We start from the raw sequence: 288,358 nt of genomic DNA, 5'->3' as shown, positions 1-288,358 counted from the left end.
TCCAATCTGTTTTTAGACAAGACCTCTGCTTTAACCTCCAAATGGAAGGAAAACTAAGTGACTTTCCTCATCTCACTTAATAGAGAACATATGCTCAAAGATAATAGCGTAGGCTTGTTGAGAGAAACTGTTCTTCCCCTGACAAAGATGCAGTGAGCATGCATAGTAACACTGATACACAAGGAAAGTGCAGGCTGCCATTAATCTCATGCACTGAAGAGGTCACTCCAAAAAGAGGTGCTGACCAGGGAAGCACATGGACAAACAAAAGTGCCCTGGCCACAAGTGAGAACAACAACAAAAAAAGAATCTACTGTACCTCCTGTCAGCATCAGACCTAAAACCTACCTCAATTCTAATACTTTAAGGAATGAGGAGCTGAGGCATGGTAGTGAAGGGAAGGAGAGAGAATGGAAATCAGGAAGGAATTTCTATCATTACAAAGCACAAGAAGCAGCAGTGAAACAGAATTGGTTTACATTTTTGCATGGCAAACTCAATTCGATTCAAGAGAGATGCTGAGGTGCTGGAACGTGTCCAGAGAAGGGCGACAAAGCTGGTGAGGGGCCTGGAACACAAACCCTATGAGGAGAGGCTGAGGGAGCTGGGGTTGTTTAGCCTGGGAAAGAGGAGGCTCAGGGGTGGCCTCATTGCTGTCCACAACTACCTGAAGGGACATCATAGTCAGGTGGGGGGTGGCCTCTTTTCCCAGGCAACCAGCAATAGAACAAGGGGACACAGTCTCAAGTTGTGCCAGGGTAGGTATAGGCTGGATATTAAGGAGGAAGTTCTTGCCAGAGAGAGTGATTGGCATTGGAATGGGCTGCCCAGGGAGGTGGTGGAGTCACTGTCCCTGGAGGTGTTCAAGAAAAGCCTGGCTGAGGCACTTAGTGCCATGGTCTAGTTGACTGGCTAGGGCTCGGGGATAGGTTGGACTGGATGATCTTGGAGGTCTCTTCCAATCTGGTTGATTCTATGATTGAAAAAAAAAAAAGCACACCTCTCTGGAATAATTTCAGGTGAAAATGCTACATTAATATTGACAGTAACTCTAAGTATTTACACAGACTACATTTATTTTTGTGACTTGCACAAAGGAAGTAACTGTCACTTGTTTGTCCAGGTCACAATTTTTTCATCTACAAAAGAAGGTTAATTCACTTGCCAAGGCCACTGTATCTGATGCTGGAAAAGTCAGTAATAAAACTCACATTCCTTGAATCCCAGTCAATTTCTTGATTTCTCAGACCATGCTTATCAACAAGCTAACATTTTACTTGTATCAAGAAACAAATCAAGGCTACTTCATTCTATTGTGCTCAGCGCTATCACACCACTCAGACAGGGGCCAAGTACCATCACCTACTTCCAGCAGTGAAAGAAAAGCAAAGATCACTAGACGTTATCAACATTTAGCTGAAGATTTATCTATTCAAGTTCATACCCATCAAATCAAACAATGACAAGAATCACTGAACACTTCTTTGGTCTGCTTTTCCATACCCCATGTTATAGCCACTAAAGAAAAAAAAGAAGTCTAACTTGTCTTAACAGCCAAAGTGACTGAACTACACAGTCAGACACAAAGAACACCAGGTTCACCATCAGGGAACCCTCAGCATGGACTTCACAAGAAAGGGGACATGCTAGATGCATTTATTTTGTTTGAAACACAGGCCTGGGCCAGAGCCCAAAATTTCTGCAGTTTTTACACAGTCTCTTGCTCCAGTAGAGAATTGGTGCTCACTGAGATCTTGTCAAAGGAAAAAGCTTAACCTTATGCCAACCCATACTGCTCAGGGATAACCTGTGCAGTCTGTGCGAGTTGTGCCTACTTAGTTCAATTCCTCAGCCACATAAATCCTGATGCTTCAGGTGACAGCATATGACAGACAGGCAATCCTGAGCTCTGAGTAAAACAGAGGTTCAAAAATGAAGCAGGCAGAACGTTTCATTCCGCATCGCTAGGTAAACATTTTATACAGCTTCCTGAAAGGTTACAACCTAACATGTGGAAACTGGACCACAGGAATGAAAGCCTGATGAACAGGCTGTGCATGGAAAAGCTCATCTGCATATTTCAAAAGGCACCTTCAGGCTTTCAAAAGTCTTGCAGTATTTTTATGCCACCTTGTATTTTTCTCACGTGCAGGTATATTACAAAACAATTTGAACTGTAAGGTGGTTTAGTTTGCCTTATTGCCTAAAAATACTTGTGGAGCAGCCTACAGTGTGTTGCCTTGGCTCAAAAATAAAACTTGGAGTATCAGGCTAAGGAGGTGGAAAAATGGAGCATCAGAACATATGCAGAAATGTCTGCAATCAGGATTTACCAAAGAATGAATTTGTGAGCTCTAGCTGCTTTTCCATAGACATTAGTTCAAAACTACAAGATTATGTATCTTTAAACCACTGCCCAATGAATTCAAACACAAAACTTTGATACATTTGGAAGTTAGAATAAATTTTAAGTTTTGCATAAGTCACACACACACAAAAACAATCAACCAACACAAACCCCCACAAATCGTGAGTCACCTTGAAGTAAAACTGCCATAAATTACACACAAAAAGCCAAATAAACCAACCAAACCCCCACAGATCATCACAGTATCACCAAGGTTGGAAGAGACCTCACAGATCATCAAGTCCAACCCTTTACCACAGAGCTCAAGGCTAGACCATGGCACCAAGTGCCATGTCCAATCCTGCCTTGAACAGCTCCAGGGACGGCGACTCCACCACCTCCCCAGGCAGCCCATTCCAGTGTCCAATGACTCTCTCAGTGAAGAACTTTCTCCTCACCTCGAGCCTAAATTTCCCCTGGCGTAGCTTGAGGCTGTGTCCTCTCGTTTTGGTGCTGGCCACCTGAGAGAAGACAGCAACCTCCTCCTGGCCACAACCACCCCTCAGGTAGTTGCTAAAAGGTCTCCCCTGAGCCTCCTCTTCTCCAGGCTAAACAATCCCAGCTCCCTCAGCCTCTCCTCGTAGGGCTGTGCTCAAGGCCTCTCACCAGCCTCGTCGCCCTTCTCTGGACACGCTCAAGCATCTCAATGTCCCTCCTAAACTGGGAGGCCCAGAACTGAACACAGTACTCAAGGTGTGGTCTAACCAGTGCAGAGTACAGGGGCAGAATGACCTCCCTGCTCCCACTGACCACACCATTCCTGATGCAGGCCAGGATGCCACTGGCTCTCTCATAAGCCACCTTGAAGTAAAATTGCCACAAAGCACTTTAGGTTTCTATAACTTAAGAGATTGTTCTCATTGATTTGAGAGAGATTTTAGTTTCAGCAGAACTGTTTGCAGTCTGTCCCTATAAAATGGAACAGCCTGGCATCAGCAGGTTTTAGTCGACTCAAGGCAAAGATAGGAGTAAGGGAGAAACTGAGCCAGCTTCAGCTGCCACTGTATGCAAGTTGAAAAGCTGTTTATTCTGTTGTTCTAATTCTGAAGTAATATTTTAAGGTTTGTAGAGAAAAAAATCCTGGGCACTCAGCAATTTAGCTGCAGATGTTTTATGTATGAGTTGTTCTCTATATTCTACCCGCAACATGAAGTGAGCACCAGAAAACAATAAGCAAGCTGTAAGGGAACAGCAAGTTGTCTGCAGAAGTCACATGCAGACAAGCACCACCACTGTCAGGACAACTCAACAGCTGGTTTTGAGTCCTCTGTATTCACAGAAAGGCTCTAGGTCTCCCTTACATCCAGAATCAAATGTCCTTGGGATCCAACAGTTTCCCATTCTGGAGCCTGGTCTCCTTAGGAGCTGGTCATATACTAAACCCTGTTTCTACAAAGTAGTACCATGTAACTTCAGAGACTGGAAGAGTACTTCACAGAGGACCACGAGTGCCAGTTTCAGAAATACTCTTTTCACTGTTTTCTGGACACCTGGAGGCACCATACTACTATCTGCAGGGACCTCAGAGATCATCTACTCCAATAGCCGTGCCATAGGCAGGGATATCTCTCAACTCAATTTGGTTGCCCAGGTCGTCATCCAGTCTACCCTTAAATACCTCCAGGGAAGGAGCATCCACAGCCTCTCTGGGCAACCTATTCTAGAATATTGCCAAAGAAATCCTCCATAAGACCCAGTCTAAACCTACTCTCACACACCTTCAAACCATTCCCCCTTGTCCTATTGCTAGACACCCTTAGGAAAAGTCCAACTTTCCTGTAGGATCCCTTCAGGTATTGGAAGGCAGCTCTAAGGTCCCCCTGGAATCTTCTGTTCTCTGGGCTGAACAATTCCAGCTCCTTCAGCCTATCCTCATAGCAGAGGTGCCTCAGCCCCTGGATCATCTTTGTGGCTCTCTTCTGGACTTAAGAATGCTCATTACCATTTATAATAGTAAAAACTGTGAAATTAAAGATGACAAAGTCATTGAAGATCTGGGGCCCAGTAACTACAGAGATGTGTTCAAGGTTACCATCTTTTATACCCGATAGTTAAAATGGCAATTAAGGTGCTGCAAAAGCAAAAGGGAGTAAACATCCAGCTGGCATTCAGATGTAATTTTTTGATAAGTGCCAGTATAATGTGAAGCAGCACATTTTCCAAATGCTGTTTACAATTTAATATCATCATCTTTTAGCTGACCATTAAAGTTTGCAACACTCTTCTGGAAGATGATTAATGGTCGTTATTAGGAATTTTCCATAGGGTTTATTCCAACATTTGCCAAAAAAACTTTACAAGGCTTTCATTTTCAAAACTAACAACATCAGGAATGAATTATAAGCTTTGGCTCAAGTGACCTTAACTTGCATTGTTGCACGATACCAAAATGGACCTGATTCTCCCCATCTGTACATTCTCCCTTCTGGAGTGTCTGTTAAAGCAAAGCTGCTGGATCAGCCAGCTGCAGGCTCCTCTGACCCAGGGACCTAGCAAAAACTCACTTCCTTTTGGCAGGAGTCCCTCTTGCCTTTCTCACTGTAACAGTCCCAATGTAACCACAAGGTTATTCTCTACTCTCAAATCAAGATTTGGCCCTTTGACGTTTTGAGTCATGCTAAGTAGTCCATTTGTCTATAACAAGGTTAGTCCTTGATTATCTCCTTTGGAAACAATCAATCAATCAATACTAATTAATTCATTTAGACAAATGATCTAGTACCCAAATGTACATATTCAGACCTGAATTTCACATTTACACATTTTCACATTTCACATTCTTAAGTATTTTCAGTTAAGGAGTCTATCAATGTGAATAGTTTATTAGGTGCCAATAGCTTCATTACAAACTATTCATCACCTTTATAGCTTTGCTTGAAGCATCAGGATGAAGAAAGAGTTTTGAAATATGGGCAGCAGAATTAGAGAAGACTTATTTCCTATAGCTGTAACACTCACAACTGGATTCTCCATGTCTACAAAAGCATTAATCTGTCAGAAGTTATCAGGACATTCATGGCACTGCTGCCACCTACAGATTATGCGATAACTAATGAGAGCTGAACTGACACTACCTCCTTTTCCTAATGAGAGCTCTGATAGATAGGTGGGTAGGACAGATAAGATTGTATTTCCACAATGCTCAGAAAAACCCAGTAGCTTAAAGATTGATCTCCATTGGCAGCTCTAGTTGAAATTAATCAATGGCTTCGTGAGTTGTTAGGGGAGGCACAAACACCAAGAGATTGCACTGGGGTCAGCACAATCCCAAGAACAACTCCAGGCTAAGTGGCAAATGGCACCCCTGAGGAAAAGGACCTGGGGGTCTGGGGTGATGAAAAGCTCAACATGAGCTGGCAGTGTGCATGTGCAGCCCAGACAACAACCGTGTCCTGGGCTGCAGTGAGAGCAGTGTGGCAAGGGAGAGGATTTCCTCTGCTCTCATCAGACCCCATCTGTAGTACTGTGTGCAGTTCTGGAACCCCCAACACAAGGAGGACATGGAACTGTTGGAGCCAGTCCAGAGGAGAGCCATGAAGATGCTCAAAGGGCTGCAGCACCTCTGCTACAAGAACTGGGGTTCTTCAGGCTGGCAAAGAGAAGGCTTCAAGGAGATCGTATAGTGACCTTCCAGTATCTGAAGGGGGCCTATGGGAAGGCTGGGGAGGGACTATTTACAAGGTCTTGTAATGACAGGACAAGAGGTAATGGGTTTAAACTGGAAGAGGGGAGATTCCAACTAGATGTTAGGAAAGGGTTCTTTCCAGTGAGGGTGGTGAGACACCTGTGCAGGTTGCCCAGGGAAGCTGTGGCTGCTCCTTCCCTAGAGGTGTTCAAGGTCAGGTTGGGTGAGTCCTTGAGCCACCTGTTCTAGTGGGAGGTGTCCCTGCCTACAGCAGGGGGTTGGAACTGGATGATCTTTGAGGTCCCTTCCAACCTACACCATTCTATGATTCTATATCACTTTTAGTCTTGTTTTCTAAAGCAACAAAGCTTGCAATGTTCAGTTGATTATCACATACACACCTTCCAAACAGGTTTCATCTGTTAGATCGTTATGTCATACTGCAACACATTTCAAACTGTACTTCCTTTAAGAGAAATGTAGAACATTGTCAAATGAATCTGCCCTAGTAACTCAGCAAATCTTAACAAGTCCTGTCAAGCAAAAGCAGCCAACTATTGAATTCCTCACTGTAAGGGTTTAAATTCCCCTCGATAGTGTTACTCAAAACACTGCAGACCAATGGTCCTACAAATACTTGCCGTTTTCCTCCTCATTTGACAGAAACCTCTTGGTTGTTATCCCAGGGAGAAATCTTATTGCAGGCAGACAAACTGACTTTTTCAGATGCCTCAAATTCAAATACCATTATAAAAAGGGCACTAACTAATAAAGGAACCCACAAGTAGTGTGAAAGTGTTACAAATCTGAAAGCAGCATATGCCTAATTAACCAGAACAAAATGAAGCAGACTCTCACTCTAGCTGGACACTGCTGCAGAAAGGTAGACACTGTTGACATGACTTTAACAAATCTTTTTCAGGTGTTGAATGTGGCTCTTCTAAAAAGATTAAAAGATCCTTCTCTTAAGCCTCTGGTCTCAGACTGCTCTCTTTTGGGTTTGAACACATCATTAGGTATTTTGATTCTATCCTACACCCAGATTCCTCCAGTGTGTTGCAGTTGGAACAATTACATCCCTGTGTATCTGTGGCCCGTTTCTGAAAACCATCCACATCTACTTTTCTCCGTATTAATACATTCAAGAATCATATACTGAATGTGAAAAACATTCTTATTTAGGACTCTTAGTTGTACCAGTCCCTTACACCTTTCCTCTCGTTTTCATCCTCCTAAACACATCGTGGTATATCTCTGAGCCCTAGACAGCTGCTGTCTGTAAGCTGCAAGGCAGCTTTGAGTTCTGTGGAAAGCTATAAAGCTTGCTGGCAGCAGTATCCAGTGACCCCAGACGTCACTTGGAACCAGACTGCTCTGTACCCTGAAGCAAAGGACAGATGAATCTGAGAGAGCTTTTTCACCATGTTTCCCCTCTGCTATGCTGAGGTGTGTGACCAGATCCATTTCAGCACTAAGGGCTGTTTGGGAAGTCTGAAGTTTATTAAGGTCCTGGGGCACTGAGATTCCAATTAGTTTATTTCCCTTTCTTCACTCAACAGCAGCTAACCTTCTGATCAACCAGCTTCAGAATTGCAGATGAGTTTCACCCAGCCCCATTCTCAAGAAGCCACTTCATGCCTTTGCCACAGAAGGAAGATTCAGTGGACCAGGATTCAAATTTTGTCCCTCTAATGTATCCATTTGTTAGTGATATATTTCATGAGGTCAGCATAAGGTACTGCTAAATATACTTAATATTGATTTCTTCCTCTTCACTAGCATAGTAATATTGGACAGCCCACCAAAATATTTCTTTGTTCTCCAGGCATTTTCCTCTTCTCCAGGTTGATTCCAACAGATAGATTAAGAAACTTTAATCCCTGAGCTTTAAAAATGTCTTCTACATCCAGGTGGTCCACTGTTTCTACATCCTGCTATCCTCTCTCACTTTCTTCACACTATAAAACCTGTCTCTGAGCTCCTTACAGACATTTGATTCAGCATTAAACTCTCTATTCAGCATTTGCCTTTCCTTTCAGGTGTTTCCAGTGAAAAATCTAATTCTCCTTGGTGGCAGGCCAAACCAGTCCTCATCCCACTGACTGCAAGGACATTTTAAGCTCAGAACTGCTTTCCTCAAATACTTACAGAGGAGTTTTTTTCCCAGGAAAGCTTATCATTAATTTCATAGTTTCTGGCTAAAACATGTCAGCTAGCATCTGTTCACAAGCCTGCACAAAACACACTCCCTATTTTATACAGGCAGCATTATGTTCTACTTAGAAGCCTTTGTACACATTTTCCTCAAGTTTCATCAACACACTGAAGTAGATAAACTGACCAATGCATTTCGGCATCTCCCAGACAAGGAGGGAAGAATCTTCCCTACAAAACATCCCTTTCCACCCATGTCCCTCACAAGCCAGCTTCAGGTTTGCTATGCTTTCCATAAGGCTGCATTAAACCCACAACCAAACCCTAACCAATAAACCAATGCACAAGCACATTTATTTCTTTCATGCCACAGCGAATCTCCAACATGGAAAGGGATGCAGTGATACCAGCACTTCTTGATACTGATGGGTTTATATTATACATATATTTCTATTTTTATCATGTATATAAATATTCTATCTCTTTTCATATATTTATCTCTTTGGTACCAATTTTCTTCCAATACAACCACAAGCATTGCTTACTTGCAGCAATGCTACCAGAGCTCAGGAAGCCCAAACCAAGAGTAATTTCAGTTTTTATGCTCTTCATGCATGTAATGTTTTCTGTACTATTTGGTGTGCTAACAGAAAACAGAAATTAGAGGTACACAGGCAGTGCAACCAAATCAGGTTTCTGAAACATTTCCTTCTACTTTCTCAAGTATACATCACTAATTACATGGCAAATTATATATTTTTAATATAAACTAGGAGTTTTCTCTCCTTGTTTACTGATTTCAGTGTACTTAATTAGGCACACTGATAGAAGATTGCCTGCATAGGATCTGCTCTTAATGAGGACAGAATAAGCTTCCAAAGCTCTCTAATAAATTGTTCCAAAAGCACACTCTGCTTTTCCCCAAATGTTTATCATTTGCCTCTTCCTAGCCTCTTTTAACTGCCCTCTCCTTCCATCTTGCAGCTTACTCTTAAATATTTCTAAAATGATCTCCTAGTAAAAAAAGCATAGACTAATATTTCACAGGTGCACTCATGCTCTCTAGAGTAAATGTATCACCCTGTCATCACCATGGTCAACACATTCCTCACAAACACATTATCAGCTGCTTGTGTTGTTTCTGTCCTTATGGGGTGGTTGGGAACACACGGAACTGCCGTGTGAAAGATTTCCAGGTGCAAGGTTATAGCTCTGCATCTGTTTTTCTTCTCATGAGAGATTTTTTTTTTCTCCAATCTTTATAGGATTTCCATGTGCTTTTATTATGTTATCACTAGCATATGAAAATGTACACAGCCTCTTAAAAGCAGACTAAATACTATAAATATAGAGTGAAAGAAACTCTAGATTACAAGATTAAGGTGATTTTTCCAGGGTTTCATTAATATAAACACTTCAAATAAATTAGTCCAGTTCTACTTCACCATGATCCAGCACTCTCAGCTATCACAGTATCACAGTATTATAAGGATTGGAAGAGACCTCACAGATCATCAAGTCCAACCCTTTACCACAGAGCTCAAGGCTAGACCATGGCACCAGGTGCCACGTCCAATCTTGCCTTGAACAGCTCCAGGGACGGCGACTCCACCACCTCCCCGGGCAGCCCATTCCAGTGTCCAATGACTCTCTCAGTGAAGAACTTTCTCCTCACCTCGAGCCTAAATCTCCCCTGGCGCAGCCTGAGGCTGTGTCCTCTTGTTCTGGTGCTGGCCACCTGAGAGAAGAGAGCAACCTCCTCCTGGCCACAACCACCCCTCAGGTAGTTGTAGACAGCAATAAGGTCACCCCTGAGCCTCCTCTTCTCCAGGCTAGACAATCCCAGCTCCCTCAGCCTGTCTTTTGACTTTCAGTTATTTAGACCCAAACCTCCTCTTTCACCTGAAATCTGAGAGCTATCTTCCTCACAGACCATCAGTGTAAAAGGCAGTCATCACTTAGACAACTCTGTGTGGAAAGGCAAACAATTTCTAACAAAGATGCCAATTTTACCTTAAAAAGAAAACAAATCCAAACCCCCTCATCCCTCCAGAACATTAGTGGCAGTTGGGTCCACGCTTGGACTTTACACGTTTGCACAAAATGGGAAACAAAATACCTGCTAATCACTGTAAGTAAGGTGCATCTCAATTCCAATGTGTCCTGACTCACAAATGGCTGACTTCTAAGTCTGGAAAAGTGGAAACACTGGAATGGTCTCATGGAAGGCAGCCTGGCCAGCAGTGATTAGTATTTTCCATAGGTACATGCCTAGCACCTCAGGATTTTTCCTTTGACTCCCAAATTGGTAAAGATTTTCACATGAACTTCATGACAACATATAAACTTTAGCAGTTTGGTCCACTCTGTCTATGCAGATGTGCAGCTCTTTTGCATCTGATTCCAAGACCGCATGCTCCCTGGAAGCAGAAAAGAGTTTGAACATCCCAAAACACGCTACCAGCAGTAGATTAATAATATTCTAGATTACAACTGAATAAGGGATAATGACACTGCAAGCACAGCTGCAGCCCTAGGTTAAATCTATTTCTGCAGCAGAGGCAGTTGTCACAGAAGACTATGACTGAAATACTGAAATTTGGAGAAGTGAAAAAAAACGATTCTAAATTAACAGCAATATATTTACATACTACTTTTATTCTTAAGCCCTACGCATTTCACTCACAACAAAGAAAGGGATTTTCGTTCTCCCTCAACTACGTTTAAAGGGTTCCTTCCCATCAATTTCATTAGCATCTCAACAGCACTAGGAAACTTGATGTCAAATTATTAGCCTTTGGCACTGAGCTCTTGTAGAACATTGAAGCCTATCCTTTTGCTTGCCCTATAACAGGACTATAACACAGTCTGTTTAATGCAATTTTCTTCATTCTTCACTGTGTGAGTAGCACAGGCATAGTGCACTGGCCTTTTTAACACCTCCAGGTACTTACATTTTCTAGAATTCATTCACATACTGAAGTTGAAAGGTGAAGATTTTTAAATTATCTCCTAAGCAGACAAGAATTTCTACCGTGTATCAGAAAAAAGGATCAAATTCTTTTTCAAAGTCACTATATACTTTAAACTCTCTCTGGTGAATACAGTAGGCATGCCTATGATTTATTTGTGGGTAGCAATCCTCACATCTCTTGTCACTCAACTACACAGCACACGCATTTTTAGTAGCTGTTATGTTACAAAACAAGGCTCAATTAGAATTAGATCACGCCAAAATTGGAGTCCAGAAGATTTACACTCTGCCAGATTGCATACAATACTCCTGTTACAGCCAACACACAAGCCAAGCTCCAATGAATACATTCTCATGAATGTTTTGAAATTCTCTACATTAACCCTGCTTTGCATTTCAGACTTAGCTCCCTGACAAACAGCTCACTGCTGTATGGATTGTGCTGCTCTTAGAGCAGACTCTATGGTCCACTCCCACTTGCAGGAAGCCATAGCCACCACGGAGGAACAGAAAAGATGTGTCCAAGGAGGCCTCTTTTGTCCCAAGTTTGATACAGTTTACTCAGTACTCAGCACCACTGAAGAAGGTATATTCACTTACCCAAAATAGTAGTATAAAATAGCCAGGGAGCCTCGAGAAATATTTAAATGAAACTATTCACATTTCAAACTTTTAACTATAAATGAGTCCTCAATATTAGAATAATTTGACTCCAAAAGAAAAAAGGGAATACATTCTTAAAGGTAATATTTTAAATAATAAAATTTACTGGTTTTGCTGCAAATTAAGAAACATGCAAAATGAAAACACTGTAATGTTAGGAAGAGTATCTCCTAGGTACAAGAAGAATTTTACAAGCAAGTAATTGAACATTTACATGCAAAATGGAAATTCCCTCCAACTAAGGATGTTTGAACAGATGTACAAAGAGTGTGTAAGTAACAGTAAAATCCACTTTCCATCTTCTGTGGATACAAGCCAGTAGAGGACAACTTCTAGTAATAAACCTACAAACTAAGTCTCTTGGAGAACAATTTTGTTCATTTTGCCTACCTTTCACTGTCAGAGTAAAAACTAGGTGACATGACTGTAGTTCTTTTTAAAGAGGTCGGTTGTATAACACATTCCTTTCCTACCAAGAGCAATTTTACTTTACACATAAAATGATTCATCACTTTCTAAAGACAGAAGTAGCCAATACACTAATCATGCAGAGAGAAAAGGGAGGTGAGTTAGCCAAGTGGTCTATGAACCTAGACAGGTTGGCCTGTTCAGCTGCACACAGGTTGTGGTTCAATTAAGAAGCTTCTTGTATTAATTAAATTGGAAGGCAGCAAGTTCTCTGAAATATGGGATAGAGCCTCAGAAGTTAGATGTCCTCCCTGACAGAAGACTTGATCTGGGTTATGAGCTCGTTCTAGGAGTACAAATTTTGGGAACTCTGCTCTCTGTTGGCCCAACCCTTAGTGGAGTTTTGCTGAGATGTATCATCACCTAACAGGGTCTGAAGGTTCATGTGAGAGATGCAGAAGTGATGACTACAAAGACGTTTCAGCTACAGAGTGGTCTGTGCCATCTCAAGGTAGTGCTGCTATTGTTTTCCTTTTGGAGAAGTGTTTTACAACATGGACAAACCACCAAGAGAAAGCAAAGCTAAGTTCAATGTGAAGTTGAAAGAGGGCAAGATGAGTGTGCTGATGTGCCTAGTTCATTCTGTGAGGGCTTGCAGCTTAATAAAACCAATTGGATAAACTACACACAAAGGTAGTGGAGAAAACAAAGTAATATTTCATTTTCTTTCAATCTAGTTTATAAAGCTTGCCTGCTATGGGCAAAGATAAATATTTGCTGAGTTATACTCTCAGACATTTCTTTGCAACAAGTATCACTAAGTCCACTTGCTAGCCCCACGCACTCTTACATAACTAAGAATCCTCTTTCTAGCTCCCTAGTGAGATATTTTAGTAGACAATGGAAAAACTCTTGTTGCTGCTGTTAATGAGGTAACTACACTATGGCTGATAAATGGTTTCTCTGATTAGGGTACCTGCTAAGTACTTGAATTATAATGACCTGTTTGTGATTTTAAACTCATTCCCCTGATGGGGGATATTAAGAAATAAAATTTCTCACAGCTTTACCTTGGTCATATTTGTGCATTCCAGAATCTGTCTGTATTTTATAACTGCAAATGCTTGACTCTGCCAAATTCCATATGCTTAGTTGTACTAGTATGGGCTAATATAAGAAAAGAGGTTAGTCAGCAAGAAAAGAATCCCAATGTAGAACATCCAATTCTAATAGTTATGATGGATACCAAAAGAAACAGAAAATTAGCTACTACATCTTTTAAGAGAATAATTTTCTATACAGATTAATAGATTTCTAGCAGGGATTCAGTTTGTTATTCAGAAACAGATATATTTTTTTTTCCTCTCCAGCTTCTACTTTTATGTAATTATAAAATGTTATACCTACCAATTAGAGAAGAGAATTACTCCATAAGCTCAGTATATTTAGCTTAGCTCATTGGTAATCTCATTGTAATTTTAAGTAGCTATCTGAGAGGCAAAATCCTCACAACAGTCAGAAAGAGTCTTGCTCCAATCAATGGGAAGGAACTGTGACTTTGCCACTTGCAGAAGTGTCCAGCACATCAGTCAGTGCTGGTATGAACTAGAGATGCCTATGTGTGGGAAATATAGCAAGGTCTACAGGCAAAAACTGTAAGAGCCATCACTCTGTTCGTGGCCAGGAGGCAGAAAGCTCTCACAACTACATTTGGAGGCACATTATTCTCAGAAATTAGTATTCTCCTCACTATACAGTGTACAAAAATAATAAGTTGTGGACAGATGCTAGGGATCCCCAACATCTGTTCACAACTTATCACTTTAAGCATAAATGTTTCATACAAGTTACTGTGATGGTTTGGGAGTTACCTGCCCCCGCCCCCCCCCCCCCCCCCCCCCCTTTTAACAAAAATCACCCAGACTAGACTTGGCTGGGTGGAGGTTAAGGAATTAAGCTATATTTACAGTTTAGCATAATTTACAAGCACATGCATACACGATATTTACAGTTATATACAATGCAATGGCCCCCCCAGAACAATCAGATTGACAGGAGGGCTCCAGACCCAAACCTCCTCTCCCCTCTCCTCAGAAATAACCAGATCAACCCATGTACATCTCACGTGATAAATCTGGAGAGATCAGAGGTAAGATGTCAAAAAGAGGACAAGGAGGTTAGAGGAACAAAGGTTAGGTAGGAATAAAGAGTTAAGGCAGAGGCATCCACAGAGACCAGACCACCAGAAAGAAGGAACAGAACTGAGATCTGAGCAGTGTGTGAGAAGTGAGGGTCTTATGTATGTTTTGCCTAGTTGCATTTCTCAGCAGGAGAATGAGGGATAGAGAGTACTGGTTTTGGGTTTTTTTTTCCTTTCTTCTCACAGCTAAGGGTTTAATTTCTCTCAGTAAAATATTCCAGTTCACCTCAAACCAGCACAATCCACTCCTGTTTATTTCACTCAGAGTTTTGCTGAGAATTCTCTAATCTACAACCAGATTTACAATAAGGAATATTACAAGTTCAGTTCACGCTTCATTCCTGCTACTTTGGATGTAGGTGATTCAAAAACTCAGAAAACTGGAAACATTTTGTCTCCTCACAGATGAGAACAGGGACTCCCAGGTGACATCTGGTTTGGGCTCGTGTGCTGTAGATTCTTTTGTAGATTTCTGTCTTTGGATGCCAGGTAATACCCAGAACAAAAAACTCCTACCAGCTTGTATTGTACAAATTAAGTAGCAGACTCCTCCTTCTTAGCACAATTTGGAAAGCTTTGCATGATTCTGCTGCTAGAATCATGCAAAATTTAATTCAGTGCTCAGAATCACCAACGTGTCTAAAATGCTGCTTGTTTCAGGCAGTCCATTAAAGATGTTGACAGCTAATATCTGACAGTGACAATAACTGATAATTTTAACTAAACATCCCAGACTTCAGACTTAAACAAAAATTGAAGACATTTTAGAAGAAAAAGCTTCTCCTGATACTTTAAAAAGTTCCCACCTAATTCACCAATCAGATGGCTGAGATTCCCACCAGACAGATCTTTACTTTTTGATGCCCCACACTAAACAGGATGTTTTATGTGATAGTTCTTTTAAAGTCTATGGAAATCCATGAGAAGAAGTTTTTGTGCACAAATATAGTGCCAGCAATGTAGAGTTCCAAGTATCTGACCAGAAAATGTTGACACTGGAGTCACTTAATCTCACACACAATAATGCTCTGAGGCTGATAGGGCAAATCAGGGGGAAAACCCACATAAAACCTCCCCATGGTTCTCTCACAAACTGTCAGAGACAGCAAGTTTTACACGCACCAAAGGAGTTGGGTGCTCTATGTACAACATGGATGACCTGCTAGTGATCAGAGTCCTCAGAAATGGACTCTGTACCTCCATTCAGACATTGAGATGTGTTCTTTTGTGGGCACAGCAGGAAAGCAGATCCAGTTCTAAGCTGTTTTTCAAATGTCTCTTTCCATCTATTTTCAGCCATTGCAGAACTCTCAGCTTCAGGCTTTCTTCTTTATACTTCTCACACCTACCACTCCTTAGAGAAACTCATACTGTACTACACAAAGGATGTTAAACGTTGTTTATTGACACAGAGACCTTGGACACACAGAAATTCCTGGTGGACACAGGTGACATAGCCAAAAAGACTGTTTTTTACAAAGGAGTAAGAATTTAAAAGCACGACAAACTTGTAGAACCATGTTGCAGTGTTCCCACAGAACTAATAAACTGGAGGATGCACAAAAATTCTGCCTTGCCACAACACAGAAAGGCTCAATCTCTGCAACCTGAGAGCATAGAGACTTGGCCACAAACTGCAAGTCACCAAGAAAAGGAAGCAGAAGGAGACATAGTCATAATTCTGCTATTCTCTGCTTTCAAATCAAAGTTGAAGAATAGGAGAAACCTGTTACATCCTTACTAGATGATAGGGTATGCCTTAGAGAAGTGCAGACACTTCTACAGATGTATTAGAACCACCTTTTTGGTATAGAGAGCTCTTTTTCAAGGGAGTGCAACTCTTCACTGCCTCCTGTGAAATATTATAAGAAGAAACATGCAGGACAGATCAAGAAATTTTCCACAGACCAGAACTCATGATGTGACAGCACAGAGCTTCCTCAGCTGTCAGGTATTTGCAAGTAACAAAGACAACACCAAGCACTGCATGGAAAAATTAGCTGTAATGAAAAAGTACATGAAACTGGATCCCTCAGAAATCAATCCCTGGCATTTCTCTTGAAACAAGGCATGGCATCTGTAAATGTGCAGTTGCTTATACCAGTGGCAAAGTAAAAGTAAAAGTCAGAGCTGTAATAGTTGGAATAAGTCCTGGTTTATTCTCATGACCCACAAGTTATGCGTACAGGTGAGCAGGCAGGTTCCGATCTCTGTAGCTTTTGTCAGTTACAATGATCTTTAACAGTGAGATTTCCATGTGAATACACAGTGCCAAAACTCAAATTCCACAAAGCTCTCAAGTACATGCTCAAAATCAAACACAAGCTTTGCACAGTGGAATAAATCCAGACACCTGCTTACATTTAGATGTGTATTTTAGGGCTTGGTTGAACATTGGCCTAGGTGTTCTACCTTCTTGAAGATGACCTTATTTCAGTAGATCTTTGGTAAGAACTTTATCTGAACAGATTCTTTAAACTTCTCTATATGTGGGAGACACTTGGATAGCTAAAGATAGACAGACACATTCATACATACATCCACACACATACATATTTCCCTCCATCTTAAGTATGACATATATATGACATATTGTCCTGTCAAACTATGTTCTAAATTAAATTCTTCAGACAATCATAAAAATATTAATTGAAGGTGTTTCAAGAGCAAATTCTAGAGAGAAAATATCAGAAAACCATCACCTTTCAAAGCAAAACACTGAAATGTTAATCTCTTGAGGAAGATGTCAAGATCTGGTGACTCAAAGAGGATATATTAATGAAAACAAAACTACCTACCATAATCTGCTGACTAACCAGACATAACAATGACCTAGATCAACAATTTGTTAACTATTGCCATTGAAATGGAAATACGTACAGAGAGTCTGTCTGAAGCACTTCACTGACTCTGCATATTTACTGTCTCTTAATGATCTTTGGAAAACATTTAGTTGGCATCTAAAAATTATATCCATAGATCTACAAACACCATTTAATTACTACTGTTGCACTTTCCATATTAGCCACATAGAAGAATGGAAACTCACCACAGAAAATATATATGGAGAGATAAGTTTCATTACAATTTCATTGCTTTTAACACCTGTAGGCTAGTTTCCCCACTGAAACAAACTGGTATCGTTTCAGTAATTTCAACTGATGTGTGTTATTTTACCAGCTGAGCAGCTAGCTTTGCTGTTTTGGTTTGGTTTCCATAACCAGATGGAGGCAATTAAAAGTACAGATAGGAGACTTCTTGGGGAAATTATTAGCATTACTTTAAAATCTGTTTCTCTTTTTAAACTGATCTGTAAAATCGGGCACGAAAATCATTCAGACTTAAGAGTTCATTCACTAGTTTGGACATTGACAGCCTTTTCAACACAAATACTCCTTTCACCTTTGTCATTCAGAAATCTTCCTGTATTGAGGTGCTTCCTGCAACCTTTGTTGCCCCCACTTAAATTCAGTTCCCCTCCAGCCTGGATTATACTGTGGCTACGTTTTCCTCACAAGATACAAATTCTTGGATAAAGTAGGAAAAGCTCCAAACTATTCTCAGTAGTGAGAGAGGAACTAATAACTCAAGGAATATGACATTTTTATTAAGCACCATGGTCTAAGTTTCTTCAGGAACCAGTTTTAATAATTTGCTTGTACATTGCTCTGAAGGGATTAATATTATTTACTTATAAGCATGGCTTGAAGCAGGACTCCTAACACATCCTGTACTCTTTCATCAGCTCTGCGTCTGATTCTGGCTACACATAATTCAGAAGAATCATCACAGAGTGATCTCCCAACTATCTATGTGCCTCCAAGTACACACGAGGGAAAGCATAAAAAATTGTCTTTAATATCACAGTATACCTTTGGAGACACTTCCCTAAACTAATTCAGAGCAGGAGGTGAGCATTTCCTCCTGTTTGTTTAGGAAAACATGGCAAATTCTACCCCAAAGATCAAACTGGGACCATCATCAGTATTAATCACTGCTGTCCAGATAGATTTTTCTTTTTATCCTCCATGTTTTGTTAAAGATTTGTTAATAGTTCTATTGTCAAATATTTTTAAATAGTCCTGACTGCTCACTGTTGATAGTCAGAGAATGGCAGACTTTGAAGAAAATGACATAGCTGCAACACTTCTAAATCGTGCATTAAGACTGCAATAATATATTCAAATGTAAGTGTTCTTAATGTGTCATTGACAAGACTAATCTTACTTACGTTCAAGAGCTTCACAATACCTTCTAGAAATCACTATTTTTAAAGACACATCAACATCAAAGTCTTACAAAATCCTTTAAAATGCTGTTATTGAACATCCACATTGAGTAGAAGCAGTATTTCTCCTTTATTTTGTTTACTTTATTATCAGTAGGATTTAGGTCTATCCAAAAGGAGGCTTCAGAATCATAGAATCAACCAGATTGGAAGAGACCTCCAAGATCATCCAGTCCAACCTAGCACCCAGCCCTAGCCAGCCAACTAGACCATGGCACTAAGTGCCTCAGCTAGGCTTTTCTTGAACACCTCCAGGGATGGTGACTCCACCACCTCCCTGGGCAGCCCATTCCAATGCCAATCACTCTCTCTGTGAAGAACTTCCTCCTAACATCCAGCCTATACTTCCTCTGGCACAACTTGAGACTGTGTCCCCTTGTTCTATTGCTGGTTGCCTGGGAGACATTAACCTTTAGCCTCTTTATGACTTAAGTGACTGATCTCCCTTTGTCACAGTGGGAATTCAAGCAGGAACATCATGTTTAAATAACATCATAAAAACTAAAAGTAGTTCTCCTTCACTTGAGCGAGGTGGACACATTGTGTAACTCAACAAGCACAAAACCTGCAGACGCATCTGCTGTAACAACGCAACTCACTCCCAATCCCTCGCTCCATACCTGTTTGCCTCAGCGCAGGACTTCAGCATCCCCTTTTACAACAAACCAACAGATCTTCCTTCAGGCTGCTCACTTCAACAGCAGGTCACTATATGAAGAAAGGAAAAAGAAAGGGAGCATGGACACGACTACAGCTTGCAGTAAGGATAAGCAAAGGAGATAAGAAAAGGTCTTTTCCAACAGAAACAAGTCTATGATTCTATGACAATAAGGAGATATCAAAATGTTCCCTTACACAAAAGGGAGGAGAAAAAAGTTCTCTGCAAGTAAATAACTCTCTCGGGCACTGGGAGAAGGAAGTAGCTGGTCTCAGCCAAGAATGAGGAAATCAGCTGTGCTTGATTAACAAACAATTGCCTCATTTACATGAACTCTATGTACTTCGGAGAGTCACTCCAGTGATTAACTAGTTTGGCTCTGTTGCTGATCATAAAAAGGGTTTGCTTGATGCCTGCTAAACTACCTAAGTACGATAGAAATATTATTAAACTTGTGTGATTTTCTATATTAGACAGCTACAAACGAAAGGGATGTTGTCAGGTCAAACATAATGGCAGGTGATAACTGCTGGTGTGTTTTTACCCTGCAGACACACCCTGAGCAGCCTCCCCCAGGGCTGCAGCCCGAGGCTGCAGTATACTTTACAAATAAAGGGCATGGCTGCTGCCTGAAGAAAACAGCAGAGAGTGCAGAATCTGTCACGACCTTACAGATAAATAAGGCAATACAGAGTTATCCTAGCACTCCAACACTGCTAATGCACAAGGTAGAAAATAGGGAAAGGAATACAGCAAACCAGCATTTCAGGCCTCCAGATTCGGCTCAGCCTTGAATGTAGCTACTTCTAGTTCATCAAGGAAACGTTTTGAGATGGACACGAAGGTGAAATTACTTAGTTTGGCTTGAATCAATGTAACAGCTTACTACTACCAAAAGGGTAAGACCCTGCTTTTCTTCCCCCTCTCTCATTCCCAGCCACAGGCTCTTCATCACTAACCCTTAGCTCTGAGCACCTGAGATCACCCTGTGCATGTGTACTCAAGCACAAGGAGCCAATTCAGCTCACAAAGCTGACAGAAGACTGTTCACTTATTTCTTCTAGGTCAGCAGGGACTAGATGACTAATACAGCATTAGCCACATAATTTAATTTCATCCCAAAGGTGTACTTTGATGAGATCCTGACTTCACTGAAATGATCTGGGATTTTTTAAAAGTGAATTTTTAAGCCAGATCGTTTGAGTGAGCCAATTTAAAATGCTTCCTAAAGAAATGTTACAGTGGCAGAACTGAGGAGGAAGACAGTTTGGACACATGATTGGAAACAAGCCATCAAGGGAATGAAACAGGTTTCTCAAGTTGGGTTTCTTGGGAAAACCAGTGTCTGACAAGCATGCACCTTTACCATCTATGTATGTTCAGAAGAGTAGAGAGCACTGGTGGCACACCTCAGTGCCCATTCACTGGTCAGTTTTGCACAGTAAACTCAACTGGTGACTCTTCTTTTCCAACACTGCTTATGCTTGTGATGGTTTGGGTGCTACCCACCCCCCCACACTTTAGAAATCACCCAGACTAGTCTCAGTTGGCTCTGGGAATATAAATGAAGCTATTTATTTACAGCTAGCACAATATACAAGCAGATATTTACAGTATGTACAGCTATAGACAGAAATAGACAAGGTAAAAGGTAATACAGAAACACAACTCCCCTCCCAGAAACCTGAGTCCCCAGGAGGGGCTCTCAACCACCCCTGCACCTTCCCCTTGCCCCTCTCAACCTTACCCCAGTCCTAAGGAAGAACAGAGGTTCAGCCAAGAGGTTAAGAAGCAAAGGTGAGTGGAAGGTGAGGTTAGGGAGCTGCAGCTCAGTCAGAAGCCTAAGGCAGAGTGAGACAAAATGGTGAGAGTGTTATCTAATGTTTTCCTTTCTTCTTCAGCAAGACTCTGAGGGAAGTGGACATCACCATTGTTTTCCTTTCACAGCCTATGATCTAGTTCTTCTCACCAAAACATTCTAGCTTGCTTCAAACTAGCACAATGCTGTAACATCATTCTGCTACCTGAAATGGCCATCTTGCTTCCTTCCCTCATTTCTACTTTAAACCTCTTACAGCACTGTGTGAGCTCTGTGAGAAGTGCTTCATCTTTCACAAAATCACACAGAACTATTCATTTTTTCTGCGGTTTAGTCAGTGGAACTGGCTTACAGCAGGATCAGACAAACACAACAGCCAGCATCAGGGAAGCAAAAGGAATGTGTGACCTGGAGAAAGGGGGTATTGAATTGATCCTTTTGGCAGTAGCAAGCCACTAGACCAGTTCAAGCTCAGGATAAGAAAAACAAAGCCTCATTGTGACTGAAGATAACAGCCAATGGGTCATTTACCGTTGGCTGCAATATTTGCCCCAATGGCTAACTTCAGCAGGTTTTCAGAGAGCTTCTTGCCACCTTTCATATTTTCTGGATATAAGCAAAGAAGGATTGCAGTTCTCAATAAGAGAAGCCCAGCTTGGTGATGAATGCTATACTCCTGCACTATGACAGGCAGGAGCAGTGGGGAATATAATTTGTGTCTTTTGTAACACTGTCAGTAGTAAGAGCAGTGATACAGCTAAGAATGCACTTCCTGGACCGAGATCAACACAGACTTCAGCAGATGGAGATTTCTCTTCCTGCCCTCCGTCCCCTCATTGAACTGCTTATTCATAGAATCACAGAATCAGCCAGGTTGGAAGAGACCTCCAAGATCATCCAGTCCAACCTAGCACCCAACCCTAGCCAGTCAACCAGACCATGGCACTAAGTGCCTCAGCCAGGCTTTTCTTGAACACCTCCAGGGACGGCAACTCCACCACGTCCCTGGGCAGCCCATTCTAATGCCAATCTCTCTCTGCAACAACTTCCTCCTAACATCCAGCCTATTCCTCCCCTGGCACAACTTGAGACTGTGTCCCCTTGTTCTATTGGTGGTTGCCTGGCAGAAGAGGCCAACCCCCACCAGGCTACAGCCTCCCTTCAAGTAGACAGCAATGAGGCCACCCCTGAGCCTCCTCTTCTCCAGGCTAAACAACCCCAGCTCCCTCAGCCTCTCCTCACAGGGCTGTGCTCCAGGCCCCTCATCAGCTTCGTTGCCCTTTTCTGGATACATTCCAGTATCTCAACATCTCTCTTGAATTGAGGAGCCCAGAACTATGCCTTCTAGGACACACAAACCTTGTCTGTCTACTTGCATCAAATGTGTGGTAGCTCAGTTCTCTTTGGGTCCTTTCCTAGAAAAGGCAGCAATGCTCCTGGCCATGGGGAAGGGAGGGTGAACATTTCCACTAATCAAAGGCAACCACAGAGATGACACAGACCCAACCTTGTGAAGAGGCTGAAGTAAAGGGAACAGGGCAACATAGCAGAGGCAGAAGCACAGGTATGCTGACAGCCAGACTGCACAGACTGTGATAGAGCACAGCAAAATCTAGTGCCAGAGATGCAATCCAGGCATTGCAGGAACTAATAACTACAACACGTACATTCATAATTGCAGCACATGATATATCATCATATGCTGTAACCACCCATTCCTAATAACAAGATCCTTCCAGTATTTTTTAGAAGCATGAAGAAGGGATCCATTATTGGATGGATTCTGTCTGAAGGTTGTGAGAAGTTAATGGCCACAGGAATTAAAACACAGCTATTGCCATCTTAACACCAGCAGTTTTACTCCCATGACAGCATGACACCTCTGGGCATAAAGACTCAACCTGTTTGAATTGTACTCTGCACATACTTCTCTAAATACCATGAGCTGTGTCCTGGATTTTTCTTAAGTAGAAGGATCAAGCAAGTGTTAGTCATGTTAAATTTTACTAAGGATCCAAACTGATGCCAATTAAGGCACAGGCATAACCATCTGACTTTTGTGATACAGCAGCATGCCATGTGAGATTAAAGCAAGAGATAGAGCCAGCAGCCCAGAACGCAGGAGTCTCTGCAGGTAGAAAGGGAATTGGTCAAACAAGTATTTTTCAGACCTATTAAAATATTAAAGCAGTCTTGTGTACTTCTAGGATAGCCAAATGTAGCCACAAAGGGATTTGTTTTCCCTTAAGGACAGTCTTGCCTTGGGTGTATTTGAAGAAAGGTCGTTGAGCAGTCGAGGAGAAGAACTGGATAGTGCTGAGGGCTTCAGGCTCTCAGCAGGGCACGGAGTGCTGCCACCTTTGGGGCATTTTCTTCAAACCCCTTTACCTTATTCTTTAAACCTCACCAGTGTGTAACATTGCTTCTTGCTCCACCAAGTCCTTCTGTCTTGCAAATTCTCTTACCCATCTTGTAACTGAAAGGTATGGAGAAATAGTTGGAAGGATATTTAATATCCATTGTTATACTGCATTATTAGGTCGTTTTCCTGGTTTCCAAGAGACTTTTTCCCCCCCTCACAGTGCTGAGAAGCTTTGTGTTTGATTAATGTGAAATAAAAACATATTATTACATTTTTATTCAGACTCACAACAATGCTGCTATAGATGACAGTGATCTTTAGATACTGCTATCCTGAACAGAGTTATTAAATATGTGCTGCCTTAAATCAGGGGTCACAAATAGTAATAACCAATGACCCTGCTCTAAACCACGACACTGCAAACCAATATCCTAAGAAATGGACAACTTTCAGGATGATACAAAAAGCTACTCACGTCCATTCACTCCAACAGATATTTATTGCAGGGGATTGTTTTTCTGCTGGGAAAAAGACACACATCTTATATTGCTTTGAGGTCAACAGGAATTCTGAATAAAAAGACCTGGGTTGAAACTTTTCAGATTGCACTTCCCTGGATTAATTACTGAATTTCACTTAACTTCCTATCCTTGTGTGAGATTCAAATGCAATTATTTTTCTAGGAAGAAGAGAAAAATGCCTATTCTGAACATTTCCAAAGACCTTACTCATTGGACTGAAAGAAATAGGAACTGCAGGAGAACAGATACTACCTACCACTGCCAGGCAACAAGAGAGCACAGTGGCACATTTACATGCTGCAGTTTTAATCATGAAGCACTCAAAATGACCACTCCTCTTCATCTCAGGGCTTAGAACTCTGGGTCTATCATAACAGGACAAGGGGTGCTGGCTTTAAACTAAAAGAGAGGAGATTCAGACTAGATAGAAGGAAGACATTTAAAATGAGAGTGGTGAAACACTGTGACAGTTTGTTCAGAAAGGTGGTAGAAAGCCCATCTCTAGAAGCATTCCAGATCAGGTTGGACAGGGGCCTAAGCAATGAGCTCTAGTTGAAGATGTTCTTGCTCACAGCAGTGGGGGTTTGTACTAGATGACCTTTAAAGGTCCCTTCCAAGCCAAACTATTCTATGATAACGCTTGGAGGAATGGGATTTTCAGACAGGTTAGCAGTAGACTTGAGTTATTTCAGCACCTGCTCTTTCTTCTGCACTGAATTATGATCTTATAACTCTGAAGCTAGAAACAGACCATTCATGTGAGGATTCACAAAATCACAGAATCACAGAAACATCCAGGTTGGAAAAGACCCTCAGGAGCACCAAGTCCAACCTATAACCCTACTCTATAAGATTCACCTTAGACCATATCCCTAAGCACCACATGCAGACAACACTTAAACACATCCAGGGTTGGTGACTCCACCACCTCTCTGGGCATCTCATTCCAGTGCCTGACCACTCTCCCCATGAAAACCTTTTTCCTAATGTCCAATCTAAACCTATCCAGACTCAGCTTGAGGCCATTCCCCCTTGTCCTGTCGCCAATAACCTGTGAGAAGAGACCAGCTGCAGCCTCTCCATGGTGTCTGTTCAGGTACATGTAGAGAGCCATGAGATCTCCCTTCAGCCTCCTCTTCCTCAAACTAACCATCTCCAGCTCCCTCAATCGCTCCTCAGTGGATTTATTCTCCAGGCCCTTTCCAAGCTTTGTTGCCCTCCTCTGGACCTCTCCAGCACCTCCACATCTCTCTTGTATTGCTGTTCCCAAAACTGAACACTGTACTCAAGGTGTGGAATCACCAAAGACAAGTCCAAAGGGACAATCACCTCCCGCTTTCTGCTGACCTCAGCATTTTAAATACAAACCAGGAAGCCATTGGCCTTGGCCACCTGGGCATACTGCTGGCTCATATTCAGCTCCTGCCTATTACAACCCCCAGATCCCTTTCTCCCAGGCAGCTCTCCAGCCACACTGCCCCAAGCCTGTAGCATTGCTTGGAGTTGTTGTCACCCAAGTGCAGGATCTGGCATTTGGCCTTGTTGAAACTCATGCCATCAATGTTGGCCCATTGATCTAAGCCTATCCAAGTCCCTCTGAAGAGCCTCTCTACCCTCACTCAAATCAATGCTGCCATCTAACTTGGTGTCATCTGCAAACTTACTGATGACACTCTCTATGCCTGAATCAAGGTTGTCAACAAAGATGTTAAAAAGAAGCAGTCCCAACACAGATCCCTGAGGAACACCACTAGTGCCCAGCTGCCAACTGGACTGAACTCTGTTGACCACCACTCTCTGGGACCTCCTGTCCACTCAGTGCTTTATCCCTGAGGCAGTGTGCCCATCCAAGCCATGAGTAGCCAATTTGTCTGCAAGACTTTTGTGGGAAACAGTATCAAAGGCTTTTCTAAAGTCTAGGAATACAACATCAGCAGCCTTTCCCTCATCCAGTAGCCAGGTTATCTTGGCATAGAAGGAGATCAGGCAGGACTTGTGTGGATTCCCCAGGATAAAGTCTTTTTTTGTTTGGTTGGTTGGTTGGTTTGCAACAAATATTTTTTGCAAAATTGTTCTATTTTCTCAGAGGGTAAAAGGTCAGGAATTACTTTGACTGATGTTCTAGACACTTACGATTACTTTTTCAGAGCTGTTCAAGTTTCCAGCACAAGCCCTGTTATTGTCACAGGATTAGTGCACAGAATTTTCCAAATGCTGCTTTGAAAATGATATTTGTGTGTATTTTCTGGAATTAATGCAGACTGTGATTATTGGCCAGTCTTACCACAGCACTGTCACATACACATCTTTTGATGTACTACCTAAAGACACCCATTCAGACCTGTCTGCATTTCTTCAGTGGTTGAACATTTAATTAAAAAAGTAAAACAAACAAAAAATTACCAGAAACTCATTTCAACCTACCTCTTCCCTTGCCACAGAGTAACAGAATCTGTCTTGACTCAGCTAACACTTTTTCTTGCCCTTTTTTTCCCCCCAATTGTTTCTTAGGAATAAAGAAAAACATAACCACCTTAAAATCAGTAACATAATCTTTGTTTTGCTTAGTTCCACTAGAAACTTCAAACAGACATGTAATCAAACTGGTGCTGGCATTGCCAATTCCCCAGTTCCACAAGCCTGATTAAACTTCTTCTCTCATTCTGAATTAAAATAGATTTTGTATCTTATTACATTGTACGATTGCCTCAGGTGAGAGCTAGTTCTCTCCTTCTGTAACTGTGCAGCATCTATTGCAATCACTGTTAATTTCTAACTATAAATGCTCCAAGTTGTCTTCTGCTAACAGATCAACTTTTAAAGGAGAATGTGCCTTGTAGCCATTGTTTTAACCACTGAAATCATTAGTAATGGTCTTGACAAGGAAATAGAGGGAAAGAATGTGTCTTGTAATGGAGAGAACATCTAGTTTCTCTACCTTGATTACACCAAGGCATGACATACATTGCCCATCCATCACTGCTAAATCTAAAGCAGTTCCAGACAGGTATTGCTAGGCACCTGGCACAGCTTGAGAAAGCTGGAAAGACTAGAATTTGAGTACCACAGAAGGAGGCATTTTCAGGATTATAATTTTGGCCTTAAGTGCCTAATTTTGCACTTGGCTTGCTGCAGACTTATACACTTACACTCATTTGATTTTCATTCTACACACTGTCATTATTTTTTTTTCTGTTTCTACAGTAAGGTAGGAAGCTGGCTACTGTTGGCTGCCTGTATATCAGCAGGCTGAGAGAGTGTCATCAGGAGAGTTATTCAGTCACCTGTGATAAATTCTTTCTCTGAATTGCCTTCCGGGGGGGTAGAAACCTCTTTCAACAAGTATGTAGAATCCTAGGAAGGCAAATCACCCAAAACAGACATTTGCCTGGGAGTGCCTCGAATGAAGCTGTGTGAAAAGCACCCAATATCACAAAATATAACAACTCCCTTGCAAAGGTAGCCCAGCAATGTCCAGGTATTACAAAAGCAAGTAAATTATGCTAGCTGTCATACTTGCCTCTTTTACAGCGCTAACACCCAGTTGATATAAAACACCATTTATCCCACAAGCCACATTTCAACTATTTCAAGACTAAACCTATCACTGACCTTAGCTTTCATCTTCCTCTTTTGTCAAAATTTTCTAGGATTTAAATATAATCCAACTAGAAAGAACAGAGATTAATTCTTCAGTAAGTAATGATAATTTCTCTTGTGTTGGTCTAGTATGAACACAGACAGCATGCAAAAGTCTTACAGCCATTGGTGTAATAAAGTTCTTTTTTTGGTGTGATTAAACATCAAATAGTTTTAAAGAACCCATTTATAAAATTTGAATTTCAAATGCTTATTTCACTGCTGAAAATGCTGCATTATATTCAGACAGATGATCTATAAATCCTCCCAATCCTTCAACTGCACTGGCCAAAGTACTACCATTCATTAGATAAGGATGGTGACTACCTCATTTAAAACGAATCCTACTAGATGACAGGCAGGGGAGGAAATATTTTCTAGTGTGACATGAGCCAGAAATACAGTTACCTAGAGGAAATAGCACTGAGGGGTAGTAGATATTAAACAGGGAAAATGCTTGCATGGTGATGTCTGTGAAGGAGGCCATTCAGAGCTTCTGCACAAGCAATATTTCTGACATAGTCTTGGCTACAACCCAAGGCCATATACTTATGCATATATGTGCATAAAAACTTTACAGTCTATCCTGCTATATAGGTTAAAACCTAAATACCTAAATTACAAATCCTTACATATATTAGTCCAACAGTTGTGGGCTAGACTGTTGTATGTCACAAGGAACAATATTATTTTACTGTGTCATTTAAATACATTTCATCTTGTGATGTATAGAAGCTGATGGTGTCAGTCTGGACCTTATGGCTCCTTCATCAAGAAGCAGACATTTCTAAGTGTCTTAACATGCTAAGGACTAAGTAATAATTCAGTTCCATTTCTTGTAAGCCTAAGTTCTTGCACACAATATAAAAAAAATCAATGGGAGTGTTCACATGACTACATTACAAGCATAGTCATAAAGCTGGAAGAACTATGGCCTTACTATGTAGCCATGAATAAAAGTAGTTTTATGGCAGTGAAAAAGGAAGGTCTGTAACAGCTAGGCATGCTCTCCACAGAAGCTGGAATAAAATCAAGGATCCTAAATTGAACAGATGATTCCAAGTGATAGTGAAGTACAAACAATAATAGTCCTCAGAATTTCTACAGTCTAAACAATTGCTAATTGTTTAGGGTTTCACTTTCTCTGTTTGCTGTTGATTTCCTCCTAAAAAAAAAAACCCTCAGAACTGAAAGAGCAAATTCACTATATACACTTCTTGGTAAGTAAAACCCTCTGAAGAAGGTGTTTTGAAATTATAGAATCATAGAATGGTTGGGGTTGGAAGGGATGTCTGAAGTTCATCTAGTCCAACCCCCCTTCAGTCAACAGGGACATCCTCCACTAGACCAGGTTGCTCACAGCCTGACCTTAAATACCTCCAGGGATGGGGCCTCAGCTCTGTTCTAGTGTCACATCAGCCTCATGGTGAAAAACCTGTTCCTAACATCCAAGCTAAATCTCCTCTTCTCTAATTTCAAACCATTGCACTCATCCTACTACTGCAGGCCTTTGTAAAGAGTTCCTCTCCAGCCTTCTTGTAGGTTCCCTTCGGGTACGGGAAGGCTGCTATTAGGTTTCCCTGGAGTCTTCTCCAGGCTGAACAACCCCAGCTACCTCAACCTGTCCTCATAGGAGAGGTGTTCCAGCCCCCATCTTCATCTTGGTGGCCCTCATCTGGACATGCTCCATAAGGTCCATGTCCTTCCTGTGTTGTGGGCACCAAAGCTGGATGCAGTCGTCCAGGTGAGGCCTCACCAGGGCAGAACAGAGTGGCAGAATCACCCCTCTTGATCTGCTGGCCACACTTCTTTTGATGCAGCCTAGGATGCCATTGGCCTTCTAGGCTGTAAGTGCACATGTTGGCTCATGTTCAGCTTCTCATCCACCAGAACTCCCAAGTCCTTTTCCACAGGGCTGCTTTTCCCTTTTATCTGAGGTGCATTACAGAACAAGTATGCAACAAGTTATGAATAGACAAAACCACATGACAGCTGCCCACCTGCATAAAGACAATGGTCAATGCATGGATGTGTTGGGCTGGAATGCTGGTGTGTTTCATAGCCAAACCTGGCCTAACAAAGGGAATAGACTCAGATATATTAGAGAAGCTTTACTCTCAGCAAGGTGGAACCACCCTCTCCAGGCTGTTACTAGGAGTATACCAGTGCTACACAACAGAGAGCCTGTGCAGGGAGCAGAAAGGCCTATCTGCACGTACCAATGACACTTTTCAGAGCAACTTATTTTACAACAGCAACTTGGAGGCAGTGGAGGTGGGCAAAGGACAATATGTTTCTGTAGAGCAAAAAGTGAAGTCTTCAGACTTTCTTAAGTAAAAGCATGAAGGTTTGTGGGTTTCTTTTGTTTGTTTTGTCTTGTTTTTTTAAGCAAACAAACAAAAAAAACCTTAAATCAGGCTTAACTAATGCAAAGCAAAAGAAGAATAGCACAGGACTGAATAAGAGAAAATGCAAGACACTTTTATCACTCTAACCTAAGACAACTCAAGTAGTGTGACTTGTTCTTCCAGCGCATAGCTAAGTCAGGAATGAAAAGCTTAGTTCCAATTCAGTCCGGAAACAAGAGGAAAATGCTTTCAGTTACAATTTGGTCTTGTCCAGAACAGTTCTGTTGGCATTCAGGATGCATCCATAGTTTTTAATATATGGGGTACCTCCTGTCAATTGTTGGGATGCATTTCAGCCCACAGTACAGCAATAAGGTCAAGAGAAGTTTAGAATTTATTACTGAAAAAAGATTGGTGCCATGGGACCTCTCTGGCTTCAAGCCCTGGAGAACAGAAAGCAGCCCCCCGTAACTGCTGGGCTACACAATCTCCATTGTTCTCTCAGGTTTCACAGCTGCGAAGGTTGCTTCCTCTTCCAGAAGGCAAGAGCTCTGCTCCCTGCAAAGCAGCACAGCAGCTTCATGACAGGAGGGACTTTTCTCTTTCTGTCCCATCTGGAGATGGGGGCAGGGGGGCAGTGTGATGGCCTTCTATGCTCTTCAGTGCTTGCATCACCTTGCCCCAGAACCAATTAATTCAGCCTGAATAACCCCAGGAGTGTCTTGATAAGGCATTTCCTCTCTGTGCTGGACTTGATAAAAATGATTTTTAAGATATGCCTCCCAAATTCTTTTTTTTTTTTTTTTAATTATTTAATAAAAATAAAACAACTCGTGCCCTGTATAGAAGGCTTATATTTAACACAACCTAACCCTAGCACTAAGCATAGCACTAACCCTAACCCTAACCCTGCCCATGGCAGGGGGGTTGGCAGTAGACAATCCTTGAGATCCTTTCCAGCATGAGAATTCTATGATTTTATGATAACATATGAATTAAATATTTTAAAGCCCTGTGTACCTGATGACCTGTGTTTCTCAGGGACACTCCTGCTTGTTCCTAAAGATTCTTCACCCAGCAGTTTCCTCTTAGCGGAAGGAGCTTAGGCTAAACATTTCCCAATCTTTTTAGTGACTTCATCCATTTCTACACTGGACTTCCCCCAAACCTCCCAGCAGTAATCACCCGCGATTCCCAGCTGATGACAGTCGGTAAGGCAGCATATTTGCGGCATAAGGAAACCACAGTTTGAGGCAATCTCTGGGGTTACGGAGGGATCGATGCGCGCTGTGAGCCGCAGAGCGGTGCCGCAGCGCCCTGCTATGGCGCACTGCCATCTGCCGGAGCCCTGCGCTGCCTCGCAGCGAGCCCGGCGGGCAAGGAGCCTGCGCCGCGGGACAGAGAGGGCACAGGGCGGAGCAGAACAGGCGCTCCCGAGGGAGCACAAGGGTCAGACTAACTTGTGGGCATCTGATTACTTAATTACCATTGCATATGCTTAGCCTGGAGTGCCTTCATGGTCTTTTCCAGCAACATACATGTGAAATCCGGGCATGAACACTCCAGAAAGCTCAAACAGAAAACATAGGAATAATTTACCCAAAGTGTTAAGTTTAATCATGAGTAACTAGATAGATAGATAAATAGATAGATAGACATATAAATTATATAATATATATAATGCATAGCTTTTGTTTTATAGCTATAATATTAGCAAATATATCAGGGAAGTTCCCTGAAATTTTGTCAAGCTTCTTTCTAAGATACTTTTTGTACCTTACCTATCACTATGAGGAGAGGCTGAGGGAGCTGGGGTGGTTTAGGCTGGAGAAGAGGAGGCTCAGGGTTGACCTCATTGCTGTCTACAACTACCTGAAGGGACATTGTAGCCAGGTGGGGGTTGGTCTCTTCTCCCAGGCAACCAGCAACAGAACAAGGGGACACAGTCTCAAGTTGTGCCAGGGGAGGTATAGGCTGGATGTTAGGAGGAAGTTCTTGCCAGAGAGAATGATTGGCACTGGAATGGGCTGCCCAGGGAGGTGGTGGAGTTGCTAGATGAGGCACTTAATGCCATGGTCTGGTTGATTGGATAGGGCTGGGTGATAGGTTGGATTGGATGATCTTGGAGGTCTCTTCCAACCTGGTTGATTCTATGATTCTACGATCATTATAATATATAATATTGTATGAAATTATGTGTATAAAAATAAAATTAAGAAATAAAAGATAGCTAAGAGGTTAGCTAAGAGGTTAGCATAGTCCTGCCATATAATTTTTTTATAGATTCATAAAAAGCTTTGGGTTGAAGGGATCTTGAGGATCATCCAGTTCCAACTCCCCTGCCATAGGCATACATCCCACTAGACCAAGTTGCTCATGGCCTCATCCAACCTGGCCTTGAACATCTCCAGGGAGGTGTCTCACCACATGTACTGTAAAGAATTTTTTTCCTATCATCTATTTACTGTTGTATATTAATATTTGTGCACAATTTTTCATATTCAATGAAAATTAAAATAGTTTACCCACAAAACATCCCTATGAGGCAGGGGAAAAAAATCTGTTTTACTTCACAGATTGGGTGGTCTGAGAAAGACAATACCTCACTGGGTTTTATCTGATGATGTGATTTCATTTTATTTCCAAATGACCTTATTCCACTCCAAAGGGAAGTGAAACCATTTTGATTTATAACAATTTAACAGGGTTTCATTGGAAAGCCAATCTGTCATGTTCTGAATTCCCATGGTGGCTGTGCATGGGCAATTTTGTCAGCCCAAAAAGCTTTTAGTTACTGTACTTCCCAAAATAAATGCATCACTAATCAGCAGCTACTAAAATACCATCCAGATCAAATCTAATATTTTCCAAGAAATTAATAAAAATCCAGATTAAGAACTATTTTGGTTTTCCTAGGGAGATCACAATCTCCTTCCCTGTTTTGTTTGGGTGTTTTTTTCTAACATGACTGGAAACACTCTTCCTAAAGGAAATTTATCTGCCTTTATTAGATTAGGAGTTGGCAGCAAACTGAAATGTTAGTCTGTCATATCAAATGACATCAGAGCTTAAAAAATTTCATGTTCTTCTAGTTACACATTCTAGTAGAGCTCTGTACAAATTCTCACATCTGAATTTTAGAAAAGCCTCATTTTTGCTTTCTGCCTGATGCTGAATGAGCAGAAAGAAGTCTGGTACTTCATTTTCTTGCAAAATCTCAGTTGTTTATAGAAGAGAAAAAATTAACTTGGCTTACTTCCATCTTGGGTGTATGTGCTGCAATAAAATTTACTTCCTTGAGGGAAGGTGCCCACACTCCCCATAAAACACAGGAAATTCAGGCATTCAAAACAGGAAATTTAATGGGCAGGCACTTAGGCTACCAGTATAAGATGCCCCCAAAAAAGAGAGAATCTCCTATTTGTTACCTACAAGCAGCCAGGGGCCTATTTTTGTTTGGGATTCTCGGCTACTGGCTCTTGTCTAGAACTGGTGTCTACACAGCCATCACCAGCCCCTTCTCACAAAATGTTAAGAGAGAGGATTCAGAATGTTTCCCAGTTTGCAGTACTTAGTAACTTGATGGTTGAAGGGGATTGTAGGGGAAGATGCATGTTTGAATTCCAACTCTGCATAAACTGAAGCCTTGATTTTTGTTCTTCAGTGATTGATTAGAGTAACCTGCTTTTCAGGACAGGCGACTGATACTGTTTTCTCCTCTCCCTCTGGCTCCGAACTAGAGAATAAGAAATTCAAACCCTCTGCTCTAGGAAAGCTCACTGCTTACTGTGTGGGGGGGTGGGGGGGCATAGAGAAAAACTTCACATGTGTCATTTCCTACCTGTCTTTTCTGTAGGGAGATCTAGACCCAGTTGCTATTACAGAAAAAGAAGCCTCAAAACCACATGTCCAAGGCCCTCCAAGCAATACTTTCAAGATTCTTTAACCTACCAATACAGTTTCATTTCAGTTTGTGGGCATTTCATACAAACAGACAAGAGTTGTTTAATTTCTGACAAAAACACCAACTTAGGAAGGTTTAGTTTCACTTTTAAAATGGAAAGACCTCCTTGTCAGATGCAGTAAGATTTTAAAATGCTACTCCAATCTTAGAGTATAAAGCTGACACTGACAGAATGAAAGTTTTATGATGTGATGTCTTTCTCCCACTCCCAGCTAAGATTAATAAAGCCCTCACTCCCCTTTGGCCTCCAGATCTTATTCCAGCAGGAAATCACACCTTGAAGTAAGTGATCCTGCCAGATAGTTCATAGATTCTCATTAACAGTGCAAGTGGCAGGCATGCTCCATCTCAGATCTTCCCAGGAAAAAAAAAGGTGTGCTCATCTACACATGTAAGAGTTGTCCCTGCTTGTAATTAGTGCCATTTTCCCCCTAGACAATACACATGGAAGAATTTGGTTTATTCTGAAGTTTTTATGAGGGTTTTTTGGTATACTTATCACTGTACTATCTTCCCCTTTACTCTGTTCCTGTGAGACTCCACTTCAAATACTGTGTCCATTTTCAATGTCTCCATCATAAGAAGGACATGGTACTATTGGAGCAAGTCCAGAGGAGGGGCACAAAGATGACTGAAGGGCTGGAGCACCTCTGCTATGAGGACAGGCTGAGGGCGCTGGGGTTGTTCAGCCTGGAGAAAAGAAGACTTCAGGGAACCTACAGGAAAGCTGGAGAGTGACTTTTCCTAAGGGTGTCTAGCAATAGGACAGGAGGCAATAGGTTTAAGCTGAGGGAGAGTAGGTTTAGACTGGATCTTAGAGAGAAGTTCTTCAGTACGAGGGTGGTGAGACTCTGGAACAGGCTGCCCAGAGAGACTGTGGATGCCCCCTTCCTGGAAGTGTTCAAGGCCAGGCTGGATGAGGCCCATGGCAACTACAGTCTAGTTGACAGGTGTCACTGCCCATGACAAGGAGGCTGGAGTAGATGATGTCTAGGGTCCCTTCCAACCTGAGCCATTCTATGATAAAAACCTGTATTGCAACATACTATCCTAGTTGGTAAGATGAAATATTTCACACAGCTACATTTCTGAGCACTTTTACACTGTGCAGTATAATGTACAGCAATATGCACCCAGAAATATTACCATAATTAACATAATGCTTTCAAAAAGCAGCCTGGGGGGGGGGAAGGAAAGCCTAAGTGGAGTAAGCCAGGAAACTTATCAGACATGAAACAAAGTACCTGATGGACTCTGTTAACCGGTTCACTTCTATCCAGGCTGGATGCAGTGATGGGACTGTCTTCAGGGCCACGTGTGACTGTCAGTTTTAAGCACAGTATGACAATGCAGCTACAGGTTCAGTCAAGCTTCTGTATTACTCTGGAAAGTGATCTCAAATTTGTATTTTATAGGCTCCTTTTCCCCCCTTTTCAAACAGTAACATTTCCAGGACAGAAGTGATTCATTGTTCTGTGCTGGGAAATATTATTCTAGATTTCCAAGAGGAAAGGACTGGTATTTTTGCCTTTGAGATTGCTCTAAGAAAACACCTGCATTTAGAATAACAAATTTCACAGAGCTATGAGATATTGTCCAGGGTACAAATGGAAATATTAAGAGTTATATCCCCGATGAAGCTGAAATTAATATATTTCAATTTTCTTTTTCGCTCTTGCACACATGGAATATGTTTAATATAATTCTCAATGCCTGTAGACTTTTTTAAAGCCTAACTGAGATAAATTTACTGTCAGAAGAAGGAACTGTGTATTCACACAGGAGTAATTACTTTTAGTCTTATTCCACATTTTACCGTGAAACTCAGTGAGCATTTTTGTTGCCACCACAGAGAATCTGACACAAAGAAGATGCCTCTAATTGTAATCCCATAACCTCCAACTTACTTCTAACCTAACTCTAGCTGTTATTATGATTGCACTATAAAAAGAACCTCTGGAAGATCAGTTGTGAGTGGCACCAGAACAATAAACTTCTTTTATTTCTCTTCAGTTCTGTAGTAACATATCTGAGATTTGATCAAGTAGCCAGATTTAGTAAAACGTGTGGATGTCTGATACAATATCATAGAATCATAGAATCAACCAGGTTGGAAGAGACCTCCAAGATCATCCAGTCCAACCTAGCACCCAGCCCTAGCCAGTCAACTACACCATGGCACTAAGTGCCTCATCCAGTCTTTTCTTGAACACCTCCAGGGATGATGACTCTACCACCTCCTGGGCAGCCCATTCCAATGCCAATCACTCTCTCTGGCAAGAACTTCCTCCTAACATCCAGCCTATACTTCCCCCAGCACAACTTGAGAATGTGTCCCCTTGTTCTGTTGCTGGTTGCCTGGCAGAAGAGACCAACCCCCACTTGGCCACAACCTCCCTTCAGGTAGTTGTAGACAGCAGTGAGGTCACCCCTGAGCCTCCTCTTCTCTAGGCTAAACAACCCCAGCTCCCTCAGCCTCTCCTCATAGGGTTTGTGCTCCAGACCCCTCACCAGCTTTGTTGCCCTTCTCTGGACACGTTCCAGCACCTCAACATTTCTCTTGCATTGAGGAGCCCAGAACTGGACACAGTACTCAAGGTGTGGCCTGACCAGTGCTGAGTACAGGGGCAGAATAACCTCCCTTGTCCTACTGGCCACAATGTTGCTGATACAGGCCAGGATGTCATTTGCTCTCTTGGCTACTTGGGCACACTGCTGGCTCATCTTCAGCCTACTATCCACCCCATACCCCAAGGTAATACCAACCAAAACTCTCTAGTATGTGTTCTCAATCCAAATTAAGTAGTAACAGTGTCCAACATAACGGCTGTTCAGTTCTATTCCCATGACACGATTTTTGTCAAGCAAATACACCTGAAGTACATGAGGCTGTCTAGAGTCATTTAGGATCCAAAACAACAGAGCCACATAACCAGATCTACACTCTTGTGCCGCCTAAAAATGTCAGCTCAGCCATAGCACACATCATTTTTGCAAGGGACAACATAATTTAGTAACATAATTACAAAGTATTCTGTAATTTTATAGAGCTGCACCAATGATAGGGAAGGGTGGCAATGCAGGACCATCATGTTCTCCTCAATGTAGTTGTCCTTATCTAATCAGATTTGACATAAGAATGGGATATGGGATTTGGGGGTTTTGATACACTTGGGGGTTATTTAAAATAAATACTCATTGATAAGACAGGCCTTGCATTTTAGCAAACTTACTGAGGTAGTTCTGCCTGGAGGTCTTCACTATTTTATTGCTTCCACCACACTTGAGTGCCAGATGTTCTTCTGCCTCACTTTTGATCCAGGCAGGTATTGCATTTTTGTCCCTTTTGGGGCTAGACCTTTAACCTCTGAAGGAAATTAGGTTGTTTACAAGCTTAAAGCTCCTTTAGACGAACTTAACAAAACATGCAACATCCTTCAACATGATCACAAATTATTTCTCATGCTCACTTTGCTGCACAATGTTAAAACAGATACAAGGTTATTATTTGCTGTGACTGAGTTTAAGCCTGATAGCTCTGGCTAATACACAGGACGTGCTGTTATTTTTTTTTCTTTCAGACCAGAACTCTTCCTCCTCTAGGTCAAGAAGCAAATACAGCTGTCACTCCAGTTCTGCCTACAGGTTTTGGAGTAATCTGCAGTGCACTTTGCAAAATATATCAGTTTTTATTACTGAATTCTAGGGATCATTTTTCAGGAACAATTTTGTTTCTTTTTCTCCTGAACGTCCTTGACTGAGGTTATTCCCCCTGGTCACTAAAGACTGTCATTTCATGAGAATGACATAGTCTTCATAGTCTGAAAAATTATTTTCTGCTGCATTGCCATGAAAATAATCATCCTGTTGTTTTTATTTTTTTTTTTTTTAGTGCATGTGCATATTCATTCTCTTCCTTAATTGCCTGCTTAAATCTTTACTGTACTAACATGTTTTCTGGTTTCATACCTGTTTACAAACCACCAGTATTTTGAAGTCTGAGATTGTCCTCTGTAATATCCAACTACAACAGCATTGCAGCCAGAAAATGAAGTAAATTATACTGAATGTGCTCAGAACTCCTGTTTGAGTTACATCCATGAAACCCAATTGCATACATCTGTCTGTGGCATTTGCTGCAGTAAGACATCTTGTAGATGTTTACAGTTATCACTTCGGTGTTTAAGCTTGATCTTTCTATTAAATACCACTGGCTTTTTCTTGCTGTTTCTAGAGGAGACCTGCTTCACATAAAACAGAAAAACAGCAAAACTAAGCAGGACCCTAAATTCATCTCAGGGTTCTGCTGACATCAGAAATCACTCAAGCTTTGCTCAAGAGACTCTTCATATATTTATAACCCTGTCCTTTACTGGCTTCTTTCATTTACTCGATATGTGGGCGACCTACTGAATATTTGCATGACAGCCAATATGGACCCTTCATATGCTGACAGTGAGCTGCCTGATGTTAGGACCCACACACCAGCCAGGTTTCAAAAAGTCCTGGACAAAACTGTTTATCATGTAGTAAGAACTAAAGGAGCTGCCTGATAAATATTATCTATAAAAACAAAACTGTTGCAAAGAGAGGCAGACAAGATAGAGGTAACTTAAGATGAGAAGTACATTTGGGTTTTGTACAAACAATGCTGGGTTTCTTTATTATTGTTTCTTTGGTAACAGATTTCTGCAGAACTTTTTTTAGGCCCATGTACTCAGCTTTTCCTCAGTGCCAGGTAAAGGCATCATTCAATGAGACATGTACAGCTGCCACCTGCTCAGGCCATCTCACATCATGTTATGTGGTTACAGCAGCCTTGTTCTCCCAGTGACTCCATGGATGTTCTTTCTACTGTTTGGGGTTGGGTTTTTTTTCATGATTCTGAGTAGTTCCTGGCTATTTTGAAAGCCATTACCAGCAAGAACAAGTTTAAGTAATGAGACCATTAAAAGTCAATGCACTGTTCCTAACAGCTTTCTGGTAGCACACAGGACAGGAGGCAGGACGTGGCACTCCAAGACTGTAATGAAACCCATATATTTGCCTCTTTGGCTAAAAGGAGTGATCTGGATGTTTCTGGCATGCATGTTTGCATGGACACCTTCCATCAGCATTATATCTCAATGGTAAAAATCTTCCCTCACTGACATAAAAGTAGAATAATTTTCTCATCTTCTCCATAAAATAGGACAGTTATTACTTGTGTTGGATAAAAGCCTGCTTTTGATAGAACACTTTCTGCTGATACCTTTTCAAAGGTAAGTTAGGTCCTACAGGAGGAATAAATCCGATGCCACTGAACCATTCTGTACTCTGTTAGGAATAATTATTTTCTAGTTTGTTCACAATATTAAAACACTCCTTAGCTAAAATAATCCCAGTCCCTTTTAATTGCAATCAGCCCTCCTACTTCAAAGCTAGCTTAGCTGCTTTGAATCTTCTAGTTGTATCTGCGTGTCTCTTTGAAAGGCACAAAGTTAAAGAAGACTCAAGCATTACAGTAAGGTGTTGATGGCATCTGGGTCCCAAAATTCATGTTCTGAAAATACTGTCTCAGCAAAGGAGCTACAGGGGCTAACTGCTTGCTTTCTTGTAAGATGTGGGGTTTATGACATGGAGAAAAAGTGGCTTTCCATTCCAAGTGGAAGTTGGAATGACTGAACCTGCACCACTCTATGTATGCCCTGTAGCAAATCATTGCTCTCTCTGCCACACTTTCTTCAACTGTAAAATGAACTTACTGTAGAACCATTCTCAGACATCTATAAAATCTGTGATTCTGAACTATACACTTCTAAAATGAGAAAGATGAGGGGACTGGCAGCCTTTGATATATTGATTTTCTTTTTTAAAAATTTATTTGTTTAACTACAATTAAATAAAGAAACTGTCAGAGAAATTGCCAGAACATGAAGATTATTTGTTGTTTAATTTTTCAATACACACTGACAGTTGTCAGTTTCTGGAGGCAGGGCGACGGGAGAATTAACAGCTCTTAGGACTGGGTACCCAGAAGTCCTCCAGTCAAGATAGCATTTCAAGAGGAGACCAAGAGCCTACACCACCAGCTGCAGGGCAGTATGCAGGCCAAACACTTGGTACTGCCTGCAAACTGCAATGAGTAAGAGCCAGTTTGTGACCCATCTAGGATATGCTGTCTCTTCAGACTGTGCTTCATTCATTAATATGGGCTGTAAATACTGGAAATGAAACCAATTCTTCAAAATCAACTTGTAACTTCCTAACCAAACCCCATCTGGATAAACCTCTTGTGAAAATATAACTGAAACAGGTCTCTGAGTGTAAGTGTAATAAATGTAGAACCTCATGTCATAAATCCTCACAGGACTTATGCAGAATGATTTCAGAACCCGAAAGACACTATTAAATGACATCATGGCCTGGTGACAGTCCTTACTAAATTGTTCTCTGCTGTGCATGGAAGACTGAAAATATTAGGAATGCTTGGTCTAGAAAAAGATGAAATCAAATCTGGTCTGAGAAATAGAAATGGCATACTTTCCATTTATTTGTATTCATAAGGGAAGAACAAATGGGGGTTCATGATTATGACAGACTAACATACGCCTGTAAATTTAATTCTGGGGCCATTATGTTGTCTGAAAAGCTTCTAATTTTGTTTATTCTTTCCTTTTGCATTTTTCCACTTTGAAGTAAATGCACATTGAATGGCAAAGTCTTTCCATTCAGCAAGAGCACCAATAACATGAAATATGCCCCAAACTGGCAATGCCAATTATTCAGCTGGGCTCACTCTGGAAAATGGTCTGTCTGCAACACCAGAAACCTGTTGCTCCTTGTTTGCATTCATCACACAAGGGCAGACTTGAGGTAGACCATGGATCTCATGACTCCTGGAACTGCTAGAGCCCTTCTGACAGAGAAATTACACCATGACTGATTATCTGTACTGAGATCTCTACAATAACCCATCAGCTGAGTGCAAGAATTATGACAGTACTGCAAAAGTCCCATCCCAGTAAGGAGATCAGAACAAATCAGAATCATGTCCTCTTCATTCCTTGTCTTCTAGCTCATGAAGAATAATAAAACATTTGGGGAAAATAGTTTCCTATATACCACAGGATCACAGAATTAACCAGGTTGGAAAAGACCTCTAAGGTCCAACCTGTCACCTAGCCCTTCTAATTAACTGAAACATGGCACTAAGTGCCTCATCCAGCCCTCTCTTAAACAACTCCAAGAATGGTGACTCTACCACCTCCCCCGGCAGCCCATTCCAATGGCAATCTCTCTTGCTGTGAAGAACTTCTTCCTAACGTCCAGCCTAAACCTGCCCTGGTGCAGTTTGAGACTATGTCTGCTTGTTCTGTCACTGGGTGCCTGGGAGAACAGACCTACCCCACCTGGCTACGGCTTTCTTTCAGGTAGTTGTAGAGAGCAATGAGGTCTGCCCTGAGCCTTCTCTTCTCCAGGCTGAACACCCCCAGCTCCCTCAGCCTCTCCTCGTAGGGCTGTGCTCCAGCCCCCTCACCAGTCTTGGTGCCCTTCTCTGGACACATTCAAGCATCTCCGCACCATTCTTAAATTGAGGGGCCCAGAGCTGGACAATGGTACTCAAGGTATGGCCTAACCAGTGCTGAGTACAGGGGCAGAAGTACTTCCCTGGTCCTGCAGGCCACACTGGTCCTTATAGAGGCCAGGGTGCCAATGGCCTTCTTGGCCACCAGTGCACACCACTGGCTCATATTCTGTTGGCTGCCAAGAGTACCCCCAGGACCCTCTCTGCCTGGCTACTCTCCAGACACTCTGTCTCCAGCCTGTAGCACTGCATGGGGTTGTTGTGGCTGAAGTGCAGAACTTGGCACCTGGCCTTGTTAAAAGTCACAGCACTGGACTGTTCCCATCTCTCCAGCCTGTCTCCAGCTTCCGCAGAGCCCTCCTGCCCTCTAACAGATGGACACATGCTCCCAACTTGGTGTCATCTGCAAACTTACTGTTGGTGGACTCAATCTCCTCTTCCAGATCATCAATGAAGATACTGAACAGGACTGGGCTCAGCACTAATCCCTTGGGGCACACCACTAGTGACTGGCTGCCAACTGGATGTGGCACCTTTTGACACCACTCTCTGGGCCTGGCCTCTGGAAAGACTTACAGCTACTGTAACATTCTAGGAAGCTGAGTCTTTTTAGTTCTGCTAAATGATGGACTGACAGCTGACACAAGATGATCAAATCCTAGCATAAAATAAAACCAAACATTCCTCTGTTGTGCTCAGAAGGAAGGATAGGCCAAGGGCAATGTGATAATCCACAGCCTTTGGAGGCCTTCTGAAGCACATACTATTAAAATAAACACTGAGCTCTGAGGAAACCTACATTATGCTCCAACTGAAAATATGCTGAGAATCACAGCTCATGGGAGAAGGAGGCTGAGGAGCTGATTCAGTGGTTCTATTTCACTTAGCTTTTAACCCTTACAGGGGAAAGCAAATCCATAAGATATCAGCCAACTCTGTGAAGCAGAAACCACATAAAACCCTGCTAGGGTGTGGGGCAGCTGAGAGTTGAATGCTTTCTGCTTTGTTTATCTTGTTTGTTTGTTTATGTTCCTAAAGGTATAGTTTCATTGTGTTCCTTTGCAGCCATCTTATTTTAATTTAAAATCTAATGGCATCCAAGTACAGGATAATGTTTTCAGATCTGGAGAGCTGGAACCACCCAGGTGTAAACTTCTAGTTTAAAACCAAACGAAACTAAAAAACCCCAAACCTGAAGGCAGAGCAGGGTGCTTGAGTTGCATTTTATCAATACTGACATTCTCATTTTCATAGTAATCATTGCATCAAGAAAGGAATATAATGTTCTCCCTTTAGATGCTACTACTAAATCCAGATTTCTTCTTGTAGAGAAACTGAGTTTACAATTACAGCAGACTCAGTAGTGGATGGAAATAAACAAAGATCTGAAATGTACAAAAAGTCCAAAGGAATACAAAGGCAACTGCTGTACCACAACATGTACAAAGTACCAACCATGACAGTATCTTAGACATGCTGCTGAAACTTTCCAGGGTAAAATGTATTTATGTAGATTGAAAAATAAAGCACTTAAAATTCAAGAAAAGCTAGATTCAGGCTGGTGTTATAAATGTATTTCTCTCTTTATGCCTTCCCAACCTATGAACTAAACTGCAGCAGGGCACCCCTAGGCAAATAATAGGCTATCATGTAATTGTACACTGCATCATAATGCATTCACTCCAGAAGGCAAAATTAAAGATACATCTCCTACAATGGGAAGAAAAAAGGCAAGTAATGATGGTGAAGGATTTACAAGTCTGTATTTATCAAGAACGGAGAATTAAAAGGCTTTTAGCAAATGGACCTTTTCTAACTGGTGAAAGTATCACATTGGTATTCTCCATAGTTACAGCTCCACCAACAGTAGCAATAATAGAAGTGATGTTAGAAATAAGGCTTAAGGCACTGAGGCTCAAATTGCTGTCATCACCAAGGGGAAAGTCTACATCTAATTGCAGATTCTCAAACAGCCAGCTAGACTGATTTAGTCTGATGACCTATCAAGATTCAATACTGAACTTAAGTAAGATTTTCTGGGAATTGGCTGTATATAAATTCTTCATGTAACTTCTAGAACATCCTATTCAGATCTTATCCCCTTCGCATTTTTTTATTACTTTCTGTACCATCTTATGGCATTTAGTGAAGAACGTGTGTAGCGAATAGAAAGTGTAATTGCATACAGGTTCACTGTAGCAGCAACACAAACATGCTGAGATCTGAGAGGACAACTCTCACAAGTGCTTGAATTCACAACGACCTCACTTGTCTCAGCTTCAGAATGAAAATATGGTAACACTTCTCACTAAGCAGGTTTCTATTTCCTTGTTCTAGTAGGCAATTAATTTAAATACTGATAAATAATTGTCAACTTTTCCCTTGTTCCTGTTGCTGCAATAACAAATCAATTCTCAGTATTATACAAAGGATGCAGATTTACATATCAGCAAAGGCTGGGAGTATTCCAACTGCACATTTTGGCTCATGTTCATTTTCAGTAATAACATTAACTGCAGTACTCAATAGAATAAACTGCACAAGATCGGAATTTACCTTCTGCAATATGCAGTTCCCATGTGCAGCCACTGGATGGACTTGCGGAGCCGGTGAATAGTTTTTTATTGTAGACAAGACACACAATTAGGTGAGCAATTGGGAGGAACTTTACCTTCAAGGCAGGAGGAGGAGCTTTCTGTAGAAAGGACTTGAGCCTAAAATGCAAGGTACAAGGAGCAATTTTAGCCTCCTTTCTTCAGCTGATTCTTATTTTTCAACACAGTTTAAAAAACCAAACCAAACCAAAACCAAACCAACCACGAAGCTGTAGAAATGAAGCAAACAGAATGATAAGAACCTTAGTTTCTAGAACACACAGGTCAGTTCCAAGAGTGGTGGTTATTTGGCATTCAAGTTTTAGGGGAATAATACCGTACCGAATACTGTACTGAAAGGAAGCTCAGGGGTTTTGCTCATTCAGTTTGCAAACAGGCCATAGTTAATGTTCTGCTTAGTTTTTAAAACATATGCAACTTTAAATTGCTCATGTTCTTGATGAATAAATTAGGAAGGTATCTGTGTAAGCTACCATACCTTTTTTTTTTTTTAGTAGTAACCACTTTGAACTACTCTGAATTCTAGGTGTAAAACAAGCCTTGCCTTAAGTAAACTTTAGCATGATCATCCATGAACATAAACATGTTATTTCCTTTTTTATTACAGCTGTCTGTTGCAAGTGCTTCTGAGCATTTGGAGCGCATTATATTTAACTACAGTACAATCTATTTAATGTGCTTTTCAGGCTCAGCTACCATTTCAGTCTTATACACATGTGACTCCATACCCTGTGCTCTGCTGTTGTGTAGCCAAGAGAAGTAGTAGGTATCAGTTGTAACTTAATAAATTTACCACAAAGAAAGTCCAAGTAAATAGGATTGCCCTGGGGAGAAGTGAAGTTGAGGAGTGAAAGTATACATCTATGAGCCTAGGAGAAAGAAGAGCTGTTGCATACATCTTCCCATACCTGCTGTGCTAAATCTGTGGGCAGTGGCAGTGCCTGGCATTGCTCATTCACCCTCCCTCTGCCGATAAACCCACCTACGAGATGTAAATGTGGCTCACGTGGTTGTATCATTTGATCTGACTGCCATCACTCTATTGTATCCCAAACAACTTAGAGTGGCACCAAACCCAGCTCTAGGTGACATCACTCTGCATGCCTGTATTTGTCTGTGTTCTGTGAAGGCCAAGTGTAGAGTCTGCAGTGAGTCAGTATCCTTGGTGTCTTTAGTAATTGCATGGGACAGCCATACTGAGTATCTATTATTGCCAGGACACGTGAAGTACAGTCCAAAAAGGCATGTGAGCAGGGAAGGAAGGCTGAGGCAAGTTCGGTGCCTATTGCTCTCAGCCCTCTTTTGGAACAAATCATGAAAGGAGACTATAGACATGGCTTAGCCAACAAGCTCTTCCCTATCCTAATTTACTTCTGAAGCATGCACAAAACCGACTCTGTGGATAAAAGGACACCTGCAGAAAATTCACTCTGGATCACACCAATATTTTGCTGCTTTCTACAATAATCTGTACATTGTTCTTTAGAAAAGGAAACAATGTCTGAGCCAGGGCCCACATCAAACTAATTTAGCAGCCACTTTTCAAGTTATGCATGCACTTTAACACCATTCTATATCAGGAGCTGACACCCGCGAGTGAATTGTCTGCAATGATAACATAGGCCATGGAATGGGATGGAATTACACCTGTTACAATTGCAATAATCATGATGCCCATCACTGGACATGAAATGCACGCTGAGTGTCTCTGGCATGCCAGGGCTCCTGAATGCCATATGCTGCCTTGACCTCAGATGGGGAAATACCATCTGGCATAGAAGTCCTGCAGCTGGCACTGCAGGCTCCCCTCTCCCTTTCCCCACTTCCCACCCTACCTCTGTGTTACAAAAAGGGATCTTGCAGGAATGAAGTCAGGCTACAGGAATACTGAATGACTGAGTCAGAGACTAGGAATGGGGCTGGCAGCTCCAGAGACTGCCTGATTATATGATTGCCTAAAAGCAAAATTGTGACAAATCAGGTTCTCCTGTACCTCTCACTAGGCAATAAGATCCCCCTCTGTGTTCTCCCCACTACAAACGGTGTTATGTCACAGATGTGTGCCTCCCTGCTAAAATCCTCCTGGAAAACATCATATCTCAGCCAAGAATGCTTCCTCCTGCAAAGTCCCTGAGCACAACTTGCTATTTTTGGCTTGTTCTGACCTCCTTTAATTTCCTGACCTTGTTCTGGAACTAGGTGTTGGTCTGCTTCTAATCACACCAGACCAACCAAGCAGCAATCTTCTCATACCAGTGCTGCTTTAGGAAGCCTTTGCTGAGCTGCTGCACTGGGAATCTTCCACCATACAGAAAGAGATTAAGTCACAGATTTCCTTCCAGGGTAGGTGGCATCATGAGCTGCCAGCTCCAGGCTGGGACAGTAAATTAGGTGGGGCAGTATCCTAGTATTACACAGGACACCGCAGGCAGAGCTTGTGGAATTACTAGTACCACTAATCCAACCACCTACACAAGTAAATCAAGTGAATCATCTCCCTTACTGGTCTATCAAGCCTCAGACACACAGATGATACTGGATGTGTAATGGTGGACTGCTTCACCTGAATTAGATTTTTAAAGTGCATCTAAATTATATGTTACAATTCAAGCTAGTTAAAGCCACAGGCTCAATGTGGGAGTCATCCTCCTTCAGAGAGAAAACCAAAGTCATTTATTACTGTAGATAAACCACTGAATAGAAAGCTGCCCCTTCCAGCGAAGAGAATATTTGCCTAAAGTTCTGAAAGCAAAGAATTGCAGGATAATGGAACTATTCCATCACTTTTTAATCTACTCTAGTTAGAAATCTGAAATAAATGTCTATACCTATAATGATGGTTTGAATTAAAGCTCTGCCAGGCAATCACTTGCTAGATCCACAAATGACAAAGCTGCTGCAAGGCTCTGAATCTTTTCACTCACAGATTGTTTGGTAAATGGCTTTATTTGCATTGGATGCACTACTAAAATCATTCAAATTAGTAACCAATCTGTTCCTGTTACTGTACACCTGAAAGAGTAACAGCAAATCTGTCTTACTGCATCCAAATGACAAATATCAGAGAAACTGTTGCCAAGACTGCCTGGTTTGTCTGTGTTGAGGCCTGTGGGTTCCCACCTGTTCTGTGCAATGCCACTGCCTGTATTATGTCGCAGCACAGGCTAAGCACAGCTTGGAACGCTGCAAGTGTGGGTGACATATGACATCCAAAATGAATTTCTTTCACTTAATTAACATTATGTACTGTCTTTGACACAGAGAAAAATGTTAGTAGCATATTCTTAAAATTTAGAAAACTGGCTTTGATTTCTGTTGGGGCACTGGTGTCTGCCGTTCTGAAGCAGTAACGAAATTACTCTGCTCACACTGCTCAACCCCAGCATTTGAAATGTCGAAACCTCCTGCCAAATTATTTTCTGCACATGCAAAATGCTAGCACATACTCATGCTGATAGGTATTTCTTATCTCTTGACATTTCAGTTAAAGGCACAAGGGCTACTAATACCTGCTTCCAAGTGTTCTGTAACCTATTTCTACTCAATTCAGGGTTTAATTTCTGCCCCTGCACACACAGCCTTTACTCTTTGAAAGCAAATACCCATGCAAACGTGAAGGATGAAGGAATTTGAAAGGAAAAACAAATAATTTGTGATTCCTGAACAAGAGATGAGAAAATGGATAAACCTGGAGAAGACTTGTGTTTATTTGGGGATAATCAATTCCAAAAGCTGATAATGACAGACTTCTCTCCCCACTCACAAGTGCACATCCAGAGCTGACCAGTGAAGCTCCCAGGCATGTTCAACGAGACAGTTCCTGATCCAGAGGTAACCCAACCCCAGTTTTACCAGTTTTCAGTGCCTTAAGACTGCTTATACTATGCCCCAGCAACCTGTGCCTTTGATCCACACTGCTTTATAATGGGGTATGTTTTATGAATTGGGTCTGCTTTAAACTGCCAACAATGTGTTATGCTGTTGCAGTGTGCTGTGCACTTGGAGACCAGTCTCACACTGCTCACTAGCAGATTGCATGCCACAAATCCACCTTCACTAGCCATACCACCCAATCCCAGTTAGGGGGCGAGGGGGAAAGGGAAATGGCTTCCTTCAAAAGGAGTGGGTATAACAATACAGGGTGTTGATTTCATCCACCAATATACATACTAATGTCATGTACCAGTATGCATTTTCCTTATCCATGATTCAGAGGCTCTGGATGAGCTCAGAGCTCAGGTTACTGAAAATCAAGGGAACAGTCTTTATATGTACACTTGAGACAAAGAGTGATGACACAGGTAGTTAAACAGGGAATGTGTACACTCATGTGTGGCAATTGAAAATTAATCTAGTGGTCTAGCATAAATGACAGAACTCATAGACTAGCAGAATGGAGAAGCATACTGTGATTTTTCCTGTAATGTGCTGCTCATGCAGTAAGGCATTCAGTGATTTCTAAATATAGCAGTATTGTGTAGCAGCACTACTTAGATAAACTGGAGTAGCAATGTCACTTAATCTAAAAATAGAGAAATGCTTCTCCCTACAAATACCTGTAACTGGTTTCACAGGCAGCCTAAGGTAATCTAAGTTTGCAGTCATTGAAAGTAGCTGTCCTCTCCTCTATCTCTGGCTGTTTCTGCTCTTTCCTTACCAGGGCACTATGCTGTAAAACACCACTGAGCATTACACAGCCATTTAGTTTGTGAGCAAAGCTCCCTAACATGTGGCCAGTTCAGGGAACACAGCAGCAAACTCAATGACCATTTGTACAGAGGTCTTAGGCAGCATTTAGTTTAGATATTGATATGTGAGTGGGTTTGGAAGCCAGAGATCCATATTCATGTTTAAGCATTTTACACAGTAGATGGCCTGCGTGTCTCAAAATGAAATCCAAAGCAACTAATGAGCTGATCTGAAAACTACTTGAAGGCATTGTCTTAGGAAGTGGATCAAGAAGGCAATCTCAGTGCAGGGCCACAGGTGCTCTGTTACACCTAGGTGTGTGTCACCAAGCAGCATTCCAGAAGGAAGTCAGGACAGATCATTGTCCTCTGCTGAAGTGATCTACCAGGGGAGAATACCATGGTGGTAACCCTCTGATTTAAAAACTGGCAATAGTCCTTGGGCAGAGCTGGGAAATCTGGACTTATTTGCATGTTTTCAGATTTTATGCATTTTTTTTAAGTCCAAATGTCTCAAGGTTTTTATCTCTGTTACCTTTGTATGGTTTTCATCCTGGTTACACTTGCAGAGATAAACACTGCAACCAAGTTTTCAGGTCAGCAACTGCAAGAAACTACATAAGACAGAACAGCCCAAAGCCAGGTAGCTTGATACACAAAAAGCCCAAATACTCCATAACTGAAGTGCCCTCTCAGATCAGGCTGATACAAGCTACAGAAAACATTCTTCCTTTTTCATTCTTCCTTTTTTCACTCTTCTTTCATTTACAGCTCAGGCCACCTTTGTATGATATTCCATTCCCTCTCTTCTGGTGATTTGCCTGCTTTCAGTGCCTCTTGTGCCCTTCCCAAACACTGCCTCTTCAGAGCCGTGCCTGCAAGTGGAAAGTGCTCATGTACTGGGGCACCAGGAGCTGACTGGCTCCTCCTCAGGCATCAAAGAGGCAGTGGTTGTCCAGGCTCCACAATGAGCCTTTGCTGTTTGGTAGACCGCCCAGACATAGGTAGAGGATTTGAAGTGAACTGGAGGGTACTGGCCATGGGAATGGGCTGCCCAGGAAGGTGGTGGAGTCTTCATCCTTCGATGTGTTTAAAAAGAGACTGGATATGGCACTTAGTGACATGATTTAGTTGATTAGATAATGTTAGAGATTGGTTGGACTCGATGATCTTAAAAGTCTTTTCCAACCTGATTAATTCTGTGAGTCTGCGGTTCTGTGACTAACTCCTGCTTCAGCCAAATGCAGCTAAACACAGATCTCTCAGGTATGATCAGTCATCAGGCTAACATTTTGCATTTGCATGGAATAAAGCAAAGCATCAGGCACCTGGGGGACTTGAAGCTATGTCTCCTGAAAAAGGAATGTCAGGCTTACTGGTCAAGACAGGAACCACAACACTAATCATTTAATGTAAAAAGGACCAAAGAAAGAACACGTTTTAATGGCATGATGACCAGTTGTAGGCTCTGCACCTGAAGGTAGGTGGGGAAAAGATTTAGCTTTCTTACATGTGAGTCTTTAATTACTGCCTATTTAAACCAAACCAACACAACCCAAATCAACTCACAGATTTGTCTTACAAATCTTAAGAAACTGGTCTTTTTTCATGCACCCAGATGGAAGCTGCATGTGTCACAAAGTTACTTTATCAAGCCTGCAGTTGGTACTGCAAGACAGTACTCAGGCAGAAGTCTCTACTTCCATCTCTGCGAAGTTATGTGAATAGTGATGAAAAATGACAGGTATTTCTAAAATGTATTTTACGTGGCTCTGTTTTCCCTCTCTTATCACAAATGCCTCCAGGTCAGGCAGCAGAGCTGCATGCCATAGCACCATCTGTCAGACTGTTTGAAAAGGCACAGAGTTATCATCATTCCTATCTTGGGGTTTTTCTTTCCTGAATTGCGTAAAAGAGTGATGAGGCTACAGAGCAATTTCTCCTTCTTTCCCCTCTTTTGGGCTGCACTGATTGTCTTTCATTTTGAAGATGCTCCAAGGAGCACAAAACATATATTGCTGTTATAAAGACTGGAAACAAGAAGGCTTCTTGAAATCTTGTGTCATGGGTCTTCTGACATCTTTCTTCATACACCACACATATATCTTCCATCCTCATCCTTAAAACCAGTTAAAGAAAACAGAAGACTATTTCAGATTGGACTGGCCTGCTAAACCAGTATGACTGCTACTCTTTACCTAAGAGTCTTTCTTTGAGTTGCTGCTCAGGTCACCCAAATTCTCAGGTCAGAGCAGGAGAACCAGCTACCAGGTCCTGACATTTCCACAAGAGCTCTCACATCACTGCAGAACATCTCACTTACATGGATTCTCAAGTGCAAATCAATATAGAAAAGAGCAACTCCTAACCACAAACCCTTCTGATCACCAGATTTGTATTGACAAGCCAACCCTAAACTGCCTGCTCTAGTTAAAGACTGCGGTCAATACCAAAGCTTTGTTTCCTTTGCTTTTGGAGAACAAAGATCAGTTGCAGTATGTTATTTCTAATCCACTTTCACAAGACAGATTAAGAAAGTATTTAAACAGGGAGATTAGGCTCTATCAGCTGTTCTTTAACACAATCTATAATGAAGGAATTGCAGCTGCCTTAATGAGGTAACACCTGTATTGCTGGCTGTAAAATGTCTGGAATTCAATCAGATTGGAACTTGGCAGAGTTCTTGCATACATGGGTCAGTTCACAGTTCTCTGCACGCTGGACGGACCAAGACAGCATAGCTTGTGCCCTTTGCAGTTAAAAGAGCAATCATCTTTCCAAATAAGTACAGGTTTTCTATCCACCTTCCTAGCAAAAATAGCATTAATGGACAACTTAGATGTCTACATTTGGTAATGACTGCAACTATAAACACCTACCAAGTTCAATGCAGTTTTCCACTGTATTTAATAAGATAATTCAGTGGTGACATAGCAATGTTGGGTTAACAGTTGGACTTGATAATCTTAATGGTCTACTCCAACTAAAATAAGGGAGGCTCCTGAGGGAGCCTCCTCTTCCTCAGGAGAGGATGACAGAGCTGGGGTGGTTTAGTCTGAAACAGAGAAGGCTCAGGGGTGACCTCATTGCTGTCTACAACTACAGGAAAGCTGTAACCAGGAGGGGATTGGTCTCTTCTCCCAGGCAACCAGAAACAGAACAAGGGGACACAGTCTCAAGTTGTGCCAGGGGAGGTATAGGCTGGATATCAGGAGGAAGTTCTTGCCAGAGAGAGTGACTGGCATTGGAATGGGCTGCCCAGGGAGGTGGTGAATTCACTGTCCCTGAAGGTGTTCAAGAAAAGCCTGCATGAGGCACTCATTGCCAATGGTCTAGTTGATTTGGATAGGGCTGGGTGCTAGGTTGGACTGGATGATCTTGGAGGTCTCTTCCAACCTGGTTGAGTCTATGGTTCTATTCTAGGAAATGCTTCTATGATTCTGTAATTCATGTATTTCAGACTGCTACATCTTCAATTCAGGCTTACAGCAAATTCATCAGAATAGGAGATAGCTATAGCCTCAAATTTAGCAGCTATAGCTAAAGATCAAGGCAGGACATGGCATGTTGTTTGCTGTGCCTTAGAGACAATTTACAGGTCTAAGTCTGAGAGAGAAGCAGAGACTGCCAAGGGTGGCCAAGTGGCTCATTGGTGGCTGGGAAGCACTGGCACCCTGAGGACAGCTAAGAGGGTATTAGTGATACTGCAGCATTTTAGAACACAAGAAAGTATTCTCTAAAAGAATCTGTACTAGCTGGGCAGAAGGGAGCAAAGAGAAATGAATCTACAAGGGCCTCATTCTGGTTTTCTTATTCAAACTGTGATCTACTTTAGACTAGATGAAGAAGTAGGTATCATCAGCTGTACTGAGAATCCTGCAGTTAAGAAATCTGCTATGTCCTGCAGCACAGCTAGAGGCACAGAAAATGTAACTGAGATGTGAGATTTTATGATTGCATTGGCAAACATTCAGGTGCCGCTGAAGACACGCCATACAAAAATGGGATTGAATGAAGTACTCATGATTGCAGGGGCTGCAGAAGGGAGGAGCACGTACAAATTACAATAAACACAGCAATACTGATGCATGCAGGACTGTAGTCCTGTCAGCTCAGCTGAAGACTATTCCCCTGTCCCAATCTCATTTTGTACAAAGGGAGAAAGAAACAGAACTTAAATCCACATGAGATGATATATCTCTAACTGGGCTTTTTAAACCGAGAAATGCCTCTGTCAGAAGAAACACAACTCTTGGTTTTTCATAGGCAAGAATTCTTAAATGTTCTTGCACTGAACAACTCTTTTGTAGAAAATAAAATGGCATTTACGAAATCAAAAGCAGAGCACAAAAGGAAGCACCGTGAAAGTATTAAATTTACACACTCTCTCTGTGCTTCGTTTTCCAAGTTTAATTATCAGAAACTGCTAGGATCCTGCTAAAAAAAACCACAGCATTTGTAATACCAGATCAAATTTTCTATCATAACAATTCTATTCCTTAAAAGAAGAGAGGGTTTTTCTCATGTGTGCAGCCTTTAATTAGTCTTTCAGACACAAGCAGCGTTTGCTAGACTCTGTCACAATTACCCACATTTGGTAGCTAATTACTCCTTGAATAGTCTTAAGGCTACCAGCAATTTTAGTACAATTGGCAGCCTGGGGCCCTTAGGAGCTGTTCCAGCAACCAAGAATAGCTGGCAAGGAGAGGCAGGCCAGCCACGACCCTTTCTCCTCAGCCACAACCTATCATATCTACTGTGCCAAAGGCAAGAGCAACACAGAAATGAAAATATTCCCAAGTGGCTACACGTGCTCTCTTTATGGCCTTTTTAAGCTAATGGAGTAGCATAAAGAGACTATGGGGAAATGGAAAATAGGACCTTTTAAATGCTAAAGCATTGGCAGCACTACTAATGATTTTCCAATTTTGCAATGTTCCATTAAAACAACAGTACAAAACACTTATAGGGGATCAGATTCTGACACAAGATTTTTATACTAGTCATTTTATTCACTGATGCCTCATTGTAGTAATTTACATCACTGCAATATGAGTGTCAAGTGGATAGAAAATGCTGACTTGATTTAGTCACATTCCATATGTATTTTACACAGGTAGAAATGACTTCACAGGGGACAGAGCAGTGTCTGTGATTTCAGCAAAATGATTCCTGCTGTACACTTCTGTGACATCAGCAGCAGACTAAAATTAACATAAAAATTTAAATGAGAGCTTCAGATTTAAATACACTGTTAATTCAGATTCTATTCCAGAACTCCAAAGAGTGTTGCTTGCAAACTCAGCAGTAGTGGGTTTGCAAAGAGCAAGGAATTTCTTTTAGAAACTTCACAAGGTTAGGAAGAGTTTGAAAACTTCACTTTCTAAGTGTTTCTGTAGCTACATGCTAACTGAAGAATTAGTTAATTACCTCTGCTTTTCCTAATCCTTTCCACTGAGGGTCATGTTCCCACCAAAAAAAAAAATACTGGTTATCCATCAGATTCTCAAAGGGAATTGACTCTTCTTCTGTTGCGTGACCATTGCATGATCTGCAGTAAGAGGTGCCAGCACTTGATACACACCCATCTGGGGGCAGAGTAGAATAGGTTCTTCCCACTGGCTGCCTGTTGCTACTCTGCATTAAGTGTATGGTAAAACTGCACCTCAATCAGTGTCACCCTGGAAACACCTGGAATAATCCTTCAGATTATTCCACACCTCCATACCCTTTTCCCAGGTCTGCTGTAAGTTCTCAGCTCCAGCTCTTTTCATACACCGTGGAGTTTGGAGGGGAAAATAGTAAAACTCAGTGGCAGTGCCAGTTTTCATGATACCTGCTGTTCTCCAGTGAAACCAGTTCCATGGGCCAGTCCACCACACACCACAAACCCTGCTGTGCCAGCCTAGCAAAGGCTGCAGTGCAGGTGCAGGAATGAGTAACCAGTGCCAGTGTCACTGAATGTTGAATTACAGTTGGTTACAGTCCCTGGCCAAAGTCAAACAACACTGCAGTGACAAATGTAAATCCATCAATTCTAACGGAATGTAAAGGGCAATTAACAAAATCCCACCAAAATCTTAACCTCAGCCAGCTTTATCTACAGTTAGTAAAACATGTATACACCTGCCAATGGATTCAGCCCTTCAACTTAGGAAATCTCAAAAATCATCTGGCTGACACCATAATGTTCCTGTTTACTATCTTCACCTCCAGTAACTGCTGTCATGCCAATTCATCTTCAGAATGAAATGCCAAGGATCCATAATATGGCACAGCAGCTGCATATTTAGAAGAAACACGGTGGGAAGCACGAAATCAAAGCCTTTTCTCTTCCATAATATGGTCCCAAACCTAACCCCATCATTTCAATAATTATATTCCTAGTTATATTATGACTCTTTTCACACACACCCCACCTCATTATTTACATTTATAGATGAGTACACTTGAGATGGCAACACATATCATAATCTGAAACATCTCTGTATTTGCCTTAGGTGTAAAATAGAAATTGAATTTGTGACTCTCCCCTTCCTTCCCTCTGAGGAAAAAATTGTCAGTCTATTTACAACTAATCTGATACAGACACGCTCTGACTTGAAGAAGATTTGTCTAAGGACTTTGTAGGGTTTACAGCACATTAAGGGGGTAGGCTATCATTCTGTGAGACAGTAAATTGCTTGAAGAAATAATTTTGTCCCAGGAGAGTTCCTATCAGATGAGATATTGTCTGTTTGTACCATTCTAACTTTATGCTGGATCAAGCATAATTTATCCTCCTCAACTGACAGAAAGCTGGCATAAAAAGGGAATAAACACTGTAACATATGCTCTGGCTGATTCGATAAAAATGTAGCTGTGTGCTCACGCCAGTAGAGATCAAATCTTTACTGCCAGAAAATCCAGCATGCACAGATTTTATGTTACTTAATGCAGAACCACAGCCTCGTATTGCTTCATTTCTTCGTCACATTAATTGATTTTGAATTACTTAATTATGGGCACCAATAAAGAGCACAGGTTTCTTTGAAATCTCCCTCACAAATCCTTCTCTGGCGTGAGCCTGTAGTATAATGGTTCTCCAAGCAGGGACAAAGAGGATCTCCAGACAGCAGGAATGTCTCTGTCGTAACACTGCCATGCATGGATTTGTACCTTTATGCTACAAATTTGCCTTTTCTGAAGGCAAAAGAGGCTGTAAAAGAGACCTTGGGCTGGGCAGTATAGCTGCACTACTGGAGATACATGCAGGTATTTTTGTGTATTGGGGTAAACCTCATCCTGAAATCTTTTTAGAAGCAAGTCTCAGACAATGTTGGGTATATTCTTAGTCACTGCTGAAGTGGAACATGCATTTGGAAGGCAACATAACAATTTTCCTTGATGCTACAAACAGTTTAAGCAAGTTTGTGGCACACTTCATTTTGCACCTTTACATGAGAAACTGAAAATGAGAATTCTAACAAGGCTGGGACCCTGTTAACTATTGCAACGTTGTTTTGAGCTGACTGGGACTGCTGGGAAACATCACCTTTCACAAGAAACCAGGAAGACTAAAATTAGAAAGTCTACAGGTATTCAGATGAGGCCATTTTAGTGAGTCTACAGCAATTGAGAGAGTCCAGCACAGAGCCACAAAAATTATTAAGGAAGTTGAACATCTTCCTTATGAGGAGAGACTGAGGAAGCTGAGGCTTTTTAGCTTGGAAAGGAAGAGACTAAGGGGTGACCTCATTAATGCTTATAAATATGTAAGGGGTGAGTGCCAGGAGGATGGAGCCAGGCTCTGCTTGGTGATGCCCAGTGACAGGACAAGAGGCAATGGGAGGAAGTTGAGGCATAGGAGGTTCCATGTGAATCTGAGGAAGAATTTTTTTGCTCTGAGGGTGACAGAGCACTGGAACAGGCTGCCCAGGGGGGTGGTGGAGTCTCTCTCTCTGGAGATATTCAAGAACCATCTGGATGCATTCCAGTGTGATCTGCTCTAGGTGATCCTGCTCTGGCAGTGGGGCTGGACCAGATGATCTTCAAGGTCCCTTCCATTCTCTGATGCTATGATAGGGCGAGATTTTGGCTAGAAAAATGCTCTGGAATACACCATGCATGTTATGAGGTTTTACAGAGGTCTGTGGTGCTTATTTTTCTACAAGCTTTGAGTTAGGTGACTACAAATTTGTACAATTGTTTAGTGTCAGATTAATTGTATGGATTGCATGAGATTGCTTTTTTTAATTACATGTCAAATTAATGTCAACCTTGGAGTGTCTTTTTCTGTGACCATGGGATGCTGTTGTACCTTATCTTACAAACTGACTGCTTCTTTAAAACATTCTGGCACAGTAGCTATTTCTTGATGACTGAGTAGACAACTGGTGTCTAAATAAACCAACTCCACTGATACTAGAAATACATAAAAGCAAATTTTAAGGACAATGTTATCAAACCTCCTGTCAGGTAACAAAAACCAGTTTTTAACTACCTACTACAGTTTTGGCATGCCAAATGCAGAGTGAAATCCATGAAAGTGAAGTCTATAAAGGCAGTGTGACAATTTTTGCTATTGTTCAGGGGACCTTCTCATTAGTCTTTACAGAATCTCTATCTGCACATAAACTTTAGATGCTGAAAACTATTTATTACCTTTCTTCCCCCATTATTTGTCATACCATTAAGCTGTCAGCATTTCTTATGCCCTGTTTCTCTTGTACCTGCAGCAAGTGTTAGAATTTGGTGTTCTTCTTTTGCATCCCACAGCAGTGTCATCATGGATAGGATGCAGTCGTTTGCTAGCTGTAGCAATGGCTTTGCTCAGTCTAACTGTCCTGTCCACACTCAGAGTACCTGCAAAATCAGAGACAGAGAATCCATTCACCAGATATTCAACAGGAAAGTATTGCCTAGCTTCTCTGTGATAAAAGCCCCAAAAGGTAACACAATGGCTGTACTTTCTTTTTAGGCAAGGACTAGAATTTGCTCCAATAGAAGAATTTCTTCAGACAATGAAAAGAAGATTTTGTAGACCCAGTGACAATACCATGTTATCGGTGAAAGTCAGCATTGGAAACAGAAGTGACCCAGCACAATTCACCTTATCAACTAAACAAATCAGCCACAATTCTGGCTGCACAGTTAACTCTGTAGGTGTTATTTATTTGAAAGTGGCAAAGGCTACTGATGAGTCGCTGATGTAATTGCTGCTACATGACAAGTGGCACGAAAAATAGTATCAAAACGAGAAAAAAACCCTAACAACAGAAAAAGAAAGAGCAAAAAACTGGAAAATGTGGACTTTGCTTCAAGGGATTTCAGCAATTTACTCCTATGAACACTTGCCAAAGAACAGGAGCTGCACATGAGCACAGTCTTCACTCACCCCCCTCCAGAAAAAAACAACTTACATGGACAAACTGACTTTTGGTGACTTTGAACCCTGACACATTTTGTCCAATGAAGAGGTCTATTATCAGCAGCCTAAGTTACGACTTGACTCTATCTCAGTTTCCTATTATGGATTATGACAACACACTAAACAAAAGGTATCTAATCTTATGAACAGTCCTATATGCCTATTTAAACTCATTAAGTCACTATTATGACACATTTACACTTGCTTGTGTATTTACCATTTTCCCCCTCAATAACGATGTGGACTTTGGGATGGAACAGAGGCAATAAACTCCTGCATTAGCTGCTTAAATGCCTTTTGCCCTTCACAGAAGCCAACAGCTCTACAAAAGCCAACACTGCAATAGATATGGCTAAAACCCATGTATTAGCTTGAAAGATTGGTTCTTTCACTTTGATTCTGGGAAGGAATCCTGTGAATTCATTGCTGAAATCTCCTAGGATAGCCAGTGACCATTTCTGAAGTGAACCCCAGACTGAGGTGTGTAACTGCTATGAATCACTGGCTTGTCAAAAGGGGGCCCATTAGTTGTCTCTCTGAAGAGTAGCCAGAAGAGTGCATTAAAAAAAAAGTGATTAAAGGATGAGTAGAATAAAAAATGCCTTAAAGACATAACAGAGATCTAAAGGTAGGTAAGCAGGACAGATACACAAGAACGCAGAACAGGAGGAAAGCCAGTAGTGGCCTGTTTCTGTTTGTGAGCATTAGCTCACAGCTAGCAGCATGGTGTATCAACACTAACACCTACAGAGAGAGCAGCAGCTGAGCTGGACACTTGTAGACAAGCTAGCAGATGATGATTGTGGTGAACCAAGCACATACCACAGGAATTTTTAACAGAAATGATACCATGCAACAGAACAAAATGTACATGTAAACTCAGCAGTATTTTATAAAGATAATCCAAGACAGAGTTAAAATACATAAAAGCAGCAAATGAAATGGTACTAAATCAACGTTAGTTCTAACACTCAATTAAAGTCTCTATGTTAGAGGTTTTCCTGTGGGAGAAGGAAACAAACAATACACAAAACCAGCACAGAGTTTTTTAAAGGCAAGACAAAATGTGTATCAAAGCCACTAAAAAAGCTCCCCCTGAGTTCACAGGATTTAACAATATCACTGCACAGACAAACATAACCTGGTTACTCAAGTGCTTCGTTTGCCAAGGTTGTAGTAAAATACATACAGTACAATTCTGCTCAGTATGTGAAAGGTCATACCTGTGCTGTCAAAAGCTGAGTTGGATGAATGGCAACATGAACATTATCTGCAGCTGCACTCAAGAGTTCAAATAATTTTCTGAGTTAATTCTGCATTTCCCATACAGTATTTGATGATCTGTAGTGTCATTTGCTACCAGCACTAAGGCAAGAATACCCACACCTGAGCTCATGGACTGCAAAAAGCCTGCCTACCAGCCCACTAGACAGATCTCATTCCCAGCCTCCTTACTACACTCTTCTGTATGTGTAACTTGCTATTTTTTTCTTCTCTGTGTTCCCTTTTAGAGACCTCCTAAAGAGTATTATTCAGCCAGTTACTAGTGGTGTCCCCCAGGGGTCACCAGTCCTGTTCAGTATCTTTATCGACGATCTGGACCAGGAGATTGGGTCCACTACCAGTAAGTGTGCAGATGACACCAAGCTAGGAGCAGTGTTGATCTGCTGGAGGGTGGGAGGGCTCTGCAGAAGGACCGTGACAGGCTGGATGGGTGGCAAGAGGCCAACAGGATGAGATTTAACAAGGCCAAGTGCAGGGTTCTACATGTTGGCCTTGACAACGCCAAGCAATGCTACAGGCTGGGGACAGAGTGGCTGGAGAGCTGCCAGGAAGAAAGAGACCTGGGGGTGCTGGTAGGCAGTAGACTGAACATGAGCCAGCAGTGTGCTGTGGATACATAGAAAAGTGTGTCCAGTAGGTCTAGGGAGGTTCTTCTCCCCCTCTTCTCTGCCCAGGTGAGACCACACCGGGAATAGTGTCTGGTTTTGAGCTCCCTGGTTCAGGAGGGCCAGGGATCTGCTGGAGAGTGTCCAACGGAGAGCTATGAGGATGACTGGGGGACTTGAGCATCTCTCCTATGAAGAAAGACTGAGAGATCTAGGGCTCTTGAGTCTGGGGAAGAGAAGGCTGAGAGGAGATCTTATCAACATCTATAAATACCTGAGAGGTGGATGTCAGGATGAAGGTGCCATGCTTTTTTTGGTGGTGCCTAGGGATAGGAAAGGAAACAATGGGTACAAGCTAGAACACCTCAACACAAGGAGACACTTCTTTACAGTGAGGGTGATGGAGCACTGGAACAGGCTGCCCAGAGAGGTTTTGGAATGCCCTTTTCAGGAGATTTTTCAAAACTCATCTGGACACATTCCTATGCAGCTTGTCCTAGATGCTGCTGCTTTAGCAGGGTGTTTGGACTCAATGATCTCTAGAGGTCACTTCAACCCCCTAACATTCTGTGATTCTGTGACTTCTCAGCAAGGAAAAACTGTACCTATTGGTAAGAATTAAGGCTGCTCCTGTATTTTCAGAAAGATAGAAATTTCCAAATAACTTGCATGTATTCAGCATTAAAATATCCTTTGATGAGATACTAAAAAAAATAGATGTGGTCTACATTAAGCACTTAACAAGGAAAGGAAGCAGATGCTATTTTGAACTAAGACATCGTGCATTGTACTGACCTCAACAACAAGCATTTCCAAGCTGTGTCAGCTTAAAACAAGACCATCAGAGTATCCCATACATTAAGCTGGGTTTTAAAATATCCAAAATCAATGGAGCTGATTGATTGTTCTATTATTGCAGACTGAGATATCCCTATGCTTCTTCACACACAGTTCACCTCCTAACCTGTCCTGAATGCAGCCTGTCTTTACGTCATAAGAGATACTTCTTCAGCTTCAAAATCAATGGAAAATAAACTTCAGCCATGACAGTGGCTTTTACTGGAGCCATTTCTGTTTGCACTGAGTGCTTTCCACTCAGTTCAGTTTTCTTTCCAGACACTGTAATAAGCAGTGTTTGAAAAGAAAAAGTGAAGAACACAACTGAGCTGAGGTATTCATCTCCTAATGGAAAAGTCATCGAGAAGCATCCTACCTGCTTCTTTCCAATATAAAATATGAGAGAACTACTACATGTGGAGCTAACAAAGCAGGTGGCAACTGATCACAGAATCACAGAAACATTCAGGTTGGAAAAGACCCTCAGGAACACCAAGTCCAACCTATAACTGTACTCAGTGAGATTCAATTTAAACCATGCCTCTAAGTACATCCAAACAACCCTTAAACATATCAAGGGTGGGTGACTCTACCACCACCCTGGGCAGCTGATTCCAGCGCCTGACCACTCTCCTCATGAAAAACCTTTTCCTAACATCCAATCTAAATCTACCCAGCCTCAGCTTGAGGCCATTCCCCCTTGTTCTGTCTCCAACGACCTGTGAGAAGAGACCAGCTCCAGCCTCTCCACAATGTTCCTTTAGCTAGTTGTAGACAGCCATGAGATCTCCCTTCAGCCTCCTCTTCCTCAAACGAAGCATCTCCAGCTTCCTCAGCCACTCCTCATATTTATTCTCTAGGCCTTTCCCCAGCTTTGTTGCCCTCCTCTGGATCTCTCCAGCACCTCCACATCTCTCTTGTATTGCTGTGCCCAAAACTGAACACTGTACTCAAGGTGTGGAATCACCAAAGACAAGTCCAAGGGGACAGTCACCAAGGGGACAATCACAGCATTTTTGGCCTTCTTGTCCACCTGGGCACACTGCTGGCTCATATTCAGCTCCTGCCTATTACAACCCCCAGATCCCTTTCTCCCAGGCAGCTCTCCAGCCACACTGCCCCAAGCCTGTAGCATTGCTTGGAGTTGTTGTCACCCAAGTGCAGGATCTGGCATTTGGCCTTGTTGAAACTCATGCCATCAATGTTGGCCCATTGATCTAAGTCTATCCAAGTCCCTCTGAAGAGCCTCTCTACCCTCACTCAAATCAATGCTGCCATCTAACTTGGTGTCATCTGCAAACTTACTGATGACACTCTCTATGCCTGAATCAAGGTTGTCAACAAAGATGTTAAAAAGAAGCAGTCCCAACACAGATCCCTGAGGAACACCACTAGTGCCCAGCTGCCAACTGGACTGAACTCTGTTGACCACCACTCTCTGGGACCTCCTGTCCACTCAGTGCTTTATCCCCGAGGCAGTGTGCCCATCCAAGCCATGAGTAGCCAATTTGTCTGCAAGACTTTTGTGGGAAACAGTATCAAAGGCTTTTCTAAAGTCTAGGAATACAACATCAGCAGCCTTTCCCTCATCCAGTAGCCAGGTTATCTTGGCACAGAAGGATCTATCTGTGACATTCTTGGGACAAAGGTGCAACAGTCAGTCATAGTCTATGATGCATCATAACACAGAAGGCTCTACTCTGAAAAAAATGCTTACTGATGTAGAAAAACACTGAACACCTAACACCTGTCAGCAACAACTTTACTACTGCTTCTGCTGTTTCTTTCTCTTGCTAGAACAAACCATGACAGATACAGCAGAGAAACCGCTATGAAAGTTAATGGCTATTACCCTCCAGAAACCAGAGGATAAATGTATAACAACAGATGAGACTGCAGATGAATATAACAACAAATTGATCATTTTTGAGGTATTCTTCACATTTTCTTTGGGAAAATTATGTATAAAATTAAATAATTACTTAAGAACAGCAAAAGCTGTAACATACATAATTAGATTCATGGTAATACTCCTCCTCCTCATGTTTTTTTAGGGCTCACTGAACTTTTTATGGGGAGCTGATATGCAAGTAGTACTGCTTTGCCTTTCAGATCAAATCTGTACAAATTAATTTCAGAATATGGAAAATGCTGAGGTGTTTTTTTTTCACATGTGACCTGGAATGCCTGATACTCCCTTCACTCCTCTAATCACCCTGCTCTAATTACTCCACTGATACAATTCTATACATTGGCAGTACCTGGGCTCCTCAGTCATGGATCAAAGCAAGATCTGTTCACACCAAAAGAATCACCAAAAAGTGCACATAAATGATCAGTGGAAGCAACACTATAGTGTAACTTCTGGGTCTCCTTTAGAGCATAACTTTCACAATTTACATGCACATAGTTTTTGTCCTGGCAAACTAAGGACAGGCGAGGAATACTGGAAGCAGTACAGATGGAAAAATTGTTGAGGTTTTTTTGTGATATACTTCTGGCAGGCAAATATTTAGCAGAGTAATATTTAGCTGCTGTTGAAACTAGTCTGCCCAAGATGGGAAGACATTTGCTTGTCATATTTGAGGTAGGAGATCATGACTATCTGTGTCATCTAATGATGGTTCTGGCACAGAAAGTGCCTGTGGCTGCACTGCAACTTCAACTGCCTTGGCACTACATACCTGGACTTGTCTGAGGTGTACATGAACACAGGAGCAATCAGTGTTTCTCCTGCTTGGAACCTATGCATTTTCAGTGGTGTTTATCTGTTAGATTTGGAAATACTCTAAACCAACTATACTTTATTATATTCAGTAAATGGATTGTACTCTTTCTAATCTATTTATCTATTTTCTAGTGCTTAATTCTTTCAAGCAAAATTCTTCTAAACTTGGTCTTTCAAATGAATTTAATTAAACATTTCTTTAAGACAGATTCCTTGAACTCATTGGTTTCCAGCTACTATCTGAGGGTCAAAAATAGCCACCATTTTGCTGTGCTAGACCCAAGACTCACAGAAGTAAACTGAGGTATCCTAGCCAAGGCCAGGTACCAACAGAATCACTTCAGAAGGCATCCAGAACAGATGAATGAAGGCTAGGATCACACTGACTTCTGAAAGCACTGCTTCCAGAACAAGGCAGAATGCTACATTTAGCAGGGGAAAATGACATGCTGTTAAAGAAGTGTCTAGAATTATTTAATCAGTCTGTGTGAATTTAGAGATAAGATCTTGGTGGAAAGATGAGTGAAAGTACTTCACAAATCTTACTATTTGTGTTTTCTAAACCTGTCCTTAAAATATAAAGGCAGTGCAGAGAACACAGCAAGATGTTGTGGAAAACCTAAATTAAATTCATGAGGGATGAATACCTGGAAGAGTGCAACTCCATCTTTTTCTGACCTGTGCCCAGACATGTTATGATTTGGTGATAAAACCCATTGTTAACCACAATCAAGCTGTAACTTGTTGAAATAAAAGCACTTTCTTAATAGTGTTTACTTATACACATATTAAAAAGAGCCTGCTTGGTTGGGAGGAATAGTAGCAGTATTCTAACTGCAGGTCTTTACCTTGCAAGAACTTCATCCTGTTTCCTTACAGACGTAGTTATTACTGAACTGGGTCAGAGGTCAGAAGACTAAGCATCTAATCATTGCACAGGGTATTGAAAACACAGTATCACAGTATCATCAGGGTTGGACGAGACATCACAGATCATCAAGTCCAACCCTTCATCACAGAGCTCAAGGCTAGACCATGGCACCAAGTGCCATGTCCAACCTTGTCTTGAACAGCCCCAGGGACGGCGACTCCACCACCTCCCCGGGCAGCCCATTCCAGTGTCCAGTGACTCTCTCAGTGAAGAACTTTCTCCTCACCTCAAGCCTAAATTTCCCCTGGCGTAGCTTGAGGCTGTGTCCTCTCGTTCTGGTGCTGGCCACCTGAGAGAAGAGAGCAACCTCCTCCTGGCCACAGCCACCCTTCAGGTAGTTGTAGACAGCAATAAGGTCACCCCTGAGCCTCCTCTTCTCCAGGCTAAACAATCCCAGCTCCCTCAGCCTCTCCTCGTAGGGCTGTGCTCAAGGCCTCTCACCAGCCTCGTCGCCCTTCTCTGGACACGCTCAAGCATCTCAACGTCCCTCCTAAACTGGGGGGCCCAGAACTGAACACAGTACTCAAGGTGTGGTCTAAGCAGTGCAGAGTACAGGGGCAGAATGACCTCCCTGCTCCTGCTGACCACACCATTCCTGATGCAGGCCAGGATGCCACTGGCTCTCTTGGCCACCTGGGCACACTGCTGGCTCATGTTCAGGCGGGTATCAATCAGTACCCCCAGACCCCTCTCTGTCTGGCTGCTCTCCAGCCACTCTGACCCCAGCCTGTATCTCTGCATGGGGTTGTTGTGGCCAAAGTGCAGCACCCTGCACTTGGAGCTATTGAATGCCATCCCATTGGACTCTGCCCATCTGTCCAGGCAGTCAAGGTCCTGCTGCAGAGCCCTTCTGCCCTCCAACCCAGCCACATCTGCCCCCAGCTTGGTGTCATCTGCAAACTTGCTGATGACTGACTCGATGCCCTCATCCAGATCATCTATGAAGATGTTAAAGAGGATGGGGCCCAGCACAGATCCCTGAGGGACACCACTAGTGACAGCCGCCAGCTGGATGTGGCACCATTCACCACCACTCTCTGGGTCTGGCCCTCCAGCCAGTTCCTAACCCAGCACAGAGTGTTGCCATCCAAGCCATGGGCTGACAGCTTAGCCAGCAGTTTGCTGTGGGGGACAGTGTCAAAGGCCTTGCTGAAGTCCAGATAGACCACATCCACAGGCCTCCCCACAAACACAGCACTCTATGTAAATATTAAGTATCGTTATTTTCCTTTTCCACTTAATTAAGTTTCTTGCCCTTTCTACCAGCCTTTGTGATTTCAGTTCTCCAACTTTTGCAGCTGAGAGACGTAACTGTGAATTATTCCAAAAGCTGACGTTCCCAAGCAGTGATGCTTCAGCACCACTGACGTGGAGTACCCACGGTTCCCAGGTCCAAAGTACTCCTTGTATCACATCCAACCGCAGGGAGAGTGGCTGCCCCTGGCTCACAACCTCGAGGCCAAGTGACACATTTGTACAGCAGCTCCTCCGTTAGTTCTGCTTGGAACACATCCACAAGACAGAGAGCACAAACAGGCTAAATTCTGGCCAGGTCTTTGTCTTCCCTGCAGATGATGTTCTGAGATGATACATTTGAACCCACTCTTTCCCTGAAAATAATAAAAGCTTTAAATCTTTTCTTACAGAACTAAACAGACTCGCTCCCTGGCACGGCCTGTACTTAACAAGCTATACTTAAAGCCATCTAAATGCTGTCACTGCAGTATCTCACAGCACAAGGAGTAATTCCAGAGGATCAGCCTCCTGCTAATAATCATCCTGTTTTCTCACAGCCAGAAATGGAAGGCTTTATTTACCCTAAGCACTGAGGTGCACCAAACGGTCCCTTCAGCTACCTCCAGAGGTTTCCCTCCAAGCCTGGTCGCTTCGTCACCTCAGGGGCACGCCTGCCTTCACTCAAGCGGGCAGCAAGACCCAGGCTCTGCAGACGTGTCGCTTACTCAGCAACCGCCGAATGCGGGCAGAACAACGTGGCTACAACACGGTGGCCAAAACCGCCGGCCTTCGACCCTTTAGCCAGCGGCGGCGGCAGGCGGGGCGTGCTGCAGCCCAGCTCCGCATGCCCGGCGCGTCCAGTCGCGCCGCGCCGAATGCCCCCGCACCGCCCCGCCTCCGGGCCGCGCTCTGCGCGCTGGCTGCGGCAGGCGCCGTCACCCTCTCTCTCCTGCAGAGCGACAGCAGAGGGGCGGCCGAGGGAGGGGAGGCCGAGGGAGCGGCGGTGGGGACGCGCCCCAGAGCGCGGCACGAGCGGGCCGGAGCGGCGGTGACGAGAGCAGGACGAAGGCTGCGCTCCCGCCTGCTCCCCAGCCCCAGCCACCGCCACCGCCACCTGGCCGCGCCGGGAGCGCGCCCGGGAGCGGCGCAGGCGCACTCGGAGCAGCGGCGCCTCTCGCGAGAGGCGGGGCCGTTGGGCGGGCGGGGCGTGCCCGTGCCCCGTTCGCCGGCTGGGCGCCAGCCTGCCAGGGGCGGTGCCGCCGCGGCCGGGAGCCAATGGGAAGCGGAGAGCCGCGGGCGGTGGCGGGGGCGCGGCGCGGCGGCCGCCACCGCCTCCTGGCGTCTCTGCGGGCGCGAGCGGGGCGGAGCCGCGGGGCGGGCGGGCGCTGGCCTGGCAGTGATGGCGGACGATGGGGATGGCAGACTAAGGACTGAAGGGAGCAGCGACGGCGGCCTAGGGAGCGGGGGCGCGGGGGAGCCGCCGGCCGGTACGGCAGCGGCGGTGGTGGGCGGTGAGATTCTGCTGAACGTGGGGCTGCTGGCGCTGGCGCTGCTGGCGGCCTACCGGCTGTACCTGCTCTGGGGGACGCGGAGCGGGCCGGGGGGCGAGGCTCGGCAGAGCCAGGCCGCCGCTCTGCCGCGGATGAAGCGGCGAGATTTCTCACTGGAGCAGCTGCGCGAGTTCGACGGGGCCCGCAACCCTCGCATCCTCCTGGCTGTCAACGGCAAAGTCTTCGACGTGACCAAAGGCAGCAAGTTCTACGGGCCCGGTGAGACGCCGGGGCGGGAGGGGTCCCTCGGCAGAAGCCGCCGTGCCGGGCGAGGGGCTCTGCACCGCCCCTCGGCTACCCTCCGCTTTTCGGGCGGCGCTGGCGGGAGGCGGGGGCGCTCCCGGGGCAGACGGCAGGGAAGCTGCCGCGGCGGGCGTGCCCCACCGCCGGGGGCTCCGTGCTGACGGTGTCTGGGCCCCACCTCACCTGGGGGGCGGTGGGTTTCGAGGAGGCCTCGCTGCCTTTCAGGGGGCCTCCGCATGTATCTCGAGCCGACAGCCCCGTGCTTGCTCTTCGCAGCCGTGATGGGGGCGGCGACTGCCCGCGGTACTCGTGTCAGGTGGGAAACGGCCCTTACTAGGGACGCCTGTTAGGGGTCTAACGGTAGTTTTGACCAGTTGATGCAAAACGGGTCTTAATTCTACACAGACATCCCTCACGCATCCATTTTTCCAGGTGTCTAGATCTGGATGTCTCATGTGTAATTCTTTCTTCTTCTTTTCTAGTAGGTTTCCCAAGTGCATCTGAGCAATGAAAGAAAAAATTACAGCTAGTTACTTATTTAGGTCCAAATGCCATGACGAGAACGATTTTTAATCAGGATAGAGACAAGCAGGGATAGCTTGGGGACCGATCTGTTGCTACTATTGAGAAGAGCACAGAAATCGACCTAATCTCTTAAATAATGCAGCTCTTTGGAGCAGATAGGTGTACTTCAAAGGTTTAGAAAAAAATACTTCAAAGGCCACGTTATGTTTCTATATTCACACTGTAGATTGTGAAACTGTAGTGTATTTTCTTCATAATAAACAGTGTTCGTAATAATGAGGTGGATAAACTTAGTAGTGAGCACTGTGTTCACATCTGATGCCAAAGGAAATGAGGGTTATGACTGCTGGTTATTTTCTTCTTTAAACAATGGTGGTTTGGAAAACTTGATCTAATCAAATGATGCAGAAGTTTTCATAGTAGGTATGGCAAGTATTTGTGTATGAGGGGTGGGGGAGTGATAGGGTACTTTTTTTCACCGTCAGGAAACGGTTCAAGTAATTATTGTTACTTTTTACAGTCTTAGCTTACAAAGAGAAAAATACCAGGGTAGGGACAAGCAGTTGTACAGTTGGACTGGGCTCGTGTTTTGTAACTTGTTACCCTCACAGTTTGTGAGAACGTGTCTGCTACTAGTTGCAGAAATTTAAACTGCCATGAGTCTATGAAAATAATTTTGAGATTAGGTAGTGTAAAAAACAATGTTGGAATCTAAGCTACCCTGTTTTGCTTATTGATCAGGAATGCTGAGAAAACAGAGCGTGGCGTGCTGCAGCTTTCATGACACTTAATGAGGCTAGTTCTTTTGTCTCTTTCACTTCAGGGTTTTTTAAACTGAGACCTGTGTGCTGATAGAAAATGCAGGTAATAATATACTACATAAAACATCCATAAAGTGACAGATTGCATCATCAGTTACTCCCTGAAATAATGCTGAACCATAATCTAGACATTCACTTTTAACTCTTTTCTATATCAAACATAAGTGAAATTTTAAGACTCTCCACTGTAGACGTCCCTGCTCACTGCAGGGGGTTGGATTAGGTGACCTTTAAGGTCCCTTCCAGCCCAAGCTATTCTGTGATTCTGTGATATCTTTGGTTCATATTGTCAATCTCTGGGGGTCTATTATTGTGAGGAAGCCAAAGCTTTATGTTCTAGGACATCAGTCTGCTTTTTTGATAACTGGCAGCAGCTGGTTCCCCTAAAGCAGTGCTTCCAGCTTTTCATGGAGAGGGACAAAGGCTCTTTTCCTTGTAGTGAGAGACTGTCTTTTTGTAACAGCACTGACATCATCTTTGTCTATCAGATCTCTGTTACTTGGGACCATGCATATTAGGATGGTGATGCTCAACCTACGCATCATCAGCTGTGTGTTTTGTGCCAAGCATGTTGATTTTTTAATCATGTTAACATTGCTTCCCTGTATGGATTCGCACCAGGGAACGTTTGGTTTTAACTTTGGTGGCTGAAAAGAAAAAAAAGCTAGAAGGTTTGCAAGCCTTAGGAGATCTACAAGAACTTTAAACGCAAAAGTCTTCCACAGCTAGTTGAGACTTTTTCAGAAAGACTTCAGGCAGAGTAAGCAGATGTCCACAGCAGTTCTCTTGGTAATTTTATGTCTCATAGCTAGAGTGCAGCAAAAGTGCAAAGCATACTGTGGCCAAATTTTGTTTAACAGAAGAAACAGTTGAGGGCACAGGGTTTGCTGACACTGCAGAGCCACAGTGTGAGCCTTTTGTACTTTGTTGAGATACTGATGTGAAATAGCATTTCAGCTTTGAAGTCAGCAGAAAGCATGGTCTGAGGACTCACTATCACATCTTAAGTAAGTCTTCACTGGATTAACACTGAATAACGTGGCTGTCTCAGAAGACTTCTGATGTCTTGAAATGAAGTCGTGTTCTTTTTTTTCCCTTCAGTGTAGTTTGGATGCAAAGGTGTTCCTTATTTTTCTGTTTACAGCAGAAGGATGAAAATTAACAGAATTGTAATCTATTCATATTTTTGTCCATTATAATTCCCACCAGCCTTCTGATGTTAGAGGTTCTCCTGTTCACGTTTCTGTGCATTGAATTCTGTTGTACATTAGTCTGTTTCACTGAAGAGCCTTTTAAAGACAGTTAAGGTATTTTAAAAAACTGATAGGCTGATGAAGTCATCCTATCAAGCAGCCTGATTGAAACCTGCAGTTTCTTAAATATTTAATAGAAATGTTTTCAATATTTTTTTTCTTCTCATGTTGTCTTGTTTAAACCTTTCACAGTTTCTATCACTTTTCCTGTTAGTCTGGAGTGTCTAATGCATTTTAGCTAAGAGCAGCTTTTATCACATTTAATGCCTGTGCCTCCAAAAATGGCTTCACTTATACTAAACTCTTAATATAAAGCTTTACTTACTAAGGTCTTCTCCAGAGTGCTGCTTCCTGGGATAGTGCCTTGTCCTGCAGGTATACCCTGTAGCTTTCAGTTGCGTTAAGTACCACCTCTGTTTGTGCCCTGATGAGTAAGTGTCCTAGAATGCTTTGCTTGACGATTAATTAATTGCCTTTTACTTTATCACCCACAGTCTCCAAAAGGAATAAAGTAAACAATTAGTGGCTCACTGTTAAAAATACCATGTAACCAGAATTTCAGAGATGTTTTGGGGTGATTTCCCCAGCTGTAGTCATATCTCAATGACAGGATCTGATGGTGGATACTTTCAGTGAGTGCTGTGTTGGCTTTATAGCCTTATAATGACAGACAGTTTTTACCCTTTCATTTATCACAACATTTAATTTCATGTTTGTCTGTATCGAGACTCTTAGTAGTGTATTAGTCAGTAGCAGGGCATAGTAAGAGTTAAAGTAATGTTAGCAAATCTTAATATTTAGCATTTACATTGGCATGCCAAGATAATTCTATAAACAGGTTTTGATTAACTTACATGTTGTGCAGTTAATGAAAAATACATGTCTTTGAGCATGACAAAGCAAGGTTATATGCAGCCCAGCGTACACAACTGTTCACGTCACTTCTTGGTTCTTAATGTTTTGGGATTAAAAAAGAAAAACCAATTTCCTGATTTTCCTTTGCAGCAGTACCCTGTCACTGTCAGCTCATTTCTCATCTCACTTTTGTCTTTCAAAGCCTCACAAAGACGTCTGCTTTCCCATTTGTCACGAGGAATAAATAGTAGTCATTCTTTCCACAAAAAAATCTATCGTATTTCATTCTTCATGAGGGAAAAAATATTTTTGTTTCATGTTGCTAATCCAGTTAAGACCTGTGATTTCTGTGGTTAAATGCTTTGAAAAATTCCGTAGTAAACGGTTGTCAAACCTTTCCCATCACCTGATGCTGTGAGACTTCCTCTGGAACTGAGGGCAGTAATCTTCCATGTGCCTCTCGAAAAAATGGCAGTGATGCTTTTCAGTCCATCCTTTAAAAGGGTATGGTTGGAGTGAAATGTGACAGGAGGGACATGGTACGTTGTGTCTGGAGAACTGTGATAAAGGTGGCTTTATTCTAAGAACACAGCAAGCTAAGGGTTTACAGATAAGTACAGAGGGCAAGATGGGAGAAAAATGCTTCCTGTAAGGTGTGTGTCTCTCTGTGTTCCTGAGGTTTGTCAGCTCCCTGGTGTCTGTCTGCTGGAGATGTCTCTCAGCCTGCGACTTAGCCTTTCAAAGAAACAAAGTTTCTGGATAACAAAGCTAAATTCCTGCTAGGAGTAGTAAAACTAAAAAGATGCATTCCTGTGTATTGGGGATGCATATACATTCCCAATATACAGAAGACTGGGGGAGGATCGTTTCCATACTCCCTGATTAAAGGGAGTAGTGCTCTTCCCATTAGGTCGAGGGGATTGTTGTAAGCCCTTAGTCCATGAGCAGGGATGAGTTAAGTGGTTTTGTGCAGGAAGATGCATCACTTTCTCCTCTGCTTCTGCTTTCTGTGTCTTTTAGCTCTCTTTGTGCTTCCCTCCCCCCCCCCCCCTAATAATCTGAATATAACTCTTAAACTTGAGCAACTATGTGTTTGATAGAAGGCCTGTATAAATCTGTAGTTCTGATGTAAAGCATTCAGGTTCCAGTCACTTGAGGTTTGAAGGGCCTGATCAAGCAGCTATGCTCAAAGCAAGATATCTCAGGATGTGATGGTGGCATCATTGTTAATTGTACAGAGATGATTCAGTGCATAGCAGTGTAGTTCGCTCTCGTTTAATCAGCCATCCTGGCTAGCATTGTTTGCTCGACTATTAAATAAAAAGCAGACAGAGCTTTTCTTACTAAAGCAAGGTGTGGAATCTGGGCCCTTTGCAAGTATGGAGTTGTCCTCCAGGAATCTCCTGGCTGCTAAACTGCAGTCCCTCCTGGCAGTGGTTGTTGCATGCCCCTTTAGTTGAAATTTGGGTCACTGATCTTGCACTTCTTTTCAGAGTTAAAAAAAGAAGCAAGCAAAAGAGCGAGGCCCCTCTCTTTCAGGTTTAGACTCCTCTTTCTAAGCACATGCACTTTGTGGATCACTCTTCTAAGGACACTTACTTTCCATGAAATTGTAACTTAAAATTGACCCACATCTTCCTTTTGGTGTAAATTTGGAGCAGTAAAGTTAAAACTATGTCACCTTGAATTCTCAGTGATGTTATTAGAAAGCTTCTGCTTTCAAGCTGCATGACAAAATGGCTTTGTCTAATTTGTAGCTTTTTTCATTCCCTCATAAAAGATGCAACACTGAACAAACATATCAGGATTCAGATGGAAAATTTTGCTTTGATTTTCAGTGGAAAAGGTAGACAAAGTGGTAGAATAGTGCAGCTGTCAATAATTTTGTGGCCTGTCTCCTTCTGTGCCTTTAACTTAAAAGGAGAGATTAATTTTTATTCTTCTCTGTTGTTTAAGAAATACCTGTGAGTCTCTAAACTTCAGACAAAATTGGGTTTTATTTCAGAGCTCACAGATGCAAAGAACATCTGGTATGCTTTGCATACTTGGTGATTGCTTTAAAGTGCTTTTTGTATACTTGAGGAAACCAAAGATCATTTAAAAATGAACCTTGTTAACCTACATGGCCCCTTCAGAGAACTTGTATGGGCCTTGTGAGAATGAATGTGATTATTAGATTACAAATCAGTTCATTAGATATAAAGTCCACTGTGATGCAGTCCTTGTGCTGACAGATGGAGCACTCCAAAGTTCAGTGTGCAGTGTTCACCATTGTTACTAGTCTTGGAGCAATAGTCTGGGATTTCTGCAGTGCTGCTATAGAACTGAAGTGGTCACATAGCCTCTTTGGTAAGCCAAGACTATCTACTCAAACACTGAACAATGGCACTGGTTTTGCAGGGGGAACTATTGGCCAAACTGGTTGAAAGTTGAAACATGCTTTTTCAAGGCGCAGTTCAGTCTGATTTGGTGCAAGTGGCTAGAAGCAGGGCTTCCAAATCAAAACTTCAGCTTGGACAGCTTTGTATGTCAAAGTTTTAAATAGAGTGCCGTAATGTTAAATTTCTTTTTCCTAGCCTGCTGTTGTTTTAGGATATCTGCAGAGAGAAATCTTCATTTGAGAATCAAAGCAGGGCTAGAAGATGCAGAAATCATGAGTGCAGGAGTTGGAAAAGCTATTTTTACTGGCTGTAGAGACTTTAAATTTGCCAGTTCGCAAGCTGCCCAGTTTGTTTGTGAAAAGAGATGAATGTCAGGGTGTCCAATTTGTCAGGCCAGATTTGTAACTGGATTCTGAATGAAAACAAGGCTCTGCAGGTGGTAGGTAGCAAGAATGCACACATGTTGTAGCTTAGAGACAGGTGCACTTCTACACAAGGTAGAGCTGAAAGGTAGAGGACTTTATACAGGGGGAAAAGGCAGTGCATAAATGTGGTGGTATAGGTGGGGAGATATGTAGGCAAATATGTAGTCTTGATAACTGGTCTCAGCACTAAAATAAGCAAAGGCTGTGAACCAAAGTGACTTCATGTGAAAGCAATGATGGGAATAAAAGCTTTCTTCAAGGTACAGAGTTTTCCTTCTTGTAAGGCTGGTAGCTAGGTGCAACCAAGTAACATATGGCAGGCATGTTTTCATGGGTTTTGGCGCTTTCCTGACTTCCCTTTTGTGACTGCCAGATGACAATGGAGTGGGAGGAGAAATTATTTTAAGAAATGTTTGACTTGTAGGTAGCTAATTTGGGGGTATAGCAAAAGAAAATCACCAAAATTTTGTGATAGGGTCTAAAAAAAAATGAGGGTGGTACACATATCAATGCTGACTGCATCTGGTTTTGCAGTGACTTCAGCATGCCTATCCTGTCCTGGTGCAATCAATTATTTGGAACAGGAGCCACTCTAAATGGGTGGGAAGACAAAAGGAAAGGAGGACGGTGGTTAGGGCTTGCAGGGTGAACTGCAGCTGGTCATGCAAGAACTCTGGGAGTATGTCTAGGATTGCATTAACCTCAGAATCAGTTCTTGAAGCATCTGATCTCCCCAGGGCTCTCTGTGCTGGCACCTGCATCATTGCTGGATGCAATGAAAGCTGATAGGCAAAATGCCGCTTTCAGAGTGTTGCACTAATGTGTAGTGGACAGGGGCTTAGACCATAACCCAGGACCCATGTGTTCTGTATTAGTAGAAAATACTGTACTTAACCTCTGTGCAAAAGTACATTTTGAAGTAGGTTGCTTATGCTGGGATCTCTGAACTTCTGCTTTAGCAACTAAGGTAAAGCCAGGCTGGCACTTTCCCTTAAATAATCATACTTCAATATTTGCCTTTCAGTGAAGGATTAAAGAATGGGGCACGTTTCTAACTGACACTCGAAGAGCTGGAATTTGAGATTCTGTCTATGAAGCCCAAAGGCTGCATTTTGCTAGTTAGCATTCTGTTGAGTGCTTGGACATTACTTGATGGTTTGTTTGTGAATACTCCTGTAGTAAACAAGCTGGAACATTAACATTTAAATTGTGTTTCAGGGAAGCCCCTGATAATACAATACATTTGCAGAAATTTTGCATCCATCAATCCTAATGCAAGCTGACATGTTCTAAAAGTATTCATCCTTTCAGCTGCGTTACTGAGATGTTTGGGGCTCCATACTGATAAATATAATGTAACTCTCTTTTTAGCTGGAGTCAAGGTGATGAACCAGGAGGAGGCACATCAGCAGGTGCTGCAGAAGTCCATAAATGCAGGGTGGAAGAGAAGAGGAGCACTGTGCTCCTCTAGCTCTAGTTAGGCAGAATATTGAGACCATGTTATGCACATAGCTAGCAGGGCTTATGGGATATTTATTTTAAACACTGCAGAGCAAGGAAGAACTGGCAACCCAAATACTGTTGGTAGGGAGGTTAAATAGCAATTTATAATTACTCTTAAGGATTTACTGATTGTGTGTAGTTTTTTTGAAGAGCTGGTTAGAGCTCCTGTGTTCTTCATTCAGAATACCAAACACTAGATCACTTGAAGGACAGCTTTTGGAGTGAAGCAATACTTTGTGTTTGCAGAAGCTCTACCTTACGTTGCACATGATGGCTGTGACTACCTCTCACTCTGTTCTGTAGGAGATGACTGAGAGTTTAAAATGGGTAGATGAAATATCTCTGTATAGGACTGATTTCAGTCTCTGGATCCTGCTTTTCAAATAAATAACCAATTCAGGATGCAAGTAGGAAAGACAGAGTTCACAAAACTCTCAACTTCATTTCTCTGGAGTAGCGTAAATGTAGTCCCTGCTCCCAGAGTTGTTTGTGCATGCCATTTCTGAAGCTAAGTATCTGAAAAGACAAGCACAGAGAGGCTGTCAGTAATTTTGGCTGTTGGCAGCCAGATGTGTACAATGCAAGCTTCCATCTGACAGTTCCTTCTTGGATGTGTACTTGTGAGTTTTGCTTTTAAATGGGTTTATTTCCAGAGAGACAAGGGAATTGTCTTTGACACACAAGACAGTCTCTTGTGCGGGGGTTTGACTGCAAGCCACTTACAATGCCAAGCATTCTGGGGTGGAGAGACACCACCAGTTCTGGGGAGGACACAGTTTCTTCTAATCCATACAGTACTCAGGTTCCTTGCCTCAGGAGCTCTTTCTCTGTCTCAACTCTGAAGTCAATGCCCAGCAAGAGCAGGAGCACATAGGTGTGGTGGCTGGAGCAAGTGGCCTGGGAGGAAACCAGCCTCTGTGAATGATTTCCTGTGGCTCGTCCTGATGCAGAAGAGGTCTGAGATGCTGCAGCAGGCAATAGAGGGGGTGAAGGACAGTGTTTTGCCACTTGGTTGTGTTCATTCTTGCCCATGGGTGCTGCCCTTTCTTCAGGCTGACAGCCACTGTCGTCTTCCAAGAGGTAAGCCAGAGAAGGGTTCTGGCCTGTTTATGTTCTAGTAGTGACCACTCTGTAAAATGCCTCGGGCAGTTCCTTGTTGCTTAGTTGTTGCAGTTAGTGCAGAAAATTTTAAAGTGTGTTGTGTTTTATGTTTTCAATTGAGATTAATTATTTGTTTTCAGGTTAAGAAAATCTAGGGTAATAATATGCTTGAGTTCTTTAGATGAATTAAAAGTTGAGCAAGCCAGCTGCTAATCTCATCCTGAAAGCTGCTGGTTTGCAAATCGTAAGAGTTCTCTTGACAATAATATTTATTTGACAGTCATTGCATATTTATGCCATTTTGTATCAGTCAAGAAGCACAAAGTAGTTCCTTTACACTCTTAACCTGAAGATTTGTGCAGTTTGGAGGAGTACAGCATATGAGTATGGCTGCCCAAAATAATGAGGTTATTTCTACAAGTAAGAAGTGTGTCCAAGGAAGGACTGTCAAGTATGTGGAACATTGTGGTGGTTCTAGAAGTGAAGTGTAATTATTAATTAGCCTTCTTATGTTCTATTTGTTGATAAATTTCAGTGGATTTCTAATGAAGATGTCTATACAGCTTGCTTCTATCCATGCCTGACTTGTAAATATTCTGTTGTGCTTAATAGAAGTGCATTTCTTTTGAATTCCAGCCTCCAGAGCCTTTGGAGTTTTCATCAACTGGCTTGCATCAAATGGCAGGGATTTTTCCAGATATCCCTTCAAAGCTATTTTTCTGGTTCTGCTTCTCTCAGCAGACTTTACCTCCTAGTGCTACTTAAGCTTGAATTGCAATGTCCAACAGCCACAGCCTTGAAACTGCTGCTGTTTCCATCACTGCAGAAGTTAAATGTATGGCTTTGGCAGACTTCTAAAGAACTAAGACTGGTCACTCTAAACAGAGGCTTGAAGGTATCAATTTTCTCTTCTTGTTTTCAGAGGGTCCATATGGAATATTTGCTGGCAGAGATGCCTCCAGGGGACTAGCAACTTTCTGTCTAGATAAAGATGCACTCAGAGATGAATATGATGACCTATCGGACTTAAATGCTGTACAGATGGAAAGTGTAAGAGAGTGGGAAATGCAATTTAAAGGTAAATTCTCAAAGCAGAAGCACATCTTTAGCTTGAGAAAATGTATTAATAAAGATGACTGATTTGGGCTTGGGGCAGCTTTTAAAGAGATGTTTGCAGTAACACTAGTAACACAGTGTAATTTTAAGTAAAAACCAGTGGATTCAGGCCTTTTTTCTCTCATAGAGAAGTTTCCACTCTGGTTTACTGTAACTTTTTCAGCCTTTTATTTTTATAAAAGAAAGCTGTTCTCAGCTCTTAGTGCAGAATTTCACTGTTGCACCTCACTGTAGCTTAGCTGATGGAATTCTTGCTTGCCAGCTTGTCGGCTTTGGATGATACAGAATGATGATTAGGACTAAGAGTTGTTTTGGCATAAGGGGTTGAACAAGTTTGACGTGAAGTAATTTCTTGGAAGTATGCCCTGGGGGAGGTGGGGGTCATTTTTCACATTAACTGAAATCAGAACAGGCCCAGGGAATTCACGCTGGTTTTAATAGCAGTGTTTTCACACATTGTGTGATAAAGCTTGCCTGATTACCTGTAGGAGAATTGAAACCAAGTGCTTGGAGTAGAGAAAGTAGAGAGCATCAAGATTTAGGAGGCTGAGCTTGCTGCTAACTGCCATCAGTTAACAGTGATTTGGATTTAGGACCTTAGTGTGCAGGAGGAAAAATAGCTTTGCAGCAGTGCAGGCTAACTAGCAAATGCAGCTCTATTTGATTGTAATGGAATCATAAATCTTTTTCAGATAAATATGACTACGTAGGTAGACTCCTAAAACCAGGGGAAGAGCCGTCAGAATACACAGATGAGGAAGATACCAAGGATCACACTAAACAGGAATGAACTTTGTAAACAACCAAAGTCAGGGGCCTTCGGAACTGCAACCTCTTATTCCCCATCACAGAATGTCCTGCATCTTTGGGTACAGTTCATCTACTGCGAAAAACATTCAACAGTTTTGTACAAGGAAAATAATATACTCACAAAGGAAGATTTGAATACTAAACATTATTTGTGCTGCCCAACCTTTTGTTGCAGTTTATTTGTAATGTCTGGTTAGGCTTTGTTAGCGAAGAGGGGCCAGGATTTAAAGGCAAAAATGCTATTCCTTTTTATCAGCAAGCTGAAGCCTTCAAACAGTCTATAGTACAAGCTCTCTAAAAGATGTGAGTCTTCAAGCTCAGCGGGAAGGTTTGAATTTTGTTTCGTGTGTGTCTCCTCCTTCATCATTAAAGAAAGATGTCTACATCGGTACCAGTGGGTTAGACTACTGAGACTGGTGTTAAAATGTGAATTTCCAATTCTGTTTTGTGTGTGGGCGTTAGTAGCCCTGGCAGAATACTTCAGTTCTCTACGAGAAGTCCATGTAGATTAGGACGGAGGTAAAATTCATCCTTTCTCTGAAGGATTGGGTAAAACTCTTTCTCTGCAACAACTGTTATCTGAAGCCTGCCTCTCCACGCTTTTCCCATCCTTTAAATCCAGTCAAATATTAATTGTGCCTTATTTCGCTTACATAGACTTGAATTGTTTTAAGGGACAGCCCCCAAATTCTGGTTTCATAGTCACTACAAGCAGCATTGAGACTGAAGTTAGAATGTTCTGCTGACTGGAAAGCCTTGATGTCATTCTGTGTATAGAACGTAAAAGAGGAATACTCAGTGTTACTGCCATATGTTAATACTACATATACTTCAGTTAGCATCGTGATGGCCAAACGCATACTCCTGTGCTTCTTTTTAAGTAATTACAAACACACACAAAAAGTCACCCTTCCTTCTCTTCCAGAAGCTGCCTAACTTTAGGGAGCACAGCCTTCACCCCCTTGTAGAGCGAAGGGGCGAGTGTGTGTGTCTGTGTGTGCGTTTGTCTGAGTGCAAGACTGGGGAGGGATCGTTTCTGCAGCCACTGTAAATATGAGTTACCATTTTAATAAAGCATGTACAATACCATTCCTGCTGTCAGACTGTATGTAGAAGCTGGGAAGCACAGCTGGAATAGGATGGAACACCACAGCAGCAGCAGAAAGCTGGGATATGAAGCATCCACCCCTATTAACACCTTGCCCTTCTCTTCACGGTGCTACTTCTCCTCTGAAGTCCCAGCTTTTGAAGAACCTTCAGGACTTACTGAGGTAAGCTGTGCCAGTGCATTTACGGTGGGGAGAAAAGTGATGTAAATAAAGCAGCAGCCCTTCAGGAAATCCTGCAATGTATGTCTTGTGGCACTGTTAGGAGAGCACTGTGGATCTCCACGTGGTATCACTCAACAGACTGTAGAACTCTCAACTCTGTAGTGGTGACACTATTAAATTCATGACTTGCAGCTTTACAGCTTACATTTGTACCTCTGTTCGCAGATTTCACCTGTGACAGGTCTGCAGTAGCAGATTTATATAGCTACATCCTATGGAACTGTAAACTGTGAAATTCCAGAGACGACTTCCTTTTTACTAGTCTGACTGAAAGAGATTTATATTGATGCAAGTGAAACAAATAAACAGAAATCCTCCCTCTACTGAATCCTGTGTAACTCACGTGTCTTAGAAGGCAGGTTGAACTCTTCCTTGAATGTTCGTGCTGGGAATAGCTGACTTACAAAAAGTAAGGGAACTGGAGCCACTTCTCTGCAGGACTGAGGTGACCCTTGCAGGTTCTCATACAGGCCGAACAATCCTGTCAGCCTGACGGCCATTCAGCTGCTGGCTCATCCAGCATGTTTCTGCACTGGTCACATTTGCTGAGCTGTGGTGCAGTGTCAAGCGCTGAAGTCGGAGGTTAGCATTGTAAGGGTCTGCTCATCATCTAGCGCTGCTGAAATGCTGGGCATGCTACTGTAACCAATCACAAAAATAGGTCTGAGATGCAACCATGGAAGCTACTAAGGGATAAACAAAAGCTTTCTTGAAGAGGACACCAGCCAAGAGTCCTTCAGCACTTGTTCTCTATCTGGATGCTTCACTAGGGATCTTTTTTTACACCACACTTCCTTTACAGCCTTTCACTTTTGTACCAGCTGTTGCACCGCATCCTGGCGCCCAGACACGTACAGATATGGAGCAGAAAAAGGTGGCTTAGCTACACCACGGGATAACCAGGTGATTTTTTTTCAGTAGCTGTACAACACACATTACAGCTCCTACTGCACAAAGCCACGGCTAATTCCTAACACTTGGGAGTTACTCTGCTACCACTGGTGCAGCACCTGGCAAAGCCATAGCCTTAGTGTTAGGCCACGCTTGAATCAGCTTTAGGCAGGAAATTCAGTGGGAAAAAAGAAAGGTAGTTATGCATTGGCCATGACTTTCAAACCCAGGAGTTGCTTTCCCTTGCTGCAAGAAACACAGCACTGCTTAATCACAGTGGAGTTACAGAAAATTCCAGTGTTGAATTGTCTTCAAAGAACAACACTCAAATATTTATGATCTAGGGTTGGCTGAAGAGCACAATGGGTGAAGGTCAAGTTTTGCTTTGAAGCCACTTAATGGCAACTGTGAAGAACACAAAACAGGCACTCCAGAGTAGCAGCATGGTGCTTAGACTTAATGCTGTATTTTGATGCTCACTGGATCCATCCATCCTACCATTTTATCATTAGTAGTTTTAAGCTGACAACCTGAAAAAAGAAGTGCTTTAGAGCACACTGCGTCTTCCATTGTTATAAAAACGTTGACACAAAGAATAATTGAGCCTGACAGAGCCATCAAAACTTCCATGCAATTAATGAAAATTTTGGAGGCATTCATCTTTGTCAAGTTTGTGTCAATCACTTGGTCAAAATTCATTATTAACCAAACTGACAGGCAAGTTGATTTTGACATCATGTTACAGCTTGTTTAGGCTCCCTTCATGTCCCTTATGTTGCTTTTCTTATTATCTGTAGAAACAAAATACTCCCCCAGTTAAATATAGGACTTGTTTGCCTAGAGGCACTTAGTGTTAAATTCCTGAGTAGTTGTTTTGACACTTATTTGTGCACCACATCCCCAACAAGTTTTACTATGGAAGGAAATTACTTGTAAACCTTGATTTTAAAGAGAAAGAAAATTCAAAACATAGCTTATTGTGACTTGAGCTGAATATTGTTTTTCCACTGAGGGCTCCAGAATTACCATTCCACTTGCTTGTAACTTGTATGTTTTTACTGAGTTAGACCCTACTTTTCCTTGTCGAAGGTCTTCATTTTCTATCCTTCAGTCAGACACAGCATGTCAAAGCAGTCTGGCACTTCTGCTTCTGATCTTGTTTCACTTGAAGAATCATAGGCTTAAGCTATTTTCCAACTTTCTTGCTATTCTGCAAAATCATTTGACTAAACTATCTCCTTTGGACAGGTCAAGGAACAGTTAAACCTTGTGCTCAGTTTGAGTATTTGGTAATTGTATTCTCTACCATGAAAAGCTGGTGGGCTTTTATTTCCTCCAGGAAATAAATGCACTGTTGTGTAGAATAGCACAAAATAGTGAGGAGTACCTTGCACGTCAAATACAGTGGTCTTCTGGCTCTGCTTTCTTAGGACAAAGAAGTGTGTTTTTTCACGAACTCAGCTAGTACCCAGCACCACAGCACTGCTGAAGTTCATTTGTGGGGCTCAGAGAGCATTTATGGCCTCCCAGTCTTTTTGCAGTCCTGGTCCTCTCCCATTTTAGTGTTGCAGGCTTTGGGGTGAAACCTTGTCATGGCTGTCAGCTGACTGCTCTTTCAGGCATGAATGGAATGATGCAATTGCAGCTGTACATTCAACTACTTACTCCTTCTCTGCTTAACGAGTAATAATGTAACTCTGGCCTTGAAGGTTTATTTGGCTCCTATATTTAAGTAAGTTTGAGTGTTACTGGCAAATTCTGCTGCTGGCTTCTAATTGATGGTTGAAGGTGAACATTTACAGATGAGATTTTAAACTTGCTTTAGATAGAAGATGTGGATCAAAGCTAGCACAAGTGTAGATTGTTCAACAAAAGCCTAAAGCAAGCTGAAGTGCTCCTTCTCCTTTATCTTTGTTGTGGTAGGCCTGCTAGGCCAAAAATGGGCATATCCATGTCCTGGGCTTGCCCAGGCATAGTTTTCTGCTCTCCCCGCTTCTGCTATGGGGAGAAGCAGCCATGGGAAAGAGGACAAAGAACCTGGGGCCACTGAGGTTAAGGACTTGGGCTTGTCCAGACATGTTTCCCTGCTCCCCCTCCTCCTGTGCTGGGGGAAGCAACTGCAGGAAAGGAAAACAAAAGCCCAGGCTTCACCTAATATGGTCAAGCTTGGAAAAGTGCCATTCTGATTGGCTAATCTATGTCCAAAGGCCCACTAGCCTTGGGACGTATTGATAAAAAGGGATGAACAGGTAGCATGGTGTACACTGCTGCCTCACTTCATCCTGAACTGCTCAGAACTCCACTGCCTCGAGTTTACCAGGAACAGGCTCTAAATGCCTGCACAGCCACCGTGACACTGTGCCAAGACTGTGCACTGCATTGCATCCTGCCTGCCCATCTGCAAGGCTTCTGCTGAATCAAGAGGAACCAGGTCAGAGCCTATGCTACAGACTGCCAGCTTCCTGAGTAAAGAGCCTGGGAAAACTCCAAAGCCTCTACCGGCTTTGAGACCACTGACAGCAATCCCTCCATGTGCTTTGGGTCCTGCCTGATACTATTTTGTGAGTAAATACTTAAAGCCTCTTGTACTTCACTAATTGCCTTCTGCCATAAGCAGAAAGGGGCTTCCTCTGTCCATCTAATGGATAAGCTGTATAATTAACTGCAAGGGTATAGTTAACTGGAAGAATCTTCTCTTGCAGTATAATGTTTGCCTTTGCCACTTTAAGAAGTAAGTGCTCTAGTTTTGCCTGTTCCCTGTGTGTATAAATTTTCAAACTCTGCATTTTGAACCTTTTGAGTAAGTTTTCTGGTGAGATTTAATGTTAATAAACAGTTTTCACAGTTATTAACAATCTTCACCTGGGTATCAAAATTAATACAGATTATGCAAAATTAATCATTAGTCACAATCTTGGAGCATTTCTGTGGGTTTGTATTTCCCCTGTACCAGATGGCAGCACCTTCCATGTGTCTCAGAGAGGTTTCATCTAGCACTGGTTATTGCAAAATTCATGAACAAATCTAATTGTCCATGTTTTGGTTACAAAGCTAAAGGGCAGAAAAGAAAGCTTTTGAAATTACCAACACAGCCTAGCATAGCTGTGGGATCTGTCAGTAAAAGGACAGCAGCTAACACTTACTCTCTCTCCTCCTCCACTGGAGCCATGTAGCAGTGTAGCTTGTCACCTCCATACTGCAGCAGTGCTGAAGCAAAGCCTGCAGGGTAGAGGCTGCCATGAATAGTAGCTGGTTGCTGCTCATTCTAATGAGTGGTCTCCCACAGAAATTCAAATCCTTGCTGAACTCCAGGAGGATCAGTCATGCAGACAGGCTACTGCTGCTCATTACAGAGGAACATGATCTGGTCTCCATCAGTAACAGGAGCCAGCTTGAGTCCTCTCTTCCTTTTTAAAAAGCTTTTACAATCCAGTATTTGAGCATGACTAAAAGAGAAACTTACTGAGGTTAAGCAGGATAGGTTTTTTGAATACTTGGACAGTTGGTTCTCCACAGGAAAAAAAAACACAAATAAAATTTTCAGACAAGGAAAGACCCTTGCTAGGCTAGCAACACACTATTCTTAGAATACAAACACTCTAAGACAGACATGGGCCAAAAAGACATTGGAAAGGGTACTGATGTGTACAAATGCGTGTTCAAAGACAAATACAAAACTCTGCAACTGGAATGCCACTTACTGAAAGGTGGTTAACCACTTGGAACCATACAGAGAAACAAGCTGCTTAGCCAGCAAAGTCTTTGGGGTTTATTCTAAAATTCGGTGGTCTCAGCTCACTCTGCACACAGCAATAATGCAAGTTGTGACTTTTTCCATGTACCTGTAAGGAGACAGACACAAGGCTGTGGCAAGTGAAAGGAGGCATTCCTGAAAAGCAGCCAGAGATGTGTACAGGCTTTGGGAGAGTTTGTACACCTAAGTAAAGGGGTACTGCTTAAGCAACTAGCCCTAGAGAGTCCCACAGAATAGAGTTCAGGTCAAGTATTCACTCTGCTTTCAGGTATATTCATCCTTCATCTGTGATACTTTTCTTCAACAAATATCCAGTTATATGAAAAAAAAATAACACAAAAAAACCCAGCACTGAACAAAAATTACATTGACCTTGAAAATGAGCTCACATTTTCAGAACCACTTGAGCCTTTAGTGGGCTGGATTTCCTCAACACTGTAGTGCAGCAGAGGCCACTGAAATCCACATGCAAATTTACAGCCTTACACTCTTGTTTTTCTTCATACTTGTTGTTTTTTCTTCATACTTTGGGGAAAACAAAAGAGTTGATATACACCACTTGGTTTTTGTTATTGTTGTTTTTATAAAATTTTCAAGATATGACAAAATTACACACACTAAAAGCTCCATCTGCACATTCCGCAATGAAAAAGTGAAATATCTTAAATCTATTACTTGTATATACAATTTCAATCCAAATTTACATTCGCATCGTTTTCTTGGATAGCAAAAAGGCATGGATCAAACACAGGATTGAGATGTGTCACTTTCAGCATATTGATAGGACATGACTTAACACATTGGTACATGTTTATTTAACCTCATTTAAAACAGGCCACTTGTAAAAATGCTCCACTTTGCATTGAAATTGTATTCACCGTTGGGAAGGCCACCACTAACAGTCTGCTTTACACTGCTAACGTTCACTGCTTGTCTGACTCATTCAAGAGCCAATGGCTGAAAAATTAATGGAGCTGTTAGAACCTCAGAGATCTGATATGAGTTTAAAACCCCATAGGTGGCTGTGCAGTTAGGACACCTTCATGGATTAAGGCATTTGTGCTAGATGTCACTTTTAAACTCAAAAAGTTAACTGAAGTCTTTTCTGCAGTTAAGTAACCAAGAGCTGAAATTCTTCTAATCTACCCTTGGAAGAGATAAAATTACCTACTGGGTTTTTCTGGAGTCTTTAAAAGCAAAGCAATGAAGTTAATAAGAAATTGCAGGATATAAATATCCTCATGTTCCAGCTACAGAAACAGATTTGTATTTGAATAACTTAACATTTAGTGAAATTGTATTTAGACCTGTTTGAAATTACTCAGGCTTAGCTAGCACAAATTAAGCAGAACTTCATTCAGATATTGCAAAATAAAGGAGGAAAAAAAAGATAAAAATTTACAGGGAATACTTTGTCTCCCTCCAAACTCATTTTTATTACCTGAAATACCGAGAAAAATAATTAATTGTAAAAAGTTAAGCCTCTCCTGTTTGACTGCTTCATTTGAATCCTCCAGTGATCATGAAGACACCCCCCAAGCTAAGAATAATTTTAATAGTTCCTTATTTTAAACAACCTGCACAAATGGTGGTAATTTAAGACACTGGAAATCAACATATCCATTTTTCTTTGCATTTTCCCATCGCTGGAGTTATTAAGTATCAGTACTGAAGCATCTGCAAAACTATCCCAGTTATGTCCACTCAGACTCTGTACTTAATAAAATACTAACTATGGAGACCCTGAAAAATAGAGAAATTATATTTTTAAATAGAATGCAGCACTGCAGTTTCATCTACAGCTGCACATTCCCGAGTGTGCTTTTGCACAATCCCATACATCTGAATAGTTACGATTCAAAAGCAAAGCAACCATATGGATCCTTCCTTTACATTTAAAATCCACTATATAACATAAACTTCTTTGCTTTGGTAAAATACAAATAATGGGCAAACCTGGGCAGAGAAAGCACAGTAATTACCATGGAATATCATACCTTTTTCTTAAGAAATACCAGCTGAAATGTAAGGCATCCCCCAAAGTACTTTTTGCATATGCAAGGAATGCAGTTCTTTGTAAACAGAAGCTTGAGGAAAGCAATACTGAAGCCAAAGAATCTTCCCTAGGATCCTTTCGATGATCCCAAAAACCAAGAGCAACTCTCCTAGGGTGTGTGTTTTGGAACTACATCCTGTGAAAAAGACCATCCAATCTTTTGTCCTCCCATACACTTTTAATCATGTACTAAATCCGCTTGCCTTGAAGTTTTCCGTATCACAAAAGAGCTGCAAGAGTTGATCTTCAAGGGCACAAGCTCTTCTGAAGCCTATTTTTCTGGTAAATCACTTTCTATAGACTTCCTGGCAGCACTGCAGTGGCCTGTGGATGCTTGCACAGTATTCCCACTGCCAGCATTTCCCAGTGCCTGGGGTTGACAGGCAGCCATGGGTCTAGTAGCAAGAAGTGGTTTAGAAGAATTCAACTGGTGTCTGCGATGACCCAAATCCTCGCCTGCTGTGGCAACCAGTCTCTTTCTGCCAGATTCTTCACTAATGGGAGGCTGAAAATAAACATTGGCAACCTGTTAGATCTTTTTCTGTCAGGCCAGCTGCGTGCCTTTTTCCATCCTCAAAGGATCACACACAAGTGTGTTCCACAACTAGGCCCTCAGTTAGGCCTAGTATTCTTAGTTTCTCACAACTCCCTGGTGATACTCTGAAGCTTTCCTGGTTGCTCAGCTCTAAGTGCCATTTCATGATGCATTAAGGACTTCCAGCAGTCTTTTGAATTCCTGTTGCCCAAACGTTTGCAACAGCTCCTAGAAAAAGCAGGATTTTGGAGGATAGTGCTAACATGGTGCACCATAACTCAGTGATGCGAGAGCCCAGCAGAACTGTGCTCCAGAATCACAGCTTGAGTTCAGCATCCCAAAATGAATTCTAAAAGCTACAGCTGGATAAGTTTAGACTAGGTATTAGAAGCTGTGGGTTTGTTTTCACAGAACGAGTTTTCAGGTATTGGAATGGGCTGCCCAAGGAGGTGGTGGAGTCACCAACCCTGGATGTGTTTATAAGTTGTCTGGATGTGGTGCTTGGGGACATGGCTTAGGGTGCACCTTGTAGAGTAGGGGTATTGGTTGGACTTGGTGATCCTGAGGGGCTTTGCCAATCTGAATGTTTCTGTGATCCTGTGATGCATTGAATTTGGCATATATAAGTCTGTCACAGTTCATTAAAAAATGCCAGTTGGCATTAATCCATTTGCTAAATTCTTCAACAGTCTGAAATCTTACAAGATGACAGAGAAGCCATTTTTTGCTGCTTGTTCCATCACACCATGAAAATGGCTCAGTGCTTTTTGTATTGAGCCACCACATCTCAGTACCATACTCTGGTTCAAAGACTGTCTAGAAGAAAACCTTCATTTTTCATTGGAATTGGATTTTTTTTCCATCATGCTTTTCCTAGTCAAAGACAAGATGTGTTAAGCTGCCTTCGTGTGAAATTAAGTGCTGTCCTCAGTTTACCTTTCAGTAGAAATGTGTACAACAAATATTTACTTAAAATAGGTATTGAAACTTACATCCACTCTGAAGTCCTCCAGCCTCTTAAATTTACTAAGGTATTCTTGCAGTTTGGGGTCAATGGCTGGAGTCTTGTGCTGAGAGTACTTTAGATAAGCCCAAAATTTTTCCAGTCCATATAGCTGACCTAATAATGGAAAAAACATAAATGGTACCAATTACCAAGGCCAGAATGGATCAAAACCTTCATTATTCACTTTAAGACAAAAGAACATGAAGAAAAACTGCTCTTGGGTTAAGTCAGCGCCAAGGAATTTAAATGACCTCCCAAACTCACATAACCCCAGTGTGTGGCCTATGATAGTTACCAGCTTCATAGTCCTTCTTTGTTTCTTCTTGGAAATCCTTGAATATTTCTTGCCTGAATTTCTTTTCTAGGCCATAGCTGTAAAATCTAAACAGGCATTCCAATCCATACCTGTAACAGAACAGACAGGTATGAAATTCCTACCTGTTCCTCAGGAGGATGCAAGCTTTCAGTCTCTCTGCAGTTCAGTAAATGGCTTTGTCCCAGTTTACCCTTCTCATAACAAAGGCTTCCTTTCCACACCAACTTTTATTGACCTATTTTTCTGAAACACCTTTACATGTAATCAAAACTGACTTAGGAGAATCAAGTTTGTCCCATGGTTTCAACTCACCAACTATAGACACCGCACACACAAAAAGAGGACAACTGCTTTCACTTTCAGCATAAATCTGGCCATACTGGGTCAGGCCAAGTCACCACCAGGGCAAAACTCACTGCCTAGGGCAGGACTCTGCTCTTTCAGCTCTGCACATCCCAGCTCACACACTCTCGCTTTGGCTGTCACACCATCACTACAGCTACTGTGAGCCTCCAGATAGCTGGGACCTCCTGTTCTGCATTCATGTGCAGCCACATTAGTCCACTTAAGAGCATTCTGAAGTTTCTCCTGGCAAGTATATACTGGGGTAATTGCAGAGCATCAAGAAACCTCAGAGCAGAGACCTTTGTGCCCTCTCAGAGACCTCTCTGTCTGCAGTCTCGGACATCATATCCAAACTTCAGTATTTCCATAGCCTTCTCATAGCTAAGAGAGATAGAAGTGGAGGGAAGCGGGTCCAAGGAAGAAAACAGCAAAGACCTGAAGGGGTGGTGGCAATCACCCTTGTGGTCATTTTTCTGGGTTTTCTGTAAGCTGAGAAGCAGTTTGAATGATCTGAACAAGTTAAGAATGTCTTCTCCTTTGGGAGGAAGAATCTTATGAGTGCTACTAAATCCAGAGCTGACTCATCACTGTCAAGAACTCACAGGATTTGCAGAATTTTGGACTAATTACAAGTCAGGAGATGGGGCACGTTTAGCCATTTATCTGCAAATCACAAGTATATAAACTGAATTCGGGCATTGAGAATAGCAGCCTGTGTAAGTTATTTTAAGATTTACAAGTAGTCAAAGCCACTTCAGATATACATCAACTTCACAGTCACTAAAACAAACGGTAAGAGCTCAGCAGTGTTAACTTTCAGGAAGAAACCAAATACCTGTAGTGTTCTTTTGCATCTTCTAGAGCAAGTTGTTTGAATTCTTCATACATTTTCTTATTAAAATGATCTCTCAGGAAAAAGGACCAGAAACGAAAAAGAGTGTTCATTTCTTGGGACTGGCCAATTCCCAACCGTTTCCTCTCTGGAATTAAAAAGAAAGTCTGACAAACCCTATCTCCAGTTTTTCACCAGGGTACTTTCAAGTGCCTTTCCATTAGTAATACACACACAAGACATTCCAGCAAGTTTACCATTTGAGGACAGTTCTTTTGTCAGAGAATGTAAAGTTCACTAGAAAGTAGAGTTCATAGAATACAAGCATCAAATAAAATGTTTCCTTTCCCAAGACAAAATAAGGATTAAAAACTACATGGGGAAACCTGGTATCATAGAACAGTTTAGGTTGGAAAGCACCTCAGGGCAACTACTCCAATCCCCCTGCCATAGGAAGGGATGCTGCTCAACCCAACCTGGCCTTGAATACCTCCAGGGAGGAGATATCCACAACCTCCTTGGGCACCTGATTCCAGAGTCTCACCACCCTAATACTGAAGAACTTCTCAAGCTCCAGTCTAAATCTTCCTCAGCCTAAAACCATTCCCCTTAGTCCTGTTGCTAGACACCCTTAGGAAAGGTCACTCTCCAGACTTGTTTCAGGTGAAAGGCATCTATAAGGTCTCTCCAGAGTCTTCCATTCAAGCTGAGCCCCAGCTCCCTCAGCCTGTCCTCAGCAGAGGTGCTCAGATGACATCTGTTAAGTTCTACATAACATCTTAGGAAGCTCACTTGGCAGCTTACCCATTAGACACCTCCGGCGGTATTTGTGGTACACTTGTTGAGTGAAGCCATTTTCCTTTAACAGTTCGTGAGAAGGATGCTGAAATTTTGGAAGAGAATTTGGGGTACATCCAGAACTTCCTCCTAGTGGAGCTCCTTCTGAAGGTGAAGCATTGGAACTGCTGAAGAAAGAAAAGAACCCAAACCAACATATTTCTGCCTCATCAATGAGGCTTTGCTAGATAATCAGCTGTTAGCCATTCTGACCTTCACAAGACCTGCCAGAATAGTGCAGTCACCTGATGACCACTACAGTGACCACTGTGGTCCCAGTTATTCTCTTGGTTGCACTTCAACAGAAATCAGATTCTGCACTAGTATGTCAAAACCCAGGTAGTTTTGGATGATAGTGAAATACCACTGTCATGCCTGATTTTAAATGACCACCTGAAAGCAAAAAAACACTGAAGCAAACATCAGTAATTGAAGTAATAGTACTGTTCCATGGGTCAGCAAACAACACTAAGTAGATACTTCCAGACAGCTCTAGAATCTGCAGTTTTGTCTTGGTTGATCACTCTTTTCTTGCTACTGCTGTACTTACAAATTGTCTTTTATCACAGCATAATTTTGCATCAACTGTGGGAACCAGGGACATTAATGACACCTCTAACAATAAAGAAAAAAATTACCTCACAGAGGAAGATCTTGGCCTGTGGTCTCTGGAATCCATCACCCAACCAACGTGGCACTCTAAGGGAGGATTTGCACTGTGTCGTGTTTTTCTTTTCCTTGGAATCTAAGAAAGTAAACGGAACATTTATTTCCCTGATTTGATTTTGCCTTCTCTCCTTCTAAAAATCAAGTCCTGAAAATGTGATATTTTGTCTAGCACATTATAAAAAGTTTTAACACTCCAGTTTCATAACCTTGTTATTAGCCTTATGTAAGAAATAAAGTTTCAAAATATATTTAGCCATAACACCTTTTCAGCAAGGACTTCCAAGAAATGTTACAGAATGCTCAGAATCCATTTTGTAGGAAAAAAAAGGAAGGGTTAATATTATAAATATTTTGATGAGCAATAAAAAAGTAGGAGCATTTCATTTTTTGCCTGTTCATTCTTGTTGAATGCACAGAGCTGAGTTCCACAGGCCTTCCTGGGTGTAAAGAAGCATGATGTCTTCTCATTTACCTTGACGTCAATGGATCGTGGTTCTTTAACCACGGGGTAGAACCTGGGTGTTTTGTTGGGATCCTGTAGCCTCGGGGTGCGAGGAGTTCGTGGGGTGACGCCAGGGTGAAGGCAGGGAGAATCTGGAACTGCTGTTGGCAGTGACCGAGCAATTGGTGCTGCTGAAGGTGCTTCAGTGCTGGACAGAGTGCGAGGCAGCTCCTCTGTAAATGTGTAAAGCAGGAAGGATAAAATGTTTTTTCAATAGACTGAGGATTTCAGAGCCTAAGCTTCCCTAACATCTTAAAGGCTGTTTCATTTCAAGTTAATAGATCAGAGGGCTGCAAAACTTCCCGTGTGGACAGGCTGTGAATGTTTGTGTTGTTCAGCCTGAAGAAGGCTCCAGGGAGACCTTAGAGCAGCCTTCCAGTACCTGAAGAGGGGCTACAAAAGAGCCAGGAAGGGACTTTTTACAAGGGCTTGTGGTGATGAGATGAGAGGAATGGACTGAAGCTTAAAGGAGGATTTAGACTGAATATTGGGAAGAAATTCTTTCCAGTGAGGGTTGTGAGACACCAGGACAGGTTGCCCAGAGGGGTTGTGGCTGGCTCCTCCCTGGACATGTTCAAGGCCAGGCGGGATGAATCTTTGAGCAACCTGGGCTAGTGGAAGGTGTCCCTGTCTATGACAAGGGAGTTGGAACTGGATTATGTTTAAGGTCCCTTCCAACCCATATCATTCTATGAATCTATGAACTACATCATACCCCAAAACGACTCAACTGAACAGAAGCACTTGGCATGGCAGCACTACAAACTGCTCAGAACTATTAAAAAGGGATCCAAGCATGCCCTTCATAAAAAAAAAAGCAAGCCTACTTTCTTACCTGCTTGTTCTCATATACCTACACTAGCAAAGTAAGAGAAGGGTGGAAGTGTAACCCTGGTTCTTGCCTTTTGCTGAGGTGGTTTTCCTCAACACCTTTACACATGCTATTAGTGTGTACCACATCACATGTTGATAGTACTGATATATCAAAAATATCCCAAATCATAAGATGTGGACATTCTGACTGCACAGTAAGGTTACGATACAAGCAGAACATTCTTCTAATCCATCTCCATTCCCCATAAAAATACTGGTTTCTTGAAAATATTTCACAACTTTAGCAGCCATTTACATATTCTAAATGCCAGGTTACACAAAAAGCATCAGATGTTGGTGTATGGTAACAACGAAATAGAACACTACCTTTTGATGCTTATATCTCTCCTGAAAAGTACTAGTAGCAGCTTCTTCAAACTCAGTGGAAACAACTCTACTGGCAAACAGCTGACAATTTGAACAACTGGCAAACAAAAAAGCCCCTCAGACTGAGCCAAAACGACAATGTTACTCGGGCAGAAAGAGTTAATATACCTACAGAGTTGTCCTTTATTACAGAGATTCTAAAACCAAATAGGTCTTGTAATGACAGGACAAGGGGTAATGGGTTTAAACTGGCAGAGGGGAGATTTAAACTAGATGTTAAGAAGAAGTTCTTTACAGTGAGGGTGGTGAAACAGTGGAACAGACTGCCCAGGGAGGTTGTGGCTGCTCCATCCCTGGAGGTTAAATGCCAGGATGGATTAGGCCTTGAGCAATCTGTTCTAGTGGGAGGTGTGTCTGCCTATGGCAGAAGGTTGGAATTGGATGATCCTTGAAGATCATTCTATGAATTATTACTCACCTTTCCATGCCCCTGCAGGAACTCTCTGGGTTGAATCAGCAACTGGTTCTGGTGCAAGATTATCAAATTCTTCCTTACTAATGAGATTTAGCTTCTTAAAGTTCTCAATCTCTTGCTAGATTAGAAAAAGCAAATTGTAAAGGCAAAGCAGGATAATGGCTATCATCCTGAGAAACAGGTGAATTTCATAGAAGAGAAAATAAGTAAGGCAGAACTGAGACACAACTACCCACACAGTCTATACAGAATTCTCTGAAGGAAGGAATACTAGCACACACACTGAAAATGTTGCTATGAACACTGTACATGACCTAAAGCTGCTGCTCACACTGTGCTAGCTAGAAGCACCAGCTATGCCAACGAGTGGGTGAATGCAGGCAGGAAAGGCCACCTACATGTGAATTTTCACAGAAAAATTAGAAACAGAAGCAGTGCTGGTCCCTGGCAAGCCTCACACCATTCTCCCTTTTGCAGCAAGTGAGATAAGAAAGGTCCTAGCAACGCAGGGGAGCAGCACAGGCTCTGCTTCTCTCCTTGGGCTACCTCTCAAGAAACAGCAGTATGTATAAAGGAAGTAGTTAGCTCTTATGGTATCTCTCGTAGTTTTCTTTTCTGTTGTGGTTTGCTTCTTTATCCAGTGTGGTTTAGCGGCCATTGGTTGGTTTCATTTTGTTGTTTTTATTAGTAGCTTGAACTGTGAAAGGGCAGGATTTTTCCAAGTTGTGTGGTATTTTCACAGATCACTCATAACCCATCTCAGGGGCAGATGGGGTGAGATCTGTGTGTGCATGCCATGTAGGAGAAGTCTTGTTTATATCATTGTCAACAACAAAAAGCAAAACACTGTCTCTTGGTGTGTGCTATTTCTCACTGTCCTCTTCCAGACTGCTGATTTTCTTGGTGCATCTCCTTTGTAATAAACACTCCACATTCTGAACTCTCTCTTTATTTCTTGCCCTTAACCTCCACATTCTGACCTCTCCCTTCATTTCTTGCTCTTACTCGCCACATTCATTTCTATCTCTGTCAGCCTTTTTGTGCCCACATGCTCCATTTGTCCTTTAAGCTACTTTCCTCCACCCAACCCCCAACCCACCTGTCCTTATGTACAGATAAAGCTCCTTCCCCTCACCACCTAGTGTTTAGGTAACTCGGTATCTCTGTATACGTAATACCTGCTAGTGACATGGTGAGGCTGCCTGCAGACATGCCACTCACTGGCAAAAGGGGCTTCTTTATAAACCAAGTGCAGTAAGTGACCAGACTGTGATGTGCCACTGCCTATGCAGTGCTGGAGTATATCTCATCTCTCATTCTACAGCTGTTAAGCATATTTTCAATTATGCTTTAATACAATTCTTCAGAAATAAATCAAAACCTGGCAAAGTTTTGAAAGCCTCCAAGACAGAGCCCAGTGCACAGGCTATAAATAAAAAGGCTTCTGGAATAAGGTGTGCTAGCCAATGTTTCCCTTCTCACAGAGCTATCGTTGTAACAAACTACAAGACAAACAGAACCTTACTATAAAACCAGTCTCAAATGACTGTTACATTCCTCTGCAGTTATCTCACCTCAAAAAGGTGCCTCTTTCCCCTCTGCTAAGGGTTTGCAAATGTTATTAAACAAGCTAATCACAGAACAAGAAAACACCAGGAAGGCTGAACCATTTCTAAACTGTTAAATATAGTTCTACAGGCAACTCATTAAATGTTTTTGGTCAAATATGTGATGAGAAAAAAAAAGTGGTTGGTTTTGTTTACAACTGTTTGCAATTTTGTAAAGAGAATTCCAGCCCCTGAAAGGGGCCTACAAAAAAGCTGGCAAGGGACTTTTTACAAGGCCTTGTAGCAATAGGACAACAAGGAACGGATTTAAGCTCAAGGAGGATAGATTTAGACTGGATATTAAGAAGAAATTCTTTCCAGGGACGGTGATGAGACACGGGAACAGGTTGCCCAGGAAAGCTGTGAAGGCCACCTCCTGGAGGTGTTCAAGGCCAGGTTGGATGAGGCCTTGAACAACCTGGGTTAGCAAGAGGTGTCCCTGTCTATGGGAGAGGGGCTGGATCTTTAAGGTCCCTTCCAACTCAAAGCATTCTCTGAAACCCCATGAATTCAGGTGACCTGTAGATTCAGCTACTGCCAGCTCTCTATTAGAGAAATGTAGCATTTTACAATTATACAGAAGAGATGGAAGGTAACTTTCCAACTGTTTGGACAGGCATGGTTTTCCAGATCAAAAAGGAGGAATTACCTTCATCAGAGTGTCATCCTCACGCTGCTCCATCCACAAATCCTGTTCATAGTAGTACAAGCCATCATTAATAACTTTAGCCAGCTCTGATGTGATTTTTGCACGGCACACGTGGTTGCCAGTATGACCTCCATCAGGATGTTTTCTCATATATGGTGGTGTCTGTGCCACAATCAAGATCTTATTTACATCCTGGTCATCAATTTCATAATCAGAATCACTGTCTGACCAATCAGTAAATTTATTCTTCTGACCCTGAATTTGTTCCATCTCTTCATCAAACAAAAAATCAAGTTCTTCTTGTTCTTGTTCCTCTGGTGGTGGGGGTGGTTGTTGAGTTGATATTTGATCAGACACAGGAGTACTTCCCTAAATGAGTAAAAGTGATGGGCTTTATATTTGAATTAGAGACAATGGGAGACCAACAGAACATGTTAGAACATTCCCAATAGACAAGCATACAGCAATCAGAGACAATAAGGCCACTTTCAGATGTTTAAGTAAATCACTGTTCTAAATAATCCTGCCATAAGATTTTAGAACAGCTCTCAATGCATGTTTTGAACAAATGGGTACAACTGACCCCCAACAGAAAAAGCCTCCAACGTTTCCTTGTCATTCCACTGAGCTTCGGATCAGGATTTAAAACTCACTTAAGTTACCCTAGGTCTGGGAGGGCAAGCAGTGTGAGCACTACCACTGCACTACCAAGCACCAAATACACTAAGACGTGAAAAATCTTTTTTACACTGTGAACTGAAAGCTGGCCAATTTGGGGCATTTGCTCAAACAGGAATTAAAGACGTTTTACCTTTAGTTTGACTGTGGATGCACGATGCCTCTTCTTCACTTCTATCCAAGGTTCAGAGTCCAAATCAGGCAAACTTGTAGACAATCCTTTAGACATGGTCTGAAAATTACTTGTTTCAGTGTTTTCCTTAGGACCCAGAGGGCTTCCCATTCTTGGAGAACTTGGAGCGGACTCTAACAGTGGAAAACAGTAGTTCAACTCCTGTTGTGGGCTGATTTGTTTGTGTTTTGTTGGAGTTTAATTGTTTCATTAAGTCTTCCTTTTAACTGCAACTACCGTTTTTCTACCTTTCTGGTTAAATATAACACTTCTCATGTCCAGGGGACTGCTACCCACAGTTTCCTTAATATTTTAAAAAAGATCAATTCTAGAAGCTTATTTATGCAGAAAGTTTCTAAGAGTCTGAGGGACATGCTATTCAGAAAATAGAGCAGCATCATTAGGGAGATGTTTCCTCCACACCATCCTCTAGCTCTATGGATGGGTGCCTAACTCAACCTTCATTCTTCCCATTTAACTACAGCCAGCTTTTCAGTAGAGGGTTTTCTTGCCAAGGGTTGTCAGCAAACAAAGCCATCTCCCTATTAATGATGCGAAGGAGATCCCCATCCAAAACCATGATGCATCAAATAAAGACTTAACTTTCAACTGCTACCAAAACAACACAGATTTTATGATTAACTTCAGATCACTACTACTACCCCTACTACTAAGGACTGTTGTCCATTATACTCCGTTCTGGAGAAGGGTTACAGCCCAAACACATAAGAGAAATTTTTATGTCTCTTCAGCCACACCAACCATGTGACTTGGCAACTGCAAGGCTGACAGGCATATCAGCTGAACAAATGGTTACCAAATGTACAACTGCTATTACAAAATCAGCATCGAGAGGCAAACTTCCTAAGCTAGACAGACAGTCCTAAATTTATGTTTCTGCTAAATAAATCCTTTACCAGTATGTGAGCCAAAAATTTGGCCTGGTATGAATTCTGGACAATTGATGAGTTGAGAAAAGTCAGTTGGTGGCAGACTGCATGGAGGAGGACCTGGAATTGGCCACTTCTCTGGATCAACCCTTTTTCTTATCCTCTGATCCACAGTTTCAACTTCTGTGCTGTCCTTTAGGGCCTGCATGACATGCATGTAACAACTTTAGAAGCTTTATAGATCCAGCACCACCCAAAGAAAGTAAAGCTTTGACATGTATAGCTTCTTCACAAAATCCTTGTCATGGCAAACAGAAGCTTTTCTTAACTTGTTTGCACTGACTATAAATAGCAGCACAAAATTAACCAAGCCATTTTCTACATACGTACTTCTGAATTATTTTACCTCTAAAATGAGTGCAGGATTTGTAGTGAGAGCCTGCATCCGACGGAAGCTAGCAATCAATGAAACAGGCAGAAATCCTTGTTGGTCCATCTTTCTCCTCAGGAAGAAGTCTCTTTCTAAGTTTTCCGTGCTAAAATAATACTCACTGCAGAAAAGAAACATAAAGAACATTGTCAAATAGCTACCTAAAGATTCCTTTTTAAAGTCTTCCACTACAAGCAGAGCATTTTTTGTCATCAGAGTCCTCCTTTCAGTAGGTGTGTCATTAGAAGCAAGACTTACAAAACAGCACAGCATGCCTGACATCTTACGAGAGACTTATGATCCAGCACAGTCCATAGGAGTATAAATCAAACCCTCATTACAGTTGCATATATGAACTGCATAAGGAAAAAGCTGTTTAATTTCCCTTTCACCCATCCCCTTCCTTATTACTTACATGAACAGAAGGAAACAACATTCTCTCAGCTTCCATACAGGTGGACAACTACAGCTCACAGTCAGAGCATAAATTATTTCCCACACAGCAGTATCAGTGCACCTTCATCCTGAACCATTATCTTTTTTTGCCCAGTTTCCAGTACATTAGAAGGTTTAAGCACACTATCTGAGAGTTGAGGCATATATATGTACCCTGTTATCATTACTTCAAGCATGCTTGTGAAATGAGGAAAAAAAAAATAGTAATGTTGTAGTTGTTGTGAGGCTGTACCAAAAAGGCACAGCAGTTCATGGAGAAAGGTAAAGTCTAAAAGAAGAGATGACGTTTAGTGGAGTAAGAGGGACAGGGTGCATTTCAAGAATTTGACAGTACCACAGCACAAGACAGACGAGGAACAAAGAAATAGTAAATAAACAATCTCCTTAAACAACAAAGCTGCTTCAGGAAATGACCCAAGTGTCAAGATGTTTATACTTAAAGGGGTAAAGTAAAAAAAACAAATCATGATCTGTCAAAACAAAGGAGCAAGAAAACATCCTATGAAAAAGAATGGGAAAAACCTCAGTTAAATCATGCCAGCTAAAATCTAGGCCTTCCACACAATTTACACATCATACCATGATTTTGAACATTAGATCCAAAGGATAGTACTGCTCATCAGGTTCAGGAAAATGTAGAGAAATACTTAATGGAGAGCAATTAAAGTTCTATGATAAAAAGAGAGGTAGTGAAAAAAATAAAACAAGACAGTATTAAAATGCTAAGGAAAAAAACTCCACATGCAAATAAATGTAAACAAAGTTAATTCTATTTTTAAAGTACCAAATTCTAACAGTCCCACTCATGTCAAAATGAAGGCAAAATTTACCAAGAGGGGAGGACTCTGATGCCATCTTTGACCCGAAGGTAAAGTTGGTACCATCTCTTCAGTTTTTGATATATAAAAGACATTCAAAGCCAAAGCTCTCCATATGAAACACTTAGCTCCAGGACAGAACGAATATAAAGTCTCAAAGTTGGACAATAAGACACACAACAAATGAAAATATTGCCAATACAGTAAACAGAAGAGAGTAAAGCTTTAGGAGAACCAAGCTCTTACTCAGAGGTAAGTAAACTGATTAGTGAAACAGTTGTGCACAAAGAGAAGGTTTCTTTCCAGAATTGCCTATTTGCTGTTCTGAAGTGCTACATTGCTTCTCCCCTCCCAGTCTAGCAGATAAGCAAGCATGAAAGCCATGTACCAGCATTTCACTAGAGTTACCTTTACAGTCATACAGTAAAGGTAAAATCTTCTAACGATTCACCTAGTTAAAAACTCCACAAGCAGAAATGGACAATGACTGAACTTGACTCAAACTGCCTCACTTGATGTCCATCACTCTAGAAAAAGGAATGTGAAAGACCATTAATGATATGAAGACATGGCACAAGTTTGCTCCAAGCAGAGGGACAAACCTAAACAAACACACACACACACACCCTCCAGCTTTTCATTCTCCTCAGTGTCTTTGCCTATCCTTGAAGTGATGCAGACTTGGATGCATGTCTGAACGTTTGTTTACTTAATGATTTTTTTCAAGAAGACTTTAGATAGACTTCCACTCCATGTTGCAGACTGAGGAGTCGCTAAGCACTGAAACTTTTCAGGCTGACAAATTCAGCCTGTAATTAAAAACGTTAAAGACGTAATGTAATACAAATATGACTCTCCCACACATCAAGCTGCTTCTGGGGATGAACATAAACTACTTGCTAGCAGCATATTTCTCACTGGAATTACACATCAACACAGTTGGACACAGCCTTTCAGATTTTTCCCCTATTAAGCTGGTGAAGTATTTTAAAATTCACCCATTCACTAGGATTCAAACCCATCTCACTTCTCCAATATCTGGATTTATCCTGAACCCTATAATCAACTCTAAAACCTAACAGTTTTGTGTAGCTTCATTCTGCATATACTTCCTTCTTTGGCATAGTCATTTCAGTATTTTACAATTAAACTATGGAAGGCAGACAACACCACCTCCATGCTGAAGATAGTAATAGATAACTGATGGGAAAAAGTCTGTTTCCCATCATTTTTAATGTATTAAGTGAATAAACTTTTTTTAAGGGGCACAAAATCAGCACAGTTGTGTTCTAAACCTGCTCAAGAATCTCCCTCTCTCTCACAGAAAGCAAACATCAGAATCAACCTGCCTTGGGAATTCGTATCAGACAAGCAACCAATGGCTCTGGTTAGCCAGACACCTGCCAACCTCTTGTTGCTAAAATAAAATGCAAATATCACCAGAAGTCAGATGTGACCAATGCTGTAACTGACATTTTTCTCAGCAGAAGGGGACATCATCATGTCCTACCTTAGAAGGTCTGGATTCTACACTGCATGCCCAGAAATCTGGCCAACAGTGGAGTGTCTGTGCTCCTCCCTCACTTGTCTGAGGACAGTGCAGGCCGATTATCCTGCCATGGGGGTACATGTCCACTGTCAGGTCTCATAAGGGCCTGGCAGCAAGAGTAACAAAAAAGACTGCAATAGAAGTTTTGAAGTTGATAGCCACATGTCAGATACTTTCTGCCCTTAAAGAGGCTTTTTTCTTCCTTTTTGCGTCAACTGTAACAAAAGAAGCAAGAATAAAATAAGCAAGTTGCTTTATGGAATACAAGGGCAATCCAAAACCACCACAGAGGCAGCGCAGAGAAATGCCGTTGCAAGTAGAGAAGGTGAAATATCTGCCAGTGGTGGAAACTGTCTCTTTAAAATCAACTAGGGGTTTCCAGGCCCTTTTTGACTTGTCTCCTGGTGATAAGCAGTCTTCCAGATGGTTTCTCATTGCCTAATGGTGTACATGAGAAAGTAAACATTTCAGGTTATTGAAAAATCAAGTATCATTGCAAAGCTACTCTGGTTCAGTTAAATGTTTCAGGGGAAACACTCTCACAACACACAACTAACAAGACTTCTCAAAGTGAAACTAAGACCAAGTAAGGGAAACATCATCCAAGAACAGCTTTTTTCAGCAAACAGACCAACAGTACTCAAAAGCACAAGCTCAGAGACATCCATATCTCAATTGCATGACAACATAAAAAGAGGGCTGTGTTCCATAAAGCAGGTATATGAATTAGAGCCAGACTACAGCACAAGATATAGAAAAGCTTCCTTAAAATTCCTCCTCATCACTCGAGTATTGACTAGTGAGTGAGAAAAAACTCAAACTGACATTGATAAGAATCAAATCAAAAGGTTAAATTGAAATGCCCTAATCTCCATCTTTATATGGACATTAAGGATCAAACACTGTTTGTAATGATTTTAACTAGACCTCTAAAAATATTTGTACATTAGACAATCTACTTACATTTGATGTTTGATGTATTCTTTGAGCAGTGCTTCATCCACGGAATACATCTGCACTCCTGTTCCATCACCATAGTAGTACATCAAGCTAGCATTAAGCTCAGGTTGGAACATTTGGTCAGTTCCTTCACCATACAGTTCTTGGTATCCAACTGAATATTCAAAGTTCACTTCACAATAAAAGGAGAACATAAAAGAAATGTGATGACAAATACTTAGTGCACCACAATTATTTTACACACTGCTCATCCGCTCCTGGCTTTCAGCACGTTATTTTAATATAACGAAGTAGCTTGAGCCTTCTTAAGTTACAAAACACATCAGACAACTCCCACTTCCCAGGAAAGCAATAACATTATAAATATAGTTTTCCATTTTTTGCTAAGCATCGACTACTTGGCGTACTTCGAGGGTTTCCTCTGCCTCGTCCTCTTCCTCTGCCTCTCCCTCTTCCTCTGCCTCTGGAGAATCCTCGGACACTGCCACCCTCACTCCTCACACTGCACACTTCATCTTGATCATCTCTCTTTTCTCTATCACGACGCCAATCTTTAAGAGAAAAAAGCAACCAGAATGAAACAACACTGAATAATTAAGCAGTCTCTGATTTGTTCCTAGGTGTTAACTACAAAATATTGCACTGAAGTCTCTCCATTTTCTGGATGCTCTCAAAGGCCAAGGGAAATGGCACTGCAGAATACGCTGTTTGTGCCAAAACGTCCCCGTAGCAGAGTTCTCATCTTGTGCCCAGGCAATTCCACTGCCTGAAGCAGAACAGAACTGAAAACTACAAGGGTGAAAGGCTGAAGTTTGCCCAGTCAGGACCTAGGGCATGTTGGGTAGAATTTGTTGAAGAAAAGTGAACAGGACACTGGTGCCAGCTCAGGGATCACAAAACCTACAATCAGCTTGGGATAGGAAGAAAAGACCACAGCATTCTTCTTCCGAACATAAGACAGTCTACTCCTGTAGACAGCTTGAAGACCTAGACAGAGTAAGAATGAGTGGCTAGCTCTTGTCAGTCCTTCCAGAGGTGGGATTTCCATTTCAACATCAACAGCCAATCTCATACCCACTCACATGGTATTACACTTGAATTGCCACAAAGAAAAACCCAGAAATGGAAAACTACTTACTTCTTGTCTCACTCCGTCTGCTGTTGTGAGGTATTAACTTGTTTGATTCCAGAAGAAACCTTGAGCTAGTTCGAGAGCCTGGTCTTTCTTGACTGTCTGTCCTTACATCATCCAAGTGAAGTGGTACCCATTTCTGTTTGTTACCTTAAAAAGTTCATGCGTTACTCTTATGTACAGAACTAGTTCAGGTTTGAGCTCCTGAAAAGACTCTACAGAATTCTTCTTGTATAATTAGTAGCAGTTGGTTTCAAAGTTTAGAAACTGGGAAAGGCACAACATTGAAACTTTAAGATATCGAATCACAGAATCATAGAATCAATCAGGTTGGAAGAGACCTCCAAGATCATCCAGTCCAACCTAGCACCCAGCCCTGTCCAGTCAACTAGACCATGGCACTAAGTGCCTCATGCAGTCTTTTCTTGAACACCTCTAGGGACAGCAACTCCACCACCTCCCTGGGCAGCCCATTCCAATGGCAATCACGCTCTCTGTCAAGAACTTCCTCCTAACATCCAGCTTAGACCTCCTCTGCCACAATTTGAGATGGTGTCCCTTAGTTCTGTTGCTGGTTGCCTGGGAGAAGAGACCAACCCCCACCTGGCTACAGCCTCCCTTCAGGTAGTTGTAGAGAGCAATGAGGTCCCCCCTGGGCCTCCTCTTCTCCAGGCTAAACAACCCCAGCTCCCTCAGCCTCTCCTCATAGGGTTTGTGTTCCAGGCCCCTCACCAGCTTTGTCGCCCTTCTCTGGGCACATTCCAGTATCTCAACATCTATCCTGAATTAAGGAGCCCAGAACTGGACACAGTACTCAAGGTGTGGCCTGACCAATGCTGAGTACAGAAGCAGAATAATCTCCCTTGTCCTTCTGGCCACACTGCTCCCGACACAAGCCAGAATGCCATTGGCTCTCCTGGCCACACTCAGCTACTATCTACCAGTATCCCCAGATCCCTTTCTTCCTGGCTGCTCTCCAGCCACTGTGTCCCTAGCCTGTAGTGCTGCTTGGGGTTGTTGTGGCCAAAGTGTGGAACCCTGCACTTGGGGCTAAGTCTCATCCCATTGGCCTCTGCCCACCCATCCTGCCTGTAAAGGTCCCTCTGCAGAGCTCTCCTACCCTCCAACAGATCAATATGATGACTGACTAAGCAATAAATGCACTAAACAAGAATTTCTCCAACTGAAAGATTAGCCTCACCTAAGCTTAAATATGAAGTTAATTCACGTGCATCAAAAAATATTAGCAAAGCTGTATTTTCTTGAAGGCTGCCCTGAAGTATCCAGTAACTATTTATTTAATGGAAACGTTTGCTGTTCTATACTTCATTGCTATTGTGGGCTTGATACTTCAGTAGCCAAGAAACAAGCAAATACTGTGGGGAGAAAAATACTTCGGGTGATACCTACAGAATGCTTCGCTTTCGATATCCACTTAAAAACTAGAAGTAATAAAGGATTTCTTTTAAAACACACACAGAGAAATATTAATAAATCTAAACCACATGGGTCTTTAGAATCTATAGAAATATCATCAGGAAAGCAAGAAGAAAAGAAAAAAGATGATAGCAGCAATATTTTAATACTCTCTCAGTTGCTCCTCCAGGTCACCCCAGTCTACTGCCCAAATGGGATACAGTTTTGCTTCTTGATTTTAATGTAATGAATTAGATAAAAGGAAATTAATGATCTGGTTTAATTGAAGTGATCGCTTCAAAGTGTAAGTGAACAATAAACCATGAAATTTGAAGTGTTAGTATATAAAGAAACAAGTGCATATATATGAAGTTATATGAACAGACAGTTAAATATTTAGAGACACTAAGATATGAGAGACAGTAACTGTTCATACAGCCATGCTACAATTTTCCAGAAACTGTCAGAACCCCACAGACCATCAGTAGGACATGAGCTACTTTTTCCCCAGAATTCCTGCTTGACTAAACAGAAAACTCCGAGGCCTGAGCAAGGAAGCCTGTTTTAAGCTTCCTAGCAGGAAGAAATATATCCTGTTAGCACCTAGAAAATGCAAAACACAAAACATTTTATCAAGTCATTCAGCTGGAATTAATACAACTGTACCAGTGATGACTTCTTACATGATACATGGTGCACAGACTGACCTTTTTTCCTTTGGTTATTAGTTTGAGCTTCATCTTCGCTAGTGTTATCTCCTGGACCATCTGGCTTTGCCTCTGAGTTGTCCTTGATTCCATTATTGCTTTTTTGATCAGATTTCTCTTCTTTTTCTCTTCTATTTGTTGGCTTCTTGCTGTGACTCGTAGTCTTACACTGCAAGAGACACTGGTAATTATTTTTGACAGTACAGCTGCTGACAGCACAAGGTACACATTCCCTTTAGCTACTGTAATTCCTTTTTTATTACCTGTTCTCAGCTTCTTCAGTAGGACAAGTTAAGAATTGTGCTGTTAAATCTCATATTAAATAGTTATATTTTCTGCTAATTTGGCAAGATCGTAATAAGAATTTTTACACTAATAAAGTCATCCATTTTCTTCCACTGAAGACAGAGAATTGCAAAGTGCACAGGAATCATGTTTCAGTACCTCAGAATGGAGTTTTACAGCACAGAAGAAATAATGTTGCTCACCAGTACCTACTGTTCAGACTGATTAGCTTTAATAGGCTGTGATTACAGAATGCTGGATGGTAAACCAGAATTTCCCTTGATGCTGCACAACCTCAGCAGCATGCCAAATGTTCACACAAACTGTATGAAAGCCATAAGTCTTAATTCTAGTCCACTAAATCAGAACATGAATCAAAGATCAGAGGATGTGGAGGTGTATGATTACAGACTTATTTTTTCCCACATTAGAATATGGTATTTACTGGGAACTGTGTGCCTATGAATAGTGCAAGCATCCCACAGATCACCACTTTGTGGCTTCAAAGAAGGCAAAACGATCAGCACTTTAGCACCAATGATGTTTCATTCTCCCCTGGTATGGCCACAGGCTGAGGCATAAGGGGATTTTGAGAGCAGCCCTGAGAAGGAGGACTTGGGGGTACTGGTGAATGAAAAGTTGGACATGAGCTGGCAATGTCTACTTACAGCCCAGAAGGCAAACCCTATCCTGGGCTGCAAAGTCAGCCTGGGCAGTAGGTCAAAGGAGGTGATTCTGCCCCTCTGCTCTGATCCAGTGAGTCTCCACCTGCAGTGCTGTGTCCAGCTCTGGAGTCCTCAGCACTCCAGACTTATGGATCTGTTGGAGAGGGTCCAGACAAGGGCCACAAAAATGCTCAGAGGGCCTGAACACCTCTCCTGTGAGGAAAGGCTGAGAGAGATATGCCACTCTGATGCCAGCAGATCAATTAGCAGCATTAGCATGCAAGACATATGCCCTTCACCTGAAGCAGTAGTCTCTTTCATTCACAACATCTCAGCAACTGACAGAGGTAAGAACAACGGAGAACCTCATGAATATTTTTTTTGGAAAGCAAAATCAAGGATCTTTTACATATCCTAACCCATGACAGGATGCATGCACATACCAAAGTATTCTAACTGGTATCTGAACTACTGAACAAGAATTACTTTATTGGCTTATCATCGATTCAGGTTTTAAAGATTCTTCCAGCAACCTCAAAGATCCTGTAGGACAAGCTACTGGTAGGCAGAATTTGCCACCTCGAAACACAGTGTTGTGTCAAGTCTACAGACCTCTGTAATCTTGACCTGCAATGTAAAAAGCTCAGAGACCTGAACATGTGAGGGCTTTTTGTAGACATAAACAAATTAATGACAACAGGCTGGGGGAGGAAAGGGAGTGCTACAAATTGATTAGTTGATGCCAAGATGCCTTCATACTCTCTTCCAGGATTCATTTAGACACTTCCAGTTATACCACGCATATTGTTTAAGCCAAATGTGGTTTCCCCCCCCAAGAAAGCAGTAGAAGTATCACCAGGATGCTGCAGAACTAAAGCAAAAAGTGACATGGCACCTCATAGCTTACAATAACTTCTGCTCTTTCCTTGGTTTAAATAGCGAAAAACAGGTCCAAGACACATTTGATCACAGAACAGCTTAGGCTGGAAGGGACCTTACAGATCATCTACTGCCACCTCCCCACCATGGGCAGAGATGTCTCTCAACTAGACTCAGCTGCTCAAGGCCTCATCCAACCCACGCTTAAACACCTTCATGGGCAACCTATTCTAGACTCCCACCATTGTTACGCAGTTGTCACTTGAGATCAACTGAAGATAGTTTGACAGAGCAGACTGTTAACTAAAGATCCAGCAAAAGGAAAATACACCAAGGGAAAACAAAAAGGATAACTGTCTTAAGACAACCTGCACGAAGCATTCTGAGCCATACATGTGGACAGCATGTTCACAACCCCAAAGGCCTTCTTATCTGCAGACAAAACTTCCCAGCAAGTAGAAAACAGAAATACAAGCTTCAAAATAGAGTAAATAAGGCATGTTTTCACCCACATGTCCATGGCACACCACTAACCATAAACAAGTGTATGTCTGGGGGCTGGTGAAGGATTCGGAACTCCAGTACCAGTGCAGAGAGCTAAGCACAGAGCAGTACATTGAGTTATTGACAAAATTTCCATTGAAGCCCTACAAGACCCAAGTCACATTCCAGGGGGAAAGGTATGAAGCAAAGAAGTTAATATGGTTTGGAAAAAAAAAACAGCCCAAACAAAACAAAGCCACTGGAGATGACAAAGGATACTTACTTCATTGTTTGCTATTTCACTTGGTGTTGGCCAGTTTGTGATATCGCCAAAATCATCAGCCTGCAAAGATGCAAACAGTTTATAGTACATCCTAGATTTAGAAGAGAAATACAACTTCTGAAAACAGACTATGATCAGCTGCAGAAACAACTACTCATTGCAGCCACATCCAAATCAAGGTTCAATACATCTTAGTTTGTAATTAACATGACCTTCTAAACAATGCTTTCATGAAGAATATTTTAAGTGGGCACAGACAAAATAAAAGACAGCAAGCAAGTAGGTTCTTTACATTGTTATAAAACAAACTAAGAGGGCTTACAACTTTTGAGCACACATGGAACATTGTCAGATTAAATACTGTCTTACACAGCTTCCTATGTGACCTAAAGGCATCAATAAAATCACTGAAAACAAGAGTTGGAAGGGGCCTCAAAAGATCATCCAAGTTCAACCCCCCCACCAAAGGAGATCACACAAGAACACATCCAGATAGGTTTTGAATGTCTCCAGAGAAGGAGACTCCACGACCTCTCTGGGCAGCCTGTTCCAGGGCTCTGTTACATCACACAGAAAATCTTTACCTTATGTTCACCTGGAACCTTCTATGCTCCAGCTTGCACCTCTTGTCCTATCACTGGATGTCACCAAGCAGAGTGTGGCTTTGTCCTCCTGACACTCACCCTCAACATCTTCATAAACATGAAGTTGCCTCAGTCTCCTCCCAGCTAAAAAGCCCCAGCTTCCTCAGCCTTTCCTCATAAGGGAGATGTTCTACTGTTCAAAAGAAGTCTTAGGTTTTGGTAGACTTTTGAGCACAGGTATTGTTCAAGAAGAGGTGCTGCACAAAATTTTTGAATCCTGTTATTGAAAATTTCTGTGACTCCTGTTGTCATAATGCACATAAAGCACACACATCACTTAACATGAAAAAAAGCTTTCAAAAAATCAATCTATCATCATTTGTGTTCAAGTGATGTTGTTTCTCTGCAGGCCCTTCACATTTTTATGTTAACCTATTGATTTTTTTCATCAAAACTACATTTCCCAGTCCCTCACAAATACACCACTTTAGCCTCCCTTCTAATTTCACATTTCTCTTTCTACTTATCTCTAAAATTAGCCATTATTAAAGCAGAATATAACACTTGTGGTTCTAACCTCAAAATACCTTGTCATCTCTTTCTGTTAGCAATATCAGTTCTTTGCTACATATAATACTTACAACCAGAAATACTTGGAAATTATTTAATTTTCCTACCATAATATCAAGTGAGTTAAAAGCCAGTTTAGATTAACAGGTTAAATGAACTAGAACACACGACAACCAGTCCAGTAACTCGTAGCTAAATGTCCTTCTAGCAAATACAAACCTTGCTGCTTTTCCTTGTCCTGGATTTTGCTTTTATAACTTTAGTGGAATTTGGTAGTTCTGAAAAGGAATAAAAATATGTTCAGGTGAAGAATCAGACTTCAAATAAAATGACTAAAGAAAAGTGCCTTGGCACGAAAAAACATCAATGAACATTTCAACGAAGTAGCCAACAGTACATGACACTGAACAACTCATATAAATAAAGAGTGTAAATAACCTTGAAAACCAGGTGTACAGCATAATTGTATAACACAGTATTTTAGCATTTGCTCAGCTATAAGGTTAAGACTACCTCAACATTCTGGTATTTTCATGTAAGAATTAGAAAGGGAAAAAGAGCCCTTTACAAAGTCATCCTATTGGAAACTGTTTTTAGAGGACAGAATTAATGAAATTTATCATCATACAGGCATGAAAAAATGAGAAGCAACTACATATTCACAAATTCCCAGTAATTTCCTTTTCTAAGCAATTACTTAAATGCCAAATAAAATCTAGCCATATTGCTCACAATCAAGTTGAAGCAATGAATAAGAAGAAAAATATTACAGGGAAGATGAAATGAGAAAAACGATTACAAAAACTGCATTAATACTAGTAAATTCTAATGCCCAAACTCCACAGTGGATGTGTTTATGACATATATGAGCAGGTGCAATGAAGCAGACACTCGTAACATTTTCAGAACCACCCTGAATCCAGACCCAGAGTTTCTGATAATGACCTCATCTGATATCCCACATAAATTACTCTTCCACCAGTGCCAGTAATTAATAGAATGCTTGGAAGAAACTCCCTCATATACAGCAATGTTACTGAGCCTAACGATCTAGGATCAAAAACATACACTGACAAAACAAAATGCTATTTAAAATTCTTCCCTCTCTTAATGCATGTGCATTTACCCTTCTGTAGATGGAGCCAATTTTCTTACTCTGCATTTTTCTTCCCTGCCCATCTCCATTGTGCTCTACTTCCTGCAATGAAAATTCAGGGGGAAAACCTCAAATGCCTCTATTGGGCCACTTTTCTTAGAGATTAGAATCAATGCAGAGGAAAGGCACTTGTAAATTCTCCTGTTGAGTCCTGGTTCTTTCAGTGCACATTTTCCCATAGAGAAGTGGTCACCACCTTTCCTTCAAACTTCTTATTTGATATTTCATTGCAAGACAAGCTTGAAACACTGAACATGACTGAAATCACTAGTGCATTATTATTTCATACAGGGATAACATCACCTCCTCAACCCTTATCTCCTTCACATCCAGTGACTAATCTTCCTTATCATAGCTTCACACCGGGAACCCCACCCTCATGCCCCAGTGACTCTGAAAGCCCTCTGTCTGCTTCCTGGAATACAGTATGAACGTTAGAAGCATAACTAACGTAGACTGTCCATATTCCACTGTAAATAATATTAACACTGCACATCACACAAGACATGTGATTACAGTGAATTTGGATCAGCCTGTGACCTTTGCCACACTATTCACCAGCAGGTTTGGTTTTTTTTCCACTCTTCTACAGAGCTGCATTTTAAAACAAAGGCAAAGGACACACCTCCAAACTGTCTTTCTTGTTACTCAGCCTACATTAACTAGGCTGAAAGCTTTCAGAAACACGCAGTGACTCTGTAATCCTAATTTTCACTTGTCATCCAAATAGTAAACTAATTGCCCTTTACAAAACAAGACAAACAGCTGTAGAGGTGGAGCAGCAAACATATTTGTAGTTTTCTTCAACAAAACTGCCAATTACCTGCAAAGTTAAACCGACTGACCACGGCACCTGTCCTCTAGTAGTCTGTAAACATGCATCTCTCTTTGGCTGTTCAATTACCTTACTCAAGCCTTTTTTCCATCTCACAGCACTTTTACTTCAATTGCTGCTGACTGCCCTGCCAGAACTTCTACTGTGTGTGTCACCAGGGCGTAGCAAGGGATTCACAAAGAAAAGTCTCCATGATGCTGCACTATCTTATTCATGGGATAGCCTCTCCTGCCGCCTGGAATGAGATTATCTGAATCAAGTAGAATGAGACTCGACTCGTTTTAAGGAATCTCTCTTATCTGTATGTAGTAATCCAAGACTTGGAAGATGCATTTGCACACTAAATGAAAAGCAAATTAATATTAGGCAATACACCACCTCGTTGACGGCACTCTTTCAGAACTCAAAAGCCTGCGATCTTGCCACACTCTGTACCTGCCTACCCAAAAACAACTCCAGAGATTCTTGTCCTCCCATAAGAGCCATGCTCAACCCCAACTTTAACTGGTCTTTCAGTTAAAGATGGGCTTTCTGGGGGTTGTTTGGGAGTTGGATTTTAGATGAAGTATGAAATGGAAGATTAGGCAGCAAGAAAAAAAAATAAAGTAAAAAAAAAAGAGAGAGTGGGAGCGTAAAAGAATGAAAAACATTGCATGACTTCAAAGGTTCTGCTCAGGTCACAACTGTTACACTGTTGTGAACAGGCCCTAGGCCACAGTTCAGGCAAAACTTACTCCTTTAGTCAAAAGCTTTATGCTCAACATTACTCCAGTGTTTGGTCTTAACAAATCACAGAAGTGCTGAATACTCAGAAACAGCCTCTTTAGTACATTGTTCAACTAGAACCCAATGTGCTCTTGCCAATAAACTAAATTCACTTATGGTTAAGTCCAACCTAACATTATTAAAAAGGTTCACCGGATGAGGCACTTAGTCCCATGGTCTAGTTGACTGGATAGGGCTGAGGGATAGGTTGGACTGGATGATCTTGGAGGTCTCTTCCAACTGGTTGATTCTATGAAATGCTACAAAGCAACCTGTTCAGTAACAGCATGCTGTGTGGATAAAAGAATTCAGTTATCTTTGATTGCTTGAATTGTTGGGTTTCAGCTCAGGTTTTGGTGGGTTGGTGAAAAAAAAAATAAGGGATGAAGAAGTTTTATTGCCCATGATCATCTTTCAGTCACTGAACTCCATCCCATGAGGGTTCCATCATATGAAAAGAGAAACCAGCCTTCAAAGCCTCTTAATACACCACTTCACAGAATGTCTGGGGCTGGAAAGGACCTCAAAAGATCATCCAGTTCACCCCCCCTGCCAGAGCAGAATCACCTACACCAGATCACACAGGAATGCATCCAGGTGGGTTTTGAATAACTCCAGAGGGGCAGATACTCATCCTAAGATGAGATATTTTCTGCAGAAAGACAAGAACCCTGTCAACTGCAGCATGTCAAGAAACACAGAATGGCAGCTCCAAAACATGAATTTTGGAACCACCAGAACAGTAGTAACCCTCAGGGACAACGGCTGCAGAAAAAGAAGAGCAGGTTGGATGCTGTGCAGAGACAAAAGCACAAAGTCTGTCCATAAAGATGTATTGCTGAAGTACCAACAGTTACAAGGGAATTTATGTTTCCAGTAGAAGTACTTCAGAACGGATGGTTTGAAATTTTCTAACTCAACTGCAGGTAATTTTTTTCTGATAGAAGACAATGTATGATATTGACAATTTCTCCTGAAGGCAAAGCCTATTAATATAAAGGTGGAATATGGTCTAATTTTAGTACAAACATGCCTTTTTGCTGTAAGGATTTCTAGGCATTATTCACTTTTCATTTTCCCTTGGGCTCCACATGTATTTCCTTTAGTGAAGGAACATTGCATAAATAGCAGAAGTGCTTCAGGAGGCAGGTGAAACCACCCAGCAGAACAGCTCTTCAAACTTCAGTGGAACACGTCTGATGACCTTGTACAACATTTTCCTTTCAGTGCTCAGTTAGCAACGTTACAATATGATTCTTTTTTAAACAAGGTAAGCTACACTTACATCTATTGTCTTAGCTGACAAATGTGCCAAAACAAGCCTTTGGAATTTATATCTAGAGCAAGGAATTTTGATCCAAGATTCTGGGAAACTAAAAACTCCAAACAGCAGTAATTATGTTAGCATCCTTTCCTACAATAGCTCTAGCATTTTATAGCGGAACTACATCATACTGACCCTCTTCACGGATTTGAACAACTAAGGCAACAAATTATGACACATCTTTCTATTTACACTCAGAACCAGGCAATTTGTCAGCACAACAAACAATGGGGGGAAAATATCCCCAATGTATGATTATCACTACACTGTTTATTTTCCTCGCCACATTTTTTCCCTTTGCTTCTTCACAGAAAGCTATAACCTCCGAGTTTACTTTCTACCAAAGCTTTTGTGGTCTCAAGGGTGCACAGCATGCCAAGGCTGTGTCTTAGAGTCAAGGCTGGAAGATGGATTTCTCTCTCCTAACAGGTCCTCAGTTCAGAAACATAAAGAAACCCCAAGCTTACTACACAAAAATCACATATGCTGTTATATCCAGCTGAAATACAGACAACAAGCTTGTACAGATAATGGTTTTAATCCCTTTGGTGCTGGGGTAATTGTCTATGTTGTACCTTCTGATAATTCTTTAAATAATTTTAGAAGGTTGCTATTAAAACATTCAGTGAATTAATAAGAACAATATCATCTGCCTTACACACACTCAAAATATTGGAGCATGAGACCATCTACAAATTTACTACTAAAAAGGTGGCTATTCCCACTCACACAATATACCTTAACTAAACTGTGCTTTTACAACCTCTTCTGCCAACAGACTAAAGCAAACCCATTTATACAAAAGCACAACAATGAACTGGTTCTGCTACCAAAATATTAATCAGATAAAGGTGCTCTCTGATGCTCAGAAATAAAGGCAATGAAAAGAGGCAAACTGAGCACAAACTAAAAGCCTGAAGTGCGCAGTTATTTTAATTAACTACATCATTCAAGCACACTAGGAAGCAAACCCACTTCAACCACTCTGGCAGCATGGCGTTTTGCTTCACTGAATACTTCCATAAATTTCATGGACAATTTTTTCATAATTATCTGAAGAATCATTAAGAGACCCACAACAGCTATACAAATCACAGCAAGACTACAGACCTTGACATTTGGATTCCCTTTTGCAAGGTTACAAAAAGGGCAGTGCTTTTGGACCCACCAAGGGAAGAAGTGGGAGAACTTCTGCAAGAAAATTATTTCACCAACTTAATCCTGGGGAAATTATGTATATGAAGGAACAGTATCTAGCCTCTTCTCAGAGCTAGTAACTAGGTAACTAGCCTACCCGAGACCCCAGCTCTGAGAAGCAGCTGAGGAAAAAACAAAGAACACAAGACTAATACTGGGATGTTCTGCAGCTTCCATAAGAACACCTCTTGCTGGCTCAACTTAAAGTTCATCCTGTTATCTTGTAAAAAAATTTATCCACAAGATTATGTAGGACATCTTCCCTGCAATCGTTCCTCTCTTACTGACAGATCTTCCACTTGAAGACTTAACGCAGTGCATCGGCTGGGCACTGCACAGAAGGCACGGGGCGGAAGACACACCACAGGAGAACCTTTCATCAGCTGTCAGCCCATGCTAAAGCTAACTCCCTGTCTTCATGACCACCAAGATTAGACAGAAGTCTATTAATTTTACTAGCAGTTTTAAACTGCTACCAGGCTTTCTCCACAAGTTAATGTAGATTAGGATGCAAAAGTAGCTGAATAATTCCCAAACTATTCTGTTTAAAAGAGACATTTAATAAAAGGCTTCGTCGAGAGACACTGACCTGTGGTAACAAACATACCACAAAAAAACTCAAATGTTTACATTAAGTGTTTAGTTTACTACAGCATGACTAAAACTTGCTAACCTATCCCAGACAAAAACACAGCAGGCCATAGTAACAATGCTTTGACCAGATTTTTCCGTTTTTCCATTTATTTTTTCCTTTCCAGTATATGGTGACATAAACAGTTTCTTTTGGTACCGTCAGGTTTGCCTTGATTACAAACTAATGCCATATTAAACTGAAAGTCAAAAGATGGGAGGATGAGGCCACTTCTCCAGGGGATAACTATCACCCAACATGCCACATATGCACGTCTCAGGAAACTTACAACAAATTAAGCCAGGATCAACAAGTCAAACAGGATTCAGCCACCACTTTGATGTCAGATTCTTTTACGTTTTATTATCCTCTTTACGGATAGTTTTACATTCCATCCCAGCAGTATTTCTGCTCATCCACTTATTATTTCACATGACTAATTTCCATACTACTACATTCATAATGGCCTAGCGTGACTGATTTTGCTTTGCCAACATGCAATTAGTTACTTCAAAATACATCCCTCATTGCAGATGGAGGCACATGGCAATTCCTTCCTTCAGACAGCCAGGAAAGATGTGCTGCTTTGTCTCACAAGGCACAGAGCAGCAGCTCCTTCATGGTGCTTTTAGTGGTGGCCAAACTAAAACACGGTACATGCTCTTCACTGATGCCATTACCAGCATTTGTGACCCACAGGTTTGGTTTACTGTCACTAAAAAAGACGTTCCAGCACTGCCCCTCAATTTAGTATTAATTAGATAAACAGCAAACACTACTTTTAGGCAGAAGAACACAGAAGCTCTCTTCACCATGTAACTCAGCATGTAATGCACACAGTGTAAGAGTGTACTGCTGCCTTCCTCCACCTGCCTTCAAAAACCATTTTATCTTTCAGTGGAAAAGTAAACTTTACAGAAGGTGAAGCATGAGATGCCAATGCAACAAAAAGCAGCATTCCCAGAGCTTCTCGTGTACCAGTATTATTGCCACAGCAAGGCAAATGACTGACAAATGACCACAAACTGCTGTCCAGCACACCAGACTGTAGAAACCAAGCGTGAATAGGTATTTATGAACATGTCAGTACACACAAAGTAAAGAGTCCTGATGATAAAGATGAAAGAATTCGTTGCCAAAAAGTTTGATCTTCAGGTTAGTATGAGATTCTGTGGTCTGGAAAATTCCTCTGCTTGTGTGACCTGTACACATGAAACTATAAATTATGTATTTCTCTTTGTGAGGGAAGTACTTATTTAATTCAAGGATAAAAGTGACCATGAGATCACAAAAAGGTTTGTCAGGTGCCTTCAGGAGCAAATGCTGAGATTGAAATTGCCAGGAAACAAAGGTTGAAATACGTATTTTGAGGTCAGCAGCTTACCTCCAGCCAAGAACAATACTCAAGAAGCTGCTAACTTCTAGGAACTCTCTGCTAGCCTAAGCATAAAGCCTGGACGTTTCAAGTCAGGTCTTTGATGACCAACTTTGTGAAGCCATCTGCCTGTTTAGTCAGTATGGAGCCTATACAGTAGTTTTATCTTATACGTAGTGATTAAAGGCCAGAAAATTATACCATGGCTACTCTAGCTCCATCTCTTTCCACATAAACAGTTTAAATTCTGAGAGCAAGCGAACTGCCTACTTCTGTCAACATTTAAAACCTCCACAATCCAAATCGTCTGGAAAGCCAAAACCAAGTAACGGATCGTATCGAGGACCTTACTATGTAATTAGGCAAAAAAGACCTGCGGTAAAGCAAGCGGGATTTAGCAATATTTCCAAAGAAAAGCCAAGCAGCTCACCAGCTCCTTTTGCCACTACTAGAGCCCCGCGCTACGCAGGGCTGGCCGGAGGTCACCCCCATGCCGTGAGTGACCATTTGCAACCCTCAGGAGCCTGCCGCCAGCACTGCGCCTTCCCCACCGTCAACGTGTCCCCAGCTCCCGACTCGTGTGTTCCCTTCGCCCCAGGCCGAACCAAGGCGGCGACCGGACCCCCCTGCCCACTTGCTTCCCTCGTGTGCCCATGTATGTCAAACGGCAAAGCTCCCGGCTCGGCTCCCGCGGAGCCGCATGGCCAGCCGACTCGCACCGGGGCCCTGCTCTGGCAGCGCACAGCCTGCCGGGGACAGCGAGAAGAAACACGCGGCTTTCGCTTCTGAAAAACCCACAGACCGACAAATCAAAACCAAAAACAGCCAGCGGCCGCCGCACGCCAGCCAGATCCCGGCCCGCCGCACCCTCAGCTCCCCCGCCGGGCCCAGCCTGGCCCTCCGCACCTGGGTCCGCCGAGCCGAGCTGCCCATCCGCCGCGGGCGGAGAGGGGCTGTCCCGCGCCGCTCTGCGCCGCGTCCACGGATTCTCCTTGGGCGGCGGAGCTTCCACCACCGGCCGTCGCCGGCTACCCTCCTCCGCGGCCTCCTCATCGAGCTCCGGTTGCCGGCTCTCCTCCGATTCCCGGGGGCGGCTCACCGCCGGTCCACCGCCCTCAGCGCCCCAGCCCCGCCGCTCGGCGGGCGCCGCCGACACCTGCGCCGCGGACATGCCCTGCCGCCCGCCGCGAGGGCCGCAAGCCGGGGCGGCCTCAGGGAAGCCAAGGCGGGGGGCGGGGGGGAGTCCGCCTCCTCCCCTCGCCACCGCCCCGCCCCACCGGCCGGGGCTTCGGGAGATCCCCTGTCAGCTCCCACCGCTGGGGCCACAACGCCGCTCGGTCTTTCGTTCCCTTCAGTTGCTCATTCAGCCCAGCCTTTTCCGCAAGCTGCCGTGAGGAAAAAAAGAAGACAGCGCAGAGCAGAGCGGCGCGGCGCGGCCCGGCCCGCCCCTGCCTCTGGAAGGCCGGGAATCGCTCCCGGCCTCGGCTCGGCCCTGCCCGCCTGGAGGGGGTGCGCGGGCGGCAGCCGCCGCAGCAGCGAGGGGCGGGGCTTGGGGGCACTCCTGTACGTTATGACCTCACGGCGGCTGGGACCGAGCGCGGCGGCGCCGGCTCTCCCCGAGCAACGCCAGCCTCTCCGCGGAAGCGGCGGGACGGCGGCTCCGGACGACCCCGGGCTCCTACTCGCCGCCGTTATTCAGCACCTGCTCGAGTAACGAACCGAGCGCACCTCGGGGCAGCGGAGCACCCTTCACCAAACTCCATCTCAGTCGTTCCAGCACCCTCCTCACTAAAGTACCCCCTTCCGAACTCGCGTTAACTGAAGAAGTCCACTTAGCTGCCACGCAGCGGTCACCGAGAGCGACCAGAGCCGAGCGCTCCTGCACACCCCACCAGCGGAGCAACTCGGCAGTCCTGGCTGCTAACAAAAATAATCAAAATCAAAAAATCACCCCAACAGCTGCCTTTAAGTGGTGCGCACGGATCAGTTTTGAGAACTTAGTTAGAATCAGTGATACTTATTTTTCATAATCAGCTCTCCTTGAACTGGCAGCTGGAGCAGAACGCTGAACTGAACGTGATGCACAATGCAGAACACAAAAGCACAAGACAGCAGCTGCTGTGCTTCTGTTCTTCATTAGACACACGTAGATAAAGATGGCTTTAACTCCAGTAATATTTACTGGGTGTTTGAGGTTTTATAGACATTTTCCATGCTTGGACAACAAGATTCTCAAAGTACAGCAGGGGGTGTGAATATGTTGCATTGAGACAAAGTGAGACTTCTCTAGTATTTCAGTGGCACAACCCGGAGAACATGTTCAACACGCTTGAGTCCAAGGGGCAAGGGAGTCACACTGAGTTTAAGCACTGTGGCAGTCTGCTACAATCGCACCATGTCTCCTACTTTTCTAGTTTTTGTCAAGGATCCTGCAACAAGACATGTCACTGGTACCACACTTGCTGGATTCATTAGGTTATACTCACATGTCTGACACGATGCAGCCCCAGCAGCAGCATGAAATGAATCATCTCTTTCCCTCTTTGCAGTTTCCTAGTACGCTCGTAATTCTCACTACGACACCCTTTCCTATTTCCTGTGTTCAGCCTTTCAGCCCTGTTTTAATCCCTCTCTTACAAGTGGTCTTCAAAAAACAATGCAAACATCAATGAACTAAGCAAATTGACTTTCATAAAGATTTTCTAAAGTCTTTAGGCTTTCACAGAGCAAGTCAGAATTTTTAAAGTAGTGTCAAAAGCAACCAAATTTCCAGTGTTCTGCAGCAGCAAAATATGCCCTCTTTGAGGTAGCATTATTCTCTGCTTTAATTAGATTGTCTGCAGGTTTATGCCTTCATCAGAAAAATCAAACCAAACAAAACCCCATGCATGCAAACAAACAAAAAAAGCCACATAGAACACAACAAACCAAACACACCCCACCAAACCAACCCCACCAAACCAACGAACAAAAAACCCCCACAAACTCACCAAACCCACACCATGGCTCACACCTCTTCCAACACCAAACACATTTTGAGGATTATTCTGGAACAGCTCAAAAAAAGGAGACCATTACTTGGAACATCACACACTTCAACTGTCCTAACCTAAGGAGATGGCTCGTGGACACCAAGTGCATTTACTGTGAGATCAGACCTTGGTCTACCTCTAAAAAGACACACATAGACCCCACCCAGGGGCTTATTGCTTTCCTCAAGGTATTTGGAAGTTAAAGACCTTGTGTGGTAAAGGCTTGAAATCAAAACATCTACTATAATTGTTATGCTGCTGTAAGCAAACCACATCAATACTTTAATGTGTGTTTCTGTAACTGCAGATTTAAGCTCCAAATATTGGTAGTCAAGGAGGAATTTTTCTTTTCAGAAACAGAAAAAAAATACTGTTGCTTCTAGGCACTTTTTGTACAAAAAGTGGCACACACATTGTTTAGCCTGGAGGAGGCTCAGGGGGGACCTCATTGCTGTTTACAACTACCTGAAGGGAGGCTGTAGCCAGGTGGGGGTTGGTCTCTTCTCCCAGGCAACCAGCAATAGAACAAGGGGACACAGTCTCAAGTTGTGCTGGGGGAAGTATAGGCTGGATGTTAGGAGGAAGTTCTTGCCAGAAAGAGTGATTGGCATTGGAATGGGCTGCCCAGGGAGGTGGTGGAGGCACTGTCCCTGGAGGTCTTCAAGAAAAGACTGGATGAGGCACTTAGTGCCATGGTCTAGTTGACTGAATAGGGCTGGGTGCTAGGTTGGACTGGATGATCTTAGAGGTCTCTTCCAACCTGGTTGATTCTATGATTCTATGATTAAACTTAAAGCAAGCCTTTAAAATCTCAGAAGCATTTGCCTTTGCAACTAAGAACTTGATATTTTTAGATGCAATAAAATTACTAATCAAGGACATGCTAGCTGCATGTTGCAGTGACAAAGTTAATCCAAATAGAGGAAAGCATTCTTGGCAAGTAATTCTGACTGTAGGGGAAAAAAAAGCCATTATCAGGTTATGTTTCCATCTACACTCCTGAAGACAGAAGTATCAGGCGCACTAATTATTCAAAACAATTTTCACATCTTTTATTTCTTTCCCCAAACTCAGAAGCTGAGAAGAGGTCAGAGTGATATGAAAGTACAGAGGCCCTACCTAAGTCACTGGTAAGAGGGGTATTAACCTCCTGTTTCCTCTTTTTCCTACATCAGTGTTAGAAGATAAGGATGCAGACGTGCAGGTCACCCAGACTTCAAGAACACTGCAGTGCTGTAGTGCAGGAACCTGGGCAGATCGAGAGAAAAGCAGGAAACAGCTTAAGAGTTTACTACATGGGAGCAAAAAAAAAACAGTAAAGGTGCTCAGTAACATTCCAGATTGAGCAGTTTTGGTACATACTTGCTTTGCAAAGTTTGTGTTAGTAGAAGACTTACTGTATAGTGTATTGGATAGACTGGGCCTGAAGGGTACACGAAAGGTATATCACCCCTCTTGTTTCATTCTAAAAGAGCAGGGCAGAGTTCAAGAAAAGACTGGATGAGGCACTTAGTGCCATGGTCTAGTTGACTGGCTAGAGCTGGGTGCTAGGTTGGACTGGATGATCTTGGAGGTCTCTTCCAACCTGGCTGATTCTATGATTCTAACTCACAGCACTTTTTCCTGTAAGAGCACAGTATTTAAAATACTTGCACTGAAAAAGCAGCTGATCTATGCTATACGAAAGCCAGATAATAACAATCGTTACAGGCTACTTTACATTTTAAAGTCTGTGTTTTATCTTGTATAGGAGCATCCAGGCGTACCAGGAAACCCTGAAAATTACAGGATTGCATAACGTAATAGCATTTTACTCATGTCATAGCTTTTAATGAGGAATTACATGCCAACTGAGTATAGGAACCTCCTTTCAATACTGTACAACTTATCATTACAGCCAAGCCAACAGAGAACCTGACAACTTAAGATAAAGAAACTCCTCTGCCCAACCAACCGTAATTAAGATCAACATTAAAAAAAAAAAAGTGCAGCACAAGATATAATTAAGATAAATGAATAAAAATAACTGCCTCAGAATGTTAGCAGCTACCAAACAAAAACAGCATTGCAAGGGTACAAGGGTTTTTTTTTTCCAATCTATTGTTTAAAGTGTATATGTGCATACTTTCTGGTAAGAAAAAGCAGCAAGACTTCACTCCTTCACATAATGGCATCTTTTTGCACTTTCTAGAGCAATGGATGTGATCTATCCTTGCTAAAAAGCAACTGTTGAGCAGTCACTTTTGAGAGAAGTGTTTTTAGAATTGGGGGGAAAAAAATACAGAAAACTCCATTTGACTGTGGTTAGAGGTGTTCTGTTCTAGGTGGTGATCAGGAAGAGAATGTATAAACAAAACACTAAAAGAAATTACCTAGGTTACTCATGGGAAACATACCAGACCTAACCTCTTACTCTGCCCAGAGCCCTTCCTTTCAAGTACTGACAAAACGCAACACCTCTCCATTTGTCCTCCTCATCTTCTGGCAGTTAGCATGCAGAGGTGTTACTACAGACTTCACTTTTCAGACAGCATAACTGAACACCAAATTAAAACGGATTGCAGCTTGGTACAACTGGCAAGCATCAGAATAACTGCTCCAATTCCACACACATTTCAAAGATTCTTCTAGGTTGTTTTTGCTTGCTTGTTTGTTTGTTTGTGGCTGTTTGCATACAAACATCATTAAGACTCAAAGATGTACCTGCCAGTAACACTTATAGCTATCTGTTCAAAGCAGCCTTCCAGCTAGTGTGTGATACTCCCATTCATACAGCAGGGGATGAAACGGCCTCCTTTTCTCCTGGCAGCAGCTCTCCAAAACCCTGCCACCATCTTCCCACTTTGCAGGAGCAACCATCAGCAGCAAAGGTGATCTTTTCAATTACTGTTGGATGATCCTACAGCATGCTCTGAGTTTACCACGGTATAATACTCTCTTGCTTGGAACACATCAGCAAGCAGGAGGAAGTTGTACAGATTGTGGATTCTTTTAAAAGTAGAAGAGATTTTAAATACACTCAGGAAATTCTAGCACAACGAAGCTACTGAAGAAAACAGTATAAAGTTGGAATCACAATTGTATTTTAATTAGATGATACAAGCTTACTTTCTTGAGCAGGTACTGCACACCGAGAAACATGAAAGCAGCATCACTGTTTGTTATGTGAAGCTTTTATCTCTTGCTGTGGATTAACTACTCTCCTTGTGCTACAGCACTAGTAGGGATAAAAAGGCTTACAGGATGATAGTGAGATGCATTCTGAATTCCTGTTAAGCAGAACCAAAAAAGCTCACACTTAGCTGGGTTTTTTAGCACTTTTATTGAAAAACATTAAAACCAAAAAATAATCAAGGCAAATTTTACAATCAATTTCAGGCATACAGAATGGTTTACCTGCTGTTTGGATTAAGTGCAGGAACCTTAGCCCAATATTTTTCTCAGGCAATTGCTGGATTAAAATCACATTCTCATTTTACATCAAAATGGATTATTAATAACACTTTCTGAGGATTTAACCTTAAAATCTGTTTTAAAAAGTCAATTTTCCAAAGGTTAAAAACATTTACACAGCAAGACTTCCCCCTCCACAGACCAATTAATAGCCTCCTGTGTCTGATAACTGGCAGGAAAAGACCACAGAACTTATTTTTCCCTTTTGTTATTCCAACCTGAGATATTTCTTAGATGCTTCTTACTGGGCTTTCACATTTGGCAATACTACTTGAGCTACACAGCAAAGTAGGATTTTGCATTCTGGTCCCAGACCAGCCTTTCACTACTTACCCAAAAAGACACTCTCACAAACAGGAGCTGCATTGGCATAAATCTGCTTCTGTGAGCAGTATGCTCTTTTGGCAAGTTAAACCTTGTTAGTAATATCATCAGAACACTAACCTCAGGATGTCAAGTTCCCACCAGTTGTGTGATTCCTAGTATTGTGCGCTTTGAAAATATTTACTTTGGATGTTATACTTTGTAGGGTAGAGAAGTTGATTTTTGTGCGCTTACTCCCTGCCTTACAAAATCTGCCTTTTCTCTCTTCCATTTGTTCAAGCCCTTTCCCTTGCCACCAGTTATCTCCCTTTCTCATAGCTGCAACAGAAACAGGACATAAAGCATATAAATACATTTAAAATGTGAGATCTAAAAAAGCCGGTGAACAGCAGACAGTTGTAACACACTCTGCTGATGAATGAGCTTGTAACACATCAAGCCCATAAATCTTTCAGTACAGCATTCAAACCTGTTATGTTCTATTTGTTACCTTACTTAACTCTGTTTTCAAACCTTCCAACATTCAATGTTTTACTCTGTTTTAATGTGCTAGTCACTTTACGTTTGCTCCCAATATAGAGAAACCAACAGCATCTAAAGAAATTACAAAAAATCACTTAAGCAATTTAATTTTCAAGAGAATAGAAATTAATTTATGAGTGAATTTGCATGTTAAATATTTTGGGCTACTACAAACTGTTGCACTTCAGTTTTACCTGTACTTATCTGATTTTTTCCAAGTGAACCTTGATTTCTTACTAGTCTTGTCTGCCTGACTAAAATTCAAGGCGATGTATTTCTACAAGCTGAGCTTTGCTCGCTTCATGCTCTGCCTGTTAAAAAACATTATGCTAACCATGGAGATCAATAAAGTGCTTGATCTGAAAGGTGTACAACAGGCTGTTTTTTTTCCTCTTTGTTTCTGTGCAACTCTGGTCATTATGATATTAAAATTAATACTGAAGTGTTTCAGTTTTCAACTTGTCTTTAAAAGAATCCCATGGGGGATTACCACAAAATAAGGTGGAGAGAGATATCATAGTTGATGCATGGCAATCTTTTCCTCTACTGTAATTAGTTGGCATTTTTATTCCAAAAGAGGTTAATGGCAAACTCTGGATTTTGTTAACTGTGTTCCTTACCCTATTTGTTTCCATTTTCCATCCAATTAGTAAAAGTGTTGGAAAATAAGGAGCTGACCTGTTTTGATACCACTTAGTCTCAAAGACATTTTTAATATTATACATTGAAACAGTATTTTGCATATCAGCACTGAGTGCACTTTAAAAAGGACCTCTGTTGAAATACTTCCAACAGGTCTTCATAGCACCATATAATCTGCTCTTCATTTAAATGCTTAGAATCAGACTTTTTGTGCCACTGTTTCTACAGAAAAATGATCACATTTTTATTTCCTTGAGCACTTGAAAAAAAAAGCAACAGCCAAAAACTAGAAGAAAAAGTTATCCAACCAAATGTCTGTAAACAATTAACTACTAGACACTTAATTTTCCCTTATTCCAGTTTTGTGAAGCCAGTAGCTGAATTACTACATGACTCTTCTGGAACGGCAGAGTTAAATTCAGCAGCAGAAAAATCTCATGGACACATCGAATGAAAATGCCTCTCTATCACTCTTCACTGAATTTTGAAGTCTCTCTTTGTAAGATTTGATGTTGCCACTTCTGTCATAGCTCATTTTTAACTCACAATAGAGAAAATCAGTGACAAACACAAAAGGCCAAGCGCTGGCAAAGCCATAGTACAACACAACAGGAACAGCAAGGGGATGACGATGCAAGAGGAAACCAAAGTACCCAGAACAAACCAGAAATAACACTAAATACCAGAGTATCTTAGCCCTGCAGAAATGTTACATTCTTTGAGTGTTTAGACTGATCTATTTTCAACTGATGCACAATTCAGAATTTATTCAGAGTTAAGGGAATACACAATGTGTTTGAACAGGAAGGAGATGAACCATCCATGCACTAACAAATGCTGCCATCATTTTTCCACAGGTAAAGCTGAAGGAAGTGTGTCAGAATGGCATTTGGTTGAAATGAAAGCAATGCTGGTACTGCACCATGTTTGGTAATTGTTACCTACAACGAAGTCACTGATCATCTACTCAATGTTGCAAGAGGCTTTGTTTTCCAAATACAAGTTCCAGTAAGTGGAAATACAAATGAGATCAGTTTGAATTTGGTATGAAGGTTTTCAAACGGTGTATTTCTGAAGGAAGCGGTCAAAGGCATCATAAATAGCTTGTCTAAAACAAAGAAAACAGAGAACCATTTGTATAACTTGGGAAAGAACAGGACTAAGTGGCCAATTTCCATGTGTTTACAAAGCCATGATCACAATTTCAAAACAATATTCAATCAAAATATGGTATTAGGTAGTCTTTTCTCCTCTACTGATTTCTGGGGCCTCTCACTTCGTGCCAGTAATGTATTTCTGTTTAGGAATGAGTGAGACTGTTTACTGACTTAATACAAGTGCATTTGTTAATGGATTAGGAGTTTTCTAGGCAAACATATCAGGAAATAGGTCAAAGAGATGAAGAATTCACAAATTTTGAGCAATTGTCATAAAGTAAGGCTGAAGTTTTAAATAGCAATAAGCTAGTGGTTAGCATCCCTTGACCTAGTATATTGCTACTCCTTTTTGCAGTTGCTAAGACTTCCTAAATGGGATGTAGTGTCGTAACTAATTCCTTATCTCTTAAAATTAACAGCACAAGGAACTGCATTTATGTAACAGATTTATATAACTCTCTTCACAAAGTCAATGCCTAGGCAAGAACTCATGCAAGTACTAGGCATCTGCAGTCAAAATAGTATTTTAATTCTCAGAAGACAACATCTGCAAAAAGAAAGCAGCTGTGTGATACAACATAAGCAGTCACTGCCTAGAAAATACTTCTTAGCGTCCAGCAAATGAACTACCTAAAAGCTTTCAGAGGAAAACTGTTGTCTTTGTCTTACTGAACAAAACAAGCTATGTCACATCTCACCTTCGCTCATAAAACAGAAATGCTGATATTCTCTTATCCAATAACTTGTTCTTCAAAGCATTATTTAGTATTTGTTGATTTAGACTAATTACAGACTTGCTTTAGAAGAAAATTTATATCTCTAAATTAGAGTTTCAAGCTTTCAACTACTTTGAAATGTTTCTGTTCACCTTACCTAAAGAGTCCTTGTTTGAAGAGGTAGGCACTGACATGACCTCCATCTAGATACCTGATTTCACACCCAGGCCAAATTTCCTGAAGGCTGCGCACCCCAGTTCGAGGAATATATGCATCCTCCTTAGCTTGTACAACTATGATCAAACTTGGGTCAACTGGAACTAAAGAAAAACAAATCCAAACTGAATTTATCTAAGGTAAGAAATAGCAACACATCAGGCGAAATTTCTGTTGTAAAAACGCTTGATTCTAAGCTTAAATAACATTGTATTTTCTAACATCTACAGCAGAATATATCCAGTTTTGACATTACAGTAGCAGAGGCATCAGTAGAAAAACAAATTCATCAATCCCCTTTCCTCCCTTAAAGCAGAAAACTTTGCCAGTCTTTGAGGAATGATAGAAGAAATGTCATTGTTATCAAAAGAACTCTGCAGCATTCAGGTCAGGTGTCTTGAGAGCTCTTTTTTTCAGTGAGAAGAACTAGGAAATATCTAAAATTCAATAGAGTAGAAGTTACATTTTATTGGTTACATTTAATCGTTACAGCTAAAATTATGCCAATCAGATTACTGACAGGAATAACATCAAAATGATGAACACAGAACAGCTGTCTTTTCAAAAAGAATACATGTAGTATGGTAAAGAGTGACCAGTCAAGGTGTTTGACAATGGGTTGTCACAAACAATCGAGACTCTCTCATTTTGTATATGCTAGGTCAGAAACAGAGAGTATGCAATGAAAAGATAAATTTTAGTCTTCCATTCAGTTTTCTATGAAGCTGAAGGTTAGTTAGATTTTCTGAAGCTTCCCTTCAAGGATAAGAGAGGATGCAATGTCTCCCAAGGCATGAAGAGACCTGGGAGACAAATGACACGAAGGACTAGATCTCTTTGACAAGTGCATTACGATCACAGATCCTCTTAAGTTTCAAGGTCAGTGCTTTAGCTAAGTGATACCTGGATAAGTGTCTAAATAAACAAGAGTGTCTGTACTTAGAATAAAGAGTACAGGGTTTTTTTCCCCTGTCTGCTAAAATAACTTCTAAAGCATTACAGAATGCAGTTCACTAGTATTTGTCACAAAACATCCTTGGCTAGCAGTGATGTGGGCCACTGGCCAGGTCAATAAAGCTATGCTAGTGCAGCAACATCTACCACTAGATCACTGAATGGCAGAAAGAAAACATGAGGTGGCACAAGGTCTCAGTATCAAGGATGTTTTGACATTCAAAGACAAGTCTGTCAGAAGTCTGGCTGACGCCAAAGTCTTCTGTGGGTAGTGGACTGGCACACACACAGGCAATTCCACACCTCCACTCCAGCAAAACCCTTTAAATTCCTAGGAAGAAATCACTTCTTTACATTGTCTGCAAGTGAGTCTTTGAAAGGAATTCATCCTGGACATGAAGAAACCCATGTTCATCGAAGTGTCCCTGGACTCCAGCTCCCTCTGTGTGCCATGCCTGTCTTGGGAAACACTATGTTCACCAGACTGCATCACCCTAGAAGGACCTCTATGCATTTGCACTATCACACTTGTCTGAAAGTATCATTCAAGCTTGGTTCTCACCTGTGTGTGCTATTTTCTACCTACTTTATGAGATTTACTTGAAGCTGTTTCAAATTTAGAATTAGCAGGTTTAATACTTCTATTTATTATTCCATCACACAAATGTTTTGTTCTTTTAAATAATACAAACTTGCACTAACTCACATCTGAAAATATCCATAGCACAGCAGAACAAAAATGAGCAAAGATACTGAGAGGCAATTTTTTTCCTTTCACTTTCTCATTAGTTGGTCATTAAGAAGAAACAGAAAAACAGTTAGGAAATGGAGTGATAGCAATGCTACTGAAAACTATTTGGGGTATTTTCATATTTCAGCTAAGGCACCAAGAGGTTTACACAAAGGAAAATGAAGAAAACACCTTTCCTTCCATCTAATTTTATCCAGTTTTCCAAACTTCACACTCAAACAAATAAACACATACCTGAGAAGTTAGCTACATGGGTACATTCATCCATTACTCCTTTCATGAACCTTAAGGATTCTCTCTGCAAAGTGTCACTCTTTCTTCTTTTATTTATCCAGTGTCCTTGTGGGATGGTGAAGTTTTTATTGCTACTGCTACTGGTTGAAAAGGTTTGATTTATGCACTGCATTTTAGGAGCTTCTTGTATTAAGAGTCTTTCTGATGAGGCACTTAGAGTATTTTTATTTGTGGCAAAGCTGTGAACAGCTTCCTTAGATACAATCTTGTTTGAGGAATCAAGGTCAAACATTCTGGAAGTAAAATCCACATCCTCCAGACTGCCCACGCTCTCAGGGAAGTTTTTAACAAAGTCTTGTCCCATCTTGAAAGAATCCGTCTAAACAAAGACAAGATTTCATTTATCAACAGTTTCTCCTTTAAACCCATTGGTTAACCTAATTTTAAAGATCAACTCAATACTTTAAAAGAACATGAAAGGTTAAGATACAAACCACTCACTGCTCATGGTGTTTGTTATTCTCAGCTTGCATGGCACTCAGTTAAATCCTGATCGTTATAACCTATTCATTATTTCATTCCACATTTCTGCCAGCTTAAAAACCTGCAGGAAGTACTTAGGTATAGTAGCTTAAGACACAAATGATTTGGATTAATTCTAAATTAAACTCCTACTTTGTAATTCCAGTCATTTAAGCTTAAATTTCTGGGCAATAAATATATATAACAAAGTCTAATATTAGGCTTAAAACTGAAAAATCTACTGTCTCAAACTACTAGGACTCAATCTGAACATCTTGAAATGTTTTGTTATTTTGTCTGCTCCATCAGTGTTCCTGGAGTGCATTTGACTCAAAAATGTCAAATGCCTAAGTAACTAACTCCATTTTGGCCCCTCTTCTTCAGTTCTAAGTTATTTTAAAAGGACTGTCACAAAGATTCTTAGGAGAAGGGTCATTTACTAGAAATGTCTACAGACAGTGTTAAAACATGCAAGTAGTTCTCAGGAAGCTTTCAGTACAATCTGGAAGAGTGATAGGCAACAAAATTCATCATGGGAAGAGTCTTTCAACCCTAGTCAAAAAGAGTAAAGAAAGAAGAAAAAAACCCCAAAGAAATCACCATGCAGACAATAAATTATATTGTGTAAGCAGTGAGAAGCTAACTACAGAAGTTCTACCTCATGCATATCCCAACTGCCTGTGTAGTCAAGGTCTAAAAGCTGAGGGTGGGCTGGTGTCACACAGAGGAACAGAAATAGAGAGACCTACCACTCTGAACACACTAGAGAAGTAGCTTAATGTTGCTATATATTAAAAATATTCTGCAGCACTGAATATTCAGAAGCAATTGCTTCAAAGGGTAATAAATCATGTTTTTATATTTGCACACAAGGCTATTGATTTTGCAGACTATAAAGCCAGTTACTGGGAAATATTACCTGCAGGTTCAATGCTTTGATTGAATTAATTTTATGTTGCATTCATTAGAATTCATTTTATGTGGTCATGGAAAAAAACTTGTAGGAAGGGCTATCCTCAACACAGGTTATACAAAATCAAAATGTTAGCTTCTGCTTTTCTGAAGGTTTTCTTTCAAATGTTACATTTATCAAAAGCATAAGGAAACAGGCAAATGTGCTTTGGATAACAACTGGCTACTTTTATTGGAAGAAAGAAAGAAGTTATGGTATTTGTTAGATTTGCACATGTAAATATTTGCAAATACAGCAAGTAAACTATACTTACTCCACAGTATTCCAGCATTTGAATGATTTCTTCTTCATAAACAGTTTGTGTAAAATACTGTTTCTCTAGCTCTCTCCAGTTCACTGCCTTGCTCAACACGCCCTGAGGTGACAAACACAAGCATCCAGTACACAAGTAAAGCCCAGAGATCATTCTCAAATAACGCTGTACAGAGAAAAATGGATCTGTTCTTGTCTTCACTCTATTTTTCCCCATAGAATTCTGCTCAGGTTTCCAGATAGCCCTTAGAAACTACTGGAATCAAAGTATAAGCACATGTTATAACACAGGACATGGAAACCCATCTCCCTTTTAAAAACCAACCAAATAAAAAAGAAAACAAAGAGAAGGCAGAAAACAGTCCCACTTAGGGTTTAGACACGTCTAGACTAGGTTATACTCACAATGGGTGTCAAAGCGAGTCTAGTCGTTCACCTACCCTGGCAGCAGGGTACCCCTGATGATAGCAGCAGTAGCATCAGCCCACTATTCAAGACAAGCTTTGAGCAGAGGCAAGCATATTTTCATGGCTTGCTTCCTCACCTTCTCACATCCAAACCAAGAGTCTAACCACTGTTCCACAAACCAGCCCCTAATTTGGTACATGATCCATGGAATTAGCTGAGAGCTACCTTCCTTATCATGTGTTTTACATCTGAGCAGGAAGGGTGGGCTTTGCCACTAGTCACTAATAGAGGTTGAAGAGTGATGAAATGCCCTAATTGAGAAAGTGGCCATGGCCAGCCCAAACCTTCAGGTTAAACACTTGATTACATTCTAGTCTATTACCAAAAGTATGTGTTAATTACCGTAGTGAAGACTGCAGAAGCTGTTGACCAGGAAAGACAGGGAATCAATGGCAATGGTTTAGGCCAGTTTGTCACTGCCAGTGAAGCCATCTAGAATCAAAGGCACTTATTACTTATTTTAATATTGAATTCACAATATGGCAAAAAGAATGATCTCACCTGGTTTATACAGTGCCAAACAAATGTGCAGTGCCAAAGCAGCTAAGAACTGTGACAGCTGGATATACTTTCAAAAATCCTATTCTTCAGTGATTTCCCCTCAAAATAAGCATTGTTCTGGACAGGATGGATTTCAAGGCAGAACATGGCTTTGCTATAAAAATTCCCAATGGAATATTTATTATGACCTTTTAGTTGTTTTTAAACTCATGAAAAACAGCTATAAAGCCTTTTCATCACGCTCCGACAAGCTTACTTCAAGGCAAGAGGAAGGCAACCTGTGAGAAAGGCTACTTAAAATTCTACACTTTTAAAATTTGTATACTGAGAAAGAATGTGGAGAAGTAATTCAGCACATTAAGTGGATTCTTTTGCTGTCCTTTGAACTTTATTATTTTACATGAGTTCTCAGAACACACTTTTGTGAATGTTCTGCATATCACAGAAAAAAAAAACAGCAAAGAAGCTCAACACATAGAGGTCCCCTATGTAGTATGTTCTTGACAGGTTTTATCTCACTGCTCTAAAGGAAACACAGTGTAAAACCCTTAATGCAAAATACCCTGTGTCTGTGCCAGGTGTTCTAATAAATGGATTGTTACGCCTGAACTATTAATAAAAAAGTTACAAAACAATCTATGTTCTGACACCCAGACTTCCTCCTTCTTAGTTACAGTAGAACTGAATTAATGCTCCCTAACCTCTGTTTTAAAACTCATGCTACAGATGATCAACACCAAATATGAATCATAGAATTGTCAGGGCTGGAAGGGACCTCAAGGATCATCCAGTTCCACCCCTCCCTGCCATGGGCAGGAACACCTCACACTAAATCAGGTTACTCAGAGCTGCATCCAGCCTGGCCTTAAAGACCTCCAGAGATGGGGCTTCCACCACATCCCTAGGCAACCTTTATTTCTCTGCTTTATTTTCCTGGGTTTAAATTATTTCAGAATTGAGTCAGGACTAGCCAAAAATGTACTTTCCTGGACTAAGAAAGAAAAAACCAAATCTTGCCTCTTATACCCATGATGTATATGACCACAGGTATAAGCCATTGTGCTTTGTTATTCCTGTAATATTTGCCCAGCATGTGAAGTGTCCTGCACAGCATGGGGTACATACACCTGTTTGGGAATTGCAATTCAATTTACAAGTAAAACAGAGAGGACACATTTAAAACTAAAGCTGTTGTTTTTGTAAACCAAAGGCACTTTGTACATTTAGAGTTACAAAGTTGTGCTTTGAGTAAATTTATTTTCCTTCCAATAGACACTACCAACATTCTTTACTTAGCTCCTAACAACAAACCAAGGAAGATCAGTAACCAGAGGTATGTTGCCTTAAGAAGCTTAGTACTCTTTATCACAGATCAGTGATTATGTGGAGAGACACAAGCAGAAATATTTTAACTGTGTATTAGCCTTTCAATCATCCTAATAAGGTGTTGGTTTAGTTCAAGTATGTACAAGGCATACACAAAACGTTATCCATCCCATCACAGAAACCTTCTCTAGTCAGTCCCAATGACTGTGGAAACAGAAGTCAAGAGCAGAAATAACACTAAAGTCACCTCAATTATAACGTGCCTTTGAAAAGAAGCATTTCACACACTGCATTAAAACACAAAAGCTTAAGCATGAACAGTGGAGGCAAGAAAAGAGAATTAGCAATTGATCAGTATAGACCTTTCAGAAAAAACAATCTCTTCCCCTCCTTGTGAAATAAAAAAGTATCATTACGGGAGAAGTTTATATCCTTACTAAGCCTCTCAGACGGCTGACAAAGGGCTCTATGATTTGTCAGTACTTAGTGAGGATTACACCAATTCAGCACCACAGAACATGAGAATTGTCAACGATTTGTTTCTCATGACTCTAAGTGTTTACTTTGAAATACTTCTGAGAGGAACCGCTATAAACCAAATCATTTCTGTATGCCAAAGGACGAAATGAGAAGTTAAAACAGAAACGACTGAACAGGAAATAAAGAAGCTTACATGTCCTCCCATGGATATTCCAGTCATCCCTAGTGGTCCGTAGCCTTCTCTCTCCAGCCAGTGCAACAGAGCTGCGGATTCTAGCACAAGAGCTCCTCCCATCACAAACAGATCCGAGACGTTTTTTAAACAAGAACGTCTTGTGTCCCCAGAAAAGGAAAACACAGAATTTATTTCCCTAGATCAGATTTTGACAGTTCTCATCATTCTATACATACTTTTACACAAATTCTATGAGAACCCCAGAGAATTTTGGAGCTGAAATCTCCCGTTGATTCAACAGGAGAATACAGCACGTTCAGATTCTCTGGAAGTTGTATTTTTTCATCTAAACGAGGACTAGAAATAGACACCTGCTAAGCTCTAATGTAATATCACTAACAGCCTGGTCTTCTAGAGACAGATACTACCAACACTAGAATCTCATTAGTAGTAAGTAACCTTCTGCCCTGTACAGTTATAACCAATCTTTTAGAAATAGAGCAAAAATGCTACAGTCCTAGGCAGATGCTATTTGCAGAAACAATCCTTTTTCCTTGTTTTCTTATTTACCTGGTTTACATCACTGAAAAAATGCACACAACATTTGAAGACCAATCAGTATGTCAGCTTTGGAAGCACTCAGCAGTGTCACTGTGAGAATGAAATTGTAAAGTGGGAAATTTGTCATGGTACTGAGAAATTCATGGAGCATACTGCAAAGCATTAAAACACAGAAGAAGTAATAATATATTTTTTAAAAAGTTGAAAACTATTTGGCTGAACCATTAGAGGGACTCTAAAAAGTAGGGGGAAAAAATGAGAAGTATTTTAGAGAGTAATTAATATTTTCAGTATCACAGTCAGGTTAACACAGGCTACAGGCCTCTTGTGCCAGCATAGAGTCACATTTGAGACGCTCTGAAGCACAAGGATAAAGCTTACTGTGCATGCCCCAGGAGAAATGAACAGAGCAACTGTGGAGCAGTATTTATAGGCTAAAGTAATTCTTTCCTACAGCTTTGTTATGAGATTCCTCAGACCTTTCTGACTGCTCTATGGTAAACACTAGTACTAGCACGTGAACTAAAACCACTGCTGCTGCTTTGTAACCTTGTGTTGAGGAGTGACAACAACTGATCGGAGTAGGAGAATGAACATTCCCCTTTTAAAGAACCCTTCTCTACAGAATGCAGCTACTCAGTTGTCAAACCAGGCAACTGAAAACTGAGTTGGAAATACCTTTGCCAAAATATTTAATTTATTCTTCTGCACCAGATCCTCAATAACTGGGAGAAAAACCAAAACTAAAACAAAATAATGGATGTATTCCAGCAGAGACTCACTCACATAGTTTTGCATAATCTTACACTTCTAAATGCAATAATAAATATATTATTTATGTAAGTAGTTTTTCTATCAAATCTCCTCCCTCCCCCAATTTTATAACAATTATCTTGGTAAATATAATTAGCTTTCTTCAAAAACATGGCACTTAGGTCAAAATAAATAAGCATAATAAATTCAACATCTATTCTGAAAAAAACAGAAGCTATTTTTGAATTAAATCTCCTTAAGAGTAATTTTTAAATCTTTTTTGGATTTAGGAAATCCAATGCTGAAATTCAAATAAAAACTAGGAGATCTAATAAAAATACAATACAATGAACAAGTTTAATAAGAAATTGTCTGCTATGAATCTTCTACTCATGTGAAGCCTTCAAGATAGGATTAGAAAGGATTAAAATATCAACTCATATTTGGACTTTAAGAAATACTGGTAGGCTAAAACCACAGCTTTACCTCAGACCCATAACCTGTTGAATCTTCTGTGTGGTTCAGAAAATGTGAAAAGCAAAAAGCCAGGACTGCCTAATTAGGCTTCCATGTACACACTTATGAAACCTGAGCAATTTCTGTGAAATACTGAATGTTGGATAGTTTCCACTGACTAATAAACAAGAGACACTAAATTTATTTATCTGTCTGACTTTGTTCCTCTTAAAATAGATTGCAAAAGCAAAATCTTAGCACATCTAACAGGAAAGTGTGCTATCTGAACAAAGATTATTCACAGCTGACTTAAATACATTCTCAGCATTTGCATGTGCAGTTGTGAAATCGGGAAAACAATCCGATACCACCTTGCACTGACATTCACCTCACTCTATATTGCAAGCTCATCTTGTCTAAGGTTTCCTGATCACTTTGCTCTCAACACAAAAAATGACAAAGCAGCCTAGCATAGGGTCAACAATATGACAGCAGCAGGTTACAAGTGGTCTATGCTGGAGGATTTTTTCTTTTTAATAAACTACCAAATCTTAGGCTACTTTGAGCTTCCTGAGATTAAAAAAAAGAAGTGGTGCTTTGAAAAGAGAATATTCACAAATGTAATAGTGATACTTACAATTGATCCTTAGGTTTTCTACAGCCATGTAGGATGCTCAAGTTAAAGAAAGTAAAACAAAATATCTTAAATAAAATTGGGTAATTCAAATAAAACATAAATTAAAATAAATCACAAACATACACAGCACATTAGTTACAATTTGAAACTTAATTTTCTAAAGTTTAACTGGAATTAAAGTTAAAGGAAGTTTGACTATGTAGTTTGCAATGTAAGATTTTGCTTTTGTCAGGGGTATGGGTAGAAAAAATTGTAACCAGAGATTCCATTTAATCAAAAAGGATAACAGTGTTATAGAAGTCACTGAGTTGATGACAAACAGGACTAAACTTCTTTTAAAAAAAATTACTCTTAAAATAAGGCACTTGAGGTACTAAAGGTTGAAGCATTTGAGAATGGAAGGCAGGAGAGGAAACTTTCTTCTCTTTCATTAATATATTCGGAAGTCACACAGCATGTGGTGGAATAAATGCAGAGTTTTCAGTCTGTCATGGCTATAGGAATCATATCAGCACTTTGATCTCACTCTAAAGACTACAACGAGAAGCTGCAGAAGACACTTTGAAAGCAATCAGAAAGGCAATACTTGGTGAAAAAGCAGCACATTACACTAGCTATGTGCTGCAATGTGTTTCATGCAACAGTCATAACTCTCTTCTATCCACTGCAGAGTCCAATGGGAAGTGGTCCACAAAGCAGGAATTATACCATCAAGAAAAGTCTTCCACCTTCTGGACAGACCATTGGGAATGAGAATTTTGCTTTCCACAAAAGGATATAGTAAGGATTTTCTAGCAATAGGGAAGCCATGCAAGCTTCTTTAATCATTGGGCGTGCCATTAACGTGCGTCTCCTCCAGAAATGCTAGAGATAAGATGTAGAAAAACACATTAAGATAAAATCTGATTCGTTAATTTCTCGATAACAAAAAATGTTACATTTTACATACTCACATGATCTCCAGTGCCCGCTAAATGAATGCACACAGGTCTGTGCTTGCTGTTCCATCTTCTGGGTATGATAAACTGAAATCTATGAGAAACAAACACCTACTTTAGCAAAGTAAGTACCACTATTTACAAGTTTTGCCAGAGAAACTAATCCAAGAAAAAAGACGGAACAAAAGTATTTTCATAACCCACACAGGCAAACTGCCAACAGTTCAGCAATATTGTTTTACATAAACACATCCAGCAAAGAAAGGAATCCAAAAGTAGGACAGAATACATGCCAAGCAGGAAAAGGAGCCAAGATGAAAGATCATGTTCCTAAAAAAGACCACTACCTCATCATCACAATTTAAATTTTGCAGAGTGGAGAAATGGAACTTCAGATGAAGAGCAGCCTAAACAAGTAAAACTAGCTCTCCTAGGCAGCACTGCTATTTTTCTCCTCGAGGCACAACTGCTGAAATTGAAGATTAGAATGAGCAATTTTTAGGGTTTTTTTGTTAAAAATTCTAAAGCTCAACGTTTCAGACAAACCATGAAAGTATTCTGTACAACCAGCACAAACCACTTAATGTCTTCTGCTGCTACTCAAGTCATTTACAGTCTAACTTTGTAGAGGGAAAAAAAAACACCAAGAAAAATGTCAGTTGTGAGGCACTAATATTTTTCCCCACAAGATGGAGCAGTGTTACCTACAGTAGTGCTACGCTCCGGAGGAAAAAAAATAACACAATCTCTTAAGGGAGATTTGCAGTGCATTTCAAAACTCTAACTACACAGACCAACGTAACAATTAGCATAACTGGACGACAAACTGTAAGAGAACACAGATAAAGAAAGAAGCAGTATACTCTGTTTTCCAGTGTGGTAATAATTAGTCCAATAATGTTAAGAGACAACTTCTTTCTCTAACTAGAGGAGAGATGGAAGATAACCAATAATTTTGCCTCTCAAACCTTTCCTGACATTATTTAGTGTTATATGTTTAAATACACATAAATATATCAAGGAGTAATACTGATAAAATTGACAATACCATTATCAACCTGAGCTGACAACATTTTGTGATTAATTTTTAAGTTATTAAATAAAGCTTGGGAAAAAAATCCCATCATGAAAGTTTAGTTTTAAACTAAAAGCAAAGAGAACTTAAGTTGTCTTTCCAAACTGATTCCTCAGTTGCAAAACAGTGCCAATATGAAACTAGCAAAAACATCATTCAAGATCTTCTGATTATCAGTGATCATCCACCTTTCTGTGGATGTTCCTTTTGGCTTGCCAATAATGAAGGCAACAGATTTTTCTTCCTACAATTAAATGAGATCACTACTTCAGTATTCATCCAATATTTTTCTCTTCTATGTAAATGGGAGACTGAAATGGTTCATTCAAATACAATATAATATGCTAATTTCATATAAACAGCTTCTCTTGCAATGCATATAACAACCAACCACTGTCCTGGCTACAGCATCCTTCATTTCCAGCATCCTGCTCATTTGGAAAAAAACAGTGAAAAAAAAATCCAAGAATACTACTTATAGAACATTCCTAAGTCTCTGCAGTAGCAGTTTCAGAAAGGAAATGTCACTTGGTTTCTCTTACCTTGCTACAAGAGATTCAACTGGTAGGATACCTGGGACACAATGAGCTAGCGGGGAAAGAAAGTGGCCCTCAAGGATTTTACAGTCGGACTGCAGCTCAACCTACAGTGAGAACAAGATGACAGCAGTGTATTTCATACCAGTGTTCTGAAAGCAAATCTCTTGAAGTAGAAGAATTTGTTATAAGATGAAAATGTACTCAAAAAGACCCCAAAGCTAAAGTATATTTTAAATAGGTGGATACACATTACCGACATAGTTAAAATATTTGTTTCAAGCTTTGCTTTTATTAAATGACCTGCTAATGGAATCAGAATGTAATGCTGTCCCATTTTAAACAATTTCCATAACACATGCTAAATTTTGAGCATTTTTTAACCCTCTTTTAGCCATTTTTTAGACCTGACATTCCACCCCCCATCTACTTATTAGGGGAAAAGTAAACCAGCGTCTGTACAGCCACTGCTTTATTCCGTTTCCTTCTATTCTCCACTAGCAGCCAATGTTACTGCTCATCCCTTCCAACCTCACTTCTTACTTTTGCCATTGTCTTGTAATTCTATCCACAGCAGCTCAATTACAAAACTGAAAAAATAATCAAACCAGCAAACTGTTATTTAGCTTGCCACAGAACTGACCACTGCCCTTCACTTCTGACTCACTATTCACACCTAATAGACTGAAGTCTTCAGACCAAGAATCACTTTTACTTGCACAGCTCACTTGGAAACAGAGAGCCTTCTTTTTCCAATCAGGAACATCTGATCACACACATTATATCGATTTCTTTTGCCTCTATGGCCTCACTTCCCCTTCTCTCTCAGACAAATTCTAAAGTCCTTTTCTTGAATAGTGCAACTGGGAACATCAATGAAGTCAGCTAATGCCACCTATTAGAAAACTGGTGATCATCAAATACTGAGTGTTGTCAGAGGTGTGTTCATCACCCTGTCTCTATGTACTCCCCAATTCCAGCCTTCAGTTGCCAACCCCAGCAACAAGTCCTGCTGCGATAATCGTCAGACATCAGGGAAATGGAGATCTACAGGAGACCACAATTTAATTCTTTTACCTACAAAAGCATCCTGGTAAGTACCAAACTGACCACCTTTATCTACCATCAGGAAAGTAAACTGCATCATCTCTTAAATACCTTGTCAATGAACACTGGATAGTCTTTGGAAACCAGCGTCTGGCATTTTTCCCTGTTTCCAATAATCTTTCTGAATTCAAATATTCTGTTGAAAAGAAATGAGAAGAGTCAACTTCTATTCTAAAAATAAGAGACTTTATATATGTATGAAGTTTCAGGAGCTGCAGTAAGCCACAAAGTAAATAAAAAGTTATGAAGTCAGCTTTGTGTTTACAGACTAATCAGGCTACTAGGAAAATGTTTTTAAGTTTAAAAACAGGGCTCCCCTTCAGAGTGACCTGCATGTGCTGGCACAACACGTTAGCAAATAACAACAGAACTGCAAAATCTTGCACCTAGGACAGAAGAGCCCACGCAACAAGGAGGGTTGGGAACCTCCCAGATAGGTAGCAGATTTGCATGAAATTACATGAGGTTTGTAGTGGACAGTAAACTGGAGTTAGCAGCATAGCTTGCAGCTAGGAACACCAGTGGCACATCCTCTGCGTTTTGAAAGAGGTGGAGGGAAAGAGATTTGAACTGCCAAGGAAACAGAAGACTAAGGGACAAATCTAGATGCTTACTTCTGACACTTAAATGGGCTGAAAAGTCTTAGCAAAGAAAATTAAACAAGACTCTCCTCAGGGGTGTTCAGTAAGAGGACAAGAGGCAATGGCTGTGTGGTTTTGTTTCAGAGTAGTAGTGATTAACCACCAGAAGAAAAAAAAAGTCCAGGGAAATCATTAATAATCTCTATCCTCAAAGGACTTTCAAACTCAAATGGATGAGGTGCCAGGTGACTTGAATCAATTAAGAAGTCAGCTTTGTTTTGAATAGGGATTTGGCCTAGATGGCCTCAAGATGGCCTTCTCAACCTTAAATACACTGTGCTAAGAAGAACTTGCTCAGTCTTATGGTTTCCTGACCAACTAAACCTACAGATTTGGGTGAAAAGTATAAAACAATAGTGAGTGTAACAGGAACGATCTGTTCACCTTCCCAACACCACAGGAAAAACAATTCATAGGGACAGGAAGAAAATACAGTTTGCTGCAATATCAAACCCAGTTTCACTACACAGCCTTCACTTTTCTTATACAGAAGAATATCGAGTATGTCTGAGAAAAGAACAAAGGAATGAGACATGAGTCTGAAGGGTAAGCTAAATGAAGAGATGTTTTGCTTGACAGGAAAACATCCAAAAATGCTGCATGTATGCATTTCTTCTGTAGTCAGAGAAGGATGGTGAAGAGTAAACCTTGCATGTGTTGAGGAATTTCAGCTCTTGCTAGTGAGTTGAAGCTAAAGCATCAGGACATCGACAGTCATCACATCGAGGGTGTGCACATAAAACTTCAGATGACATCTAGGCAGGAAACGTGTAATATCAGTCAGCTAATGCTTCAAGTGTAAGAAATGCAGTAATGGAGCTTCAGAGTGATCAGCTCAAAACCAAAAGAAAACACTGACACTGTTTCTGGTATGACAGGGCATGTACAGTAAGAAGTGGTACTCCCTCCTCTCACTAGCCAGTGTGAGGGGTCAGGAAGAAATAACAGCCTTCCTTCCTCATACAGGTGAAGACAGGCTGCTGGGGAACAGCTTTCCTTCCCCTTCAAAGGCAAAGCAGAGAACAAATTCTTCTTCTACTTCTCAGACAACCAAGCTTGCCTCATCTTTCTCCCACAGCTTTTAATCTCTTGTGAGAGGGTTTTTAACATGGCTGTGAAAAAAGGAAGAGCCAGAGCTGCTAACATAAGCACTAGCAGCAGTGCTTCTTTATTGCTGTCTGGCGTTCAGGGGACTATACACCCCATACAGCTAAAACTTACCTAGCATTCCAACAGCTAGGAGCAGAATTAGCCAGAAGCTCCCCCATAGCAATTGTGTTGGGAAGAGATAAGGATGGTGTAGTGAAACTTCATCACATCTCTCCAAGTTTCTAAGAGAGTGTTCTGGGAACATATAATATGTCCCATTTTAGATACAGAGACAGGTAAAAGAATACACCAGTACTGCAACCAAAACAAAACTCACAGTTTTTGCTTGTACCAATAAAAGTAAACTTACATTTTTAAAATCCAGCATTCTCATTTTGCAGCAAAGTCTGCTACTGAAGATAAAACCTCTGAAGATGACATGCAAAGCAATCCAAGTGACACCATAAGAGTGTTTCACTTGGACTTAAAATTAAAAAAACACTAAACCCCAGCATGACTCCACTGCTATCCACAGTGAATGAGATTTTATTTCAGTATTGTTTAAAAAAAATCTTTATTGATTTTCAAATACATAAATTATCTTATGAATTGCAGGTTCATCATTTCCTATGTAAAAGCTACATGATACAGAATACATACATTCACTTAACTTTCAAATGTAAGAAATGCAAGAGGTTGGCTTCCAAGTATTTTAATTAATTAATAAAATCAGAAAATATTTGAAGATTAAGAGGTACTCAGGTTTTTTTTTCTAATTTTCAAGACATCTGGAGAAGAATGAGTGTACTACTTGGGCCTATGAAACTTTTGATTACATCCTACACTTTTAAACCTCGTTATTATTGAGACTTACAAAAAAGCTTGCAAAATCCTCTTTAAACAGAACAATTCCTTTCAAAAAAATCAGCAAGCTGTGTTTTCAGAAAACACTTTCAAAGATGCTGCTTGAAGTATGTTACCATATACGCATAAGCCTAATAAGACACAAACTCTCTCAAGACGACCTTCTTTCAACACAAACATTTAGCAAATCTCTTTAAGGCTTCTTTTAAATGCAGTTCCTCCCCTAATAGGGAACTGATTTCCTGAATAAAGCATACACATTTCGGCTTTTTTACATACAGGATAGTAACTTCAAGGGTTGTGGTTTGTTTTTTTTTTTTCCTTTCAAGTACTGTTTATGCTGTTACTTTTTAACAAGTCACCTTTTCAGATCCTCTGGCTTTCCCCATCCTCTGATGAAAAGTTTAGTGAGGAGCAGCTTTCTGTACAAGACATCTAATTTACTTACACCCATTAGCAGCAAACTGACATCTAGGAAAAAAACACAAACAACACAACAGGTAAAAACAAGGCAGTTAAAGAGGTAAAGCTGGGAGGCAAGTTCATCAAACAAAGTAGGTTCTTATTCTGCTATCCCTAAGACAGAAAGCCAGATGATTTTATTCCCAAGAAGATAATCTTGACATTCAGGTCAACTCTTCCCATTTGAAACAAAATCATAGAATCATAGAATCAACCAAGTTGGAAGAGACCTCCAAGATCATCCAGTCCAACCTATCCCCCAGCCTTATCTAGTCAACTAGACCATGGCACTAAGTGCCTCATCCAGGCTTTTCTTGAACACTGCAAAGGTAGTTAGTACAAACTCCAGCTGGTTTAGGAGAATGAAATTTCAGAGTAGGAATTTAACGTGCCTAATACAGCTAGAATTTTATTACAGCATTGATGACAAGCCAAATGAAGAGGCACAGAACTACATTTTCAAGCAGTCCTAAGTGTATTTGACTTGAATGGATAAAACAGAGTGGCATTGATCTAGATTCTCTCAATATAATTGTGATAGCAAAACCTTTTCAACTTGAAACAATATAGTTTTAAACAGCTAGAAGACCTAGCTACACAATTACTTCTTCATGAAAGATAAAGAAATAAGAGTAGCTTCAGTCACTGATGAAGACAAAGCTTAATTTTGTAAATCTGTCTTCACTGGTATCCTAATCCTAACCCTTATTTTATTCATTCTTTTCTAATTTGGGCCAACTCATTTCTTATGGCTTTGAAAATGATGCTGCCACTCCCTTCAAGGAAGAAATCATGCCATCAAAATCCTTACCACTGTCATTTCTCTTTCAGCAAAAACACTAACTCCAATATAAGAAAGGCCAACAAAATTTTAGGCAAGCTGAGTATTATTTTCAAAGTAATACTTACTGAAGTGAGCAAGGAGCCACTGCTGTGCTCTTCCAATTAGGAAGGAGGTAAAAGAAAAAAAGGCAAACCAAACCCAAAACCTCAAATCTGGTTTCTTGGTCAGCAGGTTATGCAGTTAAAAAAAAAAGTCCAGGATCTGTGTAGAGCTAAGAAAGCAATAGATTTAATAATCAATTACTTGGTTAGGAAGGTAGCTTTCATTATTTTCTAGTATTTCCAGATGTTCCATACTAAATGGTCTAAATAACTGCATCACACTCCAAAACAGTTTATATGATGCCTGTATACAACACACTCTGTAGCCTCTCCACTACTCAACTTTGCTATGCAAACCCAATGCAGCAGTGTTATTTAAATCATGGATTTGTGTTTCGGGGTTTTTTTTTTTGCTGTTTTTGAAGTGGGTTTTTTTGTTTGTTATTTTAAAGTTCATTTATTCTGCCACATTTTAATACAGTCATTCTTAAAATAAACTTGTCTGAATACGAACAAGTTAAAACAGTGGTCAGATTAATAAATACATTCCTTTACACTTCTAAAAAGCCAATATTTAAGAATCAATATACAGGAAAAAATAAAACCTTTAACACCTAGAGTTAGTATCAACACAGAAATTAGAGACAAGTTAAGGTACTTGAACACTAGAAAGCATCCTAGAAAGTCAAAATGGTTCTACATCCAGCCTCTGCAGAGCAGAAATAAGCATCTGAAATCACCAAGAGTCAGAGTGGGGGGGCTTCTGTTTCAACACAGTAGAAACCATTGGTTTCCGTTCCGCCAGCCCCAAAGAGCTGAGCGTGTGATACTGGTTTTTCTGATCCACACCTGCTTGCTCTACTAGAATCACAAACTCCATATATGCCTTTTCCTTGCCCACTCTGGAGTTACCCATTGGCATCATGTGCCACTGGGGTATCAGAAAGGAAATGCTTCCCAGCTTCTGCAATGTTTGTCTGCCCTCTGGTGCAGGGGGCACAGCTTGGTATCTTCATGTTGCTAGGAGAGAACTGGACGGTGGGGACAGGGACAAGAAGGCAGAGTTGACCCTTTGCAAGGCTGAGAAGGTAGTTTCAGAGTGAGTAAATAGAGGAGTTAAATTTTTGCTTTCAAAACTACGCTGAAACTAGAGCTACACTTTTACTGGGAGGCTGCTTACCAGTAATTATGAAAAGAATACTTAATGACTGTTTTGATGCCTAACAAAAGAGCTTTGCATGGTTTGTTTGCTTGGTTTGTTTTGGGGTTTTGTTGTTGGTTTTTAAGGCTGCACAAAATACAAGTCAAATGAGAAAGAAAAGATGAAGATGCTGATTCTGCTGTGAGTTTGAAGGCTGGCATGATGAACTCTCTTTGTCGCACCAAGGGAATGTCAAAACAGGTTTCCAGACAAGTACATTACATTTAAATGCAACATTGACTGAGGTGAAAGGGCTGTCTCATCTTGTATTCTATTTTATTGACTGAATAAGAACTCTAATGTAATTCAGGATATTTCAATTAATCAGATTCAAGATTAAACCACTGCTGGAAAGGGCACAGGAAACAAACAAAGAAAATATTCTGAGTACATGAAGCACATTGCAGAGAGCGCCTCAGAAATACTGCTGAGATAAAACAGGAGTCATCTTCCCATTTTATCTCAGTAGCAGAAAGACTGGACATGCTTCTGTCACTGCCCATCAACGCCTACATGGAAAGACAACTGCATGTACTTTTACTGTCAGAAAAGGTAAATCCAACTGTCAGAGGCTGAAGTTTCACAACTTCACAGTAGAAATAGAGTGCATATTTCAGCAGTAACAGTTTGAACTTGCTGAAGGAATCAGTAGAGCCTGTTTTGGAATGCAGCTGGATTCACACCGTCTGACACCACACACACCACATCACAATCTCTGTGAGACAGGACAGTTGGAAGCAGTGACTCAATGAATACACTGCATAGCTGTGTAGCCCACAAAGCAGTACCTGTGTTATGAATATTCAATTAGTATATTGCTACCACCTTATTATATTTGTTATAATTATGTAAAGCTTAAAGGCACATTAAGAAATGATCCACTAAAAAAGCCTTACATTTTAAAACAGTATTTTCCAGAGAAAGCAAAGATTACTGAAGATAAATTATAACTAGATGCTTACTCTAGGAAGAGATTTTCTTAGCTTCCAGAGCCATCATACCACAGACTAACTATGTCTCATCAACCTGATCTCATTTTATGATCAGGTTACCTGCCTGGTGAACGTGGGGAAGGCTGTGGGTGTAGTCTACCTGGACTTCAGCAAAGCCTTTGACACCGTCTGCCACAACAAGCTCCTAGCCAAGCTGGCAGCTCATGGTTTGGACAGATTCACTCTGTGCTGGATCAAGAACTGGCTGGATGGCAGAGCCCGGAGAGTGGTGGTGAATGGTGCCACATCCAGTTGACAGCTGCCACTAGTGGTGTTCCCCAAGGATCAGTGCTGGGCCCAGTCCTGTTCAATATATTTACTGATGATCTGGATGAGGGGATTGAGTCCAGCATCAGTAAGTTTGCAGATGACACCAAGCTAGGAGCAGGTGTTGATCTGTTGGAAGGTAGGAGAGCCCTGCAGAGGGACCTGGACAGGCTGGATGGGTGGGCAGAGGCCAATGGGATGAGATTTAACAAGGCCAAGTGCAGGGTTCTGCACTTTGGCCACAACAACCCCAAGCAGCGCTACAGACTAGGGACTGAGTGGCTGGAGAGCAGCCAGGAGGAAAGGGACCTGGGGGTACTGGTAGATAGTAGGCTGAAGATGAGGCAGCAGTGTGCCCAGGTGGCCAAGAGAGCCAATGGCATCCTGGCCTGCATCAGGAACAGTGTGGCCAGTAGGACAAGGGAGGTTATTCTTCCCCTGTACTCAGCACTGGGCAGGCCACACCTTGAGTATTGTGTCCAGTTCTGGGCCCTCAATTCAAGAGAGATGTTGAGGTGCTGGAAGGTGTCCAGAGAAGGGTGACAAAGCTGGTGAGGGGCCTGGAACACAAACCCTATGAGGAGAGGCTGAGGCAGTTGGGGTTGTTTAGCCTGGAGAAGAGGAGGCTCAGGGGTGACCTCATTGCTGTCATTGTAGCCAGGTGGGAGTTGGCCTCTTCCCCCAGGCAACCAGCAATAGAACAAGGGGACACAGTCTCAAGTTGTGCCGGGGAAAGTATAGGCTGGACGTTAGGAGGAAGTTCTTCCCAGAGAGAGTGACTGGCATTGGAATGGGCTGCCAAGGGAGGTGGTGGAGTCACCATCCTTGGAGGTGTTCAAGAAAAGACTGGATGGGGCACTTAGTGCCATGGTCTGGTTGACTGGCTAGGGCTGGGTGCTAGGTTGGACTGGATCATCTTGGAGGTCTCTTCCAACCTGGTTGATTCTATGTCTTTCTGGTGTGTACACTCATTCATAGAAACAGACTCAAAACCACATCCAAAATCCTACATTTAGAAGGTCTGTTATTCATTTTAAGCCAGTGCATGCAGATCCAGTTACAAGAAAAACACCACCAAGTACATAAAGACGCTATTTAAGAGGCAGACTACTACTTCTATGCATGAATATGAAAGAGCTAACTTGGCTATTTTAGTTCAAATTCTCACTTGCTCAAACTCTTGCTTTTTGCTAAGCTCTGATGAACCAATTAATTAGCCAGTTCGCTGGTATCAGTATCTGCTGCAGTGGCCGATTTGCTAACCCACTATCACCACCAAGAAGTCAACACAAAAAAGCCAGAGGAGGTACATCTATTTTAGAAGGCTGACTCCTTAGATTTCTCTGCCCTATTTTCTTTTAAATCTCCCTTCCAACTAGTGGAAGAATGAGGCTTTTTTCCCTCCAACAGAATAACGACGGTTTAGAACACCAAAACAAAGTAAGCCACAAGCCATAAACAAGCCCCACAACTATTTCATATGCAGAAGAGCCGTCAGATAAACAAAGGGGCCTAAGCCAGCAGGGCCGCCGAGTAGCTGCCCGCAGCTGCCCACCTGCCTGTCCTTCACTCGCTGCTATCGGTGGGAGGGGAGCCTGCCCGAATCTGTGCGAGGTTCAAAGTGCAGAGCTCAGCAGACTGCGCGTCGTCGAACCCAACTGTAAGTACCCCCCCCCCAAACTCACGGGCTGTTATGGAAACCCCCTCCCATCAAACAACCCAGGACTCAGCCCGCCCCGAGTGGGACCTCTAAGCAGCTGCGAGAAGGGGCGTGGGAAGCGCCCACGGGCCTCTTAACGTCCCGAGGAGCGACGGGCACAGGAACTCCCGCACCTCTCAGCCCCCAGGGGGCCCACTGGACCCCCAGTCCATACCACCGCGCCAGAACAGGGATCGAGAGCCCGCCGTGAGGCGAAGCTGCCTAAGCCGGTGACATGCCCGGAGTCGGGCACGGCCAGGACAGTGCCTCAGTGAGGCACAGCTCCTCGCCCCGTTTAGCTGAGGGCCTAAGGGAGACCACCCGCCGGACTGGCAGCTGCCCAGCAGCCCCTTTCCCATCCGCTCCTGCCCGCCACAGGAAGGTCACTCACCAGCAGCCCGACGCGGCCGGCGTTGGGGCTCCACATGGGCGGGAAGGGCGCAGAGGGGAGGGCGTGGCCGGCCCGCGCGCGGGCGGGCGCACGTACGCAGCCGCTCGGCAGCGACGGGCTCCGCCCCCGTGCGCGTGATGGGCTGCTCCACCCCGCCCCCTTCTCGCTCGCGACCACCGGGCGGCTGGCGGCAGCTGCCTCGGCCCTGGCGCTCTGCCGGCAGCGCCCCCCAGCGGCGGAAGGGCGACAGTGGCCAAGAGTAGTCAGGAGGGGTTGTGGGTGGATCCTGGCGCTAGGAAGCCCGGGAGGCGGTAGTGGCGGGCTATGGCGGCCGCCGTCTCTGGTGCGGAGGTGACTGCTGAGGGGCAAGAGCCTTTGCTGAGTCCCGGAGAAGAAGAGGAGGAGAGCAGGTACGGGCTTCTCCATTTCCGCACCCCTCCTTTCCACGCCGGTGAGGTCGCTCTTTATGCCGGGGGTGGAGGGGAGCTGCCCCCACAGGCGCCTCCTAGCGCTCCCTTCTCCCGCGGGGAGAGGCGACAGCCGCGCCAGTCACCGGCGGAGCCGGTCGTGGCGAGCGAGTCCTTCTGCCCATCCATGGGTGCTTTGCTGCGCAGGAAAGCGTCAGCTTGAGGGCAACTCTCCGCCTCGGTAGCCGGCGGAGGGGTTACGGAGCGGGCCGACAGCGACAGCTGCGCCTTGCCGGGACTGACCGGCGGCAGCGCTTCTCTGCCCTGGGCTCGGGAGCGGGGCGCGGCGCGGCGTGGGCTGTCTCTCTCTGTTAAAAACCAAGCGCACTCGCTTAGGCAGTTTCCAGAGAGCATAGAAGTGGGTTCTTGTGGGGCTGAAGTCGTATTTAATAGCGCTGCAACGGCGTGGGCAGCAGCCGGTCACTGGTGTTTATTTCCTTCTGTCCGACAAACTACGTCTTGAAGGTGTAGGGTGGCTGGCGCCGCTGCTGCCTTCGCTGAGGTGTTCTCACACTGGGGCGTTACCTCTTGGGCTAAAGCAAAGGCTGAAATTACCACACACAGCATACACACGGCATATAGAGCTGTGCCACTGCTCTTTCCCTCCACGTGCTGGGCATTAAGATTGCAAAGTACGTCTCGGAAAGTCGTTTATGTTGTTAAAGTTTCATCGGACTGGGACGCTGCAATGGTGTACACATTTCTGAAGAGCTAAATGTACAAACCACACTGAGGAATGCCTGTATCTGCTTTGAAATTGTGCCTGTGCCCAAGTCTATGTATGGTTGTCATGGTTTAACTGAGCATGTTGTCCTATGGTATGGAGTACCCCTTTGGCTGGGGATGTTGTTCCTAGGACAGCTGAGTAGTCATGCTCACTCCCAGCTCCTTGTTCACCTACTCGAAAGCAGAGCGCAGAGAAAGTGAAAAATCCATAACTTAGGATAAGTGCTAGCTAGCAACTAAACCATCGGTGTGTTAGAAACGTTATTCTTACACTATGTCCAGAACACAGCACTGCATTACCTACTAGGAAGAAAATTATCCCAGCCTAAACCGGGACAAATGTATCAACAGTGCTTATAAACTACATTCAAACATATATAGCCTAGGTCTGCATCTTTTGGACAGAGCTTATTTTGTTTAGAATGCTTCAAGAAGTGAAGAACTGAAGTGTTCTTCCTTCTGAAAAGTACTTAGGTCTCAGAAGATGCTTATAAATTTTAGAAGAATGCCTTTACTGATCACAAAATTTGCAACTTCTGCTTTAATTTTTTTTTGCAGCTCTTAAACTCTTCAGCAGTCTCTTTTACATGCATCTTTTACACTGTACAGTTATTTGCTCATGGTAAGATTAGACTGCTCATACCTTTTAGTCTAATCGTTAGTTTGAGGATTTTTAACTTTAACCCATGGTTCTGAGAAGGTGTTTAGAGTTTTATGGTTTAATAGACGCTTCTTAAAGTCTTTATGTGGTATCTGTGATGCTCCAAAGTCTCTGTGCAAAGAGATTACAGAGTTGAGCATCTCTCCAGATAAAGATCTCGCTGTGTAAGGTTTGAATGGTATGTAATAGCACTTCTATTGAGTTTTGATTTGTCAGTCTGGTATTTTCCAGTGAAAAATTACCTTGCTTCTAAAAGAAAATGTTTGTTTTGTGTTGTTTTGCTTTCTGTGTGAAGGTTCATTCCTGCATAATGTACATAATTAAGAGGTTTGTGAAGAAATGTTTTGAACATCCTATGGGAACAACTAGGGGTGACTCTGATAATGATTTCTTTCTTTTTTGACTTCTGGTTCAAAAACAGGGATGTTGTGGAATCAGAAGAGCATTGTAAGAGCAGGTGGCGATCCATCTGGGTTATGTATCTTACTATGTTTCTCAGTAGTGTAGGTGAGTAAACACATTTTGTTCTGAAAATCCAGCATTTCTAGGGTTCAACTACGTAGCTCCTTTAATGCTACTGTTCCTTTATGACCATAAAAAAGTGTATTTTCTGATTTGTCTAAAGAGGAGATGTGACAAGAAAATCAAACACATAGTTATATTTAATAAGTTAAACAGTACTCTGTTTTGAAACTAGTGACATGTTAGAATCATAGAATGCGCTGGGTTGGAAGAGGCCTCTAGAGGTCATCTACTCCAACCTCCCTGCAGTAAGCAAAGACATTCCCAACTAGATCAGTTTGCTCGAGCCCCATCAAGCCTGACCCTGAACGTCTCCAGGCATGGCAATTCCACCACGTCCCTGGGCAATCTGTTCCAGTGTTCTACCACCCTCCTAGTAAAGAACTTCTTCCTGATGTTCAATCTAAGCCTTCTATTCTGTAGTTTGTTTTATGGCTCTATAGTAGCTTGGGGTAAAAGGTAGTGGCAGAGTAAGATTATTGCGCAGAACCAAACAAATGTCACACTTTTAACAACCAAAGTGAAACTTTTATGGAGTGAAGATAGAAATAATGCTCAGTTCTTAAGAGGTAAGATCTTTGTGGCAATGTAAATCATAATTTCAAAAAATCTGTATGAGAGCACTTTTTCTCCTACACAATTTTGCATCCCTGCTATAAAACAAATTACTCTTTTATTTCTAGATAACTGCCTCTGGAGGCAAGACTTCTGGTGCTTTTTAACTTCTAGTGGTTGTCTGTGGACCTACATTAATTTGATGTATTAAAATTGATAGATGAATACAAATACATTATTGTATCAGGAATTCTTTTCACTCTAGCGACCTTGTCTGTCCTTTGGGAAGAAAAATTCCCTGCAGTTTGCTCGACACATGAGTATTCTTGTCATAGGAGTTGTTTGTTGTGGCTTGGGTTTGTTTTTTTGTTTGTTTTTTTAGCATGCATGCACTTAGAAAATGTCCTTTTAGAAATAGTTCCTCTTATTAGGAGGAATTACTACTCCTTAAACAAGCACATAATACATAGTTTTTTCAGGTAACAGACTAAAGCATGGTTTTAGACCATAATAGATACAGGAGCAGAAGAATGAACCTGTAATAAACTGCTTCAGCTAAGTGAATTACTGATAACCATGGCAAATAAAGTAACTTCAGTTATGTTTTTACTTCATTGCAGGCTTCTCAATTGTAATTATGTCTGTGTGGCCATATCTCCAGAAGGTTGGTAAATATGTTGGTATTTAATTAATAAGAACAGAAAACTTTTTTTAGAAATGCTTGTAATACAAAACTTGGTAGTTTATTTAGGAAAAGTAAGTGCAGGGTAAAGGGAAGTGTGTGGTTATAAGAGACTTCTATTTAGCCATCCACTTAGGTTGCATTATTTCATGTAAACTCTCTCAGGTCATTTCTGGAATTTAGAAAGCTACATCATAATCCAGAGATGTTTGGGTTTCTTGTATACTTAACTCTTTTCTTTGACAGTAAATGAATAGAATTCTCTTTATCTGGATGTATTTGTTGTGTTAAAACATCATACACAGGACTTGCATGCATTTTGGGATGAAAAAAAGAATGCTGAAGATAGAAGTTGCTCTGTAAGTGTGAGGTTGTTGCATGTAGGCCTTGATGTCCTTAACAGGGAATTGTCTGTATTCCTCAGTGCTTTTAGTCTGGTTGGTTGAGGGCTTTTTTTTTCCCTCTGCATTGGCATAAAAGGTCACTAAAACTTTAGTCTGTGCTAGGATTTTACTGCTCCTGAAATAGTAGAAGGTAGTTTAAATGCAAAGAACACATCTCACAGAGTCCTAGAGGTATCCTTTAAAATGAGGCCAGTGCTGAATCCTTGGAGAAGAGAGGAAAATGTGTCATCAGCATTGTAAACTGGGACAGAGATAACTTCAGTGATTCCTTGTTCCTGGCATGTAAACTGTCTGCCATCCTGCTGGAGTGATTTCTATAGCTTGTAACAGCAGCAGTGCTGCATGGAAAGGATTTGAGTTTGCTGCGAGGTATTTCCAGTCTGGGAAGCAAAGCACTTTTGTATTGGTTTGCTGTACTGCTGGGAATTATTAGCCAAGGTTTATTGCCCCATAGCTGAAGTGCTATGTGAAAGCAACAGCTTCTGAACCCAGAGCAGGCTGTTTAACACTTCACAGTGCCATGCAGGCACACAAACGTGTTTAGTGCTAGCTGAGGTTTGACACTGCACTGCACAGTGCCATCTACCCTCAAGAATTAGTGTGGAATTTTAGGTATATTTTGCTACTATAAAATACTGTTAGTGCTTTACCCATAGCATGGATTAATTTGTTTCTGCAGATTGATCCAACAGCAGATGGGAGTTTCTTGGGCTGGATTATAGCTTCATATAGCATTGGCCAGATGGTCTCTTCTCCCCTGTTTGGCTTATGGTCCAACTACAGGCCAAGGAGGGAACCTCTTGTTGTTTCCACTGCTATCTCAGTAGCTGCTAATTGTCTTTATGCCTACGTCCACATACCGCATTCACACAACAAATACTACATGCTGACTGCACGTGCTCTCGTGGGATTTGGAGCAGGTAACCAAAGCAGAATTTCTATTTCTGGTAATTTCTACATTCTCTATCTGTCGTAGGGTGGTTAACATGACATTCTAGTACCAGATTTACCATCGTGTGAATGCTAACTTGCTACTTAACAAAGCAAAGGCTCAGCCAGTGCTAGTTTACAATGAAACTGTGTCCTTGTGCAGCTGTGTATAAATACAGGAGGGTTTGCTGGGTTTTGTTTTCTTGTAAAATAAGACACAAGCTCCTTAAAATAAATGTAGCTGTGTAATTTAAGACTATAACTTAGTATTTATATGAACACTTTCTGGGGTTTGTGTTTTTTAAGGCAATGTGGCTGTAGTTCGATCGTATATTTCGGGTGCCACTTCGCTTAAGGAAAGAACAAGTGCCATGGCCAATACCAGTGCCTGCCAAGCAGTTGGCTTCATATTAGGACCAGGTAAAGCCTCCCTTCTTTCCTCACTTATCCAGTACTTTTTAGGATTACATTTGGCATTGGAAGTAAGAGACCCCAGCAGCTGTTGGGTATTTCAAGGCATACTTTGTCAGCTGTACCAAGATGGAATAAGTAGAATCCACTCACATAATACTTGTGTATGTCAATATAGATGAGATATTCTAGTCCAAAGGAATTGTAATTGTTTGTGGTTAAAAACTAGCTGGTTTAGATTGCTGGCTGCAGGAAAACAAAGTTATAAAGGGTTTCTTCTACCAGTGCTCAGTCAAGTGTCTGTGACCAGTGGCTCTTCATTCATGGAGAAGGGAATTTACCCTTGCTATAGTCAGGCAAATATTCCCACCTTTCCAAAGTGGCTGAAAATTTCAGTTTGCCTCATGTATTGCACAAAATGACATCCAGCAGATCTTCCTGATTTTGTAGTGGCAGTCATAAAACCTTCACATTGACAAAAAGTTTTAAGACAGCACAGGTATTACAGAACTAAGGGGAAGAAAGCTCAAGGGGTGATTATTCGATCAAATGTAACCTGATCCTGAGTTCCTCCCTCTCCTTCTAAGAGAAATACATGAGACTGCTTTGTGCTGTAAAGAGAGACCAGCAGCTTTGTCCTAAACACCCTCTCCTGATTACTTGTCTTCTGTAGCTGGAGATTAAGTTTATCCAGGTAGTAGAGCTGAAATGCTCTGTGTATGGTAATAATAATGAGGTGAACGTTTAGGGCTGACAGTGGTTTTTCCCTTGAGGTGATTATCACTGGTGCTTTTGATAGAGCATTAAAGTATCTACAGCAACAACAGCAAATAAATCACCATTCCTTGTGTGATTTGAGTGGAGTGCAAGTTTAGTTAATTCCCTTTCACAATCTGATAGGGATTCTCAGTCTGTTTCCTAGCAGGAGTAAGCGAATGACCTGATCTTACAATCTTTTTTGTCCTGCACCAATTTATATGTTCATTAAAACTCCTCCCCATGCCCCAACTTATGTTCTCTCTAACTTGCCCTTAGCAGGAGGGATATTCCAGTCTCAAGACCAAGGTCCTCCATGCAGGAGGAAGAGGAGAAAGAGTAAATCAGCTATCTGTACACTGCCAGGAAAATTTGTACACTGAGAAGGCAGTTCCAGTGTGTCACACTGTTACTTATGCAGTATATTCATGTGTAACCAAGTAGTTTGCTGTCTTGTTGGGATCCCACTGGTATCTGTCAGTTTATTCAGAGTAGGATTCTCAAAATATAAAACATTTGGCAGATGTAATATTTAAGTTTTCTTAGCAACTGGAACAACTTTGCTTATCCATTTTATATGCTTATTCTTTATCTGGTGATATATTTTCTTCACATATGTTCTTAAGTTTTTCAGACATGTTTTACACTTATTGGAGAAGAAGGAATAACATGGAAATTCATTGATCTTCAGCTGAACATGTATACAGCACCAGTCTTATTTGGAGCTCTCTTAGGAGTTGTTAACATTATTCTCATCTTTGCCATATTCAGGTAATCAAGTCAAAAAAAGAGAATTATTCTACCTTAAGTGAGTGCCTTTTAACAAATAATAAGCCTGAAATCTGGAACCCTAAGACTATAAACATTTATTTGGGGAAGGGAAGCCTGTGTTTTTACATTAGCTGTCGTTGTGCTCATTAATTAATCACAGTGATGTTATGGCTAGAATGTAAACTCTGCCTAAAAAAAAGTAGGGCTGTTAGATTATTATCTTAGCCTTGCTATATTTGTAATATCCATGGTTTCTGCCCATGTTTTGTCTCTAAAGATAGGATTAGTTTGTCTGTAGGGTTCTTACTGTCTGTGTCTTGGAGAACCTTGAGGGTGGATTTTTCTACATTACCTCATTTATGGCTGTGAGGGAGAGATGCAAACAGATGTGTGGTATTCTGTCACTAGAATGTTTCCTTTCTTGAGTATGGTGCTGTTCACTGCAGTCTAGTGTGGGCTACACAGGTGGTCTTTAAAGGAGCTGGGAATAATTAGAATGTAACATTGTGCCGTTTGGAAGTATTTTAACAGACACTTGGCTCAATAGTAGATGAAATAAATGTGTATATTAATGAAAACAACTCTGAATTTCTAGAGAGCACCGAGTGGATGACATGGGACGGCAGTGCAAAAGTGTCAATTCTGAAGGAGAAGGTATCTTAAGTTTTCTGGCAAAATTACTCTGTGATGATAAATTTGATGCACTCAGTATGCACAAGCATTTAGAAGTATTCTGAAGTTTGGTGGATTGGAAACTCAAAGTGGAAAATAGGCTGCATATATTTCTAACTGCCTCAGAAGTTGCTTCATGTGTTGTGTCCATGTATGTCCACAGTGCTGTCTGGTGGCAAAGAAGAAATGCAACATAAACCGTATGAATCCTTCCAGACTTTCACCCTGGAATTGTCTCTTCCAAGAGACAGAATTAAGTGAATATGGATATCAAAAGAATCTCCCTTCACTTCCACTCTACAATCTTGCTTCCCTTTAGCTCTGTATCATACTGAGTAATGCTGTTAGTGCATAACAGCTTTCACATGCAGCATCTTGTTAGAAGGTCCAGAGAAGGGCAACAAAGCTGGTGAGAGGCCTGGAGCACAAATCCTATGAGGAGAGGTTGAGGGAGCTGGGCCTGTTTAGCCTGGAGAAGAGGAGGCTCAGGGGTGATCTTATTACTGTCTACAACTACCTGAAGGGGCATTGTAGCCAGATGGGGGGTGGCCTCCCAGGTAACCAGCAATAGAACAAGGGGACACAGTCTCAAGTTGTGCCAGGGTAGGTCTAGGCTGGATATTAGGAAGAAGTTCTTCACAGAGAGAGTGATTTCTCATTGGAATGGGCTGCCCAGGGAGGTGGTGGAGGCACCGTCCCTGGGGGTCTTCAAGAAAAGCCTGGCTGAGGCACTTAGTGCCATGGTTTGGTTGACTGAATAGGGCTGGGTACTAGGTTGGACTGGATGATCTTGGTGGTCTCTTCCAACCTGGTTGATTCTATGATTCTAAGGCGTGTGCTGTGTAAGTCAGCTTGTCTGGTGAGGCTGCAGTAATTGCCACATTCAGCACAACAGCTTCTCTTCACTGTCTGTTCTTTTTGTACACGGGGGAAGTCTTTTAAATGTTGTGGATATCCTTTTCACTTGACAAGTAAAAAGTGTGAAAGGTGGTCTCAAACCTCTTCTGGAATCTATGGAAGTCACCATAGATTGTATTATTTTCACGTTTAAAAACATGACAGGCATGGGTGTTCTGTGCTTGAAAACAGCACTCCCACTTGTTAGAGGAACAAAGGCTCCATGATGGTTCTGGGAGTTCTTCTGTTGTGTGTTTTTCACCTTGCAAGAGGAACAGAAAGTGTTTTGGTTTACAGATCTTTGAAGAATTTGCTTATTTTGTTGTTAGTTAGAACTTGGCAGTCCCAGCATTACAGTAGGACAACAGATGATATATGTTTAGAAATAATGTTCCCTCCATTTTGATTTAAAACCACTACATTAGAGTGTCAAAATGTAACTCTCTCCTCCCACCTGCCTGCATGTTAAATGCTTAACAGAGCAAGGAGATCGTTACACTTTGTGGTCACGTGAAGAAAAGCTCCCTTTGCAGTTTAAATTTTTCTTTTCTTATTTTTGCAGAAAGTGGTGTTCAGGATCAGGACACAGAAGGAGATGTTGACCACGTGGCTGTGGTAGCAATCAATTTCCTTTTCTTTGTCGTCTTGTTTGTGTTTGCTGTCTTTGAAACGTAAGTTTGTCTCAAAATACTTAGAACATGTAGTGGCGTTAAACTGGGTGTGCATGTAAAGGCTCCTCTGTTGCACTCATTTTCTCAACCATACTCTTCAGAAACGCAAGTCCAAAACTGTAAGCAAGCTGAGGTGTGCTGACACAGAGCAGTGAGCTAAAGCCCAGTAATAAGTGAAAATATATAGCATACAGTTTATAGAATATGAGACGTTACTCTAAATGCTTTTCAATGGCTGTAAACCCATGTTTTCAACTTCTTGAGCATGAAAGAAACAAAAAGAACTGTAACTTGGGCTTCCTGAAAACTCTCTTCAGTAGCTTGTTCTATGCTTTAATTTTGTGTCATTTCTTAGTATGATTCTGATTAGCTGCAGTGAAGCTTAGTGATGATTATTTCAGCAATGAGGGCCATAATCATTTGATATAATCAGTGCAATTATGTTCTCAATGCACTATTTTACATGATGTTTATTTTACCTTTAGAAGTGTGTTATTCACTCCCAAATTTTCTCTATATAAGAAAATAAACAAAAAGTAAACTATTCCCTCAGATTTCCTAAAACTTGAAGCAGTATTAAATGTGTATTAATTTTATGCTGATAGGGCATATTTTCTCTCTTTCTCTCTCTCTTGCTATAGCTTTAACTCCATCTTTTGATGGAACAGACTAATGTTGCCTCAGAGCATGGCTGGTGTAGTGCAGATGTGAATTTTATTGAGAGGATTTATCTTTAATAAATAATGTGTGACAGAATTAGTTTCTAGCTAGCCTGTGTTCTGTGACACGTCTGTCAGAAGAAAAGGCTTCTATACCACTGTATGTGGTGTTTGGGACAATACATCTGTGGAAGTGGCTGTATAGGAGAAGAATTGTTTTTCTGTAATGGATGTCATTTTGTTCTATCCTTTTAGGATAGCCACTCCTCTGACCATGGATATGTATTCCTGGACCAGGAAAGAAGCTGTTTTTTATAATGGAATAATCCTTATCGTGGTTGGCATTGAATCAGTTATTGTTTTCATGGTGGTTAAAATTCTGGCCAAGAAGTAAGTCTGGACTTCCTTGGAATTTCCTTACTTATGTCAGCTAAGTGGGAGAAGCCTTATGACAAAGCCCAATCTGTAGTACTTAAATCTTGTTTGTGCATTTGGGTTTGTTATGTCAGTGAAGTGCTTCCAATTTTGCTGCAGCCACAATGCTGTGGTTCTTTATTCTGTTAACATAACTCCATTCTTGCTTGTTGTTGACTCCTGAATCACAAGAAAAACAAGATTTAAGTTAGTATGATTTTACAGTTTTTATTGTGGATGTTTTGATTAAGCCTTGCCATTAGCACCTTCATAAATGTTAGTTTAATTAATTGGCAGTTTGCTTGTTTGACAGGGCTGGTGAGCGTGCCATGCTCCATGGAGGCTTACTGATTGTCTTGGTTGGGTTCTTTATCTTACTGCCTTGGGGGAAAAAACTGCCAAATATCCAGTGGCAAGGTAGGATTCAAGTCACACTAAGTAATCATTGGAAGCCCTTTGTTGTATTTTTTCTGACCTGTATGCACAACTTGTTTTGACAGAAATAAAGAATAACTCCATTCCCAGAACGACCTATACCGAAATGGTAATGCCCTTCTGGAGTTGGCAGATTGCAGCTAACCACACAGAACCTGTGGGCTGCCCCATCATGCAGTCCTGGTGCCTAAATACTCCCATGATCTACCTGGCCCAGTACCTCAGCTCTGACATACTCATTGGGTTGGGGTATCCAGTTTGTCATGTCATGTCTTACGCTTTATACTCCAAAATTCTAGGACCAAAGCCTCAGGTAAGCATGGTGCCTAAATGGTTTGTTTAGTTTGCTCACCAGGACTTGCACCCTCTTCATTAGCTACAATTCCTTGTGTCATCAGCTATATCTCGGTACATTGCAGCTGGGGCAGAGCTTTCCAGGACTTTTAGTCCGGCACAAGTTCCTGGAAGGATTAGGAAGTGAGGCTTGTAGTACAGCTTATGGCAAATCTTAGAGTGTGGAAATTTCAGAACCACTAAGCCCAAAGCTTAACGAGTTTCACAGCAGTCCTGGAGGAATCATTTTTGTAACAACCAATTATGGATTTTTGGAGTATCAGTACAGGATGATGTTCTTCTTACTAATTATGTTGTAGGGTACATTGTAGCCAAGTGGGGGTTGGCCTCTTCTCCCAGGCAACCAGCAATAGAACAAGGGGACAGTCTCAAGTTGTGCTGGGGAAAGTCTAGGCTGGATGTTAGGAGGAAGTTCTTGCCAGAGAGAGTGATTGGCATTGGAATAGGCTGGTGGTGGAGGCACCGTCCCTGGAGGTGTTCAAGAAAAGACTGGATGAGGCACTCGGTGCCATGGTTTAGTTGACTGAATAGGGCTGGGTGCTAGGTTGGACTGGATGGTCTTGGAGGTCTCTTCCAACCTGGTTGATTCTATGATTCTATGAAGACTACAAATGCTGTGATAGCTCCAGTAATAGACATTTTACAGTGATGAAACACATAGCAAGATGATACTGCTGCTTAAAAAGAAATTCCTTTTCTATTTTCACCACTTAGCTCATTTGTCCATGGTGTATTTTGTTGTAAGATCCAGTTAATGCTTGGAAAGAAGCAATTGCTTAAACACTTTTCAGTACCCTAATAAGGATAACTGGTGAGAATTATTGAGTAGTCAAGTAATGTCTGTATCAATAACATAAGGTTTTTTTCTTCTTTAGGGTACCTACATGGGATGGTTAACTGCTTCTGGAAGTGGTGCGCGAATACTTGGGCCTGTTTTTGTGAGCCAAGTGTACACACACCTGGGACCACGCTGGGCATTTAGTTTAATCTGTGGAGTAGTTGTGGCCTCTCTCCTACTGCTGGAAATAGTATACAAGAGACTAATTGCCTTTTCTGTCAGATATGGAAGGATGCAAGAAGAGAATTGTTAAATGCGTATTAAAAATACTCCGAACAACTTAGCTTATTACTACTTTAGTGAGGAGTACCTAACCACTGACCTTGTTGGCTGCATTCTGAGAACTGTATGCTTGTACCTAAGACACTGACAGAGCACTTGCTCATACCCTAATACATGATTACACCTGCTGCAACAGAGCTTTTGGAATCTGCTTTTCCAGCAGCAGAGAAGGGGGTGTGAAGGAGTTAGATCAGTATGATGGCATATTTTCAGTGTGTAGTTTTAAATGATGCAGCTGTGCATTGGATGCAGCTTTGAAGGTCACAAGTTATGTGCACCCTTTCCAGCAAAAAGTAGAAGAAATATTTATCTTGATTCTATGAATCGGGATTAATAAACTCTTTTGCAACTACAGGATTAGTTGAGCTGCATGCACTTTGTATGAAAATGTCACTACTCAAGTTAACCTCTGATGTTCAGTTTGCTAGCTTCTAAGCCCTGGAGAACAGCCATGTCTCATCAGAGAAGCTGTTACATATCAGTACATGTTCTCCAAGGGTTCATATGGAATGTGGCAGAACTGCAGAGGAGGGTAGGTGCCTGCTTCACCAGCAGCTTGTGTGGGATTTGGGTAGTTTAAGTTGGTTGCAAGCCACTGAAAACCACAGCTGAAGAGCTGTTACTTGAACTCCAGTGAACCGTACGTGCAATTTTTCTCCTGCTGTTTTGCTGAATGCCTTGCTTGTAGCAAGAAAGATGACGGGTACAGAGCTGAACTATGCACAGCTTTTCTTTACTACAAGAAGGCAATGCTAAGGGTGATAGTTTACACTTGCTCATTGGTGAGAATGAAGGCACTGTGCTGAACAACCAGTCTTAATGTAATGCTTATTTGGTGACTATTATTTGAAGACTCCTTTTTTTCTGATATATTAGTATGAGAAACAAATTTGTAACAGTCGAATCCTTCAGTGGTTATTTTTAAAAGTGAAATAATACTTTTTCTTCAGAATGGGGTCTAAGATCATCTGTATGGGGTTATCTGTTTTAATGCTACTGGGAGGAAAAAAAAAGTGGTGTAACTCCAGTATGAGAGTTGGAGCTGCTGTTTAATGTGTCTTACTGAATTTAGTAACTGCAATTAAGTATTTTTATGTAACCAATTGTTCAAACATTAAAAGACTACTGAATTAAAATATTTTTTTTTAATACAGACTGAAGCAAATAGAAAACTTTTATTCTTGCTGGGGCTTTTGCTGGTGCAGAATCACAAAAGGTTGTAAGGACTGGGCTTACAGGAAACATCTGTTTTTTCTAAATACTATATATTTTGATTTAGGATATAAGTACTGTTTTGGTGGGAAAAACGGGCTCCAAAACCAAGCCTGAGTTCCAGCAACTGAAAGTTACTGCAGCTAGAAGAAGCTGGTTTTGGTGTAGCCATGCTGAAAAACTTGTATTTCTCATGTTGGAGCTGTCTGGGAGGGTAGTGAAAGTACATGTACTATAAGGGGTTATTACTGTTGTCCTTTAAGCTAGCCCCCTACCCGTTGGAGAGGGAAAAAATGTTGGGATACGTGAAAGGATGAATTTAGTCTTTTTGTCTGCTGTGAATAACAGAAGAGTATAGAATAACTCTAAAAATGAGTGCCCTGTGTACTAGCTGGAGCTAAGCCTCTGGTTGTGAACTATCCCCCCAGCAGTGCTGCACAGATAAGCAGCCATAGTGTTTTTGTTCCCAAAGCTAGACTACACCAAGCAAGAGGAGCAGCCCCCACTGATCAGACAGGCGAGGCATGGGTGCAGTTGCAGCAGGCTCTTCAAATGTCTGAGCAGGCTTGGAGGTGGGGGGTGTCCAGCTGGGAGGAGAGAAAGCTCGAGGGAGAATGGTAGAAGCTTCCCAATAGCTGCCTATACAAAGGCTGCAAGACTGCTTCCCACCACTCTTGATAAACCATCTCTGAAACATGAAACAAAGGAATAGCTCTGGACACAAACCACTGCATTTAATTTTTTTTTTCCATATAAAATGCTTGTGCAGGGAAGTTAAAGCTGCTGATACAAACAATAAAAACAGTTATAAAACATATACATATTTACATATATTACCTGTAAGATGTAAAAATAAGTTATTTACAAATACACTTCAACAGCACAGATGCATTTTTTTCTTTGATTGTTGGCACCAAAGAAAGAGTGAAGGAAGGAAAAACACCCGAAGATTCAGCATCAACTCTTCAGAAGCACTCTACCTAGGAAGAAGTTGCTCATAATTTCACTTGAGCAAATGTATCCATCATTTGGAGGAAAAACATTTTGCATCATACTTCACAAGCACTTTGCTACACTAACAGCAACCCTTCCCTTCCTATTTTGTTTTACCAGCTTTGGAAAGCATTCCTGTGAAAGCTGAGTAAGATCAGTCACGTCACCTCGAAGTCAGTGAATTTATTGAGCTCTTGTGTCCTGACACCTGCTTTTCTTTAATCAGTGGGAAGTGGCTGGATTGGTAAACATCACAAGAATAGAAGACAGACAGTGCAGCTTCTCTTTGATGTATTCTGGCAACTTATCACTTTCTCCATACCTAGAAAGGCAAAGGAGCATAGAAACATTTAGATACTGGAAGTAGTAGATTTTATTTCAGGACAACATTTAAAAACTTGTCTACAAATATGCAAATCACTAGGTCACAAGGATTTAAAGTTTATTTGGACACACTAATTGGAGTTTGATGGCTTCAATCTAAGCCCTCTCCTTCCCCATATTTAAGGCAGAGTAAGACTGCACTAACATCTGAACAGATTGTGCATTACTGTCACTATGCAGAGGGAGCATGTCACTGAGCATCTCCCTTGGTGTGTGTCCAGTGCCTAAAAGATACTCTAACCTTTGCCTGAGCACTTTGGGTCCTTGCTGGCATACTATCTCCCTAATCTAGCATGGTCTTGGGTAAAAGAACACTACTGAAAACTTACTTTTTTCCCCTTCCTTTTTAAGCACTACATGTGAAGAGTGGCTGTCCTCTGGAGACCAAGGAGATGCATTCCCAACTGTTTTTTAGTTCAGATACCCAGAGATCAAAGCTGGTGGTAATTATTTTCATTACGTTTATGAGCTCATCAGCTGAGAAGTTTTATTACTTCCAAAGCAAAATGAAGAGCAGCTATGAACTTTACACTGTGTGTAGCAGCCTTGCACTGACAGGAAACTGAATGATTTGTACAGCAGTCACAGGCTCACCTGGTTGTCAGCCCATCTGGAGATGTGTAGGTGATAGAAGAAACACCAGCCTGGGCCACCAGTTGGGATCCATCGTTGAACTGAACCCAAACTGCTCCGCTAGTCAGCTAACAAAAGAAGTTGTGTTATGGTTTGGGGGCATCAGACATAAGATAACATACCTAGATGTTTTTCTAGTAAGTGAAGCCTGATGTTTCAGTATTGCTGAAGTGACTTGGGTGTCTTGGTCAGTGTTTTAAGGGTAAAGATTACATATAAACTGCTATGAGGTTGTCTCATGCAGTCTCAGGAATCAGACCTCTGAGGGTTCAGATACTCAGCTCTAATAATCCTTTACAATCAGCATTGAAACACCTTTAGTTTAACCACTTGTAAATAAACATTAAATCCAAACATAAATGAGAAAGCTCATTTGCAAGAGCTTACAGCTATGTACATTTTCAAGTGATATACATAAAAAAACAACAAATAAAGTAAAACTTTTCCAGTTGGAACAGGAAGCTTCCTTTATCTGCACTACAGCGAAACATTTTTTACTTCCGAAGCTGGTTCCACAGAAAAGCAGAGGAAACATTTCTCTGTAAGGAAATAGCTTTTCCTGTTGTATAGCAGACTCATTTTTCTTGTACAGATCTGGTACATATCTGTTCAAAACACATTGTCATGACACCTTTACATCTGCAGCAGTGAACAGACAGGAGTTCTAACAGCTTCAAATTTTCAATAGAGTTAAAACAAGTGACAAAGTACCGAAATAGGCAGTAACAACCACGAGAAAATTATGGTAATAGGAATACTGAACTATGGCTTTGGTTTCTTCTTACATAGTTCACCACGGTATTTATCCAAGACCCTTACATGCAAGGATCTCCCCACATACCCATTTTTGGATTTAAAGTGTAGCAAAGTACAATAATGTATTCCTCACAAAACAAGTTTCAAGTTAATGACTTAAACTTAGGTGTCTCAAGTTTAATAGATAAAAAGAAAAGCCTCTTAACCAGTTCATCAGTAATCCTCTCTCACCTGAGAAGCCCAACCAACATTTTTCACAAAGACTGACTTCACAAGCTGGGCTGAATTTGGACTGCATTCTGTTTGCTGAATAGAGGAGCATGGAGGTTCAGCAGTGCCAGTAATAAAGGTAGAAGTCTCATATGACACCACCTAAAACCCAGAAACACACAGCATTATCAGCGTCAGTATGAAACCAATTGATTATGTACCAACCACAGCAGTCAGTTACCACCTGTTTTAATCTCTCCATTTCAATAGCCAGATGTAGCCTATATGCTTCATTTAACAGCAGTAGATGATAGAAACCCCCCAGGATTTTCTGACTCAGTATTAGGGCAAATTTTCCACGACTTCCCTGTACTATCAGTGGAATCACTTTCCATAAGCAGACTTTTTGCACTTAAACGCTGTTTTTCTTTCTTTGACTGTCAGAAAACTCTGTTCCATCTTCAGGAAAAATGTTCAGGACAAGTTAGTTCATACAGCAGCCCTCTTTCAAATGGCCACTTGGCAAATATTTACAAAAATAGGGACATGGCCACTAATTGGAAGCTACTGAACATTAACAGCAGAGTACTACAGCACATACAGAGGCCGAGAGACACAGAAGTGAGGAATTGAGAGAGAAACAAACATTGGATACCTTTAGGACAGCACCACCACTACTGCCTAAGGGAAACACGTCTGGTTTTATATAAGTTGTACTACTCAGATACCTCCTCCCAGAGTCATAGAGATGACAGATGAGGTGGTGTGCTGAGCAGTATGTAAGGGCCAGAGTTGAATGAAAAGATTCAAGTTAGAGGATGCCTCTGAAATAAGAGAGCTTGGTCAGGAAAGACTAGGGTCCAGAAAATTACAGGAACCTGAAAGAGACAAGCTGTACCTCAGGACACACAGCTCAAGTACAAGTATGAAGAAACTGACAAGAATTGAGTAACATGGAAAAACAAGAGTAACTGTCTTATTTTAGACATACAAGCATCAAAAGAGAAAGCATTCAAAGTCTTAAAGACTGAAGTGTTTGTTGTATGACAAAGCACAAGTTTGAATGCTGAACCTTCAAGCTGTGATGCAGTACCATTAAGTCAGTGTAAAAATCAATGCTAGTACTAATGCATTCATGAATTTTTGAAGCCAGGTTCATTTCAGTCAAGGGAAAACATGCAGATTCTGCACCAATCAGATGTGCTGCATAAAGAACAGATGCAGATCCACACAGACTTGGAGACAAGACAAACTCATTGTGCCAAGATCCTGGTAAGATTCAGTCAGCTGTGGGAATTGTATCGGGTCTGTGACACAGCCATAAAAAGCTCAGTGGATTTCTTAAACCAACTGCATGGAATTGCACAAAGCCTTGTTTACTATACACAGAAATACATCCTATTACTTGACTATTTCAGAAAAACATCCTTCAGTGCACATATCCTTTGATTCACATGATACCCAGACCTGAGGGCACATCAGAGCTCTCCAAAACACACTGAAGACACCGTAAGCCATTTTAAAACCATTTTCCCAAAAAGCATTTGGAGTCCAAGTTGTGGGAGATTTTGATTTTTTATATGCTCTTAAATCCAAGTATGGAAAAATTAGTTGAAATGAGCTCTAATATTACTAGTCCACGTGCTCACAAACAGCTAACAAAAGCTGAAGCCCATACAAACACAGTTCCATTAGTTCAAACAAAACAGTACTATTTGAATTCCTTTTGGAGAGCAGTCTCCACTGCCTGTTCTTGGGTACTTACAGAGGGAACACAGTTTGGAGTTTGAACTGGAGCAGAACTGGTGGGGGTATTTCTATCCAGTGGCATAACTTCTTTTGTACAGCTCATATTGTCCAGCAGCAGAGGTGTTGCAGCCTGTGGTGATTCAGTATTGCCAGGTTTTCTGGAAAAATAATGGGACAATCTAGGAAAAGGTCTGTCCAAAAGGAACTAAAGAAACAAGTGAGAAAACCAGAAAAACAGTTTCTCTTTCAGTTTACCATGAGCTACACAAAGCACATGATGGCATCAGTCTTCAGCAGACTTGTTAGCTTGTTTAGTCTAACTCCACATGTGTATGTTTGTCCTAGTATCAAAAGGAGGCTCTGCAGATCCAAAACCAGGTGTTTATACATTCTGTAGAAGTAATATTAACCCTGCCAACCCCTGGCTTCTGCACACATTAGCTGCATAAGGCTGCTACCTGGGAATTTTCAAACACATCAGATTTTCAAGTAAAAGGTAATACCTTCCAACAATTATTGGAAAGAACGGAACACCTTCACTCCTTTCTTCTTCTTTCAAAACAGCAGATTCCAGTGCAAGGCATATACGATGTCCCTGAAATCAGAAGGGGCTTGTTAAAATTTCACTGGCATTTGATACATGTTGAGTGTGGCAGCTCAACCTGCACAAGGAAAGGCTTTTTCCAGTGGTAGTGAACATCTGTAACAGATGCACTCACTTACTATAAGAGAGATAGAAAAAGTTTTACTACAGCAAGACTCCTTCCTAACTTAAGCACATCTGGAGTTACGCTCCAGATCATCACATCTGCTCCTAGCTCCCCTGCTGAATGAGATCTCCAAATTCTTCTCCAGCAAATAAAAGAACATAAAAAAGACTGAACAGGGAATTTGTACCCTATTTTTACTATCTCCTAAATCATAGACAAAAAACCATTTTTGTGACTTCTTAACTGGGTGACACAAAGAAAAGATGGAAAATGCAGGCCAGTTAAAAACATAGCAGGTTTTTTTTGTTTATTCTTTTTCTGAGTGGGTTTGTTTGCTTTGGGGTTTTTTGGGGGCAGGGTGCTGGTTATTGGATTTCCTTTGTGGGCATTCTGCGTTTTGGTTGGGTTTTTTTGTGTGTGTGGTTTTTTTTTCTTTTTTTGTAGGAGGTTGTTATGTAGGAGTTGGTTTTGGTTTGTTTTAATTTCCATAAAGCAGCTTCATCTACTCTACTCACTTTCATCAGACAGGCAAACCTGCTTTACACAATGCTAAGAACTTCCTGCATCAGTCTTCACTGTGAGGCATCGTTACTGTTACCTCACCACTGGTATTTGCTCTTCCAAAAAAAACACTGTATCATTCCCCTTTTATGTAATGAAATAAAAAATGGAAAGCAACATTAGAAGCACATCTGTGAAAGAGAAAATGACTTCTCCTAAGTTGCTTTGCAATGGAGCAGTTTTATATAGAACAGTTTACCTCGTTCGCGTGATCCATATAAACCTTCATTTCCTTCTTCAAACCTGCTTCGCTTTCTCCTTTCAAAGTGAAGGATTTCCCCGATTTCTCTATCACACGAGTCACACCACCTGTCTTGTGTATCTTTGCTCCTGTAAAAGGGTATGAACTCCTAGTGTGAATGGTGTCAGCATCTATGAAATACACATTTCTGCCATTACATTCTACTCTAAGGTGTATCACAGAATTGGCAGGGCTGGAAGGGACCTCAAGGATGATCTAGCTCCAGCCCCCCTGCCATAGGCAGGTACGCGTAGATGAAGTTGCTCAGTGCCTCATCCAGCCTGGCCTTAAAGACTTCCAGGATGGGGCTTCCGCCACCTCCCTGGGCAACCTGTTCCAGTGTTGAACCACCTCATGGTGAAGAACTTCCTCCTAACATGCAGTCTGAATCTATCCAGTTATACTTTTGCCCCATTTCCCCCCATACTCTCACTTCATGACACCCTAAAAAGTCCCTCCCCAGTTTTCCTGTAGCCCCCTTTAGATACTGAAAGGCCACAACAAGGTCTCCTCAGAACTTTCTCTTCTCCAGACTGAACAGCCCCAATTCTCTCAGTTTGTCTCCACAGCATAGGAGCTCCAGCCTTCTGATTACCCTTATGGCCCTTCTCCGGACATGCATCTCACTGACCTTATTACAATAACAAAACGACTCCTGTACGAGCCCTGTGTCTTGCAGAAATAAAAAGCCATTAAAATTGGGACTGTGACATCAACAGAAAGCCCTCTACAGCCAAAGATCACTACTTAAACACGATGAATAATGTGTTTCTTATATATTTTAAGAACCACCTAAATATTCACCTGGGAGAAAATTAGTATGTCTAACAGTATTGGCAAGAAGTGGTTAAGTAGGGCTTATCAGTATTTCTGTAAGGCTTTAATAAAGATGTCTGCTCTTTCAATAGCAATTCAGTCTTGAGTCACAGAGACATTCAGTCTTATTTGGTGCCATGAATTCTGTTGGGGTATATCTTAGCATGGGGCAAACCAAACTAGCTGACAGCAGTCCATAGTGAAGAAACACTCAGTGGTGCAGCTTATAAATGGTAGTTGGAAAAGACGGCCAAGCTGAGCTGTTTTCTCCAGAGAGTGTGCTGCTTGGAGTAAGGACACACCTTTCACCATGCAGGTTAACTATCAAATACAAATAGAAGGAAGAGCTTATGAATAAAAACAAGGTGTACTTTTACATGTACTCCCTGAAGAAGATACCAGTAAGGAACTAATGAATAATAAACTGATCTGTGAGTGCTAAAGTAAAGGCTGAGTGGCAGAAATAAAAAAAAAGAAAAGCTTCTGATATTTTCCTCAACCCTAAGTGTTCACCCTTTAGTTTTGGGCAATGTTATTCACATAACCACCACAATGAATACATACCATCATAAAAACAAATTTCAACATCTGCAGTGGGCGAATTCTCCATCAACATGCACTTGGCATATCTTGTGTAGAACGTGACTTTGGGAGTTTTTGTCCTTACCAACTGCACAAACTTAGCTGCATACTGGTATTTTTTCCAGTACTTTTCTAAGGGAGAAAAACATTAAAAGTTTTATCAGAAAGACATCAGATGAAACACTCTGTAGCAGCCTGGAGAGAAGTCATTTTAAACGTGCATTTGATAGCTCAAGGATGTGAACAATTATTAAGTACTTTACACAAGTATGTTCAAACAAACTGACTTATTTCCACCAGCTTATACAAGTGTGCACCTTCAATAGCTTCAATTAACATTGTTTTGAACATCAACAACATAGTGAAGTGTTGCATGTACCATTTAAATAAATATCACAGTCCACCTGGCTTCCTGGATGTAGGCAAAACCCATATTTGATCTCTAATTAGGAGAAAAGTCTGCTTGTCTCTTAGGAACTTACAGTTAGCTTGTATTTTACTTCAGCTGTCTACACAAAATACTCTAATTCATTTTTCCTCCTTCCTCCTCAAGTTATGAGTATCAGGAAGCACGAAGTAAAGCTGCTGGTTTAAAAGTGACTTGGATAATTTGTTTTATACTTAAAGAGCTTCCAATATGAATGAGGAGATTATGAAAGCTTTAGCTTGAGTACACTAGTGTAAAAAGGGGTGACTCTTGTAACTTCCACACAAAATTAAATCCTGTGGGTTTGCACTTCCCTGTGAAGTTTCAAAATAGTTTCCAGTTAGAACTACAGTTTGACTCTTATTCTGGAAGGAGCTTTAATTTCATAGTTATCTGAACAAGTAAATGCTCAAAGTCAAAAAGTCTCTAACAGGATTCCCTTAAAAATCACATTATCACAATTTTAATAAATTTGAGATTACCTGGCAAGTTGTCAAAATTATACATACAGATGTTTTCAGGAGCAGCAGGAGGTCTGTCATCAAGAAGGAAACCTCTTCCTTCATTTGGGTGATAAACTGCTATCTACAGGAGAGCAAAAAAATTTACAGCTGCAACTGCACTCCTTACTTTTAACAGATATGGAAATAAACCACAGTTTAATTACCATCATTTACTAGGAACACTATTCCTAATTGTTCAACAGCAGCAGTTTTTCCAGCAATATTTCATGTATTACAGAAGTCAAGTCCAATTTTCCTCTGAAATAACTTTCCTACCTACCTGCATTTCTATGGCTTTACCTTGAGGGAGTTGACAGCAGTGCATATGTAAACACAGCATTTGCAAACAAATAATTACTTCCATAAAAAATGAAAACAAAAAACATCAAGACAGCTTTGATAGAATGGACTACTCTAAGCCCTTTATACAACAGTGAAGCAAGTAAGAACATACTCACCATATTTCCATCACAAGATATTCTGAGAACTTCTTTCACAAGTTCTTGTGAATGGTGCTCTTTTAGGAACTCCATACACACTTCCCCAGTATCTAGAATGCTCACCTGAAATATATTAAATGTACAAGTCAGAGAGAAAAAGAAGAACCTTTACTTTCTGGCAAGAGAACATAACATGTCTTTCCAGAAATGCTTTAAGAAAATTATTTTCTTCCTCCTCAAATGCACTGCAAGCTTATTAATGCTTCTCTTGCTAATTCTTGTTGTTACTGCTAATAAAACAAAACACTGCTTCAACGTGACTGAGGGTTATAAGTCTGGACAGTGAGGGAGTGGCTGCTTAAGTGACAAACCAAACCAAGACAGGTCAGTTCTATTCTGTTCTTCTATTAAAAAAAAAAAACTAAACCACAAATCAAATTGGGAGGCGGAGGGAAACACTATAAGAGCGAGGCTGTAAAAAAAATGAACATAAGGCAAAAACATGATACCAGGAGCAACCCAACCAGAAAATGTATGTGATCAGTAAGGATTAGTGTAAAATGTTTTGCTTTCAAATCCACAAGGCAGGCAAAAAGCAGCATTATAGGAAAAAAAAAGTTAAAGTTTTCACTTGAGATTAACTCTATTTTTTTATCTAACTCAGTTATTTAATCTGTGTAAGTGCTGATGTGCTTGACAGAAAATTTTAATGTTGGAAACTTAAGCACAGTTGAGTAGTGGTGTTGGTACAGTAGGGTCTGCATTTAATATTTGTGGTGGATACCTACAGTTTCCTTGCTTGTAAGCTAAAAGTAATGCCCTGTCACCATTTCCAGGATGCGACCACAAGGTTCCAGTACACCATATACAAAAACTAAGATGCAACTTGCTTAAATTAATATAGATTAAAGCATTATAAAAAAACCCCAAAGCTCCCAGTTTACTAAGTGATTTTAAAGTTATTGACACTGTACTGAAGTTGTTTCCATTTTAAGAACAGATACATACCACTGCATTTTTTGTTTTCTGCCTGATGGGTTTCAGCCTGTGAGCATCAAGAGGCAATATCATACTTCGCAGCGTAGGTTTGTGATGTGCTGGTGCTTCTTTACTCCACGTTTGGTTTTGTTCTGAAGTTGGCCAAAGGCCACATGAAGAAGATGGTTGAACTGTTTCAGATTTACAGAGAACTCCAGGGATGTATTTCTTTGGGTTTCTCTGGTTTAAAGAATGTGGACAGTCGACAGATGCATCATGACTCCTGATATCTTTTAAAGTGTTCCATGCATTTCTTGATGCATCCTGTTGCACATCCAGGTGATACCGAAAACCTCCATGTGCATTACTGCTACCAGTCAGGTCTGCAGGTGGTCTCTGTGGAACTGAAAACATCACAAAAGTACATTGCAGATTCAGAGTCACAGGCAGAAGAACAAAAAAAGTTACTGTATTTCTCAAATCTTAAAAAGTTTGAGTAGGGAATGGGTTTCTTTAGTCCTCAGTCCAAATCGCTAGGCTACAATTGTAGCACCAATAAATAACAGTGATAACAAGATCCCAGTGCTACTTAAAATGTTGCTAGGTTTCAGCCTACAGTTTTAACATACCTTAGATAATTTTGCAGAAATGTTTACATACAACCTACTAAGATGTCATATAAATAAACAAGAATGTTTCATCTGTTGAGTTTACTTGCGATTCAGACAACCAATAATTCCAGAATTCATTTAAGTTTCTGTTTAACCAGCCTTTTAGCATCAGCCAGAGTTTTATGTTTGGGAGATTAAATTCACCCTTCAAAACCTCTTTTACTTCCAGTAACCTTTTAGGAGACAAACTCCTATTTTGATATTTAAACTTCCTACAACCACTTTGCCAGCTTTAAGACCTTGACCAAATTTTGCCTTACCCGCTTAAGTATTTCACTCCTCCTGCCATATTGCAGAACAGTTGAGATTAAAAACTCAGGATTATTCAGACCATGTGTCATATGATTACAGTTCCCCATATACAGGGAGAGTCCAGCAATATCAAACAAAGAAAGACAGAATGGATTTGGGATTTCATTTTATGATTAAATTACATTATTAGTAACTGCTGTAACATGATGCACGACAAGGAACCTCCTTCCCTTCTGTATTGTTTGTCCTTTCCTCCACCTCTCCTTCTGCAGCCTCATTATCCTTCTCATTCACTGAGGTCCCGTTTCCTCTTAAAGCGTATTTGTGCAATTAACAAGCTTTTGAATCTCCTGACAATCTTTTGTCACCTACTGTTTTAGGTTACAAGCGAAAAAACCATGGCAGGCTCGAGTTCTGGGGTTTTTTTTTTGCTAAAAATCTAAGTGGTAATAAGCACATCATGTTTAGACTCAGTGTACAATTTCTTCACTCTTATGAAGGTAGTCACATACCAACCCAACAGCTTAATGTGAACACCAAGTACAAACCTTTATGAAATTAATTCCTGCCTCAGGAAACTAGGATGTTACAACTTAGTCCAAAAGAGGAAAGAAAGTATTTTCCATGAGATATTTCTTGCTTAAGAATGGTTCTGCAGATTAGTGACACTAGAAACAATTTTGCCTCTCTCAATATTTGTGTCAGTTTTTGGCAGCAACAAATCAGTTCAGGGTCTCCTATGCTTTTCATTCACAAAAAAATAAAAGGTGTTTGCTTGCAGTAGCCTCTGTTAACATCCAACTGCTGTAATTTCAGATGCCAGCATTAAACCCTGGTAGCACAGCTACTTGGCCATGCAAATACCCCTTCTGTCACAAGTTCAAAGAAATAAAATTATAGAAAATCTCACAAAAACTGATACAAGGCATTACACCACCCTGGGCATGAAAATACACCACTGATAAGTAACACACCGTTTGCTTGCATGCTTCCAAGCCACTGCTGCATTGTTTCAGCTTGGGACTTCTGCTCTAACAAACCAATCTGGGGCTTCATTGGGCAGAGATAATTGGAGCTGCAAAACGAAAAGTTACACATGTAATCAACAGCACATTGAAAACATCTGCACAACAAAAATTGTACTGTTACAACTGTAGAAATAATTAGCAAGGCTCCCTAGCACAGTTTCTGCAGGGAAAGAAGCACTCAACTTACTGCACATGGAAAAAAAAAGTCCCTAACAGCATTATCAGGACAAACAAAAGCTACGACACAGCCAGCTGATGTGCTACACTTGTGATCTTAAAACCAGTGAGGAGGTGAAGCTCTGCATTGCAACAGCATCAACTATCACCCTCTCCTATCTGATACTCTCAAGCTACAAGTACAGAGCCTTTGGGCACTTACTTGAATGTAGTTACAGGAAAAACCATGCATTTGATATGTAAGGTAGCTCTACATTTCATCTTTTATTAATAAAAGTGATTCTTACTGTGGTTTGTCTTTTACAGGTGGAGATATTTGTCCTTCAAAAGATCCAGAACTACTAGAAGCCTTCTCCTTAAATATTTCTCCTATGTCAGTATAGCTGTTGGCAGGTGAAAAGAATTCTGTGTTCTCCCTCGTTCCTACTTTGGGCTTGGAAAGCAGTTCTAAAGAGTGAGATCTCTCAACACAGTTGGATATGCCTTGAGCCTCGCTGTGGGATGTGCCAGACCTGTCTGAGGAGCGGGCTCTTCGGAGGTAGCGTGAATGGGGTCTCTCTTCAGCCAGCTGTATGGCTCTTCCTCGGCCAGTTACACCAGCCTCCTTCATTCCCCACTGATGAAAAGAACCACTTCCATCTACTGATGATGTAGTACTGGAATTCTTGCTTTTAGGGAAAAAAGTGATTTTATTTGGAAGTGGCTGTCCAACCAATAGCTTCTTCTTTTCCTTCAAGCAACCACTGGTACTGATGCTGGAAGAACCTGTGAAGGTTGTAGAGATAGTAGCATTTCCACTGTCCATGGAATCTTCTGAAGTTCCAGAATCTTTACTCCGTGCAGAGCTACACCTGGACATAAAAGGATGATCCAACACTGAGGAAAGACTCAAACGATCTGCCGGATTTTTGCGAAGTAGTCTGTGTATAAGGTCTTGTGCCTCTCTTGACAAAAAGGCTGGCATCTCATAGTCTGCTAACACCACTTTATTCAGTGTGTTCTTGACTGTGTCAGTGTCAAAAGGTGGCTTTCCAATAAGAAGAGTGTAAAACATACAGCCCAAAGACCACACATCAGATTCAAGTCCATGTGGACTCCTCGTGGCTATCTCTGGAGAAATGTAATTTGGAGTTCCACACATGGTGTAATGCTTTTCATGAGGCATTTTCAGCTGAGTTGCCAGACCAAAGTCAGCAATCTTGACATTCATATTACTGGTGAGTAAGATATTAGAGAGGGTGAGGTCCCGGTGCAGTATTCCGTGAGAATGAAGATACAGCATACCTGTGATAATCTGATGCAAGAAGTGGCGGGCTGTCCAAACACAAAACCAGATGGTTTAGTCATATGAAATGAAATCCAAGTTGTGAAAACACCTTCTTGAAGTCTGTTATTTGTCTTTTTTTTTTAAACAAGGATGTTTAAGTATCATGCTAAGTGAGATTGGAATTAGCTTTTTACTTTAAGCAATATGGCACAACTAAGTTCTGAGACAGTCCATTAAAAAGCGTTCCCTAACACAGTAATCCTAAAATCATGGAATCATGTAAGATCAAGTCCAGTCATAACCCAACTACCACAACCACTAAACTACATCCCAAAGCTCCACATCTACAGCTCCTTGAACACCTTTAGGGATGGCAACTCCATCACCTCCCTCAGCAGCCTGTTCCAACATCTGATCACTCAGTAAAGAATTTTTTCCTTATGTCCAATCTAAATCGCTCCTGTCACAACTTCAACCTATTTCCTCTTGCCCTAGGACTAGTTATTTGGCACAAGAGACCAACAGCAGCCTCACTACAATGTCCTTTCAGGTAGTTGTAGAAGATTGTTTCTTGACTAACAGAAAAACAAAATAGGGCTGAAGATACTGTCAATTAATCTAAACTTTTTTTAAAATAGGTTCTTAAGACTTAAAAATGTTAGGTTGCTCCACACTTTCAGAAACAGGTAACACATTAAATCAAGCAGCTTGTCTCTATGCAAATTATAGAAGACAATGTGGATCATGTTATCATTAGCAAACCAGCAAGGCTAGTGGTATCTCAGTTTGTAAAACAACTCTGAAATTGGGTCTTTCCTTGTCAACTCAGCCCTTAAACATCAGCGTTAACCACATTATCTTCATTTCCACACAGCTTGCAACACATAAAAGATTTCCAACAATACCACATACAGCCTACCACAATCTGGAATGACGTTACACAGTAATACTGATGTGAAGTGATGCAATATAAAGAAAATAAATCTGCAGATGTGAAGTTACCAGTTTTCAGCATAACTAAATGTAGAAAGGTGGCCTCTAAGTTCACTCTCTAGGTTTTTTAAAAACCTCAGACAGCACAACCATTGTTTGTTTATTTATTGTTTGTGCCATTTTACAGAAGTTTTAAATTAATGTATATAACAATAATTTCTAGATTATCATTTACAGTATTTTCAACTAAGAGAACTGGTTCAGTGATAGCAGTTTTAAATATTTTTTCACTGAGTGAAGTATTTATTGAATAAGCTGGAGCAGTAATGCAAAGAGTTACACGGAAAAAATTCTCACCTTCGTCTTCTGAAAAGGGCTTCTTTCTGTTCTTTATGTATCTGCTCATTTCACCGTTGTGACACATCTCAAGTATCAAGTACACATAGTTGCTGTCTTCAAAATAGTTATAAAGCTAGAACATAAAACGAAAGAATTCAAATACATTTTGTAGACCATACAGTAAGGCACATACACAATCCTCTGTAAAAAACTGTGATTCTTACCTCAAGTATAGATGGATGCTTTAGCTGACAATGTATTTTCACCTCATTTTGAACCCTCTGTACCATTCCAACTTTATGCATGGCTTTTTTGTCTATCTGTAAGTGGATCACAGAATATTTCTGAAGCACTGCAACACTAATTATATACACATTATTTGAAGTGAATGTAACATTTCAGACACTCCAAGCATATTTGCCTGGAAATCTGTAAATCTAAGTAAGCTTTCACACAGTTTAGCCTACTATATGCTTTTAATGAACAAATGGGACACACAACTTTCTAAAAGCAGACAAGTTTAAGATTTTTCAATAGTAACACTAAATTAGGACAATTTCTGAAAAACTGAAGCAGAGACAGCTAATTCTGATTTGCCAGGCAGAAATGCTAAATATAACTAATATTAAAAATGTGGCTAAATGTAAGTATTGTAGATAAGTGAATCTCATAAAGAAGCTCACACATATCACTTCTCACAAGAAGCAATGTATGAGTTCTCTTCACAGTATGTAGCAGTGAAGGGTAATTTTACAAGGCGTTTTTGACAGGATCTCTCCAGCCAGGTGGATTGTAAAGGAAATTTTTGTGATCACATGAATTTTAATTATAGGGATAATTGTCAGCCTAATGTAGAATATTTGGGCTTAAATTCTTCTAATAACACTGTAGGCATTTTTATTAATTATCAACACCATATACTTGGTTGTGCTGTATCTTTCAGGATCAAATCCTAATTTTAGTATCAGTCACACAGAAAAGAGGCAATGCAAGCATGAATGCCCAACCAAATCACCTCAACCTGTTGCACCTTCCCCTTGTCCAATCTATTCTCAGAAGACCGAGACTTCCTCGTCTGGCTGCCTTACCATTTTGATAGCCACTTCCAGACCGGTTTTCAGGGACACTGCTCTGTAGACTCCTGCGAAGGAACCCTTCCCCAGGAGATTCCCCACTTTGAAATCCTGCAATACAAAAAAATCACAGTCGTGAATCCCAGTCCAGGCTTTCAAGCCTCTCTCTCGATGCGGAGTCCACCCCACCAAGAGATGGGGACCTCACACCCTCGATGCCGAGGCAATGGCTCGGATGTTCCCAGGGGATACCTGGACGGAGCTCTCCAAGGCGCGGCGACGCAGCATCCCCCCCAGCATGGGCATCGTCCTCCCCAGGCGGCAGGCGGTTTGCTCTGGCACTAGTGCTGCCCGAGGCGACGCGGCGCGGCCACCTTCCCGCCGTTCCTCCCGCCGCACGACGGGCACCCGCCCCCGACACCCGCTACTATGGCAGCGGGTAGCTTGCGACCGCCGTCCGCCCTACAAACACGGTGCACCCAGGGACTTCTATAGCCTGGGTCAGCGGGGCCCCGCACATGTCGGCTGCCGCTCTCATAGAAGCGCGGGGAACACAAACCGCGGCGGAGACCGAGCTCCCCGCGCTAGATTCGCATCCACGGAGCTACGGCTCTACCGCCAGGTGTCACAGCCCGCGATCCCCTGTCTGGGCCGAACTCCCTCGCCGTGGATGGGGTAAACATGGCTTCAAGGCTTGGCCTGGGAGCAGATGTGGGGGCAGGGTGCTTGGCACGACTAGCTGAGCCCTCGCATCCGCTCTGGTGGAGCGGACAAGGAGACGCTGGCAGAGCAGTCCCGCCACGGCCCGTCTAAGCGCAGCAGTACGAACCACCTCATCGCCCCGCCAGCCACCTCCCACAAACAAGTGGCCCGGGGGAAAGGTGAGCCCCGTCCGGCCTCTCCCCGCCCTCAGCAAATGGCGGGGCGGCCCCAGCCAGGCCCGCGGGTTGAGAGAGGGGGCTGGGCTCCGCACCTCAATTTTCTCGCCGATGCACGTCGCCATGTCGCCGGCGGCTCTCCCCAGGTCTTTCTATGAATTCTCTTCAGGACTTCGGCCGCGGGTTCCCATCATGGCGCCCTCCGTCGCCCGCCTCGGCGCAGGTCCGTCCGCTCCCGGGCCCGGCGGCCGCTGCCCTCCCCCCGCGCCTCCATTTTGAAAAACCGCGCCGTTACCTCTCGGCCCCGCCCCGGGCCGAGGCTGCGTATGACGCAATCGCGCCGCGCAGAGGCGGCCGCGGCGCCCGCCATCGGGCCGGTGGCGCCTACCGCCGGGCCGGTGGCACCGCGCAGGCGCAGGCGGCGCGAGGCCGTTTCCGTGGCAGCCGTTAGCGCGCGTGCGCCGTGTGGGCGGGCCGGAGCGTCGCCTCGGAACGGAGCCCGAGCGGCCAGCGACGCTGAGCGCCCTGCGTCCTACCGGGTGTGTCTCCTCAGTGCCGGGAGAGCCTCTGCGCAACCTGTGGCCTAGGGAGGCTGGCTTCCCCGGCGTTGCCATGGTCACCCGTTCTCAGTGCTGGGACGCTTGAACTGAGCTGGCAGGCTCAGTTCCTGGTTAAGCGTGAATGAACGTGAGCTCTCCTAATAAAAGCAACAGTGCTGCCTTCAGGTAGTTAACTTCCTTCACACTCAGTAGAGAGGTTTTGTTATTCCTATAGTGATTTCAGATAGCGTGGAGTGGTCATGGGATGAACTCTGACAAAGTTTAAGGGTTTCCTTTTGGATTGCTGGCTAAGTGCAAAGTGCATTTCTACTCTGGTACAGTGTCTTCGGGGTACAAACAGCCGTGGGCTGTGCTGCAAGACTGACGGTCTTGCAGGGCTGTGCTGCAAGACTGACGCCTTTCCCTCTAGGGAACCCGAGCTGAACAACAGTTGCCTTCACCTGACAGCCTGAGAAATGTGCAGTTGAACGGGACACTGCTCCGAGCTAGCTGAGCTGAGAGGAAATGCTGTCGAAGGGGGCTCATCTCAAACCCCCTCTCACACGCGTTTCCTTCGCTGAGTAAAAGAGGTGCAGCATGAAGCTTTAAGTTCTCAGTCTCCAGTCTTTTCTCGAAGGTACATTGCTGTATTTTTTTTCTCCAAATGTGTGAAAAAAGTCTAGGCCAGTGAGGTTTTGTCAAACGATGGTGGTATTGCGTGTAGTTGACTAGAGGAACACATGCTGAGCAACTGCAAAGCCTAGATTTACTTCACTTTTCTACTTGAGGAACCTTTAGTAGGATCCTCTGGTTTTGGGGCTGTGGTGTGGAATTAAGTCACGTACTGGGAGATTAGCATAGCTTCAACACAAACAGTGCAGGATGGTCATTAATTTTATCGCCAAGTCTGCTATGGAGCACTGAGCTGAGAGTGGTGATCCTTGTGTCTAATACCTACTGCTCAGATTCTATACTGAAATAGGAAAGTTTTTGAATGCAGACATATGACTGTTTATTAGGGCCAAGAATAAGTAATTATTATACCTAAACACTACCAAAGTACTATAATTGAAAGGTTCTTTTAATAGATGAAACAGTGCTTCTGGGAATTGCTTGTGGTGTGTGATCGCCTCGTAATTATCTTATAAAATGTGGTGTGTTAATCAGCATATAATAAGGAGCATGGGGCATAATACAGATTGTTCCTTCATAGCAGATTTACCAGTTTCTTACTAAGAGAAGGTATGTGTATGCTCTGAAAGATGAAACAGAAGGGGGAGCTGTCAGCACAGCTCTTTACAAACCCATAAATTTTCCATACAGAAGGGAACTCCACTTTTTGCTCTTAACAGAAGATAATAGAACGTTCTTTTCTCACTGGAATTGGAAGAAAGGTGCTCTGTACTCTAATGGTCTTGCTTGGTGAAACGTTTTGCAGTAAGAACTCTTTCTGAGACAGTCTTCTCTGTTAAGGGACTGGATCAGCATTCTTGTGTTGATCATTCTCTGTCTTAATAAGTGACTGTTTCTCTTTAAAATATCAAATGCCAGTGTCTCTGACTTGCCTTCAGCTAGGTTGTCTTAGTGGTTAGTTGCCCACCTTTTAAATGACTACACTGATTCTAGAACAAATTTACCTAACTTTGGCTTCAAGCTCCTTAATTTTGTGCTGCTTTTCTGCCAAAATGCAAATTCCTGTCATCATCTTGTTTTAACTGTGTTAGGTGGTACTAGGTCCAGTGCTTTGCAGAAGTCTGAGGGAATGTTGTTGTATTTGATTTGTAATAGGACTTCTGACTGAATTGAAGAGCACACCTGCGGTGTTTGGCACCATTTCTATGACATTTTGTAACTGGTGTTTGTGGCACTAATACCCTTTAACTCTTTCACATCTTCTGATTTAGTCTGCAGTGATATCAGATTAAACCACCCCTATCTCAAGCCATTTTGTTAGCCCTTGAAAATATTATTACCGTATTATTTTTTAGTAGTTAGCTAAAGCTTTCCCAAGTGTCAGCATCATGAATACTCTCTTCAGTAATCTCTATATTTGATAGAATCGAGAGGTGGGTTGATTTAGATAATAAACTGATTATTTTCCCCCTTCCATTTTACTGTTTCAGAAATGTGTCAGTCTTTGGTCAGTATTTTGCTCTGCTTTAAGTCTAGAGCCAAGACAGATGCTCAGTTTCAATTTAATAAATGAAAACAGAATCAAAGAATCACATAAACATACAGGTTGGAAAAGACCCTCAGGAACATCAAGTCCCACCTATATCCCTACTCAGTGAGATTCACCTTAAACCATATCCCAAAGCACCACATCCAAACGACCCTTAAACATATTCAGAGTGGGTGACTCAACCACCTCCCTGGGCAGCTCGTTCCAGTGCCTGACCACTCTCTCAATGAAAAACTTTCTCCTACTATCCAGTCTAAACCTACTCAGTCTCAGCTTGAGGCCATTTTCCCTCGTTCTGTTTTGAACCACCTGTGAGAAGAAACCAGCTCCAGCCTCTCCACAGGGCCCCTTTTTCAAGGTCTAGATGTAGACAGCCATGAGGTCTCCCCTCACACTTTTCTTTTTCAAACTAATCATCTTGAACTCCCTCAGTCACTCTTCATAAGATTTATTTAACCATAGAGTCCTCTGGACAGATATTTCCCAGTGGGACAAGTACACTCCTTGCAATTTGCAATAAGCACTTATTTTTTTATATGTTGAAAAAAAATGGATTGTCATGTGAGTTCACCTAAAACCTGCCCAGTTTTGCATGAATATATACAGGTCGATTTTGTTTGCTCTGTCTGACTTCCCAGACCAAGAACAGCATTCTCAGTAGAACAGTTAGAAACTATAGGAGACCTCATTTCGCATAAACGTTTCACTCAACAATAGTGAGTGGGACTCTCTTGAAACTGTGCCTATTACTGTAGTTATTTATGTAGTACAAAGTGTTACAGAAGGCTGAAAGTCTGCAGCATTTCTGCTGTAATAAAGAAGTAGTCAAGCTGAAACCTTGCATTTAGTGGGGATGTGCTGGCTATTAAGAGCATTCTGCTAAGTATTGCTCTCTTACCCAAGAGAGGAGAAATGGTTTGGAGAATGACTCAGTTGGATCCTCCCTCAGCCCCAAAGAACTGGGAAGGTGGCTGTGCTTTCAAACAAGGCAGAGTTTGAGGAGTTCTTCCTTACTTCACTTTTTTTTTTTAGATTGCATAACTTCTCTCACTTATGATGGCTTTAATATGCAAGAATTCAATAAATAACATGTTCAAATCAAGTGAAGAGAAAAAGGAAAGGAAACAAACCACATAATGCATGCTTCACTCTTAAGACAATTGAGGTGTGGCACAGGAAGGTGCTATAAACATCCCTGTCTGTTTCTGCTTTGATGTGTTAACTTTGTATCCTAAATATGAGAATGAATTATGGCTTAGGTTCACAGACATAGGCACAAGAGATTGCTGTGACCTACCAGGGAGTGAGCTCATCATCAGCATGCTTGTGCAGGGAGTGTATTTTAGCAGCACTGAAAGCTGTGGAAGCAAAGAAGGACAAGTAAAGCACTCCAAACATCAGGGCTTGTCCTACAAGTCTGTCTATGTGTATTTGTAACATGATATAAAGTAAATGCAGTTCTTTGAGACTTCTTCACTGGAAACGAAGTCCAACAACTGTCTGGAAGAAGAACAACTTGTTTTTAAAAACTGAGTGTAGTATTTCCTGGCCTAACACCACTGAAATAATATTTGGAGTTTGTATTTATCAAGACTGCCCTGTGAAGGAAGAGCTTCTTCCAGTAAGTGTCTCAGTGATAACCACACAGACGGTTTTCTCTTAAGGTCTTCATTCTGGATGGTGTTATGAAAGAGAAATTGATTAATGTGATATTATATTTCCCCCTGAATTAATATTGTTTATTAATTTTGATATTCAGAACTCTCGCCACCTCCAACCACTAATTTTAATAATAATAATAATAATAATCAGTTCTTCACATAGTCATGGTAACATTTTACAGCTAATAAGTAGATCTAGTAATAATCAGCAAAATATACAAACATTAATTGAACTGGAAGAGAATGAATGTTCTTGTGGCCAAATACCACTTGTGATCAGTACATCGCTTGCCCACTAGATGGACTCAAGGAGCTCCTTTCTGCTTATGGCAGAAAGGCAATGGTGAATTAGAAAGACTTTAAGCATTTACTCACCAAATATTATCTCTCAACTCACAGGGGCTAGCTACAGCTTCAGGCATTACCCAGGTGCTTTCAAGGAATTCTGTTACTGTTGTCTTGTCCACTGAGACTTTATTCTTCCCAGGCTTCTGGGGAAAAGAGGCAGACAACCTCTGACCTGGTTCTCTGGATTGATCTCTGTATCTCCAGGACTTCTCGCCTTGGCAGGAGACTTTCAGATGTATGCAGGATTTCTTGTATGTGCAGTCTTAGAAAGGTGTCATGTTGGCTATGCAGGCCAATCACATGGAGGCATTTAGAGCCTGTTCCTGGTAAAATCACGATAGTGAAGTTTCCAGGCAAACAATGAGGCAGCAGGCAACAGTAGGCACGGATAGAACAGCAGAGCACACTGTGTTTACCTGCGTATTTCTTTTATCAACGTGGACTGAGACTAACGAGCCCTTGGACACAGAATAGCCAATCAGTACAGCAGTTAGCCAAGCCTGAGCATTTTAGGTGAAGCCATAGGCTTGCTTTACCCAAATTTGGGAAAAGCATAGGCCTTGCACAAAGCAGGCACAAGCTAAGCATGTGTACCTTGTTTACCACAGGTGAAAAACATGCCTGGGCAAGCCAGTATATGTATAAGCCTATTTCTGGCCCATCAGGCCTACCAGAACAGATGGCAATGGTAGGAAAATTGGGCAAGGAATGAGTGATTTACGGAAAATGTAAAATTGAATTCAGTTTATGTTTGCAATGTTTTTTGTTGAGTGGTTTTTAGTAATTTATTCAAGGGAAAGTATGTGATCATGGAAGCTTGGATGCCTCTCTCTCTTTCACTAAATAGAATTATGTGTTCCTACAAAGAATATAAAATTCTATGAAATTAAAATTTCTTTGTTTCACTGCCCACCCACACAAATGTTTCCAGAGTTAACCTTTCAGTAAGAGAACTGAACTTTGCTTTCAGAGATGAAAAAACTTGCTTTTATTATTTAGGATCATTTGTGTGATGAAAAAATGAATGGTGAAAAGCAATGTTTCTGTCAGTAACAATTCATTACTGGGTGCTTTTCTCTGTCTGGCATTTCAGAAGTTTGATCATTAATTTTGGAATGTGTTTGCTGAATGTTTACTCTTTACAGAGGTCTGCAGTCTTCACATCATGCATTTTATGCTAATCATAGTAATGTACTAATTGCAGTAAGTACATCTTACAGATAAGCAGTAAAAGGTCTTGTCACTTAGCTGCTGTATCTTTGAAGGCATCATGCCAAAATTTGTGACAACAAAACTTCCCTGTCTTGATTAAACTGAATTTTGCAGCAGAGCTCATTAAAAGTTTTGGCTCTGACAGTGCTTGATTAGGAGCATATGACCTCTTCCTTATGGTTATTATCCATGCCTTCAGTGTTGGTAAATACGTTGTTGTTGTTGTTTTCAAGTTATAAACTGTCCAGAAGATTTAGTATTCTCTTATGAGTCAGAAGACAATCTGGGAAAACACCCCAACCCAAATAAAAAACTCTGCATGTTTGGCATATGCAAAGGGCATTCCACCTCAGACTTCATCTATGCTTATTTCAGCCTGTCAAAATGCCTTCAGAGGAACACTGCAGCATCAGTTTATCGAAAATGCATTTTATTCATTATAAGGATTTCAGTCTACAATTTCTTTCACTTTACATCTTGAGCATCCCAATATTCAAGGGTAACACTAGTGTCAAGGTGGAATTTTAGCTGTTTGTCTTCAGCTCTGTGAAGCTTTTCATCTCGTGTTTGTCTTTTGCAGCTGAGTGGCTTGGTGCACTGCAGATGCAACTCTGCATGCAGACACACACATGCTCACCTGTGCACTGAAGCATATGCTCAGTCTGGTTTGGTGTCAGGGCTCAGCATGCTGTCCTTTTCATCCTTGCCCAATGTCAGTATTATTCCCTCCCCCTCCCCACCAAATACACTGCCCAACATCTTAATTTATTTAAGATGCTCACTAGAGGTTTCCTGATTGAATATTCAGTTGCCAGCAGTGGGTGTAACTGCCAGTGTTGACAGCTAGTTTTATTTGCAAACGTGGACTGCTGCCTCAGGCACAATTCCTTTGTTTATGATGTTTCCAAGCTGTACAGAATTATGCAACAGCCGTGAAGAGTACCTCCTGTCTTATGTCATGTTTTAATCCTTTTCCTAATTAGCATTTGTCCTTGTGTATGCTTTCAGAACTCCGGTCTTGCACTTACCTGTACACTGAGCTTGGTGTAAGCAGGTGAAGTTTGCATCTGTTTCACAAAATATGGGAAGATCACGATAGAAAAAACCTGGATTTTGACTGGCACTTTAATGCCTCTGTGCGGGAAGATAGGGTCATATAAGCAGTGCTTTTGCTAATAAACAGAGGGTTCATATCTGAGCATCCTTCTGAAATTAAAAAACACATCTTGTTGCATATAGGTCTTCCAAAGGAAAATGTAGTGGACTATATTTGGCAGCTGTAGTTCCAGTTGTATTGCTTTGTATGAAGGTTCCATTGGTAACCAGGTTGGAATTTAAAAGTTTTGAAAACCAGTTACCTTTCTTCTGTGACCTTTCTAGCTCAGTAGTAAACAGCCTTACTCAGTCAATAGGAGGGGAAGTAAGAATGAGGGAAAATAACAATATGTTTTTTATTTGGTTTGTTTTTTTGGGGGGGTTGTGTGTTTCTGTGTTGTGGGATTTCCCCCCCTACCCCCCCCCCCCCCCCCCAATAAAATTCACAGTCAGGTTGAGCTTTTTTTTCTCTGAGTGTTCCAATCTCAGGAATGCAATGTATGCCTACTTTCTAGTAAAGCCCAGAGCTGTGCCTGTGTTTCAGGATTATGAGTGATGTGTGCTGGGCTCTGTGCTGATGTGTCTGTGCTCGTACTTGAAACTGGCAGGGCGGTCTTTGCAGTATGACTGAAGTTTGGAGATACACAAAGCAGCGTGTAGGCTTAGCTTTGAAACTCATTTCTTAAACAAAAGCCTGTGCTCACCTTTAATTAGTGAGTTCATAGTTCTCCCTGATATTCTCTCCTGCCATTAAGACACCAGACTGGTTTTTCTTGAGAACTTTCCATGGCATGTTTATGCCCATAATGCTTTATTGCTTAAGGCTGACGCTGTTGCTGCAATGCAGTACAGTTTCCGTTCTCCTTTTCAGCAGCCCAAGCTTTTGCGATTTTTAGCTTTCTTCACTTAAGATGTGGCTGCTCAGGAGAATGACATTTCTCTCTTAAGCACACTCAGAGGAAATATATGAATTTAGTTGTCAAAATGTTTGAGTTGAGAGAGACTGGCAGTTGAACAACTGTCTTGAGACCTGTGTAATTTTCGATGCTTTGCCTCGCACAGGAAAGGGCTGTGATTTTCATTTGTTTGTCTTATGCTGAGTTCTCCAGAGGGAACATCTGTTTCAGACAGAAAGAAGGATGTCAAACTTTACTCGTCCTGTAGCTGACCCTGCCACTGCCATAGTGATTAGGAAAAAAAATCTATGAAAAAAAAAAAAGGTTTTCTGACCTACCCTCCTCGTGTGCTAGTGAAAGTCCATCTACTTCAGAGGAGTTTAAGTTCATAGCTTCAAGAAACAAGTTGAACTTGTCAGCCATGTGATTCAGTTTACTCATCTGTAAAACTGACAACATGTTTCATCCTTAGCTGAGGGGTGTGGGTGGAGGGGAGTTATTTGTAATGTAAGTGAAAGGAAAACATGCAAAGAATGATTTGCTGAAGTACAAGTTATTAAATATATTCTGGTTGGAGTAAAATCCTTGCTAAGGCACAAGGCTTTGTTTCAGTAACTAATATATTTTTATGGACATTCCCATTTTTAATCCTCCTATCAAGTTACCAGCCCTGCAGCAATGTCCTTAAATCTGTGCTATGGGAATATTATGTTTCTTATAGAAGTGGTGTCAAAGCCAGCTGGATAGTCTGCGTTTGCTAATCGTGGTGGCCTGCCGTGCCAGGATGGGGTAGTCAAGTGGTGTTACTCAGTGGAATTTCACTGTTTCTGCCAGTATAAGCTTTTCTTCCCCCTCCTCTTTTTTGAACCTCTCAGTGATGTTACTCTATTTGTAATATTGCGTGGCGTAGTTGAGTCCTGTCCCTGTAGATACCAAGTGTGAGATTAGTCACTGGTTCACCGCTTAGAGCCAGGTGACATCATGCCTATGTTGTTATGGAAACTATTAGGTCATTGGTATGTTTTGCCAGTGTAGCTAATGCCTTGGTTGCAAGCATCTGCCATATTTGTCATTGTATGGGACAGTATGCCAGTGTGTGCTGTATTCTTAAGCAGGGCATGAATCGCTGTGACAATAGCTCTTATACTGTCTTCTCTGGGAGTTCGGTGTGTGTTGTTCCTCAAGGTGTCAGTCTTCTATGTTTGGAATATTCTGCTCTCCACATGACTTCCTGACTTGTGACTGTACTTCTTGTTTGCAGCCTTCCTTATAGGTCTGTACAGCAGTGGCTGTCAGTATGTGGTAGCTGCGTTGACTGTGGAATGGTCTGTGTGCCTTATCTGCATATTTCCCTATCTTTTGAAAATGAAACAAGTTTTCTATTTTTTTTAACTGCACAACAGTAAAAGACTGAGATTCTAGATGAGTTCAGAATCCAGCAGTGCTCAGTAGTTTGCATGAGCACTTTGAATGTTTTCCCTGCATAACTTTGTTGCACAGACTTGCTGATACACCTGACTTGTTCGTAGTCAGTTTGGAAATGTTCAACAGCGCTGGGGGCTGTGTTGCTGGTTCTTTCTGTTGACAGTAACAGCTAATGCCCCATCCCTGTGACACCTGGGAGTCCTGGTGGATAACAAGTTGTCCATGGGACAGCAATGTGCCCTTGTGGCCAAGGCGGCAAATGGGATCCTGGGGTGTGTCCAGCAGACTGAGGGAGGTTCTCCTCCACCTCTACTCTGCCCTGGTGAGACCTCATCTTCAGTACTACATTCAATTTTGGGGTTTCCAGTTTAAGAGGGATAGAGAATCTGCTCAAGAGAGTCCAACAGAGGGCTACAAGGATGATTAGGGGACTGGAACACCGCCTGATGAGGAGAGGCTGAGGGACCTGGGGCTGCTTAGTCTCGAGGAGACTGAGAGAGGATTTAATAAATGTTTATAAGTGTCTGAGGGCTGGGGGTCAGGAGGAGGGGGACAGGCTCTGCTCACTTGCTCCCTGTGATAGGACAAGGAGCAATGGATGTAAGCTGGAGCACAGGAGATTCCACCTCAACACAAGGGGGAACTTCTTTACTGTAAGGGTCCCAGAGCATTGGAACAGGCTCCCCGGAGAGGTTGTGGAGTCTCCTTCTCTGGAGACTTTCAACGTCTGTCTGGATGCATTCTTCTGTGACCTGAGCTAGATTGTATGGTCCTGCTGTGGCAGGGGGGTGGACTCCATGATCTCTTTGGGTCCCTTCCAACCCCTGACATCCTGTGATCCCTTACTACAGTGATTGAGTCCATTTGGCAATAAAACATCTTTAAAAGGTTTTGGTTGGGGATTATTTTGGCATGTGTTCTCTGTGAACCCACAAATGCATTCCCACTGTAACAGAGTATCTCCTGAGGTTATGAAGTCCATAATTTTCATGTAAATCAAAACACATTTCTTAGGACAAGTACACCTATTTATGTCTTGATGCACTTATGTGGACTAAATAACCTCTCACAATGCTTTCCAGATGCATTTTCTATGATTCCTGTAATTGTACAGCACTTAGGATCTCTAAGCAAAAGCTTTTAATAGCAATTTTTGAAAGGCAGAGTGAATTCTGTGAGAAAGGGTGGTGTCAGTATTTGCACTGTTTCTTAAGGATCCAGAATTATATTTAAATTCATCACAGTCTTCACAAACCTTGCTTACATCAATGAAAATAATTCTTCACACTGAAGTGAAAATGTCACCACGAAACAGAGTTTCAAATCAGTGCAGATATTTATGGGTTAACACTTGTTTTGGGTCCCCTTACACGTGATGTTCTGCTTTGGAAGTTATACAAACTTGAAATGAAGACAGTTTTTGCTAGAATAGCTATTTTCATCTTTTGCAGTGGTCTGGAGTACTTTCCTTGATGGTGAGCATCCTTGCACATCTGAATGCTGTGCTGTAAAGTGGCCAATTTGGTCATCTGAGATGCTCAGATGGGAAAGTAGTTTAAGGGCAGTATTTTCCCCTGTACTGCCCGTTCTTAGCACACAGAGATGGTTTTTAGATTGTATAGTTACATATGTATGTATATACATGAATATTTGTACACTTGTATATATATGTACACCATTTTTAATGGGCAAGACCTTTCCCCACCCTAAAATCCCAAGCCCTGCCTGTGAAATGAACTGTGTCATTGAAATACTTGATAGTTGAGACCCAAGTATGCAAACTTGGACCTCATGAAGCTTTTTAAACATATTGAGGAAAATGGATGTAAATACATTGAGTCGTGTTGTGTTTGGTACATGTTATGCAGATTTTTCTAGTCCCTGCACACTGGTGGAGGATGGAGGGATTTCCACTGCACTGCTAAGCCAGGAAGGAACTCCTGGAGTAAGCCCTGGACTGCTGCTTTACTACTGCACTTCAGGATCTGCACAGAGAGCCAATGATGCCGAAGGCCATGAACTTCCTAAAGCAGCAAGAATTTGCTTGTATGCTGCAGCCAATAATTTGTCACAGATTATTTACTGGAAGAGCAGTTTGCCCTCATCCAAATTCATAGATGTGAAAAGTGCTCACAGGTCACAGCAGAAGAAGAATTTGGAGTGTCTGGGGACAGAACCCTGAGGAACCTTACTGGCTAAACCAGGACAGGGTGAGCCACTGACAAAGCTGTTTTCAAGAACACTGATATAAAAATAAGGTCTTGGGTGGTCCTTTATGGTTCAAGTAGCGGCTTATATATTTATTATAATTATACACAACCTTGACAATCTATATGGCCATTCAGAAATAAATTGAAGTATTGCCCATTTGCACATAATTTGTCACTAATAAGAGTCCCATTTACACACAAACACTTTGCATACTTCAAACACTGCTTTGATTTCTAACATGCCGATCTCTTCCCCCATCCTGTGAAGATATGTTTAGACTGTGGTTTTTTTCACTAGGCAACATTGAGGGACTGCCACCTTTCTTTCTGAGTTAATTAAACCATTTCAGCATGTCATAGAAGGGGCGAGTAGGTGTAGCTACTAATTGTGTTTTTGTTTAAAATGACTTTTCACAGATGACAGTGCAGTCATTCCTGCTTTTCATTGCTAATTTCCTTCTGATGAGGAAGACGGAGAAAAGTTTAGTCTGTATCAGGTATGTCACAAGAGCGTAGGCCCAGGTTTGCATGCTGCAGTGCCAGTAGGCACACGGAGCTGTTTTCACTGTTATTTACATGTACAGTATGTGGTTGAAGTTTTCAGACTTCAGCTGTGGAATATAAAGAACTCAGCTAAGAGTTAGGCCACCACACACTTTCTCTTAGTAAGAGTTTATATTGATGCTCCAAATGGTATCTTGGGAATTGAAATGAGAATTTACAAGCCGTTAACTTCCTTTTGTTAAGCAACAAATGTAGGAGGAAGTATTGTAATATTACTCCATTAGGTCAAAGAAAACTTGGGTAGTAATAGGTAACATAAGCATGTTTAGAGCATGTGGGCATTACACTGACTCACACCTGTAGGCATCTAAGCTTCATCATGGAAAGGCTCACAAAACTCAAGTGTATCAATGTATTACAGTGTGGTAACATCAAAATGAAAGCCCCCTGTTGAGAAACAAGGTTCATGATGACTCTAATCTGTAGGAACTGTATTTAGCAGCTGGCTAGCTTTGGACCAGCAAATGCACTGCATTTATGAGAGGGTTAGTGGTTTGGTAAGAAAGTGAGATTAGCTGAAAGGCAGGGACCACTGAGAGGTTTTGTCAAGGTTGTAACACTCCTATGTCCTGACACTAGTGGAAGGAGAGAAGTGTCATGCCAGCTTCTTGCCTGGCTCCTGGAATTACACTTAAACCTAATCCTTACAGGGAAAAGCCAAACACCTAAATAGAGAGTACTTGAGAACAACTAGGAAAGGGAAGACTATATTTGAGTTCAGAGCACTGACACATTTGAAAACAATATTAAATAATCTCAAATGAAGGAATCTTGTTAACACACAGCAAATGCTTTAGAGTAACAGCTTTCACCTTTAAGTGGAACCACCAAAATCTGCCTACTGCTGCACAGCAGACACAGAACGCTGTGCACTTCAGCCGCAGCACTGAAGTAACTCCCCCCACAACCCCTCCAGCGCTCCAAGAAGGGCAGCTTCTGCCTCCTGCCCTGTGAATCCCAGTGGTAACACAAGTTAGGTGCTTTACCTCAGCTGAGTGGAAGTATTTGGAATCCAAGTAGTTACTGCAGATTCACACACATGCCCGCAAGGCAGTATTTAAATGGTGAAAAGAAGGACACTGCCAGAAGGCAAGGGAAAGGATTCTTCATTCAAATTGAAACACACATTACAAGTCAGACCAAACAATAAATGGGTTATTTTGTGATGTAGCACCTTTGTCAGTTTAGAGAATGAAGAGTATAAACTTAAAGCATTCGTTAGAAGTATTTGTAAGTTACATCTGAATGAAGTTCAAGGAAAATCCTGGAGTAATAAAAAGATGTGGGAAGGAAGCCACGACTCAGTTGCAAACCAGTAACTTAGTGCAGTCAAGCAAATTAATTTTAAAGTCATTTCTTGAGCAGGTCCATTAGTGTTGAAGAGAGTGTCCTCTGTAAAGGAATGAAGTAAGTTGTTACTGGTAAAAGAAAACTGAAGTATGGCTGCTGTTTGGTAACTGAACTTGTACTTTACATCATAGACTGCAATTTAAACAACCAACCAGAAACATTTAAACTAAACTCCACTGCCTCTACAAAGATAGTGTTGCTTCCCAGTTTTCCTTTTTGTGAAATGGCAGGGATATCTTCCAACACTGGAAATGCATCTTGCTCTCAACAAAGGTTTCAAGACAGACATTCACAACAAATACTCATTTCTAAAAAAAACACAGTAGTGTACTACTGTTGGTTCCCTAACAGAACTTGTTATTTATGTGGCAACATAGTCTGGTGCTGTCAAGGTAGCCACAGGGTAGCATACTTGTCGAGTCCAATACACAAAACATCCCCTTCAGTTATGCATAGCTTTTGTAATACTCAAGAACCTTAGATCTGTGTTCTCTAAGATTTCCTTTGTAACAGAAGACAACTACATATGAACAAGTCATATGTTCACACGTCAGGTTCACTCTGGGAAGACCCATTTGGCCTTTCTAAATGGAATTCTTAACATGTAAGTCAGCAAACAGTAGCTATGCGCAGCCTGCGAGTAGCATTCCTCTTCACCAGGGATAAGAGATAGAGCAGATGCAGAGGAAAGAAAACCCAACCCCTATTCTACTAAGAAAGCCCTACAACAGTCACTTGCCATAACCCTACCCGTGTTCAAGCTTGCTGTACATCATTCCAGCCTTTATGCACAAGAACTGCCTCAAACATTTGTAATGTGGCATTAAGCATCTGATGACCATCAGCTGAAGACTCTGCACATCACTTTTTAATTATTTTCACTATTCGAGCTCATCTGCCAGGTATCAGGTAGTCTACTACACAAATAAACGTATAGATAGGTTTTAGGCAAGCCAGTACTTATGAATGCCACTCATTACAGTGCCAGAGTTAAGTCACCAAGACATTCATGATGTTAAAGTCTATGAGACCACAGCTGGCTCAGTCATGTGCTGCCTTAAACTTACAACCATGGACACTGAAATGCAGTCACCCCCTCAGTGCCAAAGATGTGTGGTTACAGTGACAGAACTCAGGACTGAGGTTGTGAGTAGCTGCAGTTCTACTCAAGGTCACTCAGTTTTTGTTCAAGGGCTTGGAATATGTCACCTCAAGATGCTAAACCATCCCAAACTGACTGTGTAGAGTAGGAAGAGTAAATACATGCAGCTTGGCCACTTGCTGTCAGTCACAAAGATGCAATTCCAGCACTTGGGCTAGCTGAACAGATTAATATACAGCTGTAAATGATGCTGCCTCTAAGAGACACTTTCCATTGTCAAGAGCAGCCCAATTCTGTGCAGATAATGGAGGAGTTGTTTTAAGTCAGCAGCAGAATGACTTGCTTGAACAAATGCTACAGCACCTCAGTGACTGACAGGACCATTCAGAATATATATACAGACACTGGACCTTGACAATGCCTATCAAAGTAAAATAGCAACTCAGCTGTGTAGTGTGTTATCGACCTTTTCATTCCATTGAATCAATGACCAAAGGTAACTGGTAAGCTATGCAAACTTCTCAAGTAGATTCCATCTTTGGGTAATGATATCCAGTTCATAAGCTCTTTTGCTTATATCCATGACAAAAAAAAAATGCTGCATATTAAGGCCTAAATAAGCTCTCAACATTTTCAAGTTTGCAACCAAGGGCACAGAAGCAACCTCAGATCAGGGTGCTAATATCCAACTTGCATAACACGATTTCTGTTGTTTCTTTTCCCCAGCTCAAGGTGTGATCAAAATGCAGAACTCCTTCAAAACAAAAGCAGCCAGAATAGTAACATGTGCAGTAAGACATTTTCAAGGGAAAGCTACACAACAGACCTTGGATACTTCTACCATAGCCATTAGCATCATCATACCATAAGCAGGAGTACCTTATGTACAGCAATGTGTGCTGAGACCTTGGATGATTTCAGCACAAGGCAAAGCCATTATGCTGGCATTCTGTAGCTAAGGTGTCAGTGGTATGGGAAACTAAACCATGTTTAAGCTTGTATTATTCAGTTTATATGAAAAAGACCATACAATTCTCATGGTACATGAACAAGATGGACTAGGTATGCCAACTAACCTCTATTTTAATATTTAAATTATAACAATACAATAACTAGAAAAGGTCAGTGCTTCAAGTGGCAACAAGTTTTGCCACTTCAATTCCAATATTTTTCCAAAATAAAGATGCAATTAGATCTACACTTGAGCTTCAGTAGTGCAATACAGTATCCTTTCCTGAATAAAGGAGCTGAGGTTTATCCACAATAAAAGCTTTAAATAAGGTAGATTGTTGCCATTTATATATCAATTCCGTATGTTTGATATAAAATATATTGGGAAAGCTTAAACTGACTTATACAATCTACATTTGGCTAAAGCTCCACGTAAGCAGCATCAGTGGAAATGAACATCAGAGGTGTACTTAATATAAAACACTTCCAAAACTACTCAGCAACAAATGACAGAAGGTTGGCTAAGAGTAATTGAACATCTGAGGTGTGTACCAGACAAAAAGAATGGACCCTGTGGTTACTTGCACTATTTTTAAGTAAAAGAAATGCAAGGTTTAGTCCACTTCCATTTCTCCAGGTGGTTTGCTCTGCTGAGAATTGTCCTTCGCTGGTTCAGGTTTTGTTTCAGCACCACTCTGTCCATTCACGGGTCCATTGTGTTCACCATTAGCTTTCGTCTGCCCATCATTGGGAGGTTCTATCTTCGGTTTGGCCTTGTATATAATGGGATTACAGAAGCTATCCAATTCCTAGTTGCAACAGAAGTGAAAAAGCAAGTTCATTTGCTGGCAGAGTAACTGCATTAAGCTAGAATGTCTCAAATTTGGTTAGGGTTCTTAATGACCTGAATTTATTTTTCAAGGACTGGACTTGGTCAATTCTATCAAATCTAAGAAACTAAAACAAAATCTTTGACTACCTGAAGAAGCCTAGGTGATAACTCATTTTCTAGCAAGCTTGGAGCAGTATGTAAATCAGACTATTTTAAAAAGGGTTCTTCATAGGCACTGTTGTAAATCAAGAGCCAGAATTGATCAATAAAACTGCAACTCCCTCTGGACAAATCTTTTCATAGCTTTAACATCTCTGCAGGTGTAATACTATAGCTCAACATGAAGCCCAAAATCTCATTAAAAACAGCTTACTGGAATGTAACACATACAATAACTTTTTGCTTTTACCTTAGATTTTGACATTATTTCTGCTACTTTGACGACTGGATCCTGAGTTAGACTTAGTTTATTCTGAGCATTCATTTTGCTGTTCAACCAATTCATAGCCTCATTGATGTATTTCTCAACTTTTTCCATCTCAGCAGGATCGAGGTGATCATACTTTTCATCCTAAGGGGAAATTATATCATCGCTTAATATATGCTTCTGTCCATGAAATTCTTAGCTGGGTGAATCAATAGAATATGGTAACATTGCTACAACCCACTAATGAGCTTTTAGTATAAAGAATGAATGCAGAACAAGACAGGCAGAACATTATTTGAAGACATTTGAAGTTTTTATCAGCAATCTGCATCGAAGCACCACCACAGGTTAGTAACAATGTCGCAAGGAACACTTACTGTAGTTTTATTAATCCTAATAGACAGCTCTGCAAATTACAGAAACAATGGCAACAGCCATAACCTGGGATATCCATTTCAAGTGGTGATAAAAATGTGACTATGTTCAGTTTGTGTTCTCATGCTAGCTTTTTTTGATAACAATCCAGAAAGAGTTTCAGGAGCAGAAGCACAACAGCCAGTTTAGAGCAGCTTCACAAATAGGATTTATTTTGAAACACCAAGAATACCCCAGCCAAATTCCCACACCTTTAATAGAGCTTAGTACTCCTTAAGTATTTGCTTGTACCTTATTTTTGTATGCTTCCACTGCTTTCATGAGGAGCTGAATCTTCTTTCCCAGTTCATTTAAAACTTTTGGTCTCTCTTCATGTTCCATGTATCTTTCCTGAATAGGCTGTCCAAATTTCTGGAAACAAAAGCACAAAGGTCTTGACAAATACAACTTAACTTCAATCAGGTCCATTTTAAGAGAAAACAGGATTTATATGGATGATTTAAAATGAAAACATTTAGTTTTATCCATTGTCTGTTTTCCCCCTTCTCTTAATACTGGCATTCAGGCAAGAAGGCAGCTGCCAGGATCTACACTGCTGTTACCATCAGTTACCTCCCTCAACAGGAAACTGACTTGAGGGACAAGAGTTTGACCCCAGGAACTGAAGACAAACTTCAGCTTACTACGGAGTAGTCATTCAACAGAATTCACATTTTCCTGTGAGATTATTAAAACCTGAACTATTGTAGTAGGTTTTTGTCATTACTAGTAAATTGTTATAGTAGAAGGTACTGTTAAAGAACCTTCATCTTTTATCATCACATTAGACCAAAAACTCAGTTTTATGATACAGCCATAAACGATCTCTGAAAAGAAAACAACAGAGCATCTATTTTAGATTCTAATACTGAATACATGGGAGAGCAGCTGAACTACTCAGAAGCTTCTTTCAGATTCTAGTAAGATTGACAGAAAATTCCCAGAGCAATTAATCCTATTTGTCACAGTGCGTTTCCTTCATTTTAAGTATTTCCAAATTAGGAGCACAACTGACGTCGACAAAAGCTACATTTCTAAACACTATATTCAGTTCCTAACTAAACTACATTCAGATATAACCTCATATTCATACTTAAAAGTTCATGGATTTACACATACCATTTTTCCAGAAACATAGAACTTACTCGTAATTCCTGAAGTTTATCCATGTACACTTGTTTTGGCTGGTCCTCTCCATCTTCATAGAGCCAGTTTTCTGTGTCTTCCAACATCAAGGTCAGCTTGTTTGAATCCTATGAAGAAAATGAGGAACAGACTAGTTCAGATGGGAACGTAACAAACGAGGCTTCTCCTGCCAGCTCACAAAGAACCTACTCAGAGATGATGGTTTCAACAGTTCACAATACTCAAATATGACGGTGAAGGAAAATGGTAACAGACTTCCAAGCCAAGATTTTACAGAGTAGAGAAGGGACTAGACAGCCCCACTAGTCTAATTTGAAGATTGCAGGAAATATTAAAACTATTGCTTGACCTTTGTTCTTACAACTGGTTGCTTGTGTGCCATCCACTTAGACGGCTGGTACAGAGAAATGACAACAGGGTAAGCGGTCTTTCAAAATTGCTTTCACAGAAGCCCAGTGTACAGCTTTCTTTGTCTGCTTTAACTTGGACTCCAATAGCATGCAGAGGTCAAAACACTTTTAGGCGAGGGGAAAAAAAAATTATCATGTTCCTAAAGTAATGAAATCAGACAATAAAAACCAGAGGTACTCCACCTTTCATTTTATTCCTATGCACTCATGTCATTTGGGGGCTCATGGTGCTTTGTCCTGCTTTCCTGCCCTCACCCCACCTTAGGACTTTCTGCCTGCATCTGTAGTTTTTCCTTGCCACAGAGCAACTTCTTTGAGAACAAACTCTGCTAAACGCCAGGTGCAAGAACAGTTTAAACTTCTGTGAAGACAATTCTTGTCTTGTTCTGAAATGAGTCCAAGAGACCCCTGCAGCCTTCACATAAACTACACTTAAAACTTATAAATACAAAGGAATTTGTCCCAACAGCTGAAACACATAGATGAGGTGAGTCTTACTTCTTCAGTGATGAATTTCTCAAAGACTCCACACAGCTTGTCTCTGAAATCATACACATATTCTTCCACAGCATTTTTAGCATCATTTCTTTCTTTCTCAAGCTTATCTTGCATCATCATCTTGCCCTAGGGTGAAGAAAATATAATTTAAAACTAAAAGCATATCAAGTGTCAAGCTTAATGATTACTCTCTCTGAACAGCACCACAGAACTCTGCAAAAGCCTGCTCATTCAGTTAGTATTCAAGATTTTCACCTTTGCGTACATCATCTACACTGCAGCAGAACTGCAATGGAGAAAAGTTCATACTGGGAAGCTGTTTGGCAAGTGCTTCAATGTAAATGAATCAGGTATCAATTATGAATCTGACCACAACAGGAAGACCTAAAAGTAGAGATGACTGAAAGTCACTAGGAATCATTTTGCCCTAGCAAAAATAGCTCCTATTTTGTTCTTCAGACTGACCATCTTTCAGAGAACAGCTTGTGGTGGGATCACCGTTGACATAATATCTATGATGTTCAGAAAAGATCCTCTAAAGGCCAAGTTTTCTACACATTGTAGTATTTTTCTGCTGATGTGGGTCTCAAAGGCAGAAAAGTGATATAGGACCCAGCTTCTGTGAAGCACCAGAACACAGGCAAATGCTGCTGCTGAACAGCACCAGTCTACCTATAATAATTAGCATCACTGTAAAGTACTATGCAGCATGTAGTGGCAATTCTCAGATCAACATCAGACACCTAAGTAGTTAAGTCTATTTAAGCTGATGAGTTTCACCAAGAGACTTACAATTAAGGGTAAAACCCCAAGGTTTGCAACCATAAACTCAATCAGATGAGTTTATGGTTGCAAACACCTTCTGGGCAATTATTTATAGTGACATTAATTTGAGTGGTCATCTGCTTTTACCACTTACCTCATTTTCTATATAGCAGTTGATAAGATCTTGTCCCAGTTGCCTATAAAGGCTTGCCTGTATAGGTAGGTCAATACTCTTAACTTTTGCTTTAGCCTTTGGCTGTGCTGGATGATCTTGCTTGTCTCCTGAAGCAGCCTATTAAGATTTACACTATCAACAGTCTTGCAGAAAAAGAAAAGTGTCGACATTCATGCTCAAAAAAGACCAACAAAACTAGTAAGACAGAAGCAAATGAGTTGTAAATGAAGCACCCAACTGTTGCTCTGCTATTCAGAACCACCACTACTTTAGTTCTGAACTAAGCTGGTGGAATTTAGTTTCTTCAAACATAATGTAAAGAACCTCTGAAGAAACACTGAAACGCTAAAAGCACTGCATAGTGCTCTTGATGTTTTCTAACATTATCTATATTCCATCTTTTCTATAGAACTACATTAAATATAGAAACTTCCAACTCATTATCGTTGCAAATCAAAGTGTTTAGGCAGGACTCCCAGTGTAACCACTTCAGTATAGCTGGACTCCATACCATCATGTCTTGTAATTAGTAAGCCTAATGACTTCACTAATACAGGGCAAAAACATTCTAAGAGATGCTACATGACATTTCCTTATCAATATTGGATACAAACTTTTGTTTCAGCTCCTGCATTTTCAGTTTCCTCATCTGCTTGGTTCTGTTCAGCTTGATTTTTCTGAACACCTTCCTCTTGATCAACCTGCATTTTATCCTAGAAAGAGAGTTACATAACTGAATGCAAAGGTTTGCTGTACAATTTTAGACTCAATGTCAATCACACTAGATCACAGACAATATATGGACTAAAGTTTCGAAACACCATTTTAAAGAGGCATTTTAACACAGTACTTGTATTCATCTTTCTCCAATTAAATGAGAATCCTATTTTGCCTGTCCCCTTAAAACAATTATGATGTTGCCATCTGCCCCCATTATTAGAAGTACACTAAGCCATGTTAATACTCCATTCAAAATTAGAAATACATCTACAATGTATGCTAAGAAGATTCTAGAAACACACTGCTAATGCAAACAGTAACAATAGGTTCTCTGTGGAACAGTCAGAACTTCAGTTTCACACCATTTTTCAACTGAACTTTCAAAGTTTGTAATCCAAAGCAGAAGTATTTAGTCACTGTAATTGTTATCCACATCTGTCTCACAGACCCATAAAAATTAACTTCTGTACTTGTCTCTTGAAGCACAAATCCAACTGTCTTCCCTCCCTGCCACACAAAATTTAGAAAGTTTCTCTTACTTTATCTGTAGTTCACCTGTGCCTTGTTCTAAATCTAAGGGTCTTGAAGGCATCACCAACTGCTAGTGCTGATCACTTAATGTAGCTTAAGTAATGCAATTCCTTGTACATATTGCAAAGAGCTTTTAATAACATTGTAGTGGATAAGCCTGAAGTTTTCAGAATGGTTCAAATACTTTGGCACTAATAGCTAGCAAGCTGTAGCCAAGGTCTGAAAGGCCTGCATTACTTCCATCACAAGGGATGACAATTCCTGGATTCACTAACTACTTTTGCACATAAAATAATTCACTGCTAGTTCTGTGAAATACAGAAAGTTAACTCAAGATTAAGCACTCTGGTGCAGATGCAGATGTTGTAATTTAGCTGTTTTAATGAAATCAGCAAGTTTTTATTAATGTATGTTGTAACCAAGAAAAGCCACTTTTACCAAATCAAAATTAGAAAACATCATAAAATTGTCATTTTTACCATTCTTACTGTTCACACAGGAAAAGCAACTGGAAGGAACCATTTTGCCTACACAGAAAAGCTAGAGGGGGGAAATAACATTATACACCACGAACCTCCTCCTCGGAGTTGAGGGTATCATCCTCAGTAATGAGAGGTAGTTGCTGAGAAACACCATTGTAAGAAGGGAGATGTGTTAGATGGATGAAAGTACTGCACAGTGAAATCCCAACGGTGGAAGTGGTTACTCCTGTACTGAACACAGTGTACTTCTCTTACTAACCTCCGCCTGAAGTATCCTATTGCACTAAACACCAGGTCTGTTACTGTTAAGCATTTTTACTTCCATGAGGACAAACGTTCAGCACCTGATGCTTGTAACTACATCATGTCTGCATTTCAAACATGTTCCAATTCTTGGAAAGCAGGGTAAAATTTAAGAAGTGGCTCTATCAATTATGTAATGCTAATTGTGTAACCATTTGCTCCAGTTCCCAGAGTATATTTAACTGAAGTGGGAAAAGCTGATGAGGACAGACTTTGGAAGACCATGACAGGAAACACAATCACCCCTTCCTCCAAATACAGCCTCAGAGCATTTGCTTACTGCCCAGTCTTACTCTCTAAGAAAACCTTTCCCCTCAGTACATGTGACAGCCTGTGAGACCACTCCCTCTGCTGACCACCTTGCAATCTCACCAAGACAGGAATGTGAAGCAGCAGCTTGCTCACCACTTTATCCTCTTTTTCTCTACGCTACCATCTCTTTCCCTTGGGGGTTGTGACATAACCAAAATCCCAAGCTACAGAAGGGCACAACGAAAGGCTGCTGAGGCTACTGCTGGTGTTCTGGTCTTAATTGCCAAGTGTTCCCTGTAACCAGTCCTCAACTGCAGTGTCCAAATTAACAGCTGCACCTCACTACCTCAGTGATCTACTTTGAGTATGCAGTGCACTACCAAGAAAGGTGATCCTCCTTGCACTAGAATGAGAGAACATAAATTTTAACTGCTCAGTATTAACAACAAAGCTGATGCATATTTGTTGCCAGTCATTTTCCCTTATGGATTTACAGGTCAGTTTGTAAGAACCACTACTTCTGAAGTACCTGAAAGAAGCGCCCTTTGTGAGTGTTTTTAAAGAATCTTCCATATTTCAAAAGATCTTTTTTTTTACTCAATTAAAATGCAGTACTTGAGGAAAAATACCAAACCAAAACACCACCACCCCAACCTTTAGAATGCATTTGTCAACTCACGAAATATGATGCCATTTGATAACAACACTAGATAATGCGAAGGCCAGTAGAGAGATGGTAATGAACAATGAGAAAAAAATCCTTAATCAGGTGTTAGATTCCTCTTTGCTTTCCTACTGTCACTTGTCACCAGTACTTTCATAATAAATATGAAGAAATGTTATATAGCTGAAGGAATAATCTAAGGGTGGGGAAGCAGTACTTGTCAGAAGCCATACTCTGATTTAATCTCTAGTTACTGGCTCTCTTGTCAGGATTATAAAGGGTGTAGGTTTTACAAGTTTACATACCAGGTCTTCATCTCTGCCTTGGTTCTTACTTGATGATTCAGTATCCATGGGTGTATCATTGTGATCTCCTTCAACATTCTGCTTCTCAATGATAGAAGCATTAGCCACACTGAAAAGGCCGTGAATATTGACGCGCACTTTAACCTTCACTTTGGAATTGTCACCATCTTGCTGGGGACCAACATTCTGAATAGTGAAACGCCCTTAAGAAACAAAGATGGTTTCAGCTGTTATTCCAGAAAAATAGTGAAAGAGGCAAATAAAATACATTCATAGAGGGGTGTCAATTTTTATAGCTGCTTAAAGCTACTTAAACTGTCTGAACTTCCTACTTAGTTGTCAACTCCACAACAAAGGAGCAGCTAAACTGAACCAATGCTTAAACTCAGGAAACTTCTATCTTGTATGTTCACAAGTAACAAAGAGGGACATGACAGCTGTCTACTTCTAACAGCTCCACTGATTCAATTTCTTTGAAATATCCAGGCTGGCAGGCACATAAGATTCTTATCCATTTTACAGAGGTTAAGAGAACTACACTCTTTGTACCTTCTTATTTTTTAAGCATTCAGAAACAGTGAAGACAGAATGAAAAAACATAAGGTTTTTAAGGAGCTGCCAAAAGATGATGTTGATACTGTTTGATCCCTGCACCTAAATCAAGATGAGTGTGGCTGAACTGTTCTAAGGCACCTAGGTCCTTCTGTAACCTGGGAAATACAGAACAGATCTGAAACAAAAAAGAAACACTTTTCTATTACCAACAAGAGGTGGTTGAGTATGGGTGTTTTCTTCACATGGCCTTACCTATTCTGGATTCAGGATAAGGCACTTCATGTGTATGGGTATAGTAAGCTTCCAGGTCAAAAGGCTCTTTCTTGTGAAAAGTAATTACTTTTGAGAATGGAGCAGCATGGTTCTTACTGAAGACTTCACACTCCCTAAAACAGTAAAATATTAAGATTAAACTACTGAGATTAAGGTAATGAACAATCAAACTCAAGGTATGTTAATGCTGAACAGCTGTGCTACCCAAGCAGCTGTAATACTAGTTTAAGTTAGGTTATGACAGGAGACCTTTAGGTCTCAAGGCTGTACTATGCATTCTGTGCTGCACTTTGTTAAAAAAGGCACTTTTGCACAAACATTTTGTAATTAAATGGAATTCCAGTTATTAACTGGTAACTGGAAATCAAGAGGTATAGTGCAAATAAAGAAAATGGAAACCATTTCATTGGGTGATGCTTCAAAGGCTAAGGCTTGGTCTTTTCCATAGCTTATCATTTTTCTTTACATACACACACTTTTTTGTAGTAACCTAACAACTTACCCTGTTCCTTCTTCATAGGATGATTTCCATTTCAATGTTATAGAGTAAGGGACAACATCTGTGATGGAAAACTCACGCACCCTAAAAGCCGGGGAAAGAATTGCACACTAGAAAACAAAGACAAAATGTTTTTATAGCTATGTAGTCAAATACATATTAAATACAATAATCAATAACCAAGAGCAAGAAAGGCTACAATTCCTATGAGGTCACATGGAATTCTTGCTTATGATTGTAATATTAACAGAAACTTCCTGTTGTTACCAGAAAGTTAATTCAACTGAAAGGTTAAACTGAAGTACTAGCAACAGATGCTAATTCCCCAGTGGCTGTCAGTAAAGATATCCAGCAAAGTTTCCAAATGACTACACAAAGCAGAATAGTGCAATTTTTGTCACCAAAACTAGCAGTTCTCTCACAAGACCATCCTTCTAACATGACACAGCAGCACAGGAACAAATGTAATGCATTAACTTCTGACACAGCCAGTCACAAAGAACAAGACTCTACATCTTGTTTCAGTTATAACACATTTTGCCTTTGGTTAGCTGTATTTCATTAGTATGTGATGTTAAAGAAGCAATAATCAAGTTTAATGTCAGTAACTATACCTGCAAGGCACAGCCTCTTGCAACAGCTTCATCAGCATTTAGCGTGGTGCTTATCTCTTTACAGAAAAAGTTAGAGATCTGTTCCTTGACTGCTGGAATTCTAGTAGCCCCACCTACTATTTCTATACTGTAGATATCTTCACGCTGAAGTTCTAGAAAAGAGAGTGCATGGCCTTCAGTTATCAAGATATCAAAACCTGCCTTTGGACAACTACCAAAAAAAGATAAGAGTTCTCTTATGATCTGGGCACCATGACAAGCACTGAATGTATTCAATGTCTAACAAGATCTTCAAAACCAGATTTATCATGATGTGACCTAGTCAAACCCTTGCCCCTCCTGCAGGCTAGGAAGCTTACTAGTTGCATAATCCCAGAAAAATGCAAAACCCAAGCATCGATGAGGACAGCTATTCTTAAGAGGTCCATGGCTGTTGTCTTTCTGGTGTGCATAAACTCAAGGGTGAAAACTGAGTTTTCTTTAGCAGCCCTGCATTAATGGACTCCCTCCAAAATAAGAACAAAACAAAATCCCTTATGCCTCGTTTTATATCTGGTTTAATTTTGGTTGCCAACAAAAGAAAAGCAAAACTCTTAACTATGAATATATACTTAATATTAAACTGTACTTGCAGGATAACTTCAATTAGGACTCAAACACATTTGTTTAAAATGATCTCAAACAACTGCTCTGCTCAGCAGTTACCCAGGTTCTTACTTCCCACATTAGCTATCTAGCCAAGTCACAAATTCAGCAAAATTCTTCTCCTTCTTTTAGTTGCAGGTGCTGAAATTACAGGTAAAACCTTTTTCTGTGAAAGCCTTCATTCTCTCTTTCATGGTACATTAGTGAAAAATAAATTTTAAAGGAATTAATTGTTATTTGCACATGCTTCAGAGAACTTATCTCAAGAATATACTGCCGAATTCTCAGGTCAGTGAGGACATGGATGAATTGTGTATGGAACAGGCTGGCCAGACAGTTACAATAAGAAGTTTTTCCCCCATCATAGTTTTCTTTTGGTTGTTTTGTGTTTGTAAATAACAGTTTCAGAGCACCAACCTTTTCCATTACACAAGGTGAATGAGGGTCAATAACCAAGGTTGCAGAGTGGTATGTGCACTCATGAGGTAGGAATGGGATCATGCATACATGACAAGCATATGAATGGAACTTACATTTAACTTTTCAGTACTTAGCTTTGCAATTCTAATAAATACAAAAATACATTAAAAAGAAAATCATTAAAAAGATCTAGGATAACTGGATTACTAGTTACTTTCTTGAACCAAAAGTAGTACCTAAATTAACTCCTACTTACTAGCTTGATCCATGGCTGCTCTCAGAGGAGGTTCCACTCTGGACAGAAGGGCAGCACACAACTGCTCAAACTGAGCTCTGCAGGAACATAGAAGGGTGTTTAAGATTACATGACAGCTCAGAGACCACACTTCACTTCAATGGAAATAAGGCACAGTACCTGTTCATCTTACTGGAGACATCAAGGTCATTCATGAAGCACTCAATATTGAGTGGAAGGTCAGAAGCATTTGCACTCATCAGCTTCTTCAGCTTTTCACATTCCTGATACAACCGTAACAGGGCTCGGGGATTCTCTTTTACATTCAGTTTGTATTTTGTCCTAAACTCTTCAGAGAAGTAGTCCACCAAAGCCTCATCAAAATTCCTACCACCTACAAAAGGGTCAAAGGTAGTAGCCAAGACCTGCACAAAATGAATGAACGAAGTTATTAGACCATGTTTGTTTAGATACAGGGATAGTTTTCATACAGACACTACTTTAACACCTTTAAAAACAGGTTTGACACAGGTCAAATCTTTGTGGCTTTCTCTCCATTGTCTGGTGCAGTTGCCAGACAAAACGATTGAAAAGATCACTCCTCAATTATTTAGTTTCTGCCCTCCCCAAATAAAATGCTATCACATGTGGCAAGCTCTTTTTTACCACACTGCAGCTCCTACTCCATTTACTGAAGACAAGGCAGACTAGGATAGCAATCTGTCACCTGCTACTACCTCAAAACATTTGCCATCATCTTACATGTGGCTTCAGACAATTACATTTTGCTACCACAACAAGTTTACAAAAACATTCAGTTATCAGTAGCTCACAGACAAAAGTCTCCAAAGCAGTAGTGAGGACAATTGAGCTTTAGTTCACATCCTGCTGTATTCATATTTTGAACCATCATGCATGGCAGAATAAAATAAATAAACAAACAAAAAAAATTCCAAGAGCAATTCAGGGAGTCCAGCAATTTCCCAGAACTAAGTTAGCTGCACAACTACAATGCTTATGAGACTACCAGAATATGCTGAATTTTCAGTGATGCAGCCCCAAAATTGTGCAGTATACACTTGACAATTAAACACTTCTGAAAAAAATACTTTGGGATACTTTATTTCTGCATTTTACAAAACCTGCTTTGTTGAAACAGCTAAAACACAATAGGTTTCATATTCAGTATTTAAAAAATATTTGCTACATATTTATTAGTTTTGGGCCTTTAAAGTAATCTTTCCACAAAGCTGTGTTCCCAGTCTTGTTCAACTAAATACTTCAGGAACATTCAGAATTTTAAGGTAAAGCTAAAAAGATCACCTTCAATTTTCCCTTGTTAAAAGCACAAATTGAAACTTGATATGCAGAATGCCCCATATCTACAAAGACAACGTTTCTTGGCTTCTCTTCCAAGGCTGGCAGATCTTGCTTGTATATTCCATAGGCCAGTGCAACTGAAAAACACCAACCCACGTGAGTTAAGGGACCGCTCCATACAGCTGCAATACATGCCTTACAAGCACTACCTATAGACAAACACCACCTGTGTTTACTCTTTCTAAATACTTCCTTCACTCAGCTCAAACAGAACATAAGGATCAGAAGGGTCACAGGTTTCAGACTATAGTAAGAAATGGAAGAACTTGGCAGCTTACAATTTCATTTTCAGCTTTACATTATCTCATGTTCATGTAGACAGTGACATTTCAGTATACTATGGAACTGGACAACTCTTTCCAACAACTGCATGCTGTGCACCTTCAAAGCACTACCTTACAGACAGCAGAACATGTACCACCATAAATTTAGGTTTTTAGTTCTAGAATTTATCAAATTGGTTACTTTTGTTTCCATTTAACAACTAATGTTCACATGAAAATTAGCTTATTGCAAAGTTAGGCTGAATACATTTTTCACTGGCAAAGAAGGAAACAGTTCAAGTGAAAATATAACACTACTGAAGCATCATTCTTCTATTTCAGTTCACTTGAGACCAAATTAACATTTTCATTTGTGAAACTGTGCAGTCTCATGCTTTCCCCTCTCCTTTGCAATTCCTTACTTGCAGTACTTTTTAGCTCAACTTCGCAAAATTCAAGCATGTTCAAGAGTTTAAAAACTGTTTTATACAAATCTAAGGATTCTATGTCAGCACTTGTTTGGAATGTTCATTTACACTTTCCAGAAGGAAAGAGAATTTAAATTAAAAAAGAAAATTAAGATTCCTTAAAAGAAAATTAAAATTGCTTTAAATGACTGCAGCCTCAGTTTCCATGCATGAAGTGTACCTTATTTCTGTATTCTACCTTAGAACTCACCAAAACCAGAGAGCAGTAAACACATTACTCGACAGAAATAACAGCTGTGTTAACGCTACAGAGCTAGCAGGACTGCCACACGTTTAAACCGTCACTAACCCACAGACTTCTGCTTGACTTGATTTTGGCATTTTGAAAAGTGTGTTTTAAATATGATGAGGAAATCTGCTTTCAGAAAAAGCTCCATAAAAATGCAGTCAAAGCAGCTTTTAAAGCACACATTTAAGTAGTTACAAATAGAAAAACCTTGAACGACATACTTCCATTTCAATGCATTTCACTCAAATATCAGCTTATTCTGAAAATTCCCTAATACTTCCATAAGATTTATTTTCATTCTAGCAGACACATCTTCCAGTAAGCTGAAAAGAAAATTAGCAGGCCCCACAATGTTAAACAAAATATATACTGTGACCTTTCAGACAGAGACAGGATCTAATACAATACTACACTATTAGTTAAGGGAATTGAGAATTTAGGTCAGGTGCACACTGCAACTGGATCATTATGAGGCTCTGAAGCTTGCTAGGGGTCTTCCCAAAACAGCTACTGTAGCTCTACGGTAGGGCAAAGAGTAAGCAGATATCAGCTTTACTCCAGAAGCACAGCAGCTATTTTCAAGTGGCACTGTATTCACACTCTCATCATGTTTTGTAAGTGCTGAGTACCAGCTCACCAAAACAGCTGCTGTGTTTACAGTTCCCAAGCTGGATTGGGCAGTACTAGCCTGGATAGATTTTCCCAAGCTCCTGGTTGTGTAACACTATGTCATCACTCTCAGATTCAGTAGCCCGAATGCAAGATGAAAAAAAGAAAAAGAGGTTGCTGCCATTGCCCTTTACCTGCTGTAGTTTCATTCATCAGCTTCAGACAATTTAATCCTGCAATCTGTGCAGCTGCCATTACAGACCTTCTCTCAGCATCAGTAAAGAAACTGGGTACCTATTTCCAAAAAATAATTACATAGGATGTTATGAAATGTGGACTTGGAAAAAAAAAAAAGCCTGCCTTACTCATGAAGCAACTCTCTGAATTTCAATACCATAAGGAACTGTTATAAGCTAACCTCAGATGATTAAGGCAGTCTGAATAAAACAGGCAATTTTTAGTGCATGTTTTGGTTAAAATTTCAAAATATGACAGAAATAAAGTGACATTCACAGTTGTTTTAAGCAAAGTTAGATTTATGCATAAAAAAAAATAAATCTGAGAATGTTTTCTCCAGCAGTCATCGATCTTAGAATTATCACCAGTTTCTGCAAACATTTGTGCAGCACATAAGTCAACACAATAAATATTCAGATACAGCTCCAGAACAAACGACAGCAGAAGCTGGTGCTGGATCTACATTTTGTGTTACAACTGAACCTGTATCCATGTTTCAGTTATCACCTCTACCACAGTGCCAGCTCACGCTCTGCTACAATATTCAGTTGCACCCAAAAAAAGCCAAAGCACAATCAGAGCCCATTTAGAAACTGGCTGCCATCAGCTGGCACATCTTCAGCCTCACTCAAGCTTAAAACACAGAACTACATTCATAGTGGATTTCATTAGCTACCACTGTGGCATATTACTAAGGATCCTTGTTTGTGTGGGAGGTATTCTCTGCAACTGTCTTTGTATACCATAAGGAAGCAAGGCAAAACATCAAAGCAGATTTCTAACAGCTAAAGCATACAGCTTTCCTGTTTCCATCTCTGTCTGACAGAGAGAGGATAACCACAATACTTCATGCCCAGACTTCTAACCAAAGCTAGAGCAGAAGAGGGTAGTAAACAGCGTATGTGAAAAGCAGGCATTTACAATTTTTTAACAGGAACAAAATCTTGTCTTCAATATTCCCTCTATACTCTCTCACCATGGGTGAGGACAAGAGCTAAGAACACCCAACACAAGCAAACCAGCCAAATAAAGAGAACTGTATAAAAATGCAGGTAGCTTAGACTTTTTAAATTGCCAGTATGGGCCTCAGTGCTGTAAAGCTCAGGCAACTCTCAACTACACCACAACCCAACAGTGTTCAACTATGAATACAGTTGGGAAGGTTCTTTGGAACTGAGGAAGGTAAAGCTCACACAGGACAGTTCCCATTTCTAACAGGAACTGCAGTAATCAGGGTTGTAATAAACAACACTTGCAGTTAACCACTCAAGATCAGCTCAAGACATGGGTTCTTTCTGACAACATTCCTGACTTAGACCATCTGCCATCTTCTCAGACAGGATTACAGAAGTGTTCTCATTTGTCAAAACCTGTAATAAAGGCCCCTTTTGGGAGATATCTTTCTTACCACTGCACTAAGGCATATATGGTACTCGCTTTCATAGTAACCTATAGAATACTGCAATAATAGATTGCAACTCACTGAAATCACACAGTCTGCCACTGGTTTCTTCAAAGCACTTTCTGAAGTCTCTTTAAGCTTGGCCAGTAACATTCCTGTAATCTGTTCAATTGCAAACTGTCTCTCTTCATCTAGGTATCGCACCTGGAATTACAAGGAAGAAAATGTTCTTCATCTCTTGGTAACAGCACATTTATTACACAGTCAATTTTACTGAAGGTGACTAAAACAAAGCTTAACCCTTTTTGAAGTGAGAGCTATTAACATTTTATAGCATGGCAGACAATGCACTACCTTTTATATGATACAAGACATGAGTATGTCATACACAGCAAGTACTCTAGATCTTGAACATTTAGAGGGATCAAATCACAAGGAGAAATGAGAAACATGGGAAACTATGCTGTGTCAAGTTCTGTGACAAGTAAGGTGTTAACTCCGCTGTTTATTAAACCTGACATCTTGTTAAAAATGAGTAAGCATACATTTAGAGTTTTCTTATGGAAACTAAGTCAAGTAGACAGTTAGGTGACAAAGATGCAGAGTGCTCATTTCTACCACTAAAGACATTCCACATGAAGCTTTAACTCACCTTTACTCCTACAGAGCCATTTGGCATCTTCTGAAGTTCATAGGGAAGTTTGGCCCTTTCAGCTTGTATGTAAGGATCTTCAAATGCTCTTCCATGCAGTTTTTTGAAGCCATGTAATGTATTTTTCACATTTGTGACAATCTGCAGAAAAGATTATTATATTTTTTAATTACCCATGACATGCAGACTATAGAAGATTATCCAGAAAGGCACTCACTATTCTGGAATTAATGCACATACTGAAGAGCCATATCAAGCCCTGCACATTTACTGCAAAATATGAGGTAGGGCTGAGAGAGGTCTCTTCCAACCAGATATATTCTGTGATTATTTTAGTTTCTGGTCTCCTTTAAAAAAAAAAAATCCCCCTTTACTATCCATTACATTACTGCCAAAAACTTCACTGCATTTTCTATTTTAAAGGAGCATTCTGACACAGCATACAGTATTTGAGATCATACTGCTTGTTGTTGCAATGGGTGTCTGCAGGAACAAATTGAAGTTATTACCTACATTAACCTTAAACGAAGCATCTACAAATTAACAAATGTCACTTCAAAGTTCTGCTCAAATTCAGATCCCATCTGGGCATAAAACCTCCCTACACATCTCATCATTGTTTCAACCTAATTACATGAAGGACAGACTTTAACTTAAGAAGGGGTAAGAGGAAACAAATCCCAAACACACACAATATTTAAACTACTTAAGAAATTAGTTCAGAGTACCCTTCTCCAAGAAAAAACACTCTACTACTATAAACAGCCACCTTCGCAGATGGGTAGAGTACTGACAGGAACCCTTCTCACCAGTAAAGTGCAGGGACTGACCTCAGATAAAAAGTGTGAAGTTTCTGAGGACAGCAATGCAGCCTTTGCACATAGTGACTGTGTTCAGTGCTGCGGCTGGGCTCCATTACCTTGGTATCTACCAGGCAAACTTCCAGCTAGGTATGCTCCACTCTAAGGGGAAGGAAGTCCTCCGTATGCCAACATGAGGGTAACACCCAGTCTATTTGGAATTTGTGGATTCAGTGACTATTATGAATCATTACATATTTTCCTTCCATAGGAAGATTTTCCTAGGATGCAAGTGAATTTACCAAGAAATAGAGAAGTCTGCCTTCTGTTCAGTTTCAAAGTCTGTCAGGAAATGAACAAGACACATTCCTCTCACATTATCAGCAACAACCACTACCTATACCAAACTTCCGCTATTCAACTTCAGTTTTAACTCTCATAAAACATTAGCATAATACTCCTGCCTACCCTCACTGCAGATTTAACTACAAACTCTACTCTTACTGTCATGAGTAAACAAGGAAAAACAATCTTGCACTAGAAAAGATTTTCTGTTTCTTCCTATTTCTCACTCTTGACAAAACAATGCAGAAACACTGCTTCAGTTTTAGCACAAGGAATATACTACTGAGGCAATAACTATTATTGTGACATGTACACCATAGAAAAGTTTCCTTTAAAACAGAAAAACATCAAATTTATCATTTTTCCTCCCACAGTTCAACAGGAGAGAAGTTACACAAGTACTCTGAGTTTCTGATCCACTTACCTGGCTCTTTGCTGCATTCCCAATGGCCCGAGTCTTGGATCCTAAGGATATACATGCTCTACGTAAAAGCAGAAAGAAAAGAGAAACTCAGCTTTAAAAGAAAACAAAATATTTCCATGGTGCTTGAAAACACAAGAACTTAAGAACACTGATGTAGCATTTAACAACATCACTGCACAAAGCACCAGAACTTGCAGTGGAATTCCAGTCATTTTGTTATTTGCAAATTAATTCAGGAAGTGCAATCCATCACAACTGACTCCACTATAACTGCATTTAAGGAACTCTTTAAAAGGTTATACGTTCTACAGGTTTTACCATGAAGTTAAGGAATTCAGTTGCTTATAACCAAAAGAAGTCTGCGATGTTTAACTTAACCTCAACCTCACCAATTAGGTGTTCTTGCCTCAGCAACACCTAAATCTGATAGTACCACAGGCACACTCTAAGAGCCATCAGCAACAATAATCATAAATCAACTATAAAACCCATCTAAGCTCATGGTAGTTTAACAGCCCAATTGTACTGACGGTTGAGCACTTCCTATGACTGAGTTAACATTCATGCTGCAAACAGACCAAATGAGAGATGTCTGAGAACAGCTCCCAGCCACTAAGAGCTTGGGAAGCTCTGGAGTAGTCTATGGCTCTACAACAGGCTGCTCCAAGTCCCCAGGCACCATCCACCCACCTTATTTAGTACCTCGGAAAAGTTGTGGGTTTTTTTGAAATGACTAGCACCAAACCTTCACTTGAAAGATTTGAATTAGAACTCTCTCCCCAGAAAGAAAACTGAGATGGATAAACCATTCTGTAGCAAGTGACAGTTACAACCCACATTTCATACAGTTGAAGTTTAATTGTTAATGAATGCATAAAGGTCACTGCGGTAGATTGCTTCCTGCCTTCTCTCCGTCATCACTACAATCAAGGCACTGTATGTCATTTGATTGTGTTATCCAGCAACCTCCTCTGCTCTACCACCAGACTGAACACGCATAACCTCCTCTAGATTTCACTGCTGCAGACAGACAATGCATTGCCCTACATTTTCAAGGCTGTACTTCAGCTTCCACCAACAGCTTTTACAGTTTTTAATTGTGCTTAACACTACAGCTCCCACTTACACTTTGTAATAATTAAGTCATATAAAAGTGCAGTTTAGAAAGGGTTAAAATGGTTTAGCAGACAGTATTTTATGGCTACTAACATGCCACTATATCACATCTTTCCATTGTCATAATTTATCCCTACTGACAGACAGCTCTATTTGCAAATACCCCTATGCAGAGCATGAAGCATTGAGTCAGAAGCTACCCAGCCCACCAGAGTTCCTGCCGTGACTTACTTAAAACACTCAGTGCCAGCACAAGGGGACAGATGGTTTCACTCCCTTGGCTGGGAAGCAGAGATGTCAAAGAAGAAGACATGCTCTCTTTGGCTGCAAACACTGCAATTGTATCCAAGACAGCCCTTTAGGAAGCACAGCACATAAGCCTGACAACTGCAGTGTCTCCCCCCCACTACCCTCAGCCTGCTTTCTCTTCTAAAGGTAGCAAGTCTTTTGACCAAAATGACATTTCAATCCTCTGCATACACTGGTTCTGAAGATATCACCTAGTAAAAATTTATTTACAGTTTGTGTTGACAGTAATTGCACATGGTCTGACAGAAGTTAGTAAAAAATTATTAACTATCAATGATAACTAAAAACACAAAACCACAGCACCTGAAAAGTACATTTGCTACAAATTTAACACACCCAGCACGCTACGAAAACATACAGCAGACTTGCTGGAGTTCAGAGCTCAGAAAAAGCCAAATCTTAGTTAACATCCAAATAGACACGAAGGCCAAAAGCCTTCTACTGAAATGGATAGCCTAACAGCAGAATCTTTTTTCCTTTCTTTCCAAAACACTTGTGCTAAACCACCAAAAACTATGCATGTCTTACACACACCAGCAATTCCATGCCTTAGATTATGGGATGCAGGATTTAGCAAACAATATCAAAGGATCACCTGAATGTTTTAACAACAGGGACGCTGGATTTATGACTTAAGACTGCTGCCTGTATTAAACTGTGATAATAGCCAGGTTCTGCAAGTCTTCACTGCTTCTGTCTAGAGCACTGAGGTATGTATAGACTAACACTGTCATGCTCACAGCAGTATCACTAAGATAACCGAACCAACTCCAGGACTGGAAGCTGTCTGGACTAATTAGTCTTGCCCAGAAAGAGCAATTAGCCCTGTAGAGCACAGCTAGGACTGCCCTATCTTTAGGCCCAAACGCAGTATCTCTACATAGCTTAGTAACGACACACTGCACACAAAGTGTAGTAACTTGGCCGGAGCTAGTCTGAGTATTTTTATACTGTGCTGCACAGACAATAAACATTACACTTTGCATTTCGGGGAGGAAATGCCAAATACTTGGGACATAGCCAACCACTGTTATCTACTGGCAAAGTTGAAGTGTCTCACCAGTGCAAGCACCTCCACAAGAACATATGAAGACGTTAAGTCATGTATTGTGCTGCTATGTGCAGTAAGCAGAAAAGCCCTGATGATTTAACAGTTAAATCTGCCTGCATAGCTCAAACCTTGTTTGAAGTAAGGTTTAGTTACTGTGATACTCTTTCCATAACATTAATAGACCTGTTGTATTTATCTTTATTTTTTTTGTTTGCTTCAAGACAAAGTAGAAAGGACATTCTCCATATTTTCCTATGTAACATTTTGGAGACAGGGCAGAAAACAGGAAAATGTCACTTTCAGTGAGGTTACTACTACCTTTAAGTATCTGTGCAATCCAGATGTGCTTCAAACCCCTTTCATAGTCACATCACAGATGTCTTGAAAGTAGAGCTACTAAGCTATCAACATGAAAAATATTAAATGCAGGGAAACCTACGCAAACAACACACCCCAAAAATAACTAAGAAATGGGAATGCCCTTCATCATAAGGTGAAAGGAAACTGCAGCTGCCTGAGGATTCTCCAGGCAACGGTTCAGGGGATTCCTTGCACAGAATTGGAATGTTTCAGTTTCACCACATGTACACAAGAATAATTGAACGCCTTCATGAAAGTTGAGAGAAGTGTATTCTCCTAAGTAGTGAAAGATTAATACAACGTATGCCTTTTCGCATTCAACTATACATCTCAAAACTTCGAAAGCAAAACAAAACCTGTATCTCTGCAAGATCAAAACAGCAATACTGAGGTTACTATGGCCTCACAGCACAGAAAGGACTTGGATGTTGGCTACAAATTCCTTTTACAGACAGAAGCACCATTCAACCCCCATTTTTTAACGAGTATTAAACAAAATTTTGCGTTCTCCTTGAAAATTATGCGGAGACGGAGCTCTAAAATCCCTAGACGTATCCCATAGAAACAAGAATCTCCACCTTCTCTTGCGCATCCCATCATCGTGACACTGCCCACTGCCCCCTCCCTTTCCTGCAAGACCTCGGTGTTCCACGGGCAGCAGAAGCAGGGCGGTGCAAGTAAGAACAGGTTTAAGAACTCATCGCGCCACTTCTGTCTCCCCGGTGAATCAACGTCCTCCTCCCCACTCTCACCACCATTCCATCACAACATCGTTCATGAAAATGCTTCCAACCCTGGCAACCACTCTGGAGTTCGGGCCACACGTGCCCTTAATGGAGATCTTTGCTACACCAAAGTAGTGTCACAAGGGCAGAAAAACATTTTCGCTGTGGCTCCAAAGCCGTACGGCACAGCCAGCACTGCGCGGGATTTCAAGGACACGAAGAGTCAAGAGGCGACGCGGGGGTGCAAGTGTTTCTCGGTCAGCCTCCTGCCCCAGCTTACGCCTTTCTGCGCCCGCCTACAACATTCGCTCCTGTTACTGGCCCGGCGAGAGGTCGCGCACAGCTGCGGAACAATCTCCAGGCCACAGCCGCTGACCGCGTCTCAGCGCCGGCCGGCAGCGCCCCGTTCCTCTCCAGCTGAGAGCCGGGGAAGCAACCGGCGCCGGAGCGATAAGGCCGCAGAGAGAACAAGGCCCTACAGGGACACACGCGACTCTTTGCGCCCTACAGCACCCGGACGCCTCGGGGAACTCCGTACCAGCACTAACGGAGGAGGAAGCAAAGAGGGTGGCAGAGTTCGCCGGAGCGGCGTGGAGAAAGTACAGGGGACCAAGCCGCCCAGAAGCACCGGTACTTACGGGGTGCAGCGGTCGCTGTACTCGTTTGCGATAGTCTCGATACCGCCGCTCCGCGCCACCCCAATGTAGCAGTTGAGGAAGCCGAGATCGATACCAACCACAGACATGACTGCACTTGGTGCTTCCCGTTCCCCTCCGACCTGTGACTGCAGCGGTGACCGCCTAGGTTGCTGGGACCCGGCTTCTCACCCGTCTCTCCCCCACTGCGGAGCAGCAGCCACCAACCGGCAGCTACTCCCGTGTGCGCAAGCGCGCTTTGCCGGCCGGCGGGGAATTCACCAGGCGCCGGCTACGGCTTCGGCACTTTCCGGCAAGGCTCGGGCTGCGCCGCCCGCAAGCGCCGCGCGTTCGAGAAGGATCTGGAACGGGAGGGAGAAGACGCTCGCGACAGCGACACCCCGCGCCATGACGTCACAGCGCGGCGGGCCTCCTTTTAAAGGAGCCGGGGCGGGAGCAGCCGCCGCTCGCACTGCGGTGGAGGCCGAGAGCGCGGCCTTGAGCGCGGCACCTGCCATGGCAATGCAAAAACTGCTTGCGACACTGTGTAATTTAATGTGATTATAACAATCTAGGGCAATTACTGCTGAGCGGCGATTAGCCAATTACTAAAGTCATCCTCAGCAGCTGTGAGTCAGGAGTAGCCTGTGGGACCACCCGTCCTTCCTCAGGATCCTGGCCTTTGATGGCTTAGGGCCCAGCCCACTCAACGCTGAGGCGAGGAGAGGGCCAAAGCCACGCAGTTCCCAGGGAAGATGAGTGGCCAGGGCATTGTGGAACTCTCTCTCAAAAGTGCCTGAAAACCTGGGGCTTGCCCTGTGTCAGAAATGCTAACTCTGGGCACTTGAGTCCAAAGCAGGTAACGGGGATTCTGCCGCCTGCAAGGGACAGGCAGAACCCCTAGAGCTTCATTTTTTTTCCTCCCGCCACCACCACGTACAGAGAAGCTGTCTCCAGTCTGTGCCTGTGTATTCCTCTTTACTAGAGAAAAAACAAGTAGTGAAAGCTGAACACTGCAGTTGACACCATTTCCTATAGGCATCGCTCAAGTACGGAGGATAGACTACAGAAGTTAACCCACAAGCCAGACATCTCTGTAAGTATTTGCTTCTAAAAATGACATCTAAGTTTCACACTGCAATAGGACTTCTTTCTGACACAGCACATGACTCTCAGCTGCACAATTCTGTTCCACTGGAGAGACTAAAAATAAGAGCTAAACTATTAAACTAGATCTGCATCCCTGTCAGAGTTTTGATTATCTTCAAATATGTTACTGCTTCAATGGTTTGCTTCACAACTGGAATTTTCCTAGTGAAGACAACAGATTACATTTCCTTCTAAAGCCTCCAGAAGCAAGAGCAGCCATTGTTACATGGAGTTATTTTGTACAGTCATATGTTTTTGGTTTGGAAGGGACTTTTAAAGGTAATCTAGTCCAACTCCTCTCTAGTGAACAGGGACGACATCTAAGACCCCATTCAACCTGACTGGAATGTTTCCAGGGATGGGGCTTCTGTCAGTTCCAGGCAACCTGTGCCAGTGTTTTACATCCTCACAGTAAGGAATCAGTACCTGATTTCTAGTCTGAATATTCTGTCTTTCAAGTTTAAAGCCATTACCCCGCGTCCTTTCACAACACTCCCTGAGTAATAGTGACTCCCTACTTTTCCTGTAAGTCCCCTTTAAGTACTGAAAAGCCACAATAACGTTTTCCTGAGAGCCTTCTCCAGGCTGCACAGACCCAACTCTCTCAGCTTTCTTCAGAGGAGAGGTGTTCTAATCCTTGTTTGTAAAACAACTACTATTTGTTAGTAGAGGCAATTAACCACTTCATTTTCCTTATTAGGATCAGAAAGGCAAAACAGGTCCAGTCGCAGCTGTAGTAGCTATGGAGACAAATCTCAACTCTGGTCTCTGCTCTGCTCTTTCAATCCCTGTTACAAAACCAATTCTTTGTGATTTAAGGAATTGCAGCATCCCAGTTCTGCAGTATCACCTGAGGCTAACTCCTAACTGAAAAGGAACCTTGGGCCAAGAGATTATATGCAAATACTTTTGTGTAGCTATGCAACATTATTAAGCTAGGCCCAGAAATTGTGCAACATTGCAGCAGGGGCACAAACTGTCACTGCAGAAGTGCTGGCGTCTCACATGTCAGCAGGTAACTGTGTGCAGCTTTGTGCTGCCACTGCAGTCTTGTTTCTGGCAACCAAGCCAGCTGGTTTCAGGCTGCAGTCACGAACACAGACACATGTAGATGTTCGGGACCAAGACAAGAAAAGTGCCAATGGACTTTATTTGCTTTTCCAAGAGCAAGACTGTTATGAGAGATGCCATTGCAAGTAGCATAAGATGAACTCAAAACTATTACATAAAAGTCTTGCTTGTCTGCTTCAGTGTCATACTGACTGCCCCAGTCTGCCAGTATGAACAAAATGCAGTGAAGTCACATTAACCACAGTCTTGCCTAGCCATATCTCACCCCATCGTATGCTGTCACTGTAGCAGTCTCGGAATTTGCTTTGTCTGAGTCCGTACGATTCTTGGCTTGTGGATCACATCTGATTCTTTAGAAGCTAAAAACAATCTTTATAATCTTTATACTAACTGCAGTAAGCTTAGGTTTGTGGAGCTCAGGGTTTTGTGTGACACTTTATGGTTATGGAGAAGTGTTAAGAACGCTGCTACCCCTAATTTTTTGAAACCAAACTTCTAAATAAAAGCCTCCTACATGTTTTAAGTAGTCCCTAAATTACCAATATGCCACAAGTTGGTTTTTTTTTTTAATTTATTTTTTTACTGAAAATTATGGCATCAGAAATAAAAATAAGAATATAGTTTATGTATGTGTTAAAGCTGATCCTCAACACTGAGGAGAACCCTCAGCTATTTAAAACTTCCTTGAGAAATAACATCTTAAATGTTCTAAGATTCTAAGTGCTTGTATCTCCATGTTTTTGACTAGGGTTTGCCTTTAAATGCTGCCAGCCAGATGACAGTTTTCTTGTTTGAGGGGTGGGACAGAGAAAAAAAGTGAGCTCCTGTATTTTTTAATGTAAATTTAAAAAATCCCAAACCCATAAACTGCTTAGCTGTCTTGACTTGTGCTACCATGAAAACACATCGGTAGGGTAGGAACAGGTTTTCTTTTCGCTGTGGTTCATGGCTGGTATGTGCACATGCCTACAGTGGGCTCTGCTGTCAGGCCAGGCAAAGTGCTGTTACCAATAGATACTCAGATACATGCTGGAATGTAAAATGCAAGCTGTGTGAGATTTAGTAGGAATAAAATTAAAACATCGAGATTTTAAAACAAGAAGCAAGTATTTTCTTGGATGTATTTCCCAAATGAAATGGAAATAATGCTCTCTAGTTCCCTGAAAACAAATAGTGTCATTTAGTACTGGCTTAGCCACCAAAAATACCCAAATAATTTCTTAGAAGTATTATTTGTATAACACTTGGACTTAAAATAAGCTGCGCAAACAATAAGAAATCTATCATGGATACTCTACAAATGGATATTCACTCACTCTTAACCAGATTGCCAATCTTCTAAAACACTGATACTTAAGATGTCCTTTATTTTGTCATAAAGAAGGAGCACTAAGGCTTTTCCTGTTCCACAGAGGATATTGCAGGATGCTTTGCAGAGGAAAGCAACTAAGCCCCTCTCACCCACCTGTGTTCATAAGCAGCCAACAATGCCTTTATATTGATATAAAGTGCACTGCACTGAGAAAGAAACCGATTTGTCTTTCTTCAGCAAAGAACACTAAGGAACTTTTTCCTCATGTTTCACTTACTGCAAAGGAATGATCTTTTAACTAATACATATTTATCTGGTCTAATGCTCTCTTAGCTGGTTTCAATAGCTAAATTTAGACAGACCATGATCCTTCTGCTGATGCTTCTTTTAAGCTTCACTGGCCAAGTAAAAGGCTTAGGAATTAAATCGGGTCACTCCAGTCCTAAGGGTGCTCTGGATTGTTTCAATGCTATTAAAACTTTCACAGCTTAGTTTTCTACTTCTTTAGTACCACAGAAATATTTTTATACCAAGTAGATTTCAGTTCGTTAATCATCCAGAATCCCTAAAAAACATTAAGGCTTGACCAGCATGATGATGTATAAACATGGGAAGGCTGAGGAGCACAGTTCAGGCTTTTCTACCCCATCTTGTTTCTGAGTGTTAATTTGATTGTCAAACAAACCAAAATATTTGCTGGAGACTTCAGCTTATTAAAACTTGTTCCAGGTACCTTCAGGTGAAGGAAAGAAAGGATGAGAAGCAGTGAATACTCGCATGTGCCCACATCACCAGTTTTGTACAAGTCAGAGCTGAAGTGCTGAACACTGCCTTCAGCTTTTTCCAAGTGCTCTATGACTGAAAATTGTGCTTTCTGCTTTGAGCTGGGACAGCCCAGAGGAATGTTGGGCAGCTATTCTCTGCACAGCAGAGCACTTGGGAAGTTCTGCCCACTGTGGAACTTTGCATAATGATGAAAGCAAAGCTCTCGGATACTGTGAGCGGCACCACAGCTGTGACAAGGCTGCTCTCTGGGGATGTGTTTGGTGAGCTGTCATGTAACTCCTCTGTTGCAGCTGCAGTCGCTCCAGGATTTAAGCACGGTGTTAGGAACTGACACTGCTATTTGTCTTCACTACCGAAACCCAAGTACACTCATTTTGGGAGAGATGAATCTAAAATCCCTCTCTCTGTGGGAAATTCTACTGGAAAGAAGACACTAGTTTGTTGGTTTTTTTTTGATGTTGAGAACTTGACTTAAAGCTACATCATAAGCCAAATCCACCTGCAATATGAAGGCAGGGTTCTGGACCATAATGGCATAATTTGACTACTTTAGGCCTTTGAGGTGAGGTTTGAATTTTCTGATGAAGACTGTTGCTTTTTGTTGCATCTTCTGTTAGGAAATCAACGTATGAGATCACTAGAGACTTCCTGACTGTAATACATGCAGGAAATAAATCTATGGTAAATTTTTATATAGATAATTATAAGTAAGCACAGTAACACAGCCAAAAATGCATTTAAAATAGTTTGCCTTGAATCTACACAAATGTATGCAAAAGAAGAGATATTTGGAAATGGCTGTTACAGGTTAGCTGACAGAAATCAGCTTTGCTGAAAGCAGTAACTGTACTGTACTCATTATTCTGGAATGTTATCCCATCTGGCAAATATACTTTTAACTGAAGAAATAAAAAGTGCTGGTTTTAATTCAGAGCTTCCTCTTGAATCAGAAAAAGTGTCATGATAAGAAATAAATCAAAATTATTTATTATATGTACCCAAAGCTTCAGAACTACATGAATGAAACAAGGACACCACAAAAAATATTTATACATCCATAACACTGATATATCCTCTTTTGTGCTAATAAACCCAACACCTTGTTTCATATAATGTATGCTTTTCATAATCTTGATATTATTCTCTATACTAGTGGTAAATTAATTACCACAAATACAGAAAATTACTTGGTTAAGGCTTCAAGAAGCACAGTACTTAGAAATAGAGACAGCCCTAACTGTAGGCTTACTGCTGATTATGCAGATGAAGCAGCATCTGAAGACAATGAAAACATATTTAGTCTGAAAGGAAGAGGTCAGTAGTGCTATTGATGTTTGCCCACTCTAAGCTTCAAGGATTGCTGTTATTTAGGACAGATTGCCATAAGTATGCTGGCATTATGTAAGAATCTTAAGTATGGCCTGGGATTTTTTTAAAGCACCTAAACAAGTTCTATGCCAGCATTTATCTTGATTTAAAAAAAAAGAAACAAACTTCCTGGAATACCAAACACAAAAGAAGAGACACCTGAAATAAAATGTATAGACGCTTTGGAACTAACAACTCCTTTCTATTATCAGATGACAAAATTTCCTCAGGGATACAGGGAAAAAGGTCCTGATTTTTCAAAGGCATTTTTGTGTTTATCTCCTGTTTAAGGATGATCTTCACAGCAAAGTTTATATTATCAAATGCACTTCAAATGCTACTGAACTACCTAGCAAGATGACCTAATAGCTAGCCACAAGATCCACCATTAATTGCTAATAATACACTAGCATGCTTATCACATGCTGAGAAATAATACACAGCTTGTACTGAGCTCTGGGGATGACTGATTTCACCTCACACCTGAAGAACAGCTGTGTGCCATGAATATTTTTCTAACTGTATTAGCTGGGCTAACAGAGGGTATTATTCTACCCACAAACCTTACTCCAAATATCTGGCTCCTGAGCAGGAAAAAGAAAAGATATATTTTCTTCCTACTACCAGCTCTCACTTGCCATGAACATACTTTTACCAGACTCACTGTGATTCGATTTTTCTTCTTAGATTTCTGGAGTTGTTTCCACTTATTTTCTGAATAGAGGCTGACCTGCTGCAAGCCTATACAGTGCTTCCACTAGCAGATCCAACTTCCAAAATCTAAGTAATTTTGAGGAAAAGATTGCAAACTAGACTGTTGCTATCCTGACACCATGCATCTCCTCACAGTGTCAAAAGGGTCAGACAGCATTCATGAGCAAGCAGTCACAAACTTGAGCCATGGAAAATACGGAGTTTGTCTTGGATTTATCAATAATCTCTGCAAAATAAAACAACATTGGAAGCCTGTACAAATTGTTTTAAAATGCAAGTCAAATTCAGCAGACAGAAAGTGTAATTTTGATCTGTTAATCTTACTCCAAAATGACTTGGCTCCTCAGTAATAGGTTCTATTGAGCACAAATAATTGTGATTAACCTGTAACTAATACCAATGTTGGTCCATGATAAATACATAAAATATCATTAAAGATATAAAATAAAGATGTAATATCAGTAAAGATGTAAAATACACATTTTTGTTTGTAAAAGTTACCTTACTGGTGTCACAGTACCCAAAACAGGAGTTGTGGCATACAGGGATTCCCTGTCCTGAAACACCAAAAGCCTGGTACAGGCTGGGAAGCCTTCCTGCCTTTGTGGTACCATCACCAGGGCCCTGGAGCTGTCGTGCAGCAACAGCTAGTATAAAAGAAACTTAGGCATGTTCTAATGCTTTACAGAAGCTCTTCTCTTTAGTACAAACTGTTCTGTATTAGGGAAACATTTAATTAACGTTATCAAGATTACATGAAAACCAGTAGATCATCGTCTCCTTCACTTAGCATAAAGAAGAAATCAAGACACAAGGACGGATCATTCGGATAGTGCTATCCAGTTGCTCAAATGCTTTCAGGTCAAGTAACTGCCATTCTGTCTTCATTGAGCAGAACACTTTAAGTCTGAATTACCTTACTTTCTCTTGCAAAAGAATTTTTTCTACACAATACCATGCTTTCGCCTTCTCTTCACAGATTCTTACTCAAATTTATTAGATGTGTTACTGGTTTCAGCCTTTCCCCATAGTGAAACACCAGCCACAGCTGTCACAGTTAAAAAGTCCACATTTTATATCTGTAGAACTTGAATCAGTTTCCACATCCCACAGGTAACTACACCCAAGCTTTTGGGATTCTCCACATGTGCCAGTCTCTGAAGGAAGAAGCACTGCAAGCTGTGCACCTTATATGGGAAGCATCACGAAAATACTAATTTGGCCCAAGTGCAGGGCACAGAACAAGTCAAGCAGATAAATAAAACCTAATGCAAGCAACCACACTGTCTTTTCCATTTCCTACCCTGCACAAAACATGTAAGAAAGCATCTAAAGACCCTGCACATCAACAATGGATATGCTACTTTGCCGAATACTGTATTTCTAAAGAAAATTAATCTTGAATGCTATTCATGGAATGTTTCTACAATTTCAGTCACAGACCTATACAGATGTAAGGCATCTGGAAACATTTCTAGGAGACAGAAAAGAGATGTGAAGAACTACAAACACTGTGTTATTTACATCATGCATGTTTTACCTTTTCCATTGCAAGAAAAGAAAGAAAACAGCAACCTTAAACTCTTAGCATACAAAATGACTGTAATTGAAAAAGGACTGCTTAAGAATTTGCATGCAATACAAGGACATTAATCAAACTTTAATTTGACTGACAGCATTCCTCCGTGCCAGCACCACCAGAAAAAGCCTGTAGCAAGAAAAGTTTCTGGCACAGCAGTAAAAAACTGTCAACAAGAGAAAGCACAGAACCCTGAGTTTTTGTTTAAATTAGCAAAACTTAACCAAAGAAATCCTAAAACAGATAACCTAAGACAGACACAAATAAAGCAAAATTTTCATCTATTTTCACATAAAGCAAAACAGATCTGAGGAACTTCCTTTCCATTCTGCTGATATGAATAAATTTTATGTAATTTGTTAAATGCCAGTATCAACATTCACATTCCAAGAACAAGATTTCTTGTAATTAATTTCATAGATGTAGACCTCTGTGTTTTTTGACACTTAGTCCAAGAGACTTTGCCCAAGTACACAGAATGGCAAGGTAAGGCAGCAGAGCCCAAAATTTTAATTGCCTTTCTGAGCTAGAAACTAAAAGTGCTCCTTTGCTGATGCGTTGTACAAAATGATTTAACTTCAAATGCTTTGGCTACTTCTGTTTCTAGCTTTATGTATAATAAGAAATCAGGTTTTGATGAGAAGTATTCCCTATTTACAGCAGTAAGAGGCATTTTACTATCTCTAAGATTTTTTCTGACACTTGCATACTAATGGTATTCCAGAAAATAATGTGAAAAAATGGAGAGACTCCTGCTTGAGGGGCACAACCCAGAGACTGCACACACATTAGAAAAAAAAAAAAGCAACTGTAATTTCACCTGAGTGAAATTAATGAACATAAAGGGGGTTGAGACTGGAGTACAGATTAAGGCGGTCTTAACTGTGAGAATGTTAATTGAGGGTTTTGATCAAGCCTAGATGTCTAGGCCCATGATTTCTAATAGCCATCTTAATACTTGCATCATTTATCTCTGAAATAATTACATGGCCTGAATAAAATGTTGAAAATTCTGACTGCTGTTCTAAGCAGTTATTTACACATCTATCACAAAGTTATTAAGGATCCAACTCTGGATTTCATTACCTTCAACAGTAAGCTCCATAGTAAGCCATACTCACTGTTCCTCTTGTTATAAAATATGCCCATTATAAAATCTTATCAATATAACACCACTAATTACCAGTCACAACGAAAGAACTGCACAGCTCTTTATCAGATCTAGTTTCTTCATAAAGCAGGATGAATATGCAAAAGAATATTTACCCAACTTAGAAGACACAAATGTAAATGTATTTGTCCTTGAAAGCAAAGTTCAGAGTCTGCACTGAGAAATACTTTATAGCATTTGCCCCAAATGTCAAAAGCTGAAAAATGCTATAGAAAAAGAAAGTGTGTTTAGAACATTTCGAGGCTGCACACCACACAACTGTATGATATTTTTTCTCTTGTTTCTACTTTGGTAGAAGCTACAACAAAGACCAAAAATGCTCATTTTCAGGTCCTTTATTTTTCAGATATTTGGTATTGGAAATGAGGATTTATCCTGACAGCAGTTAGCACCAGAAAAATCTAAACGTGCAAGTGAAGCATCCACAATGTTCAGAAAGAGGTAAGATTTTCTACTTCTTTCATGAGTTTCTAAGACTAGCAGTACTATAAGACTATGTAAACTGCAGTCAGGAAACAGAATGGTGTTAAACAGAACTGTAGAAATTGTTTTCCTGAAGGAGCCTGCCTACACATTTTTGTTTCCATAGGGGGTGCTCAGACTCCACATTAAAGCAATTGTGAAGGGTTGATACAGCTATGAGAGGCTTGCTTGGTCTTTTGTAACCGTATTCTTCTAAATAAATCCTCATCCCTTTGGACACTAAGATAAATGCTTAAGAACCTAAATGGGGCTGAGGAGGTAGTGCAGGAGCAAGTCTTAGGTGGATCATGAGACAAAAAAAAGTTTATCAGGATGTTAACAGACATTGGAGACTGCTAAGCAGTGACCACAAAGCAATCTCTGCAATTGCAGCCATGGTCTTCAGTCAAACATCTTAATTTTCTTGTGTTACCATGGATGAAGGGAAGGACTCCTTGAAGACAAGGAAAACTTGAACTTGAGTTTTCATTTGTTACTTTGATCATGCTTTTCCTATGCATCAACATGAGGATGACGAAACACTGCTTTTGTAAAAGAAATAAAAGGTATTTTACACTGTCCATAAGCACCAACATTTGCTACAACTAAATAAACCACAACAAGTACTAGGGGGATATCCCCACCTTGCTTCCTGTGGATGTGCATGAAACAGCCTATAGCTCCATTGTCCCACTCAGACTCATCTGCAGAAGGCCTGCAGATGGAGCAGCAGTTTTAACCTACTCAACAGGCAACAGCTCCCACATCACTAGCCAGTAGGAGAGGGGCAGTCATAAAGGTCTGTGCTCTGCAGGGCAGTCATGGCACACAGCACCAATTCACCCACCCCACTCTGCTTTCCCTTTCTTCCCAAAAGCACAGGCTGGCAGGCACTGAACTGGCTTTTTTCCTCACAAGTTAAAAGCTAGTAGCCTCAGGGTATCCCAAAGCTGAGCTCTCTCCCTCGCCTGCCTTGCAGCCAGGCTCAGAAACCCCAAGATTTGATTCATGATAAATGAATCCCTTCAGTGAGGGCCACATTCCCTGAGTTGGCAGCAGACTGTCAGAGACATCAGACTTCGTAGAGGCTTCTGTCAGTTGCGGGAACTGGTAACGCTCCTGCAACAAGCAACTAGAGAACAGAAAACCAGGTACCAGCGTAGCTGTTGATCATACTGAGTTATGAGTGAATAAACACATGTGACAAGGAAATAAATTTTAGTTGTGTTTTTATGCCCATTCTATTGCAGGTCAGGAGTATCAATTCCTTCTGGAATGCTGATAGCATTTATTTATTTTAATTGCTTTACCTCCCCTACATCTACTGACTTCATGACTAATGGAAGCATGAAACATGCTATTTGTTCAATCAAAATGGTTTAATTGTTGATGGTTTTAGATGCTAACTTTTGTTTCTTGCATTCCCTTGACATTAGTATTTTTAACCGTGGTGCTTCATTGATTTCTTGCATACTGTATTGCTTTGCTAATAGTTACTGTAAGTAATAACTTAAAGGTAAAAGAGCAGTTTCTTAGAAGACCCCGCCTTGAATACTGCATGCAGTTGTGGTATCCCCATAAGAAGGGCACAACTGTTGGAGCAAGTCCAGAGTGGAACCCCAAAGATGATCCAAGGGCTGGAGCGCCTCTGCTATAAGGACACACTGAGTGAGCTGAAGTTGTTCAGCCTTGAGAAGACTTACTCTGGGAGGACCTTAGAACTGCCTTCCAATACCTGAAGGAATCCTGCAGGAAGGCTGGAGAGGGACCTTTCATAAGGATGTCTAGCAATAGGACAAGGAATGATTTTAAGCTGAGGGAGAATAGGTTTAGACTGGATCTTGGGGAGAGGTTCTTCAGTATGAGGGTGGTAAGACTCATAAGGCTGTGGATGCCTCCTCCCTGGGGGTGTTAAGGGCCAAACTGGATGAGGCCTTGAGCAGCTGAGTCTAGTTGAGTGGCATCCCTGCCCATGGCAGGGAAGCTGGAGTAGATGATGTGTAGGGTCCCTTCCTATATCAGCCATTCTGTGATTCTCCCAAAACCCTCTGTATTAAACCTGCTAAGCGCAGTGCAGCAGAGTGCTTGCTTTTTTATGTTCCTTCCTCCATCTGCAACAAAAGCTAGCACTCAAACTCTACATACTTTCAGACTTTTAAAAGATGCTGTTTAGATGTCATCCATACTATTAGAACATGCTTTGTAAATCTCACATCACTTGAATTACAGATGGAGAACAAATCTAAATCACTACTGATATAACTCGGTTTTGTCTAAGTGAAATACTGTCTCTCATCTTCTAGAAACATAAATTCTAGTCATGGTGATTAATAAAATGTGCAATCATATGCTTAAAATTCAGGCCTAGGACTTCTACTGCTTGGAGTTAAAACAACTGTTTAGTGAATTAAGACAAGCTGTGAATCACTCCGTGAGAGTGGGCAGTTACAGGCATTTGACTGACTATTTTAGAACCGCTCTAAACAGTGTAATTTACTAGTGAAAACAAGATCTAAGACTCCGTCAGGAGAGCCTATGGAATTGGATTTACTTAACAGCATACTTAAACTTTTTGATCCCATTGTTTAAAATGCAACTTTAGTCATGCATTTTATGAAAAGCAATCATGAATACCAAGTAGAAACAGCAGGAAGAGGGGAAAAAAATGTCCCTTTTTGACATGGAACATGATGGAAAGCTATGCAGGTGACCAGATCTAAATGTGCTGGCTATGTGTAAAAAGACCTCAAGAAGTTTGTCTGTTTTAAACCAAACTTTAAACACAACAAAAACTTTAGGAGCAGCTGGGTTGTCGGTTACAAACATTGTAAGGATTTGTAGGAAAGCTGTATTTTGTAGAAGAATTTCCATTTTGTAAACATCTTGCCCTGTCTTGCCTTACGTGGATGCTACTTAGTATTTTTTGTAATAACCAGCTGTAAATTATAGTAAACCTACCTCAACAAATACTGCTTAAAGAAAGAGAAAATAGGTTAACCAAGAAAAGCAGACTAATGCTTTGTCTTTACCAAATATACTTTTTTAATTATGAAATTATGAATATAAAATTGAGTCCATGCACAGGCCTTAAAAACATCACCCCCTTCCCCCTTATCTTCTTTTGTGCCTTCAAAACTGCATTTTAACAAATAGAAGTATTATTTATAGTTAAAAATCATGAACTAAAATACCAACCACATGACAGTGCTTGAGGATACAGGAGACCATACTGGCAAAAATGATAAGCCAGTAGTTTTGTGTGGCTAAGTGCCATAAATTGGCTAAAAGATTTCTTTCTATTCTGATTATCAGTTACTGAAAACGTTCAGTATTTTTCATGCCCTTAGAAGAGCATGAAAGTGTAATTGCAAAAAAAAACCCCACAGATTACAGAATTTTACTGTCATCAACTGCCAGATTTTCAGAGAGTACTTTGAAGATATCTACTTATCATTTTACATTACATATTATATACTGAACAGCAGTGAATGATGTTTTCATGGAGAAAATTTATGACCAGGATAAATAAATCGACAATATATAAAAATAAGAACTTCATTTGTCTTCAGTTGATGAGATCATGAAGTCGATCATCACTGAGTCATACCACGAAGTACATGTATTTCTTTTTTTAAAAGCATTTCAAGGATACACCATGGATGGACACCACAATTGGGTTAATTTCTCTTTATACTGAAGTGCTTCAAAGAGAGGATAACACCCCACAGGATGGCTGAATGTTCAGGAAGTTCATCTATGTAGCTAAGCCAAAGGAAAGTTTAAAGGCCAGTTCAACAGCAGCTTCTGTGACTGAGTCATGAAAGCAGACATAACACTCCTGAGGTTTTGGATGTAGAATGAGTCTCCTGGGAAAAAAAAAAGAAAGAAAATTTAAAAAAAAAAAGGAAAAAAGGAAGAGAATAAAAAAAAAGGAAAAAAAAATTCATTATAGGTGTTTGATTTTTCTCCTCAACTGTTTGATAAATTCTGGCTGTATTCTGCAGTTTCAGCAAGATGTTAAGAACAACTGCTGTGCAAAACAGCAAATTTCTCCTGCATTATTTTACTTCTTTCAATACATCAGATTTTTAAATCTCTGTTCAAGAGTGTGTATAGAAAAAAAAGTCTTCAGGTTTTCAGGATGCCTGTATTGTACTGGTGTGGCTGCCCAGGGAGGTGGTGAAGTCACCATCCCTGGAGACGTTCAAGAAAAGACTGGATGAGGCACTTAGTGCCATGTTCTAGTTGACTGGATAGGGCTGGGTGATAGGTTAGTCTGGATGATCTTGGAGGTCTCTTCTACCTGGTTGATTCTATGATCCAGGTTTCTGGGCCACAAGCTCAAGCCCCAGTATGCACAGATTTACTGATTTTTAAGCTTAGTCTACCTAGGTACACTCCCACACATCAATCTACTAAGCCTTTTCAGTGTTTCTGTCATGTGCTATAGTTCAATTTATTCTTGAAGAATACAGCAGCATATTCAAAATGGAAAACTTAAGGAGAAACATTCAATTGTCTTTAAACTCACCCCACAACCCAGTAACTCATTGTTGGTGGTGGTTTCTTCTGATCAGTCCAGTTATCAGGGGAGCACTCAAACAAAACTCCATGCTCTGTTATCAGGTCCTGGTCCTCAGCGGGCTTACTAAATTCTGAAATCCCACTGCTTGCTTTCTTCTTTTTCTGTATAATAACAGATGAAATTAGTATAGACTGAAAGATTTTTACATACAGACATAGAGCAATTTTAACTATGTGATTGCTTCCAGAATCTCTGACAAATGACATTACTGTCAAGAAGCCAAACTTGGAAAATAAAGCTAACTTGCTTACATGATTTTCTATTCCAGAGTTTCATTACTTTGGCATCAACAGGCTTTCCCATTCTCATCTAAGATAAAATAGCTTCTTAAAAAAAGTCTGTTGCAACAACTGAAGGTCTCATCCTTTTTCTCTGTGTGCTTCTCTAATTAAGAATGATCATGGTAAAACTGTGTTGAATAGGAGTTGGACAGGCAGGAATTCTTTTTCTGTGAAGTACCCAGCCAAAGCATTTTGCTCAGAGCATTTCCTTGCCCTTACTCAGTTACCAGTGCATAAGTTGTACAGAAAATTAAGACATTTTCAAGTTTTGATGAGCTTTTAGAGCTAATGTTTTGTACAGAGCTTTTGAATAAACCTTGCAGTTCCGTTTGTTTCTCAGCTGAACTTCTGGTACTGTTTGATGAGGATCAAACTGCAAGCACAAAACCTACTTTTCTGTTTTTGCTGCCTTGGTGCTCAACAGTTCTTTGAGTTCACTAAAGCCATGGTATCTTTTTCCCTTCCTATGTCTGGTGAAAGACCAGAATGGACTTGGAGCCAAACTCAGGAGGATTGTGAAAGGGTTTGTCAGTAGTTCTTTTCCCCACTGAAGTCAAAGGCAGTTCATTATTCTTCTGTAAATGTCTACATAAAGATTTAAAGCTTTGGGTTTTAGATTATGGAAACAGGAGTGGAAATGCCTTTGAGATAAATCTTTCTTAAAAGAGTTGTTAAGCCAGGGCATCTCTGGATATATCAAAGAAAGTTCTGTTTCAATCAGTTTATTCAAAGGTGAAGGAGACTGTTTTTTAACAAAAAAACCCCAAAACCCAAAGAACTTCTGTCTGCCACATGCAGAAGCAGAAACCACACCTCTCAATTTGCCTACAATATCGAAGATAGGGGACTGAAGATCTAGAGCCAACATGTGAACTACCCCACATTTCTCTAGAAGATAAACTTTGACCTGCAGTACCTGTTACTTGATTTCTGAATTTCAGAGCAGATTGAACCCAGCAGCTGCTTGCTCTATTCCCATCCAAAGGAGCCAGAAAAGCATGTGATGCAGTTGCTGTGGCCAAAACAGAAGCTGAACTTCTGACTTTCAAGTGTGACTTTTTCACTTTCTTTGAGCTACATCTAATGGTTGACTGGTATCTTCATCCATTTTTTTTGGCCTGAACTACACACTATTTGACAGTTGTTAGCATCAGAGGCAATTTGATGAGAAATATTTGTATATTCTCTGCTTTCTTTTGAGTTTCCACAACCCCCTACAGAAGTGCCCAGAATACATGACTCATTGCCAGAGCCTGCTGAGCCAAAGCCCAGTGTCATATGAAGTTGACAAAACAATCCATTAAATTAACCTGGTTTTCCTAACACTTACAAAGTCCTGGATGACTTACAAGGCACATGAGTCTAATCAGAAGTGACATCTTCGGTAACTTCAAGACAACATTAAGAACAATTATGCTGCTATTTGCAAACTCTGTTCACTCAAATTTATACTGCCATTCCTGCCTGTCATTTAGTTCACTTGGACTGTCACTTTAGGAGCTAAAAAAATGGAACTGATAGCCAGTATTCCACATGGATTTATAGTTAATTATTTCTCTTCTGTTCCAAAATGATAAACAGGTCACAAAATTAGCAGAGATGAAACATTACTGTAATTTGGTTTGTGTCAATAACAATCAACTGTGTAATTAGCAAAGAAGACTTTTAGCACAGTACAGTGTGCACTGAACACAAAATGTCTGATCTGAACAGAATATCTCATGAATCCATTTTTGTACCTATTACTTAGATCTCTTCTATTTTACTACCATCTCACTCCAGATAGATTATGTGAAGAGAAATTTGTCATCTAACAGAAGTCAGTACAATTGCTGACATCAGGTCTGTCCATTTTTAAGTCTAACCTAAACACCAAGTGCCCACATAAAGTTGTGGCAGCTGAGATCAGGCTTCAGTATCCTTGTAAAGGGAAAAAAGCCTTACTTGTTCTGGCCTGCCATCTAATCTAAGCTCCAAGAGATGTGAAAGCATAATTACAAGGAATTGATCGTTATAGCTAGTCTTCTGGTAGACTCATCCATGTGAACAAACAGCTACAAACATTAGTGAATGGCAAATGTACAAGCAGCCTTAGGTAGCACAGAAACCAAAGGCACTAAGAATGAAAAACTTCCCACTGTCAGAGGCCTGCTCCACCAAATTGTTCAGACACACGGACTGCCCTTTCACTGCTCGTCTTTGTGTGACATTAAGACGCCCTGAATTTCCTTCTGCTGCCAATATGAAATCTTCCAGTACTGAAATGGTTTAAAAAATCCCTTTTTAACTACTTTACATTTTCTGAACCTAGGACATAGAACTTTTTGCTAAGTCTTGCCCAGGTTGTGGATGCTTCCTCCCTAGGTGTTCAAGTCCAGACTGGATGAGGTCTTGAGCAGCTGAGTCTAGCTGAAAGGCATCTCTGCCCATGGTGGGAAGGTTGGAGTAGATTATCTCTAAGGTCCCTTCCAACCTAAACCATTATTTGATTCTATGAAATTTCAAACAAGATTTCTAGTATGAAACAGAGTAAGCAAATGCTCTACTGGAGACATGGAATATTTATTGTGAAGGCATTTTGGTTGGGAAAGGGTGGTGGTAGGCTTGATGGGGCAAACATGGGCTTATCCATGTTGCCCTGCCCAGACACATTCCTCTGCTCCCCTTACTTGTGTGCTGGGGGATGCAACCGTGGGAGGAGAGGGCAAAAGCCCTGGCTTCACCTTATATGGTGAGGCCTGGCAAAGTGCCATTCTGATTGGCTAATCTATGTCCAATGCCCCCTTAGTCTCAGACTGCATATTGATAAAAGGGATAAGCAGGTAGCACGAGGGCTGCTGCTGCTGCTGCCTCATTTTGCATCCTGAATTTGCCTGGAGAGCTTATCAGGAACAGGCTCTAAATGCCTGCACACGATCAGATTGCATAGCCAGCCAGACATTGTGCTGAGACTGCACATCGCAAGACATCCTGCCTGTACCTGAAAGTCTCCTGCTAAGACTAGAAGTCCTGGAGATACACAGATCCTCTAGAGGAGCCAAGAGACAAGGTCAGAGATTGACTGCCTCTTTTGCCTAGAAATCTGGGAAGAATCAAGTCTCAGCAGTCAACAAGACAGAGTTCCACATGCTTTGGGTACTGTCTGGTTTATACTTTGTGAGTAAATACTTAAAAGTCTCTTCCAGTATATTATTTGTGTTTGCCACTATAAGAAATAAGTGATCTAGTTTTGCCTGTTTCCTGTGTGTATAAATTTCCCAACTGTGCATTTTTGAACCTGTGAAAAAGTCTTCTGGTGAGTTTTAATGCTAATAAACAGTTTTCATAGTTCTTATCATTGCCTGGATATCAAAATTAATAGAGATTATTAATTTTGCATAATCCTCACAGAAAGAGAGCCATCAGTGCATCCACACTTGGCTGGATGGTGAGAAAAAGAACCTGCCCATAATAGTAAAAATAATCAGGAGCTTTAAAACCAACCACACATATGCAAGTACTCCTGCTAGTGAACTACTGAAATAATGAAGAGTAATGTGGACAGAAACAGAAAACAAAGCTTCCGTACTTCTTTCCTCATGGATTGCTGAAAAACAGAACGAATGGAGAGACAGCAACGATAGAAATTCTCAATCAGCTGTGGGTGGATGGAGCCACCCAGCCGTGCTACTTCTTTGTGAGTTGGAGTAATAAAGATCCCTTGCATTGTTTCCAAAGACAGATAGTGGAAGAGAGTATTCTCGGGACCAGATGTCAACCTTAAAAACACAACCAGAAGAATTCACTTAATATTAAAATCATTTGGAAATACATTTTAGTTAAGCAACTCTTTGTTTCTTACCACAGAATTCTTTTCCTGGTCATTCTAAAAACAGCACAAAACCTGATACAGACAAGCAAAAGGTGCTTATTTCCACAGCAAGGAAATCCTGCTGATAGGGACTGTTAATACATTTTTTTAAAAACCCTTTTTTTCCAGAGCTCAAAGAAAAGACCACAGCAGACTGTGCTGTCACAAGCAACAAATAGGAACTGGGAAGATCCTGGCTTCTTGGTCATTTGTACACCTACTTACAGATACCTGGGAGGCACCAAGGGTAGGTGTGGCCCAAAACCTCTTTTATTTGAGCTTCCAAGGTCATACAGGTGTGGGACATGCAAGTATTCTACTGACATATCCCTGAGAAAGAGTCACTTGATCTAATGAAGCTCTCCATCTAAGAGCTTCACTTTTGAGAATCCTTGCAAAGCAAAGTGTTAAGTAGAATAAAATCATGCAGGAGTTTCTGCAACCTGTGCCTTTTCAAAACAATGATACAAGTGGGGCCTTAAAACTTAAACACTGAGTGAAAAACAATTTCTTACTTGACAGCATTTAGAAGTTCTGTATCTTTCTCTGACAGGTTCTTTTTGAGGCTTCCTAAATGAAATGGGTTTGGTAAGGTATGTTTTTTTCGAGTGGCCTGAAAAACAAGCAGCTGGATGAGCTAACAGAGAAAACACAGCTAATGACCAAAGAGTCAAATCAATAAACCACCTACTTAGGAGAAAACAACACAGCATTTTTAAAAGGGCCTCAACAATTGCATCAACTTAGATAAATGTATTTTACAGTCTATTCTACACCAAAATGAGTTAGAAGCAGTTGTACAACTGTAGAGCAATTTGTTCTGATAACTTCTGTTTACACATTATTATTTTGGTGATATTTTCCAGTTATTTCTGCTGATTCTAAAGCAGCCATACCCACTTCAGTCATAGGAAAAAAACCCAAATATTTACAAGCAATGATAATATTTAAGAAGTGATGACTCTGAGGCTGACTGAAGGCTTCCCAAGGCAACAGAATTATTTCCTACTGAATTCAGGGGCTGTTAGAATTATTCTGACAAGCCCTCCAGAACCTTATCACAGAAGCACAGAATGTTAGGTGTTAGAAGAGGCCTCCAGAGGTCACCAAGCCTAACTCTCTGGCCAAAGCAGGGCAATCTGCACAGAAACACATCCAGATGGATTTTGGAGGTCTCCAGAGAAGGAGACTCCACAATCTCTCTGGGCAGCCTGTTCCAGTGCTCACCATAATGAAGTATCTCCTCATGTTGAGGTGGACCCTCCTGTATTCCAGTTTGAACCTGTTGTTCCTTTTCTGTCATTGGGCACCACTGGAAAGAGACCATCACCTTCACCCTGACGCCCACCCCTCAGATATTTATTATAGATGTTGATGAGATTTCCTCTCAGCTGTCTCAAAGACTTTTTAAAAAAAAATCTATTTATTTTTATCAATTATTGTTCTCATACCTGATCTACTGCAGACTGTGGATTACTGCTTTCATCTTCCACAGCACCTTCATTACCGTGGTCAGGTCCTTCACTGCTTCTTGTAGGGCTCAGCTTACGTGTCATTAAGGAAGAGTCACCAAACAGAGTCCTTCTGCTTGCTGGAGTGGTTACTGATTTGGAAGTATTTTGTAGCTTACTTAGGATGGGTGAGGTGGTCAAGCTCTCCAGTTTGTCATGTGCAGTAGGAAGGAAGGAGTCAGCACAAGCTAAAGGTGGAACAGAAGGAGAATCTAGTCTTTCCTCTATGCTGGCTTCTATGCCTTCCAGTTGAAGTATAGTGGCTTTGACTTGATCTACGTAGATACAGTCTGGTCCTGGGTTCCCAACAGCTTTTGATGCACAGCCTCCTGCCTCCAGCAGGACACACAGCATGAAGTGTCTCTGTAAATGTTAGGTAGCAACATTAGCCTTTGGTTTCATATACAGCATGTGCTGTATTGTATTTGTGTCTCATACTTGGGCAAAATATGGCACTGTATCTGACATTGCTTCCTCATCTCCACAGTTAGGTTTTTTTTAGTAATCAAATCATGTCCAAGGAGATCTTTCTGTTACCATGATACTTTAAGTTAAACATTCAAATGGAAAAGCTATGATCTGCAAGCTTGTTGGTTGCTTATTTTTAAAGAAGTCTGTAGTAAAAAACAAAATCCAAATATTTCTGAAATGAGGTGTCTAAAAATACACGATAGTAAAAGTTAAAACACTTTTAACTGAAGTGATGAGAGGTAAAAATAAGAATTTATACTTCAACTTGCAGGCTTTGCAAATGTATAAAAAAATGCTACTCTGTTAGATGTTCTATCCCATGAAACAGCTGCAATCTTTTGTCAAATTACTAAATAAAATTCACAGAAATATTCCAGATTCATACATGGCATCAGGTTGGAAGGGACCCTCAAAGATCATTTTGTCCCACCCCCCATTTAGTGAGCAGGGACATCAACTAGATCAGGTTGCTCAGGGCCCCATCAAGTTTGATCTTGAATATCTCCAGGGATAGGGCATCAGCCACATTGCTAGGCAACGTGTTTCAGCATTTCACTACTCTCATTGTGATGAGCTACTTCCTTCTCGCCCATTAAATGAACCCTGCTATTGATTTTACTGGGCAGACAACAGTAAAACAGAACATTGGAGAATGAGCATAGGGCAAACATTAACTCACCAAGCCAACGATCAGTAAAAAGTATCTTGCTTCAGGTTCCCTGTATCCTGTAAAACTTGAAATGTCACAAGGCTGGATATGGTGCTCTGGAAACACTTCTCGCCATATCACTAACTGACCAATCTTCTGCTCGGCTGCCAAGGGTAACAGACAATAGTGCCGACAATACAAGCCTATATCAACGAGATCTTCCTTTGGCAAGTGACTGCCGATCAAGTAACCCTTAATTAAACACAGAAAAGGAAGTGTCTTCAGTAAGAAATACAACACCACCACTTACCACTTCAGAGTACTTTTCATATAGAGATATGCATGCTCTCCATGCATTCAGATGGTAAAGCTTTCTGGGCAGAGCCAATCTTTTTGCTATAGACCTGTACAAAAGGTAACACCTTGCCTTTCAATCAAAATACTCAAATAGAGACAAACAAAACATCAGCATATGTCCAAGTTATCAAAGGTGAGCTTTACCAGCTTGCAGAACAGCTACATAGTTAAGGTGCTTTAATTTCCATTTCATTTTCTCTCAAAACCCACTCAGTTTTCACTGGGATGAGTGACTCTTCTGAACAAGACAAGCAGTAGCATAACAGTACTTCCAGCACTAAGGGCATTCCAGTTAAAGCACTGTCAAGACAGATAACTGTGCAGTTGCAGTTGTGCTAACAGCTTAGTTCTGTAACACTACCAACATGGAGAACAACTGCACGATAAAAACCCTTAAAAGATCAGCTTCCTTAAAGCAAAGCTGTTACCTTCCTCTTTGTACTGCTAAATACATTGTCTGCTTTTAATAACAATGTGCTTTAAATAAGGCCAAGGTGCAAAAAGCTCTCAATCCAATTTTTCAAGCCTTTGATTTAAAGACAGATTCAAGACACATCACCTGTTACCTTCATTTAAAATGACAAATGAACAAAAAATCCCTATTAGAATATCATACAGGCTCATCTGAACTAACTCTTATTAGTCTCTTATTACTGTCTCTCTCCAGTCCTTGGATTAGACACCAGTTTCAAACAAGCATTTTGTTCTTACCCATCACACACTATAAATCACTTCTGAACATCAATGTTGTTTGAGTTTTAGGTCTGTTGCCATAAATGCACATCTGAAGCAATCATATGTCTTCTTCATGTCTGTGAGGTTCTGAAAAGAGTTACTCTATGCCTGGGTTAGACTCCCAGATACATTTTCCTCATCTTAAGGCTTTCATGGCTAGCGTTACCTTGTAGAAGAGACAAGAGCCCATAATCATATATAATCTTCTCATGCTGTAATAGTCTTCAGACTGTGGAGAAAGAAAGCATGACTTGACTTTTAATTCAGATTTTTAACTTGTCAAATGCAAGTCTCCTAATACTAATGCAATACTAATTGCAATCAATATCTTATTAACTCCTTAATTTTTGACTACTTATTATTACCAGAGCAGATAATATGAACAACACCAAATTTTTAGCTTCCATTATGGATTTTTTGTGCCACTAAAAAACCCTAAACCCAACAAATTTAATCTCAAAATGACAACTTCTTTTCTAGTTCTTATCTGTCTCTGACAGATAATTCCCAATGGATTTAAAAAGTGGGTGAGTTTGAAATCAGTGCTTTTTTTAAACTACTGAAAATGATACCAGGGCAAAGAGAGACTGTGCATTGCAACAACAAAAACAAAACATTTACCAGCTCTGCAAAGTCAGCTGCTTCCAGGTCACTCAGTGCTGTGTCAATTTCCACCTGAAACATTTAACCAGCACATTTTTGCAGAGATTTACAACACATTAACTTACGCTAACATCAGAGTTCTGTCTTGCCTGTCTCAAAAGATTAGGATCCACAAGTACAAAGTGAACAGATAAAAGTTTGCACGTACTTTTCAGTAGGAGTATCAAATATTTGGGACACCAATTCAGCAGATGAAAGAAAAATCCTTCTTAATTGCTGTGTATTTCCCTCTTCTTTTCAAACTGTAAAATTTCTTTGCTTGTGTGCCTGCTGAACTCACTGTTGGGTATAAAGGAGCTGTCACTCTTGCTTTGTGGGCTTTAAAACACAGGGTCTAGTGAGTGCCCCTTAAAGGCTAGAGACAACTCTGAAGTCTGGCAAGCTACTCTATCCAACTGAGTTATTAGAAAAATCTTTTTCATAATGGATTTAGGATTTGTCTCTATGGAAATTGCCAAAACTTTCTCACACATTTGCTTTGTTCTACTGAAGCCACTTTCAGCTTGCTCACTTCCCTGTTAATGTAAATTTTACTAAACGCACTTTCCTTTCAAGAACATGATACTGCTTCAATTTTTGCTCTAGTGCTCTACAAAGTAATTGGAGGACTGTACCGACCTCCAAGAATAACAGAGCTTTTAAAGAAAACAGAAAGAACAACAGAAACAAACAATCGAAAAACCCATGAAAACAAAAAAAGAGAGATCTTTCATCTATTTTGTGCCAGAGTCTGTCTGAGGAGAAACTTAAGAGCAATCATTTAACAGTCACTGAGTCTTGAAAGGACATTCCCATGGGAAAGACTGAGCAGTTGCAAACTTAAATAAAGGATTTGTAGGAAAATGAGTGGTCTGGGATGGGCACAGCCCTCAGGCGAATTACACAGTAACAGCAGAAGACACCTGCATCAATTTTCTGGCCTCTCATACAGAAGGTTTTCTAGAGAGATCTGAAACTGACGTGACCTTGATTTCCTGAGGCAGGGTCAGCCAGCGCAGGCCCGGCAGACTGTCGCAGAATAAGGCACTGCAGGTATCGTAGTGCTGAGCGCTGGGGCTGCTGCTTGACCTGAGTCTTGCAGGCTGAAGTGCACGCTGGAAGAACAGGTTGAAAAAATGATCCAGGCGAGAAACATTTTCCACCTGGCAAAAGGCACTGAACAAACATGAACTCCAAGTTAAAATAACATCGAGAAACTTGTAGGTTGTTTAAATAACCCTCTGTGCTGCAGAAGCCTCTACAGCATGGTACTACAGTTAGATTTCTTTTAACATTCATTTTAAACATGTAAACATGAAAAAAATCCACTAGGCTAATATCCAGTAGGCAGTACCTGCAAACAAAGGAAAAGCTACGGCCATACAGTATTACAGCATATGGCTTAGAGCAACTTGAGACAGTGATCATCTTCATCCTTTTGGCAATGAACGTTCTTTCTCTTTCTCTCTACAGCCCTCTCAGTTCAACCCTGAATTGAACGCAAGCACTTAAGCAGCCTACCTAAGCAATTTTATTTAGGTTACAGTCAGACTGAGAATTTTCTGTGCAATTTCCAACTGCAGAGAAAGACTCTGCCAAGTAAAGCTGAGAAGCCTGGAGTGTTTATTAAAAATACATCACTGATTCATATGCACGTCCTCTAGACTTGAGCACAAAGGGTAACATTGGCAGAGTGCTGGTGACATCCATGGTGACTTAGGTTATGTGAACGATTTAACCTAACCAAGGACAAAAGTGTCTGAAGTAATAAAGACTGTTTTAAAAAAAATTACTGGAGTTAAGACAGAAACAAAAAAGGCATGAAGAACAGAATTAGTTTTTTTCAGTCACAGAATGGTTGAGATTGGAAGGGACCTTAGAGATCATCTACTCCAACTTCCCTGCCATACGGCAGAGACACCTCTCAAGTAGACTCAGCTGCTAAATGCCCCATCCAAACTGTCCTTGAACAGCCCTAGGGAGGGAGCACACACAGCCTCCCTGGGCAGCCTATTCCACAGTCTCACCACCCCTCACACTGTAGAACTTCTTAAAATCCAGTCTAAACCTACTCTCCCTCAGTTTAAAACCATTTCCTCCTGTCCTCTTGGTAGACACCCTTATGAAAAGTCCCCCTCCAACCTTCCTGTGTCCAGTTCTGGGCCCCTCAATTCAAGAGAGATGTTGAGGTGCTGGAACGTGTCCAGAGAAGGGCAAGAAAGCTGGTGAAGGGCCTGGAGCACAAACCCTATGAGGAGAGGCTGAGGGAGCTGGGGTAGTTTAGCCTGGAGAAGAGGATGCTCAGGGGTGACCTCATTGCTGTCTACAACTACCTGAAGGGACATTGCAGCCAGGTGGGGGTTGGTCTCTTTTTCCCAGGCAACCAGCAATAGAACAAGGGGACACAGTCTCAAGTTGTGTCGGGGTAGGTCTAGGCTGGATGTTAGGAGGAAGTTCTTGCTAGAGAGAGTGATTGGCATTGGAATGGGCTGCCCAGGGTGGAGTCACCGTCCCTGGAGGTGTTCAAGAAAAGCCTGGATGAGGCACTTAGTGCCATGGTCTAGTTGACTGGCTAGGGCTGGGTGCTAGGTTGGACTGGATGATCTTGGAGGTCTCTTCCAACCTGTTTGATTCTATGATTCCTGCACGTTCCCTTCACATACTGGAAGGCAGCTATAAGGTCCCCCTCGAGTATTCCCTCTCTTTGTGCAAGTATGAAGGAACATGCAAAGAAACCTCAAGTCAGCATTAAAACTGATGCTACTAGCTGTATTCAGTGAGCATCAATGGAAAATAACTGACTGAAAACACTTGAAAGAACTCACGTGTCTAAAGAACCATACATAAATTTCAAGGTCCTGACAGCATCTTCAAGCATGTTCCTCAGCTGAGGAAGTGGCACACTGAAAAATAAAAACATAGAGCTGTGGTGATAGCATCTTTAACACAAATAAGCATTTGCACTTTTGAAAGAGCTCTATTTTTAAGTAGTGATATAGTGCAAATAAATAATTCTTCAGACTGCAGGAGAGATTTCCTTTGAGTGACTTGCCCATGGGCACATAGACAGTAGTAAAGCTGAGGGGTGAGGAAAGAGAGAAGTTCTCCTAGAACACATAAGTGTGTAATATTACTGTTATTCAGTAGTCCTAATCAGGAATTCTGCAAACACTGAAAGTTGCTGTTTGCTAGCCCACACATTTTTGAGATCTAGTAACACCTGATTCCTTTTAGAGGGAAAAAATCCTCCATCAACAGATGTATAAAAGGTAAGAACAAAGTCCACCAACAAAGTGGAATCAAGAGTAGGAAACCAGTTCTAGTGAAAAGAGTAAGGCCTCCCTTTCTTGCCATATTTTAGGTCAAAGAATACAACTTGAGGACTTACAGTTGGAATCAAAATAAAAGGAAAACAAAGCACTTAATTTTAAACTCACTTTTCTTCAGGAAGGCCAATTACAAGCAACTTGTCAGATTCTTTCCAGTAAACAACTTGAACTAGTTTTTCACACAAGAAGAGAGAGGAACTAGAAAAAACAAACCAGAAGTACTTCTGTTAACACTATGAAGTTACAGAAGACCCCCACTATAAGCCAGAATGATTTATATGTATTATATATGCAAAGCCTCATGCTCTCATGTATAATCATGTTCATGTGGCTGGGGGAGATAATTACTCATTATAACAGAACTCAAAGAGTGACTTACTTCAATTCCAAACAGATCACACCAGTACTAATGTTTTCAAGGATACAAATATAAAGGATGAACAATCACTACTGAAGCACCACAGTTGTCTTCTGAGTGATTCAGATGCTCTTTAAAGGTCTTCCTGCCTAGCTTTTAACACAGTCAGCTTAGAAAATTAATGTCACTTTAGATCACAGTGAGATAACTGGAGGTACTAATGAAGGTTCTGAACATAGCAAAATAATTTCACAAGACTCCAAGGGGTATTTGAAGATATTACCAGAGTAAGAAACAAGCTTGAACTCTCAGGCTATCTCCTTGTACAGAAACTCTATGAAGCTCAGAAATCCCAAAACACACAGACCTTTCATTTGAACCATTTAGTGGATTAGAACATGAAACAGAATTAGACTCAATGTTCTAATTAGCAGTAAACAATACGTTATACAGTAGATTATCAGATTAAACGTACCGGTTGCTGCTAAAACCAAGGTCTGTAATGGTCTCAAACACTAAATTTATAGCAGCCCTCACCTTTCTTACTATCATGCCAGAAATTTTAACTAATGAGGCAAGACAGGTACAAAATGAGAAAAGGGCAACTTTAGTTTAAGATTGAAAGATTTAAGAATTTAACTTTTAAGATAGGGCTCCGTGACTGATTAACTTGCTTCACTGATCTACTCACGTTGTAAAATTGATGGTACTGAATAAAACAAAATTGTCATTTTGTTAGTTAAGAAATACCTTAGTTTGTCCTGAAAGTTTTTATCCTTCACATACCCAAAAGTACTTTCCAAACAAAACAAGTGATAGCTTTTTAATGTAGCTAACTACAAACAAACAAAGATTCCTATCTCAAAACATACACAACGCTCGTGCACACACAACCATAATTTTCTCTTCTGATGGGAAAAGCTTCATAGGACACCTGAGGATTAGCTATTAAAATTTTTGAAGGGATGAGACAGTTCATGGAGACCAGCAGAAGTGCTTCAGTATCTTAGACTTGAAAAATGAAAAACTGAGAACCTGAACAGTGAAGGTGAGTCTAAGATATCAAGCATTTCTGCATTGTTTTCTAATGATACCAAGATCAAACAATGGATTGATTTGTCTTCTGGACATGTCCCAGAATGCTTCTATATGAGAGATTCACCCTGCTTTTGTCTAGAACTTGATGCATGACCCATGTGTGTACTTATCTATAAACCAATAAAAGTAGTAATACATTAAATTTCAAAGGCTTTTACCTGATAATCTGGGTACCGGTAACACTTTCCAGTATGTCAGATAGTGTGAGAAATATTCCTCTCACACTTTTCAGCTTTTGGGATGCTTCTGATATGGGGTACTGATAAAGAATTTCTTGCTGTGAAGAAAGTTAGTTGTTAGTTGAGTAAAGCAAAATCAAAAGCAGAATCACAAGATAAGTTTGTGGGAAACAAAACTTTTTTTTCCCTGGCATGTGTTTGTTTTTTTTTTAAACTCTGAAAGGTTCTATCACATACTTTCATGTGATATCAAAACAAACAGTACTCAGCCTGGGCATTCTAGAAAGTTCTAAAAAGCATATGAATGTTTCTGAGTTCACATTTTTCTACTTTATAGAAAAGTAGGACTTATGTAGAATGATTCTTCTATGGAGAAACAAAAAATGACAAACAGTATGAGCTGAAAGCACACTGTTAACAAACCTGATTCCAGGAGACAGCTAATATTTCTATGGCTCCCCCAGTATTTAAACAGGGATTTCAATCACCATCACTCAGCTCTTTAAAACATAAAACCTCCAATCTCTATATAACCTTACCTGTGTTACACCTGTAGCACTAAATTTAACTGAGGTATGCATTCAAATAACATCATTAACAATTTTGTCATCCAACTTGGGCCTGTTTCTGTCAGCACTCACTGAAAGCGAAGATCAGTAGAGCGAAGTATTTGTGACAGTTATCTTTCTTTGTCTAAACAGTTCCTGATTTTTTTTTAATGTAAGCATTTTCACAATTTTTGTATTAATTATTTCAGCAACCACAAAAATATAGTAAGAAGCAAATGTGATTTCTCCCCATTTACTCCTTTTCTGCCAAATCATGATGGGCCAGAAATAATGCATGGAATATTAAGCACATCCAACGCAAAGAGTATACTATATTACTTTTCTCTTCCAACACAAGACATGCAGACATGCTTAACTTTCCTATTCATGTCACTAAGCACATCCAGCCAGTGCTAATACCAGCTAGAAATTTTTCCTTCATCACGATTAAAAGAATGCAGACTTTCAGCATAGAAGGGCCTGGCAAACTCTTTATTCTTACCCAGTTTAATTAGCTCTATTTTCAAATACTCATTAGTGACAAGGATTTCTTGCTTGAATCAATCCCTTGGCTGGAAAAAACTCTGCCATTTTCTAATTATGGCATGACAAAGAACTAGAAAGAGCCTTTTTTTTTTCTTCTCTCCTCACTATGAACTGGAGCCTTTACACAAAATTAATTTGAGAATTATCTGTAGACTTTCCCAGGGAAAGAAAAGACAACTGTAACAAAAGGTCATAGCTGTATCACATCTATGTATTGAGTTAGCAAGGTTCAGCACAAACCACCACACAAGTTCAGCTGACTTCAAAGCAAGGTGAAAGCTCATAGACCAACAACAATGGAATTAATAGATGAGAAGTATCTCATTTCTTAAAAACGTAAACCTTCTTTCAACCCCCAAACCCCAAACTTGGACATACAGTCTAAACTATTGGCTTACTGAGCCCCTTCCTTTTTCTGTTTTGCTGATTTCTCAGACTGAGCCTAATTAACATTTAAGAAATAAAATCAGTGCAGTTTTGACAGCATTAGAAAGGGCTTAAAGAAATTAAGTCACAGTGGTGCCAGCCAGCTAAAAATCAGTAATCTTCAAACACCATGCACAGTAGAGGATTTTAAGTTGTATCTTTCGTAAGGTTAAAAAAGAATGAGGAAATGAAAGACAGCCACAATTTCTTGAAGATTAACAAATAAATTATAAAAACAGAGAGAAATGCTACAGGATGTACAAGTCAGTGTCAGTATGAGCCAAGCTATGAACAGCTACTCACAGCCCGAGTGTCAGCTACAAGCCAAGCTACTCAGCAATGCCTGCTTTGCCAGGAGGCTGAACACACGCTTCCAGTAACACTATCAGGTAGGAGGAATATGCACAGGACTCCTTTTAAGACAGGAAATTACCAAAATCAGTTCCTACACAAAGATGTTCTAGCTGGGTGCTGGTACAAATAACAGATTTTATCATCATCATACCCACCTTGACCTAAAACACAAACCAGACAAGATCAACCTTACTCAATGAAACCATTGTCACACAGGACACTCCACACGTGCACCCAAACATTCCACATGATTTCCAGTACTACTTTCCTTTAGAGCTGACAGACCTTACAAGTCATTTCGGGTTCCAAAAGCTTGCAAGTGGAAGCGTTAGTTAGTAGTTCTAGCTGCCATTGTTTACATGTATGTCATCTGCATATCCCTCCTCCTTTGGAGATGGGTAAAGAAGCTTGGTAAAGAATCATTACATTTTTATGGTGTAATATGATGTAGGTGTACAATAACCTCACTGCTACTTTGAACTATGACTGTAAACTTAATCTAGAACAGTACCTCTGCAGGAGAAATGTGGCTTACAATTCACCAAACTAAACTAAATGCAAATGCCTTGAAGAAGGCAACCTTCTTTTGTCAGGAAATGTTATAAAAAGCTTGGTTACATCAGCAAAGCATCTCTCAACATCAGAGGCTAGAGGCCACATAGCTGCCAAGACTTCTCAGAAAACAATTCTTCCGTGGTATGAAGGGAGAACAAGTGCATTACAATCCCTCTTTTTACCTCTGCTCAACATTCAGGGTTAATCCTCTTTCTTGGGAGAGTGTAAAGAAATAATGGGGCAAGAAAGCAGCACTCCATTTGCTCTGAAGTGCAGGACTTGCAACTAGATATTTGCATATTTAGTCCACCAACAGAGGAGTCACAGGCCCTGGAATACATTTTTCTTTTAATATTTCATAAAGTTTATTTAAGGGACCAAGAAAACATCAGGCTTTAAGTCTGCAGCAACTGTCCATCACTGTTCTATCCACATAACATCACAGTCTTAGACTTACAAGTGAAGAAATAAACAACTGTTTGCAATAAGTGAACTTTGATAGAGCATCTTTTGTTTAATTCATTTGGAAAGGGAGCAAGGAGGATGAAAGGGGGCAAGGAAGACAAAAGAAGAAAAGAAAAGAGGGGGGAAAAAAGAAGAAAGAGGAGAGACATCTGTATAAACTAAAAGTTTGCTGAAGGTACCACCCATGAAAAAATGTAATCTCTTAAATAGGGCTGGAAAGAACTGAAAATCAAAGCTCAGTGTTGGGACGCTTTGTCATGTATTACAGCAAGATATATACCTTAAAAACCTGTTAAAAGAGCATGATTTATATTGCAAAGCCAAGTACTCCAGAATGATGAAATACTGGATTTGTGAGTGCCTAACAGCCCTTCCCTATCCACACCCAGCAGCCCCTCTTGCCCTCTGCACAGGACAGGCGTCTTTCAGCACAAATATAACACTTCAAGGTAGTGTCAGGCTGTGAATGTACAAAAGGGCTGAATTAAAGTTGCACGAGTGGCCATAAATCTGTCACTTCCCAGCTTTCAAGCACTTAGCTCTACAAACTTCACAACTTTTTTTACATGACTCTATGACAGCATGTGATTTTCTTCAGTTCTCCTTCCTAGGCAATGACCTTCATTATGCATAGCAGTAACACTTGCACTGTATTACATGTCACCAACAGAGCAATACAGACTGCTGGCAGTTGAAAAGTACTAGAAAAATAAAGACATGTCAGAGAAAGGATGGAGCATCAACTGAATCCAAGCAGTATTTTCAGGGGAGAGGAAGCAAAATACTTTCTTCTGCTCCCCACTCCATCCCAGCACCTAGGGACTGGCAAAGTAGCACTGCATTTGCTGTCTCTGCATTGCAGATAGTCTGAATCGCTGAGGCACTGTGTTGCACCTAAGGAGAATTTACAGACGGAGAGAAGAGTCCTTTTCCAAATATCTGTCTGAAAAAGCCCACTTTGTTCACTTGTCACTTTCAGATCAGGCAAGAGGCCTTTGTTCTGTGTCTTCCTTCTGTTCCGAGTGGGGCATTTGTAGCTATGGCTACATCATGAATAACATCTGCACAGACTTAGAGGGAGTTATACATCCACTAGCAAAACAATTTTCTGAGGAACACAGAAAGGAAAGAGATGCGAAAGAAAGCTTTACAGGACAAAGCAAAAGCACTTCAGTAGCTCAAAAATGTTGCTCAAGCAAGAATCAACAGCTGACTGTGAATAGCAGACATGCAGAATCCTCCAAGCAAAGGCACATTAGCATTACACACCAGGAGTGGCTAGACAGATTGTGGATGGTGACTGCCAACTGCTCCCGCTGGAGAACATTTTTTTGGCTAGGCAGACTTCATAGTTCAGGTTTGAAAGGCCTAGTGAAAACACCACAGTGAGCATCTGAGACAGAATAAGGAACTTTTGAATTTATCTCTGCTTTGTCTGTTAACACCTCTAGCCTATTCTTCACGTAAAGACAAGACAGCAGCACTGAACTGATTTCAAATCCAGTAAGAATTTGTCAGCTGTGGTGCTAACCTTTTTTTTCCCCTGGAATTTCAGGCCTTATTTCTGTCAAAAGGGACATTTTATAGATTACTCAAAATGATCACTAAGGTTTTTTTTATTCTTTTTGTTTGTTTGGGGAGGGTTTGTTACATGAAAAGGCACAGCAGCTACTCTTCTTAGTTGTTACCTTCCATCTTCAGTTGTATTTAGTTAGTCACATACCTCATCCTTAGATGTTTCCGAGTCCAGCTTCATCGTGAGCAACATAACAATGTGAGGCACATCTTGCACGGTGTGTTGAAGGTCTGTACTATCTTCTCCCCACAAGAGCCGAACCAGATTGTTCATGCTTGACTGTGCCCGTTTATATCTTTGCTGGGAAGTTTCTTCGGGCTCAAATATTGATGTTTCAAATGTGAGTTTAACCTATTGAGGTAATGAATTATTCTGAAAATGAGACTGCATTTACATCAGGTGAAGTAGACGCAGTTTGAGCCCTTTAAGAGATTCAGTTTCCTTAGGTTTACTGACAAAGATGTAAGCACTCAGAAATGCCTGCTGCTTCAAGAACACCAATTATATACTCAGCATTACATAATCACCTATTATTAAGGAAAAAGCCATCAATTACATGCTCTGTGAACCATGTGAGTAAGCATGTGGTTTGCTGTGTTTGCAGATAGAATTCTTACAGTTTTGAGGATGGAAAAAAATGTACTTACTGTGCTGGGCTGATTTGAACACAAATCCTATTACCATGTTTTTGAAACACACATACAATATTTGACCTCTTTCAAAACCTCAGCACTTTCCTAAGTGTATATCCTCAAGGCTCTTCTGTGAGAGCTCACTGACAGATATGTTTGTACAGGAAAATCAATTCACTCTAGACTGCAGAAGTCTGTGGATTTGTTAACACTCAATAATTGCTTCAAGCTGCCAACATTTGAACTCTGTTAACTTTTCTTAAAAGTCAGAAAATAAAGAGTTTTGTTGCCATAGTTAGCAACTGGACAAAACTATCAAGAAGCATAGAAATTGTTTCCATCTCTTGCTGTGCTGTATCTTCAGAAGGAAAAATAAAACCATAAACACAGCATTGCCTCTTAAAAATTAATTATAGTTTAGATAATGAAGTTTACTTTGTCCAAAAATTGCGTGATGTTTACTATTCTTTATTTTCCCAATGAGGTAAAAACTAGGAATTTTAAGAGTTGCTCACAAGCAACACAAAAGGCAGACTTGCTGTGGAAGTGTTTCAGGATTTGCTTTACAGGCCTTTTTAAGAGCACTACCTTACAAAAACTGTGTTTGTTAGTGCTTCCAGCAGGAAACAACTTCTTTTGTATGAACACTTCATCCTAAGCATGGGTATGAGAGAAAAGTTTAAGACTTGACTGAGCATAAAGTTGTCCTTTCTGAGGAGAGTAAACTGATTTACTTTCTTGGCTAATACCTTAGTTTGCATCATTGTTTAAGCAACTGAAAATACAGCTATTTGAACACAGGCATACTCTCAGTTCCCTCTTTTTTATGTTTTTACTCAAGGTGGTCTGCTTTAAAGCATTCTTCATGTGCCTACAGACTGGGAAGTTCTCAACAGAACACATCATACCAAATTCTGCTCTTCAGAGGCAGCAACAGTTTAGCCCAATGACTGATGCAACAAAAAAAGGTTTGTATCTTCCCAGTTACAGTAAGTTTTGAGAGCCCAAGCAGAGATAATTTATACATTTAAATCTAGACGATTTACATTTCTGTATCTGTGTATGTGTATACACATATTTGAAGAGAGTAGTGCCAGCAAGAAGTAATGATGCTTTTAAACACCCACTGCCTGTCAAACTAGATCAGAGAGAGGCGCCATCATCAGCTCTTCCAGCTACACTACGTCACTGGCTGTCACCTTCCCATTCAACTCTACTCCCTCCCAACACTTCTCAGCAATCTTTTCCTCCCCTATTTTGGCTGCTATCAGCTTTTTGCTCTTTTCTCTTCCTGTTCCCTGGAACAGCGCTTCACTCAATCCTGCACTCCTGCCATGTGCTACCACTTTCTTCTGTGACAGTAATTCCTCCCTCACTCTCTCCTCATCATTTCAGTTTGAATTCATTACACACTGCATATTTACAGGACTCGAGGAGCAGAAACACCCAGCTCAGAAGCAGTGACTTTTTAAGACCCAGTAACTTTATCATTCGCAGCTTTATAGATGCACATTTTCTTCTCCAGCACTCTGTGACCCAGTTCTCTTTCTTCGTCACGCCATCTGCATAGATTTCAAAGGATTTTCCTCATACCGTTTAACTTCTTGCAGATTTCCTCAAGGCTCCAGTCCTTTCTCTTAACTTCTATTACATCTTGTCTGTGGACACTTACTGATGACATTTCAGCTACAGCATCTACACTAATGATGCACAGATGTAATTCTTGGTGCAGTCTATCTTTTATTCTCTCTGTTTAAAAAACAAACCCCAAACTCAGTCTGTCCTGTCCCAGAGACACAACCATATGGCCCTCCAAGCAAGAGCTCAAAACAAACTGGGACAAGCAGAACTTCAACTCTCCCTCCTCCCATAGTCACTCATGCTGCCTCTCACATCACCATGGGCAAGACCATACCACTCAGGTGTGAAGTCCATGTATTTTGAGAAAGATCTCTCTATATGTTCCTTTCCAAATCTTGATTCATTCTAACAGCCTGAAATATGAAATTTTTGTGTTCCTTTCTATTTTTGTCAAAGTTCCAGTTTATTTCCTGCCCTAAAAAAAAAATACTGTGAAAAATACCATCTAGCTGGACAATGCTGTAATAGAAAGTGACCAAAAGACTTCAGTTCTACATACCCTAACACCTATTATGCTTTTGTGTGGAAAGGTAATGAGCAGTGCACAGGATCTAATTAAATACATGACTACTGAATTACCTTTTTGTAAACGCTGACTGTGACATCTCCCACAACTTTGATTTAATTTCTTCTGAAGAAAGTCAATTCAAAGTGCAGGAGAAAAGAATGGGAAAAACACAGAAAATGTTTGTGTTCCACATTATAAATATACAGCATGGACACATTCTCAATACTTGGAGCAGGTCTCAAAAAAAATTTAATGCAAGTGCTAGAAGGCACTGATGAAGGTGACTGTAGCAGCAAACTATGAGGTACACAGATGGGGCTTTTTCCACTCAGGAAAGTGGAACATTTTGTGACTTTCCATAGTCATGAATTTCATGACTTTCATACATTTCATGACTTTCTGAGGTCATGAAATGCCACAAAAAAATAAGACATGGACAGTTAACTACTCATAACATAGAACCTGGGAATAATTCATAATACTTAGTAAGATGGTGGTTTGAAACAAGCAACAATGTTTGTAACACAGATCAGTTATGTAAAACACTGCTGCAGGATGCTGTGGAGGTCAAAGGGATTTTAAGAACTAGATTAAAAAAGAAGGTACAAACCTCTAAGTAATCCAATAGGACCCTAACTACTGACCACTGGAAGTTGGAAAAGTATGACAGGAAGGTCACTCTATATTTGTTTGTCAATACTCTTTACTTAACTTTTGCCAGTGTGAGAAACAGACGGTGTGGCTGTTAGACTGTTGGTCTGCCCCCAGAGGCAGCCTTCTGCTTATCTGCGAGAAAGCTGCTGGCTTAGAACGTGGATTTTATTAGGCAGTGCTGGTGGCACTGCCTGCCTTGTAAGACTGCCTGGCATTTCCTGCTTTACGTCTTTGTTTTCCATGTGCTTATGGTTTGCACAAGTCTAACTCAAAATTTCAGGCTGAGATTTGTTATTCTGAATGCCTACCTCTGACAGATTAATTTTAAAAAGCTTTGGTAAAATAGTGCTGCAGCAGCTTCCAGGTATCATGCTAAGGAAAATATTTGCTTTTCACATATCCCATCTTTCTCTGGTGATGGTAGCAAACAGCAACAGCTATTTTGATTACGGAAATGTAAAGTGGTACGGAGAGAAGAATGTAAATTTGTCACAGTATCTCAGGCACTGATGGAGGGGTATGCTTTGGGCTGCAATGTTCATTGCCTACTGCAGAGCTTAAATGAAATGTCCATGGCCTTAATCAGAACTGGAACTTTTTATCTCAGTAGGTAACATGGAAGCACACAAACAGATACAGTCCTGCTATTAAAAACCAAAATGACTGATGTAGCATTTGGACCACTACTACTCAATAAATACACTGAATTACCCCTTACATCCCTAGAAGCTAGAGCCTAAACTAAGGCAAGAAAACAAACTTCTGGCAATACAATAAGGGGAGACGTTATACCACATGTTGCAATTGAGATTAGTTATAGAGGCAGATAACTTTGGAAATGGCATCCAGTAATTTTTAGCACTGACCCAGAAGAGCAGAAGCTTTGCTTATGTAAATAACTTTTAACTATAGCAAACCAGCTTCAGACTGCACCTTTTTTGATATTTTGCACTGTGTGGTGTGGTATACTAACAATTCTGCCGTCTAACAGCTGACTTTATTACTAAATTTCAGGAACAACAACCCTCTGTCCCTTCAGCAGCTTGAGCAGTGTTACACACCACAAAAAAAAACCCCAGAACTCTGTGTTTAACTTCTCCACTGGTCTATTTCAGCGATCGCTCTTCTGGCTTGACTCAGACTGCACAGTAAAAAAGGAGTGATTGCACTTTAATAAAAGGTTTTGGAAAGCCAACATGACAAACAGTTACACATTTCAAGTAATTGCTGTCTACTTGACAGATTTACTGACAATGTAAATGTTAAAGTTGCATTAAGAGTAACTGCTGCATAAAGGTTCGCAGTGCGTTTTAGCAACCAGTAACGACATAAACTCTAATCTAGCAAGGACACAATTAAATAAACTACATAATCTCTGTTTTTTAAGTAATTCTGTATTTAATAACAGTTATAGAAACTCCATATTTGGTTAAAAACAGGCAAGAGAAGGCTTTTCTGCCATGGAGGGCTGCCAATACCTGACCACAACTGTGGTAGCTTAGGCAAGCTTCATACTGTCAAGTATCTTGGAAAGCTTCCTAAACTGACAGACTAATGCTCAATCTTACTGCAACTGCAAATGTAGTTCTGCAGGCACTTACACTGCCTAAGTTGTGAACAGAAACATGTTTAACAAAATCCAAAATTTCCACTTCTTTTTATCTCTGGACAGTAAAACATTTCTCTTAGTATCACCTCATATGTTCTACCTGAAAAAAAAACCAAAACAACAAACTACCCAGAGGTTACAGACACACAGTAGCAGGCACTACAACTTAACCTGCTCTATCTCATACCTATAATTGCACGTCTTACCTCTTCTTCCTGTCCAACAGCAAGTGTATTGAAGCAGAATTACTCAGAATACTTAATTTTTATGCTACTAATATCCTAGGTCATTTACACTCTCCTACTTTGACTCTGAAACAGCTAGCTAATTTTTTATTGGTTATTTAATTCTTCATTATCACTTCAAAATTATTATCCAGCTATAAAAAAAGAGAAATGCGATAGATTTTGGGGGAAACACATTCATCAGGTCAGTTTTGAAGGGGCTTTTTGTATAAATTTTTATTACTGACTTCTGTCAATCTTTGTTACTGTTGGGTTTTCTAAAACATTTAATCCAAAAGCTTTAAAATAATCATTTTATTTTTCTCTTTAAATATGAAAGTGGTATCAACTTCTTTAATTCCTTTAAATATCTTTAACAGCACAACTTGCTAATTCAGGGTTCTTTTTACTGTCTTGTAGTTTGTGAATCTTTTATTATTGATAGAGTAATAAATATTTAAGTATCTCCACAGTGATTATGACTGCCTTAAGAACAGCAATTGACAAGCCATTACTATTCTGTGGCAGACAAGGTTATTCTTGAGCTAGGTGTCAGTATCTTGCTTCTGACATGTTTTTGCCAGTTTACAGCTCTCCAGCCCAATAACCCACACCATCAAAATATTATATAAACCTTGTCCTTCAGTTGCTGAGATCAGTGTTCAAAATCTCAACCCTCAAAGTGATCATACCTGCCATCTTTACCTAAAGCTATAACTACTGCTGCTTAAAAGTGTTTTTAAGGTCTCAGAGGGTTGACTTCCCTGTATTCAGCACAAGTCATTACTTTTGATAGGAACATTAACATAATAATGAATTTGTTTTCTGAGGAAGAAAAGTAGTAAAACGTTCTTTCTTCCACAGATGTATGTGGCAAAGGTGTCTTCCAATCTCAACAGTTCTATGAATAGTTCTCATAAGGGTGACATGAATACTTAGAATTCTGCAAGCATGAATACTGATTCTCACACTGGGAAAAAAATAAGGTGTTATGGTTAGGCTAAACCTACCAGTATGCTGCTACCTCTTGCACACTGTTGAATGTGCTTTCTGACTCTGGCTGATGTCAAACTGAAAATACAACAGATGGGCTGTACCTCACGTGGGACACTGGCTTGAGCCTCTTGAACATACCTATTTTCACAAAATTTCCCAGGATTAAACTCTGAAATTTGTACTCTAAGTTTGACTCGCATTAACCAAGGTGTTCAAAAAGTAGATGAGAAAGTTCTACGAAAAAGATCACCTAAGTTCCGTTTCCTACAGAAAGAAGGTTAGAAAGAAGAGGGCATTGAACAAATGTTCAACTACCGTACCTGCATAGGACCTGGAATGCAAGACAAAACCCTTTCTATGTTTTCAGAATTCACATCAACGTCATTTACAGCAACTAGAGCATCTCCTGGAGATAAAAGAGACAAAAGCAAGAGAAAGTTAGAAGCTGTTACACCACAATACAAAGGCAAAGAGTGTTTTGTTTCACAAGTTAACATGACAAGCAAACAACTAAAACTGTCTCTTCGTTACACTGAAGTAGATGGTTCCTACTATGTTGAGAAACATGAGCTGGTGACCTCAATGCTCTTATGGTCTCACTGCATCAGAAGTTTCAAGTGTTGGCTAAGCCTAACCATGGGATAATCTCACCACCTGTAAGCCCCTCTCTTTGAATTAGCAAGGTTGAGGGAGTACCATAAATTCTTGAAGCTGCAGTGCTGACACCTGTCCTTTTCTCCTGTACCACAATACGTGAAAAGCCTGAGGCAGCATTACAGCACTATTCCACTGCACCTGCATAAGAGAAGTCCTCAGCCAGGCAGTAGCAGCAGTGACATTGCTCTTTCAGGCAGTGTAAAGAGATTAGAAAAGGATATGGATTCACAGCAACTGTTCATGTTAGTGTAACTGTATTTCAGGCCTTGATTTGGCAACCAAATTGTGCTCAGCTGCAGAAGAAATGCACTGAACAACTCTAAGTTTCAGTATATACTTTAAGCTTTCTAGAGAGAAGACTTGCTCAGCTCAAACTGTGATGATGATGTGATGTGCATGCCAAGGAAAAGCATAATCTGGATCTCTAAGATATCTCCATTTCCTGAGAATCTAGTAAACACACCAGAATCTGGAAGTTTTAGAAAAGATCTGACAGTTTAGCATGATTTCTGTCTTTACCTTGTTGTTAAATACCATCAAAACCAACTGAAACTCTTCCCAGGCACTGGGTCAGTTGCTCAACATTGTTGCAAATAACAATTAAGGCAGATTAAAGAAAGAATGTTCTTGACTATCAGCAAGAAAATACTGGATCTCCTTAAAATGCAAGCTATATTCCTCTTTAATACACTAGGCAACAATCAACCACTCACTTGAAAGGAAAATTCATCCCTGCTCTTTCTTATTGCAAAGCCAAGAAGAGGTTAAGTTTGACTATATGCACACAGAAATGTTATCATTCCTTGGAATGGATTACATTGGGTTTTCCCCGAGTAATTATAGCCCTCTTCCTAACTTCTGTGTTTCTTGACGCACAGCACAGTGAAGTTTATGCCCATCAGATCTTCAGCACAATAATAACTCAGGGTCAGGAAAGCTGAAAGTAAATTGCATTTAAAAGCAAGTTAAGTCCCAGCCAGAGCCCGAGGACTTGAACATCAGTAATCAAAAGCAAAACATTCACGCTGCTCTAAGGTAACAAGGAATTATAAACAGGATTACAACATTCTTTGTTGCAGAACGCTATAAAGATCATGGCCACAAATGCAAGACAAAGCATAAATTGCTCTTGTACTTATCTGGAGCACGAACCAAACAACAGTTGTTTGTGCTGTTCGTTTTACTAGAGACTTCCCAATTCTTTTGTGAAGACAACAGCTGAGTTACCTAAGTGACTAAGCCATTCAAAGGAGCTGCACGCATGTTGTGAAGACACATGCGCCTTTAGCACTTCAAGGAATGTTTTTGAACTCCATCTCCCAAGGTGGAATACAGAAAGGCATTTTGAAAGCAGATCCATCAGCATGTACATGCTATATACTCAGAAGTGTTTTGTTTTTTCAGTGCTTAATGTACGTATGTAAAACTTTCATTGCAGCAGTAAATATTTATTCCATTCAATTTATAAAAATGTAATCATCTACCATAAATGGAACAACTTTCCAGATGATACAGCCAAAACAGTCCTGCAGGGCTTCCTTCACTGTGCCAGAAAATCCTGTATCACTATTGGAGAAATGCAACTTGGTGTAAACCGAGGAAAATGTACATTAAGCAGTATGGAATTCCCAGAATTGAGGGTGATGGGAGTACTTCCATTTTTTTCTCCCCCTCTTTTTGCCAAACACAACATAATTTAAAGCATACAGACTATGAAGTAACAGGAAATACGTCACTGGCACAACAGGAGGTGTGTGACATGATGAACATAGAATGTCTTAAAGCAGAACACGATCACAAGATTGATAAGAAGTGTAATAATTCATGTCAGTTGATGTATGCTAATGTTTTTCTGTTCAGAGTGTCACACAGAATCACAGAATGTTAGTGTTTGGAAGTGACCTCAGGAGTCCAACCCCCTCTGCTAGAGCGGGACCACCTAGAGCAGGTCACACGCATGGGAACACATCCAGGTAGGTTTTGAATGTCTCCAGAGAAGGAGACTCCACCACCTCTCTGGGCAGCCTATTCTGGGGCTATGTGACCTCACAGTGAAAAAGTTTTTCCTTATGCTCACATGGAACCTCCTATGCTCCAGCTTGCACCCACTGCCCTTTGTCCTATCACTGGACATCACTGAGCAAAGCCTGGCTCCGTCCTCCTGACACTGGCTCTTCACATCTTTATGAATGAGGTCACCTCTCAGTCTTCCTCAGCCTTTCCTCATAAGGGAGATCACACCTACACTTTCTTTGAGGACTGTTTCTTCCGTCTCAGCAGTGTGAAAAATAGTGCCAACATACAAAGTTTAATGTAATTTCACTTAATACCTAACCAATCTAGGTTAAACAACATTAAAAGGGTAAATGGTATTTGTCATTGCTTAAATTTTCTAACCTGGTGGGTTTACAAAAAATCAACATTTCCTGGGACCAGATCATTGGTGAATTTCATGCAGAGGGACACTTCACTAGCAGGAGAAAAAAGCTGAACAGATGGTACTGCAAATATGTTTTTCAGTTGTTCTTGTGCTCTATGAAGTGGGTGAAAGACCCCTTAGACTGCTTTTTCTTAAATACAGAAATTGATTAGAACTTCTTCCTTTTCTCTGAAGTAGATGTATACATTTCCAGAGGCAAGAAACAGACAGTTTCTCCAGCCCTATACAAAGTAACATAAAATTCTGCCTTTTTAAAAGGCTCAAAATAGTTTCATACAAACATTTTACTGTGCAATACTGTATGGAATAACACTTGATCTGCTCTTATCAGCTGGCTTTCCTACCACCAGTAAGATCACTATTGTCTGTGATTAAAGTCACCATGTTAAAAGATTAGAATGTCTCACTTGGTTCCATTTTTAGTCACACTGAGCAGCTGCAATAGAAGAAATTAATTTTCTTCAGGCAGATCCAGGATATCAGACCTTGAGTCAATAAATTTATCTTTAGAAAAATACATGCTTTTGTCTTTAAGGAATGAACTCACAATAATAACCAAGTTTTTTAGTTCTCTCTCTTATTATAAAAAGACTCTCAGCCCACAAAGAAACTCTAAGATGTCCATAAATGTTCTCTAAACACTCTATTTTACTGAAGTAAGGAAACAGAAAGAAGAGAGGGAGGAATTCCTATTATCTTTGTTCTGTCTTCTCCTCTCCTTACTAGAAAAGACTTCTCACATCCAGTCAGTAGTAGCTCAGAACAATGTATACTGACCTCAAACATCTAGTTTGCAAACAGCTGAGAGAATTATTCCTGCTCTTTAAAAAACAAAGTTCAGAAAAAATCTTTGGGACTGCTGGCATCCCTAAAATATTTATTTCATTGCTTTGCCACCAGGCACAGGGCTATTACTTCTGCTAAATATTCATTCCCTAGAGATAAACCTCCAAACATCATTTCCAAAAGCAGATCTTTGCATTTAAGCAGGAGATACTGACTGATAAGTGAATACCACTTCCATACTACGATTAGACGTAAACATTTTGGACAGAATTAAAATCAGAACCATGGTGTTCACATGGGAGAGGACTGAGGATGTTCTTTCATGAAATCCTCTGTTCTTGGTAATGACTTGGTGGAAGTACTTACAAATGCTCACATATTCCTTTCCTAAAAAGGCAAAGTATGGAACACATTCTACTGAAGAAAGCCAGATCAATTACTTGCTTTATGTTAGCAGGCTGCTTTTACCCAAACCAATGCTGTTAAACTTCAAGAGGAGATTAAAAGAACATAAACGACATCCCAAGCACCACAGTGAGAACACAGCAAAGCTTACGCAAGCTGTTTCTGTCTTGCGTGCCCAACATCTCTCCTTTGGAAAGTCTCCTCAACAAATACACCATATATGGTCATTCCTCACGAAAAATCTGAAATTCTGACAGCATTTTGGTCCTTTCAGGGACATAGTTTTCTGACAGGACTCTTAGTTACACGGTCTGCAAATGCCAAAAGCAGCATTTATCACACACAATGGTTTAGGTTGGAAAGGACCTTAAAGATCATCTAGCTTCATAGCCCTTGCCCTTCCACTTGACCAGGTTGCTCAAGCCCCATCCAACCTGGCCTTGAACACCTTTGGGAAGTGGGCGGTCACAACCTCCCTGGGCAACCTGTTCCAGTGTCTCTGCCCAACTGGAGAATCTGAAAACCCCAAAGCACAACACTCGTTTGAACACTGGAAGAAAAGCCTCAAAAAAATCAAGGCTTAACTCAGTAGGGTTGATTTTAAATCAAAAGCTGTTTATATCCTATCCGGTGCTACAAAGCTGAGGCCACTTGGTCTATAACCTCAAACACAAAATCACTTGGAAGCAACTCAGATAAGGAGATGCTGGAATAATTTGAATGAGAGCTGGAAGATAACTGCAAGTTGTTTCATTTTGTGAATGGATGACTGTTTTAAACCACTGGTCAGTGCTTCACCATTTTCTTGGTTTCATGGCAGTCAGAACCTTGTTTACCAAACTTCAGAATTCCAACAGCAATACCTATGTTTTTACTGTTAAAATTAAAATGACCAAGATTGCTACTTAAACATAACTTTATTTGGGGAAAACAAACAAATAACTCTCCCACATAAAATCAATAGAATTACTGGACTAGAAACCCTTAGAAAACCGTTTGTCAGGAAATGGTGTTGGGATCAGGACCTTTCAAACGAAGCTTCTAACAGCAGCCTGCATCTTTTGCATACTTGTTCAAACCTGGATTATTTACTGTCTCCTTTAATATCATCCAAGATTTTTGACAAATTTTTGACTACTGATCAAGTGAGAGAATTTACACAAAACCTTGAGGGTGATGAAAGTAGTAAGAAGAGAAGATAATTTCAAAGATGGTAATAATAGCATGCTCTGCTACTGAAAAGCCCTTTCCTGTATTTCCACGTCATTTAAATTACTTTTTCATTTATACTGTAGTGAAGATGAGGCTCATCAGCATTTTTAAGAAGTATCCCCTGATGTGAATTGGATAGGACTCAGTCTGAAGAGGAGGGGGAAAAAATAAAAGAGAAATGAAATTGTGCTACATTTTTAGTGGAGCTTTTTTTCATGGAATATAAAGATAAGACTAGAAAATTTGACATGGCAGACCAAGCTTTGCCTATTGTTAATAAAGAACTCAGGCAAGGAAATAATTTTGCCAAAAGCACAAAAGACACTTAAAAAACACAAGATATAAACAACTCTATTTCATCTTAACCAAAATGGAAATGACATCCTGGCCTGCATCAGGAACAGTGTGGCCAGTAGGACAAGGGAGGTTATTCTTCCCCTGTACTCAGCACTGGTCAGGCCACACCTTGAGTACTGGGTCCAGTTCTGGGCCCCTCAATTCAAGAGAGATGTTGAGGTGCTGGAATGTGTCCAGAGAAGGGCAACAAAGCTGGTGAAGGGCCTGGAACGCAAAACCTATGAGGAGAGGCTGAGGGAGCTGGGGTTGTTTAGCCTGGAGAAGAGGAGGCTCAGAGGTGACCTCATTGCTGTCTACAACTACCTGAAGGGAGGTTGTAGCCAGGTGGGGGTTGGTCTCTTCTCCCAGGCAACCAGCAATAGAACAAGGGGACACAGTCTTAAGTTGTGCCGAGGTAGGTGTAGGCTGGACGTTAGGAGGAAGTTCTTGCCAGAGAGAGTGATTGGCATTGGAATGGGCTGCCCAGGGAGGTGGTGGAGTCACCATCCCTGGAGGTGTTCAGGAGAAGACTGGCTGAGGCACTTAGTGCCATGGTCTAGTTGACTGGCTAGGGCTGGGTGCTAGGTTGGCCTGGATGATCTTGGAGGTCTCTTCCAACCTGGTTGATTCTATGATTCTGTGACATCAAGAATTTAAAAAAATAAAAAATCAGTGAGGGCATTTTAATTTTGAAAATTTAAGATGGATGCTGCCCTGTTAAAACCAAACCAAAAAGCAATGAAATGATAATACAAGTATAGAGGGGCATTTTTTTACAGTTACAAAGTGGCAGAGTTATTTTAGCTTGCAAAACTGCTGTATTTACTTTCATCTGGTCAGTGCCTGCATTCTGGTTGGTTAATAAAATACAGCAACAAGGCTTATGACTTCCATATGCAATCTTAAAAAAAAGCCACACCATAAAGTGTAGTGCACAAATAATAAACAGATGTGCTAAGCATTCAAAGCCATAAGGGATACACATTTCAAAATAAATTGAAGGAGCCACCTGAGCAAAGTGATTATTCAGGGAGGGAAAAGAAAGCAATAACCACTTCATAACTGTTTATTCAGAGTGAAAAAACAAAAAGAGGATTTACCTGCCCTTAAACTTGAACCAGAGTAGCCACTGAAATGGCTACAGATTCAGACTGCATGGGGTTGGAAGGGACTCTCAAAGGTCATCTTGTCCAAACCACCTCCAGTGAGCAGGGATGCTACTATGCTTATTTTAGCTAACTGGCCAATGAAAACACAAAGCAATCAGTAACCTGGCTATTATTTAGCATATTACAAATCCAAGTCTTGGGAAAAATAATCTAGGGAGCTCACATTTTAAAAAAAGACAGGAGAGTCAGAAAACTCCATCAGGCATAACCAGAAGAATTTTGGTAGCAGAGCGCTGCAGGAGTGACCTGCACTACAGGAGGTCATGAGCTGCGTTGTGCTGCTCATAGTCAGTTCGGAATCTGTGTAAGCCACTCAGTGTACCAAAACATCACCATGAGACCACAGTATTTCATTTTAAAGCACCAAAACATCACCATGAGACCACAGTATCTCATTTTAAAGCATGTATTTTAAAAAGGAAAACACACTTCGTATTTGTTTGCCAGAAGACCACTGCAGAAAATAGTCTGCACCACTGAAGGACATTGAAATATGAAAAAGCACAAGAATAGGCAAATTTCTATGCATATTCAAGTCGATGAAGATGGACAAAGTTAAAAGAAACCAACCAGCAGGCATCACCCTGTACAGATCACCTGTTCCTCATTTGTCATGGCTCAAAAGGGTGATTCTCCCCCTCTACTCCCCTCTGGTGAGACCCCACCTGAAGTACTGTATTCAGTTCTGGAGCCTCCATTACAAGAAGGATGTGGACATGCTGGAGCATGTCCAGAGAAGGGCCACTGAGATGATCAGAGGGCTGGAGCAGCTCTGCTGTAAGGACAGACTGAAAGAGTTTGGGCTGTTCAGTCTGGAGAAGAGGAGGCTCCGAGGTGACCTTATTGTGGCCTTCCAGTATCTGAAGGGGGGCTATAAAAAAGCTGGGGAAGGACTTTTCAGGATATCAGGGAGTGACAGGACTAGGGGGAATGGAGCAAAGCTGGAGATGGGTAGGTTCTGGCTGGATGTGAGGAGGAAGTTTTTCAGCATGAGAGTGGTGAGACCCTGGAATAGGTAGCCCAGGGAGGTGGTTGAAGCTCCATCCCTGGAGGTGTTTAAGGCCAGGCTGGTTGAGGCTGTGGAGAGCCTGCTCTAGGGTAGGGTGTCCCTGCCCATGACAGGGGGTTTGGAACTAGCTGATCCTTGTAGTCCCTTCCAACCCTGACTGATTCTATGATTCTAAGAAGCAGCTGAATTTTGTGCAAATACCTTCGTTTTAAACTGACCACAGAAATACTTTTTACTGTCTGCTTCCACAATTCACAACACAATTCTTAGAACTTACTTTGAAACCAACAACAAGCAAAGCTGTGATGTATTTTTATTGAATTTTCTGTCCAACTTCAGATCCTGTAACAACGAGAGGAGGCTATCTATTGAACTAAGGTTGCTAAACCAAGCTTTGGGTGTATACCATAGCTATCCCATCCTCTGATGTACAATGCAGAAGCAACAAATAAGTTTTTTGACCAACACAACTTTTATTTTCCTTACTGCACATTCTTTATACAAACAGCACTGAAACCTGACCATCTAATTTATGCAAAGCATCCCTATTTCTAGACACTGCATGAAAGTTCCAGAGTACTCAGTGTTCACTACAGGCATATCATTGGAAAGTATTTTTACATGAAAATGATACATCTTTTGCTGTTGGCACAGAATGCAGTTCATTTTCTCAGTTAAGAGCTGAGTATCTACAGTATCCTTAAAAGTCTTTGTTCTCCATGTGCAAAAAGAGGGCAGTATTGGTTGATGAGAGCCTAGGACATATTAAACTGCTAGACTCTTTAGATTAGCTTAAATATTCCTGTATCTGAAATAAATCCAAGAATTCCAAAGGTTTTGCCCTCACTAGTTTCAGGAAGCATTAAGTGCTGCAGATGAAGCACCATCTCCAGTTAGAAAATTAGCTTTATTTCCTGGAAACAGTATCTGCCAGCACTATCCTGACTCTACACCTGCTCTTACAAACATGCAGTTATATGCAGATTTGTGTCCCAAAATTAACTTACAGGTTATAAATACCCACCCTCACACTAATGAGACTAAATACCAATAAGCAGATCAAGCTGAAGCTCCCCCCCTACTCCTCTTCCTCAGACCACATCCCCCCACTTCTTTACTAATTAGTTCTTTCTGGTAAATTTTGAAAGTTATCCAGCTCTCCCTCTGGAGTATTCTTCAGCATCCTCACCAAAAACACATGCTAGAAGAATCAGCTAGTCAAAGCACGATCTGCCTTTTTACACACACAGAGCTGGAATTTGAAAAGCACTCATGCTGACTTTGTGGGATCTGCATTACTTAAGTTAAGACGTTCAAGATCTTCTAACCAACATCACATCTTTGCTCTCTGCCCAACTTCAAGGGTAACTAAACCACCTTTTACCCTTTATGGATGTAGGCTAGCTATCTTACATTTACTGTCTCTGAGCTTGCAGTCTTGCAGGTGCCAAGTCCTTTTAACACTCTCTTGATGCTTGGAGTATTTCTGCTCCTTCACTAACAGCCACAGTTTATTCCCCTCCACTCCTCATGCTCAGGTGCTTGTCAGACCTTCTCTGATCCAAGTTTAACTTACTACACCCAGCATAAACTAGACAGGCAGCTTTTCTCCTAGGTTAGTCTTATGCCAGGTTGTTTAGTTGCATCAACCCATGGAAGTGTTTGACAACAGCCAAATCAAAGGAGTGCTGGGTTGCTGGCTCACTGCCTCCCTCGACTATGTATCTGGAGGCCTGATCTTAACTGCTGAAGAGGCAGCTGTTACACTTGCTCAACAAAAGAATATCCAAACAAGGCTGTGCTTAAAGTTTCTAACACATAAATGTATCTTACTCAATATTTCTCTCCTATTTTAATGCTACAAAATCCATTTAAAGCATAGAGAGTAAAGCTTTTAGATAATGAAGATGGTGTGGAAAAGAATGAAAATAAAATACACTATTTGGCAGACTATAGCTTTTCTCCAGTCCCACTTACCTACCAAGCAAACTCTGCATTAAGTTAGAAGTGGTGGCAGTGGGGTATTTGCTACTTCAAATTCAAGCTGCTCACTCCCTGTATGTTTAAAGGATTGTCATCTCCTTACTCTGTTAACACCTCCTACTTCATGTCATGTTCTTAAACCTTCTAATACAGTAAAACTGAATAGGTAACAAAACACCAGATGCAATGCCATTTATTTTAACTAATTGCTCAAGAACTGGCAGAACAGTTGCTCTAAGTAACTGCTTCTGTCTCAGGGATATTCCTAGAGTCAGCTGCCTCAAGGAGGAAAACAAAAGCAAAGAAAAAAACTCTTCATATTAAAGGAAGACTCTAAAGGTGCCTGTTCATCTGTTTACTTACCGATCAAGATGTGACCCGTTTTCATTGCTGAACTACCTGGCACCAAGCCATGAACTACAAGCTTCTCTTCACTCCTTCCTCTGGTGACTCTATCCTTCCTGCTTTGCTTTTCTGCTCTTCTGCTGCTCCATGAAGACTGATGGACAATCCCTACTAAGGCCTCCAGCAGCCTCTGCTGCTCACCTTCTCCAGCAGTGTCCAGTTTTCTGGGGTTTACATACAGATACACATCTTTGTATTTTTGCTGAACGGTCACACCCATTTTCTGTGTGGGCTGATGTTTCAATATGGAAGTAGGCCCCGTGGAGTGCACAGTATGGCTTCCACTGCCTTTCTTACCAGAATGCTTTGGCAAAAGATTCTTCTTTTTTAGTATTTTGGTCAATTTCTTCAGTTCATACTTTCTTTCTTTCTGTGATCCCTCTTGAATAACTTCAGCTTCATTTTCACGAAACCTGACATGATTCACTGCTGGCAGTTCCGGACAGCTGTTCTGCAGCAGAGCTTCTTCTTCACTTTCACTCAATTCTAAATAAAATAATTCTCCATTTTTCTGCACATCATCCAACCATTCAGGCTCAAGGTCACTGGGAAAGAAAGAAGAATGATCAATGAGAGCTCTGATAGGGAAGATCACTGTACAAGTCACATCTGATTACTTTAAGGAAGGAGGGGATTGGGAGAGTGCAAGGTTAAAAAAAGGCAAAAAAAAAAAATTGCCTCCTGAATGCTGAAAGCTCAACTGCTTTACGTCTGCCACAAGGGTGTGAGCTCTGCTGAGGCACACAATGGATGTGCAAGGAAATATATCCCTCCCATATGTTAAAAGAGGTTCATCAGATGCCTTACAAGAAAAGAGCTGTAGAAAAAAAAACCCTGTCTTTTCTGAAAATAAACAAAAACTGAAACCCCAAACCATTTCTTCCATATGCAGGTTTTAATCAATAATTCTATAGCCATAACAGGGCTTTTTCATACAGAAAAACTGGCATCCCATTTCTTTGACACTCCTGTTACTTTTTCCTTTACATATTTATAAGATGGATTGTAGTGCAACACCTTTGGAAAAAGGCAGGATGAACAGTCTAAAATCCCCTCAGTATAAAAAACCAAAAAGAACAGACAAAATCTAGCTAGCAGTTACTAAGACAAGTTCAAAGTGGCATGCTCAAGACCACAAGCAGTAAGACACCAAACAAGTGAAGAGGAAGCACTGCTACAGCTTCTCCTGTAGCAGCTGGAGTGGATCACTAAGTCACTAGCAACAAACTGCTGCAAAGAAAAGCCAGCTACAGGATTTATCAACACAAGTACCCTCTGCACAGCACAAAACCTTTGTCCTAATTTGGCAATAGCAATGTGTCAGCCATGTCCAGTTTTGCACAGCACATCTTAAGATGGAAGAACTGGAGTAAGTCCACAGCACAGAGACAAAAAGTAACTACTTGATAAACATGCTTTAAAGGGAGACTGAAGGAAATTATACTCTTTTGGCTGAGGAAAAAAATCCCAGATAGAAAATGATAGGCGAGAGGCAAAAGCTCCATGTTCCCAGCCCAAGATGAACCATGCAGTATTGCTACAGAAGGAGGAGGATCAATATGATCAAAGTAGGAGTACTTAAGTGGTTTAATTTACCAAAGCATTGAAGCTAAATATTAGAGAGATTTTTGATCACACACTCAAAACTAATCAGCATTGGCAGGAAGGAACACCTGGAAGTTCTGTATGGCAGATTTTCAGAAACAGACAAGGCCAGTTCATTCTTCCTGATATCAGAGCTAACAGAACCTCCCTGAGCCAGCCCACACTCATAAAAATCAAATGAAGAAAAACTAGAATTGAGACTTAGATAATAATTATCATCATTAATTGTTTAAAGTTAACATACATTGGTTCACATTAATTGTTTAATGTTAACATACATTGGTTCACTTTATACTAGAACTAACTTTACTGTGTAAAGCATGCAAATTTTATGTTTTAAACTAGTATATAATTCAAATAGGGCATTAATTTGAATATGCAGATAAATTATACAGATTCAAAGTTTACTTGAACAGAGAACATCATAGAAAGACGCTGCAGCACAAGATCTTTAAGAGCTCTAAGACGATTTGGCTGGACTATATATGGAGAAAACACTGCCATGACTCTCTTCCTGGAACCCCACTGACTTGACAAGTCTATGGATGTTGCAGATAGAAAGGGAAGTCAAGCACTTTCTCTGCATTTACTAATTATTTTGTCTAAGCAGATAGTTTTAAAAGAAAAGCCACCACTGGTGATAACTGAGCTATGCCAGATGGTCATGGCTAATTCAGACATTGCATCTTCTACAAAGTCTTACTCAAGACCCTGAGTATCTTGCTCAAGAAAGTAAGTATTAGCATGATAGCAACACCTAAAGGCTGTTAGGGCAGACAATGATCTGATTCAACATCTCTCATAAGGCTTTAGGTACAAAATAACATGAGAGAGTTTTTATCCTTGTTTTGTTTCTTAAGAAGCACTCTTGCATTCTGGTACTGGGAAACCCAAAACCGATAAAAGAAACATTAAACAATTTAGGAATAAATAACGTTTGAGTTAGCAGAAACTCCTGTGATCTACGACAGCCTTTTTTATTTCCTCTCCAAAGGGGACTGTGCTCTATGGAAAAGCTCACCCTTCTGTGAGGTAAAAGTCCAAATTTAGCTTGGATGTCAGTTCACACACCCATATTCTCATCCTTGTCTTTTTTTTCATTAGAACTTACTACACGGAGCAAGGGGAAAAAGGAGGTGGGGATTGGTGTTTACACTGGGTCCACTCAAACAGAAGCGCTCCACAGAGAAGGCTCATCAAGGACAAGCATGCATAACAGAGTCACTATAAGCATATGAGCTTACAAGGCCAGACTGAAAAAGTGTCACAGAGGCATGAATTGCTCCCCTCGAAGGCATATTCATGAACATACTGTAAAGGAACTATCAGTTTCTCAGTACAGATCCTTACAGACACCTATAAGAAGTCGGATCCGAGACAAGAAATCTGCAGCTTCACAACTGTTTTAGAACAAGCTAACAGTTTCACAACTGTTTTAAAACAAGCCTACAAAAATAAATAATTAACATTTCATTTCCATGTCACCTCCTTTGTGCCAAAACGAGCATTTACACAATAACCTGAGCTTTTGTATAAGCCTGGAAGCTTAGTAAAAGGATTGAATAATCTGTCAGATTTGCATTCCACGGATCCCACAGAGACACTTCTTTGGGGTAAATGTCTGAAAAACTGTGCCAACTGAAATTGTCCATGTACGGAAGAAACATACACTAGATATGAAGGATCCAAGTTAAGATTTTGAAGTAAGAGAAGACTTCTCACCCAATCATACTCAGAAACAAACAGCTAACATCTATGAGCCTTGCTTTATGGCAATTAGAAAACAGTATCACACAGTATCACAGTATCATCAGGGTTGGAAAAGACCTCACAGATCATCAAGTCCAACCCTTTACCACAGAGCTCAAGGCTAGACCATGGCACCAAGTGCCATGTCCAATCTTGCCTTGAACAGCTCCAGGGACGGCGACTCCACCACCTCTCCGGGCAGCCCATTCCAGTGTCCAATGACTCTCTCAGTGAAGAACTTTCTCCTCACCTCGAGCCTAAATTTCCCCTGGTGTAGCTTGAGGCTGTGTCCTCTCGTTCTGGTGCTGGCCACCTGAGAGAAGAGAGCAACCTCCTCCTGGCCACAACCACCCTTCAGGTAGTTGTAGACAGCAATAAGGTCACCCCTGAGCATCCTCTTCTCCAGGCTAAACAATCCCAGCTCCCTCAGCCTCTCCTCGTAGGGCCTGTGCTCAAGGCCTCTCACCAGCCTCGTCGCCCTTCTCTGGACACGCTCAAGCATCTCAAATCAAGGGCTGGCTATTTCACTGCATTGTATGATGAAATATCACTCATATGATTTTTGGAAGAAGTCAAGATCATTATCTTTACTTTTCCCAATCTTTGCCTTCACAACAGCCAAGTACAGCTTCAAACTGAGGCATCAACTCAGTTGCAGGCAGAGCTGACATCCCCTAAATGGCTGTGGCAGCCTAGAGGGGTTCTGACCCATCACAATTAGTGAATGCGACAGCAAATGTTAAACTCTGTTGCAACAGACACGACTCTAAACCCCCCAGCACACTACTTAATACTTTCACACTGGCATATGTAAGCACTCACTTCACAGCTCTGTCAGAAAACATGCCTTGCACTCTGCTCTGACAAAGCAGCTCTCCCAGCACACTCCTATTTCTACTCTCGCATGAAGGCTCCTCAGTTCATCTGGGGTTTGTCACATGAGCTGCAGTATCAAGCAGCACAATTTGTTGTTAGTAATCTTTAATTCAGAAAACCATTCACAAGCTTTTCTCTCTTTCACAAAACACAGCTGGTTATAAAACCACGCACAGCCTATCTAGATGGCAACAAATGCTGTTATCTCGGAATGGCTAAGGGATCTCACTTTGTACCTGCTACTTCACAACACTGTTCTGCTTCTCCCTCCCTTTTCGTTACAAGTCACATCTTAACCTATCCTATCTACTCAGAAGGCTGGAGTGTCATAGGTCCAAAACAGAGGAAATTACTGGGACCTCAAATTAAGTCTTTCTTCCTTGTTCTGTTGATGCAATGACAGAAAAGCTGGACTTCAATTTCTCCAACAGCATTATACCTTGTGTTCTGTTATGGTATGTGGGACATGGCTTTACCCCCTGAAATGGCATGCCAGTAAATAGGCATTTAAGATCAAAGAAATGGAAAGGAAGGAAAACTCAACACACAGAAGAGATGGAGGAAAAGCATGGCTTCAGGCAGAGATGCCTTACAGCTGAGTTCTGGCTAAGCATAGGAACAGAATAATGCAGGTGTACATCCAACAGCTTTGTCTCTCACTGAGCCAGAGGCATGGCAAACTACAAACTGAATAATACCTAAACACACTACGAATCTCACTTCAGCTGAAATATTTTTCTTCTTTGCATTACCTAATGACGACAGGACAAATAAAATGCCGTAGATTACACCTCAAAATACAACATTTGAGCTGTCGAGCAGCGTTAGGCTTGCTTTAATGCAGAGAACAGAGTAAAATTTTATAAGAATTAAAAAATAAGGACAAATTAACGGCGCCGTGCTTGCATGTCTGGCTTCAAAACACGCACTGGCATTGCAGAGCTGTCTCCTCACCCACCATCTCCCAGAGCCAGGCAGGCTGCAGCCCCACTTTAAAGCACTGGGCACACACGCCAGACAAGTCCCGCTCAGTGCGGGGCAGCGCTCAGCTGCGGTAGGGCATCCGCCCAGGCACTGCCCGCCTGCTCAGCGCAGCTGCCGCTCACTGACTGACTTTCAGACTTCCGTCAGAGAAACGGTTCCGAGAAAGCGACCGGCGCCAGAAAAGCCCCAGCACGGGGCTGCGGCGTGTGACCCGGGACACCGCGGGACACCGAGGGACATCCCGGCCGGCCCGCCCGATCCCGCCCCACCCTTACTCGGGCAGCGAAGTGGCACACGAGCCGCTCTCGCTGCTGTCGCTTTCGCTGCCGGCAGGCCCAGCGCCTTCCCGCTCGGCCGGCTCCATCCCCTCAGCAGCCGCGCTCCCGCCGAGACCCCCGGACGCCATGACAGCGGCGGCGCGGCGCGCCGGGCGGCACGTGACCCGAGCCCGCCTTCGCCATTGGCGGACGCCATGGACACGGGCGAAGCCTGGAGGGCGCCTCCCGCCCGGGCGGGACGGTGCCGGCCCCGCAGCCGGCCCCGCAGCCAGCGCGCCTCACCACCGGGCCTCACCACCGGGCCTTCCTCGGCCGCCGCCGCGGGACAGGCGAAACGGGTAAAGGCCAGCTCACCAGCCTCCGGGGCTGGCGACAACAAACACTTCCTAGTGCCCCACCTCCCTGTTTGCTCCCTCACAACACACAGTTCGGCCTCCGCAGTCCCTTGAAAGTATTTCAGTGGGTCAGTCTGGAGCACGTAATGGAAAACAGACGATTTATTTAGTGGTGTGACATAAAAGTGTCAGCAACGGTCTCAAAAAAGAGACTATTAACGACACTCATAGTTCTGGGGAGAGCCTCAAATCATTGCTTATCATCAAAATCTGATCTGGAGAAAGAAATGTTAGGCAAATAATCATTTTCAAGTCAAACAGTTAACAGTGGAATACTCCTGTGCTTTATGTTATGCTCCATTAGAATCGTTTAAGAAGCGGTGAGAAACTAAGATAACTTCTCTCTTAGTCTGGAGAGCTGTTAGGTTAGGAAGGAGATGCAAGGAAGTGAGACAGACAAAAATAAGCTTTATTTGGCACCTTAAAGCATTCAATACAGTTTACAAATGCAAACTGATGCAGTCGGGAGAGGAGAAAAAAACCTTCTCAGTTTTCAGGACTTAAATTATTCATATCCATGAAAAACAAGACCCATGGCAACCCTGCAGGCAACTTGCTGTGTAGCCATGTCAGTAAACCCATCAAGACGCTCATGGTGAATAAGGAAAGGGATGGGGAGTAATTGTTGGAACATTTTTAATGCATTGGATTTAATCTCTGCTCAGTGGGATATTTGCACAGCTTCAGCAGTGAGATTTTACAGTGCTGGAGCACTAAGTAGGAGTCCCTGATTTCTGGTATGCAGCTCCTGTGCCTGAAAACTGTTTTAGGACAGTGTTTTGTCAGTAAGTGTGATTTTGAGTGAAGTAACAGATGGAAATGTTTTGGGCTTCTATTGATGTGATTAAGGCTTCAAGTGGAGTAGTTAGAAATAACTATTTTGTGTGAGAGATACCTACATTTTTTGGTCATGCTGATGTGCCTGTACAAGATGTGATTTTACAGTTAAGTTGCATAGATTTTAAGACTACAAACAGGAGACAGAATAAATGCTTTGTTCTAATATGGTTTCACTCAGTTTAGGACAGGATATGGTAGATAATTAAGCCGGTTTTTTTTCCTATCCTAGCTGGCAACAACCACTTCACATGAAGTATATAAACCATGCATGATAGATAGTAAATTTAAGGGGAAAAAACCCAGGTATTTGGTTGTTTCCACTTGTCAAAAACAATATTTGCACCAAGTTCCATTCTGTTGCTTCCAAAAGAACAGGAGTTTTGAAGTACCTTATTGACCAAACAGTGTATTTTGTGGAAACAAAACAGTCTGCATAGGCATCATTTCCCAAAGAGTTACGGTTTTCTAAGAGGAACACTGCAGGAGTTAGAATTTTGATAGAGGCAGGTGAGATAGACTATCCCACCCTCCTTAATTCTCTTTATATTTGCAAGCACTTTTAACACACTGAACAGCATGGGGCAATGTTTCTGAAAAGAAGTGATAGTCTAGGCCAGATGGTCCTGTATTACTTATGTTAAATTTCACCAAGTTGAAGAGTTAGTTAATTGTTTCCAGTTGTTTACTCAATACGTGAGAAATTCAGGCTTCCTAAAAAGGGGGTGGAAGTCTTACACTACTTGCTATTTTATAGGGATCACCATATCATGGAAGATTTTGGTCCACTGAGAGAAGTAGTTGGGAGCCACCTAAGTATTTTCCCGAATGTGATTTTTTTGCTGCTGTGAGAACAATTAAAGATTGCAAGACACAATATATCTCACAGCAGGATTTTATTTTAGTGAAGACACAGATTTTCCCACACCATCCCTCTTGAGAGGAAAGCCTCTCATTTCTCATGTATAAATATTAGGAAAGGACTTGAAATAATTTGTCTTCTGGCAGATTCTTTACATGTACTCCAAGTCGTTTGGGCTGATGCTTCTTGCTAAGGAACCCATAAGCCTTCTAGGCTAGGTCAATGTTCCTAACGAGCACATGGTAAAAATTTGCCACAGGGCATCACTGGCATCAATACTAGTGCTCACACTGGACAACTGGTTAATGAGCATTTAAAAGTGGATAATTAAAAAGCACTCTCTTTTGCCTTAAGGTTCTTCTGATTAGCTGTTCCTGCAAGGAACTAAATCCATGTGTGGAAATGCATTTCAGAACAAGAGTTCCTTGTTACTTTCTTGGCTTAACCTGCTTCGAAAGCTATTGTGCTTTTAAAATCTTGATCCACATTTATATTCAGGAGTAGATCAGAGTCAAAAGAGGACAGCATACAGGACACACCAAAGAGATATACTGGTCCTTTCTAATACAGGAGGAAATAACTAGGGCATAATTCTATTTTTTGGTACTATTTCATGGATACTTATGAACCCCTACATCACTTTCCAATGGAAACTGACATCTTTTTCCACTGTTACATACAGACAGATGATTTTTCATCCTGATGAAGAAGAAATGAGGCTGGAATTACAGTTTTTCCAGCAGCTAGATGGAAGAGCAGAGGGAAATTCAGTATTAGTGTTTATAACTGACTTGTCGTGTTTGGTTTTGTAAAGCCAGGCCTGATCTTAGACATTTTACCAGGACCCACAACTTGCTGATGATGTGCCAGATTGATTTCACTGCCTCACATTTAGCAGGCGTGCTGGGTCTGAGTCATGGATGTAGTTGATCTCTTCTCAGCACAAGGCTGAAAACTGGGACAGTGTTATGCCTCTGGTATACTGGGGCACTCTGCTGTGAGTGAGTGCTGGCTGATACTGGAGTACCATCCACAGCAAAGTGGCATGACTTGAACAGTCATAGTAGACTGGAATTTTAGTTGGGATATTTATATATAAACAGGCTAAATGGAGAATGGAGGCTACCTTTGTGACCAAAGGAATAGAAATTGTGTGAGAAAACACTCCCATGCTCAGTAAGTAAAACAGACCGATCTTTCACAAGCTTTCTGCAGCAACTTCCCTCTATGCAATTGGATCACAGAAGGTATTTTAGAAGGCAAACATAAAAGCAACGAAGACAGCCATGAAGAGTTTGGGAAGGCTAGGTTCAACCCATCTCATCCTTTTGCAAGCCTGTCTTAAAGAGTTTCTTCCAGCACAGAAGACAGCTATGATTTCAAGTAACATTTTTTTACTGTCTTTACTTCACTTGATATTTATAGGCTTTTTGTAGGATCACCTGCTATGCACGGCAGGCATGCCAAGCATGAAAGTAAACAATTATTTGCAGTCAGTTGGCATGCAAATATTGCCAGTATGAACAGCACCTTATTACACCGGGAGTGTACTAATATAAGCAGCACCAAAGCGTGTTTTTAATCTAGCTTTGAAACGGAACATTTTCTGTTACACCAGTGGAAAAATGCAAGCACAGGATTCTGCATACCAGAGGGTCCCATGCTAGCACCTGGGCACATTTACTACATAAAAAGTGGCTTCAGAGCACAGTGCAGGGACAGGCTGCCCTGGTGCGCTCCCCTTGCTGCACTCAAGTGTTTTCACCCTCAGTGTTCACAGGAATGGATTTTAAGCTGCTATTCAGTTTGATGCTTAGGCTGGAGAGAAGCCGAGTTAATAATTAGTTGTTAGTTTCCATAGCAAGAGCTGTTTGGAGTTGGCACTGTGAGAAAGCTACAGCTACCTTTTTCACTACAGTTGGAAATATATCAATGCCGTTGAGAAAACACGTTAGGAAATGGGCACTTTACAGAACAACTGAAGATGAGCTTCTGTTGGGTACTGCTGAATGGGAGTGTGTTTTCCCTATAAAGATTAAGCGTCTCTCAGCTAGCACAAAGAAAATAGCCTTGAGAGTGGCTTTGGAAGTCCTGTATTGGCCTGTTGGGTAAGGTCTTATTGGCAAGATTTATTTGCGGGGTTATAGTGGGGAAAACTGCACATTAGGAATGGTAAAGGCAGGGGAAAACTTTCCTTCTGCTCGTACAGGGTGCCTCCTGCACATCCCCTTCAGAAGTGCCCTGCTTTAGTTACCACCACCCCCCCCGGTCCTTAAAGAAAGGTTCAAAGTGCTGGTAAAGTTGATGCAACAGTTTCCCTCTATCAGCCCATCTCCTCACACTGTAAGAAATATAGAGGTAGCCAATGGGCTGCAGGGCACCCTGCGCTGAGGGAGCATTTCTCACCTGCAGGTCTCCCCCTCCTCAAGAAGGGAGGGGAACTCGAGGGCGATCGGTACCCCGCGGACAGCTGCTCTGTGCCTTCCGGAGCGCCACCGGGGCAGCCCGGCTCCCCCCGCCCGAAAAAGGTGCGGGGAGGCACCGACACAGCCCCTCTCGCTTCCTGCCTCCGCACCAGGTTACCGTGGGGGCCTGTCGGCAGAGCTGGGGGCTAGCCACTGCCAGTCCCTCACTCGGGGCGCTGCAGGGACTTTCTCCTGCGCAGCGGGGCAAGGACATTTCTCCCGCGGCCGCTCTTGCCCTACGGTAAGCGGTCGGGAAGTGAGGGTGCGCCAGAGTCCCCCAAGCCTGGGAAGTGCACTCCCGCCGCCCGCTTGCCGCGAAACCCGCAGAGGGCCGGTGCAGGAAGCGGCTCCCTTGTCCCTGCCACTGACCTGTGCAGCAGGACGCTCTGCACCGAGTCCAGGTCCTCCAGGTTCCTGGTGACAGGCCGCGGGATGCTGTACCTGCCCACCCCGAACATCGCCGGCGGCCGCGGCCCCCTCATCGCCCGCCCCGGTCCCGGGGAGTGCGGGCGGGAGCGGGCAGGTGGGAGCGCTTCAACCCGCCCGCCTCTGCTGCGGTCCTAGCGCCCACCGGCGCCACGCCGCGGGGCACGGGGGAAACGCGTCCCACCCACCCGGGATCTGCAGCTTGAGCCAGGGAGGTGGAGAGTGGGGCTGGTCCCGGAGAGTCGTCCCTCTGCTGCCGTCTATCCCCGACCTCGTACGGGTCGCCGTCAGCGTCTGCCGTAGCCTGTTGCGCGGTGTTGTTCTTTCGGGAGCTACCAAACCCTGAGAACAACAGTTTCTTATAAAAGCAGCAAAATCATGCCTGACCGCAGCCTTAGGGTTTTGTTTTTTCCCAGAACTACGTCCACATCTCCTATTATTTTGAGAAAATAGGGTTTTCCCCCATGTTTTCCTGTAACTTGAAATAATGGAACTGCCCATTTGATTCTGTTTCCTCAAGTATTAATATGAAAAAAAAAAACCATTGATGTCACAAAATCTAATCCAGTCTTTGTTGCCCTCTTTCCACAAAGCACACTTTACAGGACTACTTACTGGTTTCCCATCAGCAAAATCCTGGAAGTATATTGAATAAATAGGGGCATGAATATATAGAAGTGGTGCGATCCACATCTTCACCATTTTTATTACCATCATAATTTTCTCTGCTTCCTTTTGCAAAGACATAGTTTTTGTTTAATGTTTAGATTTTTTCAAGATGTGCCCATGTCATCCAGAGTCCCTTTTATAGGTGATCCAAGATCAATAAAGTCTTGCAATCAGTTATTAAAAGCACCAGTTTTTGTTTCTCTCAGTCATTGTGCCTGAGAATTATAGCAGCACAATGAAGTAATTTCCCACAAAGACCATCAAGAAGAGGACAATTGTCATGATACAGTACAGATAAAAAATGGAAGCCATTGAATATTTTAGCACCCAACTCAATGAGATGTTGGCCGCTACATGGAGTAAAAGCATCATCTTTTTTGAAGGCTTGGGCTTGAGTGCAAACCAGCTCAGTTTGTGGACGCTGAATCACTATAAGTCTGTCTGGAATTCTTACTAAGTGGTGTGACTCTAATATCTAAGTGTCTTACCATTTTCTCCTTTCTAAAATTCTGCTTGCTTTCTTTTTCAAATACCAGCTATAAATTTTAAGAGATGGACAATCTCCTCCAAATTCTGCTGCCAGGGAAGAAGTGATAACTGCCATCATCCACTGCGTAACAGCAGCAATACTATATCTAGGATTATGACCATAAAACCTTTTTTTTGATCTTTAGCACCAATACTATGAATCATAGAATCATAGAATCAACCAGGTTGGAAGGGACCTCCAAGATCATCCAGGCCAACCTATCCCACAGCCCTATTCAGTCAACTAGACCATGGCACTAAGTGCCTCATACAGTCTTTTCTTGAACACCTCCAGGGACGGTGCCTCCACCACCTCCCTGGGCAGCCCATTCCAATGCCAATTGCTCTCTCTGGCAAGAACTTCCTCCTAACAGCCAGCCTAGACTTTCCCCAGCACAACTTGAGAATGTGTCCCCTTGTTCTATTGCTGGTTGCCTGGGAGAAGAGACCACCCCTCACCTGGCTGCAATGTCCCTTCAGGTAGTTGTAGACAGCAATGAGGTCACCCCGAGCCTCCTCTTCTCCAGGCTAACCAACCCCAGCTCCCTCAGCCTCTCCTCATAGGGTTTGTGTTCCAGGCCCTTCACCAGCTTTGTTGCCCTTCTCTGGACGAGTTCCAGTATCTCAACATCTCTCTTGAATTGAGGGGCCCAGAACTGGACACAGTACTCAAGGTGTGGCCTGACCAGTGCTGAGTACAGGGGAAGAATAACCTCCCTTGTCCTACTGGCCACGCTGTTCCTGATGCAGGCCAGGATGCCATTGGCTCTCTTGGCCACCTGGGCACACTGCTGCCTCACCTTCAGCCTACTGTCTATCAGTACCCCCAGGTCCCTCTCCTCCTGGCTGCTCTCCAGCCACTCAGTCCCCAGCCTGTAGCGCTGCTTGGGGTTGTTGTGGCCAAAGTGCAGAACCCTGCACTTGGCCTTGTTAAATCTCATCCCGTTGGCCTCTGCCCACCTATCCAGCCTGTCCAGGTCCCTCTGGTGCCAGGGAAGCTAAAGGTATGCCAGTATTTTAGGTCTAAGTCACAGTAGCTGAAGCAGTTTACAGTGTACAGTGTTAAAATAAGCAAATGCTTCTAAGGTGGGCAATGAGCAAAGATCTTCTTGCAATACTCACACTTTGATTTCAGGAAGCCGATGGAAATTGCATGGTGGGCATGTCCCCATTGCTCCAGGTGAACACTTAGGCACAATTCCTGTTTCTATGTGACTGCACCAGTAGGCAAAGTGTAACCTGAAGCTTGGAATGTTTCATATACAAATGTTGGTGGAAGTATGGATAAGATGGGAAGGGCAGGAGTTTTCCTCCTGTTCGCAGATAGAGCTGTTCTAGTGCTTTCACAATGTATCTGCTACATTAAATACGGCCCGTGCAAGTGGGAGAGTGCAGGTCATTTTAAGCTCTTCAGTCTTACCTGCATGCCAAATTGAAAACAAACAAACAAACAAACAGAAAAAGGGAGAAGATTAATTGATGATGTTTTAAGGTAGCATTGATAATCCAAAAGCATTTTGTAATACCCCTGACGTAGTTGGCCTTAACCAGCTCAGCATCTGACAGTAGCACGATAAGGAGCCAGAGCTGCTAGCACTGTGTGTATTTTCCTCCATCAAACGAGAGGTGAAAGTTCCTACATACACAATATTAAGAGTAGATTTTAGGCTAGAGTTTCATGTAGATCTGAGACCTTAGCGGCTTATCTGGACTGCTAGATTTCCACCAGTCCTATACAGTGTGCTTTTCAGAACAACATTATGTAACAGCAATGGAGCAAAAAGTTGCAGAAATTTACTTGGCTATTTTTTTTTCTCTCTTACTACTATTTTTATTCCCCGAGGGAGCAGAGATATTTAATTTTGTATACAATAGGGGTATATTTTCCCAGTCCACTTGGGACAACAGAAAAACCACTTCTAGGGCTGGCATCTGATGATGGAAAACAACTGAAACCCCAAACATTACCCTTGAAATAACACTTCATTGCCAGAAGGTCTTTCCAAGATGCTTGTCAGCTTTTCTTTATCCCTGGGATCCTATTCACAGGAGGCCATTTTTTGTGTTTCTTGCAGCTACTGACCCAGTGCTTAAAGATAGCATCATCTGCTACTAATATTATACTTTTACATGGTCTTAAAATCGATTCTGAAGGTCTTTATTGATGATCTGGACGAGGGGATTGAGTCCAGCATCAGTAAGTTTGCAGATGACACCAAGCTAGGAGCAGGTGTTGATTTGTTGAAAGGTAGGAGAGCCCTGCAGAGGGACCTGGACAGGCTGGATGGGTGGGCAGAGACCAGTGGGATGAGATTTAACAAGGCCAATTGCAGGGTTCTGCACTTTGGCCACAACAACCCCAAGCAGCGCTACAGGCTGGGGACTGAGTGGCTGGAGAGCAGCCGGGAGGAGAGGGACCTGGGGGTACTGATAGACAGTAGGCTGAAGATGAGGCAGCAGTGTGCCCAGGTGGCCAAGAGAGCCAATGGCATCCTGGCTTGCATCAGGAACAGTGTGGCCAGTAGGACAAGGGAGGTTATTCTTCCCCTGTACTCAGCACTGGTCAGGCCACACCCTGAGTCCTGTGCCAGTTGAGGCATCACAGAGCGCCTAGGCCAATACCCTGGCAATAATCAGCTGAGGGCTATTGTTGCCTGCTGATCCAGGGTGGCTTAAGTGTGAGGCTTGAGTGAAATTGGTTTGGCTGTGACTCCATCTGGATAAGACAGAAGTTGTGACAAGACTGGAAGAATTTAATGGAGATGAGGAGTGCCAAGCAGAGAGAATTTGGAGGCTTTGTCTCTTTTAGATCACTTTTTTCCTGTAACATTTTTTGTGCTGGTGATAAATCTGTAGAAGTCTGGTTTGACTTTTCTTTTTTTTCTTCTCCTCGATTACCTAAGAGTGAGGGAGACTGAACCTTGTTGTACTGAGTTTCCAAACTAAGGGATATGGCAAAGTGTTTTATGAGCACAAAGTTACTTTCTTGGCTATTCTGTTCTTCCTCATCTCTTTGCTTATGAAACTACTCCTGTAACACAGGCAATAGAGCAGCTGCAATTTGTAGTCCAGCATGTTAACCTAAACCTACATCTATTTTGTTATGGCAGGCTATAAACTGTGGTAGCTGAGTTTCAAGTTCATGTATCTGTTGCATTAAGCTATGGTGACTGAAGAGATCCAGGAATGATGAACCTGAGGCCGCATTTTCAACTCATCTGAACACACAGATTTGATAGTCTAAAGATTTTTTTTTGCCCATCTGACTGGGTCATGTGTCCTTTCCCTTCTACTTTTAAACTGGAGGTTGTTTGTCTTTGGAGGTAGTAGGTCAGCAGGGGCTCTTAGCCCAAGGGATGAAAACCTATAAAGGAAACAGATCAGTTAGCATCGCATTGTTCTGTGCTGTGTTACATTGCCTTTTCTGCTGAGTGGGTTCATAACAAATGTGCTTTTACTGTCTTGATACTTTGAGGCAATACTATCATTTCTCTTCTGACAGGATCAAATATGCCATATGCTTCTGGGTTTGTTTTCTATTCTAATTGAGGTTAGAAGTAGAGTGAACAAAACCAAACCAAAGGCACTCAGTAACTCCTTCTTTTCTGTCTGTAAGGAGAACACCAGATTCCCCAAACTGTTATGCTGTAAACTCTTATTACATCAGCACTGTATTGCAGAAAGCAGAAGGTATAGCTCTGCTCTGCTGAGTTTGATCTCTCCTTCCCATAGTGCAGTGGCACTAAACACGTGCCTTCAGTTCAGCTTCCCAGCAGCAAGAGAGAAGAAAATCCATCTTACTTGTCAAAGAAATTTCCTGTCATTCTGGCTTCTCTTCAAAACCAGCCACTAGCTCATGCTTCTGACAAGCTGTTCAAGCCAGCAATACAACAACCCCTGGAAATAAGGATTAATAGTTGATAAATAAACCATTAGTCCAAGGAGTAAGTGATAAAGTGAAGGGCAGAAGAGGGTCTCTTTCCAAAGACTTTTCAGCTTGAAGAACAGAGGGAATAGGGTGGTGACACCTGAATGCTTCATGCCCTTTAAATTTCCTTGATACTTATTACTTTCTATAAAACAGTGTTTTGTGTGAACAAGGAGTCTAAATCTAACTGAAAAAGCTATCCTAAATATTATGAGATTATTGATATGTGGCAAGGACTGTGATAATTAGATTTTGGTAAACTGAAGCTGGTAAAGTTCTCTAAAGTTTACCTATAAATAGGCAACAAGGCTGGTGAAGGGCCTGGAACACAAACCCTATGAGGAGAGGCTGAGAGAGCTGGGGGTGTTTAGCCTAGAGAAGAGGAGGTTCAGGGGGGACCTCATTGCTGTCTACAACTACCTGAAGGGAGGCTGTAGCCAACTGCGGGTTGGTCTCTTCTGCCAGGCAACCAGCAACAGAACAAGGGGACACAGTCTCAAGTTGTGCCGGGGTAGGTGTAGGCTGGATGTTAGGAGGAAGTTATTGCCAGAGAGAATGATTTGCATTGGAATAGGTTGCCCAGGGAGGTGGTGGAGTCACCATCCCTGGAGGTGTTCAGGAGAAGACTGGATGAGGCACTTAGTGCCATTGTCTAGTTGACTGGCTAGGGCTGGGTGCTAGGTTGGCCTGGATGATCTTGGAGGTCTCTTCCAACCTGGTTGATTCTATGATTCTATGATTTGAGAGCATCTGGTCTTCTGAGAAACAGCTGAGAACCATGAAAAGAGGCAACTCATGTTTTATATGAGTGTCTGGGCAAAGGGTATCTGCCAAATATGCTAAATAAAGAAACAAGCAAACAAAAAAAAACCATTCATGAAATTTGATTTAATTTTCTAGAATGGATTTTAAGGCTCTCTCTCCCTCTTATCCTCACCTTTTGGACTTGTGTGAGTTTCTGGAGGCAAACTTTTTGGTGTTCAGCTAGGTCACTCCTTCTGTCTTTTTCCAAACAAGTAAGTTCTGTTTGCCTGTCTCATCCCAGGCAAGCAGTTTGATCTTGTTGTATTACAGGTTTGTGTGCAAAAACTATACTTGTCGGCTGGGGACAGAGTGGTTGGAGAGCAGTCAGGAAGAAAGGATCCTGAGGGTACTGGTAGATAGTAGGCTGAAGATGAGGCAGCAGTCTACCCAGGTGGCCAAGAGAGACAGTGGCATCCTGGCCTGTATCAGGAATAGTGTGGGCAATAAGACAAGGGAGGTTATTCTTTCCCTGTACTCGGCACTGGTCAGGCCACACCTTGAGTCCTGTGTCCAGTTCTGGGCCTCTCAATTCAAAAGAGATGTTGAGATACTGCAATGTCTCCAGAGAAGGGCAATGAAGCTGGTGAGAGGCCTGGAACACAAACCCTATGAGCAGAGGCTGAGGGAGCTGGGGGTTGTTTAGCTGGAGAAGAGAGGATGCTCAGGGGTGACCTCATTGCTGTCTACAACTACCTGAAGGGATGTTGTAGCCAGGTGGGGGTTGGTCTCTTCTCTCAGGCAAGCAGCAACAGAAGAAGGGGACACAGTCTCATGTTGTGGCAGGGGAGCTGTGTCTCAAGTTGCGGCTAGATGTTAGGAGGAAGTTCTTCAGAGAGAGGGTGATTTGCCATTGGAATGGGCTGCCCAGGGAGGTGGTGGAGTCGCCATTGCTAGAAGTGTTGAAAAACAGGCTGGATGAGGCAGCTGGACAGGGCTAGGTGATATTTTGGACTGGATGATCTTGGAGGTCTCTTCCAACCTGGTTGATTCTATGATTCTGTATTTGTTCTTCTTTTTGTTGGTGGTGGTGTTTTGATTTTACAAAAGTAAGCACTTTTTTTTTCAAAGTTCATTTTCCAGAGATGTAAAAATTTATTTTTATTTTGAAGAAAATAATTCCTATACTTAATTCTAGTGATTTCAAAGTAGAACACGAAAATTCAGCTTTATTGGTGCTAAATAAGAAAGCAAACCCATACATTAGGTCCCTTCCAGACCCTAACCTTCTGTGATTCTGTTCCTGTGTGATCTGGTATAGGTAATCTTGCTCTGGCAGGGGGGTTGGACTGTATGACCTTTTGAGGTCCCTTCCAGCTCCTAGCCATCTGTGATTTTGTGATTTGTTATTTTATTAAGATCTCTCCATTCAAAAGGATTATTTAACTTATTCTAATAAATATTTGGGGCTGGCAAGGCAGCATATGCCACAGTCATTGACAGTTACTCCTGGCAAAAAACATTCTGTCATACGTTTGTGTAACAGCAATGTTGAGGTTGTTTATTAATCTTATTTAATGCTGAAGGAAAAGAAAATTGTGGAACATCCAATAGGAAGCTTGTCTGTGATTAAAAAAATAGTAAGAGCAAATACTTACCTCACAACCAGAGCTTTTGGATTGAGCTGATTTTTAATTTTTGTGTTAGACTCTCAAAAAAAGCACATGTAGAACTTCTAGGGATGAAACAGTTTACGTAGTTAGTTTAATTATCAGGTAAGTAGGTTCATTTTTCTTTTTCTTGTCAGGTGTGCTGAGAATCCTTTACTACTTAAACACATAAAACACTTAAAGCAGTCACGACGGACTTTTATCTTGAGAAAACCGACAGTTTAGCCTTAATACAAAGCGGTCTTTTAAAATGTTAAGTATTTTAGTGGCTCGCAAGGTTTCTTAAAAAAGGCAGAATAGCACCACCTGGTGCTGAGCAAAGAATCGACCATCAATCCCCATCCCTTTTTGGTGATGATTGCTTCACAGTCACGATTTCAGGTTGACTGAGTAGGTGCATAATGCCGTCACTGTCTCTGTTAATGCTTCCTGGCCCTTCTTTCTTACAGACACTTTCACCTCTAAATCTTTATCCATTATTTACCAGCTTTTCAGGGTTTTGAGAAAAAGTTCCAACTTAAACATTCTTGGCACATGCAAAAAGTTATTGATTAAAGTTTGATTTCTAGACTTTCTTTCAGCTGCTGTGGGTTTAAAGGTGATGAAGAATTACAGCTTAAAGTGCATGTCACCATTCTTTTTCTTTGCTTCTAACTATTTGTGAGCTTCCTTATGATGCTCAAAATTAAAAGCATAATCGAGGTTCCTGAAAGGTCTTCAGATGCCTAAAAGCTGCCAAAATCAATGGGAATTTAAATGCCTGAGGATATACTCCTAAGAAGTCCATTTCGAGGCATTACCCGGTTATTTCTGCAAATAGTGGCTTGTATTTAACTCACCTGTTTCCTGCCTGATGTTTATTCAGTCCTCAGCTGAAGCCTGCAGAAGCATAGAAACTCTTTCGTTTGTGGCATCCTAGCAGGATCCCTAAATTGCAGCTACACCTCGAAGCTACCTAGAATATTAACTTAGATTACAGTCTTCAGGTCTTCTGTCAGTCTTGAAGCTTTCTGGTTCTGAAGACAACAAAAACAGCAGAAGGAAACCATCATCTCATTGTTCAGGAAAACCTTTCCCCCCCAAGCTTAGCTTCATTTCTCCTGACCTGCCTTGCCCTTTAGCAGTAGATAGAACCTCTTGAGAAGATCACTGAGCCTAATTTTGTTCCTGCTAAAGCTAGTCAATGCTGGAGCTATTGGGTTAACAAGCTGCCATAAAACTTCATATATTGGTAATAGGGTTAACTGGTGTTGACTGTTACTTACTGTAAAGAACCTGGAAAATCAAAGGTTTTTTTTTCTATGTATTATTCTGTGTTGCAGTTAACTTTTTCCCTCCTCAGTGACCAATAATGTCATTATGATGACTTTGTCACATAAAGACCACTCTGTGTGTCATTGCTTTGATTGTTACTTTTAAAGATGACTTACAGATGAATTTTTTTGTGTGAAATAATATTATTTTAATAAAGCAAACACATTCATACAATAAACATCAATACATTAATAAAATGAACAAACCAGTAACTAGGTTAATTGTCATAGAATCATAGAATCATTTAGTATGGAAGAGACCTTTAAGGTCATCAAATCCAGCCATTATAGAGTTGTCAGGGTTGGAAGGGACCTTAAAGATCATCTAGTTCCAACCCCCCCCCTGCCTTGGACAGAGCATTAGCTCAACCCTGCCAGGTTACCACTAAACCATGTTCCTCAGCACCACATATACACATCCTTTGAAGTCCTCCAGGAATAGTGACTCAACTTGTTCCCTGAGCAGCCTCATTCCAGGGCTTGGCAACCCTTTCACACCACAAGTATCATAAATGATTAGAAGACAGTTTGTGATTTTGTCACAAAAACAATTTTGGAATTTGTTTGTTTTAATTATATGTTTGAAGTATTAAAGCCAACTAAGAATGGTATTTTTTAAGATTCAGGAGGCACAACTGAACACCTTTGTGTTCAGAAATTGCTCGCCAGAAGCTGATGTAAAGAGATATTAAGGGCATATCATCCTGAGTAGAGCACTCAGCAGGAGAGCAGAGATCTCTCAACTGCCAAGCAAAACATTTCTATAATAAGAGCAATATGAGATAGTTCCTTGACCTTAAAGGTGTGATCAAAGCTGGTTAGCTTGAGCTCAGTGCTGTGTAATGATACATTACTGCTGCTGTGCTATGTAGCAGGAAATCAAAGCATTCACAGCTCTAAAAATAATAGTTGTTTCTTATATAGTTGCCAGCTAGATGATCAAATCCTGCTGTTAATGTGGTCTTTGATTTCTGTCATTTGGGAGAGGACTTTGTAAATACATTCTGTCACATCTTGGCTTGACTGCCTGTTGCCTTCCAGCATCCATGCTCTTTCACACTGTACACAGAAAAAGCAGTTCAATCACAGAGTTGTTTAGGACAGGACATTTGCTTACTGAGGTAATACAACTCTAGTCAAATTATCATGCAACTTTAGTTCCTTCTGGTCTCTGAAATCTCAGCTGTTAGTTTGCCTTCCATATTATCAAAAATCTTTGATCTGATGTAGTCTTCTGCTTCCTCAGTTTCATCTATATAACGGATTCGATTGGGCATCTTATTCCAGTGCATAGACCTGAAAGGAGACCATGGCACTGCAGAGATAGAACTGTCTAATCCTGTGCCCCCACCATCAAGAGGATTGTCTATCTATAGGTAGTGTCATGACTTCCTCCTCACTGTGTGACTGTAGATACATCACCTTTCTTGTGCCAGCACATCCTGAAGACAGAGATTTACCAGTAAATGGGGTCTTACAGGTTGCAAGAGAAGCTGAGAGGCCTGCTGTTTACTGGTTTAATTTCAAATGCTGGAAACTTTCCACTGCCTATCTCAGTTGAGGACAGTTTTATTTGATCACATATGATTTACAAGGGGTTTGTTTTCAGTATCAACAGAGGGACTTAAAAATCCAACTAGCCAACCATGCTCACAAATTTTCTGACTGTAAATTTTAATTTGCAAGTATGAAACACTAGAGGGCATTGAAAGTTCTGTGCACATACATCTGGTAACTTCACAGTGCTGTCTTTAACAGCAGTCTTCTCAAAGTGATTGACAAGTAAGAGATTCCTAACATGATGGAAAAAGCTTTGGAGGCCATGTGCTGACTGAAAAGAACACTCCTGGCATTTAAATGGCAAGTACAATAATCACTTTGGTCAGCAAGCACATGCAGCACGCACAGTACAAACCAACATGATATGAAATTACACATGAATTTCTCTGAAACTGGAAGCAAAACAGCATTAAGTGCAGTAATTTCTGTGAATGGAATGACAAAACTTGGCCCTGGCAGCTGGTCATGGTGTATATTCCAGTCTGTCTTTGGTCTGGGAAACAGAATATTCTTTCCCCTCCTGCATCCATTGTGCAAATTCTGTTCAAAATGTAACAAAACCAGTGATAATTTCATTCATGTTTGTGAGTTCTAAACTGCATGTGAGAGAAGGGGAGTAAAGACAGAGTCAGTATGCATGAAGTTGAGATTTCTAGTAGTTTAGAAGTCATCTGTCAGTAATAGGAGTAGAATCTGTAAGATAATTCTTTGAGTTTCCTGAAACAAATGCAGGTTCTGCAGAAACCTCCATGTCATATAATACATGCCAATAATACTTGTTTCTGGAAATAATAGTGCAGAAAAAATTCAAAGGATGCAAATTCAAAGTTCCTGAGACAGAACTGCACATATGGGATACAACAGAGGAGAGGAATGTCTTCCTTGGAGAAAGGTTGCTTACCTTCCTTTATCTCTCTGGTTTAGATGCCTGTGTGGGTCTGAACATGGCAGACTTCAAAGGGGGCGTTTTTTAAGGAAATGCAAATGCTGCTACAGTGTCAGTGGGAATGATGCAATGTGGTGCAGGGAAAGGCAGCCTCCTCCTGCTTCCCTGGATCCTGTCAGCTTCGTAAACCTGCACAGAACTAGGCACCGTTGCAGCCCGGGGTCCAAAATGCTGGCCTTTATTGCTGTTTTACTTCTGTATAGTTCTGTGTTTAATTGAACCTGGTTAAGCCTGGAAATTTTTTTGTAACCATTGTAACACTCTGTGCTGGGTTAGGAACTAGCTGGAGGGCTGAGCCCAGAGAGTGGTGGTGAATGGTGCCACATCCAGCTGGCGGCCAGTCACTAGTGGTGTCCCTCAGGGATCAGTGCTGGGCCCCATCCTCTTTAACATCTTCATAGATGATCTGGATGAGGGCATGGAGTCAGTCATCAGCAAGTTTGCAGATGACACCAAGCTGGGGGCAGATGTGGCTGGGTTGGAGGGCAGAAGGGCTCTGCAGCGGGACCTTGACCGCCTGGACAGATGGGCAGAGTCCAATGGGATGGGGTTCAATAGCTCCAAGTGCAGGGTGCTGCACTTTGGCTACAACAACCCCATGGAGAGATACAGGCTGGGGTTGGAGTGGCTGGAGAGCAGCCAGACAGAGAGGGATCTGGGGGTACTGATCGATACTCACCTGAATATGAGCCAGCAGTGTGCCCAGGTGGCCAAGAGAGCCAGTGGCATCCTGGCCTGCATCAGGAATGGTGTGGTCAGCAGGAGCAGGGAGGTCATTCTGCCCCTGTACTCTGCACTGGTTAGACCACACCTTGAGTACTGTGTTCAGTTCTGGGCCCCCCAGTTTAGGAGGGACATTGAGATGCTTGAGCGTGTCCAGAGAAGGGCGACGAGGCTGGTGAGAGGCCTTGAGCACAGCCTACGAGGAGAGGCTGAGGGAGCTGGGATTGTTTAGCCTGCAGAAGAGGAGGCTCAGGGGTGACCTTATTGTTGTCTACAACTACCTGAGGGGAGGTTGTGGCCAGGAGGAGGTTGCTCTCTTCTCTCAGGTGGCCAGCACCAGAACGAGAGGACACAGCCTCAAGCTACACCAGGGGAAATTTAGGCTTGAGGTGAGGAGAAAGTTCTTCACTGAGAGAGTCATTGGACACTGGAATGGGCTGCCCGGGGAGGTGGTGGAGTCGCCGTCCCTGGGGCTGTTCAAGGCAAGATTGGACGTGGCACTTGGTGCCATGGTCTAGCCTTGAGCTCTGTGGTAAAGGGTTGGACTTGCTGATCTGTGAGGTCTCTTCCAACCTTGGTGATACTGTGAGCTATTGAACACTAGAACAAACTCCCAAGGGCGGTGGCAGATTCCCCTACATTGGACATTTTCAAGGCCCAGCTTGGCAGGATACTGGGCCATCTCATCTAAGCTATATTCTTACCCTGAAAGGTTGGACTAGATGATCCTTGAGGTCACTTCTAACCTGGTATTCTGTGGAAAGCCTGGATGGTTTTTCCTTAGGCATTTTGCATATTGCTGTACTACCCAGCCCATGTAGCTATTTAACATCATCTGTCATAACTAAACTGCTCTGAGGATTTGAGTGATTTCCATGTCAAGAAAAAGACATTACTCATTTTTATGACTGAATTTTCTTTGTGAAAAATCAGAGGAAATGAAGCATGCTTCATGCAGAGCTTGGGTACGTGCACACATTGATGTCATTATCAGGGATACCATTGCAGTGAAGCAGAGAAACAGACAACTCCAACGAAACTGTTGTGTCCCATGACTTTAAACCAGTCCCATTAGAGAATGGAGACATAATAGATGGGAACACAATGAAGTATGTTCTGCAATAAGAAAAGAAGCAGACAGGTCTTCTGTTCCAGAGGGAGATAATTGTTGCTATTTTAAAGCTTTTCTGCAAAACCCAGTGTAGTACTTGACTTGCACATGGGGTAACGGCAGCTAAAATTGTGCTTTAACAAACAGCAAATCAATTGTTTAAAGTTCTGAGTTCTGTACTGTGGCCACATGTGGAGAAGCGAATGCTTTCAGGAAAAGTATGCTTTGTATGGGAAAAGAAAGAAAATATGATTGTTCATCACTGGATTAGTGTTTCAAATTCACTTTTGAAAAATCTGATGAAATGAAAGATCACCACGAAGTGATATATAATCACTTCTGATGACACTGGTGGCAAGGTTATGCTATATTGCAGATTTGTCTGCACACAACAAATACAAAGAACACCTTTTAACAAAGGAGAACATCAGATGGACTCGTTCTACCTGTCACAAGCCTTACAAAACTAGCAAACATTTCACTGCCTCCTTCACAATAAAACTGTGTAAGGCTTGAGGTCACACAGAAAGGTTTTGAGGAATCACAGGAAATCTGTGGTTGAAGATTACAAAATGAAGACCAGAACTCCCATAGTGTTTCCCACTGGAGAAGCATCAGATATGTGTTCTTCAGTCCAGGTTTCTGTGAATAGCTTTTTATTTCATGATGACAAACTGCTGGAGCTGCCACTAGCTATAGCTTTCACCAGAACAATTACACCATGGGATTTGAAAATGTTTCTGTTCAGAGCTTCAGATGCTGTGGATTCTGCTTTTTGCTAGCAGCTGCTACAACTGGGAATTTAGATGTAGGCAGATGAGCTACAGCCCCAAACTGATGGAAGTTATTAAATGAGAAATTTTCAGGAGCTGAAGCACAGTATCTGTGCCTTCTGCACCAGAAATACATTTCTCAGTATATTTGTCCTTAAATATTGGTTTGTTTTTTTTTTTTTTTTTTTTTTTTTTTCCCCCATTAAATGTTTTTAATTTTGTAGTTTACCAGTGCTTAATTGTTGTCCATTTCAGGGAGTGGTGAATGATCCAATCATTTTTTTCTAGCTGTGGCTAATCAGACAATTATTCTGGCTTCTTTTGGCAGTGGGTTTGCCACGATGATCCATGCCTTAATCTTGCAATTTTACTAGCTACTGTACCACTGGAAAACAGGAGACAGTGTAGCTGCCACTCAAGGTCTATTGTGGTAAGCTTGGATGTATCATTATTCTCTCTGAGCCACACTGT

The 288,358-nt window shown here is 41.3% G+C and overlaps 7 protein-coding genes and 1 long non-coding RNA gene across 23 annotated transcripts; 3 read left to right on the top strand and 5 right to left on the bottom strand.

The window, feature by feature from the left end:
• Positions 1–67,292: 67,292 nt before the first annotated feature.
• Positions 67,293–80,172, top strand: PGRMC2 (progesterone receptor membrane component 2). Its single transcript, XM_064149982.1, has 3 exons — positions 67,293–67,699; positions 77,510–77,665; positions 78,396–80,172. Exons 1-3 carry the CDS (start codon positions 67,330–67,332, stop codon positions 78,491–78,493), a joined length of 624 nt encoding a protein of 207 aa, XP_064006052.1. The 5' UTR covers positions 67,293–67,329; the 3' UTR covers positions 78,494–80,172.
• A 4,309-nt stretch (positions 80,173–84,481) lies between these two features.
• On the bottom strand, positions 84,482–117,285 carry LARP1B (La ribonucleoprotein 1B). 9 transcript variants are annotated; one of them, XR_010303742.1, is made up of 20 exons: positions 116,665–117,284; positions 108,695–108,753; positions 107,322–107,381; positions 104,727–104,895; positions 102,610–102,753; positions 101,879–102,022; positions 101,475–101,643; positions 97,665–97,809; positions 97,286–97,460; positions 96,330–96,502; positions 95,519–95,887; positions 93,266–93,380; positions 91,558–91,760; positions 91,055–91,161; positions 90,384–90,544; positions 89,583–89,727; positions 88,382–88,491; positions 88,073–88,200; positions 84,862–87,050; positions 84,482–84,577 (listed from the first exon to the last, which is right to left on the bottom strand). XR_010303742.1 is itself a non-coding variant. In XM_064149979.1 (20 exons), exons 1-20 carry the CDS (start codon positions 116,927–116,929, stop codon positions 85,010–85,012), a joined length of 2,895 nt encoding a protein of 964 aa, XP_064006049.1. In that variant the 5' UTR covers positions 116,930–117,285; the 3' UTR covers positions 84,482–85,009. The 9 variants fall into 9 exon arrangements, 6 of the variants coding, with proteins under 6 accessions (XP_064006049.1, XP_064006048.1, XP_064006050.1 ...); XR_010303741.1 differs by having other exon boundaries at positions 84,879–87,050; XR_010303740.1 differs by having other exon boundaries at positions 84,482–85,014; positions 86,487–87,050.
• Positions 117,286–122,093: 4,808 nt separating this feature from the next.
• Positions 122,094–142,623, bottom strand: ABHD18 (abhydrolase domain containing 18). 4 transcript variants are annotated; one of them, XM_064149987.1, is made up of 13 exons: positions 142,485–142,623; positions 141,476–141,584; positions 138,571–138,655; positions 137,419–137,519; positions 135,817–135,895; positions 135,643–135,727; positions 134,864–134,891; positions 132,475–132,613; positions 130,317–130,406; positions 129,508–129,609; positions 127,760–128,138; positions 125,762–125,924; positions 122,094–124,839 (listed from the first exon to the last, which is right to left on the bottom strand). In XM_064149987.1, exons 2-13 carry the CDS (start codon positions 141,565–141,567, stop codon positions 124,788–124,790), a joined length of 1,395 nt encoding a protein of 464 aa, XP_064006057.1. In that variant the 5' UTR covers positions 141,568–141,584; positions 142,485–142,623; the 3' UTR covers positions 122,094–124,787. The 4 variants fall into 4 exon arrangements, 2 of the variants coding, with proteins under 2 accessions (XP_064006057.1, XP_064006056.1); XR_010303743.1 differs by lacking the exons at positions 135,643–135,727; positions 135,817–135,895; positions 137,419–137,519; ... (1 more) ...; positions 141,476–141,584; positions 142,485–142,623 and having other exon boundaries at positions 122,094–122,885; positions 124,673–124,839; positions 134,864–134,885; XR_010303744.1 differs by lacking the exons at positions 135,643–135,727; positions 135,817–135,895; positions 137,419–137,519; ... (1 more) ...; positions 141,476–141,584; positions 142,485–142,623 and having other exon boundaries at positions 122,094–122,885; positions 124,677–124,839; positions 134,864–134,885.
• Positions 142,624–146,518: 3,895 nt separating this feature from the next.
• Positions 146,519–160,253, top strand: MFSD8 (major facilitator superfamily domain containing 8). Of its 3 annotated transcripts, XM_064149973.1 has the most exons (13): positions 147,385–147,420; positions 148,762–148,825; positions 149,286–149,371; positions 150,562–150,605; positions 151,707–151,947; positions 152,264–152,377; positions 153,751–153,895; positions 154,491–154,549; positions 156,027–156,135; positions 157,050–157,184; positions 157,522–157,625; positions 157,709–157,956; positions 158,873–160,253. In XM_064149973.1, the coding sequence occupies exons 2-13, from the start codon at positions 148,791–148,793 to the stop codon at positions 159,086–159,088; spliced, it is 1,536 nt and encodes a 511-aa protein (XP_064006043.1). In that variant the 5' UTR covers positions 147,385–147,420; positions 148,762–148,790; the 3' UTR covers positions 159,089–160,253. The 3 variants fall into 3 exon arrangements, with proteins under 3 accessions (XP_064006044.1, XP_064006042.1, XP_064006043.1); XM_064149974.1 differs by lacking the exons at positions 147,385–147,420; positions 148,762–148,825 and adding an exon at positions 146,519–146,580; XM_064149972.1 differs by lacking the exon at positions 148,762–148,825 and having other exon boundaries at positions 147,191–147,420.
• Positions 160,254–161,042: 789 nt separating this feature from the next.
• Positions 161,043–177,202, bottom strand: PLK4 (polo like kinase 4). The gene is made up of 16 exons (XM_064149971.1): positions 177,026–177,202; positions 176,068–176,163; positions 175,204–175,299; positions 174,998–175,112; positions 172,728–173,754; positions 172,210–172,310; positions 170,343–170,716; positions 169,353–169,457; positions 168,874–168,976; positions 167,947–168,096; positions 166,525–166,655; positions 165,558–165,649; positions 165,071–165,212; positions 163,327–163,467; positions 162,301–162,407; positions 161,043–161,644 (listed from the first exon to the last, which is right to left on the bottom strand). Exons 1-16 carry the CDS (start codon positions 177,053–177,055, stop codon positions 161,545–161,547), a joined length of 2,910 nt encoding a protein of 969 aa, XP_064006041.1. The 5' UTR covers positions 177,056–177,202; the 3' UTR covers positions 161,043–161,544.
• A 15,377-nt stretch (positions 177,203–192,579) lies between these two features.
• Positions 192,580–214,861, bottom strand: HSPA4L (heat shock protein family A (Hsp70) member 4 like). Its single transcript, XM_064149970.1, has 19 exons — positions 214,659–214,861; positions 210,460–210,517; positions 208,891–209,031; positions 208,320–208,442; positions 206,794–206,893; positions 204,954–205,087; positions 203,811–204,055; positions 203,652–203,728; positions 202,331–202,482; positions 201,720–201,826; positions 201,197–201,330; positions 200,390–200,592; positions 197,747–197,845; positions 197,112–197,249; positions 196,193–196,318; positions 195,284–195,391; positions 194,391–194,510; positions 193,707–193,868; positions 192,580–193,274 (listed from the first exon to the last, which is right to left on the bottom strand). The coding sequence occupies exons 1-19, from the start codon at positions 214,763–214,765 to the stop codon at positions 193,080–193,082; spliced, it is 2,529 nt and encodes an 842-aa protein (XP_064006040.1). The 5' UTR covers positions 214,766–214,861; the 3' UTR covers positions 192,580–193,079.
• Positions 214,862–214,994: 133 nt separating this feature from the next.
• LOC135178762 (uncharacterized) lies at positions 214,995–219,900 on the top strand. Its single transcript, XR_010303739.1, has 2 exons — positions 214,995–215,751; positions 218,917–219,900. It is a non-coding gene; the product is annotated as an uncharacterized LOC135178762 (long non-coding RNA).
• Positions 219,901–227,285: 7,385 nt separating this feature from the next.
• On the bottom strand, positions 227,286–274,059 carry INTU (inturned planar cell polarity protein). 3 transcript variants are annotated; one of them, XM_064149968.1, is made up of 16 exons: positions 273,869–274,059; positions 263,407–263,993; positions 253,367–253,452; positions 246,930–247,133; positions 242,292–242,410; positions 240,786–240,875; positions 240,174–240,251; positions 238,335–238,524; positions 237,328–237,381; positions 236,873–236,935; positions 235,645–235,866; positions 234,435–234,857; positions 233,499–233,596; positions 232,702–232,891; positions 228,799–228,953; positions 227,286–228,133 (listed from the first exon to the last, which is right to left on the bottom strand). In XM_064149968.1, exons 1-16 carry the CDS (start codon positions 273,979–273,981, stop codon positions 228,022–228,024), a joined length of 2,784 nt encoding a protein of 927 aa, XP_064006038.1. In that variant the 5' UTR covers positions 273,982–274,059; the 3' UTR covers positions 227,286–228,021. The 3 variants fall into 3 exon arrangements, with proteins under 3 accessions (XP_064006038.1, XP_064006037.1, XP_064006039.1); XM_064149967.1 differs by lacking the exon at positions 273,869–274,059 and adding an exon at positions 268,938–269,068; XM_064149969.1 differs by lacking the exon at positions 273,869–274,059 and adding an exon at positions 268,608–268,792.
• Positions 274,060–288,358: the final 14,299 nt, after the last annotated feature.

The sequence above is a fragment of the Pogoniulus pusillus genome, chromosome 10, assembly GCF_015220805.1.
Source record: "Pogoniulus pusillus isolate bPogPus1 chromosome 10, bPogPus1.pri, whole genome shotgun sequence".
Classification (NCBI taxonomy): Eukaryota; Metazoa; Chordata; class Aves; order Piciformes; family Lybiidae; genus Pogoniulus; species Pogoniulus pusillus.
Note: the sequence above shows the minus strand (reverse complement) of the source record. Positions and strands in the feature narration are given on the sequence as shown.

Excerpts from the sequence above, each read along its gene's own strand:
- LARP1B (XM_064149976.1), bottom strand. The coding sequence starts at position 116,929 with ATGTCCGCGGCGCAGGTGTCGGCGGCGCCCGCCGAGCGGCGGGGCTGG. Across the intron at positions 91,761-93,265 it reads TCCTGCAGGGGCATGGAAAG|AGGAGCTGCCTCGCACTCTG; the intron begins GTGAGTAATAAT and ends ACACATTTACAG. Across the intron at positions 91,162-91,557 it reads CACGATCCATTGACGTCAAG|ATTCCAAGGAAAAGAAAAAC; the intron begins GTAAATGAGAAG and ends TTACTTTCTTAG.
- PLK4 (XM_064149971.1), bottom strand. The coding sequence starts at position 177,055 with ATGGCGACGTGCATCGGCGAGAAAATTGAG. Across the intron at positions 163,468-165,070 it reads CTCCAAACTGTGTTCCCTCT|GTGGTGTCATATGAGACTTC; the intron begins GTAAGTACCCAA and ends TCTGGGTTTTAG. Across the intron at positions 161,645-162,300 it reads CCAGATGGGCTGACAACCAG|GTATGGAGAAAGTGATAAGT; the intron begins GTGAGCCTGTGA and ends TTGCCTTTCTAG.
- MFSD8 (XM_064149972.1), top strand. The coding sequence starts at position 147,335 with ATGGCGGCCGCCGTCTCTGGTGCGGAGGTGACTGCTGAGGGGCAAGAG. Across the intron at positions 150,606-151,706 it reads TGTGGCCATATCTCCAGAAG|ATTGATCCAACAGCAGATGG; the intron begins GTTGGTAAATAT and ends TTGTTTCTGCAG. Across the intron at positions 157,957-158,872 it reads TTCTAGGACCAAAGCCTCAG|GGTACCTACATGGGATGGTT; the intron begins GTAAGCATGGTG and ends TTTCTTCTTTAG.
- ABHD18 (XM_064149987.1), bottom strand. The coding sequence starts at position 141,567 with ATGGGTGTAAGTAAATTAGATGTCTTGTACAGAAAGCTGCTCCTCACT. Across the intron at positions 134,892-135,642 it reads ATTGCTAGAAAATCCTTACT|ATGGCTGTAGAAAACCTAAG; the intron begins ATATCCTTTTGT and ends TGAGCATCCTAC. Across the intron at positions 130,407-132,474 it reads GAATATCCATGGGAGGACAT|ATGGCTTCACTGGCAGTGAC; the intron begins GTAAGCTTCTTT and ends CTTTGATTCTAG.
- PGRMC2 (XM_064149982.1), top strand. The coding sequence starts at position 67,330 with ATGGCGGACGATGGGGATGGCAGACTAAGGACTGAAGGGAGCAGCGAC. Across the intron at positions 67,700-77,509 it reads CAGCAAGTTCTACGGGCCCG|AGGGTCCATATGGAATATTT; the intron begins GTGAGACGCCGG and ends TCTTGTTTTCAG. Across the intron at positions 77,666-78,395 it reads GTGGGAAATGCAATTTAAAG|ATAAATATGACTACGTAGGT; the intron begins GTAAATTCTCAA and ends AATCTTTTTCAG.
- HSPA4L (XM_064149970.1), bottom strand. The coding sequence starts at position 214,765 with ATGTCTGTGGTTGGTATCGATCTCGGCTTCCTCAACTGCTACATTGGG. Across the intron at positions 203,729-203,810 it reads GTCTCCAGTAAGATGAACAG|AGCTCAGTTTGAGCAGTTGT; the intron begins GTACTGTGCCTT and ends ATGTTCCTGCAG. Across the intron at positions 193,275-193,706 it reads AAATAATGTCAAAATCTAAG|GAATTGGATAGCTTCTGTAA; the intron begins GTAAAAGCAAAA and ends TGTTGCAACTAG.
- INTU (XM_064149967.1), bottom strand. The coding sequence starts at position 269,068 with ATGGCGTCCGGGGGTCTCGGCGGGAGCGCGGCTGCTGAGGGGATGGAG. Across the intron at positions 247,134-253,366 it reads GCATTCCAGGTCCTATGCAG|GTTAAACTCACATTTGAAAC; the intron begins GTACGGTAGTTG and ends TTACCTCAATAG. Across the intron at positions 236,936-237,327 it reads CAGCTGACTTTGCAGAGCTG|TCTGAAGACTATTACAGCAT; the intron begins GTAAATGTTTTG and ends CTTTCTCCACAG.